Genomic DNA, 288,358 nt, shown 5'->3' with positions numbered 1-288,358 from the left:
AGGCCGTCTTCCGCTCACGCCCCAACATCGTGCAGCCCGCCTCCAGTGGTGTCGCGACAGGCGTGAATGGAGGGACGAATGGAGACGTGTCGTCTTCAGCGATGAGAGTCGCTTCTGCCTTGGTGCCAATGATGGTCGTATGCGTGTTTGGCGCCGTGCAGGTGAGCGCCACAATCAGGACTGCATACGACCGAGGCACACAGGGCCAACACCCGGCATCATGGTGTGGGGAGCGAACTCCTACACTGGCCGTACACCACTGGTGATCGTCGAGGGGACACTGAATAGTGCACGGTACATCCAAACCGTCATCGAACCCATCGTTCTACCATTCCTAGACCGGCAAGGGAACTTGCTGTTCCAACAGGACAATGCACGTCCGCATGTATCCCGTGCCACCCAACGTGCTCTAGAAGGTGTAAGTCAACTACCCTGGCCAGCAAGATCTCCGGATCTGTCCCCCATTGAGCATGTTTGCGACTGGATGAAGCGTCGTCTCACGCGGTCTGCACGTCCAGCACGAACGCTGGTCCAACTGAGGCGCCAGGTGGAAATGGCATGGCAAGCCGTTCCACAGGACTACATCCAGCATCTCTACGATCGTCTCCATGGGAGAATAGCAGCCTGCATTGCTGCGAAAGGTGGATATACACTGTACTAGTGCCGACATTGTGCATGCTCTGTTGCCTGTGTCTATGTGCCTGTGGTTCTGTCAGTGTGATCATGTGATGTATCTGACCCCAGGAATGTGTCAATAAAGTTTCCCCTTCCTGGGACAATGAATTCACGGTGTTCTTATTTCAATTTCCAGGAGTGTATATATATATATATATATATATATATATATATATATATATATATATATATACTCCTGGAAATGGAAAAAAGAACACATTGACACCGGTGTGTCAGACCCACCATACTTGCTCCGGACACTGCGAGAGGGCTGTACAAGCAATGATCACACGCACGGCACAGCGGACACACCAGGAACCGCGGTGTTGGCCGTCGAATGGCGCTAGCTGCGCAGCATTTGTGCACCGCCGCCGTCAGTGTCAGCCAGTTTGCTGTGGCATACGGAGCTCCATCGCAGTCTTTAACACTGGTAGCATGCTGCGACAGCGTGGACGTGAACCGTATGTACAGTTGACGGACTTTGAGCGAGGGCGTATAGTGGGCATGCGGGAGGCCGGGTGGACGTACCGCCGAATTGCTCAACACGTGGGGCGTGAGGTCTCCACAGTACATCGATGTTGTCGCCAGTGGTCGGCGGAAGGTGCACGTGCCCGTCGACCTGGGACCGGACCGCAGCGACGCACGGATGCACGCCAAGACCGTAGGATCCTACACAGTGCCGTAGGGGACCGCACCGCCACTTCCCAGCAAATTAGGGACACTGTTGCTCCTGGGGTATCGGCGAGGACCATTCGCAACCGTCTCCATGAAGCTGGGCTACGGTCCCGCACACCGTTAGACCGTCTTCCGCTCACGCCCCAACATCGTGCAGCCCGCCTCCAGTGGTGTCGCGACAGGCGTGAATGGAGGGACGAATGGAGACGTGTCGTCTTCAGCGATGAGAGTCGCTTCTGCCTTGGTGCCAATGATGGTCGTATGCGTGTTTGGCGCCGTGCAGGTGAGCGCCACAATCAGGACTGCATACGACCGAGGCACACAGGGCCAACACCCGGCATCATGGTGTGGGGAGCGATCTCCTACACTGGCCGTACACCACTGGTGATCGTCGAGGGGACACTGAATAGTGCACGGTACATCCAAACCGTCATCGAACCCATCGTTCTACCATTCCTAGACCGGCAAGGGAACTTGCTGTTCCAACAGGACAATGCACGTCCGCATGTATCCTGTGCCACCCAACGTGCTCTAGAAGGTGTAAGTCAACTACCCTGGCCAGCAAGATCTCCGGATCTGTCCCCCATTGAGCATGTTTGGGACTGGATGAAGCGTCGTCTCACGCGGTCTGCACGTCCAGCACGAACGCTGGTCCAACTGAGGCGCCAGGTGGAAATGGCATGGCAAGCCGTTCCACAGGACTACATCCAGCATCTCTACGATCGTCTCCATGGGAGAATAGCAGTCTGCATTGCTGCGAAAGGTGGATATACAGTGTACTAGTGCCGACATTGTGCATGCTCTGTTGCCTGTGTCTATGTGCCTGTGGTTCTGTCAGTGTGATCATGTGATGTATCTGACCCCAGGAATGTGTCAATAAAGTTTCCCCTTCCTGGGACAATGAATTCACGGTGTTCTTATTTCAATTTCCAGGAGTGTATATATATATAATGGCAGATGCACGTCACAAAAATACAAAAACTCCCGCCCAGGAAATATTTGACTGTATAGCTGTCCATCATCTTGTTTCTGTAGTTTGTACACAGCGACAGTGAAAGTTACTTAGTGCAGATCTTCACAGTGAAGAAAATGGGGAAACTAGAAAAAGTAAGTGAATCATACTGCACAGACATACACACACACACACACACACACACACACACACACACACACACACACACACACACACAGGCACGCATACTCAGTCACACACAGGCACACATGCAATGTTCAGATTGCATCAGTTAATGTTAGGCATAACCATAACATTCCCACTCGTAAAATTTCGAAGTAAATAGCTTTTCTACAATAAGTTCTACATGGTTCCAGAAGACAAACTGTGAAAGAAAACATATGCATTTAAAAAACATGAAAGTCCCGGAAAAATCATATGTGGTAACAAGGTATACATACAAAAATTATGTCTGTTTTAAAAATTGTAAATACTAGCCTAAAAACTCTAAAATATATGTGTACAAGTACTAAAGAGCATATTTCCCCTTTAATAGAAAGAAATAAAATGCCACTGATGATGCGCTGTAGCTCCAGCGAAACATATGTGGCTAATAAAAGAAAAGATAAGAAACTGTGTTTCGCTCAAGACGGACCCTGTTCAGGCACATATCTATTTCTAAGCAAACAAGGACAAAAGAATATCAACCTCAAAACGGTTAGCTGATAAATCGGTATTATCTATGCAAGTGCGAAAGAATTCAGAATTTTTTGAATGAAATGAACAGTCTGTTGCGCACAGATTTTGGGTCGAGAGCAAACAACATGAAGACGAAAGTGTTGACTGCAAAAAGCATGATATTATCGACGAAACTTAACATCAAAGCTGTGAACCACGTAGAAGACACAGTACAGGAATTCTTCGCCCTTGGAAGCAAAATAACGATATAAAGGATGACAATTATTGAACTATATGATATAAAATCATCATAACTTCTGAACGGTTTGTGTTAGGACGTTCAAATTGCACGGATGGCCATGGGCATGATGAGAATTAGTATGGTTTGGTTTAGCGACGAATCCCACTTTAATCTGGATAGGTTCGTGAACTAAGCCAAATTGGTGCATTTGGTGAACTGAGAATCCGCATTTCGCGATCGAGAAGTCTCCGCACCCCCAACGGATGGTTGTGTAGTGTGCAATGTCCAGTGACGGAATAATTGGTACGCTATTTCTTGATGGGACGGTGACTACCAAACGGCACGTGAAGGTTTTGGAAGATGATTTCATCCCCATTATCCAAAGTGACCTTGATTTCGACAAGGTGTGGGTCATGCAAGACGGAGCTCGACCCCATCGAAGCAGGAGAGTGTTTGATGCCTTGGAGGAGCGCTTTGGGGTCTGCATTCTGGCTATGGGGTACCCGTAGGCCTCCACTGTCCACCATATTCTCCGGATCTGAACACATGAGACTAATTTTTATGGTGCTGTAGTAAAGGTAAGGTGTACAGCAATAACCCCAAAACCATTGCTGAGCTCAAATCAGCCCTTAAGGAGGTTATCGACAGCATCGATACCCTGCATTTCAGCGGGTCACGCAAAATTTCGCTATTCGTCTGCGCCACATCACCGGCAATGATGGCAAGCATATCGAGCATATCATAACCTAAATTCGAATATCTGTAGTGACTTTTACATGTTGAATAAAGTGTGCGCACTCCGTAGTTAGTATCTAATGTACGTTTCCTATCAGGTAGTTCAATAATTGTCACGCCGTAAGAAGCAGACTAGCACAGGAAAAGAGATCATATACTACCGAAAAAAGTGCTATAGTATTAATCATTGCAGTTAACCTAAGAAATAAAATTTTGTGAATTTTGGCGTGTAATATATTGCTCCGAATAGTGATGGGTTGTGGGAAAACCGGGAAAGAAGAGAACCGAAGCATTTGAGATGAGGTTTTACAGAGAGATACTGCAAACTATATGTACTGACGATAAAAGGTTAGGTGGTTCTCCACAGGATCGTCGAGGAAAGGGGCTTGCAGATAACACAAATTAGAACAATGCAAACGTTAACAGGGCATATGTTAAGACATCAGGGAGTAACTTTCACGGCACTAGAAAGAACCACAGAGGACAAACTTAGTAGGGGAAGACAGAGACTGAAATATAAAGAACGAAGTATTGAGGACATTGGGTGCAGGCACTCCTGACATAAAGAGATTGGGGCAGCTGCATCAAATCAGTCAGATAATTTGTGCTAGAAACAGACACCAATTTTCTTCTTTTTCCTGAGCTTCATCCCGTATCCTTATCAGGGCGTTGGCAAGTTAATTTCTGAATTTGACAATGTTATTGGTTCAGGATGACCGGATGCACTTACTAACCCCCCCCCCCCCCAACCCCTGCCTCAGCCCTTAGCCCCCCTACCCCTCCTTCCCCGCTCCCAGCCCTCCGAGACAGAGTTTGCGTATTCCAACAGTCTAGTGTTATCCAACGTGGAAGTGTACGAAAGTTTTCAAAGTGTTTACGAATCCTCGAACAGAGGCCTGACTTAGGTAACACGTCGGTATACTCCTAGTCAGATGTGGGAAACCGCCTAGAAACCACATCCAGGTTTGCCGGCACATTTCGTTAATCCACAGAGCCGATTCGATCCGGGGCCGGCGCGCCTCCCCTAATCTCGGAAGCTGCATGCTATCGCGGGTCAGCGGTTCATAAACTCATACTAATGAGGAATCCAATTTCACCATCTACGACCCTATCATCAAATCATGAATACTGTACAAAGCAGTCTCAGACCCACAGAGATAACATTGTGAAGGATGCTAATTGTTGTTCCCCTCCGTGCTGGACGGCAGACTACAGCTTCTACGGGGAATAATGTTATTGCGCATAACTCAAATGTTAACAGCCAAACATGTTAACACTTTTTTAGTCCTATTATCAAGAACGAAATGGTATATTAAAGAGAACAGTATAAAACAAATTAGGTAATTGGCAATACCCCAATTATGAGGATTACTGGATTACGCATGATATATAGCTTCGAGAACTCCGTATTATATTAACCCCAATATTTCCGCCTCGGTAGCTGTGTGGTCAGTACGGCTCAATGCCTTGCGGAGAACCCCTCCCTCGTGAGGTCAGTTGGGGAGCTTCTTGACCGAATAGTAATGGCTCCAAGTCACGAAAACTGACAACGGCCAATAGAGCTCCTCTGTACTGTGTCCTATGATGACATTGGCAGAAGATGACACGTCGGTCGGTCGGTATCTATGGATGGGGTTAGCTATGAACCCCAATATGTTGTAGGCAAAGCTTCTTTTGACTAATCTCACAATGGTTACCAAACGTATACTGGAATACAACCTGTTAGTCGTCATGCCATCCAGGACCACCTCAAAACTATGAATTTTGGGGGACACAACGTCTCAGCAAATAGACTGAGCAAGATGGCTCAAGAGTTATAACAACCTCTTCATTTCCACATTCACTTCATACCAACATGCATAACTCAGTAGTATTACCACTGATTTTCTGTTAAAACTAGGAGTAACTTTCTAAATCTCTAACATTTCTATGGTATCTTGGACCAAAGAACTCTGTTACAGACAAAATCAATCTGTTAAAAATATCCTGGATTTCGTGCTGGAACGTGAGATCAGGTGTTAGCGATTTCTCCAATTTACCCGAGTGATCACTACTTTTGAGCTGGCTACCTTTTTCTCAAGGGCGACAAAGCATTTGTAGAGTTCCAGGACTGATTTGTGTGTGACTGATTTACATACGGTAATTCTGTAATTATATAACAAAAATGCAATTATTTGCCGATGAAATCACAATTCGTTACATGTTGTTATGAACACACAGTTTTCGCTAGTGTATGCCGAAACTGGAGATTGAATTTTGCTGAAAAACTCGGTTGACCGATAAAACGAAAACTAAATTTAAATGACACGTTTTTATTGTTTGGTAATCTATCAGACAACGATGGTTTAGCAGACAATAACACGGATTCGACCATTGAGGAAGAATCTTGTAATGGGCACAACAGTTCGCCTATATGCGAAAGAAAAGTATTTTTACGTATTATAATACAATATACAAAGAAACGTGTCCTAATCCTTCTTTACCTGTTTCTCAGCTCTTGATCTTCGTATAGCCAAAGAACGAAGCCTATTAACATGTGAAACTGCCCTTAAAATGCCCCATCACAGTTCACTATGGTCTAGCAAATACTAGGAAAAAAACACGTATCTTTATAGTTTTTTTTCCTGAACTGAATGATAGTCGTTTGCTGTGTTAATCTATTTGATTCGAGCATTTTTTGTATTTCCATTTTTGTGGCTAGGTACAGTAATCAGATTAACCAGTTTATATTTGATAAAATTAACAGTGAAAAGAGTGTCCTGTGTGTACAGTTTTGAGCATAAATGTCACAAGGTTAATTATATTATGTTTGTCCATTTTTCGTCGGGAGCGAAGCCTTATGCAGGTGGTCTTTTGTTTAGTTCTGAAATAAACTGTTACCTGAATTGCCAGCACGATGATCAGGTCTTACCAGTGCATGTTTCCACATCGAAGGAAATGTAACTGGACAGTATAAGGGTCAGTCAAATGAAAACCACACAGGTGGAAAAAATTAAGTAAACTGTCCATTACTTCATAAATAACAGCCATAACTATTAATACACTTATCCCATTGTGAGGCAAGACGATGAGTGCCATCACAGAAAAATATTTGCTGTTGTCTCTGGAACCATAACTGTACCCAGGCGTGCACCTGTTCAGTCGGAAGCAAATCGACAGCCACGAATTTATTTTCCAGGCTTCCAAAAATATGGACATGGCATGAGGAGCAATCGTGACCGAATGGATGATGTGTAAATGCTTCTCCCTGAAACTCCTATACCGTACTCGAAACAAGCAGGAGAAACACGTCGGAACACCCATCCAGTCTTGATCAGAGTCACATTCTTTCCGCATGTGAATTCAGTGTCGCAACTCTTGAGTCACCTTGATCAATCTGAGATATTGTATGTTTTAAAACATATAGTTTTGCGATGGTTCTGGATTGTACGACTAGTAACAGGCTGTATTCCAGCACCGGTTTGCGAACCACTGTGACAAACAAAGAAAGACATAAAAAAAAGGTAGCAGACGACTCTCCCTGATACAAGTAGTCACAGGAATAAAATAGCATAAGTAGAAACACAAGTCAATATCTTTTGTAATGTAGTATTTTTAGATCTATGAAACAAACACAATTGTATAGATGTTTCCTTAGATGGCACTGATCATGATTTACACCAATAAAATGTCACACGTCAAAATGGAGATAAAAATACACGTCCTCTCATAGCTACTATCGGGATTTGTTTTTGGTTTACTCTCACAGAAGTGAAATTTAGATAGTTAGTGTTCATTACTTAGCTACCAGTCCTTTCTTTCCCAGTAATTTCCCTTTTCGTTCTCAATTACATCTTAGCAAACTTGAACTGTTCCTCCCTATGTATGGATAAAATTCAAAAGTGACGGTTTAATAAAAAAAAATTGGTGAAGTGATTCAGTGTAAGTATCCGAAAAAATCTGAAATGAATGTCAGCTCACTGGACTCAGAGTATTGTTTGTGTGCTAACGCATATAAAGCTTTAACGGCCGTAATCATATTACCAGTGCTTGTCAGCGCTGTGGTTTAGATAGGAACGCTGTCCTTCTGAAAATGGATAAATGCCGTCGCACTTCGGAATACATTAAAAACTAGTATTTAATTATAACTCTGGACTCCTACCATCAGTACATGAGGTACTTTGGAATTTTGGATTTTTGTGTGCAGTATTCTGTTCTTCTTTGTAGTTATTACGCTTCGGTGTACGAATTAATTTCACAAATGTTTCAACGCTCTACGCAGTAATTTAAGAAAAATGGAGTTCTTCGTGTTAACAGAAATTAAAAACTGGTTTTAAATCTGTATTTATACAGCTTTACATGATTCAGTATGTGCGGTCAGTACCGTCTTCCATCTACAGAATTGTATTTAGTATTGCTTCAACAAGTGTAATTAATATTTCTGCAACTGCCGAAACTGGATTACGAATTATAGTGAATTCAAGTCTGATTTTCTGTCACTGGAGATCCATTAAATGTGTTACAGCACAGTGTTACTGAGTAGCGTTTGCAGGTATACTTGGCGTAAAAAGACAAAGTACGACAAATTTTGGAGAGCTTAGAGGAGATAAAATGAAACACTTTTTCGAAGCGAGAAAAATGTCACAGGTACTCTGTTTCACTACTAGGGGTCGATGAAGTTTTAACGCTAGTCATATTCAGAGAGGGTGAGTATGTATTAGAGATGAATATTGTTTTACAGACGTCACAGAAAACGTCATTCGTTAACGTTGATGTACCACTGGGAACTGCGTACTAATGCTGTCTAATATCCTCAAAACAAACAGGTGTGTCACGAGTAATGATAGTAGCTTCAGGCAAACGGGCAATCAGATGTTTTTTTAGTGTTTACTGGTATCTTGTTACTAAACGCTTCATGCATCCACAAAACATATCCATAGAGGTGAGGCAGAACTGTGTCGTTGTTGGTAGACTATAAGCTGTCATACAGCTCTCACTACACCTCGTCAACATTAAGGTACGTTATATAAAAAACAACAGCGGCCAATGGGGCTGTGTGTAATGCGTCTCCTTAAAATGTTTCCATGACGTTGTTTCTTTTAGACAAATCAGAGTCATCAGTTTTGCAGTTTCATCATTTTGTTGACGTAGGACCACCAAAACTTTTATTTCATCAAGTTTTTATTACAAAGTCGTCACAGGGGCAGTACATATATTTTGGAGACAAGTTCCGAACCTACTGATTTATTCTGAAGCCTGACCTACTGCGGCTGCACTACAGGTAGCTCATCTTAATGATAGCCATCCAAAATTGGCAATACATGCAACACACAGTGACGGTAGATTTTAGATGGTTAATGCCTCAGTATGTCCGACTTGAGAATGAACCAGTCTGAAATTTGCTATCAAATTAAAACTGTGTGCCGGACCGAGAGAGACTCGAACCCGCGACTTTTGCCTTTCGCTGGCAAGTGCTCTACCATCTGAGCTACCCTAATACGACTCACGCCCAGTTCTCACAGCTTTTATTTCTGCCAGTACCTCGTCTCCTACCTTCCAAACTTCACAGAAGCTCTCCTGCGAACCTTGCAGACCTGCTGTGAAGTTTGGAAGATGGGAGACGAGGTACTGGCAGAAGTAAAATCTGTGAGGACGGAGCGTGAGTCATGCTAGGGTAGCTCAGATGGTGGAACACTTGCCCGCGAAAGGCAAAGGTCCCGACTTCGAGTCTCGGTCCGGCACACAGTTTTGATCTGCCAGGAAGTTTCATATGTAAACCTGTACTTAAAACTACTCTACCGTTTAGTGAGATATACAGTTAGGCTATGACACAGGCCCGAATTAATTAGTTTAATCAATATTTCATTGTCAAGAGAATGGATTTATTGTTGTTTCTTGGTGTGTTAATTGCGTGTATATCCCGATATGGTAGGAGAGTGATTAGCTGAATGAACTAATTTAGTATCTATACCTATGGTTCAACTCTAATCTTTTAACAGTTCCATAGTGTGCTGTGCTTCTTGCACTGACAATCTAGCCATGATCTCGAGAGTTTAGGATCCCGTACGTAACGGTTATACCTGGACATTAGCATAACCAGCGTCAGTAACGTGCATGCTGCGAATATTATTCCAAGAAACCACATGAACGCTAACATGACAGATATACGAGGGGGCTTCAGATATTAAGTTACACTTTATTGCAGCAGGCCACTCAACTGCCAGTTGTTCGATTCCTCAACGACCGAAATCCACTACTTGGTCAGGGAGCCATTCGAGAACCGCTGCGTCCTCGCTGTTGGAAAATCTCTTTCCCACGAGATGTTTTTCCTCAATTGCCTGGACATTGCCCTAAAGGGTCGATGACGATGGCCTTTTTTCCTGTTCAGCACCACCACGTCTGTGAGGCGGTAGTGAAATTGATGGTTCCACTTCACTGCTGCTGGACGAGACGTTACACCGCCCGAATTTCACCGTGAATCTATGCTGCGCACACGATTTCCCACAAGAATCGTATTGTGCCGTGTACTTCAACTTTGGAGCACCGATACTTTTCCAGCTGCCGCGTCATTTCACTCCCACACTGTGAGACACCTGTTACCCGCACCGCAGCAGAACAGTCTCTGTAGAAAACCCGAAAAATGTACTCTCTTCTGACAATGTGACACTCCTGTTGGGCAGTGGTCTCAGCGTGAGGCGACTTGTGTAATTTAGTTTTGGAAGTTCCTACGTATGTCGTATCTCATCACTGTGAACAATCGACCTCTTAAATATTCATTCTTTTGCTACGTCAAACCGTTCTGCCTGTAATATGCCCATTTGGATTGAGACAAATAAACTAGGATTACTTGATTTTACATGTTTATACCATACAGTAAAAAATATAAATATAACTAATCACGACAGGTTTCATATATGCTATATTGGGTAGTCGTCTGTTGACGTTTTCGTTAACAAGGGGTTTCTGATGAGAGCCAAGGTAGACTGCTTCCGACTTATAATTTCAGTAACCGAGCTAAGTTAGAAAAAAAGGGCTACGTAAACCACTTAGTGTCTGATGGAAGGGCTCTTAGACGGCTTACTGTGTTATACAGGGGAAAATATTGTTTTGTCGAACAGTATAAGATCCTACAATAAATCATATCTACTGAATTACAAGGGAATTGTTTTCTTTGAATACATCTGATACATTATTGTTGAGGATATCAAAAAGGTAGTCTGTCTGCTTTCCAAAGATACTTGATTCATTCATTCGTGTAATTTCTTTCATTCGCTTATGCCATAGTCCCGCAGCGATCGCAGGGTCGGCGTGGTTACAACGGATTTGGCAGTGTTAGTGTTACGGATGATCGGATGCCCTTCCTGCCGCCCACCGTGCCCCCCCCAGGACGGAATCAGTGTACCTCCAACTGTCTGCATCTAGTGTAAACCGTGAAATAGTGCGGATATATTTCAAATGTCTGCGACGCGTGTAACTGAGGCGGCACGTGAGGACCAGCCCGGTATTCACCTAGCGGGATGTGGAAAACCGCCTAAAAACTACATCCACGCTGGCCAGCACACCGGCCCTCGTCCTTAATCCTCGAGGCGGATTCGATCCGGGGCTGGCGCGCCTACTCGAGTCTAGGAAGCAGCGCGTTAGCGCGCTCGCCTACCCTGGCGGGTTCATTCATCCGTGTAATATGAGTTCATGAAACCGTTGCATATTTGATGAATATTCCCAACGATAATATTCAGTTTACGGCATATTTCAGTAACGAATGTCTTAAAGAAGTTTTAAATAAAATTTTTGTTGTTGCACTGTGGAAAGATGAAGATTGTGCAAGAAGTTATTGTGAAACGCAATCAGAGATTTTGACGCATGCTCGTGCTATTGATCCTTATTAAGCGAAATGTCATCTGCTCAGTAGGAACAGATAGCTACTAAGTGTAGGCAAATAAGTATTGTGACTATGACGTTTGTAGTCAGTGATATCAGCTTTGTTTTGTTACTGAATTTTTTAGCTTAGATGTACACAATATATGCCTTACACGTCACGTTCCCTCGGTCATTTAAATTATTAAGAGCTGCATTATGCAACACACAACTGTAACAGTATATTTTATTACCGGCTATCGATGTAGATCTAGTATAAGACCATCATCAGGTCCAAAACACATCTCAGCTATGTATCTGCGTAATTACAGTACCAGTTAGCATATGTACAATGTTCTATCACAACTGATAGGTTTATATGTATGTTATACATAACAGATATGTTACACATATACAGCTATTGCAAATGAAACAACATTGCACAACGGATAGCTGGTACTATAATTACACAGATGCATAGGTGAGATGGTTTTTGGACCTGATGATGGTCTGCTCCTTGACTGATATCTATCATCTGTAATAAAATACACCGTTACAGCTGTGTACTGCATGTTTCAGGTCTTCACATTCATGAAAGCTGAAAAACACCTCTATAAAACATTTTAGTTTAAGGTTGTCCACTCACTGACCAGGAGAGGTCAGACCCCCATGTACTACAGATTTCGATGACACTGGCACACTAATCGTGGACCTATCAAAACTAACTCTTGACGAAGTGTTTAGGACACCATCCTTGGTTTGTCAAAAAAACAATTCATGGTGCAGATGATGCCAAAGCATCCATTTTAGACGAGATGGAATTGTTAGAACATTGGGCAGTACGTATATTTTATGTATAAGTGTCAGCCCCACAACCTAACAGTTGCATCTAAGGGGAGTCGAAGGTTTGCCTGCCCTCAGGCGCTACAGCAGCCATGTGGCACCGTAAAGCTGGATGGGCGTTGAAGTATTCGATAGGGGGTGTTAGAGAGACCCTTTGCCGTTTTATTCACGCTGATGTCAATCTTGCACCTCTCCGTGGCCACACAGCAGGAGAGCGTCAAACAGAGTTACTGGGAAAGCATAAAGACCCTTTGCTGCTTAGGATCACACTCAAATTTCGTCGATCGGTTTTGAAAGGCCTCTAGTGATTCCACCCTTCACACCAGCTAAAATTGTTGCTGTACTACACTCCAAAGGGGTCAGATCACGTTCATTGTGGTTGCAGCCCCACGATGTTCTTAAGAGTAGCACTGAAGCTGCTGAAGACTGTCAGCAGTGTCGAATGTTGTCAAGAACGTCGTTCTTTTGCTCATCGCACTATGAACTGTCGTTTTCGATTGAGAGATCAACGCCCAAGGGAAAGGGTGGTGTAATTGACACCCTTTATGCCATCTCCCGAGGGCTTTTCAGGTCGAGTCTGAGTGGTGGTGTGTCTGAGATTTTATTTGGTCACTCTTAACATAACGACTTGATTTCATCGCTGGTGTCGCTATTCTGACCTCCATCGCAGAGGCATAAAAAAAAAGGTGAAATGTGGGTAAGATGGTGTATAACTAACCTCTTTTCGTGTGGTACGTCCACGATGGCGTTCGGAAGAATTGTGGTGAAATCTGGTGCAAATGTAACATCATTTGTCCACTTTACACCCCATGTGAGCTTCTGAGCTGTGGTGTTTTTTGCGCGTATGTCGACACGTTGCTGTTTGAAGCATTGCCGAACCAAAGAGTGAGGCACTAAGGCGCCACGCTTTTTCGCCGTTACAGAGGAAGCTTGTAGGCGCTTTGAACCAAATTTAAATCTTATGAGTCGCAGTGGGTGATATTTATAGGGCTTCGTAAAAGTGATACGTAAATTTTTCACGCAGTGTGTTTTAAACTCAGCTAGGTTAAGTCACTATAAGAGCTTAGAGACGGCGGTTACTCGACATTTTATTCACTTTTTGTGGTGTTTTGGTGTTGAGAGGTCATTTCACCGAAATGTAACAACTTTGTAGACGACAGGAGATATTAAATGAAACAAAATGTTCCGTTGCATTACATAGGTATGAATGTCTGTGGAGCTAAAAGTGAGAACCGTCAGATAGCATTTTGTTAAGTGGATCATTATTCACGTTGGAAGTAAGTGTTACGCTGAGCAGACACACTGCAATAACTCATTTCAGGCTGCAACCAATGGGAACGTGACCACTCAAGTACTTCTTTCCTTACAAAACTTGTAGCAGACACAGGAATAGTTCTTATAGAAGATAACACGCGTTAGTGCAGTGCCAGAGGTGTCAAACCGTCGTCGCGGATGACTGCATAGTAAAAGGATTCCGGCTGGTCTGCCGACTTTTCCCCAAATTTGACAAGAAAGTGGAACTACGGACGAGCTACACGGCGTGGATTAAGCCGCATTTCATCATCCGTGGCATAACAAATGATATCTACATTACTGGCCATTAAAATTGCTACACCAAAAAGAAATGCAGATGACAAAAGGGTATTCATTGGGCAAATATATTATACTAGTACTGACATGTGATTACATTTTCACGCAATTTGGGTGCGTAGATCCTAAGAAATCAGTACCCAGAACAACCACCTCTGGCCGTAATAACGGCCTTGATACGCCTGGGCATTGAGTCAAACAGAGCTTGGATGGCGTGTACAGGTACAGCTGCCCTTCCAGCTTCAACACGATACCACAGTTCATCAAGAATAGTGACTGGCGTATTGTGATGAGCCAGTTGCTCAGCCACCATTGACCAGACGTTTTCAATTGGTGAGAGATCTGGAGAATGTGCTGGCCAGGGCAGCTCTCGAACATTTTCTGTATCCAGAAAGGCCCGTATAGGACCTGCAACATGCGGTCGTGCATTATCCTGCTGAAATGTAGGGTTTCGCAGGGATCGAATGAAGGGAAGAGCCACGGGTGGTAACACATCTGAAATGTAACGTCCACTGCTCAAAGTGCCGTCAATGCGAACAAGAGGTGACCGAGACGTGTAACCAATGGCATCCATACCATCACGCCGAGTGATACGCCAGTATGGCGATGACGAACACACGCTTCCAATGTGCGTTTACCGTGATGTCGCCAAACACGAATGCGACTATCATGATGCTGTAAACAGAACCTAGATTCATCCGAAAAAATGACGTTTAGCGATTCGTGCACCCAGGTTCGTTGTTGAGCACACCATCGTAGGCGCTCCTGTCTGTGATTCAGCGTCAAGGGTAACCACAGCCATGGTTCCCGAGCTGATAGTCCATGCTGCTGCAAACGTCATCGAACTGTTCGTACAGATGGTTGTTGTCTTGAAAACGTCCCTATCTGTTGGCTCAGGGATCGAGACGTGGCTGCACGATCCGTTACAGCCATGCAGATAAGATGTCTGTCATCTCGACTGCTAGTGATACGAGGCCGTTGGGATCGAGCACGGCGTTCCGTATTACTCTCCTGAACCCACCGATTCCATAGTCTGCTGACAGTCATTGGATCTCGACCAACACGAGCAGCAATGTCGCGATACAATAAACCGCAATCGTGATAGGCTACGATCCGACATTTATGAAAATCGGAAACGTGATGGTACGCATTTCTTCTCCCTACACGAGGCATCACAACAACTTTTCACCAGGCAACGCCGGTCAACTGCTGTTTGTGTATGAGAAATCGCTTAGAAACTTTCCTCATATCAGCACGTTGTAGGTGTCGCCACAGGCGCCAACCTTGTGTGAATGCTCTGAAAAGCTAATCATTTGCATATCACAGCATCTTCTTCCTGTCGGTTACATTTCGCGTCTGTAGCACGTCATCTTAGTGGTGTAGCATTTTTAATGGCCGGTGGTGTATAAAGGATCTCTTTTATTAGCTTACTTCTTTCCTAAAATGTACAGCTGCTCCAACAGTTAAACCTAGATGTGGAACCTCACACATCAAATTATGAGAAACTTAAAACGAAGTTAGCAGACATTTCTCTACTGAGTCATGTGCCCGCAGTTCTCCGAAAGTTCTTTAGTTGTGATAAAAAGAACGGCCAAAACTAGTACCGGTGAATCGCACAGTTACGATGCCTGTCTAGCGATTGCAGATTTCAGTGTGTAAATCCTAAATTTGATTAATCATTGGCGAACTCTTTGGTGCGCATTATGATCCTAGCTCATTCGACAGATGAGGGCCTTAAAATGACTTTCTGAATTTAGTGACACCTCTTTGGCAGCATGACTACTACTCATTCGAACTTTTGAACAAACGACGAGGTCACCAGCGGCCCTCGTGGACACATCCCAGTTTTTTTTTTCACTCACCAGCCTCGTCACAGCCATGCTTGCTCCCACCTCTGTGTGAACATAGTTCCTCTAGACTCTATCTTCCGGAGATCTACTTCACGAAAGCTATTTGTACGTTGTGTAGTAAGTCAGGACACAATGCTGAGGTCAGGGATTACGGCCACAGAATGGATGTGCACAGTACATTCCTGCTGGACGTAAACTTCTACAGTGAGCCTGATATTCCAGGGGAAGAACCTGACGTGCTCCAAGTTCATGCTTTGTCGCCTTCTTCTATCTGTACCTTGACCAGATATGAAGCTCTTTGCCTAGTTCGCACCCTAAAGATCCCCTAATATGGCATGCCTTCGTTTTCAATGGACAGATGATACGTGTTCGCAGCTGTGAGGCCCACATCACGCTGTAAGTGTCAGCTGTCACAAAGTTTTATAATCCATAGAATGTCCCATTCACTTTATGGGACAAATTAAGCTTAGATATCCAACAGCTGCAGGGCTGTTGTGTCCTGTTGCTAATATCTAACAGTTATGGCAAACACAATTATATTCGTTGGAGTACTCTATGGGTCCCTGTGCATCTGTAGAGACCTAGGGACTGCACAGTGGACGTCCACACAGTTGTCAACACGTATCCTACTCTGAAAGTTAAGTCATCATGTGCAAACTGACGGGCAGCACCATATTTGTTAAAATGGACGTCCGGGAAACGTACCTTCAATTACCACTAGACGAAGAGACCAGACACATCCTACTGTTTAATACGCTGTTCGGATTATTCGGATATAGCCGGTTGCCATTTGCAATTTCAAGTGCTCCCCTCACTTTCCATTGCTACCTGGAACAGTTGACACAGGATATCCTAGGAACAGCGAACAGTTTAGACGACACTACTGTCACGGGAAAGGACTCGAGGGAATTATCACGGAATCTGGAGACACTTTTTCAAGTTTCGAAAAAATCCAACTTCAAGTTAAACAACGAGAAATGTGTGGTTTTTTTGTCCAAATTGTAAAATACCTCGGATATGTCTTTAAAATTTCATGGATCCTCCCAAAATCTCGATATGTGGAGGCCCTAAAAATATTGTCAGCACCCATTGATTCGGCACAGTTGGTCAGTTCTTGAATCAGTTCAACTATTCTCGGAAATGTATTCCACATATCGCAGCCAACACAGTGTCTTTGTATCACCTTCTGCAAAAAGACGTATAGTGCCATTGGCCGTCCACCTGCCGAAGAGCCTTCCGAGACTTCAAGCAAGTTCTCCTCCAGCCGACCTACCTGATAGTTTATGATCCTCAGAAATTGCTAACGGTGGCTGCGTACTCATCAGATTATGCACTTTGAGCTATTAAAGCCCACAAGCAAACGGCGTAGAATGCCCTATTACATTCATTGAGTCTGACGACAGCCTGATTCAACTACAACCACAATGAGAAACATGCCCTCGCAACCATCTTTGCTCTCAAATACTCCAGTATTATGTCTGTTGCCAACAGTTCATCCTCTTGAACAACCACAGGCCACTGTTGTCCCTACGCCATATGGGAGCCTATGTTGCACCGAAAACAGCACGATGTGTCCAATGGTGGGCTACTGACATTCGGTGCGGAGCACATGAATACAGATGTAGTCTCCCAGAGGTTTATATCCGTATAGACTTGGAAATCACTGAAGTGAGCACCTAGTTACCCATTCACACAAAATCAGCGCAAAGTTAATTTCCGGCGACCCAGTTCTATACCTACCCAGCATACGGACAAGATCTGAAGGTTGCCATCATTCAGGTTCTCCGCCGACTTTATAGCACAGGCAGGAGCATCTATCAGCAGAAAAGCAAAGAAAGGCGGCCAGCTCATTTTCAAGTTATATTTCATTGGACACCACAGAAATGTGGAGTACCAGCTTCATCACCAGCAGCGCTTGCATCCCAGCAGCATTATATTCATGTAGTGTAGTATAGGGATGTTTCTTAAAGCTTATTCATCCCTAGGCATTATTAGACTTATGTAAGAGTTTTATATTACCTTCAGTGTCAACTATGAGTATGTGGAAGACTTGAGGTGTACAACCATAAAGAAGTGTTTGACAGCTGAGTATGTCCTTGGAATCTCTGCCTTAGATTCCTGAATGTGTGACTTTATAGAATTTATCACATTGTTGGCACTTAATTTTGTATCCCCTTTATGATCATATACCGATTTTTTATCACCTCTTTTGAAGCTTGGTTTTTACTTCATTTTTGATCTGAAAAGGTATTTTTACGTTACTTTTTCTAAAACTGCGACTGATTTTGTCAGCTGTTACCTCTACATATGGGAATCTTAGATACTTGGTCTTCTCATTACTTTCATTTGTAATAAGAGTAACTGCCTGATCCCTGTACGCATTTTTAAATTTAACTTCTGTTTTTTTTTGTGCAAAATCCTGTCAGTACTTCTTCCTGATACCAAACACTAGTGGCTTTAAATCTGAATGCATTTACCTGACCGCGGTGGTCTAGCGGTTCTAGGCGCTCAGTCCGGAGCCGCGCGACTCCTGCGGTCGCAGGTTCGAATCCTGCCTCGGGCATGGATGTGTGTGATATCCTTAGGTTAGTTAGGTTTAAGTAGTTCTAAGTTCTAGGGGACTGATGACCATAGATGTTAAGTCCCATACTGCTCAGAGCCAGCCATTTACCTCAGAACTGAAATTGTTAGTGGACATTAAGTTTTGTCGCAGCCTATCAACATGCTGCGAAAAAATGCATGTTTCTACTTTATAGGATAGTGTTATGGATGATAGTGTTATAGGTAGTTGGTTTCCCACATGTGTTAAAAATTGCTTGTTGTTCATTTTAGATATTTCTAGGTCCAGAAAGTTTATTTTACTTTCATTTTAAAAGAAATCGCCGATGTTTAAATACGCGTTTTCTGTTACTTAACGGCTGTTGGTTGTCACTTAATCAAAACACTAATATTTAAGTAGTGTCTGGCACTAGTTGCTGTCATAATACGGAAGTACCAGTGACAAGAATAAAAGAAGGATTGTATATCTTTCTTACTTCATACGAATTGTTAGGGAACAAATTATACATAAAGGACCGCCGCAACCTGTCACACACCCACGCCATTTCAAGGTAGAAAAGGAACAGAAAGTTCAATTTAGAAGAGTTACCATACAATTCAACAGACGAAGAGAACAATTCGTCTAGATATTTTATTGTGTCATTGTTGCTTGCGTGTTTCAGAACCTACTGGAGCCTCCATTTGCAGGCAAATCCATTTTAGACGCTCAGTCAAATTTCATTTAAAAATGCAATCATATTCAATAACACAAACAGTTATAAAATTCTGTTTCGCACAGACAATGAACGTTCTTCAGATGGGAGACCATAAGCATACTAAACTGTATATAAAGTGTCAGACTATAAGACAGAGGACCACAAGTATACTGCACTTGGATTACAATATCACAGTCAAAAGTGAGACAACTATAAGTCAAGTTTTAATGTGTTTTTCCTGCTTCTTTCGTTGCAGGTGGATGTAAAGTGTAACAAAAGTTGCGTACGTTCCTCACCGACGATAAGCGCGATGGTTAAATATTGTTCAGTTCAGAGAGCAAGAGATGTAAGTCAACCCCCAAATTCGAGAATATGTATATATTTATATATAGGGTGAAAAAAATACCACACTTAGCGGTCGGCAGGCGATTCCTCATCCGAGTTCAAGACAAAAGTGCATCTAACAAAACTTAGTCCCGCCAGTAAGTCTAATAGAAATGCGATTTAAAAAAACGAATCTCTGGTAATGATGTGTGTGCGTGCAGCGTAATACAGAACAGTTAGCATGAACTCGGTGCTGTTATGGAGCTGTCACATATCTTAGTTCCCTTATTTCAAATACTCTCAGAACATAATTTTCGTTCCGCTGAAATGTCACAAATAAAATGAAAACATACCCTTAGGAAGAAGAAGGTTTTGGTTTCAAGTTTTTGATCAAATTTAAACAAGAAAAATTTAGTTATTTAAGAAAACTTAGAGAAAAACAAACAAAGGGAAAAAAGTAACACAGTGAGACGAGGCAGCGCCGTGGGGAACGCTTACACTGACTCGCCGATGTTCGAGTCGCGCTCGCGCCAACTTTTTTTTTTTCCTCTTTCTTCAGTTAAGGCACCAAGTTGTATCCAGTTTACGCCTACACAATGTGGTATCTTGTGTGTTTCATTCTGCTAATGTTATGTTAAGACACAACATGAACTTCTTACTGACTTAAAAGACCACTTTAAAATGATTTTATTCAAGTCTTTGATCTCAATATAAAGTCCTTCGACGATGACCGGTTCCCGTCAGTAATGATCATCCTCAGATCTACCATATAAAAAATATACCTACTGGTATATTTTTATATTGTGGATTTACAGATGGTCATTACTGACTGAAACCGGTCATCGTTGAAGGACTTTATATTGTGATCAAAGACTGGAATAAAACCGTTTGACAGTACCTGGGTCACTGCTTATATTCGCGACCATGTCGCAGCTGGTGAGAAAAGACCACTTTGTATCGTCCATGACACAAATAAAGCCAACAGAATATAATAGTGGGGACAGTAACATCGTCTGTATCCAATGAGGTACAAAAAACACAGTAGGTTGTCTACACTATATTTCACATTATGCTACGCGCGCTAACTCCATTCCGTACGTTTGACGTCCAGGCTTATGTTCACAGAGACGGTAAGTGCACATAAAAGCAACGTCACTTTAGAGATGATGTACAAAGCGATCACCTTGCATTTGCAAGCCATTCGTCACACGCTGGGCTGTACTTAGCTGGACCATACGCAACATACCTGCATCCACCATTACGGAAGCGGTATACACGCGAGCTATTGGGTCGTGTACATCCATGGCTGGAGCACTATAAACTCGTTCCTTCAAGTGTCCTCGCAAATAAAATTCTAGTGGATTAAGGTCCAGGGAACGTGGATGCCAGAATATCAGACCTTTAAGACAAATGCACTTCCATGGAAACGTTTTATTCAGACAGTTTTGCAAATTCATTCAAAAGCGTGGCGGTGCACAATCATGCTGTCACCAAACACAAAGTGGAACGTTTTCTAATGTACCAGGCAAAGAATTACAGAGAAACATACGATACAGGGTAGAATTCAACTTGTCTGGCAATAAGGAAGGGCCCACAATCACTCTCTCGCGATTCCGTCCCACATATTCATGCCAAAGCGTGCGTGAAAGCCACGATCACGGATTACATGTTGGTCGTTGCCTGACCAATAATGGCTATTGTGGATATTATGTCTCCACGCTCGTCGTCAAATATGTGGTGTCTAGGAAACCTGCGTACTCGGTTCGCTAGGCAAACAATTCAAACAAGTCGTATTAATGAGTTCTATTACAAAATGAAAAGATACAATACTTAACTTTTGCTACAGATGTGTCGCAAGCAAAGGGCGACATACAAAATTAGTAATCTTCTTCAGTACAAACAGTTCCAATTCTGTGCTACATAGATAGTACCAGCGAAGTATCTAGAGCTGACGCTGCTATTGAACTGGCTGATCTTGAAGCTGCTATTCAACTGGGCCGTCATCCGCCGGTCTCGGCGCTTATGTCCTCTTCACATAGGGGCCTCCGTTGTCACGTTGTCGTTCTGGAGAGGGGTCGGTCAGCCTGCGATTGGCTGACGTCTTCTCACAGCCATCTCTTCTCTATCGTTCCAGACTAGCGAGCTGGCACTTGACTTTACGCCTTAATAGCGGAGATTGAAAGTACCTTCAGGAGTGAAGCTAGATTTGTCAGTCCATATGGTATTATTATAAAATTATTATAAAATGTTCGTTATCTTCCACTAGGTGCAAAAGCCATTTATAAAACTGTTCTCGTCGAATTCCGCGTTCTGGCCGCTGGCGTTAAGTTAACGTGTAACGAAATAGTTCAAACAGCTCTGAGCACTGTGGGACTTAACATCTGAGGTTGTCAGTCCCCTAGAACTTAGAACTACTTAAACCTAACTAACCTAAGGACAGCACACACATCCATGCCCGAAGCAGGATTCGAACCTGCTACCGTAGCGGTCGTGCGGCTCCAGACTGAAGCACCTAGAACCGCTCGCCCACATTGGCTGGCTAACGTGTAACGATATGGATGCAGTTGTTCATCGTGCAACACTTCAACAAGCAGTATTTGAGATATCGGGAACTGTGTTGCATTATTACGGATACTTGGTGGAGATGATTGGTTAACTGTTCCAACAATCGCCTCCTCTGTGGAGTACGTCTAGTCCTTGGACGACGCCTACCCGTCAGTTGTGGATGAACATTACCGGTTTCCCGAAGGTGTTATTCCAGGAGACGAAAAATCAGCATTTGCACCAGCAGCAAGAGCAGCTTGGTTATCGGATGCACCCAGCACCAAAAAAAGCATATCGACGTATTCATCGTTCGTGTATTCCATAGGGAAGCCGCCCCACATGAAAATGACAGGACCACTTATGGCTGTGCACTGGACAGTTAGTAGGTACATGCATGCAATTTAATGGATCCCACTGTCATGTGATAGGCTACTGCCATGTTAAAACATGATGCCCTGCTTATAAACGACGAGAACCGGGGAACAGACGTGTAACACAAAAAATGGGAACCTGACTTGGGTTTTAACCATAGCCCCATAGTGGATGTGCCAACTGTCTACTCAGTAAGCTACCACGGCTGGTACAGTAGGTCGGGGTGATACACTTTCCCCCGTAAACTGCTGTACGCTGCACGATATAAGGATGCTGCCAGCTCCTGGTTTTCATACATGCTTGTTTTTGAATGCATCCGATCCGATTTTGTTAGATAAACTTTTATCTTGAACTGGATGAGGAATCGCATGCCGACCTCCAAGTGCACCATTTTTTTCTTCACCCTGTATATTTATAAGAAGTGGTTGATGATGTATTTTTCAACACTACTGTAGATGAAATCGACTGCGGAGCATTTCTTAACCTGTAGATTATTATGATAACTTAATACGTTAGTCTTCTTGAACAGACAAACATTAAGAAAGAAAGTAACACAGTATATTTGAGTCGCAATTCCATCTCTATAAGAAACTGACAGGAAGGTGTACTTGAAAAAGTGGCTCTCTTATACATAATAAAATGTCTATGAGGCCTGCGTGGAGCTTTGAAATAATGGAAACATATGAGTAATGTAAGTTTTCTTGTGAAAACTGCATCTTCCAAACAGTTTAGCAAACGGTTTAGATGTAAAGGAATACTGTAGTAGAGTTAAAAATCTCCCTTGTACGCAGAGAATTCGTAGAAATGAGAATTATAAACTCCCAGAGGTAATATAAGAAGGGAGTTTACAATGTGCAAGACGTAAGGAATAACAACGAATAAAGTAAATTACTATTTAAACAAAACGTCACCCCTAGTAAATAGCTAAGTGACACAAACTATAATATGCGAGACACTTATTCGGAAGGAACAGGGTTTAATTCCCGTCAGGGAATCGAGATTTAGATTCCCCGTGAATTTTCATAAATCACGTAAGGTGAATTCTAGGACTGTTCCTTTAAAACGGCTTGGCCTTTTCCCTTCCCTGTATTAATTTCCCGCGGTATAGTTACATTTATGTTTCGGTTTCTGTCAGAACGTGTGAAAGGTAGTGACAAATTAATTAGTGTATTAGAATTCCGGTGCGCAGACGCTCTAGAGCGCTGCACAAAATGCTCGCTAGCAGCACTTCGCGTTACCTGTTTTACAAATCATTTAGTAGGAGGTGACGAACGTCCGACAGTTTTATAAAACAATAGAGTCAAGAATTGAAAATAAGCAAATAAATATTTTGTGCTGAAGTACAAAAGGTGTGAAATGCGCATGAGCTTCTCATAATTGCAGTATCTGTTACATCAGTTTTGAAGAAGCCAAATAAAAAGACTGACGTCTGCACACCGACGATGGCTACTGAAGGTGTCGAGAGACCAAATGCATTAGTGTCTTGTGCAAACTGTGCTCATGCTAAGCTTGCCAGTGCAGATGAAATTTTGTGTAAGGCAGGAATTAGGAAACGAAACACAGAAGCAGCACAGGAAGAACTTTTATCATGTGTATCTCTACAGTCCATGCCATAGCAAACTGCGGGCAAGCATAAGTTGAACATAAAGTTATATATTGTTTATAGTTTGACAGTAGAACATTAATTTTTTTATGAGAAAGATGATTCCTTTATAAACTCAGACTGCCTCATGCTGACAACGTCACAAAACTTCAGTACATTCCATTCAAGTTAACTCTCCGTCTAGGTGGAAAGGAAATAAAACACAACACGAACTGTTCAAGGATGTCCTATCGCATCTATGTCGTATAACTGATGGAGTTAAATGGGAGAACTTCCCTATGTGATATGTGGTATTTTCCCAAACCAAGTAATAGTTTTTGAAACAAAATTGTGTTGTGACTTTGATGGCACTTGAGCAGATCAAATACCGTCATGCCTCAAAGTATTTCACCTATTTCGTCACCCTGAGTGCCGTTCCCGCTTCTGCCACGTGCTGTATACAGCTGCGAAACTGGCCTGATGTCACCAGGTAGAAAAAGGCTTCGTAACTCTGCTGGGATCACGGCATATGATAATTCAGGGATACGAGCTTAATGATCAAAGGTGAAGTAGACTTGCATGAAATACCATGTGGTCCTCTGTACCACTGTCCTGTGAGCTATAACATCATTGGTGACTAACAGGGTCATACGTCCACGAAAGGAAAAGTGACTGTGGGTGAGAAGCAATAAGCCGTACTCGGTAATAGAATGCTTTTCCAGTGGTGTGCCAGCTTTCAGCCACTCGAACGAGGATCGATGCTATCACAGATCTGGAAAGAATGTCTCTCTCTTACACTCTGGATCTTCCTCCTATGTGGTGACCCACTATCGTAAGTACTGTTAGAAGATTTTGGTGTTCATTCAGCACGATAACTTATTAATTATCTTTGTTGTGTGGGAGCAGCCTGTTGTGCTATCGTATTTGCTATTTGGAGCACATATGAGTGAGGGACTATACGATTAAATATGTGGAGTGTTAAGTGTGAATAAGAGCCTGGATGAGAATGAGACTGAGTGATGGAAAATGGTACCATACGTGGGACGTTTTATTACCACTTTCTCAGGACTACATGTTAAATTGAACCCCTTCCCAGTAAACTTTTTGTTTATTTTTTCACCAGTAGTCTTTCATTTTTCATTACTTCTAAGCTTTAATTCTGCAGACCACTTCACCCTTGCTCTTTCAGTATTTTTGTCGGAGTAAACCTTCAAGTTCTGTAGCTTAGAGTTGAGAATATATTTCTTCCCCTTTTAACCCGATCTACTTCACTATCTATCATCATTACCCCCTGCGGATCCGGGGGTTAGAATAGGCCAGAGGTCTTCCTGCCTGTCGTAAGAGGCGACTAAAAGGAGTCCATCCCCCTCAAGGGGGTAGTTAGCGCATGTGTCCGGAGACGGACGGTCCCACGACCTATATTTGTGGTCTTTTTGGTTTTTCACTTCTCGTTTCTTCCTTCTTTGGTTGGTTCCTTTCTTTGTTCTTCTCCATCTCACTGTCTTACTTACTCTTTCCCTTGCCTTCTTCTCCTTGCCTTCTTCTCCTTGCCTTCTCTGGTCTCCGCTCCGGCGTTTGAGTCAGTCTGCCCTCTCTCTCTTCCTTTTCCTTTTCTTCCTTCCTCCCTGTGAGCGCCTGAAGGCCGATCCACACGTTCGCACGCGTAGCCGGTGACGGGGTAACGCGTAATTCCCCGCCCTGGTTAGACCAGTAAGGCACGCACGTACACCCTGGTAAAGGCCAGGCCCAGGGAGGGGTGATTGCCTGAGCTGATACCTTCTGACCATGCCGATTGGTCCCTCCGTCTGTTTCTCGGGAGGTGTGACCTGAGGTGTAAACATTCACCTAAGGCGGGAGTGCCCTCTGAGAGGGTCCCCATAAGGAAGGAGCGCACCATCGGAGACGCTGGCAATCATGGGGGATTCCTCCGCAATGGATTTCTTTTCTTCTCTCTCGACTTCTGCCCACAAACGGAAACATGACCAGCCCCCAGTGACAAAAGTACTACCGCCTACCCCACAGTTCCTCGTCATTTCTCGATCTGAGGACGGAAAGGATTTTTCCTCTGTCAACCCTTTCGTTATCCAGAAGGGCGTAGATGCCATAGCCGGTACTGTTAAGTCTTGTACGAGGTTGCGTAATGGTACCTTGTTACTAGAAACTGAGAGCGCCTTTCAGGTACAGAAACTGCTTCGAGCCACACTCCTGTACACGTTCCCTGTCCGGGTGGAGGCTCACCGAACTTTGAATTCGTATCGTGGTGTGGTCTATACTAGATCCCTCGACGGATTGACTGACGAGGAGATTCAGTCTTTCCTCGCTGAGCAGGGCGTGACGGCTGTCCATAGGGTCATGAAAAAGGTCAACAATGACCTTGTACCGACCCGGACACTTTTCTTGACCTTTGATAGTGTTAAGCTGCCATCGTGCATCAAAGCGGGCTACGAGGTTATTTCTGTTCGCCCCTATGTCCCGACACCTACGCGCTGCTACCAGTGTCAGCGTTTCAATCACACTCGACTGTCTTGTTCCAATGCGGCTAAATGTGTCACTTGTGGCAGGGATGCCCATGAGGGTGACTGTCCACCTCCGTCTCCTCGCTGTGTGAACTGTCAGGGTGACCATGCAGCATCCTCCCGCGACTGGCCCGTCTATAAGGAAGAACGCTGTATCCTAGAAATTCGGGTCAAAGAGAAAGTGTCCACCTCGGCTGCTCGCAAGCTGTTGGCTAGTAGGAAGCCCACGCTGCTCCCAGCGGGGAAATACAGTACTGTCCTCGCCTCTCCTCGGACTACCAGGTAGGTGGCAACCCAGACATGCGATCTGACCTTCAGCACCACGGTCGTCCGTTCGGCCAGTGCTAAGATCGCGCGGCGACGTCTCCTCTTCCTCCCATCACGCTACAGACACAAGCCCCTTCATCAGCTTCTGCTAAGACGAAGACCCAGAAGTCAGATGCACGGGCCTTCAAGAAGGAACCGTCCCGTGCAGACTTCCTACGTACCTCGACCTCCCAGCCATCGACCGGTACTTCCACCAAACGACCTTCCAAGAAGGCTCATAAGAAGCACAGTTCTGCTTCTCCGCCACGGCGCATTTCTTCTCCTGCGCCACCCAGCGGTTGCCGCCCCAGGCCGTCATCCGTTTCGCCTGGCCGCACCGCTGGTAGACGAACATCTGGCCGTTCACCGGAGGAGGAAGCTCCCCCTCCCGGCCATCTTACCAAGATGGCCGATGAACCTATAGAACCAATGGACGATGACTGTCCGCCTACTGATAGCGGCGGCAGTGCTCGCTCGAAGCCAGGCCCTCAGTTGCCTTCGAGGTGACCCCTTCTTTCATCTTCCTTTTCTTCTTACGATGGCACTTATTCACTGGAATATTCGCAGCATTCGCTCCAACCGAGAGGACTTGAAGTTGCTGCTCCGCTTGCACCGTCCGCTCGTCGTAGCCCTTCAGGAAACGAAGCTACGCCCATGCGATCAAATTGCCTTGGCACACTACACCTCTGTGCGTTTTGATCTACCCCCTGTGGTAGGTATCCCGGCTCATGGAGGGGTTATGTTGCTGGTCCGGGATGATATTTACTACGATCCCATCACGTTGCACACTGGCCTGCAGGCAGTTGCCATCCGAACTACTCTCCCCACTTTTACATTTTCCATTTGTACCGTTTACACTCCATCGTCATCTGCCATTACCCGGGCAGACATGATGCAAATTATTCCTCAGCTACCAGCACCATTTTTGTTAACTGGAGACTTCAATGCCCACCATCCCCTTTGGGGCTCTCCATCATCCTGCCCGAGGGGCTCCCTGTTAGCAGACCTTTTCAACCAGCTCAATCTTGTCTGCCTCAATACTGGCGACCATACTTTGCTTTCGGACACATCTCACACCTATTACCTTTTAAACCTCTCTATATGTACTACCCAACTTGCACGCCGGTTTGAGTGGTATGCACTTTCTGATACGTATTCGAGCGACCACTTCCCGTGTGTTATCCATCTCCTGCAGCATACCCCCTCTCTGTGCTCATCTAGTTGGACCATCTCCAAAGCAGACTGGGGGCTCTTCTCTTCCAGGGCGACCTTTCAGGATCAAACCTTCACAAGCTGCGATAGTCAGGTCGCACACCTCACGGAAGTCATTCTCACTGCTGCTGAATATTCCATCCCTCACCCTACTTCATCTCCACGTCGCGTACCGGTCCCCTGGTGGACCGCAGCATGTAGAGACGCTTCACGTGCTCGTCGACGTGCTTTACGCACCTTTAAACGCCACCCTTCAGTGGCGAATTGTATCAGTTATAAACGATTACGTGCACAGTGTCGTCGTATTATTAAAGAAAGCAAGAAAGCCAGCTGGGCTGCTTTCACAAGCACCTTCAACAGTTTTACTCCTTCTTCTGTTGTCTGGGGTAGCCTGCGCCGGCTATCTGGCACTAAGGTCCACTCACCAGTTTCTGGCTTGACGGTCGCGAATGACGTCCTTGTGGCCCCTGAGGATGTCTCCAATGCCTTCGGCCGCTTTTTCGCAGAGGTTTCGAGCTCCGCTCATTACCACCCTGCCTTCCTCCCCCGCAAACAGGTAGAGGAGGCTAGGCCACCTAACTTCCGCTCCTCGAATCGTGAAAGTTATAATGCCCCATTCACCAACTCGAAAACGCACTTGCCCGGTCACGGTCCTCCGCTTCAGGGCCTGATTCTATTCATATTCAGATGCTGAAGAACCTTTCTCCTGCGGGTAAGGGTTTTCTTCTTCGTACTTACAATCGCATCTGGATTGAGGGACATGTTCCCGCATGCTGGCGCGAGTCTATTGTTGTCCCGATCCCTAAGCCGGGGAAGGACAAGCACTTGCCTTCCAGTTATCGACCCATCTCGCTTACCAGCTGTGTCTGTAAAGTGATGGAGCGAATGGTTAACTCTCGTTTGGTTTGGCTGCTCGAGTCTCGACGCCTACTTACCAATGTACAATGTGGATTTCGTAGGCGCCGCTCTGCTGTTGACCATCTGGTTACCTTGTCGACCTTCATTATGAATAACTTCTTGCGGAAGCGCCCGACCGCGGCTGTGTTCTTTGATTTGGAGAAGGCTTACGACACCTGTTGGAGGGCGGGCATTCTCTGCACCATGCATACATGGGGCCTTCGCGGTCGTCTCCCTCTTTTTATTCGTTCCTTTTTAATGGATCGACAGTTCAGGGTACGTGTGGGTTCTGTCCTGTCAGACACCTTTCGCCAGGAGAATGGGGTGCCACAGGGCTCAGTTTTGAGCGTCGCTCTCTTCGCCATAGCGATCAATCCAATAATGGACTGCCTCCCAGCTGATGTATCAGGCTCCCTTTTCGTGGACGATTTTACCATCTATTGCAGCGCGCAGCGTACATGTTTCCTGGAGCGCTGTCTTCAGCGTTCTCTTGACCGTCTTTACTCCTGGAGTGTCGCCAATGGCTTCCGTTTTTCTGCCGAGAAGACGGTCTGTATTAACTTCTGGCGCTACAAAGAGTTTCTCCCACCGTCCTTACGACTCGGTCTCGTTGCTCTCCCATTCGTGGAGACAACAAAATTTTTAGGTCTTACATTTGACAGGAAACTTAGCTGGTCTCCACATGTGTCATATTTGGCTGCCCGTTGCACCCGTTCTCTAAATGTCCTCCGTGTTCTCAGTGGTATGTCGTGGGGAGCGTATCGAACCGTCCTACTTCGCCTATATCGGTCGATCGTCCGCTCCAAGCTGAATTATGGGAGCTTCGTATACTCCTCTGCACGGCCATCCATCTTACGCCGCCTCAACTCCATACAACATCGGGGTTTACGACTTGCGATCGGAGTGTTTTATACTAATCCCGTCGAGAGTCTTCATGCTGACGCTGGTGAATTGCCACTCACCTACCGGCGCGATATACTGCTTTGTCGGTATGCCTGTCGTCTACTGGCAATGCCCGACCACCCGTCTTATCGTTCCTTTTTTGACGACTCTCTCGACCGTCAATACGGGTTGTATGTCTCTGCCCTGCTACCCCCTGGAGATCGCTTTCGTCGCCTCCTTCAACACCTTAATTTTTCACTCCCTGCAACCTTTCGAGTGGGCGAGAGCCACACGCCACCTTGGCTCCAGGCTCAGGTTCGCGTTCACCTTGACCTCAGCTCGCTCCCAAAGGAGGTTACCCCCGGTTCGGTCTACCACTCCTGTTTTGTCGAACTTCGTTCGAAGTTCATTAATATGACCTTCATTTATACAGATGGCTCTAAGACCAATGACGGGGTCGGGTGTTCTTTTATTGTCGGGGCACAAAGTTTCAAATACCGGCTCCATGGCCATTGTTCGGTCTTCACAGCTGAGCTCCTTGCCCTCTACCAGACTGTTCTTTACGTCTGCCGCCACCGACATTCTACTTATGTCATCTGCTCCGATTCCCTGAGCGCCATCCAGAACCTCAGTGATCCGTGCCCGGTTCACCCTTTCGTGCACCGGATCCAACGCTCTCTTCAGCAGCTGGTGGACGTCGGTTCTCCGGTTAGCTTTATGTGGGTTCCTGGCCATGTTGGTATCCCTGGGAACGAAGCTGCAGATGCCGCGGCCAAGGCTGCGGTCCTCCAGCCTAGGGCAGCTTCTTGTTGTGTCCCTTCGTCAGATTGTAGCAGGGTCATTTGTCGGCGCATTTTATCGCTGTGGCATGCCGATTGGGCTGCACTTACAGACAACAAGCTTCGGGCCTTGAAACCTCTTCCCGCGGCTTGGACGTCCTCCTCACGCCCTTCTCGGCGGGAGGAGGTAGTTTTGGCCCGGTTACGAATTGGACACTGCCGGTTCAGCCATCGCCATCTGCTGACGGCTGCGCCGGCGCCGTTCTGCCCGTGTGGGCAATTGCTGACGGTCCACCACATTTTAACGTCCTGTCCGGATTTTAACACACTGCGTCTTGATCTTGGCCTGCCATGTACTCTAGATGGCATTTTAGCGGATGACCCACGAGCAGCTGCTCGCGTTCTTCATTTTATCAACTTGACAACCCTCTCTAAGGACATCTGATTATGCCGTTTTTTCAATCCTATGCCTGTCAGTCTGTCTTTTATCGTGTTTTCCGTTTCGTTGCTGTTTTAAACTTGTGACTCGCGGTGCATTCCTAACGTAGTGTGGGCGCTAATGACCGTTGAAGTTGTGCGCCCTAAAACCACAAAAAAAACTCTCTATCATCGATTTTCTTATAGTTCCATCACTCGTACGAGGGTAAGTAAATTATTATCCGCAAAGTAGTAATTAAATTTTATTGTAATCAAATAGGAAACTTAGAACATCATTTTTTGACATCGTCTCCTTGCGTTTCAACGCACTTGGTCCATCGTTGCAGAAGCTCCCTGATGCTCTCATAAAAGAAGGTTCTCGGTTGAGCTGCGAGCCGGGAATGCACCTCTTCTTTCACTGCTTCGTCCGAGGCAAATCGAGGCCCCTTAATGCCTGTTTGAGTGGACCAACCAAGTGATAATCAGAAGTGGCAAGATCGAGGCTATATGGAGGATGATCCAATACTTCAGATTTCAGTTTCTGGAGCGTTTCAGCAGTGTGGGCAGCAGTATGCTGACGGGCATTCTCGTGCAGAAGCACAAAACGTTTTGACGTCAATCCTCTATGTTAGCTTCGAATTTCAGGCTTTAGCCTGGCAATAAGCATCTCACTGTAACGTACACTGTTTTTTGCTGTGCCCCTTTCCCCATAATGTTCCAGTACTGGACCTTGAGCGTCCCAAAAACAGTAAGCATCAGTTTTCCTGCAGACGGTTGGATCTTGAACTTTTTCTTGCACGGCGAATTTGAGTGTTTCCATTCCATACTCTGTCGTTTACTCTCCGACTCGTAATGATGGATCCATGTTTCGTCACCAGTAATGATCCTGTCTTCGTTAGTACAGCGATCTAAATATTTTTTGCAGATGTCTAAGGGCGTTTGTTTATGCAACTGTTCAAATGCTTCAAATGACTCTGAGCACTATGGGACTTAACATCTGAGGCCATCAGTCCCCTAGAACTTAGGACTACTTAACCTAACTAACCTAAGGACGTCAAACACATCCATGTCCGAGGCGGGATTTGAACCTGCGCCCGTAGCGGTCGTGCGGTTCCAGACTGAAGCGCCTAGAACCGCTCGGCCACATCGGCCGGCGCATACTAAGCAACTGTGTGAGTTGTTTTTGACTCATCTTTCACAAATTTTATGAAACCCAAGTCTGTTGTGCGTGATTTCGTAGGCAGAACCGTGACTAATTTGCAGACGATGTGCCACTTCGTCAGTAGGTAATCGTCTGTTTAAGAGAATCATTTCACGTGAACGCTCAACGGTTTCTTCATTTGTGGCGGAAAACGGTCGTCCGGCTCCTTCATTGTGCGACCATTTCGGAATTTTTCCAATCCATTCGTAAACACTCCGTTGTGGCAAAACACTGTTCCCGTACTGTAGCGAAAGTCTTCGATGAATTTCGGCCCCTGATACAAAAACGGGTCACTGAACGTTGCTCTTCTTCGGTGCAAATAGACAGCGGAGCAGCCACGATTAACAGCACAGCAGCGATAACAAAACTAACCTAGTACCTTGAAAACTGCAAAGATATAACAACAAATAAAGAAAGCATGAGTCATCAACGTAAAACGGCAGTAGTACCAAAATAAACAAAAATTTAAATAAATTGCGGACAATAATTGATTTAACCTCGTACTTTGAAAGGCTTAAAATATGTAATAATACCCTCATTTCTTGTTACTGTTTCTAATATTCTGAATGTATTCATCATCTCCTTTAACATGAAGACTATTGTAGTCATGTGACTTTTCATAATTTCCTGACGAATCTGTTACAAATACACTTTTCGGATTTGCCAGCAGGTCGTATAGTGTAAATAGTACAATAATTCATCGATGCAGCTGCTCGACATCATCAGGTGGTGGTAGCTCCTGCTGCCACTGTTGCAAGACGCGACTGATGATAATCGCGTGGCGGCGTCGGAATTTATCATTCTGGGAGCAGGCAATACGGGTGCGCGGGAAGACACTCGTAGTAGGAGGAAAGCGGCGCTCCTGGTGACTCCTGCTGGAAGCCGCAGAAAAGCCATCCGCGCGTGCGCTATTGGCAATGACTATGCTACCGGACGCTCCTGCGGTTAAAGTCTGAAATAAACCTCAGTTGCGCGTTGCGTCATTTGATAACTCCGAAGTTCTTGTTTCCCAGTTTTGATTTAATGGCAGCCAGTGCTGGATTCCAGGCTGCGCTTAGTTGAAAAACTGCATGCCTGTTCATAAGATTGCCCGCCGTACGGATATATATGGCGTCCTTAACAACACAGTTCCAGAAAGATGATGCTGGGGATAAGATTTCCGTCTGTTCGTAAAGCATACGATGTACCGCGTCCAGGCAATGCTCCGCTACGGCTGATTTATCAGGATGCCCCAGGCGTGTATGACGATGGTGATCGACGCAACGTTCTTGCACGGTTCGGCGTGTCTGTTTAATATAACATTTTCCACACTGGCATGCAATTTTATACATGCCATGTTTCCTACCGCCAAGGTCGCCTTTGACCGAGCACAATTAATTCCTCAATTTTGTTGGTGGCCGAAAAACACACTTGATACCGTGTTTTCTGACGAATCTTTCTATTCTTGAGGACATGCCGCCAAAATAGGGCAGCAACGATGTTGCAGTGAGTGCCTCCGCATCTTCATTTACACCCCTGTTTCAAGTTTGCTTATCACGGAATGCATGGTGTATCTCTAGTCGTTTTCCTTGTAACTCTTCTAATTAGGCTATTTTTAAATCCAGTGCTAAGCCTTTTAACATACACTACTGGCCATTAAAATTGCTACAACACGAAGATGACGTGCTACAGACGCGAAATTTAACCGACAGAAAGAAGATGCTGTGATATGCAAATGATTAGCTTTTCACAGCATTCACACAAGGTTGACGCCGGTGGCGACACCTACAACGTGCTGATATGAGGGAAGTTTCCAACTGATTTCTCATACACAAACAGCAGTTGACCGGCGTTGCCTGGTGAAACGTCGTTGTGATGCCTTGTGTAAGGAGGAGAAATGCATTCCAACACGTTTCAGACTTTGATAAAGGTCGGATTGTAGCCTATTGCGATTGCGGTTTATCGTATCGCGAAAGTGCTGCTCGCGTTGGTCGAGATCCAATGACTGTTAGCAGAATATGGAATTGGTGGGTTCAGGAGGGTAATACGGAACACCGTGCTGGATCCCAACGGCCTCGTATCACTAGCAGTCGAGATGACAGGCATCTTATCCGCATGGCTGTAACGGATCGGGCAGCCATGTCTCGATCCCTGAGTCAATAGATGGGGACGTTTGCAACAGAACAACCATCTGCACGAACAGTTCGACGACGTTTGCAGCAGCATGGACTATCAGCTCGGAGACCATGGCTGCGGTTACCCTTGACGCTACATCACAGACAGGACCACCTGCGATAGTGTACTCAACGACGAACCTGGGTGCACGAAATGCAAAACGTCATTTTTTCGGAGGGATCCAGGTTCTGTTTACAGCATCATGATGGTTGCATCCGTGTTTGGCGACATCGCGGTGAACGCACATTGGAAGCATGTATTCGTCATCGCCATACTGGCGTATCATCCTACGTGATGGTATGGGGTGCCATTGGTTACACGTCTCGGTCACCTCTTGTTCGCATTGACGGCGTTTTGAACAATGGACGTTATATTTCATATGTGTTACGACCCGTGGCTCTACCCTTCATTCGATCCCGGCTAAATCCTAATTTCATCAGGATAATGCTCGACTGCATGTTGCAGGTCCTGCACGGGCCTTCCTGGATACAGAAAATGTTCGACTGCTGCCCTGGTCATCATATTCTCCAGATCGCTTACCAATTAAAAACGTCTGGTCAATGGTGGCCGAGCAACTGGCTCGTCATAATACGTCAGTCACTACTCTTGATGAACTGTGGTATCGTGTTGAAGCTGCATTGGCAGCTGTACCTGTACACGCCATCCAAGCTCTGTTTGACTCAATGCCCAGGCGTATCAAGGCCGTTATTACGGCCAGAGGTGGATTTTCTGGGTACTGATTTCTCAGGATCTATGCATCCAAATTGCGTGAAAATGTAATCATTTGTCAGTTGTAGCATAATATATTTGTCCAATGAATACCCGTTCATCAACTGCGTTTCTTCCTGGTGTAGCAATTTCAATGGCCATTAATGTACACTGAAGAGCCAAAGAAACCGGTACGTCTGCCTGATATCGTATAGGCCCCCCTCGAGCACGCAAAAGTGCCACAACACGACGTGCCATTTGCTCGACTGATCTTTGAAGTAGTGCTGGAGGGAATTGACACCATGAGTCCTGTAGGGCTGTTCATAAATCCGTAAGAGTACGAGGAGCTGGAGATCTTTTCTGAACACGACGTTGAAAGCCATCCCAGATATGCTCAATAATGTTCATGTCTGGGGCGTCTGGTGACCAGCGGAAATGTTTAACTAAGAATAGTGTTTCTGGAGGCACTATGTATCAATTCTGGACGAGTGGGGCGTCGCATTGTCCTGCTGGAATTGCACAAGGCCGTCGAAATGCACAATGGACATGAATGGGCGCAGGTGATCAGACAGGATGCTTACGTACGTGTCACCTGTCAGAGTCGTATCTAGACGTATCAGGAGTCCCATGTCGCTCCAACTGCACACGCCCCACATGACTGAAGAGCCTCCACCATCCTAAACAGTCCCCTGCTGACATGCAGGGTCCATGGATTCGTGAGATTGTCTCCATATCCCAACACGTCCATCCGCTCGATATAATTTGACTCAACCGACCAGGCAACATGATTCCAGTCATCAACAGTCTAATGTCGGGGTTGACGGACTCAGGTGAGACGTAAAGCTTTGTCTTGCAATCATCAACGGTACAAGAGTGCAGCAATTTGCAGAATTGTTGCACTTCTGTCATGTTGAAGGATTATCTTATGTCGTCGTTGGTCCCGTTCCTGCAGGATCTTTTTCCGGCAGCATCGATGTGAGATTTGATGTTTTACCGGATTCCTGATATTCACGGTACACTGGTAAAATGGTCGAACAGGAAAATCCCCGCTACCTCAGAGATGCTGTGTCCCACCGCTTGTGCGCCAACTATAACACCTGGTTCAAACCCACTTAAATCTTGATATTATGCTATTGTAGCAGCAGTAACCGATCTCACAACTGCGGCAGATACTTGTCTTATATAGATGTTGCGGACAGCAGCGCCGTATTCTGCATATTTACATACAGTATATGTGTGTTTAGTCTGCAGCTCGTGGTCTCGCGGTAGCAGTGTCGCTTCCTGAGCATGGGGTCCCGGGTTCGATTTGTCAGGGATTTTTACCTGTTCCGAGATGACTGGGTGTTGTTGTGTCGTCTTCATCATCATCATTCAACCCCTTTACGGTCAGAGGAGGGCAACGGCAAACCACCTCCATTAGTACCTTGCTTAGTACGGTGGTGCGGGTCTTCCCATCGTTCCTCTACGCTCTGTCAAGAAGCATGGGACTTCATTTTCATATCTGTGTCTGAATACGCATGCGTATACCGCGTTTAAATTTCTATCCAACGTCGTTTGTGTGAAGTGGATAAACGAACTCGCTTTCAGTGTTTAGAAATCGTTTCAACTTTCCATCTGTTTTTGAAAGTTACATTTCAGATCATTTAACATTCGTGTGTGACGGGTTAGAGAAAAAAATTGTTGTTATTGCGAATCACTGTTTCACATATTCAGTTGTATCAGATGTACCTTCTTCAAGTTTCTCTGAAACTTTTTGAAAAAGCGATGAATGAACCATGTTTTGTATTGTTTAAGCGTCTTAAGAATATTTCATCCTCAAACCTGATATTTGTCTCTTGATAGATCCTCAGCTGCATTTGAAAGTGTGGAATATATGTTAGGAATTACTTCTGTTGAGTTCTGTTTCGTAGTCCTTAAACTATCAAACTTTTTTTCCTCCCAGCGGTCATACACTATTTCATATTGTTGTGCACTGGAATCAATTTTTACATATTCTCTTGTGACATCATGATCATTGTCCTCATCTATTTATCACACACAGATGGATATAGAGCAGTCCATAGACTACGATTTTTCCTTCTTCGCACCAAAATTTATCTTGATAGTTTCTTTAGTTTGTCACTCCATTACCTTTAGGCCTTCCTCTAAGTCTTTCATTGTTACGGGGAATCGAGTAATGCATCTCCTAAGTTCATCTCCAATCATTTCGCCTGGTTATATGAGCAGACTACCTCCATTTTACATCTACAATTACATCTATATCTACATTTATACAGTGCAAACCACTAAACGGTACATGGAGGAGGGTACCTTGCAATACTACTAGTCATTTAATTTCCTGTTCCATTTTCAAGTAAGCGAGGAAAATACGACTGTTTATATTTATCATTACGAGGTCTAATGTCTTTTATGTTATCTTCATGGTCCTTACGCGAAATGAATGTTGGAGGCAGTAGAATCGTCCTGCAGTCAGCTTCAAATGCCGGTACTCTAAATTTTATCAGTAGTGTTCCTCGAAAAGTGATTCGTGTTTCCGTTCTCGAAGCATTTTACTAATACTTGCGTGTTGTTCGAACCTACAGGTAACAAATCTAGCGGTCCGCCTCTGAACTTGTTCCATGTCATCCTTTAATCCGGCCTTGTAGGGGTCTCAAACATTTGACCAGTACTCAAGAAAGGGTCGCCCTACTGTTCTATACACGATATATTTTTGGAGGAAGATTGGTACAGGATTCCTTTGAAAACCATACAGGATCTGTATTTATCGATTTAGAGACGACTGCAAGCTGTTTTGAATGCCAGCTGTTTTCCTACGGCATACTGAGCATGTGAATTGTGGTATCAACGTTCGATACCACGCTTGTTAGGGGTTGCAGTTATCGACAGCTGTACGTATTAGTATCGTTGGACCCGAGAGTCGCGACCAGCGCCGCTAGCGTCGCTCCGTAGCTTCTATCAAGTTTCTAGCGAACACTTGTCCACTCTTGTTCAGGACGTCAAGTAATAAAGCAGTATAGCCTTCAGGTGATAGGAAGCAACCTCTAACAAGGCGCTTAATAACGTATGGCCTAATTGAGGCCTCAATAGCTACCTTTTTATAATTATATGTATGCAACCAAGAAGAATCCTGTACAACCAATTAAGTACAATATATATTATTTTTTACGAACGACTTCTAATTATTTTAGTCGTTGCAGATCCAGACGATGCAACCAGCACCTTATAGACGTTACTGACAAAACTTCTGTAATTTATATGTTTCTGTTTGGCATTGGCTACCAGTCAACATTGGTGACGACTCGTTCGTCGTCATCGTAACATGAATGTGTTGTGTTTTTCATGTTTCCATATTTATGTCCACCCCTGAAATATACTCCGTGATATACAGATTAGAAGAAATGGACGAATTCCTTGGCCTAGGCGGTCTAGAGCAGTGGCTTTTTAGATCATCAGGCTTCTCTCGACACACCAACTGAAGTAAGGCTAGCGTCAACCCGATGGTTGATCACAATGTTTTCCTGGACCAAGTTCTAGTGCAAAATGTTTAACCTTGGCTCTCTCAGCCAGTCAACCAGGGCAAACCGCGCGGAGTGGCCGCGTGGTTTGAAGCGTCATGTCGCGGACTGCGCGGCCCCTCCCGCCGGAGGTTCGGGTCCTCCCTCGGACATGGGTGTGTGTGTTGTTCGTAGCATAAGTTAGTTTAAGTAGTGTGTAAGTCTAGGGACTGACCTCAGCAGTTTGGTCACATAGGAAATCACACACATCTGAATATTTCAACCAGGGCAAGTATTGCAGGTACCAAGTAACAGAGCTGTCGCAATAATAATATTGTAGGACATCAGGATGAAGCAACCTTGAACTGAAATGGAAACTGCCTGAAAGATAACTTTTTCTATAATAACATAACGGTCCCCACCAACTTCTCCTAATATCATGATATAGATCTACATAAATTAATTTGGCCGCGTAGGAGAAGTAAATAAATACTAACATTCTATAACCAATAATAAAACCAAGCCACGTACTACATCCTTTGCTGAAGTTTTTTTTGGATTCGATGAAAACAAGACAATGTCATCTGCAAATCGAAGGTGATTCCGATAAGATCACTTATCAATGCTCATTTTCCGTCCAAGTTCAGTGTTTTGGAGGTCTTTTCCAAGTCTGTAGAAAATAGTTATGGTAAAATGGTGCCATCTTCATTAACACGAATGAAAGCTGTAGCCTTCTCGTTAACATTATTCAACAAGCTGATGAAGACAGATTTTGTTTAGTTAACACCCTTTTATACAAACTTTCGAAGAATATCTATGCAAGTTATGGTTTCACCACCTCTCCCCTAAGATTATCATCTCTACTGTTACATCATTGCCCGCCATTGTTCCTGTTTCCTTGCACCGTATTATACGTATTCCTTCTGGTAGTACTTCCGGAATGCAGTAATTCTCACACTCTGTTATATGAATGTCCGTTTCTTAAGAGCACTGTATAGATGTTTCAATAAACCTATAAAGACCTTAAGTTTGGTTTCCTGTTTCGTCGTCAGAGTAACATCCGACCTCGTTACTGATGTGACATGGGTCTGTGGGTGAAGTGGATTCAGGACTTTCGGATCCTCAACTGTTTATTTCTTCAGGTCAGCGGGACTTATTCCTCATCCCGCGTCAGAGCGAATTCTAGCTGACACGGCCTGAGCCTCTGCTATTTATCGTCCTCCAAGTCTTAGGCATTGTTATAATCAGAAATTTCAGACAGTCATCAGTTACAATTGGTATGTTGTTTCTGGTAATGATTCTGATGAGTGGCCATTGTGTTTCATTGATGCTGATTCTTTCCAGTCTGTTGAATGTAATTAAATTAGAACCTTGAAATTGTCATTTAATAAAGTAATTCTGAATAGAGTGGTACTTCAAATAGGGAATATTAGGTTGAGACAGTGATGAAGATGTCCTCTGCGTCATTGTTTAAGGCAGGAGATAAAGAAAAAGTTAGGAGTAGTATATTAGCTACTACTTAATTTTGTTGTTATGAATATTTTAAAAAAATGATTGCAAACGGATGAACAGAAGACAGGTCAAATGATATTCATTGATCCACTTCATAAACATGCTGCTGGTTTTGCTGATTATCTTTTTGTTATTAGGAATGCGACACAACGGCATAATCCTACACCTATGATATATCATGGTCCATGGCATGGCTGCTTAGGCCGTTCCAGCTAGGACACCTCTGGCATGGTACACTGGACTCGCATTCGGGAGGACGTCGGTTCAATCCCGCGTCCGGCCATCCCGATTTGGGTTTTCCGTGATTTCCCTAAATCACTCCAGGCAAACGCCGGAATGGTTCCTTTGAAAGGGCACGACCGACTTCCTTCCCCGTCCTTCCCTAATCCGATGAGACCGATGACCTCGCTGTTTGGTCTCTTCTCCTAAACAACCCAACCCACCTCTGGCATGGCCATGCGCTGACATTGGTTTCGTTTTTTGAAAACCGGATATTCAGGATACGCTGTCTTCTACCATTTCTCACTCCGATAACAATACCATTACACTGATTAACTGTTCCATCGGTTCTAGGTAGAATATTTTATACATTATGAATGAAAGACAAAACGCTGTTGTAATGTTCTACAATACGGTAGAATATTACACCAGTGTTGTGTCTTTCGTTCACAATACTACACTCCTGGAAATTGAAATAAGAACACCGTGAATTCATTGTCCCAGGAAGGGGAAACTTTATTGACACATTCCTGGGGTCAGATACATCACATGATCACACTGACAGAACCACAGGCACATAGACACAGGCAACAGAGCATGCACAATGTCGGCACTAGTACAGTGTATATCCACCTTTCGCAGCAATGCAGGCTGCTATTCTCCCATGGAGACGATCGTAGAGATCCTGGATGTAGTCCTGTGGAACGGCTTGCCATGCCATTTCCACCTGGCGCCTCAGTTGGACCAGCGTTCGTGCTGGACGTGCAGACCGCGTGAGACGACGCTTCATCCAGTCCCAAACATGCTCAATGGGGGACAGATCCGGAGATCTTGCTGGCCAGGGTAGTTGACTTACACCTTGTAGAGCACGTTGGGTGGCACGGGATACCTGCGGACGTGCATTGTCCTGTTGGAACAGCAAGTTCCCTTGCCGGTCTAGGAATGGTAGAACGATGGGTTCGATGACGGTCTGGATGTACCGTGCACTATTCAGTGTCCCCTCGACGATCACCAGTGGTGTACGGCCAGTGCAGGAGATCGGTCCCCACACCATGATGCCGGGTGTTGGCCCTGTGTGCCTCGGTCGTATGCAGTCCTGATTGTGACGCTCACCTGCACGGCACCAAACACGCATACGACCATCATTGGCACCAAGGCAGAAGCGACTCTCATCGCTGAAGACGACACGTCTCCATTCGTCCCTCCATTCACGCCTGTCGCGACACCACTGGAGGCGGGCTGCACGATGTTGGGGCGTGAGCGGAAGACGGCCTAACGGTGTGCGGGACCGTAGCCCAGCTTCATGGAGACGGTTGCGAATGGTCCTCGCCGATACCCCAGGAGCAACAGTGTCCCTAATTTGCTGGGAAGTGGCGGTGCGGTCCCCTACGGCACTGCGTAGGATCCTACGGTCTTGGCGTGCATCCGTGCGTCGCTGCGGTCCGGTCCCAGGTCGACGGGCACGTGCACCTTCCGCCGACCACTGGCGACAACATCGATGTACTGTGGAGACCTCACGCCCCACGTGTTGAGCAATTCGGCGGTACGTCCACCTGGCCTCCCGCATGCCCACTATACGCCCTCGCTCAAAGTCCGTCAACTGCACATACGGTTCACGTCCACGCTGTCGCGGCATGCTACCAGTGTTAAAGACTGCGATGGAGCTCCGTATGCCACGGCAAACTGGCTGACACTGACGGCGGCGGTGCACAAATGCTGCGCAGCTAGCGCCATTCGACGGCCAACACCGCGGTTCCTGGTGTGTCCGCTGTGCCGTGCGTGTGATCATTGCTTGTACAGCCCTCTCGCAGTGTCCGGAGCAAGTATGGTGGGTCTGACACACCGGTGTCAATGTGTTCTTTTTTCCATTTCCAGGAGTGTATTATTATAGCGATTGGAAATGATTTACTGTTTTTGTCCAGTTTTTGGGTGGCAGGAAGCTCTAAATTTATTGACGTAATCTCACGTCTGCCTTTAACTTTCGTGACGTAATTCCAATCATAATATTAGTACTATGGCATTTAGTTAGCGAACATCGGGTACCTGTAGAAGTAAAGGATACGAAAGTTGGTTAAGTAAACTACGACATAATCTCATGTCGGACTCCTACTTTTGGGACATAATTTCAGGCATAATAGTAGTATTATAGTATTAAGTTCACGCACATCGCGAACCTGCAGAAATAAGGAATGTAGCATTTGGATAAATAAACTACAAATTGGTCTTTTCAAACGCCGAGAAGCGATTTCCAAATAGAGTCAAGGACAGGAATCCGCAACTAGGTGACTCCCCCACCTCGCCGCTTTCGAAGCTGTAATCTTGGAGCTCTGATCTGTATCCTGTGCTCTGGGTTCTCAGTAGATTACGTATGATAATTCAAAGTGCTGCAGCGGTCTGAGACCTTTACCTTTGATAAGGACCTAGCCGAATGGCCGCGCGAGCCTTGCCCATAGCACATCCACTCAGCATGCTAGGGTACATAAACTCACAGAAATTGGAAATTTGTGGTAAATTCCTGTGGAACCTAACTGCTAAGGTCATCCGTCCATCGGCTTACACACTACTTAATCTAACTTAAACTAACTTACGCGAAGGACAACACACACACCCATGCCCGAGGGAGGATTCGACCCTCCGAGGGGGGTAGCCTCGCGAACCGTGGCAAGGCGCCTGAGACCTCACGGCTACCCCGCGCGTCCATAAATTCACAGAACATGAGCCATTTTTCATTATAAAATCTCCGCGGCATAATCTCGAGATTGGTATCTGGTGCTCAGTTTCCGGTGTCCGCAAGGTAACTTGATTCCTTCACCAAACAAATAATGTCAACTGATATGTCCAAAAAGTGTTTAATCCGTATGTGGATCAACTCACAGAAGATGAACTATTGTTCCGATGTTTTCAACAAGACGGAATAATAGCACACATCGCCTGGACAACCTTGTCTCGAATGCATGAGGTGTTCGGTGAGGAGAGGCAATCAGCAGAGGCAGTGCAATTTCCTGTCCACCTCGAGCGCCTGATCTCTCTCTCTGTGATTTTTATCTGTGGCGAAAACTGAAGGGTCAGGTGTACTCAAATAATCCTCACACACTGGAAGAGCTACAGCACAAAATTGAAAACGTTATTGCTGTTCTCTCTCTCTCTGGTAGAGCTGCTACGCGGGTCTCAGAGTTTGATAGTTCGAGCACGGTGCTGCAATTGCAACCATCTCCAACTACTTCTCTGATTTTTGTAAAGAAAGGTCAACCACACGTCTGTCTTATTTAACTACTTTTCGGGCCAGCATTATTTTTCCCTGCCAGTAGTATGGACACTTCGACTCACAATAAAATATGCAATAGTCGTTATTTTCAAATACAGTTTTATTTCAACGTCAAAAACTGAAATACCAGACTAGAAGGCACATAGAAGGAATGGGTTATAAAGCTAACTGTCCAACACCACTTCGTAAGACAAGCCAACCCCAACAGCTATGCTCTCATATAAAGATTTTGAAACGACGTTCATGTGGCAAAATTTCCATTCTCCTGAAAACAATATATTCATGTCAATGTGAGTGCTCAAGACGTTCAGACGTGATGGACGTGATGAAATAATAGAGCTCTGTTGTTGTATGCTTTCAAAGTAACTATCTGCCTAGTTCAGTACGTGATATGTCACTGATAATATATTGTTTAATTTAGAATTTCATAGAAATACACACTCTGTATGACTAATATGTGAAGTTTTGTTAAATAGGAGGAAATGCTCTATCTCTAATAATCTATATTTCCCAGAAAGATAAATATTTAAAATTCCTGATGATTTTATTATGTTTTCTTTCTCAAAGTTTGTACACATTTTTCATATGATTTAGGAACTATGTAAATACATATTACAGTCACGTGGGTACTGTGCCTGTCTGTGGACCTGTTACAGGAAGATTAAATTAGAAATTCCTACAGAATAATGCCGCAACAGAGGCAGTAATTAAGTTAGAAGTGCCTGTCAGCACAAAGGTGAGGTTCGCTTTGGGAAACTAGTCTCTTCGTTAACTGCCGTATTGTTGCTATGTTGCGCGTCCTTAGTGCTGTAATAGCTCGGCGGCTTGCCTTGACGTACAGTGAACCACAGGTACTCTGCCAAGCGTGATGGAGCTATGAAAGTTTAATTGCCAACGCACCTGTCGGGAACGCTGTCGTTACCTTTGCCGTTGGGTCGCTTAAGGGGAAGTATAAGGCACTTCTGTGTAAGATTAAGCAATAAAGAAACTTTATTTGTGAACTCCTGTGTGACTCTCTCTGTGCGTTGTCACATACTACACCCGTATAGCATCATATACATCTACATACCGCAATCCACGTAACGGCGCGTGGCTTCCCTATTACACTCGTAAATACACTACTGGCCATTAAAATAGCTACTCCACGAAGATGACGTGCTACAGACGCGAAATTTAACCGACAGGAAGAAGATGCTGTGATATGCAAATGATTAGCTTTTCAGAGCCTTCACACAAGGTTGGCGCCGGTGGCGACAACGTGCTGACATGAGGAAAGTTTCCAACCGATTTCTAATACACAAACAGCAGCTGACCAGCGTTGCCTGGCGCAACGTTGTTGTGATGCCTCGTGTAAGGAGGAGAAATGCGTATCATCACCTTTCCGACTTTGATAAAGATCGGAATGTAGCGTATTGCGACTGCAGTTTATCGTATCAGGACATTGCTGCTCGCATTGGTCGAGATCCAATGACTGTTAGCAGAATATAGAATCGGTGGGTTCAGGAAGGTAATACGGAAAGCCGTGCTGGATCCCAACGGCCTCGTATCACTAGCAGTCGAGATGACAGGTATCTTATCTGCATGGCTGTAGCGGATCGTGCAGCCACGTCTCGATCCCTGAGTCAACAGATGGAGACGTTTGCAAGACAACAACCATCTGCATCAACAGTTCGACGACGTTTGCAGCAGCATGGACTATCAGCTCGGAGACCATGGCTGCGGTTACCCTTGACGCTGCATCACAGACAGGAGCGCCTGCGATGGTGTACTCAACGACGAACCAGGGTGCACGAATGGCAAAACGTCATTTTTTCGGATGAATCCAGGTTCTGTTTACAGCATCATGATGGTCGCATCCGTGTTTGGCGACATCGCTGTGAACGCACATTGGAAGCGTGTATTCGTCATCGTCATACTGGCGTATCACCCGGCGTGATGGTATGGGGCGCCATTGATTACGCGTCTCGGTCACCTTTTGCTCGAATTGACGGCGCTTTGAACCGTGGACGTTACATTTCAGATGTGTTACGACCCGTGGCCTTACCATTCATTCGATCCCTGCGAAACCATACATTTCATCAGGATAATGCTCGACTGCATGTTGCAGGTCCTGTACGGGCCTTTCAGAATACCGAAAATGTTCGACTGCTGCCCTGGCCAGCACATTCTCCAGATCTGTCTCCAACTGAAAACGTCTGGTCAATGGAGGCCGAGCATCTGGTTCGTCACAATACGCCAGTCACTACTCTTGATGAACTGTGGTATCGTGTTGAAGCTGCATGGGCAGCTGTAACTGTACACGCCATCCAAGCTCTGTTTGACTCAATGCCCAGGCGTATCAAGGGCGTTATTACGACCAGAGGTGGTTTTTCTGGGTACTGATTTCTCAGGGTCTATGCACCCAAATTGCTTGAAAATGTAATTACATGTCAGTTCTAGTTTAATATATTTGTCCAATGAATACCCATTTATCATATGCATTTCTTCTTGGTGTAGCGATTTTAATGGCCAGTAGTGTAGAATGAGGGGAAAGCGACTATCTATGCGCCTCCGTATGAGCCCTGATTTTTTGTATCTTATCTTCGTGGTCCTTACGCTTAATGTATGTTGGAGGCAACAGAATAGTTTAACAGTCAGTTCTCTAAATTTTCTCAGCAGTTTTCCTGGGAAAGAATGTCGCCTTTAACCCAGGGATTCCCATTTGAGATCCCGAAGCATTTTCGTAACACTTGCGTGTTGTTCGAACCTACCCGTAACAAATTTAGCAGCCCGCATCTGAATAGCTTCGATGTCTCTCTTTAATCCGACTTTGTACAGATTCCAAACATTCGAGCAGTATCCAAGAAAGTGTCGCATTAGCGTGACGTGACTGCGTCAAGCAGGACACTATTAATGGTGTATCCGAACATTACAGGTTTGTTTCTCCTTCTCTTCCGCATTAACTTATATTTTTCTACAGCTAGAGATAGCTGCTGTTCATCACACCAAGTACAAATTTGGTCTAAGTCATCTTATATTCTCGTACAGTCACTGAAGTTCGACTCTGTACCTTCCAATACAGTATCATCAGCAAACAACCGCAGATTGCTGCCCGCACTGACCGCCTAGTCATTTATATATACAGAGAATAACAGAGGTCCTGCCACACTTCCCTGGGGCACTCCTGCCGATACCTTTGCCTCTGATGGGTTCTCGCCGTCGAAGACAACATATTGGGCCTATTGGTTTCTATTACTTAAGAAGTCGTCGAGACACTGACACATCAGCGAACCTAATGCATTTGCCTGTACTATCTTTAACAGCTTGCAGTGGGACTCCGTGTCAAACTCTTCCCTGAAAAATAGAAATATGGAATTCACTTGTTCTTCATCCATAGCTCACAGTAAATTATGTGAGAAAAGGACAATCTGGGTTTCACACGAGCTATGCTTTCTAAAATCATGCTAATTCGTAGACATAACCTTTGCGGTCTCAAGAAAATGTATTGTATTCGAACTGAGAATATGTTCAAGGACTATGCTGCAAATCGATATTGGTCTGTAATTTTGCGGGTCCGTTCTTCTGGCCTTCTTACACACAGGAGTCACCTGCGCTGTTTTCCAGTCGCTTGGGGCCTATGCGCTGGGTGAGAGATTCGCGATAAATTCAAGCTAAGTGAGGACCCGTGATATAGAGTAGTCTTTGAAAAATCGAATTGGGGTTCCATCTGCACCTGATGACTTATTTGCTTTCAACCCCTGCAGTTGTTTCTCCACGACAGGTATGCTTATTACAATGTCGTCCGTAAGGGAATCTGTTCGATGGTCAAATTACGGCATGTTTGTACGATTGTCCTGAATGAACGATTTCTTGAATGTGAAATTTAAAACTTCTGTTTTCATTTTGGTATCTCCAGCTGTCACATTAGACTGGTCACCAAGTAACTGGAGGGAAGCCTTAGACCCACTTAGCGATTTTACATCACTACGATATTAAAAGTACATCTTCCTTTATACAAAACGACAAATTAAGTTATTAAGATTTACTAGAGTGATCGAACTGAGGTTTCCCAGGAAGAATTTTTCTCCTGTGTTCAAGGTCCTATCTCGGCTCAACCAAATATTGAACAGGAATCCGGTCCACACCTTGTTGATCGAAACATTTCAGCAGTTTGCCAACGTTTGACTTTAGTTTCTCAGACAAGGTTTGTTGAAATCTATGATGTAGATGTCTGTATGTTGTATTCAGCTTACTGAGACAGATATTGAAGCATGCTAGATCTCTCCCATTCTTCGTAATCATGCTCGACACTCGTGTTTCTAAGGAATACAGCACACTACCGTTGAAATTTATCCGTAAATATTCCACATTTTCAACCCTATAAATGATTGACTCCAGAATGAATGCCAGAGAATTTCTGTAAAGGATGGAATATTGGAGATGAGGTACTAGCGGAATTACAGGTGTGAAAGAATGTCGTGAGTCGTGTTTGGATATCTGTGTCAGTAGTGCAATAACTGCTAGCGAAAGGCAAAGATCAAACGTTTGATTCCCTGCCCGGCGCACAGTTTCAGCGTCTCAGGAGATTTCAAGGTTGGGTATGTTTGTGACTGGGGCACGCACGACAGTCTACATATGAGTCGGTTCAGAAGTTAACTGCAATGGTATCATCTAGAGAAGACGATCAGTACAATTTCACACGAAATCCAGTCCCTGCCATCTGAGACAATCAAAGGAGCCTCCCAGACTGTGGCTAATTAGTGCCACAGAATTGTTATGGAATTTACACATGATATTCTTAAAGTTTTGCCTGTAATATTCAGCCACTACCGGCAACAGCGGTCCTGATTATCGAGTTTGATCAAGCTTCGTCGCTTATCTTGTACTCTGAATCAGCAATAACCTCACCAGATATGATCTACTTCTTTAAGGCAAGAAATACGCTTTCGTATTCAGCTTTCAGCCTATATATTCGAAGCGGAAATGAAGAGTTCTGAGTCATTTACTTCTGGCTTTAGTTACCTTATTCCTATTTCAACGTAGACACTATTACCGTTAACAATTTTGGTCTCGTGCCGTGAATGGTCCTGAATATGGCCACTATTAAAACAATTTTATTCTGATATGTTACAATCGAATGAACGAAGATGAGGTGCTCCACTATTCGAAAATTCTTCATCTGGTATTATGCTGTCTGGACATCCTTTCTACATACGAATAGGTGTGTTTGTGCTTGGTGGGTGTCTAACGAAAGGCATTACCAGAATGTGTACCGACAACGTAAAATTCTGTGCAGGTCACATGATGCTCTGGGACAGTTATTCCCGACTTCGATACTCATCATTACTATGGGTCGACAGAAAAATGAACGAAATCGTATCTGTTTATGAAATTAATTAACGTGAAAGAAAACACCTTCAGGCTGCGAGAACCATTCAGCATCGAATACGAATATTTTCCACCCTCAAAAAAATAATCATTGCATGCAGAATATAAAATAAATTTTTTGTCCTGTCCTGTGTTGACCTGTCAAAGCTTCATACACAATCTTTATGAATAGTTAGTGCATTGATGTGTCAGATCGTCCAAAAACCAGTAACAATTATGCATAGTGCTTCAGAAAAGAAAACGAAAAATTCTATCTTATGTGCATGATAACGTGGCTGAAAACCTTTCTTGAAAGTTAAACATTGTAGCAGCATTAAATGTAGGTCCTAAAGCGTATTTGTGACACGGTTGGCACGTATGGAACTAGCAACAATGCGCTTCTGATCTCTTTGGGAGATATGAGGTACCCTTCGCGTAATTTGTATACCACGTAGGCTTTGGATTGTTCATTATTAGAAATTCTGATGTGTAACCTTGTATTTCCAGTCAACTCGCTCTTTGTATTTTTCTGTCATCTGCATAGCCCTAGTGGTGTATAGAGAATTCCGAATATGTTCTTCCCGTGAAGCGGAGAGGAAGATTGTCTTATTAAATTGTGTTTCAGCTTCTGTTATGCAAAGTGAACTGATATTAAAGAGAAAGTAACATTTATTAAAGAAAAGATTTTCGTTTCCATTGAGTGTTTCTGACTTAAAGTGAAGCTGAGTAAATGTTTTTGAGATATTAGAACACTCTTTTCTGAATACTGTTTAAAGAAAATTAGTTTGTGTTCATTATTTCGCGATGAGATACTCGTAGAAACTCCAATAGGATGGCGAAAATCTCGTTCTACATCTTATATGCCGCAGAGTATCAGGCTTGGCAGTGTTTTTATTGTAATGCAGATACAGGTCGTGAATGATAACATTATTGTTATTCGCCAAAAGGTACTTTAATGTAAAAGGAATATGTACTGGTGTTTATTTGCATTGCAAAGCATCATTCAATGATCCATTGTGCAATAAAGGCAATATGAACAGTTAATTTCTTAAAAAATCTATGTTTACTGTATAAGCATGGACAGGTTTTTGTTTATTTCGTGTTTTAACTTAGTTTTAGCTGAACATGATAGAGTTTTTAATTCATTTGTACCTAAGAATATAATCAAAATGATCTGTATTACAAATTTTAATTAGATACATTACTTAAAACTTTATTTCGACTTTAATTTCGGTATTGCAGAATCTACAGAGTCTATACTATACCAGCAACGGTCCATAAACGTTATTGCAGGACGCACTGGGGTTTCAGCGTGTCTATAAAGATTAGGAGGCGGGTTTGGAGGAGAAACTGTTCAGTTGTTCGTAGCTGCCAGGCGTCGGTCAGTCGGGCTATTTTAATCACCATAACCCGTCGAGCGTGCAGAAAACTATCCAAAGGTAAACGGACATAACAAAATAGTCGTTTCATTAATGTACATATGTCACTTTAAGACAGTGAAAAGTCCACCATATCAACAGTGAAAGGTCCATCATACCACTATTAGTCAAAAAATTAACTGCAAATCCCTACCGAGCTTGTAAGTTTGGTTATTAAGACTATTCAGTCACATTCGTGATAAGCAACTCTCAGTACATGAGCTACGTCTGACATATACGTCGACGAGATTCAACATTTTAACCATTCTTCCTTCCCAGAGAGCGCGAGGTTGAGTTGCTGAGAGAATGGTGAATGTCGATGATTCAGTCTTAGTAACATCAAACATGTAATTGTAGACTGTTGTTAACAATGAATCATCGACTGCGGGAAAATCACGCATTAAAAGAATCGAAGTACTTGACGTGATGCTATAGAATGACATTGAAAATTAGGTGGACTAACAAAAGAAGGAATCGGGAAGCCCTCCTCAAAATCGGTGAGTAAAGGAATGTGTGGAAAACACTGACAAGGAAAGGAGACAGGGTAATATAAGATGTATTAAGACATCAGCAAATAACTTCCATGGCACCACAGGGAGTTTTAGGAGGTAGGAACTGTAGGGGCGACAGAGATCGAAGTACTCCCAAGAAACTCTCAGATGAAGAAAATGGGGAAAGAGAGGAACTCGTCACAAAAAAGAAAGCTAACAGATGAGTACTTGGAGGAGAAATATAACTAGCGAGCGAAACTGATAAATCTATCGAAGAGAAACCATTCGTGAATGGCTCCACTTCACGTGAGCTGTGAGGAAAACAGTTTGGACGTGTATAATTCGAACGTACAACGCTCACACCACAATTTATGATGCAAACATTCAATCGGCGTTGTTCATCTCTTTATACTAGAGGTCGCTGGGCTCACTGTTGCCAGTCCCACAGACTGATTGGCTTGTAATACAACTTAAAATATTCCAGAAAAAATGAAAGGTGATGCTAATAAGGTTGTGCCATGTCTCATAAATTATGTTCAACTCTCGCGTCGTAAGACTCCGCAATTATCCGCTCTGAGCCCACCGAGAGGCGTGGAAACCTCCTTGTGAACTAGAGGGGAGGAGAAGGAAGTTTGTGTAGTAACTTTCCCTCTCCCGCACAGTTCATTTTTCAGGCATTAAGGTTTAAGTCAGGGATTTCAGAGGTGCAGAACTAACGGCTTTCAAGCGGAATCACCGCAGTCGAGTGGGCCGCTTTAAAAAAACATTCCTCTCGCGTCCCCCTGTCCGCACCGCACACACAGGGTCCTATCCGCCACCACGTTGTCTCCCTATTCCGTAACTCTCCCCCTTCATTAATAAAAGTATTATCTGACGGCCCGCGCCGGCGCATCTCCCATCTGTCATCCCTTTTGGCCGATAGCACGTGGAATGTACGCTGCGCCGATATCTGCTGCGTTCGTCACACACGCTCTCTCGGACGAAAAAGACGTCGCGCAAAGCTGACACATTTCGTGGCTTTTCGCTGGCAAATTGAATTCTGAGCACTCCCTCGCTATTGTATTTTCTCTTCGCCTTTTTTCCATTAGTTAGAAGCAAAAAGTGAGAAAAACGGTGATTTTTCTCCTGCTGGCAACGCAGTCTTTGTTACAAGAAGAACAATCTGCTCTCTGCGAACCCGTTGAGAATTTGACCAACTATATGTTTGTATAACATCGAACGCTGCGTATGTCGAAAGAACATTTCTGTAGAAGTTGCGTACAGAACGCAAGTCATTTCTGTGTAACCTCTTGTAGCTGTGATGAGTTTCTAATGCATTAATGACTATTTGTAATATACTATATATAATATGTGTTAGACTTAAGTTAAACATGCTGCGATTCTAAAATAAAAGTATAGGTATATAATTATTCGTATCTTTCTGCAATTAGTTGCATTTACTTTATTTGTAATTTAACATAATGAAACGCGTTTCAAGTATGTTTTCCTCGTCATCAGGCGATTATGCATAGAGATAAATGTTACTTAAAGATAGAATGTGTGCTTATACATTTGCATAGAACTGCTTTGTTCACCGTTCTGATACTGGATTAGATATATGGTAATTTGGGGGAAGTAGGGGGGCAATGGGTGGACAGAAATCGATGTCCAGTGATGTCTTCTGCTAGTGTAGAACTGCTGTTCGTAATTTGTTTGCACTGACACACAGCCTGTGTGAGATGCAGATTGTTTTACTTAACTTATTGTGGTGCAATAAACGGATTATACACTTCTCATAATGCAGTAGTTCACTGACAACTTTGATGCCTCAAAGCAGCTTTCGCATCGTTGGTAAACTGGCGGAGGCGTTGTGTAATGCCGGCCGCGGTGGCCGTGCGGCTCTAGGCGCTTCAGTCCGGAACCGCGAGAGTGCTACGGTCGCAGGTTGGAATCCTGCCTCGGGCATGGATGTGTGTGATGTCCTTAAGTTAGTTAGGTTTAAGTAGTTCTAAGTTCTAGGGGACTGATGACCTCAGGTGTTAAGTCCCATAGTGCTCAGAACCATTTTGTTGTGTAATATTATACTATTGCACTGTTTAATCTGACACTGACTGCGACTTATTTCACTGACAAAACGTTTCTACATAGATTTAGACAGTATAAACTGAAAAGAATATGACGGCCCTGCAGCAAGTGGATGAGTATCGGATATCGTTTCTCTACGATGATATTCGCGATACCAACAGTCTGGTAGTCGTTTGCTTCACAGAGGCGCATCTTAACTCTCGTGCATTAGAACTGGCTTAAGTCTCCTAAGAAATTCTAAGTTTTTAAATTCAGCTATATCGTTAAGAATATTATGTAGATTCTTATACTGTGAATGAATATTTCTGTTTCTTCAATAATACCCAGTCTTTCCGATTTTGGGAGAAATTTCCAAGTTATCTGCAGTTTTCAAAGAATATCCTCTGTCATCAGTGTGTGTTGCTGCTGTTGATTTGTTACCTTTCACCATGCTGTGGCTGTCTATACATTCTTTTAATGGAGTTATGAAGATTCGGCCAGGCATGGGGTCTAAAATGTATATCTTACGAGCTATGAAAACTGTTTCATCTTGACTACTGTGAAAAATCTCTTCTGTTGCAAGCCCTTTGCTATTACGAATGACCTTCAAATGCAGTTAACAAATAAATGCATATTCCTCTCTTATGGTACATTTTCGCGCGCTATTCGACAGTGGAACGATAGTGAAATAGCTTGAAGGTGGTCGGATAAACCCTCTGCCAGGCGCTTTATTACGGATTTAAGAGTAATCAAGTAGATGTATGTGTATATGTATAGTGTGTTCAAACCATTTGGCCACGAGATTAGCCTGCCAGAAGGCAGTACGGTCAGTGACTGCTGCAAAAGTGTGGTGAAGGTCAACATTCCAGAGCATGGATTCTGTTCACTTTGGAGACTGATTTTACATGAGATGGAATTGTCAATTTTCATAACCAACATGCGTTGGTTGACGCAAGTCTACATGCGGTTGAAGGAGCAAAACATCAGCGCCGATTTTCAGTTACTGTATGGGCAGGGGTTATTAGCTAAGGCTAATAGACCTTACATACTACCAAACCAGTTGCTTAGTGCAAGATACATCAATTCCTATCAAACGACTTACATATGCTGCTGCAGCAGGTAACTTTCCAACAATGTCTCGAGATTTGGTTCATGCCTGATGGAGCGTCAATCTACATACTCCAAAATATTCGAAAACACTGACGTTTAATGGGAAATGGATTGGTCGGGGAGGCCCAGTACGTTGGCCAGTTTGATCCTCAGATCTTGATCACTTGGATTTATGGCTTTGGGAATATTCTAAATGTTTGGTGTATGCAATCCCCATTAGTGACGAAAAAACAGCACACAAACTTGTCATAAGAGCCAGTCTGCGTATGTGTGACCAATATGGAATTTTCCAGTGTGTACTTGATTCTCTAAGACGTCGGGGAAAACCATTCCTTACTATGAATGGACACCATATTGAGCATTTCCCCTCGCCATGGTTCACATATGCATGTCGTATGTAAGAGCAAGCAGAGTACATTAAAAGCTCTGCTGTTTCACGGTAACAGAATATGTTCTGCTTTGTTTACACATTTGGTTATTGTGTTCTGTAGATCATTTACAATAGGAAAGAGCTTGAAGTAAAAGAGATGAATTTCACAGTAGCGAAGATGAACAAGTGTTCATAGCTCTTAAGATATGCATTTTTAGAGCCCACATTTACAGGAATTTGTTTTCCTTGTTTCGGTCCATACCATCATCTCTCAAAATATGGAACACCTTTTATTAACATGCTGTCTAAGTCTCGCAATCTGGTTTCTGAGGAGTGTAAGAACTAATGATTTCGGTCCTTTCCAGACACACTTGTGTAGCAAATCCACGGCCAAAACTGTCGGAAAGAAATGTAGAAACCACACGAGAGAAAGGCAAAACTGGGAGGGGAGTGGGGAGGGAGAGGAAGTATGTCTCAATTGAAAGAACTGTATATGGCCTGCGTTCACATCACACATCACACCTAGGTTCGAATCACACATTTTTGGGATTTTTTCACGCCCTGTCAGGAGAGTAAAAACTTAGGAAATTCGTATATTATTGTTGTTTTAAACAAAATTAATTTTGTTGGCGGCGAAGGAGAAAAGATCTACTTACACCCCTACGAACTCTGGCGCTTCGTGTTTGAAGTCGGAGCTGACTGTTTGTAGTATTTGTGTTTTTCTGTTTTTCTTAAAAGGAACGTTATCTTTGTTTAGGTAATATGAAGATTAAAACTCACCAAAAATTTTTAAATTGTTGCAGGAATCGTTATTTCGGACATTCTTCTCTCCTTGTTAGCTCAGATGGACCAAATTCAGCCTGTATTGCGTTGGCAGGACATACGTAGTGTGCCAATTATGGGTGCACATCTGTTCTTCTATAATTTTCATGGCAGTGGAAGACTATGTCCCTTGTTCCGCTGTCAGCACGTGACTGTAGCTTCATGAGCTCCGCTTCTTGGCTCTGTCAACAACGATCGTCTTATGCACTCTCTCCAAAAATATTCCAGCAAAGAGTTTATCGGGTGTTACTGTGGAATATGAGTAAAATACCAGAACGTTTCTGAAACCCTTCGGACAGAAAAACTCGGCTTTAGTGAATACAATTTCCCCGAAACCGCCATATTAAAACACTTCATGTGACGAAGAGACATATCGGATGCGGAGAAGACTTTGAAATGAGTGTATATTACCGGTCTATAGGTGCACTCGTTAAAGGCAAAATATCTCCACAAAGCAGAATCACGTTGAGAATTGTTGTATGCCTATGGTTTGGGAGTAAATAGTTGTTGGAATAAAATACACTTTGACTGTGATTGGCATTTTATTACACCAATACCTCAAATACGTGACCTGGTTTCTCATTTAAATCTCACGTGTAATATGTGATACATGTCAATGAAACGAGCTCTGCTTGTGAATCAATTTTGTTGGCCATAATCACAAAGGACGACTCTTTTTCCTGCCTTCGCATGGTTACAAATGGTTCTAATGGCTCTGAGCGCTATGGGACTTAACATGTATGGTCATCAGTCCCCTAGAACTTAGAACTACTTAAACCTTTACTAACCTAAGGACATCACACAACACCCAGTCATCACGAGGCAGAGAAACGCATGGTTACAGGTAACTCGACAAAGTCAAGACTGTTCCCGCTTGTAGCAGAAAATACGCTTAATCTCATGACAAACTTAAGCAGCGTCAGGTGCAAAGCGATATTCACTATTATTTCGCAGTATAAGTCCGGTAGCGTTCTCGCTTCCAGCGCACGGGGTCCCGGTTTCGATTCCAGGCGGGGTAAGGGATTTTCCCTGCCTCGAGATGACTTCGTGTTGTGGTGCTGTCTACATCACCACCATTCATCCCCATTATAGTCGGAGGAAGGCAATGGCAAACCACCTCCGCTACGGCCTTGCCTAGTTGGCGGTGCGGGTCTCCCGCATCGTTCCCTACGCTCCTCGGAGTATGGGACCTCATCATCATCATCGTAGTATAAGGATAGAATGTATTACCAGTAAACCAGTTTATTGACACATGCTACAGCTCTTTGCTAACGGTGTTATTTTAACTGACGAGAGCAAAAAGAAAAAAAAAGAAGTACCAATGGTAAGGGTTGTAAGACGCGTTCTCCAGGTACTGAAGCATTACAGAACAACTGCATGTAAAACACAGAATAGTGCATGTGAAGCAGAGGTGAGTGGCATTTGAATATATTTTCCAGCGAGGTTAGAAACTATGACAAGTATTCACTTAAATATTCAAGGGTCGGTTTGCTATGATGTGCTATGAAGTAGGGAAATACACACTCAGTGGAACCATCATAGTTTTTGCCGCACAGAATCGAAATTAATGTACAGGTAACAATTAGAAAATGTTACTCCAAATACAGTCCCTTTTAAGGGTTTACAAGCTCGAACGGCCGCACAGACATGTCGCAATTCCCACTTCGACGCAGCGCTTCATCAGAGTTCCAGAGGCAATTGGTTCCTTTATACTGCTTGTTCTTTTCAAACAAAAATGTTAATCTACAGTTGACTGTTGTAATATATTACCCGCTTTGACAGCTCCTGTACCATCTAGAATCTAATCCAGAGTGATACAATTCGAATCTTGGAATCAAAATATGGCTAGCGTATCCTGATGAGGCTTAGAATTACCATGTATTATGCGCTAGCCGTCTCTCAGATGAAAAGATGTTTGTCGTGATTCAGAAGTGTTGTATGACTGCTAGACTATATATGCTTTGAAAAAGTAATAAATTACGCATTTAGCTGACATAGTCGGCATGTAGACAGCTGTCTTTAGACTTGAATGTTGTAGATCTTATTTAAACCTGTATTTGGCCAAAACCACAGTGCAGAAAACAGTGATTACACGTTTCAGCCTCTTAAACGGTCATCTTCAGATCCGAAAGTTGTTATAAAATGTCGCAAATCAGAAATATTTCGGAATGAAGTAGCATTAACAAGAATAATTATGCAAAAGATGTTAGGAGTACACACCAGGATGCACACATGCGGTTTCAAAATTAAGAGAATAAGTAAGACACTTAGTCGTTACAGTGTTGACATCCTCAAAGAAAAATTGAATAAAATTTCACTGATATGGCGGAAAGAGTATTGAATGGCTAACCTAAGGTCTTGAGTCCGTTTCCCTCACAGAAAACATTTTTGTTTTCAGTTTTTACGTTATTTACACTGCAAAGAAAGTTAAATAATGCTCAACATAGTGTATTTGTTAATATTTTCATAAAAAGGCATGAAGAGGAAAGGGAGAGGAATATTTGGGATTGAAAATAAATTTTCAGAAAGAAATTGTAACATATACAAGAGAAATTAATAATTTTTATTATTTTACATTTTGTGATTCATACTTGCTGCGGTAATATTCATCGTAGAAACAGGGAAAACAGTAATTTTGTCCACATTTTGCACACAGTGTATACACCGAATTTTACAGTTACATTTTTGTGAACAAACTAACTTGGTTTACATTCAAAAAAGGTTCGTTCTCAATACAGATTGGCAGTATACATTTCGCCAAATATTGGCGAGGACAGTTTGTCATGTACAATTGAATATACAGGGTGGTCGAAGAGTCAGGAAACACGCTCATAAAATTCAAATAGAGTAGCAAACAACGAAACAGAGTCCCTACACACGATGAACAGGAAGGGAGAAACTTTATAGGCTATGCCACCAGCATGGCGGCCGTCTTGAAAGCCGCCATCTTGCATTCAACTCCAAAATTTCAAATGGGAATTTGGTCATGTGACGTATCAAACAGATAGAGAATTTTACCAGAAAAACAATGCCGTCGTTATTTTAAACATAGCTTTATTCATTCTCGGGTTACAGCTAATTACTTGCGGCAGCGGTGGGACGCTCGGCAGCATGTGTGTTATGTGCCGAAGAGACATTACGCCGATGTTACACAGTCCCGAGAGACCACCAACAGTCATAGGAATGGCTCGATATGTTGTCCATTATTCTGGATTGTTAATGCTATCCTCCGAACCCAGTCCTGATGAACTTTGACCAACACATCTGGCTGAATTTGACCACACGCATCAACAATGCGCTGCTTTAGATGACGTAAGTCCCGTATTTTCACAGAATAAACCAGTGCTTTGACATGACCCCAAAGAGAAAAATCCAAAGGTGCCAAATTTGGTGAACGTGGTGGCCACTCCACAGCACCCCTACGACAAATCCACGTTTGAGGGAACTGCACATCCACGTATGCTAGCACATTGTGCCCACAATGTGGTGGGGCTCCATCATGCTGGAACAATTCCGGAAATGTCCCGTCCTCCATTAACAACGAGGGAAACACTTCTTCATCCAATAACCTCAGAAAACCGTTGGCTGTTAATGTATCATCAATAAAAAAAAAGGTCCAACGATTTTGGTACCCCACACACCACACCAGACAATCACTTTTTGTGAGTCGACCGTTTTGGAAGCATCAATCCTGTGCGGATTTGTGTCGGACCAGTATCTGCGATTCTCCTTGTTCACTTCACCATTGATAAAGAAATTGGCTTGATCACTGAACAGCACCTGATCGGGAAACGTGGGTTTATCTGCAGCTGCTGTGTCACACATTCTGCGAACTGTACCCGACGGTCTGGGTCATCCTCGTTCAGGTGTTGGAGCAGCTGAATTTTGTACGGGTGCCATTTGTTCAAAAATGTTTCACTTGGCTCTGAGCAGTATGCGACTTAACTTCCGAGGCCATCAGTCGCCTAGAACTTAGAATTAATTAAACCTAACTAACCTAAGGACATCACACAAATCCATGCCGGAGGCAGGATTCGAACCTGCGACAGTAGCGGTCGCTCGGTACCAGACTGTAGCGCCTAGAACTGCACGGCCACTCAGGCCGGCCACGGGTGCCATATGTGCTGCGATAAAATTCGCAGTATGTGGGTACAGCTAACACCACATTCTTGTGACAGGTGATGAGTACTCCGTTGCGGACTCTTGCTAAATGATGCCAACACGCTCACTGTTGTTGATTCAACGGTGGCGGATTTTGGTCTTCCAGCCTTAGGTTTATGTGCTACAGAAACTGTTGCTCGGAATTTGGCCAAAAGCTTGGCAACTGCGCTGTGAGTGATGGGCTGTCTGGTTGGGTGACGCCTGTTGAAATCCTCAGCAATGAGCCGTGTTCTTCTTTCTCCTGATAACAATATGATTTCAGTGCATTATTCATGTCTTATGGACAGTTTGTAACCTGTAAATAAGGAAACAATGATCAAAACGTTAATATGAGTAAAGGATACCTAACAGTTAAACACACGTAACATATCAGGCATGGGATAGTCACTTTGCACTCCATTTTATGACTTCTCAGTACGAAATACTCACGATGCCGAGCGTCCCACTGCTGCCGCCAGTAATTGGCTATAACAAGAGAATAAATAAAGCTATGTTTAGAATAACAACGGCATTGTTTTTCTGGTGAAATTCTCTGTCTGTTTCATATGTCACATGACCACATTTCCATTTGAAACTTCGTAGTTGAATCCAAGATGGCGGCTTTCAAGATGGCCGCCATGTTGGTGGCATAGCCTATATAGTTTCCGCCTTCCCGCTCCTCGTGTGTAGGGACTCTGTTTCCTTGTTTGCTACTCCTTTTGGATTTTATCAGGGTGTTTCCGGACTTTTGGACCACCCTGTATTTTGATGCCTTCTTCTCGGGATGTTCAATAATGGTACAAATGGCTCTGAGCACTATGGGACTTAACATCCGAGGTCATCAGTCCCCTGTAACTTAGAACTACTTTAACCTAACTAACCTAAGGACGTCACACGCATCCATGCCCACGGCAGGATTCGAACCTGCGACCGTAGCGGTCGCGCGGTTCCAGACTGAAGCGCCTACAACCGCTCGCCCACAACGGCCGGCCTTCTCGGGATGTGATTTCTTTTTCTCTCTCCTCGAGATAAGAGCAGTTTTGAAGCTTTTTGACCAAATTCCTCACCTGATGTTAAGTATAGACGTTTAAGAATTGCACTAGAGGTGTGAATTTGAGAGGAATCACCATAATACTACATTGTGGCAATTCTTCATCTTGAACAATTTTGTAGTGTAATTGGATATTTTTTTTTTTTTGTACTTCCCACGAATCAGTTAACAGAAGGAATTTGTTTTGCAGCACATAGTTCCACCATACCAAATACAATATATAGTACAGAACGCTCGCCATCTGGAGCTCCCAATTATGTCACTTCCATTTCTGGTCACGTCCTTCACATACGTAAATCTGGAAGAAATCGATGATGACGAGTAGACGCGGCCCCCTTGTGAGACTCGTGTTGTTCCCAAATCCACCGCTACCCTTCCAAGCACACGCTTGGTCGAGCAGTATAAGAAGCTCTTTACGGTGGTAGTTTTCGTGTCTCCACGAGATGGCGTAGTCGTATGCTCAGGGGCCACAGCTGCGCTAACACTGCACTTGCGTGCTGGGGAATGTGTATCGCCCCCCGGAGGGTTGGCCGTTCACTTCCCGCGTATGGCCGTCCTTTTCGCAGAAGTGTTTGACGCCACTTCTGCGCATTGGAGTGCTTGGAGGCACTATGCGACAGCGGTGCGCCTCGCGGCTGAAATGAGTGTTTGTCCAGCCAAGAGAAGAAAGATAGCTTAATTTCGGTCGACGTCGAGACATTGCATCTGCAGTACTACCAAAGGTCGACGTTAATGCGGAAAGAAAACAACAACGACTTTGTTAAATTAACGTACTGGAGCTCACCTCTAGTCATTTAAGGGAAACCACAGCAAACCTGAATGAAAATGAGGAGATAGGGACAGTGGTTCTCTGGAGTGTAAGTGCAGTTTCATAGTCATTGCAGCAAGTCACTCGGTACCGACTCCATTATGAGAATAATATGGATGCATTGCTACGTCTCAGTACGAATGCTGCAAAGAATTGATGATGTAAAACCACCGCAGAACAAATCAGAGCCATATTGCTTCTCCGTTTCTTGCAAAAAAATGGTTCAAATGGCTCTGAGCACTATGGGACTTAACTTCTAAGGTCATCAGTCCCTAGAACTTAGAACTACTTAAACCTAACTAATCTAAGGACATCACACACATCCATGCCCGAGGCAGGATTCGAACCTACAACCGTAGCGGCCGCGCGGTTCCAGACTGTAGCACCTTTAACCGCTTGGCCACCACGGCCGGCCGTCTCTTGCATCTTATGTCTGGCACTTAGATTTGATTACAGGCGGTTTACACTTGCACATCCCATTAGTGAGGTGCGAACTGAAAGAGAATTGAACTATGGGAACAAGGAGCGGCCATGGAATTAAGATTGAGACCCCTTTATAGTAGATTGAAAATACTCTGAAAATCCATATGTTGTCGCAAATGGTTTGTTTCTTGTGACTACGCAAGAAATGTTGTAAAACTTAATGTTCGTTCCAAATCATCTGACAAAAGGACAGGAAAAGTACAGAATGAGTATACCTCTGACTCATTCCCTGTCACACCAGTAGGAAAATTACACCTTTTTTCTTGTATGCATATTACTGCTGCATTAAGATCTAGAGCACATGAAAAAGGCAGCGGACGCGTAAAAGTGCTTTTTTCTTTTTTTGCATATAAAAGTATTATACATAACATCATCTGTGTTTCATTATACGCTAGCATGTTGTGTTAACTTTTATCTATGTTTCATAGTTTTATTAAGGTGACACGTCTAACATCATTGTAAAATCATCTGAGAACGAATAGGCAGCTATCTAAGCTACTAAACAGAAACTTGCACATGCAGCTTCTTTGAATGATTTGTCAATATTATTCTTTGTACGTCCGCCTGCTTAGCTGGGTGGTAACGTCCTCACCTCCCATACAAACGGCTTCGATTCCCGGCCGGGTTAGAGAGTTTCTTCGGTCGAGGACTGGGTGTTGTGGTGTCGTCATCATCATTTTATCCTCATCACCTGCGCCAATTCGCCCAATGTGGCGTCGAATGAAGTAAAACTTGCACTTGGCGGTCGAACTTCCTCGAATAGGGGCCTCCCGGCCAACGATTCCATACGTTCATTTCATTTTTATTCTCTGTAGCCGGCCGAAGTGGCCGTGCGGTTCTAGGCGCTGCAGTCTGCAACCGCGAGACCACTACGGTCGCAGGTTCGAATCCTGCCTCGGGCATGGATGTATGTGATGTCCTTAGGTTAGTTAGGTTTAACTAGTTCTAAGTTCTAGGGGACTAATGACCTCAGAAGTTGAGTCCCACAGTGCTCAGGGCCATTTGAACCATTTTCTTATTCTTTGTACAAACATATTCGTTCGTCCACGAGTCACACGTAAGCGTGCCAGTCACTACAAATATTTTAGAATATTTTTGGACGCCGTTACCACTGTGTCCCTCATACAGTCAGCGCTACACTTATGAACTAGCGACCAACACACCACATAGATTGGGCGAGAAGTACTAAATCCACCCTACACAAGTCAGAACGTTTTCCTAATAACGTGCACGTTCTTGACGACAAGAATCTTAATTTTAAAGCATAAAAGCATGTAAATAGGTGATTTGACAGTCTTCTGGGCAGCAAAAGAACCCTGTAGCAAAATGGGCCGGATCACCGTTACTACCTGCGAGGCAGAAGTATCAAGAGCTAGCAAGAATGTTTTCAGGTCATAAAATCTGTACTGAAGATATCTATGCCTGTTCTTGTTCTCATATGTCACCAGAATTTAAAGCTGGTAAATTTGTCCTGTAATATAAACAATACACTTTATGTTGAATGTAGTCTCTAATGGAAGGCCTTATTTCTATTTGTGAGTCGCCTGTGGCTGAAAACCGACTTCGGCTACGCATAAAACATACTGAAGCCACAGCACAAACCAACGAACTGACATTACTATGCAACACAGTATACAATTGTGAAAGTTTAATGGCGAACCGCATAAAACTACAGTGTGGTTTGATGTTAAAAATTGGGAACAACTGTAAAAATTGAAAGTGTTGTAACATACCAAGCGCAAGTAACAGTACCTAAATGCAAGTTGTTAAAGGAATATGGAATAAAGCGTATGTTTCAACGAGTGAATTCACTGGTCCAAACCAATGCCTCAGTAGGTAGCGCAGTGACGAAACTCTGGACACTTATCTGTCAGACACTAGGTTTCTCCAAGTTTCTAAAGCGGTTGACGCCTCCTTCTGTCATATTTGTGAAAAATAAATAAGCACATTGCCCTTGGCAACCAGTCTGTATCGTCCGGAAACACCATGTATCATAACAAATGCTGAACATGGACACAGAAAGTGGGTAGTTTCGAAGCCACGCTTTTATTTTCAGCGAAATGTAGATATGGAAACAAATTTGTGGGGACAGCGTTGAATTGAGAATGAAGCCCATTTTACAGTAAATTGATATTCTTCTTAAGCAAACTATTCGTATACGGGGTCTCTTTTGAATGAACTCAATTAATAGACTTTTCTACTTTTACACCTACATCACTAATCTGCAAGCAACTCTACAGTGTGGTAGCGGAGGATGCTTCTGGTACCGCTATCTAATCACCTCCCATTTTACATTTTCGTGTGGCACGTGGAAAAAATTACTGTCAGCAAACCTCCGTATTGGCTCTAATTTACCGGATTTTCTCGCTGCGATTATTCCGGAAGACGTATGATGGAGGAGGTAATATGTTTCCCGATTCTTCCTGGGACTTATTCTCTAAACTTTCAATAGTTAACCTCTCCTTGATGCACAACGCCTCTCTTATAGTGCATTCCACTGCAGTTTGTTGAGTATTTCCGTAATGCTCTCGCGCAGACTAAACGATCCAGTGATGAAACGCGCAACACTAAGTTACATCTTCTATCATTCCTACCTAGTAAGTGTCCGAGACAGATGAATAGTATTCAATAATTGGTCGAACAAAGGTTTTGTAAGCCAGTTCTTCCGTGGACTAATTACATTTCGCTAAAATTATTCCTACGAATCTCGGTCTGAAATTAGTTTTTCCTACTCTTTGTTTTATGTGGCCATTCCACTTAAGATAGCTCCAGATGGTTACGAAGATATTTTGCATTAATTACTGTTTCCAGCAGTTTGTCACTGATAGAGTAATTATACAATAGTCAATTTCTTCTCCTATGTATGCGCAATATGTTACATTTATTTACGTTCAGGTCCACTGCCAGTCCACTAAACAGCCCTGTGCAGGTCTTCCACCAGGTAGCCACAGTCTTCTGCTATTGCTATCTTCTTGAAGACAGTCACATCATCTCTAAACAGTCACATGGATCTTCCGACGTAATCCACTAACCCATTTATGTATACTGCTAACAGTAACTATCCTATCGCACTTACTTGGTATATTCCTGAAATATCCTTTACATCCGTCAGTTTTGTTTCGTTAAAAGCAACTTGTCGAGTTGTACACGGTCTAGTCACATTAATGTGACCACCACCTATGTTTGACGTCAACGTGCTGTAACCATTGTCGCACGGTGGCTGGTGGCTCTAGCATAGGAGGGTATATAAATCGTGTTGCAGGGACGTGGAAAACAGTGTAGTCGTAATGTGGAAACGGAGCGATATATCTGACCTCCAAAAGGCAATCGTCATTTGCTTTCGGGCCAAAGGAGGAAGCATTTCAGAATCGGTTAACTTTGTAAACTGTTCGTGCGCTGCCGTGGTTAAGATATAGCGTGCATGGAAAAATGGCGCTATTCGAACGGGGTGAGGAGACAACTGTTGTGCACAACGGGCCATAGATGACTTGTGTGAACTACGGCTGCGAAGATAACTACAGGCGAATAGTCGTGCAACTGTAGAGCAACTGATAGCCCAGATGAACCTAGAGGCTACATCTACATCTACAGTTATCCTCCGCAAGCGACTTAACGGTGTGTGGCGGAAGGCACTTTACGTGCCACTGTCACTACCTCTCTTTCCTGTTCCAGTCGCGTATGAATCGCGGGAAGAACGACTGCCGGAAAGCCTCCGTGCGCCCCCGAATCTCTCTAATTTTAAGTTCGTGATCTCCTCGGGTGGTATAAGTAGGGGGAAGCAATATATTCGACACCTCATCCAGAAACGCACCCTCTCGAAACCTGGAGAGCAAGCTACACCGCGATGCAGAGCGCCTCTCTTGCAGAGTCTGCCACTTGAGTTTGCTAAGCATCTACGTAACGCTATCACGCTTACCAAATAACCCTGTGACGAATCGCGCCGCTCTTCCTGGGATCTTCTCCATCTCCTCCGTCAACCCAGCCTGGTACGGATCCCACACTGATACGCAATATTCAAGTACAGGTCGAACGAGTGTTTTGTAAGCCACCTACTTTTTTGATGTAGTACATTCTCTAAGGACTCTTCCAATGAATCTCAACCTGGCACCCGCCTTACCAACAATTAATTTTATATGATCATTCCACTTCAAATCGATCCGCACGCATACTCCCAGATATTTTGCAGAAATAACTGCTATCAGTGTTTGTTCCGCTATCATATAATCATAAAATAAAGGATCCTTCTTTCTATATATTCGCAATACATTACATTTACCTATGTCAAGGGTCAGTTGCCACTCCCTGCAGCAAGTGCCTATCCGCTGCAGATCTTCCTGCATTTCGCTGCAATTTGCTAATGCTGCAACTTCTCTGTATACTACAGCATCATCCGCGAAAAGCCGCATGGTGCTTCCGACACTATCTACTAGGTCATTTTATATATATTGTGAAAAGCAATGGTCCATACCACTCCCCTGTGGCACGCCAGAGTTTACTTTAACGTCTATAGACGTCTCTCCATTGAAAACAACATGCTGTGTTCTGTTTGCTAAAAACTCTTCAATCCAGCCACACAGCTGATCTGATATTCCGTAGGCTCTTACTTTGTTTTTCAGGTGACAGTGCGGAACTGTATCGAACGCTTACCGGAAGTCAAGGAAAATGGCATCTACCTGGGAGCCTGTATCTAATATTTTAATAATGAAAAAATAAAGCGAGTTGGGTCTTACACGATCGCTGTTTCCGAAATCCATGTTGATTCCTACAGAGTAAATTCTGGGTTCCCAGAAATGACATGATACGCGAGCAAAAACCATGTTCTAAAATTCTACAACAGATCGACGTCAGAGATATAGGCCTATAGTTTTGCGCATCTGCTCGACGTCCCTTCTTGAAAACTGTAACTACCTGTGCTCTTTTCCAATCATTTGTAACCGTCCGTTCCTCTAGAGACTTGCGGTACACGGCTGTTAAAAAGGGGGCAAGTTCTTTCGCGTACTCTGTGTAGAATCGAAATGGTATCCCGTGAGGTCCAGTGGACTTTCCTCTGTTGAGTGATTCCAGCTGCTTTTCTATTCCTTGGACACTTATTTCGATGTCACCCATTTTTTCGTTCGTGCGAGGATTTAGAGAAGGAACTGCAGTCGGTCTTCCTCTGTGAAACAGCTTTGGAAAAAGGTGTTTAGTATCTCAGCTTCACGCGTGTCATCCTCTGTTTCAATGCTTTGTAATCCCAGAGTGTCTGGATATGCTATTTCGATCGACTTACTTATTTAACGTAAGACCAGAACTTCCTAGGATTTTCTGTCAAGTTGGTACATAGAATTTTACTTTCGAATTCACTGAACGCTTCACGCATAGCCCTCCTTACGCTAACTTTGACGGTGTCCGCTCAAGGACCGTTCAGCGAACGGCACTGTGTATGGGCATCCGCAACAGGGCCAGGTTCGTGCATCCATGTTGCATGCTACTCATCAGCGAGGAAAGTTCGTATTTGCACGCAAGTACTGCAACTCGACGTCCACTGAGAGGGGCAGGTGGCCTTTTTTGATGAATCGCATTTTATGCTCCATCGTACAGATGGCTTTTGGCATGTACGGCGTGGAATGTCTGAAAGTAAAACACCTTGAAACAATTGTTGAAGGGGTCTAGGCTGGATGAGAAAGCGTTGTGATCTAGGGACTCTTTTCGTGGCATTTTCTGGTTCATCTCATCATTCTGGAAGGCGTAACGGATCAACAAAAGTAAACATCTATCCTTTGAGACAGATGATATTATTTTAGTTTTTCAAGAATGTCACAATAAGTGAGCATAAAACATGTTCCCTACTTGTACAACAGAATGGATTAACGAGACAGGTCTATAATTATGTCCATCTATCCTACCACCCTTCCTAAACGGGAATGACCTTCGCCCTTTTCCTGTCGCTAAGTACCGTTCGTTACTCCACTGTCTTGTGATAAACTGCTGCTAGAAGGAGATCAAGTTCTTTCGCATAGTCTTTGTAGAATTTTAAAGGTATCTCATGTGGTCCCGATGCTTTTCCAAAACTAAGCGAATGTATTAGAATTCCTATACCGCGATTACGTCCTTGAATACCTGCCATTTTAGCGTTCGTGCGATGACTGAAAAGGGCACAGTACTGCGATATTCCGCAGTGAAACAGTTTCGGGAAACCAAAGTCAGCGTTCGAACTTTCTTTCATCTCCAGTTTCCCTGCCAGTATGGTCTCTGAACAACTGAAAAGACTATTTAGATCCGCCTATTGATTTTACATAACACTAAATCTTGTTATGGAATTTGGCCAGCTCAAACGACAAAATTTTACTTTTAAATTCTTTGAAAGCTTCTCTCAATGCTCTCTTTACGCTCGTTTTCGCTTCGTTCAGTTTTTTCTTTGGCAGCTAGGTTTTGAATAGTTTTAAATCTGGGATGAAGGTCTCTTTGCTTCCATAGCAACTTTATAACACGGCTGGTAATCCATGATACATCTTTTCCATCCCTTAAAACCTTAGTCGGAACGTATTTGTCTAAGACACATTACATGACTATTTTGAATTTTTTCGATTTCCACTTTACGTCTTCGTCCTCAGAACTTAATATTTGATGTTGACTACTCGGATAATATGCATTTCCTGCCATTCTTGATAAGCATAAAATATTTTCCTAGCTTATTTAACATTCCCTATAACACCCTTTGTCATTGATTCTGCGACAACTTTAAGACCACTAATGTCCTCCTCTATGTTAACTGATTAGAAAAGTTGGTTTCTGTCTGGTGCTAGGAGATCTAACATGTTTTTCTCAAGTGTTGGTTCTCTATCTGCTCGAAGTAATATCCGGACAGGACATTCAGAACAATGTCACACCGATCTTAGTCCTTGCCATCAGATTTGATCACACGATTCTCCCATTCTAGAGCCACCAAAGCGAAGTCTGTCCTGCTACAATTACGTGATCAGGCAAGTTATTCACAATATTCTGTAAGTTCTCTCTGAAACACCCTGCCAACAGCTTCTGATGCTAGCGGTCTACAACAGCATCAGATTGAAATGTTTGACCCACATTTCATGATTCACATCACCCAGATCATTTCACATTCGGAATCAGTAATATTATCAAATAGTTACTGCAATAAGTACGCCGGCATCATTGGTGTCTACCCTTTCCATGAGATGTACAGGGTGTTTCAGAAATAATGGGGTAAACGCATGCAACGGAAAGTACACAACACTGGAAGCAAAAAATTCTCAGTAAAAGATATGTCCGAAAACGAGCCATTTGCGAGATAATTGAGACTTTGTGATTACCAACCACACTGAGTTGTTCCTGTGCAAACGTCACCCCAATTACGACAAGGTAAAAATAGCGTACAACATTAAGAAAAGTTATTAGACATATTCTGGCAGAAGTGTAGGAGGTTTCAATGAATGCAACAGTAAGATGACTATACTCGTCGTTGAAAGATGTGTTCAAAGTGTCGTTCTTGTACCGAGATGCAAGACTGTACCCATCACCACATTAAGTCTCGAATCTTTTCATATACCCGTGGATCATTTCGAAATTCTTGAGAAGCGCTGACCAGTCTCTGTTCCAGTTCTTCGACCGTATTGACGGGAGTTGCGTACAATACATATTTAAAGTGGCTCAAAACATAGAAATACATGAAAGTAGGATCAAATAACCCTTTAGTGACCAGTTGGAACAATAGTTCCCACTTATTTGTTTTCGCTGTAAGTTCAGTGGTAACCCGTGTTCCCACTTCTAACTTGTGCTACCATCTCTGTTAGAGTGTGTTAACTACGTGTAGATTGTCAACGGTTAGGCGAAAGCTGTTGTATTTCTAGCTTGGTAGTCAATCAATGCAGAAGCGCAGTTCCCGCGTGAAAACGAGTCGCTGTTTCGATCACTACAGCATTTTTTGGATAGTGTGCTTTCCTTTTGCGTGTGAAGTGACTTGTGTTGTGTTTATCTACTTTTATATTTATGAGGGAGATAGTGTTCATGTATATTTGCTGGATTTGACTTAAAATTACATAAATATTACAAGGTAAGTTAGTGGGAACTATTTTTCCCACTGAACTTGTGTGAAGTGCAATGCATATGGCTGCGTAATCGGCATCATAGTTATTGTTTGTTTCTTATTGTTTAGAATGCCTGGACTGACACCAGAAGAGGCTTTCAGAATTTTGCATGCTTTACCAGAAGATGTAGAAGATTCAGATATCGATGCTGACTGTGATGATGATTCTCAATCACCAAATACTTCTCAGATTTTGGACGAAAATAGTGATAACGTTATTGTTTCAAATGAAGACAACGGTTTCAATCTGACAATAGACACTAGTGAAATTGGGAACATGTCTCCTTGTCAAGCAAGTGTATCCGATTCAACCCCAGAAACAGCTTCTGCAACATTTTCTTCTAGGTAAAAAATGTGGAATGAGAATATTTCCTATTTTGAAAATCGTCCACTAAAATTAGAAGAAAGCGCAGAAAATATTGCAAATTTCTCAAAGTCTGATAAAGAAATAAAATATTTCGAGTCTATATTTACAGAAGAGCTGTTGCTTCATATTTGCAATCAGACGAACTTATATGCAAGGCAGGAAGGGTGTGTTGTGAAGTCAGGGAAGAAAACAACCAAAGTATCTTCCAACTGGCAGGACATTACTGTTCCTGAGCTAAAAGCTTTTTTGGGAATGCTTCTTTTGATGGGTGTTCATCAGCTTCCACAACTCGGAAATTATTGGAGCAGTGATCCTATTCCTGGAGTAACTGCTATCTCATCGGTCATGACAAAGCTTCGATACAAAAAAATTGTTGACAACCTGCATTGCAATGCCAACAGCACGTGTGCCAAAAAAGGGAAGCCAGGTTATGACAAGTTACACAAAATTCGACCTGCCATCAGAGCAATAGCAAATAAGCTTTGTAAAGTCTACAAACCATCTTCTGTTTTAGCAGTTGACGAATGTATGGTGGCTTTCAAAGGACGGTCAACACTCAAACAATATATGCCAATGAAACCAGTGAAGCGTGGATATAAAGTGTGGTGCTTAGCTGACGCTAGTACTAGGTTCATCATAAATTTCGACATCTACGCTGGAAAAAGAGATACAAATGACACATCCGAATTTACTTTGGGTGAAGAAGTTGTGCTTACTCTAACAAAGGCAATGGATGGCAGCAAAAGGCTGGTAGCTTTTGACAATTATTTTACAACAGTACGAATAATGGAAGAGTTACAGTCTCATGGACTTTATGGCATCGGACCTGTTCGTCCAAACAGGAAGGATTTGCCTGATATGCTGAAAAAAAATTCCAAACTTAGCAGGGGAGAATTCGAATTTGCTGTCGGGTCATGTGTTGCAGCAGTGAAGTGGCAGGATAATAAACCTGTTTGTATATTATCAAATTACCACAATCCCAAACACGTTACAACTGTTTTGAGAAGAAACAAAGATGGAAGCAGAAGTGAAGTGTTCTGCCCATTGGCTGTGGCAGAGTATAATAAAATAATGGGAGGAGTGGACAGATTTGATCAGCTGCCTGAACGGTATGCTGTAGGCCGTCGTTCATGGAAGTGGTGGCACAGACTGTTTTTCTTTCTTGTAGATTTGGCAGTTGTCAATTCCTACGTTATGTGGAAGCTACAGAAGACAGAAGCAGACCAGCTAACAGTTAGATTGCACTTAGCAAGGCAGCTTATCTCTGGCTTCTCAAGTCGTAAGAGAAGAGGAAGGCCTGTTCATTTTCAAACACCAAACAGAGGTGTGTCTGGAGTACCAGATGAAGTTCGTCTGGAGGAAGTTGGAACTCACTTCCCTACAAAAGGTACAAAAAACAGAAGATTCCGCCAATGTAGCACCAAGAACAAAGAAAAGAGAACAAAGATAATGTGTAGCAACTGTCGTGTACCTTTGTGTGTAGCACCATGCTTCTCTAAGTTCCATAGTACATCACCTTAGTGAACTCAAAGGACACTATGAAGTAATACAAATATAAATGTAATGTTTAACATGTTTTTGCACTAAAAAATAAAGGAAATACATTTTTTTTTAAATTAGCAAGTGAAGTTACTCCAGAGTTCGGTGGGAACAATAGTTCCCACTAATTATTTTATACCCATAGGCTAAACTCTCACTTTAAAGATTTAAACTATGATTTTATGAACGGTTTCTTAGCCCAATAAAGTGTTCATAAAAGTCTCCAACATCCGGAAATAATTTGGTCACTAAAGGGATAATCTAGGAGGCCTCGGTACAGGTCTTTGTTGCCCAGTGCAGCTTTCGCCATATCGGCGTGTAAGATGCCGACTCACCACAGCAGCAAAATGTCTAGGTGCTCCATCAAGTATGCAAGACAAAAATAATTCAAATGTCTCTGAGCACTATGGGGCTTAACATCTGAGGTCATCAGTCCCCTAGAACTTAGACCTACTTAAACCTGAGTAACCTAAGGACATCACACACATCCATGCCCCATGCAGGATTCGAACCTGCGACCGTAGCAGCCGCGTGGTTCCGGACTGAAGCGCCTAGAACCGCTCGGCCACAGCGGCCGGCGGTTGCTTACAGCTTGCTGTTACCTACACTGACAGAAAGTTAGTCTAGAACCAAAGTCATTAAGACACTGAACTCATTGGAGATGGTACTGTTACATTCCATTATGATGAATCATTCTTCAAACACTATGTGGCTCATTCCAGGAATTTGGGTGGCAAGTCTCCTTGTCGAGATTCCTGGACAGTGTTGGACTGTTTCTAGCACTACATCTTAATGCACATGTGTAATTCGTTCAGGCCTTCCCGCTCCCACATGTGCAAAGCTCCCAGTTTTTCAGAGGCGTTGCTGCACCCTTTTAAGCTTTTGACTCTCTGGGCGCCTTCGGATAGGATATGCTACTAGCACAAGTGAGTAGCCACTCACGCATTGCCGTTAGCCCTAAGAAACATGAAACGCATATCCGAATACTCGTCGTTACTCCACTGTTTCATGTTACTACCATCACACGTACAACACAACTGACGTTCCCTAAACAACTGAGATGAGTGACACTCTATGTACTGTACTGGTGTAACCATTTTGTTTACATTCCCATGTCTCGAAAATGGAAAACAAAGACCACGCCACGACAAGCATGCAGTGTTTACACGGAATAATGTTAGTAGTGGCTCGTAACCTCAGTGTTGCAGTTATCTAGCAGACGCTTCGTTCCTGGACCTATATTTACTGAGACTTTTCTGCTTGTAGTATTGTGTGCTTTCTACTGTGTGCATTTACGCCATTAATTATGATACAAACTGTATGATTCATTCTATATTTAGGATTTTGTTGCTGTTCACTTATTTCTTCAACTAAATTTCTGTTCCTAATACTACCTGAGCATAATAAGAAATATTCATTCTTCGACATTACCATGAATGCCCCTGCAGTTTACTAAATCACAGTAACATTTCGTATTAACATCTTTGATTTCGACGAGCGATTCGTCACAGATCTCAGGCTCTCTCTCTCTCTCTCTCTCTCTCTCTCTCTCTCTCTCTCTCTCTCTCTCTCTGTCTCTCTTTCTCCCTCTCCCCCCGCCCCCCCCCCTGTGTGTGTGTGTGTGTGTGTGTGTGTGTGTGTGTAGCTGGGTGGGAGGGTTCCTATAACCTAAAAACCCCTGTGTGTACGTTAGACTTACTCCGCCACCCTGATAGCTCTGTCCTGCGCGTAGTGCACGCTTGGTCTATTGAAAGGAACTTACAGTTCTACACGTAAAATCGAAAGTCGAGAAATTCGCGTCGAACATCGTCGCAGAATCGTCTGGACCTCCAGTTTAGACTTCACACTCTACATCAAGCCAGAGGCCCGCGATCGAATCTGGATACGATGCTGCAAATAGTGTGCTGAGATTGCACGCTGCGTGCTTTGCTGGCTGCCTTCACCAAATCAGCCAATCACCGAAAGGAACGATGAACGGTCTCAGATCCCAAGTGGCAGGCGGCATTCATGCTGACATGAGCCATGATTTGCACCCAGTTGTAGCTACTGTGTTCGGTAGCCGCCAGCAGAGCCTCCTCTACATCTCGGACTAGTTTTCCAGGCAGACATACCGAGTGTATACCAAGACCCGACCAGACGGTTACTTCTCTGAGGGGCTTCATTATCCGTCGAAAGTTGGAGCTCTCAGTGACTGGTACACCTGCCCTCTGCACTTGCACGGACGGGGCAAGAAATTGACCACTGGAGCCAACAGGAGAGGCATCCAGTGCTGGCTCACATGTTTTATCAACACTAGCTAGCAACTCGCACATTTTGCTAAGGCGTATAAAGGCAGCCATGCAGTCAGTTCTCACTTTACTGAGCGATGTGGTGCAGTGGTTAGTATACTAGAGTCGCTTTCGAGGGGACGACGGTTCTAATACGCGTCCTACCATCCAGATTTAGGTTTTGCGTGATTTACCTAAATCACTACAGGCAAATGTAGCGGTGGGTCATTTGAAACAACACGGCCCATTTCATTCCTCACCTTGAAAAATCATTCAGCGCTAGTTCTCCATCTCTAATGAAAGCCTTGTCGACGGGACGCAAAACCCTAATACCGCTTCCTTCCACTTCCCATTTCCACCGTCCGCTCAGAGGCACACTAATCCACCACTGCCCGTCATTCGCCCTCGAGTAAAGACAGCCCGGTAAGACGTTGCGTTTGGGAATATGCAATGCCAGTGGGGTTAGTTTGGGGTTCCAACGGCACCAAAGGTGTCGAAACTTTCGTCGCTGGTGTCCGAATGTATTGACTTCTTTTATGAAGGTTCTGCTTTCCCAGCAACCATTTCTCTCGCTTCTAACACGTTATCAAACACGACAATGGTGAATGCAGTTTGATGCCCATTTGTACCAGGAAATTTTTTCTTTTAGCAGAAAGGATCGAGATCATCTCAATTTTGTAATAAGTGGGGGAAACAGTGAAGTCGTTCGCTACCACTCTGATTAGATTACATATGCACCTTTCACCAGTGCATGAACCTCTGATTGCAGTAGTGTGCCGTAGGTTTTAAAATGCGCCATTGTGAACTTGACATTGACTTAAAGCGGTTGTTGTTCGTCTGGTGCGGTTGACTGACATTTACTTAAAAATATAGCGTAGCTGGTCATGGGTAGTTTCTAATTTTGAGAGTAAATACGGGAACCACAGCAGGACCTTCAAGTGTATATAAAAGGCGTATTATTAATAAAGGTAAAAAGTTTTGCAGTGCAATGAAACGTGATTTGAAGGAGAAGTATTGAAGTACTTACAAAACAGTGACTGCAGCAGCTATTATTCCGATTCCGAAGATACATGTTAAAGTTTATGTTTAGAACCTGAAAAAGATACTGTGGAAAATATTAAGGACGCTAGAGTGCTCTTGAACAGTCTTTATGAAATCATACAGGGACCATCAAGCACATTTCCATCATTTTCTAAAAGTCAGGCGCTGAAAACAAACTTTCGGCATCCGTGGTCGGATACGCAGTCCTTTAAGGGACAAATTTAGGCTCTGATTTCCAAATGAGACAGTTACATCTAGTGCGCTGCAAGCATAATCCACGCTCAATCACGTCCGAAGAAACAGACAGAAGATGGAGCAGCGGTCACTTGACAGGCTACTTTCCTGTATGACGTATTCGTGAAGAACGATTTATTCATTCATACGACTGTAACAACTCGAACCGAGCGAGGTGAAAGTATTTAATATGCCGAACTCCTTTTCGAGAGAAAGGAGGAAGGTGGGTAGGGCTTGTTCCATTGTCGCCCACGAAGCCTTTAACGGAAACACATGCTCATAGAGAAGAAAAGGACCGTGCCCTATAAACGAAACTATCGCAGAATTGACCGCCGTCGATTAATGGTAACTTCAGGGAACTTATATCAGGATGGTCTGGTAAGGTTTTGAGCCAGCGTCCTACCGAATGCGAGTTGGGTACGTTACTCGTGAGGAGAGAATCGAAATTCCCGCCCGGCAGGCGAAAGATTGGATGCTCTCTTTGAAAATGATGCAGTCGATTTCCTTATCGTTCTAGTCATATCCGACCTCGAGCTCCCTCTCTAATGCTTTCTTTGTCGACGGGATGCTTCTTTTCGTGAAAGAAGATCTTGGTCGCAATTATTTTCCGCAATATCTCCATCTCACGGAATGGGTTTAGGGATAGAGAGGACGAACAGCACTTAAACTACGTAATTGTCTAGGTACACTGCACTATTTTCATCAAAATCTGAGAAAACCACACTCTTATAAGTATACAGGGCAGCAGCGGCAGTAAACTTATAAGAGAGGTAGTTCATCATAGAAATGGAGAAGTACTGGATTGTCTTAAGAGCCTTGACATTCACTGTATCAGTTAGAATCCCTTAGGGTGAAACTGATTTTACGAAACTAAGAATATAAATTTCAGCCACGTTCATTTGATAACTAAACTCTGTCGCCCTGAAACTTTGAAAAACAAATGCGTTCCATGGCAGCCAAAATTGAGATGCTGAAAATATGTGAAAAGATAATTTTGAGAAGATCTCAAAATGCAACTCCAAACATTGGGAGACTCACACTAAAGCCTCGCATGGCAAGGTTAACAAAAAAACGGGCTGTGTCTTCATTCACACATCGATTAACCATATGCCCAGCAACACGACCATATGCCCAGCAACACGAAAAAATATATAATTTTAAAATATTTCACAAAATTAAGCATTATTATCATAGCAGGTGACGAATACAAAAACAAACTAGCCAAAAGGAACCAATGAAAGGCTTTCAAGGCGTGGTTGCAGCTTTGATTCACTATGGCATACAGTTTTCAACCACCAATCACATCATGTAATATACACTCCTGGAAATTGAAATAAGAACACCGTGAATTCATTATCCCAGGAAGGGGAAACTTTATTGACACATTCCTGGGGTCAGATACATCACATGATCACACTGACAGAACCACAGGCACCTAGGTACAGGCAACAGAGCGTGCACAATGTCGGCACTAGTACAGTGTATATCCACCTTTCGCAGCAATGCAGGCTGCTATTCTCCCATGGAGACGATCGTAGAGATCCTGGATGTAGTCCTGTAGAACGGCTTGCCATGCCATTTCCACCTGGCGCCTCAGTTGGACCAGCGTTCGTGCTGGACGTGCAGACCGCGTGAGACGACGCTTCATCCAGTCCCAAACATGCTCAATGGGGGACAGATCCGGAGATCTTGCTGGCCAGGGTAGTTGACTTACACCTTCTAGAGCACGTTGGGTGGCACGGGATATATGCGGACGTGCATTGTCCTGTTGGAACAGCAAGTTCCCTTGCCGGTCTAGGAATGGTAGAACGATGGGTTCGATGACGGTTTGGATGTACCGTGCACTATTCAGTGTCCCCTCGACGATCACCAGTGGTGTACGGCCAGTGTAGGAGATCGCTCCCCACACCATGATGCCGGGTGTTGGCCCTGTGTGCCTCGGTCGTATGCAGTCCTGATTGTGGCGCTCACCTGCACGGCGCCAAACACGCATACGACCATCATTGGCACCAAGGCAGAAGCGACTCTCATCGCTGAAGACGACACGTCTCCATTCGTCCCTCCATTCACGCCTGTCGCGACACCACTGGCGGCGGGCTGCACGATGTTGGGGCGTGAGCGGAAGACGGCCTAACGGTGTGCGGGACCGTAGCCCAGCTTCATGGAGACGGTTGCGAATGGTCCTCGCCGATACCCCAGGAGCAACAGTGTCCCTAATTTGCTGGGAAGTGGCGGTGCGGTCCCCTACGGCACTGCGTAGGATCCTACGGTCTTGGCGTGCATCCGTGCGTCGCTGCGGTCCGGTCCCAGGTCGACGGGCACGTGCACCTTCCGCTGACCACTGGCGACAACATCGATGTACTGTGGAGACCTCACGCCCCACGTGTTGAGCAATTCGGCGGTACGTCCACCCGGCCTCCCGCATGCCCACTATACGCCCTCGCTCAAAGTCCGTCAACTGCACATACGGTTCACGTCCACGCTGTCGCGGCATGCTACCAGTGTTAAAGACTGCGATGGAGCTCCGTATGCCACGGCAAACTGGCTCACACTGACGGCGGCGGTGCACAAATGCTGCGCAGCTAGCGCCATTCGACGGCCAACACCGCGGTTCCTGGTGTGTCCGCTGTACCGTGCATGTGATCATTGCTTGTACAGCCCTCTCGCAGTGCCCGGAGCAAGTATGGTGGGTCTGACACACCGGTGTCAATGTGTTCTTTTTTCCATTTCCAGGAGTGTATTTAAAAACATATTCGCATTTTTTTGGACGCAGTCCTACACCTCGACACTCCAACGAACTGATAAGGCCTAAAGCAAATTATAGTCCTAAATAATAAGCCAACGTGGGCCAAAATTTAAGAAATTTATATCAGTAGTACATACTGTCGCTGTGCTTTTGTTTCGAAGCCGCTTATAAAAGCAATAGCATACACTCAAATTTACGTTACAATAACTTTAGATAAACTTACTTTTACTGTCAATGATCTCCTCAATATGATCACCACAGAAACAAACAAAAATGTCACATTGTCCTACAATCATCTACAATCATGTAAAACAGTTCCGTGCCGACTGTAGCGTTGAACGCCTTAAAAGACTGTTACAGAGCACCACATTCGTAGAAGTATCGTAGTGTATCACTAGATGTCTCTGTTTTGCAATAGCTGTGGTGTTTAATACGAAAAGCACTGGTATTTTAAAATGAAATTATTAACGTGGTGGTTTGAGCCAGAAGCCATTGGTATTCAAAGGGTTAAGCAGGCATAAACTGAAAGTGACAAAGACAATGTAGCATCCTGTGGAGCAGAGACGCAAGAGAACTGGTGGGAAGAGCGAGAGGATAGTGAGGAGGAAGGTAGATGGAGAGCTTCTTGCATATTTGCGACTTAGCGCGCCGTCTGTCACGCAGGCGGCAGGCACCTGACTCAAGGGTGGCGCTTCAGGCCTGCAAGAACAGCCGCCTTAATTGACGCCGCTGCTCTGCCTGGGACACAAACATCGTCTTTCGCTCTCAGAATTCTCAGAATATCTCGTTACCTTCCTAGTGCACCACGATTCAGGTCTTCAGCCATTCAATATGACTATAAAGAAACAGAATTACAGATAGTATTGTATTACGAGGACGTGCTGAAAAGTGATGGCTCAGAATTTTCTTACTTGAAAACCCTTAAGGGTTTTTAAATAAAACTAGATTTATTAACATTCTAAATCATTATTCTTAATGTCTACATATTTGTAGCCCTCTGCAAGTTGACGGCTCCGAATTGTAGCGTAACTACGTCGGCGCACGAGAAAGAGTATGCTGTAATCTAGTTTCAGGTCGAAGAGTACATCTCCTTCAGCATGACAATGACAGTCCACACACGAGCGCTGCGACATTTGGAGCAATCCGACGTCTTGGGTTCCATGTCACCGATTACAGGATGTTCCATACAGTACTGACTTGGTCCCATCCGATATTCATCTGTTTCCCAAACTTAGAGAACACCTTCGAGGACTTCACTTCGGTAGTGGTCGAGCGATGCAAGCAATGGTGTGGTTGTGGTTCCGTCAAAGACGTCAGACATCCTACAGTGACGGAATCAAAGTGGTCTCTCGTTGGGAGAAATGTATTCGTTGTAATGTTGAGAGATAAATATGTAGACCTTAAGAACAAGGCGGCAGAATGTAAATAAGGATTGTTTCGTTTAAAAAAACTGTAACAGACTTTGTATAGAAAATCGGAAGCATTGCTTTCAAGCACGACCTTTTACATACCAAAAACTGGAGTTGCTGAGGCGCTTAATTGAGGCGGGCACGGGGGAGGGAGGGGAGGGGGTGGAATGTTTAAGATTTGCAACTGCATTGGGCTATCAAGAGATATCAGCGATGTACTGTCCCTGTTACAGAGCTACACTGTCCTATACCACACAGTCATAATGCGCCAACACCTCAACAGGAGCCCTTACAAGCACTTACCACAACCACACACAGAATAACATAATACAGGTTACACATTATAAACTACTTTCAAAAACGAAAGCATTCCATGTCAGCCGAAAATGAGGTACTACGAAAGTGTTAAACTGTTAAAATAGAGAAGACCTGAAAACGTAAATAACGCAACTCCAAACTTTGGGAAATTAACAAATGGCTCTGAGCACTATGGGATGGGAAATTAACACTATAGCTTCGGGTGGTAACGTTAACGAAACAAATGAGTGTGTCTTACCTTACATGTGGATTAACCCTTTGAGTCCTAATCATCTTGAGAACACATAATTAAAATTTTTTTCACAAAATCAACCTTTATTATCGTGGTAAGCAACGGAAAGAAGATGAAATTAGCAAAAATTAAACAGCCAGTTGTTAAAAGGATGTGGATTTACTTTGGAAGATAATTTAAAATGTTTCATAGAATAAAGCTTTAGTATCACAGCAAGCAACTAATAAAAGAAGCAACCAGTATAGAGTAAAAAATCAACAGATTCAAAGAGGCGTTTCACCTTTTAATCGTTGTGACATAATTTTCAACCATCGATCATTTCATGTGATGTATCTGAAAATAATTTCGCATTTTTTCATAAAACAGTCCCGCATCTCGAACCTTCTATGAACTTCTAATGCCAAAATCAAATAGTAGTCCTAAATAGGAATCAAAAACGGGCCTAAAATTTAAGAAAGATATATTAGAAACACATACTGCATCTGTACTTGTATTTCGAAACCACTCGAAAAAGCACTAGTTCAAAAATGGTTCAAATGGCTCTGAGCACTATGGGACTCAACATCGGAGGTCATCAGTCTTAGAACTACTTGAACATAACTAACCTAAGAATATCACACACATCCATGCTCGAGGCAGGATTCGAACCTGCGACCGTAGCAGTCGCGCGGTTCCTGACTGAAGCACCCAAAACCGCTCGGCCACCGCGGCCGGCAAAAAAGCAGTAGTACAAACTTGAATTTACATTACAATAATTTTAGTAGTGGATGCAAGTATTGCAGTATGTTTTACGAACGGCGATGATAATCTTACAACATCTGGCTTCAGGTAAACAACTAAGCATGGATATGTACATTACAACTAATCCCAGTGATAATTAAACTCGATTGGGCATTTATATAGAACACAAGTGCTTTAGTGATTAAAGGATTAATTGTATGGCTGATGTCAAAGGTTGCGGTGGGTCTAAGAATTCCTTCAAGAAAAAAGAAATATGAAAAGAAACTGTTGCAAACTGAAACATAAGTGTTGTTATATGTAATGGTTTCCCTTAACTGGCACAAGCTCGCCACCTCGGTTCTATCAGATCAAGAAAACATCCCCCATTATCAGCTCAATCTGTTGTCTTCCACTTTATATTTTCGGTAGAAATGTGTGCATTCTTGGCGCTATTCCCATACCAAGAGCAGCGTCTTGTGGAACATAGTCGTCAGGATAGCCACTGAACTGTGTGAAGCTTTCGAACACTAAAACAATTAAGATTGGTGATTCATTAGCACTATTACGATACAAATAGTTCTGTTCTATAGGGACATACTAACACATTGTGAATTGTTCACAAACATGAAATTATTTTATCACGGACCGACAGATTAAAGCATTTATACGTGCTATTTATCATGTTCGTTGCACTTCACGTTGTACGCAGTAAAAGTGGTACCAAACGATGAAATCTGGGTAATCATCTACGGAAATATTTGTTTGGGAGCTTCAAATTACCTCGTTGCGCTATTTGCTATACATCTCCGTTAGAAAACGTACATACTTTTAGGAAGATTAACACTACAAGTTTGCAAATTTAATATTAAAATTATATTAACGATTTAATTACTAGTACCTAAGTAGCAGCTTATAATTCACACTTTGGCCCCGATGACAACAGCGATGCGTCGCGGTGTAAACTCCACAAGGTACCGAAATCGTTTGGAAACCAAACTGATAAGGCTGCTGAACCACAGGCCACAGCTCACAGAGATTCTTCCCCCCTGCGGGTCCTGGGGTTAGAATAGGCCCGAAGTATTCCTGCCTGTCGTAAGAGGGGACTAAAGGAAGTCTCACACTTTTCGGCCCTATGAGTTCAGGTCCCATTCTATGGTTTGACCTGACACTTTCAAAATTCTACAGAAGTGCGGGCCATTTGTGGAAGGACGCCTTACGTGGTGAACGAATGCCCTTAGATTCGATCTCCTGAATCTCTTGTCATTGCTTTGCATCTCCACGTGCGATTCAACTATTTGGGCGAGGACACTTTGATGGTAGCCCCCTGACAACACAGGGATCGCAATGCTGATGCCTGAGATCTAAACTTCCCACGTACGCCAAGGAGTAGACACCTGTCTTCCTTGGGCATCAGGACTCCCGGCAACGGCCATTATGCCTGTTGGCCTTTGCTGTGGCTGGGTGGCGCCCGTGAGGAGAGACCCTGATCGGAGTGGGTGGCATCAGGGCGGATGACCGCAATGAAGCGGACTAAGTCATCTCTTGCTGGTGACCGTACGGCACCAGCAGTCTCTAAGAAGGGCAAGATACAATACAATGCCGACAGGTATGACTCTAAATCGTTCTCCTTTCCCCCCCCCCCCCCCCCCCTCGCTACACGTAGAGCTACAGAACGGAGAGAGCCATATTCGCCTCGGTTTTTAGTCCGATAGGGACTCTGCTCTACCGACGAAGCCTCAAGTTTTCGTTGAACACCTTGAGGATAAGTTTGGAGAAGTGACAGCGCTGCCCAAGATGCGAAACGGCGCCTGTGACAAGCTGGGTGATATTCGTGTTTCCGTCACTCAAACATGGTCTAGGGGATTATTTTCCATCGTGACCTCCTCTTGCAGTCTGACGACGAGCTGCGCGCCAATTTAGAACGGCGGGCTGTTCATTTCATCCGGCGCGTTTACAGGGGACCCAGAGACAACATGATTGCTACCGGTGGCTTTATATTGGGCTTTGAGGGTGAATCATTGCCTGAAAAGGTCAAGGTAATGGTTTACCGCTGTGACGTTAAGCCATACGTCCCTCCTTCTATGTGGTGCTATAAGTGCTGGAAGTTCGGGCACATGTCTTCCCACTGCACTTCCAGTGCCACATGTCGCGACTGCAGACGTCTGTGGAGAGCACCACTTCCCCTGCTCGCCAGACTGCCAAGTACTCCAAAAGGAGTGGAAAATTATGGAGTACAAGGCACTGGACCGGTTGACGTACATAGAGGCTAAACGTAAATTCGAAAGATTACACCCTATTTGGTGGACGTAGACACACACTGCAGATAGATCACCATTGCTGTCCCAAGTGCCAATGGTTCCTCACTGTGTGCCACGAATAGTGAGCCCTCAGGGCAACCATAATGCATCTGCCCCTTGGTTGTAGGGGGCAAATCTTCCTCCGTTGCTGCCAAAGCACCTACTTCAGGAGCAAGGGCCCCCAAACGCAGGGGACATCGGTCCCCTTCCTCCTGCCAGAGAAGCAACAGCCTCCTCCGGCCCCTCTCGTGCAGAAGGGATCCCTTGGGGCCCTCTCTTCCAAGGTCTCCACTAAGGCCACGGCGGACACTCGTCAATGGCTCAAGGAGCCGAAAGCTGCTGGACTAAGATCTTCAGTCTTCGTCTGTGCCTGAAGCTTCATCAGAGAAATCTTTCTAGCAAACTCCTAAAGAGAAGCGAGAGAGCAAGCAAACTGAGAAGAAGTCTGCTAAGAAACAGGACCCTCTGGTGGCCCTAACACCACCACCCACTATCAGTTCTGCATCTGAGGATTCAGTGGAGATCTTGACGTCCCCTGTGTACCTGGATCTCACAAATGCATTGAAATGGCTACAAATACTCAGTCGGAGGCAGCAGGTGACTGTGAGGCATAACTCGCCTTCCTGAGCGCTTCATGCCTTCCGGGCCTCAAGATAACGTCATCCGCCAGTGGATTTGCGGCGGTTTCTTCCAGCACCTGGCTGAGCAACGCAAGTGTTAAGCTTTACACCTGCTTTCAGCATTGCCCTCCAGGAAACCTGGTTCCCGGCAATGCAGAGCCCTGCCCTCCATGGTTACAAGGGATATTACAGGAACTGTAGCAACTATAATAGACTGTCAGGTGGAGTTTGCGTCTGTGACCTGAACTCAGTGTGATGTGGACCTGTGCCTCTTCAAACCCCTCTTGAAGCTGTGGTTGTCAGGATAAGGACGACGCAGGAAATAAGTGTCTGCAACGTATATCTTCCTCCAGATAGTGCAGTACCCCTGAATGAATCGGCTGCACTGATTGATCAACTCCCTAAACCATTCTTACTTTCGGGAGATTTTAACGCTCATAACCCCTTTTGGGGTGGCACAGTTCTTACTGGCCGAGGCAGAGATGTCGCAAATTTACTGTCAGAACTAGACCTCTCCCTCTAAAATACTGGGGCCGCCACACATTTCAGTGTGGCAAATAGCACACATTCGATCACTGATCTCTTGGTTTGCAGTGCTGGCCTTCTCCTATCTATCCATTGGAGAGCACATGACGATTTGCGTGGTAGTGACTACTTCCCAGTCTTCCTGCGACTGCCCCAGCGTCAGGCCCATGGACGCCTGTCCAGATGGGCTTTAAACAAGGCTGACTGGGAAACTTTCACCTCTGATGTCACCGTTGAATATCCCCCACACGGTAACATCGATGTGGTGGTTGAGCAGGTAACTACAGCGATCGTTTCTGCGGCGGAAAACGCGATCTCTCGTTCTTTAGGGTGCCCCGGGGAAAGACGGTCACTTGGTGGTCACCGAAAGTCACTGAGGCAATTAAGGAGCGTCGGCGAGCTCTACAGCGGCATAAGCGGCATCCTTTCCTGGAGCTCCTCACAGCTTTTTAAACGGCTGCGTGCCCACGTTCGCCAGCTTATCAAAAGGCGGAAAAAGGAGTGTTGGTAGAGGTATGTGTCGACCATTGGGTGCCATACGTCACCTTCCCAAGTGTGGGCAAAGATCGTACGAGTTTTTGGGTACTAGACCCTAACAGGTGTTCCTGGTGTTAACATAAATGGCGTGTTATCTACCGACTCAAATGCGATTGCTGAGCACTTGGCTGAGCACTATGCTCGCGCCACTGCGTCGGAGAATTACCCCCCAGCCTTTCGCACTCTCAAACGGCGGATGGAAGAGAAAGTCCTCTCGGCGGAATAGATGTTTATCGAATGTCTTCGCAGTGGTTAGCACACTCTGGATGATGGTTCAAATCCGCGTCTGGCCATGCAGATTTAGGTTTCCCGTGATTTCCCTGAATCATTCCAGACAATTGCTGGGATGGTTCCTTAGAAAGGGCATGGTAGATTTCCTTCCCCAGCCTTAAAACAATCCGACTTTGTGCTTTCTTTCTAAGGACCAAGTTATAGACGGAACGTTAAGCCCTAATCTTCTTTCCATCTTCTTGGAATGCCTTCTGGATGTTAAGGAACACAGTCTCAACCTGAGCAAGTAATTATGACCATTTTTTCGGCAAATCTTCTTTAAAACAAAAATGATCTACTCATTTATGGTTCAAATGGCTCTAAGCACTATTGTACTTAATATCTGAGGTCATCAGTCCCCTAGACTTATAACTACTTAAACCTAACTAACCTAAGGACATCACACACATCCATGCCCGAGGCAGGATTCGAACCTGCGACCGCAGCAGCAGCGCGGCTCCGGACTGAAGCGCCTAGAACCGCTCTGCCACAGCGGCCGGCTACTCATTGATCCAATTTATTGGAGTGCTATATTTTTCTGGAATCCTACATTAAACTTCTATTAGGAAAGAAGTATATCATTTCATATAATCTGGGTATTTTGGTAGAGGTATCGCTTCATGTCCCGTTCCATTCCGTGTTTTGAGCGATTTTAGTTGATTTGTATTCAGCTAACACTTATCTCAACGTCTGACAATTCGACGTTAGTGCGATGACTGAAAGGAAGAAGCATGTTACGATCTTCATCAGTGAAACGAAATTGTTTCAGCAATTTCGGCAAAACGAATTCATTTTCCCTATTTTATTAGTGTTATTAATTTAGGTGTAAGTATAATCATTTAACGACTGTATTGTTATTTGTCCGTCCTCTGACTTTATGCAAGAACGAAAGTTTTTTTATCTGACGGTTTTTGCAAAATTATATGTCCAATAAATGTAACAGTTTCCGCATTGCTCTCCTTACGTACGGTTTCGCTTTATTCTGCTTTTCTTTGTCAACTAGACATCGACGTTGTCCATATCTGCGGTAAAACATTCTTCAGTTTCTGACATGCTATTTAGCCACATTGTGTAGATCCGTCCTCCACAACTTGTTAGTCACATTCAAGTGTAAAGGATATTTTTCATTAATTTTTGATTTCACCAATTAATACTCTTCATCACAGTTTTCAGAAGTGAAGTCTTGACGTTGACTGCTCAGATTATGTGCAGACTGTTTTACTACCTTATTATACCTTCCTACCTTTCTTGTCGTCCCTTTCAACAGTTGGAGTAGTCACTGATGCTACAACAGCCTCACTGTTACTGAATCACGTCTACATTACCTGAATCAAATAATTATAGTTTATTAGTTACCAGGAGATTTACACATGAAATGTTTTCGCGAACTGCGAATACAGTATCACAACAGCTATATAATTTACTGGAATTAAATTCAAATTTGCGCCCGATCAAAACTCAAATACAGATTTCCCGCTTGTCGCGAGCACTCAGCTTAACCGCTTGGACAATTGGAGCACGTCTTCAATAACCGACCAATACTACATATGGCCCAGTGTCAGCTTCCTCTCGTGCTCTAACAATTATGTGATTCCCGCGGAGGGAGATATTTATTAATTTTTCTCGACGGGTTGCCTTGAGTTTGACGCGAAATTCATTAATGCAGTGTTTGTATTTAAGAGTTTCTCTATAGTTCGATGCATCGAACTTTCCAGACACTGTCGAAGACAGACAATGCACTAAGTACTTGATGCTAAAGAAATGGAAGTCTGGCGAGAAAATTAAATATGTCTCTCCCTGTGCGACAATCACGTAATTGTGCCGGCAATATGAGAAGCAGATACTGGAACAAATGGACGTTTGGCTCTGTCCATGAAGCGTGCTTGGATAGCCGGAGCGATTAAGCTGAAATCCGGTTTCAAGTCCCGATCCAGCACAATTTTAATTCGTTTCCAGTAAACTGTAAAGCTTTGGTGGTACTATATTCGCTATTTGAGAATACATTTCATCCTCCATTCGCCTCTAATCCAGAGGTTCACGGTTAATGCTGGATACAATTCTATAAACTGTGAGCTGTGATTCCACCCCATCCCCCTCCCTCCCCCCCCCCCTTTCATCAGCTTCAGATTTTCCGTGATCCACCTAAATCGATCAAGGCAAATGCCGGGAGGTTTCTTTTGAAAGGGCATGACCGATTTCTTGCTTCAACCTTCATACCATACAAGCTTGTGCTCAGTCTCTAATGACCTCGATGTCAACGGGACTTAAACCCAATCTTCCTTTCTTCTTCCAACCCGATCACAGTTTTTCTGTGCTGTCCCGTATATCAGTTAATAGTAAGTACCGGGATTGTTCTTAAGTAAAACGTAACGGCAGATTTATTTCCAGTTTGAGACATTCCGAGCTTGTGTCCCGTCTCTAATGCCCCTGTAGTCGACTGGACCTTAAATATTAGTCTTGCTACGAGATTCAGCTTTCAGCTGACTTGACGCACTTCGTTCAATATTTACCGCCTTAGCTTCGTCTACATCTCATAAGAGAACTCCTGGTGAATACACAGAGTGTACAATGGCTATCTGTCCAGAACTGCAAGCTATTAGCTCTACTAACGACCTTACGTTGGAGATCGCAATGACTAACATACCACCCCCTGTGTTTTCCTGAACTTCACGAGATTTTTCAATAGCCCAACAGAAGATACATCCCGTGCTGGCTCAAATGTGGTTCAATAACTGGCAGAACCTGATACCAGTTACTAAGAACTAGGCAGCCCCATGTGGCCGGTACACACATTTGCCTTCCACCGAGAAATTCGCAAGCCCATCTTTTCACTCATCTTCTGATGAGGATGAAGTGGGCAGATAAAGAAACCTGAAAGTTACAATGACATAGGAAGTTTTCAGTGAATTTCCGAGACAGCAGAGGTGCCGCAACGTTGGCAGTAGACAATGCTGCTTGTAGCTGTTTCCGGCATGGTTATTAGGACACAACAGAGACCCTAATCATATCCCTCCATGTGAAACAAAATAATAATGTGGAAGTATTAATCCAAGCAATCTGTGGGTTAACCGAATTCTAGGAGGAGACGACCACAAGAAGAGATCATACCGCTATAGCACTGCCGCGTCGCAAAGCTACACTGTTAAAAATATGTATCTATACATAATGAACTTATGAATATAAAAATGAGCTCCGTTTTCTGATACACAGTGGCAACAGCAGTAAAAAGAAACTTACACAAAAACAAAACCGTAAGCAGCTGCAAACGCGACCGCACTGCACACAGCCAGACAATCAGTCATGATGCATCTACATCTACATCTACATGTTTACTCTGCAGTTCACACTTAAGTGCCTGGCAGAGGGTTCATCGAACCATTTTTATACTACTTTTCTACCATTCCACCTCGAATGGCGCGTGGGAAAAAGGAACACAAATCTTTCCGTTCGAGCTCTGATTTCTCTTATTTTATAATGATCATTTCTCCTTACGTAGGTGGGTGTAAACAAAATATTTTCGCCTTCGGAAGAGAAAGTAGGTGATTGAAATTTAGTAAACAGATCTCGCCGCAAAGAAAACCGCCTTTGTTTCAGTCGCTGCCACCCCAATTCGCGTATCATATCAGTGACACACTCACCCCTGTTGCGCGATAACACGATACGGTGTACCGTTCTTTGCACTTTTTCGATGTCCTCCGTCAATCCTACATGGTAATGATCCCACGCCGGCCGGTGTGGCCGTGAGGTTAAAGGCGCTTCAGTCTGGAACCGCGTGACCGCTACGGTCGCAGGTTCGAATCCTGCCTCGGGCATGGATGTGTGTGATGTCCTTAGGTTAGTTAGGTTTAATTAGTTCTAAGTTCTAGGCGACTGATGACCTCAGAAGTTAAGTCGCATAGTGCTCAGAGCCATTTGCACCATTTAGCCAATGATCCCACACCGCGCAGCAATATTCCAGCAGAGGACGGACAAGTGTCTCTTTAGTGGGTTTGTCGCATCTTCTAAGTGTTCTGCCAACAAAGCGCAGATTCTGTTTCGCCTTCGCCACAATATTATCTATGTGGTCTTTCCATTTAAGTTGCTCGTAATTGCAATTTCTTTGTATTTAGTCGAATTGACAGCCGTTAGATTTGTGCGATTTATCGTATACACAAAATTTATTGGATTTCTTTTAGTACCCATGTGTATGACCTCTCACTTTTCTTTGTTTAGTGCCAATTGCCACTCTTCGCACCGTACAGAAATTTTCTCTAGATAATTTTGTAATTGGTATTGATGGTCTGATGATTTTACTAGACGTTAAAATACAGCATCATGTGCAAACAATCTAAGGGGGCTGCTCAGATTATCACCTAGATCATTTATGTAAATCAGAAACAGCAGAGGGCATATGACAGTATCTTGCGGAACGCCAGATATCACTTCTCTTCTACTCTATGATTTATCGTCTATCACTGTACTCTGAGAGGAAATCACGAATCGTCACACAACTGAGACGATACTCCATACGCACGTAATTTGATAAATAGTCGCTTGTGAGGAATGGTATCAAAAGCCTTCTGGAAATCTAGAAATATGGAATCGATCTGAGAACCCTTGTAGACAGCACTCATTACATCATGGGAATAAAGAGCTAGCTGTGTTGTACAAGAACGATATTTTATGCATCCGTGTTGGTTATGTATCAATAAGTTATTTTCTTCAAGGTGAGTCACAATGTTCGAGTACAGTATATGCTCCAAAATCCTACTGCAAATTGAGGTCAGTGATATGGGTCTGTAATTCAATGGGTTACTCCTACTTCCTTTCTTGAATATTGGTGTGACCTGTGCTATTTTCCAGTCTTTAGGAACAGACATTTCGTCCAGTGAGCGGTTGTATATGATTGCTAAGAAAGGCGCTATTGCGTCTGCATACTCTGAGAGGAACCTGATTAGTACACCATCTGGACCGGAAGACGTGTCTTTCTTAAGTGATTTGAGTTGTTTCGCAACACCTAAGATATCTACCTTTATGTTACTTCTGACTTCCGGAAGGCGTTCGATACAGTTCCGCACTGTCGCCTGATAAACAAAGTAAGAGCCTACGGAATATCAGACCAGCTGTGTGGCTGGATTGAAGAGTTTTTAGCAAACAGAACACAGCATGTTGTTATCAATGGAGAGACGTCTACAGACGTTAAAGTAACCTCTGGCGTGCCACAGGGGAGTGTTATGGGACCATTGCTTTTCACAATATATGTAAATGACCTAGTAGATAGTGTCGGAAGTTCCATGCGGCTTTTCGCGGACGATGCTGTAGTATACAGAGAAGTTGCAGCATTAGAAAATTGTAGCGAAATGCAGGAAGATCTGCAGCGGATAGGCACTTGGTGCAGGGAGTGGCAACTGTCCCTTAACATAGACAAATGTAATGTATTGCGAATACATAGAAAGAAGCATCCTTTATTGTATGATTATATGATAGCGGAACAAACACTGGTAGCAGTTACTTCTGTAAAATATCTGGGAGTATGCGTGCGGAACGATTTGAAGTGGAATGATCATATAAAATTAATTGTTGGTAAGGCGGGTACCAGGTTGAGATTCATTGGGAGAGTGCTTAGAAAATGTAGTCCATCAACAAATGAGGTGGCTTACAAAACACTCGTTCGACCTATACTTGAGTATTGCTCATCAGTGTGGGATCCGTACCAGATCGGTCTGACGGAGGAGATAGAGAAGATCCAAAGAAGAGCGGCGCGTTTCGTCACAGGGTTATTTGGTAACCGTGATAGCGTTACGGAGATGTTTAATAAACTCAAGTGGCAGACTCTGCAAGAGAGGCGCTCTGCATCGCGGTGTAGCTTGCTCGCCAGGTTTCGAGAGGGTGCGTTTCTGGATAAGGTATCGAATATATTGCTTCCCCCAACTTATACCTCCCGAGGAGATCACGAATGTAAAATTAGAGAGATTAGAGCGCGCACGGAGGCCTTCAGACAGTCGTTCTTCCCGCGAACCATACGCGACTGGAACAGGAAAGGGAGGTAATGACAGTGGCACGTAAAGTGCCCTCCGCCACACACCGTTGGGTGGCTTGCGGAGTATCAATGTAGATGTAGATGTAACAGCTGTTCTGGTTTCGAATTCTGGAATATTTACTTCATCTTCTTTCGTAAAGGAACTACGGAATACTGTATTTAGTAACACCGCTTTAGTGGCACCATCATCAGTAACATTTTCATCCCTATCGCACAATGACGGTATTGACTGTTTTTTGCCACTGGTGTACTTTACGTACGAAAAGACGTGTGAATGTGAGGGGGTATCATAAGAATAGCACATATCCTCTTCTGCTCGATCTACAAATTCAGTGTCAAATAATGGCACGTTCAGTTATCTGAAATAAGCTCACTGTACAAAAAATTAGTCACCCGTAGCAAAATCATCACAAGCATTATTTGATACCATGTATTTCGGCACTTGATAACCGCCTGGATTCGGTTATGACGCGAGTCCAGGCGGTCGTATAGGTACGTCACATCAAGGTTAAGCCAATCGATGAGGATTTGATCGCGCAATTCCACCAAATTGCAAGGATGTCCACTGTTCCAACATGCCTAACAGATTTTCACTGGTGTTCAAGTGACTGATTTTGCAGGTCAGTCGAGATCGAGATGTAACAGCTTGGGGGAGTCTTCAAAAAACCACTCATATTTTAGCAACCTGATGAACCTCACTGTTATCGTGTTTATGTGCCTGTGTGGGCATGGCCCCTTGAGAGGTGACTGACGCCAGTGTTCATTGCATGCAGTTCCTTTGAGACGTTATCTCGCTAACAGGTTGGGATGGACCTTCATTCACTGCCTGCAACAATTTATTTCAGGTTTGGAAGCGATTTTGATTCACAAGCCGTGAAACGCGTGTCCAGTCCCTCTCAGTCAGGAACTTTCTCCAGTTACAATTCTGACGTCGTGTTTCGTGGCCACGTGTGTTACACTACGGCTTGCCGACACGTTGAACAGTCCGCTGTGAAACATCAACAAATCCAGCAACTTCGCACGTCTTATAGCCATGGGCAAGACCAAACACGCTTTCCATTTTTGCCATTCTGTCACGTTCTTACATTACATATGTTTTCGTACAATATTGCTTTCAAACATAAATGTCTCACTGATCACTACTGCCTTATTCTCATGCAGAAGCAGTGCACACATGATTGAGCACGTGTCTCTATCGCTGCGCCATCTGTTTAGGCTTAACGATTCATCTGTGCATGTGCACTGGAGTGGCAAATTTTTGTTGAGGTGAGCTTACAAACTTTTGTATAAGTTTTTTGGTTACGAAAGAGACAAGAAGAACGCAGAAACACATTGAAGAGAAGCTAAACGCTGTACATAGGCCACGCAATGATACTGATTTTTCAGTCTCCACGAGTGTAATAGAATAGGGATATGTTGTTTGCATGTTGCATTACAGCCAAAGTAGGGATAAAATTCTATGCCGAAGTACAGGGTGATCAAAAAGTCAGTATAAATCTGAAAACTTAATAAACCACGGAATAATGTAGGTAGAGAGGTAAAAATTGACACACATGCTTGGAATGACATGGGTTTTTATTAGAACCAAAAAAAAAAAAACAAAGTTCCCTAAATGTCCGACAGATCGCGCTAGACAGCAAAACTGCTACCGTTACGGGTGATAAACACCTGCTGGAACGTACGATGTTTATGCAGGATGGCGCTCCACCCCATATTGCGAGACGCGTGAAAGATCTCTTGTGCACGTCGTTTGCTGGTGATCGTGTGCTCAGCCGCCACTTTCGTCATGCTTGGCCTCCCAGGTCCGTGCGATTATTGGCTTTGGGGCTACCTGAGCTCGCAAGTGTATCGTGATCGACCGACATCTCTAGGGATGCTGAAAGACAACATCCGACGCCAATGCCTATCCATAGCTCCGGATATGCTTTACAGTGCTCTTCACAACATTATTCCTCGACTACAGCTATTGTTGACGAATGATGGACATATTGAGCATTTCATGTAAAGAACATCATCTTTTCTTTGTCTTACTTTGTTATGCTAATTATTGCTATTCTGATCAGATGAAGCGCCATCTGTCGGACATTTTTAGAACGTTTGTATTTTTTTTGTTTCTAATAAAACCCCATGTCATTCCAGGCATGTGTGTCAATTTGTACCTCTCTATCTACATTATTCCGTGATTTATTCAGTTTTCAAATTTATACTGACTTTTTGATCACCCAGTATGTCTACACCGTGTGTTTCAGAGAACATCACTATCGTGCGCCTCGTCCATTTTCTTAAGAACATTGGCGAGCAAGAACTGCAGCTACACTGTGCTAATTGGCAAGTTGTTTGATTTGAACTGCATTTTATCCTCTTCATCTGGAATGGAGATATAACGTAATCAATAAAAGCACTCAATGAAAACTGAAAAGGAAACTTATACGGAAATACGTTAAGGTTGTGCATTCACATTTGGAGTTAATTTTCTTTTTAACACAAAATTATTACAAATTTATGAACGCTCACGCTTTGAATACATCACCTACCTATTTATTTTTTGTTATCCTTGCCGCGTGGCGTGTGTTCTGTGACCCGACGTCTTTGCAGGGTTAACGAATATGTTTTTATTCCCATGTAATGAAGTTCTGAGTATGCCTCTACAACCGTCATGGAACCTCTAGATATTAATTCGTGATGCTTCATGTTGTTATCTTTTGAACTGTTGGTATCACTATGTGTTTCCAGTTCTGCTCGATTGTATCAGATCATCTTTAGAACGGTTCAGAATTAACTGTAACAACGCGTAACCGTATGACACTACGACAAACTGCCTATTGGCTTCTGTCTCGGGTTCTTCGGCCGACGTTCATCTAATGATTTTTCTGACGTTTCGCCAGCACGTGTGGCTGGCATTGTCAAAGCTTCACCCTCCATTGCCGGTGGTGAAACAATTATGTATGACAGTAGGTGAATTCACAGTGAGAACTGTCCGCTGGTCGTTGGACTCCATCTTCCCCGGCAGCAGGTGGTGTGTCAGCTGGTGCTGCTGCTGATTTAAGCTTCCAACCGGCGCCTCGCGTTCTCCGTTGCTCAGCAAGCCAAGGCGCTGCGTTACGTCACGGAGAGCCATTGTTTAGTACAAGCGACTTCGGGAGAAAATACACTGCCCGTCAAGGAAAGTGAAGCACCCAGAAGGGGAGGAGGAAATCAACTGATACTTCACTGGTCGACACGAAATGTGATGTTACTTCAGTGATTAAAATTTTGAGTCCAGTTTAAAAACAACTCAACAGTAACAGCCCAGTCATGAATATCACGTTGCACTCCCTCTGGGCAGGATACGTGAACTGATTTTGTTGGGAGTGTCAAGAAGTCGTTGAACCTTCTCTGGAGGCAAGTTGGCACAAAAATGTTTTTAAAGGGTCTTTGATATCCTAGGTATTGGAACGGTGACGGAGTTGAGGTTCGTGCTGGTCCTACACATTCTCTCTCGGGAACAGATCCGGGGTTCTTCCTGGCCACAGGAATACCTCAACATGACGCAGAGAGTACGTAGATACACATGTCATATGTGAGCGAGCACTATCCTGTTGAAAAACATCGTCATGAGGATTAGCCCCACTGTGCCTCTCATAAACATTGGAAGAAAGAGGCGTCTGCCAGGGGTGCTGCCACACTCTCCGCCATGGTCATCCTGAGGACTATCGAACAGCGATTCAGAGTAGAAAATAATGCAACACAATTCAGTAGCAGTCCGTGGTTCCCGGCCACCGCACCACTCCATTCGCAGACGTTTGTGTTGCCAGCGGCAGCCTAGGTGTGTGATGGTAATTCCCCAGTCCCGCTGCTGCTAGTCTCGGACTAATGGTGCGGGACGACACAGAAGGTTGCTGGGAGTCCATTACTAGTTCTCGGACTGCAGGCGAAGTAGTTACGATGTGCTTGCTTCTGTTAACTGATTCTTGGGAAGTACAAAAAAATACACAATTATACGACAAAATTTTTCAAGATGAAGACTTTCCATAGTGCAGTATTATAGTGATTCCTCACAAATTCACACCTCTAGTGCAATTCTTAAACGTCTACACTTAACATCAGGTGAAGAATTTGATCAGAAAGCTTCAAAACTGCTCTTATCTCGATGAGAGAGAAAGAAATCACATCCCGAGTAGGCCGGCCGTTGTGGCCGAGTGGTTGTAGGCGCTTCAGTCTGGAACTGCGCGACCGCTACGGTCGCAGGTTCGAATCCAGCCGTGGACATGGATGTGTGTGATGTCCTTAGTTAGGTTTAAGTAGTTCTAAGTTCTAGGGGACTGATGACCTCAGAAGTTAAATCCCATTGTGTTTAGAGCCATATGAACCATTTTGAACCAGAATGATGCCCATTTCTGACTCAGTCGTATGTTGATAACGCTACACGATTATGCGGTTTTTCGATGTCTTTCACAGTGATCACCCAACATCTGAACCCGCTCACTCCCCTTATATACTCCTCGGGGGCCTGGTAAAAACACTAAACACGAACAACACTAATCCACTTTGGTGGTCATTCTACCAGTTCCAGAGAATTGTAGCTCTAATCATTCACATACTCGCCAATGGGGTATAAATGTACCAAGTTAAATTGACATCTGACCGTATCTCTGAGTGCATCATTTTTTTCCAGGCAAGGTGTTTATACGTAGTGACTTAAGTACCGAACAGAATGTATGATCATCTTGAACTTCAGTATAGTAAAAGACTTGTGAATGTTAAAATTTCTTTTTTTGTTCTTTTTTTTCAGCATAACCATTTCATCTGAGAGAAATCATTACGATATCCTTAAACACAAAATATAGTTAAGACGCAGAAATTCTTGGCATATAGATCGTTTCACAGTTGAGTAGTGCCGTGAACTGATGTAGATGTCTTTTGATGCTGGAGTATCTGTATCAAGCGTTGGAGGCTTCCTACTGAGAGTGAGTAAGCAATCATTTTTATATGCAGCTCAGGCGTATAGAAAGTCAAATCTGTCGGGATATTTTGATTGGTTTCAAAGCAAATCCTTATATCTACTAAACAAAAGTGCTTCATTCTGCTTTTAAGATTCAACTACAACTGGTGATAATTTTTTGGTCAGAAGCGGGTTTAACATGTAGAATGCGGTTGTTCTTCTCCGTATGATTTTCATTTCTCTTCGTAGTATGATCGGTGGAATCTAGTGTAAATTTTGTAAAACGTGAAAATATTTTTACTCCGGCTTCAAGTTATCGTTCGGATAACACAAAGAAGCGCTTTTCATACTTTCTCTTTTAGTGTGGGAATATTCTCGATTTTGATTTGCTTTCATTTTTGTTTGAACTCAATGAGTGACAAGAAATTATGTTTCAGTCTGTATTGACGTCTCAACCACTTACATCTACCGATGTGGGTTTGAGTGTATGCAGTATCTGAATAAAAATGTAAAATTCCGCGTTCTGCCCCTATACGGGTCACTCGGGTCCCAATGACCGCCGTATCACCCCCTGCCAATGACGTCATTGTATGTGGGCAGGAGGGGTATGTGATCAGGACACAGCTTTCCCGGCCGTTGTCGGGTTTCTTGGCTTCGGAACCGGTACTAATCGGTCGAGTAGCTCCTCAATTGGCCTCATGAGTCTGCGTACATCCCCCACCAGTCCTCACAAAAGGGAAAAGTCCCTGGCACTTCTGGGAATGTAACCTGGGTCAGCCGTATGACAGTTAGCCGCCCTGATCGCACATCTACGGAGACGGACGCAATATGTGAATAGCTGACATCAAGTAAAACTTAATAAGTGGGTGGTATTTGAATAAAGCGCGCGCAAGAGCTTCAATTGAATTTCGTGAGTTACTGAAACGTGAGGTGCTTTTAAAAAGATATAATCAATGAGAAATTTACTATAAACGTACTGGCAGTGTTCCATACTGGAACCAGATTAACTGTTTTAGCGGAATGCAACCTATGTAACGACTGTTCAATCGAATCTTTTTTCTTCATCTACCATCATGAATTTCCTAAAACTTTCGGTTCAGATTTTGTAAAGGAAACATTCGATTAGGGATTTGAGATATCCAAACATTTCGAGTTCTATCGACGAAATTATTGTGTAATTTATATCTTTAATCTTACCAAAGGTCGTCAATCTAGTCTTGCCTTTTGTTGTATATAGCTGACTCCCGGACTATTGTTGCTTTAGATCAGGCAAGGGCAAGGCCTGGTGGCCCAGGGGACTGGTTCATTTACGCAATTAAGCTCGCAGGTCACTTCGTCACGTGAGGTGACAGCAGCGCTCCTAGCACATAAAGTTAAAACCGTAGCGTCCATGACGTTAATGTATATGGGGTAACCCACTGATATGAGTGGCTTCCCTTTTACCGACACGCCACGCCTGCAAATAATACCTCAAAACAAACATTTCTGAGACTGCATTTATTTTACATTCACTCGATCTTTAAATGTTTACTGGACTGTGCGGCTGGTCCTGGCGGAGGTTCGAGTCCTCCCTCGGGCATGGGTGTATGTGTTTGTCCTTAGAATTATTTAGGTTAAGTAGTGTGTAAGCTTAGGGACTGATGACCTTAGCAGTTAAGTCCCATAAGATTTCGCACACATTTGACCCTTTAGATGTTTACATTTAATTACGCGTTCAAATGGCTCTAAGCACTATGCGACTTAACTTCTCTTAGAACTAATTAAACCTAACTAACCTAAGGACATCACACACATCCATGCCCGAGGCAGGATTCGAACCTGCGACCGTAGCGGTGGCTCGGTTTCAGACTGGAGCGCCTAGAACCGCACGGCCACTCCGACCGGCGAACATCTGAGATCATCAGACCCCTAGACTTAGAACTTGTAAGTAGGCTGTTTAGGTTTTTATATTGGTAACGCCATGTAGCGCTCTGTATGAAAGTCACTGGATGTACTGTGTGCAGTCTGTGGCTAGTTTGCATTGTTGTTCGCTATTGTAGTGTTGGACTGTTGGCTGTTAACAGCGTGTAGCGTTGCGCAGTTGGAGGTGAGCCGCCAGCAGTGGTGGATGTGGGGAAGTGAGATGGCGGATTTTTGAGAGCGGGTGATCTGGACGTGTGTCCATCAGAAACATTACATTTGTAAGACTGGATGTCATGAACATATATATATAATATGACTTTTGAATAATATTAAGGTAAATACATTGTTTGTTCTCTATCAAAATCTTTCATTTGCTAACTATGCCTATCAGTAGTTAGTGCCTTCAGTAGATTGAATCTTTTATTTAGCTGGCAGTAGTGGCGCTCGCTGTATTGCAGTAGTTCGAGTAACGAAGCTTTTTGTAAGGGAAGTGATTTGTGAAAGGTATAGGTTAATGTTAGTCAGGGCCATTCTTTTGTAGGGATTATTGAAAGCCAGATTGCGTTGCGCTAAAAAATATTGTGTGTCAGTTTAAGCACAGTCATGTACAATTGTTCAAAGGGGACGTTTAATGTAACGAACCCTGTCCATTCCTTTTGTGTTATCCCATTGTGTGTGTGTGTACTCTTATATATCTGTGTTTTTCCTGTCTTTATGTGTTTAGCTGATACGAGCTATGTTGCAGAATTTTTCTAATAATATGTTATTTACTTTGTAAAGATGTTTAGACATTATTTATCTGTTCTGTTTTGTTGCTCATGTGTGAAGTTGATGTTTCAAAAGTTATTCTGATCTTTCATGTATGTACTTATGTCCTAATTCCTGTAACACTGATGTATACGTTATTTCTATTCTTTGTAAAGCCTATATTACTACAAATGTTATCTGTATTGTTATGTTCCTTAATGATGTATTTTGTACCTTTGTTATTGTATTCTCATGTTATAAAATTGTAATTGACACCAGTTCATCAAATTAAGTAACCTGTAAGCATCATTTCACTGCACACATTTCTGTTGGTCATAGTATATGCACAATATGTGAAAAAAAGAGGACTGTTAGTGTTTGGACGTGTGTTAATAATTCAGCAAGGGACTGATTAACAGCATTGCTAGTTCTAAGGACAATTCCAAAAACTTTGTGAGTGCACAAGTGGTGGTTTATGGACTTGCTATATTCTCCGCAAGACTCTTCGATGGTGATTGGGCACCTGCACAGTCGCAATAGATGGCTGCTGGCCGTCTCTACAAGGACTGTAATGGGTCTGCATCTTTGATGGCCCACCAATAGCATTATCTCTACAAGGACTACAGTGGGTCTGCATCTTTGATGACCTACCAGTACCATTATTTCTACAAGGATTGCAGTGGGTCTGCACCTCTGGTGGCCCACCGGTACCATAATCTCTACCAGGAATACAGTGGGTCTGCTCTGTGATGACCTACCTACCAATATTCTTCAAAACTTCGACTGACTCTGCTGTGGGTTTGCTCTGTTGTAGCCCATTACCTGTCTGCATGTCTAGAGTCAGCACTGTCTTTCCGTTCGAAGGAGAACACTACTTGTTCAAGACTGCATGGAAATCCACTACTTCCGTGTGCATTTTCTTTTACTGCTCAGACTTTGAAAAAAAAAAAAAAACCACTGCAATTTTACTGTGATGAACGATCAGGACTGTCTTTATGGACTGTGAGAAAATTTTAGCTTTTGACCAACACTGTATCAATAAGTGTGTGCATTTGATTTCTTTGTTATTGTAATTATGAAAATTTTTTTCAAATCTGTATTGGCCACTGCCCAAAACAATTTGTAAATTTTTTTGTGGGGAGCATGGGGGCTATGTAAGTAGGTTGTTTAGGTTTTTATATTGGTAACGCCATGTAGCGCTCTGTATGAAAAATCACTGGATGTGCTGTGTGCAGTCTGTGGCTGGTTTGCATTGTTGTTCGCTATTGTAGTGTTGGGCTGTTGGCTGTTAACAGCGCGTAGCGTTGCGCAGTTGGAGGTGAGCCGCCAGCAGTGGTAGATGTGGGGTAGTGAGATGGCGGATTTTTGAGAGCGGGTGATCTGGACGCGTGTCCATCAGAAACAGTACATTTGTAACACTGGATGTCATGAACTGATACATATATAATATGACTTTTGAACAATATTAAGGTAAATACATTGTTTGTTCTCTATCAAAATCTTTCATTTGCTAACTATGCCTATCAGTAGTTAGTGCCTTCAGTAGTTTGAATCTTTTATTTAGCTGGCAGTAGTGGCGCTCGCTGTATTGCAGTAGTTCGAGTAACGAAGATTTTTGTGAGGTAAGTGATTTGTGAAAGGTATAGGTTAATGTTAGTCAGGGCCATTCATTTGTAGGGATTATTGAAAGCCAGATTGCGTTGCGCTAAAAAATATTGTGTGTCACTTTAAGCACAGCCATGTATAATTTTTCTAAGGGGACGTTTCAAACTAATTAAACCTAACTAACCTAAGGACATCACACACACCCATGCCCGATGTAGGATTCGAACCTGCGACCGTAGCATCAGCTCGGTTCCGGACTGAAGCGCGTAGAACCATTCGGCCACTATTAAGCGTCGTGAGCGTTGTTTCTTTACTTACGACGTTTCACAATAGCTATCTTAAAAACCGCCACTGCAAAATTCGGCAACGCCGTTAGAGAGGAAATGATGTTCACGACACGTAAATAAATGTAAACATCTGAAAATGGGATTCCAGGCATCTTGAACTGCCATCATAGAAAAGTAAATGACTATAATAGCATCTGGTTTCAGCTAATTCATTATAAACTACTTTCGATTTCAGCAGTTGCAGAGTTCTAATACGTCCTCGTTTTCTCTCCAACGGGTTTCTTTCGCGGGCCAGAATTAATTTAGTCGCGGGACGGATGCAGCCCGCCAGGCGTCGGTTTCCCACTCATGCTTCAGATCATGTCATATTACGGGTGCAAGAAACCATACTGCGTGAATTAAACAGCGATTCAGATAACAGTTCGTAGTGAAATCACAATTAAAGTGAATTTCACTGCGTGCACTGGCAGATCGTATAGGTACTTGTTTTCGGTTTAGGCTCATGAAGTCTGAAGATCTCTGCCGTGAGCCATTTCAGACATTCTTATGAAAATGTAGTTTATTTCGTAAAGTCGAATTCCTCTTTTAAGGGTATCTCCGTTAGCTTTGATTCCTCTACACTTCATAAATTAAGGCATATAACGATTTTCGTCGTTAGTTCTATAAAAATCTTTGTGTTTGCTTCAGATAACGTTTTTTGTTCGCTTATTTGTTGCCTATCTAATGGGGCTGACAGTTCCAAGCAGTAATGCTGAGAATATTGTTGTACGTTGCAAGGCCGATCAGAGTAGTTGTACAATTTCCTGCACTCCAATTGTAATGCTAAAAGATAATCACGTACAACTGCTGAATGACCTTTAAAGCAAATAGGAGACAACGGGGCTTACAATATATGACTGATAAATGTGGTAAATATTGGATTTTCATCAATACATACAGTGGGGTTTCAGAAAGATTCATCCGAATTCACCAAGCTATAACTTGTCAATGAATCAAGACAGAAGCTTGGTGTGACTTTACCTTATGCACATAACTTCAAAGCCACAAGTAACTGTTTTCTAAATTTTGATTTTATAAGAATATTTCTTTTACGTGGATGCACGTATAACCTTAAGAGACTTTTTAAAATTACGTTAGTGACCAGATTTTGCGTTTACATTATAAAAATGTTCAGTGTGCCGTCCATCGGACGCCCAGCCAGCATCCAGGTGACAGTCATAATCGCCCCACACGTCTACAGCTTGTCTGTAGTTACAGCAATCACTGCTGTTGCTATGGCACTTCACTTTTCTACTTCAGCGGAAAGTAAGTTCATCACTAAATACTAAACGTGAAAAGAAATTTATGTCGCCGATCTTCACGTGTAGAAAAAACGCACATAAATATATACACTATTGATACATACGGAGCTGACAGAGATCATGGCATAGCAGGGCGGTAGTATCACGTACACAAGGCATTCATGTGAAAAGGTTTCCGACGTGATTACTGCCGCATGATGGGAATTAACAGACTTTGAACGCGGAATGATAGTTGGAGCTAGACACATGGGACATTCCATTTCGTAAATCGTTAGAGTGTTCAATCCTCCGCGATGCACAGTGTCGAGGGTGAGCCAAGAATACCAGATTTCAGGCATTATCTCTCACCACGGACAACGCAGTGACGGACGACCTTCGTTTAACGACCGAGGATACCAACGTCTACGCAGAGTTATCAGTGGTGGCAGACAAGTAACACTGCGTCAAATAATCGCAGAATCAATGTGGAACGTACGACGAACTTAGCCGTTATGGTAATGCGGCAAAATTTAGCGTGAATGGGCTTTAGCAGCAGACGACCGACACGAATTCCCTTGCTAACAGCACGACATCGGCTGCAGCGCCTGTCCTGGGCTTGTGACCAAATCGGTTGGACACTAGAGGACTGGAAAACCGTGGCCTGATTAGATGAGTCCCGATTTCAGTTGATGAAAGCTTTCAGTGGAGTTAGTGTGGCTCAGACCCCACGAAGCCATGGATCCAAGTAACCAAGAAGGCACCGTGCAAGTTGATCGTAGCTACATCATGGTGTGGGCTGTATTTGCACGGAATAGAATGGGCCCTCTGGTACAACGGAGTCGGTCAGTGAGTGGAAATGGTTATGCTCGGCTTCAAAGAGACCATTTGCAGCCATTAATAGACTTCACATTCCCATACAACGTTGGAATTTTTAAGGATGACAATGCCCCATATCACGGGGCCATAGTTGTTCGACATTGGCTTGAAGAAAATTCTGGACAATTCGTGTGAATATATGAAATGTATTCGCAGTTGCGAGTATGGCCAACCGTCAGCCATATAATGGAATGACGACAGCGAAAACATGTGCCGCACCGGTACTCGAACCCAGGTTTCCCGCTTATTGCGAGCTGTCGCCTTACCATCTTGGCTGTCCGAGCACGACTCACGGCCATACTCAAACTCCCATTCGTCGTCAGCCATGTGTCTACAACCTGTACTCGTACATCCATTATGTATATTCCTGTACAGGCGAGACATTTTCCTTGAAAGCTGTTTGCCCTGTGTCAGCGGATAAATACGATATTGCAGTGCCTGTGTTATTCCGAATTACGAATAACGGAAAAACACAGGCACTGCAGTATCGTATTCGTGCGAATGTTTTGGCCACCTATATCGCCCGACATGAATCGCATCAAACATTTATGGAACATAATAGAGGGCTCAGTTCTGTGACAAAATGCTGCACCGGCAACACTTTCGCAATTATGAATGGCTGTAGAGGCAGCATGGATCAGTATTTCTGCAGGGGACTTCCAAAGACTTCTTGAGTCCATGCCACATCGGGCAGTTGCGCTACGCCGGGAAAAAGGAAGTCCGACACGATGTTAGAAAGTATTAGATTACTTCTATCACCCCAGTGTAAGGAAGTAAGCTTTCATTGCCAATCAGTCACCAAAAATGTTTTGTGGGTATTTTGTTACGACATATTGTAAAGTAAATGTCATTGACTGGAAACGACATTCCGGCAAGGAGGAGGAGGACACTGTAGTCGTAGCAGAAACATCGGTTTTATTCAGTGACTGCTTTACGATACAACGCAACAATAAACCCATAAAACTTGTATATTGAACTAGGGATTGTTGTTTACCACCATTATGTACATTTTCTCCTAATGCAGACAACCACTCAGCTGATGCTGTTAATACTATCGACGAATGCTTTGAGCCATAGGAGGCACGGAACCATAATCTCAACGAAAGTATCGTCCCACAGTTCTAACTGAATTGCCCCTGTAGCGACGGTAAACGCAAAACACCTTCTATTGCTCTGTTTCTGACACAAATAGTAGTGTACTTAATGAATGAACAAGCGAACGACCGACGAAACTACCCAGATAGCAGCACCAAGGGTACTCCTACCGAAAACCACCTGAACCAGCACCTTAAACCAACCGCGGAGGTAAACTTTTAATTTCGATGTGAGACGGTCAGTTCAAGCGGAAAGTAAACAGCAAGGAAAAGGATGGGAAAAAGTGGAGATGCTAGCAAAAGACAGAACACGATGGCAACTTTTTGTTGCAGACCTATACTGTACAAAATGAGTTAAAGGAATTAATAGTAAATAAAAGTTAAAATTCACCCAAGTTCACGCCTCTGATCCTATATTTGCATGTGGTTGCTCTCGCTTCGCAGAACTGGGTGTAGAGGTTCTACAATGTGTACGGTAGAAGGTTCCCCTGTAACCCTGAAGAAATAGACCGTGTTCAGTAGTGTGTTTCAGCTAATTAGCCTACAGAAGGGAAGATAGAACCGAGGCTCGGAGATGCCGGATGATATTCGGTGGAAAATCTGCGCAAAGTGAATCGTTACAGCTGTCTGCCGCGTGAACCAATTTCCCGGCTGACAGCAGCAGTAACTGGTTTCTCACCCGGCAGGTGGGCGCTTCCTTGTGCAGCGACGACCTCACTCTGCGTGAAGGCCTCCGGCTGGCTGGTGACGGCGCCCACCGAAGTATGGAGACGACAGCCATACATGGCCGACCGACATGTTCAATAGCGACCAGATGACGTGATTCCAGATTTATCTAGCAGGGGGTCCATCACAATGTAACAAAATTGTTACTTCAATTTTGATTTTAAAATACGAGAGGTGTATAATTGAGACCCTCCGCGGAACAACTGTCATGGTAACAAGTAAGGCCAGAGTGTACTCATTATGTCTGGTGGGGATATCGTCTGATATGAAGAGCAAGGGCAGCGGGAGGCTATTAGGCGGATTGGATGCAGCCTCCTACAAATCAAACCGCATGTCGACACGGAATTTACCTACCGCCAGTATTCTGAGTTTATTCTTCGTTACGTTAGATGGCTGAGTGAAGTGATGAAGACACGTGGGGTGAAAGTAAGACTCACAGTTTCCAGGTTTACTGTGTCGACGATCTATTGCACGCCTTTTTTTTGGAACCAGGTACTTAGTTTAATCCACAGGTTCAGACGATTCTGCGATGATATGTATCTGTTCCAGTGTCAGAAGTGTAACGCCCACTTATTAGCACAGGCGTGCTCCATACACAGATATGACAACTCGGGTAAGCCCTGTATGCAAATGTGCTCTAATTTAGATAAATCCCTCCGAGCAGCCGATGTTAATACACTTGTCTTACTCGGAAAGAGAAGTAGATCAGGCACATTGAATACAGAGAACAACATTCGTCTCACTCAGGGAAAGAAAAGAAAATTTTAATAAATTAGTTAACAACAAGACCTTGCATAACAACGTCCCAGAATGAAGCTCACGCAGTAACTGTAATAATGACGAAGTACACTGATGAGCCCAAACATTATTATCAGTGTCCACAGCTAGAATGAATACCCACTGGTGGCGTTGCTAGCACCTGACGCGGTGAGTAATGTATGAGGGACGATCATAAAGCTTCCGTTAGAAAGCCGTAAATTCCAACATCGGTATGCCTATCAGCCAAAATCGCCTTTAACATTGAGATAATCGTCCAAACGATGCGCCAGGTTGAAGGTACGCTATCGGTAAAACAACGTCTCCTGCTACGTGAAGAAGTCCACTACCTGCTGCACATCCTCGTCAGACAGGAATCGTCGACCCTTCACAGCTGTTTTCAAGGGACTGAAGGTGTAATAATCGCATGGGGAGAGATGGCAACTATAGGGGTGGGTGCTCGAGTGTATACCACTTGAGTTGGCGTACCTTTTGCGTTACGACATTTGGCATCTGGGGACGTCCATTATCATGAAGCAGCAGCAGCGCTTGGAACACCATTCCACAACCGTGGTTTTTTGATAGGCATGCTGCCCCATATACATTCTTCATTCTCCGGTGGATATCTGCCGGTGTTTGTCATTCGGCAGACAAGAAAGAGAGTATCAGTACGTTGGTCCTGGTTGAACGCATTTGGTAATAACGTCATCACGCTTCACGTTTCTGCATTTACCACACACACGTCAGAAAGACACGAATGCTACACTGATATCTTGCCTACATGTTGGTGGTTATAGTAGACACATAAAAAGTTTTGCGTCACCTCAGTTCCGAGAGTACCGGAAACTGTACAGGAAATTGGAATAGTGATCAACATAAACATCATTTCCGCCCCTTTTTATTGCTCATGAAAACCGGTCATTGCATGTTGCACCACCATATAGCGAGAACTTAGGTCGTGGTGGTCCAGATTTCTGTATCTCTAATACCCAGTAGCACGTCCTTTTGCATTGATGCATGCCTGTATAGGGCGTGGCATACTATCCACAAGTACATCAAGGCACTGTTGGTCCAGATTATCCCACTCCTCAACGGCGATTCGGCGTAGATCCGTCAGAGTGGTTGGTGGGTCACGTCATCCATAAATAGCCCTTTTCAATCTATCCCAGGCATGTTCGATAGGGTTCACGTCTAGCGAACGTGCTGGCCACTCTAGTCGAGCGATGTGGTTGTCCTAGAGGAAGTCATTCACAAGATGTGCATGATCTTGGCGCGAATTGCATTCAATGAAGACGAATCCCTCGCCAATATGCTGCCAATATGGTTGCACTACCGGTCAGAGGATGGTATTCAAGTATCGTACAGCCGTTACGGCGCCTTCCATAATCACCAGCGGCGTACGTCGGCCCCACATAATGCCACCCCAAAACAACAGGAAACCTCCACCTTGCTGCACTCGCTGGACAGTGTGTCTAAGGGGTTAAGCCTGAACGGGTTGCCTCCAAACGCGTCTCAGACGATTGTCTGGTTGAAGGCATATGCGACACTCATCGGTGAAGAGAACGTAATGCCAATCTTGAGCGGTCCATTCGGCATATTGTTGGGCCCATCTCTATCGCGGTGCATGGTATCGTGTTCGAAAAATGGACCTCGCCATGAACGTCGGGAGTGAAGTTACCTATCATGCAGTCCATTGCGCACAGTTTCAGTCCTAACACGACGTCCTGTGGCTGCACGAAAGCCCTTTTTCAACATGGTGGCGTTGCTTTCAGCGTTCCTCCGAGCCATAAACCGTAGGTAGCGGTCATCCACTGCAATTTTAGGGTTTGAGTGGCCTAAGCGAGGCATGTCATCAACAGTTCCTGTCTCTCTGTATCTCCTCCATGTCCGAACAACATCGCTCTGGTTCACTCCGAGACGCCTGGACACTTCCCTTGTTGAGAGACCTTCCTGTCACAAAGTAACAATGCAGACGCGATCGTACCGTGGTATTATTGACCGTCTAGGCATGTTTGAACTATACACAACACGAGCCGTATACACCCTTCGTGGTGGAATGACTGGAACTGATCGGCTGTCAGACGCGCTCCGTCTAATAGGCGTTGCTCATGCCTGGCTGTTTGCACTTTGGGAGGGTTTAGTGACATATTCGAACAGACAAAAAGACTGTGTTTGTGATACAATATCCGCAGTCACGTCTATCTTCAGTAGTTCTGGGAACTGGGGTGTTGCAAGACTTTTTTTGATGCCTGTATATCTGAATCGGAGACGAGCTGCTTTGTGTTTATGCTGCAAGAGTGCCCTCATAAGGAGACTTTTTGATAGTGTGCATAAGTGGAGCAGAGACGATTTTCAAATCATTCTAGCAAAGATACGGGCTACAAATGGAGAAATCCACTCACATACGCGACTTTGACAAAGGGAAGATTCTACATCTACATCTACATCTACATTTATACTCCGCAAGCCACACAACGGTGTGTGGCGGAGGGCACTTTACGTGCCACGGTCATTACCTCCCTTTTCTGTTCCAGTCGCGTATGGTTCGCGGGAAGAACGACTGTCTGAAAGCCTCCGTACGCGCTCGAATCTCTCTAATTTTTCATTCTTGATCTCCTCGGGAGGTATAAGTAGGGGGAAGCAATATATTCGATACATCATCCAGAAACGCATCCTCTCGAAACCTGGCGAGCAAGCTACACCGCGATGCAGAGCGCCTCTCTTGCAGAGTCTGCCAATTGAGTTTGTTAAACATCTCCGTAACGCTATCACGGTTACCAAATAACCCTGTGACGAAACGCACTGCTCTTCTTTGGATCTTCTCTATCTCCTCCGTCCACCTGATCTGGTACGGATCCCACACTGATGAGCAATACTCAAGTATAGGTCGAACGAGTGTTTTGTAAGCCACCTCATTTGTTGATGGACTACATTTTCTAAGGACTCTCCCAATGAATCTCAACCTGGCACCCGCATTACCAACAATTAATTTTTTATGATCATTCCACTTCAAATCGATCCGCACGTATACTCCCAGATATTTTACAGAAGTAACTGCTACCAGTGTTTGTTCCGCTATCATATAATCATACCATAAAGGATTCTTCTTTCTATGTATTCGCAATACATTACATTTATCTATGTTCAGGGTCAGTTGCCACTCCCTGCACCAAGTGCCTATCCGCTGCAGATCTTCCCGCATTTCGCTACAATTTTCTAATGCTGCAACTTCTCTGTATACTACAGCATCATCGGCGAAAAGCCGAAAGGAACTTCCGACGCTATCTATTAGGTCATTCATGTATATTGTGAAAAGCAATGATCCCATAGCACTCCCCTGTGGCACGCCAGAGGTTACTTTAACGTCTGTAGACGTCTCTCCATTGATAACAACATGCTGTGTTCTGTTTGCTAAAAACTCTTCAATCCAGCCACACAGCTGGTCTGATATTCCGTAGGCTCTTACTTTGTTCATCAGGCGACAGTGCGGAACTGTATCGAACACCTTCCGGAAGTCAATGAAAATAGCATCTACCTGGGAGCCTGTATCTAATATTTTCTGGGTCTCATGAACAAATAAAGCGAGTTGGGTCTCACACGATCGCTGTTTCCGGAATTCATGTTGATTACTACAGAGTAGATTCTGGGTTTCCAAAAACGATATGATACTCGAGCAAAAAACATGTTCTAAAATTCTACAACAGATCGACGTCAGAGATATAGGTCTATAGTTTTGCGCATCTGCTCGACGACCCTTCTCGAAGACTGGGACTACCTGTGCTCTTTTCCAATCATTTGGAACCTTCCGTTCCTCTAGAGACTTGCGGTACACGGCTGTTAGAAGGGGGGCAAGTTTTTTCGCGTACTCTGTGTAGAATCGAATTGGTATCCCGTCAGGTCCAGTGGACTTTCCTCTGTTGAGTGATTCCAGTTGCTTTTCTATTCCTTGGACACTTATTCCGATGTCAGCCATTTTTTCGTTTGTGCGAGGATTTAGAGAAGGAACTGCAGTGCGGTCTTCCTCTGTGAAACAGCTTTGGAAAAAGGTGTTTAGTATTTCAGCTTTACGCGTGTCATCCTCTTTTTCAATGCTATCATCATCCCGGAGTGTCTGGATATGCTGTTTCGAGCCACTTACTGATTTAACGTAAGACCAGGACTTCCTAGGTTTTTCTGTCAAGTCGGTACATAGAATTTTACTTTTGAATTCACTGAACGCTTCACGCATAGCCCTCTTTACGCTAACTTTGACATCGTTTACCTTCTGTTTGTGTGAGAGGTTTTGGCTGCGTTTACACTTGGAGTGAAGCTCTCTTTGCTTTCGCAGTAGTTTCCTAACTTTCTTGTTGAACCACTGTGGGTTTTTCCCGTCCCTCACAGTTTTACTCGGCACGTACCTCTCTAAAACGCATTTTACGATTGCCTTGAACTTTTTCCATAAACACTCAACATTGTCAGTGTGGGAACAGAAATTTTCGTTTTAATCTGTTAGGTAGTCTGAAATCTGCCTTCTATTACTCTTGCTAAACAGATAAACCTTCCTCCCTTTTTTTATATTCCTGTTAACTTCCATATTCAGGGATGCTGCAACGGCCTTGTGATCACTGATTCCCTGTTCTGCACATACAGAGTCGAAAAGTTCGGGTCTGTTTGTTATCAGTAGGTCCAAGATGTTATTTCCACGAGTCGGTTCTCTGTTTAATTGCTCGAGGTAATTTTCGGATAGTGCACTCAGTATAATGTCACTCGATGCTCTGTCCCTACCACCCGTCCTAAACATTTGAGTGTCCCAGTCTATATCTGGTAAATTGAAATCTCCACCTAGGACTATAACACGCTGAGAAAATTTATGTGAAATGTATTCCAAATTTTCTCTCAGTTGTTCTGCCACTAATGCTGCTGAGTCGGGAGGTCGATGCCTGGGAACTAGCATCTCGGTAATGGCGACGCCGGTTGACGGTATGCGTGCTGCTTTCGGAGCACCTGTTACAAACATTACTGAATGTGGCGGTCGGAGGCTTGCCCGGTCCGTAAAGTAGGATATGTGGTGATCTTTGGCAGATATGAAGACAGAGTACAACGGTGATGCAGTGCTTCGAAGCACACTGTACAGCGCATACGGAATCAATGACATCGTGAATTACGAGTGCTCGCTGGAATGTAATGCCTCTGAATTTTTTTGTGTGTTTCCAATGTCAGTTGAAGTTTTATATGTCATATACAGGGTGTTACAAATAGGTATGGCGAAACTTTTAGGAAACATTCCTCACACACAAATAAAGAAAAGATGTTATGTGGACATGTTTCCGGAAACGCTTAATTTCCATGTTAGAGCTCATTTTAGTTTCGTCAGTATGTACTGTACTTCCTCGATTCACCGCCATGATTTCATACGGGATACTCTACCTGTGCTGCTAGAACATGTGCCTTTACAAGTACGACACAACATGTGGTTCATGCACGGTGGAGCTCCTGCACATTCCAGTCGAAGTGTTCGTACGCTTCTCAACAACAGATTTGGTGACCGATGGATTGGTAGAGGCGGACAAATTCCATGGCCTCCATGGTCTCTTGACCTCAACCCTCTTGACTTTTATTTATGGGGGCATTTGAAAGCTCTTGTCTACGCAACCCCGGTACCAAATGTAGAGACTCTTCGTGCTCGTATTGTGGACGGCTGTGATACAATACGCCATTCTTCATGGCTGCATCAGCGCATCAGGGATTCCATGCGACGGAGGGTGGATGCATGTATCCTCGCTAACGGAGGACATTTTGAACGTATCCTGTAACAAAGTGTTTGAAGTCACGCTGGTACGTTCTGTTGCTGTGTGTTTCCATTCCATGATTAATGTGATTTGAAGAGAAGTAATAAAATGAGCTCTAACATGGAAAGTAAGCGTTTCCGGACACATGTCCACATAATATATTTTCTTTCTTTGTGTGTGAGGAATGTTTCCCGAAAGTTTGGCAGTACCTTTTTGTAACACCCTGTATATTTCTCGGTCAACTTCACCGCTTCGCTGACGCAAGTTGCAACCATTTTCCGCAGGAGAGCTCCAAAGTGTAGCATTTAACATGACGGTGTGTAACGTAACTATGTCAATGCGTGAGAAACATCGTGCTGTAATAGAGATTCTAACCGCAAAGAAAGCATGCTTCCAATTGAAACCCATAGAAGAATGAAAGCGTGAGGGTGATGAGTTCCTTAACAATAATTTGACAGTTAATGAAAGATGGCTTCACTATTTCGTCCCTGAAAACAAGAGAGCATCAAAGGTTTACATCCATAAAGGATCAACACGCCAAAAAAGTTCAGCAACCTGCCATCAGCAGGCAAAGTCACGCTGACAGTGTTCTGGGATGTTCAAGGTGTGATGCATATGGAATTCATTCCTAGCGGCGCCACCATAAACACGATACTGCGAGACTCTCAGAAAACTTATAGCACGAATCCAAGAGTTTGTTCACACATGGAGCAACCTCTCCTTCAGCATGACAACGACAGAACACACATGAATGCTGCGACATCTACAAGAGTCTGCCGTCTTGGATTCACTATATCCGAAATCCTCCAAACAGTCCCGAATTGACCCCATCCTATTTTCATCTGTTTGCAAAACATAAAGAATACCTTCAAGGAGTTAACTTTGACAGCAATGAAGAAATGCAAGAGAGTTCAGGTGGCCGCTCCGTCAACAAAGTCAAACATTCTACAGTGACGGTATCAACAAACTGGTCTCACGTTGGGAGAAATGTGTTCGTCGCCAAGGTAGCTATGCTGAGAAATAAATATGTAGACATGAAGAATGAAGATGCAGAATGGTAATTATGTTTTTTTTTATTCAAAAAGCCTTAGGAGTTCTCACACAGAAAATTCGAAGGAATTACTTTTCAGCACTTCCTTGAATTATCATTCAATGGCTTCGATTTCCTGTTTCCTAGTAACTGACGGAAAGTCATCGAGTAATGCAGAAGTGATTTCAGGTGTTTCTTAAGATAGTGTTGTAGACCCTCTGCTGTTCCATATATATATATATATATATATATATCTCCAGAAAATCCAAACAAATTGCAAATAATTTAGAAAAGATATCTGTATGGTGCGAAAATTGGTAGTTGACCCTAAATAGTGAAAAGTGTGAGGCAATCCACATGACTGCTAAAAGGAATCCATTGAACTTCTGTTCCACGATAAATTAGTCTAATCTAAAGGGCGTAAATTCAACTAAATACCTAGAAATTACAGTTGCGAAGAGCTTAATTTGGAAAGAACACATAGAAAATGTTGTGGGGAAGACGAACCAAAGACGGCATTTTATTGGCAGAACAGTTAGAAGATGCAACAGATCTACTAAAGAGATTGCCTACACTACGTTTGTCCGCCCTCTTTTGGTGTACTGCTGCGAGGTGTGGGATCCTTACCAGATAGGATTAATGGAATACATGAAGAAAGTTCATAGAAGAGCAGCACGCTTTTTTACTAACGAGATATAGGGGAGAGAGTGTCAGTGACATGATACAGGATTTGGGCAGGACATAATTAAAACAAAGGCGTTTTTCGTTGCGGCTGAATCTTCTCACGAAATTCAATAACCTACTTTCTCCTCCTATTGCGGAAATATTTTGTTGACGCCGACCTACTTAGGGAGAAACGATCATCATAACAAAATAAGGGAAATCAGAGCTCGCACGGAGAGATATAGGTGTTCGTTTCTTCCGCGCACAGTTCTAAATTGGAATAATAGAGAATTATTGTGAAGGTGGTTCGATGAACCCTCTGCCAGGCACTTAAGTGTGATTTGCATAGCAACCATGTAGCTATACATGTTGGGTTGGGTTGAGTTTGGAGGAAGAGACCAAACAGCGAGGTCATCGGTCTCATCGGATTATTGAAGGATGGGGAAGGAAGTCGGCCCTGCCCTGTCAAAGGAATCATCCCGGCATTTGCGTGAAGCGATTTAGGGAAATCACGGAAAACCTAAATCAGGATGGTCAGACGCAGGATTGAACCGTCGTCCTCCCGAAAGCGAGTCCAGTGTGCTGACCACTGCGCCACCTAGCTCGGTGGATATAGGTGTAGAAGTGGATAGCGAGAGGACTGTGGATCAGTGTAAAACTATTGCTAGGGTCGATGAATCACGTTCTTTGTTGCACCAGGTCGAAGGCATCATGTGGGCTGTGGTCTACGTACACACTATTGCAGACCACCTGCATCCCTTCAAGCTTCATGCCTTCCCGAAAAACATTTGAGGGTTGGCATCTGTTCACTGAAAATACTATGGACCCAGTTCACTGATGTACAATGGATGTACGCTAAAAATTAAGAACCCGCCTTTTTTTAACTTAAAAAGCAAATCCTTTCACTGGTAGGCTGGGAGATTTTCACTTTGTTGGCGTAAACTATAATCTTAGTTGTTTTATCCAGTTCCCCATTTCTCCCGACACGTAACGTGACTGTCATCTGTGATAATACCCTGTGTGAAGAGTGATTCTTACTAACTCTTAAAACCCCCGAAGCGACATAGATAACGCTGGAACAAGTAATTGAATATGAGACATATGGGGCCGCAAATGCCTGGCAATGTCTAATAGTGGATGACATACGTTGAACATGTGACGTCACCAGAAGACGTATCTCGTCGAACGCGGAGCGGTAGAGCGTATCGCTTTGTCGCCTAAGTCTGTGTAGCTCCGGGCGTACCTGGGCGACTTCAGCGCGTTGGGCTCAGGATTAGAGTCTTGCTCTGGTAGGCAGTATTTTTTTTTTGCGTTGCATTAGAGAATTACGTGTTTACACTGAGACAATTTTTGTTATTTTATTTAACAGTGTCGCGTTCTCGGCTGGTTCATTGCAATGTACAGTGCAACGGAAACCTACCATACTGCATAACAAGTAAATAGGCATGAGCTTCCAAATTGCGTCTCCACAAGTACATGTCCTCCGTGTTCTTAACTAAATAAAGTCTGTAAACAAAAAGGAAGGAACAAAAGTAAAGAAATGAAAAAAAAAGTTTTTACTTGGTTACAGCGAGGACAATAATTTTGTAGCTTCTGCATTTACAACTGATCACATTTATGACAAGTGTATGAAAACAGAATAGCACGACCCACTACCGGCGAGCATATGATAGAAAAACTCAATCACTGCACGTCATCTGGTGACGTCACATGTTCGACATCTTCGTCCACTTTTGGAGTACTGCCCGACATTTGTGTCCCCATGTGTCTTATATTAAATTACTTGTCTCAGTACGATCCGCGTCGCTTCACAGGTTTTTAAACTTTAATAAGAATCACCTTGTATAATTACCGAATTAGTTTATTGTTCAAGTCCCTCATTAATTGCTAGGTCTTCAATTGGTTGAGTAGTTCTAATCTTACGTTGAAGTAATAAAATGACGTAATATTTACAAATGGACAAAACCTACTAAATCAAGGTGATTTTGACACAAATTTAGGTGGTAAGCTATTATTTCAATTATATCGGCTACAAACTGAAAGAAGACAACAGCTCTTCAGTCTAAATAATATACCGGGTGTCACAAGCTTTTAGGTCAAAATTATACGGATAGAAGTGGACTCTAAACTTAGTTTTTGTAGTGAGAATATGGTAGTGAGGAAATGAATATTTCAGGCGATATGAAATCCTGATTGGCCAATGTATATACGTCACGTGTACGTAGACTGCTTACGTTACATACCAGTCACAAGTCTGCGGGATGGATGTTGGTGGCGACCTTGAATAACAATACACAAACGTTTTTGATACATCCGCGATAGAGTGTACACCTGTTTACATTTAAGGACTGATCGTCGAAAACGGAGCAATACATGTTACAGAAAGGCATTCAGTGTATGGTGCTGTATTATGTAGTGCTCGTTAAGTCTACCGAATAAATGGGATAACTTAACACAACAAATGTTATTTTAAACTGGAAGAAATTTGTCATTGTGTATGGAAACTCAATACCAACTAGTTCGTTGGAGTTTCAGAGCAGGCAACGGTTCTCGACACAGTGTTGTTCCCCGAATAAAATTAGAGGAGCTGTTATTAGATCGTTTGCGAAAACATTTGTCAACTACCATTTGAGATGCACGATTCATAGCCGCGTGGGGTAGCCGCGTGGCCTAAGGGTGCCTTATCGCGGTTCACGCGGCTCTTTCCGTCGGAGGTTCGAGTCCTCCCTCGGCTGTGTGTGTGTGTGTGTGTGTGTGTGTGTGTGTGTGTGTGTGTGTGTGTGTGTGTGTGTGTTGTCCTTAGCGTAAGTTAGTTTAAGTAGTGTGTAAGCTTGGGGACTGATGATCTCGGCAGTTTGGTCCTATTGGTTTTTACCACAAATTTCCAAAAAGATTTGCACGATTCAGAGGAGAGCATCAGACAGGCAGAAATAGCATCGTTTTCATAAACACATGAAAAACGTGGGCCAAATGATGATGTACTTCCTATTTAGGTCTATCGATGGATTGTGAAGCTCATGCGGTGAGGCTGGTGGTTGACACTTTTGACAGAGATAATAGTTTCAGTTTTTGCTGTGATAGGGAAGTTGTTGAGACGTTTTACTTTGCGTTCCATTATCTCCAATGTGGAACGATACAATTTCTGGGCGAACCTTCATGCCTATTACAGCCCTTGGAGACAAATCAGTAAATGTTTATTGTGAATTTAGTTGACAAGCGTTATGCATAGCCAAGCCAAAGGATCGTCAGGCCTTATACATTCTACAAAATTTTTCGTTTTTACAAAAAGAAGACATTTGATTGGTGATTAATCTGTGTGTATTATTTCACCCGTAAATCTTTGTTAAAGGGAGATGGTGGTAACTAACTCGCGTGTGGAGTAATAGGTATTGAAGTTCGCGTTTTGATAACCTGTCTTACATTCCCGTGTTATGTACGGACAAATGACCAGATTGTTAATTAAACACTATTACAGTGTATTTCCTTTTCCCATTCTTGCATGATGCGAATTTTGGCTTCGTTTATAAGGATCCAGACGAGATATTTAACCGTTGAGTTTCTTCGATTCCCATGGAAATACACAATTGTGTAATTGTATAAAGAACAAACACAACTACGTCTTCTTACCATAGAGTATCATGGCATCCCACTTTGGGACTTGCATCTTATAAGGACGATAAAAATCTGCAGTTTATGCATAATCGTAACATCCATCATTCAGAGGAATTGGACATTGATATTAATTCGTCGGTAGTTCTTCATTGACATTACAATCACCAGATTAATACATATATCGTAAAATATAAATGAGTTCCCGATGGTGGGTATTTCCGGATTAGTATCGACAGTATTATTGATAACACTTTAATGTAACGTAAAATACGAATACAATGGTCGGTAAAACGCTTGGCTGCAGGAACATCACCAGCGCAATTCCTCTTTTAAGCTGTACCGATATATATGCTTCCAATATGAATCTAAAACGTCTACCTTCAATGAAAAGCAATATCTACAGATTACAGGAAATCCACAATATAACGTGCTCGTCAAACTCCATTTCGTCTGCGTTCGGCTTACAGTCTGCAGAAAGAAATAACATTTTCAATTTAAACAACACGCACAGGCTAAACATATGTGACGAACTTGACAAAGTATCGGTATGGGGGAATCAAGTCACCATATTCCTGAAAATGCGAAACAGAAAATGTTGTGTGGCAATGTTTTGTCTGATCAATAAGCCATAAAATAGTTACAGAAAGGAATAATCAATTCACATTAGAGAACGAGTCGCATTTTACTTGCTAATAAAGCAATCAGCTGAAAATTATGTTTGTACTTTGATAAAAACCACTTTAAAATAAAAGCTACGTCTGCTTTTCCCTTCAATCTTCTGGTGGTTATGTCTACATCTACGAGTGGGTCAGGCGGACACTTCTGTTTTTACAAAAGTTGTGAAGGAAGGACGACTGTTGATGATTTTCCGTATGGGATGGATTTTATAGGACTTCAGTGTGATGGGCATTTTCCGAAATATTCATCATAAAACGAGCGTTGGCACTTTAACATTAAAACTTTGTATGGTGCTCCACATAATTATCTCCATCCATCTTATTAATCGGACTCGGTAAGCGGCGAAGACTGCCTTGCAATACTCAAGAATTTGTCGAACGCTGATTTTCTAACTTACAGACTTCATTGATCAACGTTCTGTGTAATCTTTCGTTTCGTTGCCTGCATGATCGATGATCAGCTCAGTAGATGACTTGGCCATTAAGTGACCTAAAGGATGAACAGCACTTCAAATATATTTCCTCAGATCAGTACAAAGAATTATACTTCGTAATTCAATGAACTCTTCTCGCTTTCTCTCGTTACGCTGATTTTGGTTTCAGTCAGCTTATGTATTTGAAAATATGTTTCGTTTTTTTTACATCTACATCGGAGCTATTTTTTTCTGTCTTGACAACTTTCTACGAAGCTGTCTCACCACGGCCGGTATTTTCCGTTCTTCTATATCCCCGCCAGCAGACGCAGTCGATAGCGGATTAGACGCGTTACAGGTAGCGTCTCTCAGGGGCCACCAGACGCGTGATCGCAGGGTCACGTGGCCGAGGCCGATACCAGCTGGGACGTAAGGGATCAGTCATGAGCCAGTCTTGTTTAGCACGCCTCAGCTGCTATTCGGATGCCCACTCTGCTTTGGACATTGAATTCCTGGCTCACGAAAACCTTGGCTTGGTTCAGAATTATGCGTTCGTATCGGGTGCAGACACTTTACATCTTCCACATCCTAGCTTGGTACACACTTATTTAAGGCAGGCTATTCAGTACACTGGAAAATTATTCACTGTTGCTCTACATTTTCAGTGCCAAGAGATCTAAGATATTATCCTACCGAACTGATTCTATTATAAATTATTTAAACTGGTCTTTTACATCATGCCTAGACATTATTTACATGTCATATCTTCTAGTCATGCAATCTTAATGTGGAAAATTAAAGTATCACCTATTACCACAGCGCCACTTTGCAATTTTCAACCGAGTTTCACCTAGTTTTCGTTCAGCTGTCTCGTGAGTTCTATAAAAATATCCGATTCATCTAAATTATCCATCTTTGATAATTAGCTACACTCAGATTATGTGGCATTAGGAGTCTATAAGAACCTTACTGCATAAAAAATAATTAGTTACGGCAAGAAATAAGCTGCCACTACTAGCATCCAGCCTGTCCTTTCGGCATCACCTCCAATCACAACTTTACATTTCACTACTCTTAACTTCTGACTTCAGCTACCCTTCTCTTTCTAGAACTACAGTTATGAACTTTCGGCTACCTGCTTAACAGCGTATTGGTCTACTTTTGCAACACTACACAGCAGCAACTCTGCGTGTTCGATAAGTCCTTGGTAGGTTTTTGGAGATACTTAGAACCAGACGTCTACGCACATGTCACGCAAGTAGGGCCAGTGGTCGGAGGGCGTCGAACTGGCGCCTAGTAGAGTCTCAGATGTATTCCATCACGTTCAGACGAGGCGAATTTGGTGGCCAGAGTATCAACTCAATTTCACTATCAAACTTATTCGAATCAGAAGAGTACGATTCTGACTCTGGGACACGAACAGTTGTCCTGCTGGAAGATGCCATCGGCGTCGGAGAAGACATAGTATTTCTTTATTTACTCTTCGCAGGACACGATACACATATATCTTCCTTTTTCAGAAAGAAACAGTACACTTTCGTGTTGATAAGATAGATTCCGCTATTTCTAGCGGAAGCCCCACTGTCTTACACGTACAGCTGTGACTGCTGTTTCATTTTTGGTGTGAAGTGACAGTCTCAGGTCAAATCCGCAGAACCGATTCTATGAAGTAAGTTTTTTTAAAGCAATCGATTCAAACATTTAGGTTCTGATTCGCTTTGGATCATCATTCAACAATATCTATCTTGTACCAAGCTTACTTATGGATGACACAATTTCTTTCCTACACCTTTAATCGCTAATTGGACAAAATCGTTTTGCTGCACATTCACCTGCGATTGTAGTTTTGGGTGAAACCTCACACGGGTCATTCTAAAAAGAAGCATGGAAATATTCATTATCAAAATTGTTAACTGTTAAAAATTAGGACGAATTTCCATTGTTGGTATATCACAAGAACATATTATCGGGGAACAGTATTCCACTTCACCATTCTACAGAAACGCAGACTGTACTACTCTTCTAATTAGCTATCTAAACACAAGTGTTTCATAAGTGAATCTGACACTTTACTTGCGTTTTTTGATATTATTTAGGAACAAGGAAGCTACGAGAAACCTTGGTCAGAACGTCAGAATGTGACATACCATCAATTTAACTGTGAGAGAATAGATCTCAGCTTAAAATTTTCAACCCAAGTTCATGTGAAAGTGTAAAATTTAAATTTGTGGTAAGATCTTATGGGACCAAACTGCTTAGGTCATCGGTCTTTAAGCTTACACACTACTTAATCAAACTAACTTACGCTATGGACTACACACACACACACACACACACACACACACACACACACACACATATATATATATATATATATATATATATATATATATATATATACCCGAGGGAGGACTCTAAACCTCTAACGAGGATAGCCGCGCTGACCGTGACCATGTGCCTAGACCGCGCGGCTACCTCGCGCGGCGTGAAAGTGTACTTGGTTATGTGTACACAAGGTAAAGTTGACATGGTCGGCGAGTGCGGTGTAGCTACGTCGCTGCCGATCGCAGACGATGTTGTGTGTGCACGACTGCGTTCTTCTCTCATCGAAGCTTTATTTAGAGTCGTTCGCCCAGTCCAGTTTTGTATGCCTGCGACCTCAGCTGGCGCTGTAAAGGTGGAACTGCACTTGCCTTGTGGAGGAGTGAATTGAAATATCCACTCGAGTATCTGGATTTTTGTTTTTCCATCTTCCTGTAAATCACTTAGACCTCATTTAAATGCCTGTACCGTTTCTTTTAAGAAGGACACGGCCGATTTCCTTCTTCTATCTTTTCCCGGTCGTAACACTTATGTAATGACTAGAACCCGGATTGCAATGCAGCGTCAAACCGTAAAACTTACAAGCATTCATGCAGTACCATAGCATTAAAATGTACAAACTAGTACCAAAACAATAAAAATATACGTTATAAAAATTACGTTACATATTTATTTCTGTTTCCTTCTACAACAATGCACAACAACCAATTTCTCCAAATTTTCTTCACTTAAATTCATGCGTTTTTCTGGACAAAACATTTTTGTACATAGAAAATGACCTTTCTTTATCCCAAGAAGTGTCAGGTGCACATTTCAATAAAGAAATTTCAGACAGACTCAGATCAAGTTTAAAGTCTTTTACATTTTCACCACAAAATATTATTTTCTCAACTTCATAAACTTAATATCAGAATTTGATCGGTATGACTTAATAAATGCTGTCAGAGCTATGAAATTTTGTATTTTGTGCGGCTATTTACCTTGTTTGTGGAGGATATCAGCGTCTTTACACTGTCGTATTTTAGACGTACTGTTTCCGCTACTGGATATAGGGTAAGGGCTAAACATATGTCGTGCGTTAGGTATGGATAAAAATTTTTATTACCTTTCCCGTCCTTCGTCATGCACGGGTAACATCGCTTTACAACAATAGGTACCTTTTTTATTGACTTCTGTATCCACGAAGTATATATATTCTACCAACGTCTACGGAGCCGAAGGGGGATGCTTGAGCTCACTATGAAATTTACAGGCTGTAACAAAATTCGCGAAATTATGATCTGCACTTTTGGTGTAATTCATACGTAAAGAAACATAAGATAGGTGCTATCATAAAAGTTATGCAGGTGCCAGAAAACTGATATAGCGTGTGATATAAATCTCTAAATTCATGCACCAATATTGATGAAAACTTCGAAATACACGTTTACTCTCCAAATTGCAAACACATGCAGACATGCACGCAACGGGTTTTTTCATGGAAATCCAGGGTCTAGTAACGACCTACCAAGGGGCGTCGAAAGCTAATAACCATTCCTTTCATTTCATGTCAATGGCCAGCGAGCTTAAGAATACTTCTGTTTCCGGATCACTGCTTGACGGAGATACAATAAACTTCATGTGCTATTAAAACTGTCCACTCGAATAGAGCTAGAACGGAAACCTTGATTCTCAGTAAAGTCTTTTGAAGTTCAGAAAAGCAGATCTGAGGCACTGGCAGGTTAGGTTTTAGTCGCTGCGTGTGAAACGTATGGAGTAGTCAGGTGCAAAATTGTGGCAGTAGACAAACGTACAGCACTGCTAAAAATAGATGCATTGAACACAAGTGTCATACCAGATTAGATAAGCGAGAAAAAACTGCTGTTGCTGACCACTATTTACATACGAGACACGACACAAAGTAAAGGTACTTTCGGCCACATCGACTTTGGTGTAGAGACTAACGTACAACGGGACCTTGCCCACTCGTCATCGCCGATGTTCAGGTTTGTGATATATGAAAGAGTTGGTCGAAAATGAAAGTAACATATGTAGGAGCTCCAGACGGCCAAGCGTTTGGAAAAAAATAGCATTTTTGGCGCGAGACGGGCGCGGCAGTGAGTGGTGCTGCTGGAAGAGTACAGAACGTTAAAGCGAAGGTCGTGGGGTCGAGTCCCAACGCAGAAACAATTTCTTGTTTCTTATTTTCAATTTTTACGATACGTATACAGCAAATAAACGAAATGGTGCTAAATATATTGCACTAATATTTTCATAAATGACATGAACAGGAAAGGCAAGGGAAGTTTTGGATTACAAATATAATTCTAGGAAAGTGTTGTAAGACGAACATGATAACTTCGAAGATAAAATCAGATAATTTTATTATTTCAAAGCTGATTATCTACACGTGTTGGGGTAATATTCATCGTAAAATTGGGGAAACATTTGTTTTCTCGGCGTATTGCACTCGCAATAAACGACGTATTTTTACAATTACGTGGTTGTTTTAATGTGTCAGTAGAAAGACCATCTTGGTTCCCATTCATAAAAGATTCTCGTTCGTCGGATACTCTGGCGTCAAACCAAGTGTAACGCATCTCGTCGCCAGTTTTGGCGAGGATAGTTGACGATGTTCAGAGGAATGTATTTCGATGCAGTCTTCTCGGGATTTCATGTACTTTTCTTTCTCGTTGAGATCAGGGCAATTTTGAAGCTTTTTGATCAGTTATTTAGCTGACCATAAAAACTGACATTGCAGAGTTGCACTAGAGGAGTGCATTTGGATAGAACCACTTTAATACTGCACAATGGCAATCCTTCTTCATGTTGAAAAATCTCGTCATATACTTGTGGATTTGTTTGTCCTCCTTACCAGTCAATTAAGAGAAGAGAACTGGTGTCCCACACGCACGGCTTAATCACATCAGTCAAAAACTTTTGTATAAGGCTGTTGTAGGTTTCTCAGATTTTGATGAGTTAATGACCACATTCCTATACATACTCATCTGTCATTTTTTGAATCCTCTGTCCAAAAGTGCCAGCGTTCTCTTGTACGCTTACGTAAACTCCTTGCAATAATTTTCTCACAAACGTTTCAGTTGCACATTTTTAATTACATGACATGTTTCTTTCTGTCTGTATCATCTTCAGATCTAAGTAGTTGGAACACGAACTCGTCTTGTCTGTATCAGAACCTCACAGTCTGGTATCAGTTTCTGGCACAGACAAGACGGGTTGCTGAAGCAACTATTTACATGTGAAGATGATGCAGAGATATCGAAACATCTTACGTAATTAAAATGTGTAACTAACACTGAAACATCAATACAGTTACTGCTTCCCTCGGGACTAACATGTTGGCTACAGTTTCCAGAAATGGTTTAGCATATTGTGTTGCATGCGAGTACATTACTGGGTTCATATCCCCTCGTTTCACGAGAGCTACATATGTCTCTTGATGGCCTGGGGTTGGGTTAACAGTCAACTGACACAACCTGGAAAGCGAGCATACGAATGAAAATATTTTATTATTCTTGAGGTTAAAAGGAGTATCTCGACAGCCGTCAACGAATGAGAGTTTTCGAAATAACTGTCTGATCGGATACTTCATTTATGCGATACGATATTGCAGTACCAGTGTTATTTAGAGATACGATGCAAAGTTCCTTCGGACGTGCATGCCTTTTCAAAGGAACAGGCACTGCGCCAACTACAGCCATTATGAAATGCATTGTCGTAATTCCATTACGCAGCTGACGGTTGTCCATATTTGCAGATGCGAATACATTTAATGTACTTTAATTACAGTCCCTTCTTGGAAAGTTCTTGCAAAGTACTCGTGGACGCTGTAAGTACAATCTTTTATTGGTAATTTATTTGGAATCTAGATACTCCTTTATTTTCCCTTTTCGTGCCTTTCATTAAAACACTAATTAATACAGTATTCTAAGCATTATTTCGGTTTATTTGTTGTATAAATTACTAAGAATTGAAAATTAAAAGAAAAATGTTTCCCCCAGGGGTACTCGTCGCAACGACACTCGGAATATCATTCTGTACTCTTTTTCCCTGTGATAACCGTTTTCTGGAAATTATGATAACATAAATGGCTAATACGTCACTTGACCTGCTCCAAAACTGCTGTTTTTCGAAACGCTTGGTCGTCTGGAGGTCCCACATCTGTCACTTTCATTTCTGGCCGAGCTCTGCATATGTCATAAATTTCGACGAAAACGGTGATGAGGAGTGATACGGGATATCTTTTCATTGTAGCGAGAGAAACAGCTTTGGCTACACTACAGCATTTTATTGTTGGTTGCAATGAAGGCTAACAGCACTAACAGCACGAACGCGGAGTCCGTAGTTCGGTTATCCTGCACCATGCAGTCACATCCACCTGCACGCTCTTCTCACTCATTTCAAAAACCTTATGGCGTCTCGTCAAGTTACTGATTTAGTGATGGGTTGGCCTCATCTCAGTGAAATGTTTCTTTCTGAAGAAGGAAAGGAGAAATGGTTAGTTCGAGCATCCTGTACGCGTAGGAATTAAGCACCAACAGTAGCATTTTTCACACTGGTATAGGATATTGTTCACGTAATGACGTTAATATAAAGACAAATGACAATGGAATGCATTTCAAAGTTCTTTTAGGATTAAAATCATCCGTAGAATCTAGAATAACGTTTTCCTGTTTGAAATAAAAAGTACTTAGACCCCGTACCCTCACATCAGATGTACAACAAGGAGCACATTTGTGTTAGTTTCTTTTGCAACACATACAAACGACCTGGAGACGATAATTCGCCTAAGTTAAATAACTGTAATATGTGGGAGATATCTTACTATACTCGTGAATAGCATCTATACAAAAATCATACATCAAACTCTCATCAGCTGCTGAGATATGGAGAAGTTCATCGACTACTTTGTATAGAAATATGACCATGTACGTTCCCTCCCGTTCCGTTTTCAAACTGGCGAATACCAACAGCTTTCAGGGTTGTGAAAATTCAGAGTTGCAATTTCATAGCAAAATACGAGGTCTGAGTTTCGAAATTACATTAAATATATAGCTGTGTAATACTCATCAAGTTGTCGAGTGATGAACCCGCGCGTAAAAGCTGTCAAGGCTAGTTTCCCAAGTACGGTGTGGAAGTCATCCTCATAAATTGCTCAGTACGTATCGAAACTCAGTCTGTCGTGTTTAGATTATGGCTGTTTGATATAAAACAGTACTCATAAAGAAATAAACAATTTACGTGAACTACATTATTAAATTATCTGTCTCTGTTCGCAATTAAATCAACTCGAACACCTATTTATCGATATGTCGTTAGTTTAAAAAATACTTTTTACACGGTATCTCTCCCTGTAGTCACTCTGTATTAAATGCCTGACAAATTATTTCGTCAGTGGCGAGATCACAAGATCAGTTACCTTTGATTGACATATATTACGCAGATACGGACCGGTTTGATTTAAATTAAGTGAAATGAAATGAATGAAATCAGTGAAATGTAATGGCATGAAATTTTATCTGCGAAAACCGTTTGAAAATGCTGAACCTGCAATGGAATGAGTATGTCGTAATGAATGAAAATTCATACCGGACCGATATTCGAAACGGAATTTTCTGCTCATCACGAGCAGTCCCCTGAGCACACTTACAGGCCAGACACAAATTTTCCGTCTCGCTTACGTTATATTCTTCTTCACGTTGTGAGATTCTCGCTTCCCGCGCCCAAGTTACCGGGTTCGATTCCCGGCGGGGTCAGGGATTTTCTCTGCCTCGTGATGACTGGGTGTTGTGTGATATCCTTAGGTTAGTTAGGTTTAAGTAGTTCTAAGTTCTAGGGGACTGATGACCATAGATGTTAAGTCCCATAGTGCTCAGAGCCACGTTGTGAGCTCGCTTGAGACGAAGAAAACACGTCTTTTTAAAGCTTATTTAAATATCACTACCATCTGTCTGCAAAGTAGTGTATGTAGTTAATTGAGTCGTTCATTGCATGGACAATAAATGATGCAGTTACTAAATAATCAACACACGATTCCCAGATGATCACGTAAAACCTGTTTACTTCTGTCTCTGACATGGCCGTCCTTAGTGTTACGTCTCCAGGTGACAAATTTTATGTGATCTAGATATTTGTTGATTTACCGATACTCATGAGATATTTCAGAACTATGACAAATATGAGAACACAGGCAGCAAAAAGCTCTAAATATTTTCTATTAAGTTGCAAAAAAAAAAAAAAATGAAAATGAAACATGGAACACGCTGGTTCAGTTGACAGCGATCGTAGGCACACATCTCAAGAGCAGTCAGTCATGCGAGTTAAGACTTTTATGTGGTAAACGTATATGTGTGGTACAATGTGAGAATGATTGAACACCAGTAATTTAACGTGTCTGCGCACTTCTAGAAGCAGGTGTCTAGTCTCCCAGCTATTCTGGTGATCATGTAGAGGTGTTTCCGCTGTGCTTTGTGCGTGTTTGCACAAGTTCGTGTTGCGTCAGAATCCACCTGAGTTGAAACTGGCGAGATGTTTGTGCTCGTGCCACTACTACAGCGCCAAGAGCCGACACTGGATTGCCTCTGGCCGCGTTACATGTTGCAATTACCTGAGCCCACCTCGCCCCAGGTCCTTGGCTTCTGGCTTGTGTGGAGAGGGCTGGGTGATTGCCACGCTGTTCTGAGAAATGACAGAAACTAATTTTATTTTTCAGCAGCTACATACTACATATTCGTGAAATTCCACAGGAAATTCAGTCTTGAAAACAATGCATATATTCTAAGTATCAAAGCATCAGACGTATTATGGGTAGAGGGTTACGGTGAATACCATAAAAAATAATGGCAACATTAGTTCTTCAGGCATTGTCATTTATGTTTCAGAATCCGATTAATAATCCATCTTCAGCATTGGTTCATTTCTCTACTGACATTTAGAGAAAGACTCCTGCCTCTTCCCTACCATTTTGAAATTAACCAATACAGTGGTGTTACAACGGTGGTCTTATGTGTTAATATTTTGCTCTTCGGTAGGTTTACTTTCTTCTGCACACTATCAACACTAAAATAATAGTGATTTAGGAGTTCATATGTTTCATAAATTACGTGAGATGAAATCGGCAATGATGGCATCAGTTTATTCCCATGTCATACTTTAGGGAAAGGTGAACCAGGTCTCTGTTTATTATGAACAGCGGGATAATGGTAAGTGGATATTAAACACTTAGAGAACACAGCAGTCGATTTGTGGTCTATGCTCCTTAAAAATATCGTCGGTAGCATTCTTTGAGTTTCTCTCTGTGTTTTGTGGGCGACTGACTACAAGAAACAGTTTTGCAAATGATCTCAGGTTTCCTTGAATGATGAAATTGTAAAGTAAATAATAATAAATCTAAAATGTTTCTGCTGCGCTGCATTAGCCGAGCGGTCTAGGGCGCTGCATTCATTTACTGTGCGGCTGGTCCCGGTGGAGGTTCTAGTCCTCCCTCGGGCATGAATGTGTGTGTGTTTGTCCTTAGGATAATTTAGGTTAAGTAGTGTGTAAGCTTAGGGACTGATGACCTTACCAGTTAAGTCCCATAAGATTTCACACACATTTCAACATTTTTTTTTTAATGTTTCGTATCAATAAAGACGCCATGTACCTCACGAAACTTTTCATGGGAGATTCGAAGAACTGATTTCCACACCGTATTCAACGAATACTCTGCAGGTTGCTACTTGCTTGAAGAGAAACTGAAACCATTGGAAGTTCGCACAGAGGCACATAAGGAATCATTCTACCACTATCCATCCTCAATGTGACTACAAGAAATCTAATATATGATGCGACACATATTATCCTCTGCTACTCACTTCGAGTAGGAAATATATGCACGTCAAGGCCAAGAAAGTCACACGTGACTTATTAACAGTAGTTATTCATTAATTTCTGTGTCGGTGCCGGAAACTGCGGTATGCCATTTCATCACCAGAGCAGAGCTGAGGAGAAAGCAAGAAATGCACTGTGCCGGACATTCCGGCTTTTGGTTCGCGCTGCGAAGCAATTCCTTTAGAGCAGTGCTATAGTCGCCTTTCGCCTAGATCCGGAGAAAAAGTTTCAGCAGTTGGCAACATTCCTGTTGCAGAGGCGCGACTCTCGGACGCCAGCGCGGCTGAGCTTTGACCGAAAGAGTTCAAGGACGGTCCAGTAGCAGACATGGGGCTCGGAATTTATATGGAAGCCCTCGGAGTGTGGGCGTATGAGTCGGTGAAAGTCTTTCGTACGCAACAGACGGAAATTGTTCTTGTAGTGGCAGGTCACCGTCTCTTTCATGCTGAATGGTAAGCGACGGTAGTTCCCATCATGTGTAACAAGGTACGTGTTGCAATAATTACTACTAATTTGAACGTCGCAAGTGATAAGTATATGTACTCGAGCATCATAAATACAATCCTTCCATTTCCACGCCATCACTCAAGTGCATAACGATCCGTACCTATAGTCTCGTATACAGACCATACGTAATCATTCCATTAGCAAGAATGAGTGCTGCCGTTAATACTTTACTGCATACAAGTTGTTAATCAACAAATTGACAAAAGCAGCTGCAGCCACATGTTATTTTGCTGGTATAAGGTTGCTTTATTAGCGGAGTATTCACAATAACCGTTATTTAGTAAGTTAACTCAGCGACCTGCACATGCTCTTCGCGATTTCTAGTAAAAACATTGGGAACTACAAAGTTTACACGCTACGTATCCATAATTTGTTTATATGACACCTAACTAATCATTTTTGTTTATATACTACACATGCTAAAAGCTTTAATTAAAAATTAGTCTATGTAACATGGAGATTTATCAACATCAAATGACTTGAAAGTCTTGATTACATATTTGAAAGCTTATTTTCAACTTGAGAACATGATTAAAGATATTTTGGTTGCATTCTGACGACCTCCCTGCGTCACTGACCATTTGGATATCGTGTAATTCTCTTTTTTTATTTCTCCAGTGTTATAGAAATGGCCAACGACTTTTCTTAGCAAACTGAAAACGAATTTTCAAAACAAAGGCTTCCATTTTCCTTGAAAATGGTTACTGATAGTGAATGTATTCAGTGTTGACTATCATAGTGAGACATGAGCTTTAAATGCGAAAACCATTTGAAACAACTTAAGGTTGTTCAGGCAGCAAATACCGGGAGAGGCAGCAAAACTAACAAAAGAATCGGGAAAAAATTAGAGTGGAAGGATTAATTAACGTTACATCGGAAATGAAGTGGAGGAAATTCGGGCATGAAGCCATGTGAGTGGATGGTAAAGGAAACTAGTATGTCTTAAAACGTTGTACCCTGGTATCGTTCATAAGCCATAAGGTTTTCTGTGGATATGGTACTACATTGTTTAGACACATTACTTTTCTATCCTAGTCATATAGCACATTAGTGCTAAGGTAAATGTAATTTTTCTCTTGGTCGTAATACGCTGTAAAAATGTTATATACGTGTGGCTGTATACGAGTTGGAAATTTCAGTACAGGAATGAAATTGCAGGTGCGCAATAACGTCTATAACTCAATTATCCTGTCAGACCTTTTTAAGATAAATACATTTTAATGCCCAAAATCTGCTCTATTTCTTCTTGTATGGCAGGTAAGAACAGCAAGTATAGATCTTTCATAATACGCTGGCAGTTTCTCTTTAGGGGTCCCTAGAATGTTCTGATGTCCTGAGCTGTCTTTTTTTCCAAATATTTTTGCTTTTGCGGTCAAGACTTACATATATAAAAAATTGTAGTGTTGTCTTTTTTTATTTGATTCGCCTGTATCACTGGGGGAAACTGAGCCTGGTTGCCGGCCGCGGTGGTCTAGCTGTTCTAGGCGCTCAGTCCGGAACCGCGGGACTGCTACGGTCGCAGGTTCGAATCCTGCCTCGGGCATGGATGTGTGTGACGTCCTTAGTTTGGTTAGGTTTAAGTAGTTCTATGTTCTATGGGACTGATGACCACAGATGTTAAGTCCCATAGTGGTCAGAGCCATTTGAACCATTTGAGCCTGGTTGTTTCTTTGTAGAGTCTAAGTTATGTGATTTCACTTATGGAGTCGTCGGATGAAACTTTTACATGAAAAACTGAAGCACTATTCCTCTCCCTGCTAAGGACTCGCTATCGGAGTTTTAGTTCTTAAATTCTCCTGTACATAACACACAAGTCAGTCATCACTTACGTCTGTTTTAATGTATGACGGCTTGGTATTAGTTTACACGTCCAAATGAGACTCGTGAACAGATCGCAATAGAACTAGATTAACAAACAGGTTAATATGGTAACTAATGTCGTAAGAAATATGGCAAGAAATTATTCCACATTTACATTCTCTTTTCTTTCTTTCGTGAGACCTTTCCACTGGACTTCGTTCACAAGTACATTATAAAGCAGTGGACCGAAATGTAACACATCACAAATTGGTGCCAATGCTAGACCAAGGCTTTAAGGAAAACCGTCAAGATATGTATACTGATAGGCGAATAAAGATTAAACATGCAGCTCGCAGGATTTTCTCAATCTTCGCGTACATAAGTTCGCCGGACAAAATGCGTTGTTTCTGACAGTCCGTTCAATCCCTACGGACAAAACCGGCATTCATACTTGCTTAACGAATGTTAAAGAAGATTTGTTTTGGACTATACTTTTAATGTTCCCAGGCTTCTGTTCTGCTAAGAATATTCACGACAATGAGGTGCTACAATAAAACCATTTGTATCCTCGTTACAATTAATAAAACAAAAATTAAGTTCTTATACAATCAAGACCTATTCGAGGATGTAAATGTGATAGTATAATCTACCGGAGCAGCACTGGAACCCGAAAGCTACCGGTAACTGGGGTTTCTGTATGTGGGGATTAGCAATGGGAGAGTAGACTTATCCGAATAGTGTGTCTGCAACATGAGGGAGAGGCGCTCGTTGACACGTGCTAATTGCAAACCGCGGAACAGACTCCCCTGAGAGGGAGAGCCATTTCGGGGCACAACTCCTATCCCGCTCCTCAGAGTCGATCCGACATTCTGATAAAACATTTAACCGACGTCTAATTAAGGACAACGCAGCTGCAAACAACCTACAGCATTCCATCTACTACGCCGCAGCTGTTGCGTTTGGTGGCTATATTGGTGACAATGTCTCCTAGGAAGATTACCATGGTACCACGTTATTTAAAGACAATGTGCTTTGTCGATTCTGATATATATTTTAAATGATATAGTGGCGAAAATTCTAGACAAAGTTCAAAAAATATTTGTACATCTCTGTATCACCTTTCACAGGCTACTTTCTGTTCACTACGTGCAGCTACACAACTAGACATTAAAATTGCTACACCACGAAGATGACGTGCTACAGACGCGAAATTTAGCTGACAGGGGGAAGATGCTGTGATAGGCAAATGAGTAGCTTTTCAGAGCATTCACACAAGGTTGGCGCCGGTGGCGACACCTACAACGTGCTGACATGAGGAAAGTGTCCAACCGATTTCTCATACACAAACAGCAGTTGACCGGCGTTGCCTGGTGAAACGTTGTTGTGATGCCTCGTGTAAGGAGAAGAAATCCGTACCATCACGTTTCCGACTTTGATAAAGGTCGGATTGTAGCCAATCGCGATTGTGGTTTATCGTATCGCGATATTGCTGCTCGCGTTGGTCGAGATCCAATGACTGTTAGCAGAATGTAGAATCGGTGGGTTCAGGAGAGTAATACGGAACGTCGTGCTGGATTCCAACGGCCTCGTATCACTAGCAGTCGAGATGACAGGCATCTTACCCGCATGGCTGTAACGGATCGTACAGCCACGTCTCGATCCCTGAGTCAACAGATGGCACGTCTGCAAGACAACAACCATCTGCACGAACAGTTCGACGATGTTTGCAGCAGCATGGACTATGAGATTGGAGGCAATGGCTGCGGTTACCCTTGACGCTGCATCACAGACAGGAGCGCCTGTGATGGTGTACTCAACGACGGCTCTCGGGGCACGAATGGCAAGACGTCATTTTTTTCGGATGAATCCAGGTTCTGTTTGCAGCATCATGATGGTCGCGTCCGTGTTTGGCGACATCGCGGTGAACGCACATTTGAGGCTGTAGGGAAGCAGCCTACTCATGCCGTATAAATTCACATCAGTCTTTCCATTGTGAGCCAGCCGTCCGTTGTAACTAGCTCTGACGTCATAAAGGTTGCGCAATACTTTAAAAATCAAATAAATAACCTAAAATATTTCTAGCATGTCAGGAGTAATACTAAATTAATATTTGTTGAATATCAGTTCGATAACTTTAGCCATTTTCGAAATTTGGACGTTTTTCTGTAAAAATCATTGGCGCAACAGAAAAGAGCTAGAGACTTCAAAATTTATAATTAGATTCCTTTTTCATAAATATTTAATAGAAGCAGTCTTCTGGATCTCACAATTTAAAATTTTAGTGGAAATTCATGATTTTCTGGTTTTCGTCTTAAAACTTAAGGAAGCAAGATAGATTAAGTAGGCTAATAAATAAGGCTAGGATGTTTATATTTAAGTAGAATGGAGATCCGCTATCACCATAAGGATGAGAGAAGTTTCATTTGAATATCTGTAAAACTATAGCTATAGCGTATCTCCAAAGGGTCAGTTCAGATCTTGTCTACTGCTTGCAGTGTAATTAAATTAATTCTCTCGCCCAAAATATTTAACTTAGCCACGTCAAACTTTTATTATGATTACTTACCTGTGTGCTGAATGCACATTTAAATTAAGAGCTTCATCGGCCATCAGCAAAAGAAGCTATGATTTATTCGGTAACTTAATGTGGTGCGTTACTAGCCCAGCGGCTAGTCGGGACAGCCGATTTGATCAGGCGTTCCCTTAGCCGTCCGCACCGCGGCTTTATATATAAGAACGCTGCGAGAGGAAGCAAGGCCCCAGTTCTCTCCAGACGCTGAATAGCACGCCATCTGTGTCGGGAGTCGCGTCGCGTCGGTATCATTGCTACAAACAGCCTCGGATGCCGTATTAAGTTACTTGAGATACGCGTAACCATGAAATCATTTTCGAGTGAAGTTTAATTCTGGGATGACTTTAATTATCGATCTTAAGTTTGCGTATTGTCGTATTTTCACGTGCCGCCGCGGGACAAACGTTCTACCATTATTTAGCGTGGCTTTTGATGAACCTAATCATCAATTTATGGCGAGCATTCATTTAAACATTTAATTTGGACATTTATAGTTGCATCAGCGCATTAGACTCTGAACTGCTCTGTTAGTTAGATTGTGTGGATTCTTTTGTTTTCATCTGTGACTTTCAGAATACAGAACGTTTTTTTTCACGACCGTTTTTGATTATAAATCCCAGACAATCTCCTAATTCCTCAGAGCTATAAGCTGTAACTATAAGTGTATTCTCAGATGAAGTGGGCACTAGGAATTCTAATTACAGGCTTCACGTTTTGTTAATCACTTTCTGGTTGTCAATATTGTAGTTACAGAGCCAGTGTTGAGAACGGCGGAAGACAGCATAAATAACATTCTAAATAATGGGAAATGCAGTGTTTCAACATTCAAACATTTATACAACAGTAATTTTCTAACCGCCGCCCCACATATGGTGCATCGGCCGGGAAATGTTCCTACATTCAACAAACATTTTTAGCAATCATAAATTTCACCCGCCACCCCACATATGGTGCATCGGCCGGGAAATACACTCCTGGAAAAGGGAAAAAGAACACATTGACACTGGTGTGTCAGACCCACCATACTTGCTCCGGACACTGCAAGAGGGCTGTACAAGCAATGATCACACGCACGGCACAGCAGACACACCAGGAACCGCGGTGTTGGCCGTCGAATGGCGCTAGCTGCGCAGCATTTGTGCACTGCCGCCGTCAGTGTCAGCCAGTTTGCCGTGGCATACGGAGCTCCATCGCAGTCTTTAACACTGGTAGCATGCCGCGACAGCATGGACGTGAACCGTATGTGCAGTTGACGGACTTTGAGCGAGGGCGTATAGTGGGCATGCGGGAGGCCGGGTGGACGTACCGCAGAATTGCTCAACACGTGGGGCGTGAGGTCTCCACAGTACATCGATGTTGTCGCCAGTGGTCGGCGGAAGGTGCACGTGCCCATCGACCTGGGACCGGACTGCAGCGACACACAGATGCACGCCAAGACTGTAGGATCCTACGCAGTGCCGTAGGGGACCGCACCGCCACTTCCCAGCAAATTAGGGACACTGTTGCTCCTGGGGTATCGGCGAGGACCATTTGCAACCGTCTCCATGAAGCTGGGCTACGGTCCCGCACACCGTTAGGCCGTCTTCCGCTCACGCCCCAACATCGTGCAGCCCGCCTCCAGTGGTGTCGCGACAGGCGTGAATGGAGGGACGAATGAAGACGTGTCGTCTTCAGCGATGAGAGTCGCTTCTGCCTTGGTGCCAATGATGGTCGTATGCGTGTTTGGCGCCGTGCAGGTGAGCGCCACAATCAGGACTGCATACGACCGAGGCACACAGGGCCAACACCCGGCATCATGGTGTGGGGAGCGATCTCCTACACTGGCCGTACACCACTGGTGATCGTCGAAGGGACACTGAATAGTGCATGGTACATCCAAACCGTCATCGAACCCATCGTTCTACCATTCCTAGACCGGCAAGGGAACTTGCTATTCCAACAGAACAATGCACGTCCGCATGTATCCCGTGCCACCCAACGTGCTCTAGAAGGTGTAAGTCAACTACCCTGGCCAGCAAGATCTCCGGATCTGTCCCCCATTGAGCATGTTTGGGACTGGATGAAGCGTCGTCTCACGCAGTCTGCACGTCCAGCACGAACGCTGGTCCAACTGAGGCGCCAGGTGGAAATGGCATGGCAAGCCGTTGCACAGGACTACATCCAGCATCTCTACGATCGTCTCCATGGGAGAATAGCAGCCTGCATTGCTGCGAAAGGTGGATATACACTGTACTAGTGCCGACATTGTGCATGCTCTGTTGCCTGTGTCTATGTGCCTGTGGTTCTGTCAGTGTGATCATGTGATGTATCTGACCCCAGGAATGTGTCAATAAAGTTTCCCCTTCCTGGGACAATGAATTCACGGTGTTCTTATTTCAATTTCCAGGAGTGTAAATTGTGTAAAAGTGAAAGTGATTTTTAGCTATTCGGATTCGCGAGTGAAATGCGACACGCAACTGAGTAATAGAACAGTGAAAGTGTTACGTGTGTATGTGGACGACGCATTTGGATTAACGACGTATCTGAATTGACGGAGCTGGAACTGAGTCTAGCGGCGCTCCCGGCATCGCGAGAAGCCAGTTTCGTCTCACCGCAGTCGTCCGCCAGAGCAGCCGGAGCCACGCCTGCAGTTGCAGGCCACGCAAACTCACAACAGCCGTCGGAGCGCCGTCTGCAATTCAGCGAGCGGTGTCGCATCAGTAATCCTGGTACACCACGCCGGCAACGCCATATGTCGTGCAGAAGGAACTAAGTTAAGTGAAAAGCTGTTAAAAATTTTACTAACCTGCACTAAAAGACTGTCGGCGATGGAACCGCCAAAAGAATCTGAGGTTAAACTTATATCAGAACCTATGTCTGTTGAGGGAACTGTAAATCCAGGCAACAGTTCAAGTGTAAACATGCATGAAAGTAGTAATGTTAAAGTGAAATATGAAGTATTGTCTCCTGACAGTAGTGTAAAAAGGGGCAATGATTCAATAATAGAGACCCCTGTAGTAAAGCAGAAATTGGAAATTGTTAATTTATTGGATGATAGTTTATCTGATGAGTTAAAAACGAAACAGTCATCAGAGATGGTAGAGTTTAAACAGGAGAAGTTAGATAGGACTGATCAACCAGAAGTTTCATTTAGTTTTGATGATTCTGGTGTTGGAGCTAGTTTTACGTCACCTGAGTGTGAAAAGAAACCAGCTAGTGAGCAACCCAAAGATACTGGGGCTGTTGATTTAAATGTTATATTACAAGCAATAGCTGCCAGTAATGCAAAAATGACAGCTGAATTAAAGTTTCAAATAAGTGAACAGGTCAAAAGCAGTAATGCTGAATTAAAATCTGATATAATTGAGGTAAATAACAGGATTGTGGCCAGTCAAACTAATTTTAATAAACGGTTTGAGGCAATGGACAATAAATTAGAATCCAGTAAAGCTGAATTAGAAAATTCTTTCAAGGCTAGTTGCAATAAGTTGAAAGAGGATCTGGACAGTTTGAACTATAAAATTGATTACAATCATGAGGATATTAAGAAAAAGGTTGCTCAACAATTTTCTGAAATGTATAAAACAGTAAAATCCGAAGTTGCTGATGTTCGCGAAGACTTCCAAATGGAAGATGCGAAGCTGCAGCACAAGTTAACAGAAAAGATCGAGGCGGAATCTGAACTGTGCTCAGATAGATTTAAAGATGTTAATATAAAACTAAACATATGTCAAGCAGAAGTAGACGCAATCAAAGCTGATACTACTCATATTGTGCAAAGAGTAGATAATGTTGAAATGAAAGTAGAAAATATTAGTACTAACATTGCTAACATTGAGAGTAAAGTAGCTTCAGTAACTTCTGGTAATGGTAGTATACAACAGGTTGCAGCTGCAAACGCCGCTTTTATCGGGTGTCGGCAGTTCTTGCGGTTCGATCCAGATAAAAATATCCACCCGCTAGATTTCTGGAACGATTTTGAAGATGTGATTCCCCCAACTTGGTCTGAACGAGAGAAAATCTCATTTATTAGAAGCCATTTAGCAGGTGACGCCATGCGTTGATCAGCTGATGTTATGTTGAAGTGTAAAACATTAGCGGAATTTAAAACAGCTTTTATTAATGAGTATTGGTCTAGCAATAAGCAAAATGAAGTGTTGAGAGAATTTTCGAGTGGAAAACGCTTCAATGCAGGCAAGGAATCAATGAAAGAGTTTGCTAGGTCATGGATCTCACGTTTGTCACATTTGGCGGAAAACCTAAAACCGGAAATGATTATACTAGGTCTTGAAGCCAAACTGTCATGGTATTGGCAAACTAGAATTATATCTGCCTCTAGAGACAATCTGGATCGTTTCATTGAATATTTGGAACGTGTAGAACGTGTTGCTGCCAATGAGGAGCAAGCACATAATAACAGAAATGCTAATAACAATAATAGTAATTTTAGGAACGAGCAAAATGGCAATGTAAACATCAGAACAGTAGGTGTTCGCCATCCTAAGAGAGGTAGAAATTGGAGAAATAATTATCAGAACCAACAATGGCATCCAAATGATAATAATTTTGTTCCAAACAAAATTATGCATGTAAACAACAGTACGGAAAGCAATGCTATGCCAGTTAATTATAATGGAAATAAGGCAAACAGTAGTAGGCCGAGGCAGGAAAACTAGTTCCCATCTATGAGGACACTGGCGCTCACCAGGCGGTTACTTTTCCTAAGCCAGTAGTTATGGGAATTGGTAAGACAAATCAGAATACTCAAACCGAACAGGTGGATGAAGTGTCGGTAGCATCTAAGGATACAACAGAAATATTAGATCACTCACAGTATTTGATTGATACCGTGTTAGAGACGCTTTCTAAGTGGGAAGAGAAAGAGAAGGCGCAGCAGTGTAACAGTAGGGAAGAGCTACTAACTACTGGATTGTCAGGTGAAGAAGCAGAAGAAATTCATGCTTATATTTACGATGACGATGATGTGATCTTATCTAAAGTGCCTGTGCTGGATGTTGATAATGTACTAATAGATTTAGGACAGGAGATACGTGAGAATGTAGAGGGTAGCCTGTTGGGGGTCGATGAACCCAGTAGCTGTGACCAGGTGTCACTTGAGAAGGAAACCGACGATAATGGTGAAAGTGGTTTAGCTGTAACTAGTGTTATGCCCGGTCTGGAGGCACAGAATCGCTCAGACTACAGTTATTTGGGTTATGTTCAGCAAACTAAATGTAATGAAGTCGTGCGGTGTTTCGATTTAAAATTAATAGACCGACTGGAAAAGGCAGCTGAAAATGTAATTCAGGAAACCCCTACACACTGTGACCTAAATGTAATGAAGACAGATGTCGATCACTTTAGTTGGAGACAAATTCAAAAGGAACTATTGAATGAGTTTGAGGAACCACCTGTACAACCTAGAATAAGCCACCCTTTAATAATAGTGAATGTGTTGGGTATTAATGTACGTTGTCTCTTAGACAGTGGAAGTGAAGTGAGTGCGATATCTCAGTCCTTCTTTGATGCATTACCTGTTAAAGACAAGCTTACAGTAATGAGTGTATCACGACTGGTGCCACTGGCAAGGTGTCAAAAACAGTAAAGCAAGAAGCTTTGCTGCCATTTAACATTAATGGTAATTTAACTGATCATCCATGTTTAATTGTAAACAATCTCAATATTGAAGTTTTAATTGGCATCGATTTCTTGTCAAAATATCAGAGTGTTGTTGACTTTGAAAGAAGCCAGTTAAAAATGGTCTTGCCGATAACTGGAGTAATTACGGTACCTTTTATTGATGAACATGTAGTAACTAATGATGACAATTGGGAGCTGCCTATACGAGTTCTGAAAAATAGGAGATATTGGGACGAAGGTGTTAATCTTAACACAAGTAAGCTAAACACAGAAGAAGAAGAAGAAGCAATTATTTTGGACAAAATAGAAGCTAAATTGCAGGAAATCGAAAAAATTTCAGCTAATCAGAAGGAAGAACTAAGACAGGTTCTAAAAAGGCATCATAAGGTATTTTCAGATCGACGTGGCGTGGTCAAAGGTTATGAATGAATGCTGTAGGGAGGAGGTTGTTCTGTAACCTCTACACAGTGTGGCAGCTGTGCAGTCCCAGCTGTGTGAGATCTTCTTTCCTTTTCAGGTCTCACTCATTCTTCATCTTTCCCATCCACCAAAATTTCGGCGCTTACTCTCTAATACAAAAATTTTCCGTCATGACTATCAAGCCATGAGTTCTGTAACCATCCTATCCACCGATTAGTGAAGAAAAATACCTGATATGACAAACCTAACAGTTACATAAACAATAGAGAAGTATGACATAATTAAGGTACAAATGTATTTGAGGAACAATTATGTATAGAAACCAGGTAATACAGTAAGTACAAAGTGTTGTTTTATTGGAAATGGTCCACCAACAATATTTAAAAAAAGATATACAAGTTCGTGTACGAGCAGGATCTGAAGTGGCAGTGAATCCTAGTGTATGCATTAGAGCTAACTAATAAATAGTAAGAGAAGTACTTAGTGTTATGAAAATATGCAGATAAGTTGTAAAAATGAACTCACCTTGTGTAGCAAGGAATGGCAGTGTAATAGAATTGAACAGTGTTTGTGGTTGAGACGTGAAGGACATGTCCCTGAAGTATTTATAATGTTGGAGCTGGCCATTATTTTGGTGTAGTGTGTGACAGGACACACCTACACGTATTGAGGTAATGAGTTGGAGGCGTGAATGCGACCATAGGTACCCTTATGTTAGATGAGACAAAGCAGCTCATGGTATCCTATAGGTTTAAGGAATTTAGCATTACGCTCTTCCATAATTACTTAATGCATTTTAGTGGTAGGTCGAGAGAGACTACCTGTGGTTTCAGCGTCCGATCGAGCGGAAATGGATTGCCACGTGAGCAAACTGATCAGCTGCAATACACTATGGATATGAAATAAATATGCTATCCTGTGCTTTAAATTTTAATGCAGTATTACTTAAGTTCATACACTAGCAAAGTAAATAAGTAACATAATGACAGACGTGAAACATTATTGATAGCTCAGCATAAATACACTAGCAAAGTAAATAAGTAACATAATGACAGACGTGAAACATTATTGATAGCTCAGCATAAATACACTAGCAAAGTAAATAAGTAACATAATGACAGACGTGAAACATTATTGATAGCTGAGCATAGATACACTTCAAAGTAAGTAAGTACATAATTGCAGATGTGGAACTGACACAACAGCAGAGGACCAATAAGTGGATTTAGTAGTCAACCAAACGTAGTGTGTTTTGAACACTCAGAACTGTACTATTACCAAAAGTTACTCATATGTACAAAGAAGCTGAGAAAACAACTACTAATCAAATATACTCATACTATCTCTAAGAATAAGGTAATCAAAGATGAGTCAGCTAAGTGAATAAAGTACAAATGTATCAGGAATGTACCGAGCATTGGTTCAGTGTTCCGGCCTAGAAATAATAAATTCAGATTAAATAGGATTTATGATTGTATGCCTTAAGAGCATAAATTTTCTCTAGTACGTGACTAATAGCGTTTTGAGCCATTTGTTTACCGATTTATGACAATTAAGTAACCGTAAGAGTAAAATTGAAAAAGTTCTGTTAACTTTGTTCCAGCAACATATTGAAGGATGAAATGTATATATCCCCATTTCATTGTGACCCACCCTCAGATATTAAGTGAACAGAGTCTGAGGCACTCTTTTTGTTTGTTCTACAGGACAAACCAGATAATGGCAGCCTGGTAGCTACGTGAAAGCGTGGAGTGACTTTGACACAACTCACAGTGACCCCTCCCCTTTCCCCATGTAATTTAGAGTGAACGTGAAGGACGCACACCATAGCAACTTCCCTCCTCTACCCTTGTGTATGGAAGTGTAGAACGCCAGCCAAAGTGGCTACAACCACGTGTGTAAAAATTATTTGTGAAATTTTCTTTCAGGTTTAGAAAAGACTGCTAAGATATAATCATCTGGTTATGTATCTTGAATAACTGTGTAATTTTGTTTGAATTTGTGTATTTAAAAATGTATTTAATGGATTTAAGATTTTCATAATTTTACATATTTTTATGTGTTTGTTTGTCTAAGGCAATATGTATGCCAAAGTGTTTCATTGACTTTTCTTAAAAATTTGAGTAATAATGTTTCTTAAGAGGTAGTGAACATGCCCGCAATTTAAATAATTGATGTAGGTAATCAGTTTTCTTTTAATGTTTCTACATGTTTACATTTCAATTTTAATTTTTCATAGGAAGTTAAGCTGTGCTCTTGCTTCCCTTTTTGTAATCAAATTTTTTTTCCTCGTTCATTAACATCCAAAAACAAAAAATTTAAGTAGAGGGTGATGTAGGGAAGCAGCCTACTCACGCAGTAGTAAATTCACATCAGTCTTTCCATTGTGTGCCAGCCTAGTCCGCTGTAACTAGCTCTGACGTCATAAATGTTGCGCAATACTTTAAAAATCAAGCAAATAACCTCAAACGGTTCTAGCATGTCAGGAGTAATACTAAAGTAATATGTGTTGAATATCAGTTCGATAACTTAAGCCATTTTCGAAATTTGGACGTTCTTCTGTAAAAATCATTGGCGCAACAGAAAAGAGCTAGAGACTTAATAATTGATAATTAGATTCATTTTTCATAATTATTTAATAAAGACAGTCTTCTGGATCTCACAAATTAAGATTTTAGTGGAAATTCATGATTTTCTGGTTTTCATCTTAACACTAAAGGAAGCAAGATAGATTAAGTAGACTAATAAATAAGGCTAGGATGTTTATATTTAAGTAGGTTGGAGATCCGCTATAACTATGAAGATGTGAGAAGTTTCATTTGAATACCTAAAAAACTATAGCGATAGCGTATCTCCAAAGGGCCAGTTCAGAGCTCGTCTACTGCGTGCAGTGTAATTAAATTAATTCTCTCGCCCAAAATATTTAACTTAGCCACGTCAAAATTTTATTATCAATACTTACCTGCGTGCTGAATGCACATTTAAATTAAGAGCTTCATCGGCCATCAGCAAGAGAAGCTATGATTTATTAGGTAACTTAAAGTGGTGCATTACTAGCCCAGCGGCTAGTCGGGAGAGCCGATTTGATCAGGCGTTCCCTTAGCTGTCCGCACCGCGGCTTTATACGCTCCTGGAAATTGAAATAAGAACACCGTGAATTCATTGTCCCAGGAAGGGGAAACTTTATTGACACATTCCTGGGGTCAGATACATCACATGATCACACTGACAGAACCACAGGCACGTAGACACAGGCAACAGAGCATGCACAATGTCGGCACTAGTACAGTGTATATCCACCTTCCGCAGCAATGCAGGCTGCTATTCTCCCATGGAGACGATCGTAGAGATGCTGGATGTAGTCCTGTGCAACGGCTTGCCATGCCATTTCCACCTGGCGCCTCAGTTGGACCAGCGTTCGTGCTGGACGTGCAGACCGCGTGAGACGACGCTTCATCCAGTCCCAAACATGCTCAATGGGGGACAGATCCGGAGATCTTGCTGGCCAGGGTAGTTGACTTACGCCATCTAGAGCACGTTGGGTGGCACGGGATACATGCGGACGTGCATTGTCCTGTTGGAACAGCAAGTTCCCTTGCCGGTCTAGGAATGGTAGAACGATGGGTTCGATGACGGTTTGGATGTACCATGCACTATTCAGTGTCCCCTCGACGATCACCAGTGGTGTACGGCCAGTGTAGGAGATCGCTCCCCACACCATGATGCCGGGTGTTGGCCCTGTGTGCCTCGGTCGTATGCAGTCCTGATTGTGGCGCTCACCTGCACGGCGCCAAACACGCATACGACCATCATTGGCACCAAGGCAGAAGCGACTCTCATCGCTGAAGACGACACGTCTCCATTCGTCCCTCCATTCACGCCTGTCGCGACACCACTCGAGGCGGGCTGCACGTGAGCGGAAGACGGCCTAACGGTGTGCGGGACTGTAGCCCAGTTTCATGGAGACGGTTGCGAATGGTCCTCGCCGATACCCCAGGAGCAACAGTGTCCCTAATTTGCTGGGAAGTGGCGGTGCGGTCCCCTACGGCACTGCGTAGGATCCTACGGTCTTGGCGTGCATCCGTGCGTCGCTGCGGTCCGGTCCCAGGTCGACGGGCACGTGCACCTTCCGCCGACCACTGGCGACAACATCGATGTACTGTGGAGACCTCACGTCCCACGTGTTGAGCAATTCGGCGGTACGTCCACCCGGCCTCCCGCATGCCCACTATACGCCCTCGCTCAAAGTCCGTCAACTGCATATACGGTTCACGTCCACGTTGTCGCGGCATGCTACCAGTGTTAAAGACTGCGATGGAGCTCCGTATGCCACGGCAAACTGGCTGACACTAACGGCGGCGGTGCACAAATGCTGCGCAGCTAGCGCCATTCGACGGCCAACACCGCGGTTCCTGGTGTGTCCGCTGTGCCGTGCATGTGATCATTGCTTGTACAGCCCTGTTGCAGTGTCCGGAGCAAGTATGGTGGGTCTGACCCACCGGTGTCAATGTGTCCTTTTTTCCATTTCCAGGAGTGTATATAAGAACGCTGCGCGAGGGAGAAAGGCCCCAGTTCTCTCCAGACGCTGAACATCACGCCATCTGTGTCGGGAGTCGCGTCGCGTCGGTATCATTGCTACAAACAGCCTCGGATGCCGTATTAAGTTACTCGAGATACGCGTAACCATGAAATCATTTTCAAGTGAAGTGTTAATTCTGGGATGATTTTCATTATCTAGCTTCAGTTTGCGTATTGTCGTATTTTCACGTGCCGCCGCGGGACGAACATTCTACCATTACTTAGCGTGGCGTTTGATGAACCTAATGATCAAATTATGGCGAGCATTCATTTAAATATTCAATTTGGACAATTATAGTTGCATCAGCGCATTAGACTCTGAACTGCTCTGTTAGTTAGATTGTGTGGATTCTTTTGTTTTCATCTGTGACTTTCAGAATACAGAATGTTTTTTTTTTTTTTTTTTCATGACCGTTTTTGATTATAAATCCCGGACAATCTCCTAAATTCCTCAGAGCTATAAGCTGTAACTATAAGTGTATTCTCAGATGAAGTGGGCACTAGGAATTCTAATTACAGGCTTCACGTTTTGCTAATCACTTTCTGGTTGCCAATATTGTAGTTAGAGAGCCAGTGTTGGGAACGGCGAAAGACAGCATAAATAACATTCTAAGTAATAGGAACATTTTTAACAACAATAATTCCACCCGCCGCCCCACAATTGGTGCATCGGCCGGGAAATGCAGTGTTTCTACATTCAACATTCAAACTTTTATATAACAATTAATGCTATCGGCCGCCCCACATATGGTGCATCGGCCGGGAAATGTTCCTACATTCAACAAACATTTTTAGCAATCATAAATTTCACCCGCCGCCCCACAAGGCGTGTATTCGTCATCGCCATACTCGCGTATCACCCGGCATGATGGTATGGGGTGCCACTGGTTACATGTCTCGGTCGCCTCTTGTTCGCATTGACGGCACTTTGAACAGTGGACGTTACATTTCAGACGTGTTACGATCCGTTGCTCTATCCTTCATTCGATCCCTGGTCAATGGTGGCCGAGCAACTGGCTCGTCACAATACGCCAGTCACTACTCTTGATGAACTGTGGTATCGTGTTGAAGCTGCATGGACAGCTGTACCTGTACACGCCACCCAAGCTCTGTTAATGCCCATGCGTATCAATGCCGTTATTACGGCCAGAGGTGGTTGTTCTGGGTACTGATTTCTCAGGATCTGTACACTCAAATTGCGTGAAAATGCAATCACATGACACTTCTAGTACAATATATTTGTCCAATGAATACCCGTTTATCATCTGCATATCTTCTTGGTGTAGCCATTTTAATGGCCAGTAGTGTATAAATACATACAAGGTAACGATCTTGGTTGATTAATTTATGGCAAAAAATATGAATGGCCTGATATACATAAGGCAAAAATCATAATGGAAGACTTATGGAAAAATAATGAGTTGACTACTAAATAATTCACATTGTTGTCATTCTGGTAACTCAATTTCTGCTGTGGCCGAGCGGTTCTAGGCGCTTCAGTCCGGAACAACGCGGCTGCTACGCTCGCAGGTTCGAATCCTGCCTCGGGCATGGATGTGTGTTATGTCCTTCGGTTAGTTAAGTTTAAGTAGTTCTAAGTCTAGGGGACTGATGACCTCAGATGTTAAGTCCCATAGTGCTTAGAGCCATCTGAACATTTTTTGGACTCCGTTTCTGAAATTCTCCACAGTTTCAAGGACACGTCACCAACTGAATCCGATTTTTAAGAAGAGAAAAACATACTTGCAAAATATTATTCCCTTAAATCGCCCCTGTGCGAAAATTTGAGAATATCTCCGACAGTAGCAGTTATGACCTTCTAAATGTACAGTTTTTACACATGCGGGTGGACCCGTTATCACTCGCTCTGCCCCTCTGTAGCCACTCAGTGCCCGAGCGCTAAGTGTTACACAAGGGAAAGAGTAAGACGTCTGTGAAATAGTCTTTTGACATTCGTAACATGCTTTATTCGCTGCGTCACAGTACGAGGTTTCTGTCCTGTAACTGGTACCAGAGATCTGTCTTTAAACATTTGTGCAGGGTGGGCAAATAAAAGTGGCACGGAGAACAGAGTTCCAGGGTACAAAGAAACACAGAAGAGGAAAGGAAATACAGTACTAACCTGGCTGTAGCAGATGTTGAGAATGGCCACCATTCACCTCTTGGCACTTCTGGGCTCTGGTCAGCAAGTTGCTGAAGGCGGATCGAAGCTGGACCGCTAAATTGCTGCGGTCTCATCCGAAATTTCTGCTGTACTTCTTGACAACTATGAGGGTTGTTGCGATACACCTTAGACTTGAGGTTTTCCCACATAAAGTAATCGCATGCTGACGGGTCACTTGGGTGGCCAGCTAGAGCCGCAGTAGGACTGACCTCTGCTAACTGCAAGGCGTGAAAATTGTGTAAATTTGCTCCAAGGTTCGGGTGGCTGTATGGGCAGTGAAAATGTCGTGTGACTAGGGCCTCCCTTCGGGTAGATCGTTCGCCGGTTGCAAGTCTTTCGATTTGACGCCACTTCGGCGACTGGCGCCCCGATCCGGATGAAATAATGATGATTAGGGCAACACAACACCCAGTCCCTGGGCAGAGAAAATCTCCGACCCAGCCGGGAATCAAGTCCGGGCCCTTAGGATTGACATTATGTCACGCTGACCACTCAGCTAGCGGGGACGGACCTGTAGGAAGTAACTGCAGGTTTGTTCCTCCTCCGTTAATGTTGCCGGAAATGGTTTCAAAATGTTCACAATGTAACGCACCGAAGTCAGCGTCGGATGAAAGAAGATATGACCAGGAATGCGGCGTGCAAACACTGCTCACCAAACCCCAACTTTCTGATAATGGAATAGTGTTTCGTGAAAGTTATGCTGATTCTCCTCTGCCCAGAACGTGTGTGTCTATGAGTTGAAATAACCAGGCTTTATCAGACATAAAGAACAGATCCATGTCAAAGCCATTTATTGCTATCTCAGTAAACAGCCACTCACAAAACTGGCGGTGCTGAGGATAATCTGCTGGTTTTAATGCATGAACAACAGACACTCGGTAGAGGTGCATATGCGGGTAGAGACTGAGTATTCGTCCGCATGCTCGACTTGATATGCCGACCTCTGCCACAGGCGTCAGGTTGATTTGGTACGACTCTGAAGCATTGTCTGGTAAACCGCAGTAACATTTTATGGTGTGCGGGCACGTTTAGGAATGCTTTTTGACTTGTTCAAAACAGGTCTTGTCTGACTCAATTTCGTTGCTTGGCATTCATTGCTGGCACTTTGACACCGTTAAACGTCTCAGCAAATAATTGACCACACCGTTTCCACGACTTTGTTGTCACGTAACTTTCCACAACGAACACCCGCTGCTCTGCTGTGACTACCATCGTCCCCTTTGCACTGCGCCACTCGCACTGACACAGCCCATATTACACTCGGAACCGGTGTGGATCAGATGTCGGGCGAACACGTGGTGTGCGCGTCAGGCGTCGTCGTTATACATACATACAATAACGTCCAATCGTATCCATTCGTCCGGGCCACTTTTATTTTCCCCAGTGTGTATAAGAGGCAGTCAAATGAAAACGAGACAGATGGGATGAAAGTACGTAATCTGTTTATTACACTCCTGGAAATGGAAAAAAGAACACATTGACACCGGTGTGTCAGACCCACCATACTTGCTCCGGACACTGCGAGAGGGCTGTACAAGCAATGATCACACGCACGGCACAGCGGACACACCAGGAACCGCGGTGTTGGCCGTCGAATGGCGCTACCTGCGCAGCATTTGTGCACCGCCGCCGTCAGTGTCAGCCAGTTTGCCGTGGCATACGGAGCTCCATCGCAGTCTTTAACACTGGTAGCATGCCGCGACAGCGTGGACGTGAACCGTATGTGCACTTGACGGACTTTGAGCGAGGGCGTATAGTGGGCATGCGGAAGGCCGGGTGGACGTACCGCAGAATTGCTCAACACGTGGGGCGTGAGGTCTCCACAGTACATCGATGTTGTCGCCAGTGGTCGGCGGAAGGTGCACGTGCCCGTCGACCTGGGACCGGACCGCAGCGACGCACGGATGCACGCCAAGACCGTAGGATCCTACGCAGTGCCGTAGGGGACCGCACCGCCACTTCCCAGCAAATTAGGGACACTGTTGCTCCTGGGGTATCGGCGAGGACCATTCGCAACCGTCTCCATGAAGCTGGGCTACGGTCCCGCACACCGTTAGGCCGTCTTCCGCCCACGCCCCAACATCGTGCAGCCCGCCTCCAGTGGTGTCGCGACAGGCGTGAATGGAGGGACGAATGGAGACGTGTCGTCTTCAGCGATGAGAGTCGCTTCTGCCTTGGTGCCAATGATGGTCGTATGCGTGTTTGGCGCCGTGCAGGTGAGCGCCACAATCAGGACTGCATACGACCGAGGCACACAGGGCCAACACCCGGCATCATGGTGTGGGGAGCGATCTCCTACACTGGCCGTACACCACTGGTGATCGTCGAGGGGACACTGAATAGTGCACGGTACATCCAAACTGTCATCGAACCCATCGTTCTACCATTCCTTGGCCGGCAAGGGAACTTGCTGTTCCAACAGAACAATGCACGTCCGCATGTATCCCGTGCCACCCAACGTGCTCTAGAAGGTGTGAGTCAACTACCCTGGCCAGCAAGATCTCCGGATCTGTCCCCCATTGAGCATGTTTGGGACTAGATGAAGCGTCGTCTCACGCGGTCTGCACGTCCAGCATGAACGCTGGTCCAACTGAGGCGCCAGGTGGAAATGGCATGGCAAGCCGTTGCACAGGACTACATCCAGCATCTCTACGATCGTCTCCATGGGAGAATAGCAGCCTGCATTGCTGCGAAAGGTGGATATACACTGTACTAGTGCCGACATTGTGCATGCTCTGTTGCCTGTGTCTATGTGCCTGTGGTTCTGTCAGTGTGATCATGTGATGTATCTGACCCCAGGAATGTGTCAATAAAGTTTCCCCTTCCTGGGACAATGGATTCACGGTGTTCTTATTTCAATTTCCAGGAGTGTATATCAAAAGTAATCGCCATAACTCTTAACGTAAGGGGCGATCAAAAAGTTTCCGTTCGAGGGCTTTATTGCAGCGGGACTCGGATACGGGTATACAAGGACCGAAATGTAGTCAAGATGTTAGTGTGGCTTTCTAACTGAAACTCTTTTGTCGTCTGCTACACATTTATCCCACTATGGGGAAAGACAGTGAGTGCCTTCATTGAAAAAATGTTTGCAGTTGTCTACGGAACCATGGTTGTAGCCAGGCGTGGACCTCTTCGTCCAAAGAAAATTGACGACTCCAAATGTCTTCTTCGAGGGCTCCAAAAACGTAAAATCGTGTGGGGAGAGATCGGAACTATATGGAGGATGTGGACGGGCTCCCCAGCGAAACTTCTGCAGCGTAGTCGGAACAGCTTTGGTAATATGAGAGCCCGCCCACATGTTGCCAAGGTTCACACGCGGAAAGAATTTGACTCATATCGAGACTTGATGCGTGGGTCGACATTTTTCCAAGGTTGTTTCGACTGCGCTTCAGAAGTTTCGTTAGGAAGCCTTTACACATTCTCCATACAGTCACAATCTCCCCCCTTGCGATTTCCATATTTTTTGAGCCCCAGAGAAAGACATTCATGGCCGCCGATTTGCTTCGAATGAAGAGGTGCATGCGTGGATACTATCATGTTTCCGAAGGCAATCGCAAACATATTTCCATGCCGGCTTTGACCGAACACTTGCACAGTGGGATGAATCTATAACACCTTTTGAAACAATAAACAGTTTAGTTAACTTTTGTCCATTTGTCTCGTTCTCATTTGACTGACCCTTACATGTTGCAATGTAAATGAATGAAATGAATGAGTGTGTCGTTAAAGAAGTAGAAAAGTGCTATTTAATTATTGAAATCGCTGTTGTGCGGTACTTCCTTTGGATTTTAAAGATGACACTGTTAAACTGAAGATGCGCTATACTTCAACGTGATTAAATCACAAATCGAAAATCGTTTACTAAATTTGACGGTATTTCAGTTCTTATGTTTATTCGTTTTGGTTTTGAGCCATATATATAGCTGCAAAATATTAGTAGTGGTTCAACTGACTATAAGCACTAAGGGACTTAACATTGGAGGTTATCAGTCCCCTATACTTAGAACTACTTAAACCTAACTAACTTCTTTTTTATTTAGAAAGGATTTTTCTTTCCATCCCTGCCCGCTTGAATCGAAGCCCAGACACGTTCGCGATATGCAAGTCGTACAAAACGGAGGTCGAACAGTTTATAACAAGCGTGAATGTCGTAGATGAGACGTGAATTTTAAAATAAATGAGTCACCAAGAGCAATATATGTTAAATACAGTTTTTCCTGGCTACATTTTGTCACGCGGAGGCCAAATGAAAAACATAAAAAAAAATTTCGGATTTCGATTGCATCAGATGAGTGTATATCGGTTGGAGTCGTTTACAGTAGATTGACACTCACTGTTCCAGTTAATCTGCCAAGAACTTTGCAATGAGCCATGGCAATACTTTCTCACATTAGAAAAGACTCTGAGATCAAGCTTAATACATACAACTGCCCGCAATTTTTCCAGTATTCTGTGGGATCAAGTGAGCCAAAACTATTGGGTCACGAATAGCAACACCGCAAAATTCACAGAGTTTTGACGAATATTTGAAAATAACCATAACTGAAAGAAGACATAGGATTTGCTATAGTATAAAGGGCAGTGAAATAAAAAAGAGACAGATGAAAAAATAACTAAACTGTTAATTATTTCAAAACTTTAAGTAATCGCCATAACTGTGGATACATTTATTTCACTGTGAGACAAGATGGTCAGTGCCTCGATGGAAAAATGTTTGGGGCTGCTTACGTATCCGTGATTGTACCGAGGCTTGCACGTCTTCACCCGAAGGAAATCTATGGCCACGGCTGTCTTTGCAGCCTAGTCGAAACAACTGGCATACCAGCTCCGGGAAAGTGATGATGACCTTTTTGTTTGACTGCAAGGCCCCTCTACTAATGGACTTTCTGGAACATGGGACTAGAATTAACTTACAATGGTACGTGAACACTTTGAAAAAACGTCAGTACGCCATCAAATGCAAACTCCCAGGAAATCGTGGAAAATTGGAACGACGCCTCATTACATTCTCACGCTCATGATACTAATTAAGACGTGTCGTGACGTAAGAGAGACACTATTACTGTACTGAAGATTATACCTGCTACTGGGAATAAAGTCTACACGTAAAATAGTGTCACCGACCACTTCGGCTGATTTTATCTTAACTGTGGCCCTAGGACTCACTTAAAACCAAAATGTGACCACACAAACCGCAACATAATCTCATACGCCTTCATTTATATTCCTATAATGCTACTTGTCGGACAATATTTGTTTCCACCAGTCGAGAGCCTCTTTATTGCTCCCTCCTAGTTTTATTTATGGTGTTGTTCAAATGGTTCAAATGGCTCTTAGCACTATGGGACTTAACATCTGTGATCATCAGTCCCCTAGAACTTAGAACTACTTAAACCTAACTAACCTAAGGACATGACTCACATCCATGCCCGAGGCAGGATTCGAACCTGCGACCGTAGCGGTCACGCGGTTCCGGACTGAAGCGCCTAGAACCGCACGGCCACACCGGCCGGCTATGGTGTTGTCTTAACATTTTTGTTGTAATCTTTAGTAACATTTGTAGAAGTGTTGTTCTTATTTTATTCAATAATCCACTTCGATGCCCTCGTGTGTTCAGAAGCAAAAGGTTTAGCAGATGAGTTTTCTCATGTGTTCAATATATTGTAATGTTGCATGACAGCCGGCCGAAGTGGCCGAGCGGTTAAAGGCGCTACAGTCTGGAACCGCACGACCGCTACCGTCGCAGGTTCGAATCCTGCCTCGGGCATGGATGTGTGTGATGTCCTTAGGTTAGTTAGGTTTAAGTAGTTCTAGGTTCTAGAGGACTTATGACCACAGCAGTTGAGTCCCATAGTGCTCAGAGCCATTTGTTGCATGACAGCAGCTTCAGTAACGTAGTTCGCTGTCGACACGAATGTACGAAGAAGCGTGCGCTGACTTGTTCTTATAGTGAGAAACGTTCTGATACAGGAACGGTAGTATGACAATACAGTCCCTGTTTCACAGTTTAGTCTTTCTCAAACATTTAGGTCATATCTGTTGCCACAGCAGTTGACTCTTCGCCACACAACACACACACAACGTCATTCACAGAAAAAATGGCAACATAAAAGCCAAGATGATGGAAGTAGCAAATCTGTGCTATATAAAAGTGAGACTGAATTAAAATTACTTTGGTGATGGAAAAATATACCAAATACAAAAATTAACAATTTTCGGAAATTTGAACAATTTCCGGGAACTTAAAAGGATAGGAAAAAGTTAGAGTGCAGACCTAGACTAGGTGCAACAATTAAAAATTTACGCTAAACTCAAAAAATGGTTCAAACGACTCTGAGCACTATGCGACTTAACTTCTGAGGTCATCAGTCGCCTAGAACTTAGAACTAATTAAACCTAACCAACCTAAGGACATCACACACATCCATGCCCGAGGCAGGATTCGAACCTGCGACCGTAGCGGTCGCTCGGTTCCAGACTGTAGAGCCTAAAACCGCACGGCCACTCTGGCCGGCCGCTAAACTCAAATTAATCCAATTTCAGTAAGCTATAATTACCGGAATAGTGTTGGTCTCAACGTGAGCATGTGTCATCTCGCTCACCCATCGCTTATCAATCTGTTTCAACTTGCTTTACCACCGTCTTACTCTGTTGGTTTTTCTGAACAACTAGTACTGTAGGTGCAATGATACGGGATTCCTCCCCACCACCGCGTCCCGGTCGTTGAAACCACCAGCTCTCGTGCACGACTTTCTGTGTCCAGGTCTTGGTGACGGCGTTTTTCGCTGATTCGATACTTCTTCCAGATTTCGAAATTTTATGAAAGTTATAAAAATCTGAGTCGTGGGTTTGCAACTCACATATTTACTTCCGGTTTGGAGTCCAAGTATGGCATCGTATCGCTAATCTTAGTTTTTCACCAGTTTTCGTCATTTTCACATTTCATAAGTACTGGATAAGTGTTTCAATACTTATCAACTCATACAAACGAATTTCGAATTTTATTTGTCCTACATTGAAGCCTATTACAGAACTGCCACAGTAAGTTGTATTTTTGCTGTGCTACTATATTACAGAATTCACAGTAATATAAATAGAAACAACGCTACAGATTCTATCACTTAGACACATTTTAGTAATGATGAAGTATAGAGGATTATCATTTTTAACGTACTGTAAATTTTGTGTAACAGAGATTACTATATGCCTTAATTAGTCTGAAAGTACATGTGCACCATCGAATGTGAAACCGAGAAGGGGCAATGCTGCGGAAAACAATGTCCAACGATATACATATATTATGTAAACGACTGATGTATGCCTTAATGGATGCAGCCTGTTGAGGCGGACTTGCTAAATCTTATCATTAATCTCTGACATTTAATATTGAAAACATGTGAAGTTACAGTTGACCGATCACTGCGACCAATTCGTTGACGCTGCGTCTGGAGTACACGAGGAGTAAATAATGTATTGTATTGTACGTTATCACCCTTACCATGTGAGACCTCAATTTGTTTCTGGTTATGAGAGGGAAAGCTTCATGTGAATCTATCGGGGTCTTAACGGTGTACGATTTTTCACCAGTATGCGACTTCTACTAACATACCTGGAAATTCTTTAAAATTATTGCTGCTCTGATTCAAGCTTACGAAGTTGCATCTTATCCGTGTCAATAGATCGAAAGGGTAGGGGAAGACACTTATTGGAAAAATAGCGTAGTTTCGGCCTTAATAGCGGCAGATGGGCAGAATTAAGTCACTTGAGCAACACGCTATCTGCTCAAAAATATCCGGATACGTATTAATGGACATTAATATGGATGTGTCCACCCTTAGACTTTACACGGTTTCAACTCTCCTAGGGACACTTTCAGTGACGAGTCTGAATGTCCATGGAGGAATGTCAGAATGTCAGCCCATTATTCCTCAAGAGCCGAAACCAGTGAAGCTAGTGATGTTGGATGCTGTTTTCATGAGTAGAGCCGGCGTTCTAACTCATGCCGAAGGAATCATTTTGGGGTTGAAGCTCTTTTTTTGCGTGTTTGGTTTAACAATACGTATGATTTTGGATAGGTTCCGCCTTTCGCAAAACACAATTTTGTTTTTTAACCCAAAAATGTTTCACTGAAATTACAGCATCTTCAGTGGGCTTTTCTTTTGTGGCTGTTAAAGATGAAGAATGTTCATTACTGTTTGTATACTTGTAAATATTAGTTTTTAATCGTAATTTCAGATATTTGAAAAAACCAAAGGAGTTCCATTGGATTCCGGTAGGTAATCTGGATAAGACGATCCATTTCAGGAATGTTACCGTCCACAAACCATTGCCTCAGCGATGTTGCTTTATAACAGGCTGCACTATCATGGTGACACGGGCATCGTCTCCGAACCGTTCCTGTAATGTATGCAGTACACAAAGCTGTAATATGTGTTCATATCATTCCGCAATTAGCGTTTTCTCAAGTGCACTACATACCATAACACTACCTTCTCCGTACTTCACTATTGGCACTACGAAACTGGCTGCTAACGTTGCCCAGGCATTCGCCAAACCCAAACCCTTCCATCGGATTGCCACAGGGTATAGCGCGAGTCATGCCTCGAAAACACTCGAGTCCAGTCAACCGTTGCGGTGTCGCTCTTCACACCACCTCAAACGTCATTTCGTAAAGACCGCAGAAATGTGTGACTTAGGTGAAACTGCTCAACCATCGTATCCCATTTTCTTTAAAATTCGCTGCGCACAGTCATTGTGCTAGCTGGACTGCTGGCAGCACTTTGGAACTGACGACAGCTCCCTTCCGCAGATTTCATGTGATCTTTTACATCCACCTTCATCAATGGTCAGCAGTCCCTATGCAACAGAAAATTAGGTCTGCTGGTCTCGGTTTAGATGTTGTTTTTCCCTCGCTGTTCCACTTCATACTTAAAGTACGAACTGTCGACTTGGTCAGTTTATAAGAGTTCAAATCTCCCTGATGGATTTTTCGCTAAACTGACATAAAAAGCCTAGTCCACATTCGAAGTTCACTCAGCTCCTCTACTTCGCCTTCACTGCTTCTCTGCTGACAACACATTACTCCCCGCCTCCTTTTGTGTTGTCCGATCCGCCTTTCATGACAGTCGTTAATTCCGAATTACGAAGGCGTGCCCGATACTTTTCATCAGACAGTATGCAAGCACTGGCTGAACATAATGATACATGAGTAAAAACTGCAAAATAATAAAAAATGCACCTTATCTGTGACTCTAACGCCGAAGACAGAAGTAACTGGACATGCAAGTGAGACGTGATATAGTAACGCAGTAATTTAAACCTGCAAAAATTTGGAAGGGATGAAATATCAGAGAAAAATACGAAAAAAAGTCATTTCTTGCTTTTTCCACATCTACATCACTACTATGCAATTCACAATTACGTGATTGGCAGAGGGTTCACCGAACCGCTTGCAGAGTATTTTTCGACCGATCCGCTCTCGAATAGCACTTGGGAGAAACGAAAAACAAAATCTTCCGTGAAATATATTCGCGGTTGCGGATATGGATAACCATCAGTTGTATAATGGAACGACAACAATGAAAATTTGTGCCGGACCGCGACTCTAAACCGAATTTCCTGCTTATCTCGAGCGGTCGCCTTACAATTAGGCTAACCAACCACGACTGTGGGTGAGACCCAAAGTTCCATATGTCATCAGCCATTTGTCTACATGCTGTAGTCATACATCCTGTACAGGAGTGATATTTTAATTGAAAGTCGCCTGCCCGGTGTTCAAGTGTTGGCAGATAAATCCGATATTCCAGTGCCTCTGTTGTTCAGAAGTACCCTATAATGTTCCTTGGGACATGAATGGATCCCTGTTTAAGAGATACCTGACTGGGAGGCAGCGGCTACAGGTTGGAAACGCCGACAACGGCCTGGAGTGGGTGTGATATAACTCTCTCCATACCACATCTAATCATGAATGACGGATGATGACTCGGCAGTCAGTCGACTACTTCGTGGTCTTCAGGGCCTTTTTCTTTCCATCAACCTATTGTTTCATGCAACTGGGGGTCGGGAACAATGTGAAGGACCGGCCTACACATCCTCGTCCGAAAATCTCGTGTTAAGTTTTACGTGCGTTTTCTAAATATAATAAGGCAAATAGCGGATGATTCCTTCGAGCAGGATATCCTCGATCTCCTTGCCTTTTCCTTCTCCAATCCAACTTCGCACTCTGTCACTGATAACACAATTCTAATCTTTTTTTGCCCAGCCGGCCGTGGTGGTCGAGCGGTTCTAGGCGCTACAGTCTGGAACCGCGTGACCAATACGGTCGCAGGTTCGAATCCTGCCTCGGGCATAGATATGTGTGATGTTCTTATGTTAGTTAGGTTTAAGTAGCTCTAAGTTCTAGGGGACTGATGACCTCAGAAGATAAGTCCCATAGTGCTCAGAGCCATTTGAACCTTTTTTTTTTTTTACCCATAGTACCGAAGACTGCTTTGAACAAAATCAAACGACGTGTGTCCATTGTTCATGACTCACAGTACAATACCTGTCGAAGAGGAAAGAATGAAGGAAGAATAGAAATTAACGTCCAGTCGACAGCGTGCTCATTAGAGACACAACAAAAACTCGGATTACGAAAGACTAGGGCAGAAAATTGTCCGTCCCTTTTCAAAAGAACGGTCCCGGCATTTGCCTGCAGCTTGTTGGGGAAATCACGTTAAACCTGTTTCTGGATTGTCGGGCGGGGGGATCTGAGCCGTCGTCCTCCTGAATGCGGGTCCAGTGTACTAGTCACCGAGACACCTCGCTCGGTCTGTCGAGAAGTACTTGTCCATTTTGTGAACGGATCATATGACAATTCTGGTGGCAACTGCCTTTGCATTCCAATTTGTGCAACTCTTCCTGCATCTCTGACCGATGGACAGGTAAGGCCCAAACAGTCTCGCACCATTAATTTCTGCAGTGTGGCTAATACAGGACGGCATGGCTGACGCGTGTGATATGCCGCAAGGGAAAGGCCCTTGGTAAGTGAAACTGGGCGTTCTTTGCGTGCAGATAGTTAAGCGAAGTCCCAAAAACAAACACAGCAGTATTATGACTCACAGTACTGATGTAAGATTACCAGTCGGAGTGGTAATAAAGTAGCTCTACATTAATTCCAACTGCAAAGAACACGGACATCTCTCAGTAACCTTCTTATCGTCAACAAAATAACCTTTCTGAATACCTTGTGTGACATTAATTGTCCTGATTTTTACCCACACAGCAAATGTAAATCATCTTATACCCAAATTTGTGCGAGTGGAAACCCACCTACAAAGAAGTATAGCTACACACACAAAAACAACTATCGTTCCATCGAATACACTCTGAGTAGCAGCTGTTAAAGACAGTGTCTCTATATTCACAAAAACAACATCAAATATAAGTATGCGCATATATCGATACGTGGTTCGGACGATGAGAGCGATTTAATTTGATTGGATATGAAGTACTACGCATGATATGGAAGTCGGATATGGCGGTACAGTGCTAATGCTCAGAAACGTTATTGTCTACCGACCTGTCGAACTAAGTATCTAAAATAATTATTTTCAAGCAACGGCAGCAATAATCTCGCCTCCAAAGACATAAGTAAATGTAATCTCATTTAGGCCACAAACGACTGGATGACAGAGTCTGTTGCGGATATGCTCTAAATAATCAGAAATTGGTAATGGGGAAATTTTAAAGCCAGCCATGTTTCCCTGGGCAACGAACACGAAGCTGATATAGGACGAACTGCAGCCAAAGTGTTATAAGAAGGAAGTCTAGTACTGATAAATAATGGCCAACATATTAAAGTAATCAAGCCTAAACGTTGGTCTAATTAAGTGAGAATAAGCTAATCGTCACCAAATATAGACACAGGCATCGTGTAGAAATAAGTACGCGCTAGACTCCCTTCAGTTACCTCTCCTATGGAACGGCGCGACCGCTACGGTAGCAGGTTCGAATCCTGCCTCGGGCATGGATATGTGTGATGTCCTTAGGTTAGTTAGGTTTAATTACTTCTAAGTTATAGGGGACTGGTGTCCTCAGATGTTAAGTCCCATAGTGCTTAGAACCATTTGAACCATCTGAACATTCAGCATGGATGCATGAACTAGGCGCTTGCTGCAGAGGCCCATACGCAGCAACGTTCGTTGAGCAAACATTTATGGTAGCCTATTGGTTTATCTAGGCATTTAACTAATCAACAATTCCACGTCTGTTCATCTGTACACATATCCACAGTCATTGCTCACCCACGTCCTCTATGGCCTGTGCTGCACCATAGTTGCCTCGGCGCTTGTTTTGGGTAGCGCCATTTTGTCAAGCGCCGTATGTTTTAACCACGGCGGCACGCGAATGGTTAACAAACTTAGAGCTTCCTGAAATGCTTTCACCCTTGGCCTGAAAGCCAACGATTACGCTCATTTTGACGTCAGATCAATAGCATCGTTTCCGGATTACGGCAAAACTGCACTGGTTACTGCTTTCCCCCGAAACGCCTAACACATCCTCCGCTACTAGTGCTGCCATCTGCCGTCTATGAGTGGCTATTGGTCGTTGACATCGAACACAGGCGGTGATCATGTTAATGTGACTGGACGATGTATGTCCTTGAAATAAACGTCATATTGGCTCTACCAGGAGCAAAGTCAATCACAGGTACATCATAATTATGAGATGTATTTGGTTTTCCGATTGTGTCCAATATATAGGCTGAACATTAACAAAACCAACAAACTGCAGGGACGGGTTGCTGACTGCAAATAAAGGAAGAAAGGTCGTGTAAACATGTGTCCGAAAGTGGATGGTGTGCGTGCAACGATAACAAATCTTCCCGGAAAACAGTACACAGCTGCATCGCACCCACGTCACAGTAGATGTTCAAAGTGGCCTCCATGGGATACAATGCACGCGTTCACACGTCGCGTCATGAGCTGCCGCATTTTAGCTTAAACCATGTTGGCAGGACACTTGCCTGGAGCTTCTACTATTATTCATCTCAATTTCCTGCAGAAACTGGTCCTCAAAATCTGGTGTACGCACAGACCACCACCTCCCTGCCCCTTCGCCCGTCTGAAAGTACCCACGAACACACAGACGCCAAAAAAGAACTTCAGAGTTGTTTGATGTGGTTGGAGTCTGTGAGGGTACTTGTATCGGTATAGCGGTGCTGTCTCTTGGTCGTTTGCGTCTGTAAGTACTTGGCCGTACACAGACACCTTCTCCGCTTGTTGTCGATATGAATACCGGACCATTCTGCTGCTTACAGTACTCTACGTCAATCACACAGCCTGCAACACACTGGGAACACACGACACGTGGTCAGAGAAACTTTCACTCGTCAGCCCCATCAACGATAAGTTCCCGGATACATGTTCAGATGACCTCTTTTCCTCCATTTCCAGTCAGGAATTCATCCCTGCAAAGTGTCGGTGTTATTAATGTTCACCCGGTATATATATATATTGATAAGCCAAAACAGTATGACCACTGTCCACATGTCCACCGCGCGGTTGTACGGTGCCTGGTGGTGCTGAGGGCACGTGAAGTGGTGAGAGATGTGGTGGGTGGTAGTAATTAAACTTTCCCTGTTTAACACTTTATAACACAAAAACTGATTACTTTACGAGTACCAGACTTGGTAGCATTAATGTCCATAGTGTGGGGTGCATGATTTCCATGCGTTACAGTGCCACAGCCCAGTTCCAACTGTGGCCACCAGGTGCCGTGATCAGCCATCGCGATTCATAGTCTCACACACCTGACCAGTCGCAGTGCATTTTTTGACTTGTCAACAAGAACTTCGACAGAAACAGCAGGGCATTATTGATGAAGCTCTATTATCAAAACAACAGTAACTCTGCAGCTGCACGTCGAGAATATCGGCAGCTGAAAGGATTATGGAAGGGTCCTCCACCTGCCAGGCAGGGCATCATGAAGTGGTTCGAATCAACTGGAGAACTGAGGTCGACGACCGGCTGCACCACAGTTGGTTGACGAAATCGCTGTTGCTGTGGCAGACAACGCTAGGCGCAATTTCCGATCGTCAGGCAGTGCGCGTGCTGTGTCACGAGAGCTGAACATCCCGTTGGTCCACTATACGGAAGGTGCTTTGACCCATTCTCAAGTGGTATATATACAAGATCCATATCGCACAGCAGCTTGCGCCACAAGACGCACAACGACATATTGACTTCGCTCTGCACCTTCTTGCGAGGATTGAAGTTGACGAGAGCTGTCTCTGGACCATACTATGGGCAGACGAAGCTCACTTTTCTATGATGGGTGAGGTTAACGCACAGAATTATATGTGTGGGGATCTTCACCTCCAGTCACAGTGCATGAAGTTCCTTTGTATGGTGAATGTGTCACCGTATAGTGTGGCTTTACGGCTACGTTCATCATTGGACCATTCTTTATTGAACGGGCTGGCACTCAAGGACCAAAGACGTGCAGTGTGACTGGCCAGCGTTACTACGATATGCTTCGCCAGCATGTTATACCCGCCATACAGGAGAGAGTCGCATTGAACTCAACAGTTTATCATGCAAGAAAGGGCCCCACTGCACATCGCTCGTGAAGTTCACCTGCTTTTCCGCAACACATTTGGAAACGATCGAATTATCAGGCGGTAGTTTCCAAATGCTTGGCCGGCACGACCACCTGATCTCATTCCCTGTGATTTCTGGTTGTGGGGGTACCTGAAGAACAGGGTTTACCAAGGAAACATTCACACCTGTTCTGATCTGAATCACAGCATATCAAAAGAGCTAGCCAGCATACCTACGGACGCGCTTCGCTCTGCTGTGCAGAATGCAGTACTGCGCTTTCAGACTCTTCTGGACACTGATGGTAGCAAAAAAAAAAAAAAAAAAGTCTCTGAGCACTATGGGACTTAACTGCTGTGGTCATCAGTCCCCTAGAACTACTTAAACCTAACTAACCTAAGGACATCACACACATCCATGCCCGAGGCAGGATTCGAACCTGCGACCGTAGCGGTCTCGCGGTCCCAGACTGTAGCGCCTAGAACTGCTCGGTCACTCCGGCCTGCTGATGGGCGTCATATTGAGCACCTTTTGTAGCAGTATTGGTACCGGTATGTAGTAGTACGATATACCGTAGCAGAACATTAAAAGTGTTTAATTTGAATTGATTCTGCCTTATTTCTCTTTCCCATGTCCTTGACATTAATGCTACCAAGTTTGGTCCTCGTACGGTAGTTAGTTTCCGTGTTAAACGTGTTAAATAGGGTAAGTTTAATTATAACCATCCGGTATATAAGAGAAGTAGGGACGAATGGGGAATCATTCTAGCGACGATGTGACGCAAACGTGGAAACCCACCGACTTAAACAACTTTGAAAAACCCAGATCGTTGCGGCCCATTGGCTTGGAAAGAGCATCTTGGAAACGGGGAAGCTGGTCGGTTGTTCGCGTGCTGCTGCCGTGAGCATCTATGGAATGTGGTTCAAGAATGCTGAAACCATGAGTAGGCTACAAGAAGCTGGACGTCCATACTCGTCACGGAACATAGGGACCGGAGGCTTACCCGCTCTCTAAAGGAGAATGGGCAGCGATCAGTGACAAATATGAAGACAGAGCACAGTACTAACGCAGTCACAAGTGTTTTGGAGCACACAGTTCAGCGCACAATATTGAACATGGAGTTCCGCAGCAGAGGAACTAATGTCATCATCAGCTATGACTCCAGTGGGCACTGGATCATCGAGGATGGACCACGGATTAATGGAATCCTGTCACCTGGTCCGATGAATCCCGTTTATTGCTAAATGAGGTCCATGGTCGTGTCCCAGTTCGCCGTCATTTAGGCAAACGGCTGCTCGAAACATGGAGCGTGCCTCGGAAGCAGGCCGCTGGGAACAGTATTATATTATGAGGGCCATTCATCTGGGCTTCTATGAGACGTGCATTAGTAATGGAAGACACTCTGGCAGTTGTGGACTATGTGTAGATTATTAGGGATCACCTGTAGCCTATTATGCTTAATGTCTTCGTCAGCAACGATGGCATCTTTCAGCAAGATAACTGTCCGAGTCACAAGGACAGAATCGTGCTGCGATGGTTTGAGGAGCATGAGAGTGAACTCACGTTGATGTCTTGGCCAACAAATTCAGATTATCTGCATGCTTCCAGGAGCCTGCTCCGCCCTCACAAACCAACCGATCGTTAACTACGGGAAGTGTGTGACTTGTGCGTAGGCATCTGGTGCCATAAACATCTGGAAACCTATCAAGTCCTTGTCGAAGGCATGGAAAGAAGGATCAGTGCTGAATTGAGTTCCGGAAGTGGACTAACAAATTCTTTAGTATGGGGTCATAATGTTTTGGCTTAACAGTGTATACATTAGAAGGGGCCAGATCTTTGATGACAAAGGCAACCCATGTTACGTCAGATGTACACTATGTGATCAGAAGTATTCGGACACCCCCAAAAACATACGTTTTTCATATTAGGTGCATTGTGCTACAAACCTACTGCCAGGTACTCCATATCAGCGACTTCAGTAGTCATTAGACATCGTGAGAGAGGACATTGGGGCGCTCCGCGGAACTCACGGACTTCGAACGTGGTCAGCTGATTGGATGTCAGTTGTGTCATACGCTTGTAGGGGAGATTTCCACGCTCCTAACCATCCCTAGCTCCACTGTTTCCGATGTGGTAGTGAAGTGGAAACGTGAAGGGACACGTGCAGCACAAAAACGTACAGGCCGACATCGTCTGTTGACTGACGTAGACCGCCGACAGATGAAGAGGGTCGTAATGTGTAATAGGCAGACATCTATCCAGACCATCACATAGGAATTCCAAACTGCATCAGGATCCACTGCAAGTACTATGACAGTTACGCGGGAGATGAGAAAACTTGGATTTCATTGTCGAGCGGCTGCTCGTGCCACACACCACGCACGTAAATACCAAACGACATCTCGCTTGGTGTAAGGAGCGTAAACATTGGACGATGGAACAGTGGCAAAACGTTGTGGGCACTGGCGACTCACGGGTCACAATGTGGCGATCCGGTGGTAGGGTGTGGGTATGGCGAATACCCGGTGAACGTTATTTGCCAGCGTATGTCGTGCCAACAGTAAAATTCGGAGGAGGTGGTGTTATGGCGTGGTCGTGTTTTTCACGCCTCGTTGTTTTGCGTTGACACTATCACAGCACAGGCCTACATTGATGTTTTAAGCACCTTCTTGCTTCCCACTGTCCAAGAGCAATTCAGGGATGGCGATTGCATCTTTCAGCACGATCGAGCACCTGTTCATAATGCACGGCCTGTGGTGGATTGGTTACACGACGATAACATCCCTGCAATGGACTGGCCTGCACAGAGTCCTGACCTGAACACCTTTGGGGTGTTTTGGAACGCCGACTCCGTGCCAGGCCTCACCGACCGACATCGATACGTCTCCTCAATGCTGCACTCCATGAAGAATGGGCTGCGATTCCCCAAGAAAACTTCCAGCACCTGATTGAACGTATGCCTGCGAGAGTGGACGCTGTCATCAAGGCTAAGGGTGGGTCAACAACATATTGAATTCCATGATTACCGATGGAGGGAGCCTCGAAGTTGTAAGTTATTTTCAGCCAGGTGTCAGGATACTTTAGATCACATAGTGTACATGAAATGGAGTAAAATTTGTACTTACTAAGGACAATATTACAATGGTAGTTGAGTTAATTGTAACACTCTAACAACTTCTTGATACTTAAAGTTTTAGAAACGACATGACCAGCATTCTGTTGATTTGTAAATCAGCATTGTTCTGTCTAAGGAATAATCCAACTGGTGAAATAAGCAACACAAAATATAAGCTGGACATTTTCACCGAAGACGCAAATAATAAATGTGAATCAAAATTAAATTGGATCACATTGCATTGTTTCTTGAAAGAAATCGGAACTGCTAAAAATATTACCAAACGGTAATATGTTGAAGGAACTAGAAATTGTTTCCTGCAAAAGTATGCTCGAACATCATGGAACAATGACGATATTATAGTAGTACATTATCAATAATATCCGTAAGACTTTGGTAAGCAAAGAGTTATTATGACAGAGCACTGTGACTTTTGTGAGTGTGAAAATGGAGGAGGACTGAGTCTTACCACCTTTTCTTTGACTGAACCAACTGTATATATCAGCCCACAACATATTCACCTCGTAGGGACAGCAACCTGAGCCAGTCCTACATCCATACTGTGACTGTTGGCAGAAAAATACCACATCTACATCTACATCGATACTCCGCAATCCACCATACTGCGCATCGCAGAGCGTACCCACTACCACTACTAGTCATTTCCTTTCCTGTTCCACTCGCAAACAGAACGAGGGAAAAACTACTGTCTGTATGCCTCCACATGAGTCCAAATTTCTCGTATCTTATCTTCGTGGTCATTACACGCAATGTATGTTGGAGGCAACATCGTTCTGCAGTCAGCTTCAAATACCAGTTCAAAAAATGGCTCTGAGCAATATGGGACTTAACAGCTGTGGTCATCAGTCCCCTAGAACTTAGAACTACTTAAACCTAACTAACCTAAGGACGTCACACACATCCATAACCCGAGGCAGGATTCGAACCTGCGACCGTAGCAGTCGCACGGTTCCGGACTGCGCGCCTAGAACCGCGAGACCACCGCGGCCGGCTCAATTACCAGTTCTCTGAATTTTCTCAGAAGTGTTTCCTAGAGAAGAAGGTAGCCTTTCATCCAGAGATTCCCATTTGAGTTCCGAAAGCATCTACGTAGCACTTCCGTGTTCTTAGGACCTACCAGTAACAAACTTAGCAGCCCGCCTCCGAATTTCCTCGATGTCTTCCTTTAATCCGACCTGGTACGTGTCCCAAACACTCGAGCAGTACTGAAGAATAAATAACGCAGGCGTCTTATATGCGGTCTCCTTTACAGATGAACCACACTTTCACAGAGTTCTCGCAATAAAATAAAGTCGACCATTCGCCTTTCCTGCCACAATACTCACGTGCTCGTTCCATTTCATATCGCTTTGCAACGATACGCCCACATATTTAAACGACGTGTCTGTGTCAAGCAGGACTTTGCTAATGATGGATTCGAAAATTAGGGGTTCTCATTTCCTACTCATCCACATCAACTTATATTTTTATGCATTTAGAGCTAGCTGACGTTCATCACACGAACTAGAAATTTTATCTAAGTGATCTTGTATCCTCTTACAGCCACTCAACTTTGACACCTTACCGTACACTGCAGCATCATCAGCTAAGAACAACGGACAGCTGTACACCCTGCCCGCCAATTCATTTATGTATATAGAGAATATCAACGGCCCTATCACACTTCCCTGGAACACTCCTCACGATATCCTCCTCTCTGATGAACACTCGCCGTCGAGGACAACATACTGGATTCAATAACTTAAAAAGTCTGCAAGCCTTTCACATATATGGGAACATGTTCCGTATGCTAGTACATTCTTTAACAGTCTACAGTGGGATATCGTGTTAAAAGCTTTCTGGAAATATACACTCCTGGAAATTGAAATAAGAACACCGTGAATTCATTGTCCCAGGAAGGGGAGACTTTATTGACACATTCCTGGGGTCAGATACATCACATGATCACACTGACAGAACCACAGGCACATAGACACAGGCAACAGAGCATGCACAATGTCGGCACTAGTACAGTGTATATCCACCTTTCGCAGCAATGCAGGCTGCTATTCTCCCATGGAGACGATCGTAGAGATGCTGGATGTAGTCCTGTGGAACGGCTTGCCATGCCATTTCCACCTGGCGCCTCAGTTGGACCAGCGTTCGTGCTGGACGTGCAGACCGCGTGAGACGACGCTTCATCCAGTCCCAAACATGCTCAATGGGGGACAGATCCGGAGATCTTGCTGGCCAGGGTAGTTGACTTACACCTTCTAGAGCACGTTGGGTGGCACGGGATACATGCGGACGTGCATTGTCCTGTTGGAACAGCAAGTTCCCTTGCCGGTCTAGGAATGGTAGAACGATGGGTTCGATGACGGTTTGGATGTACCGTGCACTATTCAGTGTCCCCTCGACGATCACCAGTCGTGTACGGCCAGTGTAGGAGATCGCTCCCCACACCATGATGCCGGGTGTTGGCCCTGTGTGCCTCGGTCGTATGCAGTCCTGATTGTGGCGCTCACCTGCACGACGCCAAACACGCATACGACCATCATTGGCACCAAGGCAGAAGCGACTCTCATCGCTGAAGACGACACGTCTCCATTCGTCCCTCCATTCACGCCTGTCGCGACACCACTGGAGGCGGGCTGCACGATGTTGGGGCGTGAGCGGAAGACGGCCTAACGGTGTGCGGGACCGTAGCCCAGCTTCATGGAGACGGTTGCGAATGGTCCTCCCCGATACCCCAGGAGCAACAGTGTCCCTAATTTGCTGGGAAGTGGCGGTGCGGTCCCCTACGGCACTGCGTAGGATCCTACGGTCTTGGCGTGCATCCGTGCGTCGCTGCGGTCCGGTCCCAGGTCGACGGGCACGTGCACCTTCCGCCGACCACTGGCGACAACATCGATGTACTGTGGAGACCTCACGCCCCACGTGTTGAGCAATTCGGCGGTACGTCCACCCGGCCTCCCGCAAGCCCACTATACGCCCTCGCTCAAAGTCCGTCAACTGCACATACGGTTCACGTCCACGCTGTCGCGGCATGCTACCAGTGTTAAAGACTGCGATGGAGCTCCGTATGCCACGCCAAACTGGCTGACACTGACGGCGGCGGTGCACAAATGCTGCGCAGCTAGCGCCATTCGACGGCCAACACCGCGGTTCCTGGTGTGTCCGCTGTGCCGTGCGTGTGATCATTGCTTGTACAGCCCTCTCGCAGTGTCCGGAGCAAGTATGGTGGGTCTGACACACCGGTGTCAATGTGTTCTTTTTTCCATTTCCAGGAGTGTATAAATATGGAATCTGGTTGTTGACCTTCGTCCATAGTTCGCAGTATATCAGCTGAGGAAAGGGAAAGCTGAGTTTCACACTAGCGATATTTTCTAAAATCATGCTGATTTTTGGGCATAAGCTTCTCGGTCTCAAGAAAATTTATTATATTCTAACCGACAATACGTTCAAGGATTCAACTGAAAACGGTTTTATTGGTATTGGTCTGTAACTTTGCGGGATCGTTCTTTTGCCCTTCTTATACACAGGAATCACCTGCGCTTTTTACCAGTCATTTGAGACTTCGGACTGGGCGAGAAATTAACGATAAATGCAACGTATGTAAGGGCCAATGTTGAAGAGAACTCTTCGAAAAACAGTATTGGGATTCCAACCGGACCTTGTGACCTATTTGTTTTCAAATCCTTCAGTTGTTTCTCTACGCCATGGATGCTTGACACTATGTCGTCCACACAGGAGTCTGTTCGATGGTCAATCGACGGTATCAAAAATGGTTCAAATGGCTCTGAGCACTATGCGACTTAACTTCTGAGGTCATCAGTGGCCTAGAACTTAGAACTAATTAAACCTAACTAACCTAAGGACACCACACACATCCATGCCCGAGGCAGGATTCGAACCTGCGTCCGGAGCGGTCGCTCGGCTCCAGACTGTAGCGCCTAGAACCGCACGGCCACTCCGGCCGGCAATCGACGGTGTGTTTGTATGACTCCAGCGTGAACGGTTTCTTTAGCGTGAAATTGAAAATTCCGGCTTTCGTTTTGTTACCTTCAACTGCCACACCAGACTGGTGAACAAGTGACTGGGTAGAAGTCTTAGATCTACTTATCGATTTTACATAGGGTCAAAATTTTCTCGGGTTCTCCACCGGATCTTTTGCTAACCACGGTGGTAGTGGTTGTATGCTTCGCGCACCGATCTTTTCATGGCCGCACGAATCTCTGACAACTTTTGTCTGGAACCAAGCAACCGCTACGGTCGCAGTTTCGAATCCTGCCTTGGGCATGAATGTGTGTGATGTCCGTAGGTTAGTTAAGTTTAAATAGTTTTAAAGTCTAGGGGACTGATGACCTCAGAAGTTAACTCCCATAGTCCTCAGAGTCATTTGAACCTCTGCTTCCTCAGCATTTTCCGAATCTCGTTGTTAAACCATGGTTGGTCTTTTCTGTCCTTAATCCACTTACTAGGCACGTAATTCTTCAGACCACGGTTTACGAACTGCTTAAACTCTGCCCTTAATTCCTCTACGGCCATGTTACTGGAACTGAAAAGTGTAAGTTCATTTCCTAAGTGAGGTACTAACAACTCCTTATCTGCTTTTTCTAGCAGAAACACTTACCTAGCCTTCTTAATTGATTTATTAACTTTTGTAACCATAGTTGCTCTAATGACATCGTGATCGCTAATCCCCCCTTCTATACTCGTACCGACGTTGTCGTTACGACCTGGCCTATCAATGGCTACAAGGTCAAAGATATTTCCATTGCGTGTGGATTACCGAACTAGCTGCTCAAGACAGTTTTCGGGAAACGTGTTCGAAAGTGCTTTGCATGACTGTCTGTCTGTGTCCTCTGCAATGAATCCATAGGCATCTCAGTCTATACTCTGTAGGTTAAAGTAGCCCCTAACTGGTAATGCATGACCTGGGTATTTGTCCGCTACTGGTCGTTGACATTCCGTGAATGTCTCTAGAAATGTCACAGCAGAATCAGGTGGCCGGAAAAAACGTCCAACAATTAGCTTGTTTTCACCTAGACCTGTTAAACACGACCAGTTGTCAACAAAGACAATATTTTTGTAAGCTGCAGTGAACACTCCCCCTCCTGTGGCCTCTAATATGTCTTTCCGATATACGTTTCAGGATTCTCTAATATTTCAGGGCTCTCCACTTCGGGTTTCATCCAGATCTCGATCCCAAGAATAAAATGAGCGCCAGAATTTCCTAAACTCGCAGTAAATTTCGGAACTTTGTTACGAGTACTTTGACAATTTACTGCTAAAATTTTGACAGTCGAAGTGTTTCTACTCGGAACACTGTCTATCTTCCCTTGCTACCTATCGACTGGTGACTGTTCGTCAGAGTACCTCAAACTACTGCGTAGCCTAAAGAAAACCTCATGAGCACTCCACAAGTACTCTACTACCCGAGATAGCTGCTACGTTTGTGTAGTGCACCCATGACCTATCAAGAAAGTCCTACAAACCCCCATCTGGTAACGCAGGTCTAGAAATCTGCCACGAAGAAGGTCTCAGAGTGGACGAATCCTGTGGCTGAGACCCTGCACTCGGCTCAAAACCAAAGGACCTCAATTAACTCTGGGAACAATGCAGCAAATTCCGAGCTCTACTTGCATTCCACACGTGAGGTCAGCAGCCTTCACCACTCCGCCAGCCACCTGTATGAGCTGAGGATGACCTCAGAACCATTAAAGACATCGTTGGTGCCGACGTGGGTCAGAACTTGCAGGAGACTGCACCCTGCATGCTCGACAGCCCCAGGCAGGGCCGCCTCCACATCTCAAATGAGACCCCCGGTAGACATACCGAGTGCACATTGGGTTTCCTTCCAGCTAAGAACGCTATCTGCCCAAGGGGATCCATAACGCTCCTAACGTTGGAACTCAACATAACTAATAAACCCCCTCCCCCCCCTCCCCCCTCCCCGCCCCGTCTTCCTGCTCAGCCCCTGCAGATGGAACGGCCTCCCATCTACTCACAGGTTGAATGGGCGAGGCCAGACGACCAGTCTCCACATTGGTCCTCCGCCTCGAGCGACACGAACACTTTACCACCCGCCATTCACTCTGCTTTGAGGGCGGGTCCACAGTGTCGGGTACACTACGAGGTGCCTCGGTAGCAGGGCCCGTGGGCGAAACAAGCGACACCTGAAGTGTCCCATGCTACGCGCATGATTCTCGTCACCGCTACACCCCGAGGCAGCAGCATGAAAACGAATGACTGCAGCCAAAAGCGTATTCAGCTGTTCGCGAAATACGGCCAGCTTCTCCTGCATCCGCACACATCCTTCTCATACTAGCAAGTCTGACCGGAGAAGTAAACTATAAAAGCTAGCAGAATCCTAAATACGAAACTTGCTGCCTTCCCAATGTGTCACCACTGGACGCTGATGCCTCAATGAGCTATGTAGCTGACTGTTCAGAAGAAACGGAAACTGCCTTACAGACTGCCAGAATTTTCTTACAATATGAAAGGCAAGGCAATATTAACATTTCTACGAGGCATGCTGCAAACGAATGCTTCCGAATTTTTATTATATTCACAATATCGATTGCATGTCATGCATATTACTCTGTCGACTTCGCTGATGTAAGTTGTAACCCTCTGCCGTTAAAAGGCTCTGAATTTTAGGGTATAACGTGGCACTATGTAACGTAACTATGTCGATGTGTGAGAGACACTCAGAGAAAAAGCTCTAATTGGGAGAGTTCGTCAATGCATGGGGCAATGCCGGAACACACACGAGCCCTGCGACACCTGCAACAATCCGACACCTTGTTTTCACTGTTATAGATGATCTGCCACACAGTGCCGACTTGGCTCCACCCGATTTTCATCTGTTTCCAGAACTTGAGGAACACCTTCGAGGATTTGACTTCGAAAGTGATGAAGCGGTTCAAGCATAAATGAGGTTGTGGTTCGGTCAATAAAGTAAGACACTCTACAGTAACAGTATCAGAAAACTGATCTCTCGTTGAAAGAGATGTGTTTGTCACCATAGCGATTATGTTGAGAAAGAAATACGTAGACATGAAGAATACAGATGTAGAATGTTCATAATGTTTGTTTTATTTCAGACGCTCTAAGATTTTTCACATGAAAAATTCGGTGGCATTACTTTTCTGCACGCCTTCATATGTACAAGAAGTTAAATAAACGAAAACCGTTGACTAATCAAATTACAGATTGAGATTAACATTGTAGTTCTGCCGGAAAAATATTGGCAATGGAGAAATTTTTTGATTTGCAAAAATTTAATGTTCGACTCATATCGGCCCAAAACAACATTTGTATCTAAGTTACTTTTAAGTCATTTCGTAGTACTTACCATTGTGATGTATAAGTTGGGTTGTGCATTTTTTAAGGTACTGATATTGATTATAAATAATTTATGATGTAGAGTTATGATGTGTCTTGACCAGCGCCCAGTGTTTTTTTACCTCCCTTCCTATGTAATGTGATTGTGAACCTGAAGGAATGAAAAACAAAAGATAGGAACAGCGTTAGGGAGCTTTAAATGTTGCAAGGTGCGTCTTTCGACAATTTGTAGATTGCAGAAAAAGAATCCACTTAAGGGTAATGGTAACTACAGAGAACACCACATAAAACGTTTCCCCAGGGTATTACGTTAAACTGAAACAAGTGCTCTAAGTTGCGTGTTCTCCCTGTGAATCCAAATATGTTGCACACGTTGCCCTAATCATTTCCTTACCCTTTCCACAAGCGTGGTTCATAGACATATTCATGAAGGCAGTCGGAGTGTTAGAACGCCAGAGCTGTATGTGTCACCAGCTCCAAGTCACATACGAACGTATTTGCAGTAATCTAGAGCGCCCGCGTATTAAATCCATGAACACTGGCACATAGTCTGCATCGATCAGATGAGCCTCCAGAAAGACACTAAAAACGCATAGTGATCTCTAAAGACGCAGAAACAGATCACCATTCATCATGTGAGAAATAAAATTAAATGTTACACTGTAACAATCCTTCCTTTTGCAGGAAATTCCGTTTATGCGGAGTGTCGGATAATGAGTTGCCGGAAAAAATGAACTCGAAGGTTCAACGGTCATGTAAAACTATTTTGAATGAGGTCGATAAACTTTACTGCAAGGCAAAGTCCATTGACTCGGAGGACTCGTAGTCAACTAGTGTTAGTAGAGTGCTAGGAGGCAAAAACGAGTAAACAACGATGGCGGTGAATATTACTTCTGTGGATCTGGTACGAAGCGCTGCATTAGCTGGCGTATTTATGATGACCAACGTTGACATGAAATGTAGGACAAATATAAAACAAGGACGTGCTGGATAGCAATAACTCCGAATTTCTTAAGACTGTTTAAATAAAATAAACGTTATTAACATTTTACATCTTTATTCTATACGTCTTCATAGTTGTATCTCAACATAGTCACCTTGGCGATGAAAAAATTTTACCCAACGAGTGACCAGTTTGTAGATACTGTCACTGTACAGTGTTTGACTTCGTTGACTGAGCAACAACCTCGCGCGTGCTTGCACAGCTTACCACTACCCAAGTGAAGTCCTGGAAGGTGTTATTAAAGTTATGGAAACAGGTGAAAATCGGATGGGGCCAAGTTGGGACAGTTTGGAGGACGATCGATGAAAGTGAACCGAAGTCGATGGATATTTGCAGATGTCGCAGCGCTCGTGTGTGGTCTGGCATTGTCACGCTGAAGAAGAGGGTGCTCCATGTGCGGACGAACTCTTAGAATTCAGAACTCGATAACAGCACGCGGTTTCTCATGCACAGACATAGTTACGCTACACATCGCCACAAGCTACAATTAGGAGTCCTCTAGCGGCAGGGGGTTGCAAGTTGTTTCAGCGAAGCGGGAAAGTTGACCGAATAATACTAATGACATATAATACACTACAAATACTTAGGTGAAAATAAAAAGTTCAGGGCCATTACATTTGTACACACCTTCGTATATGGACGCCGGAAAAAATGGAGCCAGCCTGTCTACTTACTGTTTGATTAGTACCTTCTCTAATGTTCGACTGGTCGTTTATTCGGAATATATTCGCTGAAAAAATACATCTCATCTTTTATAAATTTGTTAACATGGGAATGTCGAGAAAAAGATTCTTGGAACATTCTAGCCCCACAGGTAACTATTTTCAGGTAATATTACATAGTGGCAAGCTCTGTAGTATGCCGAACATTATTATGAAACTCTATTTTGATATATCGTTATTCCTTTTCGAACGAAGTGTTCGTTACGCCAGTTCTCCAAAAAATCGCTGCAAGTGAGAAAATGCAACATGGAACTGGAATCATATTTCTCGAACACCAGCTTATATCGGTGCCGAAATTAAAATTCATTTCAGCGATTAAAGGAGCTGTGGAACACCCCATAAACTAACCAAACTACTAATTAATGTACAAAAAATACTTTCATAAAATTGTTACAAAAATAATAAACGAGATGGAACCGGGAACAACCGATCATTTGCCTAAATAAGAGAGAAAAACCCTCTGAGAAACTACATTTAAGCTGGTCGTTGTACCAAACTGTTGCTCATTAATCCACCACGCGGATTCCATTCTGGTCAAGCTCACAAACCTATTTCTCACGTAAGAGCTCTATGCGTTATTATAGCAGACGAGTATTCCATACGACCATCAAAGACTAAAGGCTACCCTTTTAAATGCGTGCAGCCTGCTTCGTAGATATATCACTTCGGAGATGCTAACGACGCTACAGAATTAAAGGAACAAATTGACTATCAATGAAAACAGTATTCGACAGTATCCATTGTGACATTGCCATAACTCAGTTCTGATTGAATCGTTGAAACGTGTACAGCATTAATTCATTTTCTAAAGTGAAATAATGACGGCGCGCTCGTGATTAATGCACCGCCTGTCATTACATTCTGACAACTGAGTCCTGCTCTCTTTGTCCGAGCACTGACGCGAAGAAATTTTCACTTTGCACATTAACTACTACAAAAAATGTGTAGTTTGGTTGCCCGCATATTTTGCTAATTTTAAATTTCATATTGTATCCGTTAAACTGTATCATGACTTCATAATAAATATAAGTAACATCGTTTCTGATCTCGTATGTAATTTCCAAATGCGTGTGGCGAGAAAGAAATTTTCATTTGAGTTCTCTATTTGTAATGTTACGAGACTAGAGGAACGCTACAGCGATCGGTGAATGAAATTTTCTGGATATTTCGTTGATTATATATACACACTTATGGTACCTGCGCGGAGATTTCTAGAAAAAATACGGCAGCATACATATGCCATTCATAAGCACTTTAATGATATGACATCGTCGAAAGAAATATTTATGCCAGCTGTAGTTGTCAACAGTCGCTGAAGTATTGTGAGAAAAGTAAATAATAGTTTATAGCACGAATTGAACTGGAGGACATACCCCTACAGAAACGGCAGGCTGTGCTCTGGCGATTGTAACGACATACATGTTCAAAATCCACAATACATTGGAAACAGTATCTCTCTTGACGATAAGTACAGTGGTAGTCCTAACAAAATAATTTTGTGGGTGACAGATGGCAGTGGCGGAGAGGGTTGGGAAGGGGGACAGGGAGGGGATGGACATTGCCAGCTATTATTCAGCATGCAACGTGCTCATGGGTTCTCTAATTAGGCGTCTATATATTTACTGCTCTTTACTTTTCGTGCCATCTTGTGGTTATAACATATTGAATTTACCACTATTATATTATTTTCCATTTAATTTACCCAACAATTAGTAATATTTACTACTACTGCTACTACTACTACTACTACTACTACTACCACTACACAACAAATCTAAACGAAATATCCACATATCAAATAAATGACTGGTGTACTTGTTAATTAATAGTAAGTGAAATTGTTAGTAGCTATGAACTAAACCGTGAATAAAGAAGGCAACGTGTCTTATTGCCACAAATTGTCTGACCTAGTGCTACAGCTGCTAAAAGTATGTATGTAAAATCAGATCACTGAAACAATTTTCCATTTCCACTAGCTGCCTAGTTTTTTTTTTTTCCACACAATTAACACGAAATGAAAAGCTTAACAGCTTTCGTGGAGATATCTTCCGTCAACTAAATGAAAGGCAGTTTGTATTTTGCATCCGCATTTCGCTTCTCTTGCTTATCAAGCATCCAGCTTGTAATGTAGTAATTACAAATGTGTTAATAAGTTACATTTTCTCAAATTCTTTTGTTTTTAAGGTTGGAAACAACTTCTGAAGCACGAGTTTCATGAGGTTAAATTATCGTTTAGTGCTACGATTTCCAATGTTATTAGTCCATGTGTGTCGTCCTAGAGATGTTTACTCTGTCTCCATACTCCAGATGGCCAATTTTCGGAGTTATAATAAATGTGGGTGAAAAAACGCCGAAAATAGGTCATCTGCAGTATGGAGACGGAGTAAACACATATCCAGGAAGACACACATGGACTAAAATCGTTGTAAGTCGTAAGTAACACCAAACAATAATTAAATTTTACGTAACTTTTGCAGCAAAAGTTGCTTCTACCCTGTAAAACAAGAGAGTAACATGAGGAAATGTATCATTTCAACATACTTGTAATTTCTATATGATGCATTTATTATACACGTAAAAACAAACGTGTATTACAGAACACTGAACACAGTTCATAAATAAAAGGAGTGAAACACATATAGCAGAAAACAAACTTTCATTTAGTTGCAAGGACGGAACATATGAATTTTGAAGCAATTAAGGAACGAGAGGAATCGGAAAAAATGACTTAATAGCACATTTGTTAGTACTATACAGGGTCTCCCAAGAGGAATGGTCAATATTTAAGGGATATGACAGGGACTATCATTCGAAGCACGAAAGTCCAGTGAACATGGGTTCTTGCATACCTTGAGAGCTATGAACAATTGCTCATCTTCGCTACTGTGAAAAAACATCTTTTCTACTGAAAAAGTGTTCACAGCTCTTAAAGTGTACATTTTAGAGCCCATGTTTACTACATAATTTTTTCTTACTTTGATCCATACAACCTCCTCCCGAAATGTGGAAAATAAAAAGCTTGCAATAGAAGAGACTGGTTTCACAGTCTGGAAGTTGACCAAGTGCTCATAGCTCTCAAAGTATTACTAGAAATTTTTGCTTCGAGTGATTGTTTATTCATTTATTTGCATGCCCAGTTCCGTAGGAACAAATTGAGGTCGTTGAACGTGTCAGTACATGAAATTATAACATGAAAGTAATAGCACATAAAGTTAAATGTTTACGAACCCAAAAAAGTCAAGCCATAAATTTAAGTAAACGCAATGAGCAATATAACATAAGAATCAGCTTAATTTTTCAAGGAACTCCTCAACAATATCTCTGAATATTGACCATTCCTCGTGGGACACTGCACACAGATATGGCAAAGATACAGCGTGACAATTATTGAACTATATGAAAAACGGAAACTAATTTAGTTACAACCTACGGCATGCACACACTTTATTCAACGTGAACCGTCACTACAGATATTCGGATTTAGGTGTTCGATATGCCTGCCATCATTGGCGATGATGTTGCGCAGAAGAATAGCGAAATTCTGCACGACACGTCAAGTGTCGGAACATCGATGCTGTCGATGATCTCCTGAATGGCTGTTTCAGCTCAGCAATGGTTTTCGGGTTATTGCTGTACACCTTGTCATTCATATAGCCCCACAGAAAGGAGTCGCATGTGTTCATATCCAGAGAATATGGTTGCCAATCGAGCCCATGCCAGTGGCCTAGTGGTAGACTGCAGTAACCGAACTGCTCCTCCAGGACATTAAACATCCTCCTGCTTCGATGGGGTCGAACTCTGTCGCGCATAAACTACACTCCTGGAAATTGAAATAAGAACACCGTGAATTCATTGTCCCAGGAAGGGGAAACTTTATTGACACATTCCTGGGGTCAGATACATCACATGATCACACTGACAGAACAACAGGCACATAGACACAGGCAACAGAGCATGCACAATGTCGGCACTAGTACAGTGTATATCCACCTTTCGCAGCAATGCAGGCTGCTATTCTCCCATGGAGACGATCGTAGAGATGCTGGATGTAGTCCTGTGGAACGGCTTGCCATGCCATTTCCACCTGGCGCCTCAGTTGGACCAGCGTTCGTGCTGGACGTGCAGACCGCGTGAGACGACGCTTCATCCAGTCCCAAACATGCTCAATGGGGGACAGATCCGGAGATCTTGCTGGCCAGGGTAGTTGACTTACACCTTCTAGAGCACGTTGGGTGGCACGGGATACATGCGGACGTGCATTGTCCTGTTGGAACAGCAAGTTCCCTTGCCGGTCTAGGAATGGTAGAACAATGGGTTCGATGACGGTTTGGATGTACCGTGCACTATTCAGTGTCCCCTCGACGATCACCAGTGGTGTACGGCCAGTGTAGGAGATCGCTCCCCACACCATGATGCCGGGTGTTGGCCCTGTGTGCCTCGGTCGTATGCAGTCCTGATTGTGGCGCTCACCTGCACGGCGCCAAACACGCATACGACCATCATTGGCACCAAGGCAGAAGCGACTCTCATCGCTGAAGAAGACACGTCTCCATTCGTCCCTCCATTCACGCCTGTCGCGACACCACTGGAGGCGGGCTGCACGATGTTGGGGCGTGAGCGGAAGACGGCCTAACGGTGTGCGGGACCGTAGCCCAGCTTCATGGAGACGGTTGCGAATGGTCCTCGCCGATACCCCAAGAGCAACAGTGTCCCTAATTTGCTGGGAAGTGGCGGTGCGGTCCCCTACGGCACTGCGTAGGATCCTACGGTCTTGGCGTGCATCCGTGCGTCGCTGCGGTCCGGTCCCAGGTCGACGGGCACGTGCACCTTCCGCCGACCACTGGCGACAACATCGATGTACTGTGGAGACCTCACGCCCCACGTGTTGAGCAATTCGGCGGTACGTCCACCCGGCCTCCCGCAAGCCCACTATACGCCCTCGCTCAAAGTCCGTCAACTGCACATACGGTTCACGTCCACGCTGTCGCGACATGCTACCAGTGTTAAAGACTGCGATGGAGCTCCGTATGCCACGGCAAACTGGCTGACACTGACGGCGGCGGTGCACAAATGCTGCGCAGCTAGCGCCATTCGACGGCCAACACCGCGGTTCCTGGTGTGTCTGCTGTGCCGTGCGTGTGATCATTGCTTGTACAGCCCTCTCGCAGTGTCCGGAGCAAGTATGGTGGGTCTGACACACCGGTGTCAATGTGTTCTTTTTTCCATTTCCAGGAGTGTACATCTTGTCGAAATCAGGGTAAATTTGGATAGTGGGGATGAAATCCTCTTCCAAAACCTTCACGTACCGTTCGGTAGTCACCATGCCATCAAGTAATATCGCACCGATTTTTTCGTGATTGGACGTTGCACACCACACAGTCACCCGCTGAGGGCGAAGAGAGTTCTCGATTGCGAAATGCTGATTCTCAGCCCCCCAAATGCGCCAGTTTTGCTTATTGACTAATCCAACCAAATTTAAGTGGGCTTCGTCGTTAAACAAAACCACACCGTGCGCATACGATTTCCTATCATGTCTGCGGTCAACCGTAGAGTTTGAAAGTCCCAACGCAAACGGTTCAGAAGTTCTGACGATTTTATTTCGTATAGTTCAATAATCGTCACCCTGTAAATGAAGGTAAGTAAAAGTAAATAACATTTCTGAAATTAAGAATAAATTGTGAAACTGAAATGTTTTGTAAATTAATTGGTGATATTGCTGTTAGAAATATTTAGCCGAGGTAGAAATGAACGTTTTAAGAAGAGATATGCGATGGTTGTGTGGTGTATACCGCTGCGGCACATGCCGCCGTGGTAGCAGTTTGCTCCCGTGTCTCCAGTAGCTCCTGTCGGTGGCGCTTGTTCAGCAGTCTAGCCTCGCGTCTTTCTTCCTGCAACCGATGGTTGTTCTCAGGTTCCCCCGTCTCTCACGTAAACAGCAGCTGCTCAGTGTCTCGTGGCCGTGATTCCCAGATGTATACATGGATATTAAACTAGCATTCCACTGTTCCATGAAAGACTTTTCACAGGGATTCACCTCCGTTATAGCATACACATTGCCTCCCTGGAAGGTGCTTATTACTGTTATCTGGCCCCGCGATTTCGTGGTTGTTGGTATTGTATGGAAACTTCACCCGTTTCTCAGTATAGTTTGTATTTTTTCATTTTTATGTGGATATAAGAGGGAAAAGTGTAATTTCTAGACAGAAAATATGTAAGGCCTTTTTTGAGGTCCATGTGTAGGACTCTTTGTCTTTCTAGTACGTCTGGCTAGATCAGATCCACTCTTCTTCCCACTTAACTTTGTCGGTATCATTTCTTTAATCCTTCCTGCCCGACGAGACTTAAAAGTCTCGTCCACTTTCCATAGTCCTAAAACACCATGGAGTTGAATTCGTACACGAATCCTGTGTGCTCTTCTGTAGCACAGAAAACTATTTTGCTGTAATTGCTCAATATCTCTGCTGACAGAGGACAGAAAAAAACGTCGGATAAGTGTACTGCTTTGTTGATCATTTCATCGCTCGAGTTTACGGGCACAGCTGACGTAAAAGGACATTTTTGTGAGTGTTTCGAAGTTTGTAATGAGCTTTTGTATTGTTTTAATGAAGATAAATTAAAATTGCTAACGTAATAAGTAAACAACCAGATGAAATATGATGAATAGCATCTTGACCGAACTCAGTCCCAATTCTGTTTTGTACATAACATAAAACACTTGTGTATCACTATCCGTTATCCTGACTTTCATTGCTTTGCTAATATTCTCCCCGAATATTAAACCCTTTGGCACAGTTTCTCGTAGTTTGGGCAGGTAAGGGTAACCAGTACGCCACTGCCATCTTATTCACATGTGCAGGCTGTGGACAAAAATATGGTAAGACCAAAACCCCATCACATTACCATGCCTAATACGGTGTAGAAATACAGTTGGCACTCAAAACAGCTTCTAGGCGTCTAGTTAACCACAGGATCTGTAAGGTCTTCAAGGGACTATTGTGCCATTCTTCCTGCAAAAACGTGCCAAGTTTAACGACGATGAAGGTGGATAGCGATCATGCACGCTTCTCTCCAAAGCAGGCCACAAAGGCTCGACAGTATTGAGATCTGGTAACTGTGGTGGCAAGGGAAAATGCGACAACTCATCCTCGTGCTTACAAAGCCAGTCTCGGGCAACGCGAGCTGTGTGAACAGGGGCCTGGAGTGCTGGGACACAGCATCACCATTGAGAAACAAACATTGTACGATGAGGTTGACCTGATCAGCCAAACTGGTCACATAATCTTTGACAGTAATGCGACTTTGCAGAATAACCATAGGGCCCTTGGAAAACCACGATATGGCTCCGCAAATCACCACTCTTGGGGCGTATCATCAGCCAGAAGTTGGAAACATTGCGAAAAAAGACTCATCCGACCGAATGTCAGTCTTCCATCGTCCAGCTGTACCACGTTTTCCTATTACCGGCTTTTGCATTAGTGATAAGTGGTTTTGGAATTCCAGCTAGCCCTGAAATTCCCTGCTGATGGGATAGCTTTGTGTTGATTTGCTATTACCGGGGTTCTGCAGTGACTTTCGCAGTTGTCGTCCTCTTATTGTTCGTCAGAATCCCCTTCAATGACTGTCCGTTACGATCAGTCGGCAGACACTTTCACCCGGATACTGTTTTTCCGCTTTACCTATATGCGGTATAAATCTACAGTACGGTGCCTCTTCAAACACCGAACGCTTCGGCTACCTTGGTTGCGGAAACACCCAAAATATGAGATCCAACAGATCCAAAAGCCGGCCGTTGTGGCCGAGCGGATCTAGGCGCTTCAGTCTGGAACCGCGCGGCCGCTACGGTCGCAGGTTCGAATCCTGCCTTGGGCATGGATGTGTGTGATGTCCTTAGGTTAGTTAGGTTTAAGTAGTTCTAAGTTCTAGGGGACTGATGACCCGAGATGTTAGGTCCCATAGCGCTCAGAGCCATTTGAACCATTTGAGCTCCAACAGTTTGCCCATATGGAAGTTTACTTAGTTCCGACATACTGTACTTATAACAATATGCAACACTGTTCTACCTATGACTGACACCTGCAACGTATTGAAGAAACGGCACAGGTGCAGTTTGTTGTCAAACACATAGCGCAACCTGCAGCCTTGGCTGGCATCAATATTTAGGTTCAAGTAAGCATCTCTCGCTGTGTTTCATCTTTTCCAATCCGTGCAGATATTGACATGAAGGCCCTAGTGAAGCACACCAGCACTCTTCTTCACATCCTATGCGCTATCGTTAAGAATTTTGGTGCTCTCAGTCTGTGCGCGCACTTCAAGGTTTCAGAGCTCACTCTAGCAACTAGTATTGTCTCGTCATCAACTTTAATCTAATGTAAATGATCGCCAGAAGTTGTTTTCACTGATATTCGTAATTCTCATAATTTTTAGTAACTTTCTGAAATCTTTTGTTAATATGGTTGAGTATTTTGCTTCTCATCTAGTATAACGCCAAGGTATCGTCACAAATCCTTCTAGGGACTATTTTTCTTTTCGGTTTCTATACGAAGTTCTCTGTTACAGACATGGAAAAATACATTTACTTATTATTCCAATAGTTCATATCGATGTCACATTATAATTAAACAGTACGTGACAAAACTACGTCATAATTTATTTACTTTATAGATTATTGACTTGGTCACACTGTCAATATCACGATCAAAACATCCAACTTTGTATTATAAGTACGTAACGGTTCCTTTCTATAGACTAATTCAGTAAATGTTTTAATCACTTCTGAATAGAATATGACAGGCAAGCCTACTGTTTTCTTCATCAATAATGAAAAGTAACTAAAACCCGTAAAAACTGGTTAGGAGATTATTATCCATGAATTTTAGTGGGATATAGGCACGCTTGATATGTGCAACAGGATGCATAATTTTGTGAGTTCTGCAAAAGGAGACTTGTGACTGCAGGTTTACTCGTGGTACAGCCCGTGCACATGTTGGAACCTGTGTAGAGGTTACTGTACTGCCATTACATTACTGTAATGCCATTACATGTGAATTTCTTTGGCACTGTTCCATGTGATCTATATTTTGCTTGCACACTTCTTTCCGTGAAGATAGTTCTGCGCTCTGAAACAGGCCGCTTTTTTTAAAACAAATAACACAGCTTTTTATCAGTCGAAGTGGTTTTCTGTGCCAATATTTCCCTTTTCAGTTTACGGATGGCAGTGGAATCTGCTAAAATTAATAAATTTTTGACAAAATTGTATATCATATTTTTTTGTTTTTGCTTTAAGCAGGCAGCTACTTTCCTTTAAAGATTTATGCGCCGAATTAACAGATGCAGAGGCGCTCTCATCTATGTCAGGCGTGCGTCACTACTCTGCAGCTCATTAATAAAAAGAGCGCGTGGCGCCGCTCTGCGCCGCATGCACACCCCCTCCGCTCCATTTGTCATCTGCCCCATCCTGCCCACTCCCTCCCCCCTTCCCCATGTCCCTTCACGCCTGCTACTGGCTACGGGATCGAGTGTTAGAGGCCACGCGCGTATCTTGCGTTTCTGTCACAAACGGATGCACCGCAGAAAAAGAAAAATACGCTTTGCCGACACCTGCAACAATAAGCAGTTTCGCACTGACAAATTGAGTTACAGTATATCCGTTCTGTCCAACGGTTCGGTTCACATTGACCCGTTTGGCTTCAAACTTATCTTATTGTCTTTCAGGCAACTGAAAAGGAACAGAATCCTCTGGCCGAAAATTTAAAACCCGTGCGATTCTGTGATCTGCTGAAACAGGGGAACACACCGGCCAATGTGTCACCAAATGAGGCATGTGAGCGTGAGAGAACTCAGCGTGGTTTTATATTTCCGCCCAGCAATGTGGTTATCTATTCGCTTGTGCCTCTCACATCCCCCACTGCGTGCTACTCCTATTTTTATCGCATCTTATATGTTTATAGTCAATCGTACATATGAAACTGGATTTTTATTTGGATGTCTTCGTCGAAATTGCTTCAAATATTCCTACACTTTCATCACTGTTTACAACTACTGACGCAATGTGTGTCGGATGATCCCCATACAATACACTACTGGCCATTAACATTGCTACACCAAGAAGAAATGCAGATGATAAACGGGTACTCATTGGACAAATATATTATACTAGAACTGACATGTGATTACATTTCCACGCGATTTGGGTGTATAGATCCTAAGAAGTCAGTGCCCAGAGCAACCACCTATGGCCGTAATAACGGCCTTGATACGCCAGGGCATTGAATCAAACAGAGCTTGGATGGCGTGTACAGGTACAGCTGCCCATGCAGCGTCAACATGATACCACAGTTCATCAAGAGTAGCGACTAGCGTATTGTGACGAACCAATTTCTCGGCCACCATTGACCAGACGTTTTCAGTTGGTGAGAGATCTGGGGAATCTGCTGGCCAGGGCAGCAGTCGAACATTTTCTGTATCCAGAAAGGCCCGTACAGCACCTGCAACATGCGGCCGTGCATTATCCTGCTGAAATGTAGGGTTTTCGCAGGGATCGAATGAAGGGTAGAGCCACCGGTCGTAACATATCTGAAATGTAAGGTCCACTGTTCAAAGTGCCGACAATGCTAACAAGAGGTGCCCGAGACGTGTAACCAATGGCACCCCATACCATCACGCCGGGTGATACGTCAGTATGGCGATGACGAATACACGCTTCCACTGTGCGTTCACCGCGATGTCGCCAAACACGGATGCGACGATCATGATGCTGTAAACAGAACCTGAATTCATCTGAAAGCATGACGTTTTGCCATTCGTGCACCCAGGTTCGTCGTTGAGGACACCATCGCAGGCGCTCCTGTCTGTGATGCAGCGTCAAGGGTAACCACAGCCATGGTCTCCGAGCTGATAGTCCCTGCTGCTGCAAACGTCGTCGAACTGTTCGTGCAGATGGTTGTTATCTTGCAATCGTCCCCATCTGTTGACTCAGGGATCGAGACGTGGCTGCACGATCCGTTACAAAAAAATGGTTCAAATGGCTCTGAGCACTATGGGACTCAACATTTGAGGTCATCAGTCCCGTAGAAGTTAGAACTACTTAAACCTAACTAACCTAAGGACATCACACACATCCATGCCCGAGGCAGGATTCGAACCTGCGACCGTAGCGGTCGCGCGGTTCCAGACTGAAGCGCCTAGAACCGCTCGGCCGATCCGTTACAACCATGCAGATCAGATGCCTGTCATCTCGACTGCTAGTCATACGAGGCGCTTGGGATCCAGCACGGCCAGCCTGGTTGGCCGAGCCGTTCTAGGCGCTACAGTCTGCAACCACGTGACGGCTACGGTCGCATGTTCGAATCCTGCCTCGGGCATGGGTGTGTGTGATGTCCTTAGGTTAGTTAGGTTTAAGTAGTTCTAAGTTCTGGGGGAGTGATGACCTTAGAAGTTAAGTCCCATAGTGCTCAGAGCAATTTGATCCATTTTTGATCCAGCACGACGTTCCATATTACCCTCCTGAACCCACCGATTCGATATTCTGCTAATTAGTCATTGGCTCTCGACCAACGCGAGCAGCAATGTCGTGATACGATAAACCGCAATCGCGATAGGCTACAATCCGAAATTTATCACAGTCGGAAACGTCATGGTAAGCATTTCTCCTCCTTACACGAGGCATCACAAAAACGTTTCATCAGGCAACGCCGGTCAACTGCTGTTTGTGTATGAGAAATCAGTTGGCAACTTTCCTCATGTCAGCACGTTGTAGGTGTCGCCAACGGCGCCAACCTTGTGTGAATGCTCTGAAAAGCTAATCATTTACATATCACAGCATCTTCTTCCCGTCGGTTAAATTTCGCGTCTGTAGCACGTCATTTTCGTGGTGTAGCAATTTTAATGGCCAGTAGTGTATTATCTGTTATTTATTCCTTCTAATTCTGTTAAAGTTCGTTCCTGGCACGTAAATGACTAATTGTTGAATGTGTGTGTCCTACTATTTCGCTACATTTGTAGCCGTCATTCTTTCGTGACAGGTGCTTGGAAAATGGAGATAGATAATCTTCTTAAGTTGGTATCTGAAGATGGGTTCTTCGTGTGACACTTCTTTAGTGTGCTTTCTTTTGCTCATGCACTATTGCATTTAGCCGAATATATCGAGGTGCAGCTTCTTCTCTGTATACAGAAGCTATGTTCCCAGTAAAATAAGATCACACGCAGTTATCTTCAACATGATTAGACTGACATGGCCGTGTAATCATTTTTGCTTTCAGTGGCCTTTATAGGTAACCGATAGATACAATACACTATAACGACCTAACTCTGTTGTAGTAGAACTATGTCATAACTTTTCGCTTACTTATATGCACTGCGTGACTATTGAAGGAAAGTAAGTTACTGTTTAACAACGACGACAGTCTCATGACAGACGCATTCCCTAATTAGGCACTCAGCCGGAACTCTGTCCTCCTGCATTTCTGAAATTTTTTTTGGCAGACTTACTGCAACATCTCAACACCCTTGAAATGGAGCCTGTCTTTCGCTTTACCTAGCAATGATCTAATTCCACATCATTTCCCCGAGCATTGTTACATCCATGTGTGAATATGACATACGAGCCTCCACTTCTAGCTGTCTAATAAAGTTTTACATTTTAACAAATGCACAAATTTATATCTTACGAGCAAGTTTCAAGTCTCTGCAGTGACATTTGCCAAGATATGCCTAGTAGTTGTAACCATTTTCTATTTGAAAACAGATACGTAAGCCGTTCATTCTTAAAAATGTTTGTCAGTGGAGCAGTATTAGTACACGACACACAATACCCATTGCAAGGTTTTTTTTAATTAATGGTTTTACAGCCTCTCCAGAACATTGTTTCATTCGAAGTTAATGAATGGAAGTGTCAAAAGCAGATCAGTTATTTGGCATATCGTATTCGTCAGTCACACACATGGTAAGTGTTGCCGAACATAGTCGGGTAAGAACATGTATAGCATAGCCAAAAGTTAGAAATTCATTTTAAATATTCAGTTCTACTATTATTGCTTTACAAGACTACTGAATGAACAGTTTCATTCTAAGGTAAATGATAATCCATTAACACAGTACGGTTCAATAATTTCGTTAAAACTTTAATATACCAGACTTTATGTTAGAACATCTCTGATAGACTTGCTTATGATGGTTGCATCATCAGCAAAGCAATTATATGTGCCTTATTAACAGCAAAGTGAATTATACCTGCATTATTTACCCTAGAGTAAGAAACCCTTGTAAAATTTAACTGTTGCAGTAGGACATAAGAAAGGGAAATTTTGTACGTAATATGGTGAGTAAGACACCAATGGAGGTCTAACCATCGGAATTAATGCATAACCTATAAATTACGAAGTTCTTTTAGTAAAACTAGAGTAGTAAAATTTACTACGGTTTAGTAGAGATGTAACTTTTCCCCCTTTAGTGTTCTAGGATTAAGATCTGGGCTCTCAGAGTCTGACTATAGCTGTGTCTGTGTCTGAGTGAACTAAGGAGAATTCATTTTATCCATTAAACCTAATATAGACTTTCGCCCATCCCGAAGCAAAGATTACAGCACAAAATGAGCGAACGGGAGTTTTTCCAAGAAATTCAGATCCCAATTCACATGTGTGTGAATCCCTAAGGGACCAAACTGTTAAGGGCATCGGTCCCTAGACTTACAAACTACTTTAACTTAAACTAACTTCTGCTATCAACAACAACAACAACCACAACACACACACACACACACACACACACACACACACACGCCAGATGGAGGGCTCGAACGCCGGAGGGAGGGGCCGCACAATCCGTGACGTGGCGCCTAAGACCACGTGGCCACTCCGCGCGGCCCGATCCCAATTAATACAGATACCACAAATCACTGCCCATACGTTTGGATCCAAAGTATTTTGAGTCCACAAGCGATCTGTTACGCATCTTTCAGACTATACTGGCGAACTGTCAGGAATTATAATAACCATCGCCTTCAGTAACAAATATTCTTGTTTTATTATATCGTAATAGTTACGCCCACTGTGTGGCTCACAATTTGAAAGTACGTATGAAACTTGTCGGTAATCCATACTACAGTATGGCTCCTATGTTGCGAGCAGACGCTTGAACCATGCGTCCTTCTTCTTATTTTTCCTCCTCCTCCTCTTCTTCTTCTTCTTCTTCTTCTTCATCGTCGTGCCACAACGTTGAAGTTCACCCTCAGTTTTTACATATAAGGCTCTCCCACAATTTGTTATCAGTTCCTAACTATTGACTGAGAAAATTAATGTCTGCGTTTTCAAATTATTTCCTCCATTGTCAGTTCGAGAAAAAGATACTCGCGTTGTCCGCCAGCTCATTCTAAGGTTTTCCGCCTACCGGAGTAGATTTACCCGTCAGAATATCAAAGCACTGATGGAGTGTTTCTCCCGTGAACTTTTCAAAATAGCCGTGCTGGTGGTCTACCACATAATGGTGAAGTTACTTCGGGAACGATATTCTTCATTTCTCCTCGATGATACGGTATTTAATGCACACAGCATGTGCCAGTATACACAGCGGTGCTGATTTTAAGTTCCGTGTATTCCATCTACTCAAACTCAGAAGTTTGTGTAGAGTTTTTAATGTCAGATTGTGGAATTTTCTGTGTCTTGAATTCTTATACTGCAGTCGTGGATGCACTATGGTACCCTGCAAAACCACCGCTGCCCGTTCCGCCTCGTTAGATTGTCGGCAGTGCTTGTTGTTCTCAACTTAGAGGCCAGCTATAAGCTAAAGCAGTTTCATACTTCGTTCGGTTTTCCCTGGCATGACGCAGTTTCCGAATTGTACTCTTGGGGCTCATAGCTTAGCGTATAACTTAACCGCTATTGAACGTGATGGTCTTTATGAACGTATCCGCCTCGTAATGGGCGTGTAGTTACGTTCCCTTACGCTAGCATCTCAAGTTCCTTTGAGGAGTGACGCCTTTTCTTGACTGAGAGCTTCCTTCTATTATAACAGCTCGTACCGCTGTTTTCATAACAATGCCAAGTAAGTTGCTGGCATCGTGTAAAATAGCATACCCTGAAAGCTAAGTAAATTGTCTGATCCTCTTCAGCGATTTCATTACAGTAATCTCTGATAATTACTATCCTGATTGATGGATCTCATCACTTGAGTTTTAGGACCCGAAGAATCTCGTCCCATTAATATACATAGATACTCCGCAACCCCCCGTATGTTGCGTGGCGGAGGATACCATGTACCACTACTAGTCATTTCTTTTCCTGTTGCACTTGCAAATAGAGCTAGAGTACGGATGAACCACACTTTACTAAAACTCTCCCAATAAACCGAAGTCGACTATTCGCCTTCCCTGCTACAGTCCTCACATGATCATTCCATTTCATATTGTTTTGCAACGTCGCGTCTAGCTATTTAATTGACATAACTGTGACAAGCTGGACACTATTAATGCTGTATTCGAATATTATGGGATCGTTTCTTCTACTCGTCTGCATAAACTTAAATTTTTGCCGGCCGGAGTGGCCGTGCGGTTCTAGGCGCTACAGTCTGGAGCCGAGCGACCGCTACGGTCGCAGGTTCGAATCCTGCCTCGGGCATAGATGTGTGTGATGTCCTTAGGTTAGTTAGGTTTAATTAGTTCTAAGTTCTAGGTGACTAATGACCTCAGAAGTTAAGTCGCATAGTGCTCAGAGCCATTTGAACCATTTGAACTTACATTTTTCTACATTTAGAGCAGGCTTACATTCATCATTCCATCTAGAATTTCTGTCTAAGTCATCTTGTATACTCCTGCCGTCACTCAACGACGACGCCTTCCCACACATACTGCTAGCCATCGAAACTGCAACGTCACCGACGGGGATCTTGAGTTTCGAGACTGCAATATTGTTGCTCGCATTGGTCGGGATAACACGACTGTCACGCAAATATGGAATCGAACGGTTAAAGAGAGCCATAAACCAACACCACGAAGGATCTCAAACGCCTCACGCAAGCGAGAGGACACAGAAATTGTTCTTTCGTTTTCAACTGTCCCCGTTGATATTTATCAGCGCCTGTAAGCAGCTAATGGTCTGGATTTCATTATAATTTCATTCTTCGAGAGCTGCAAGATCACCAATGGTATCTGTTCTTTCGGACATGTCGGAGAGAACAGATACCATCTTCATATAGATAAGGCTTACCGACCAATGATCTTCTTCAGTGCTGATGCACTCACATTGCCCGAACTCTTACGGGAATTGGTGTATTGACTGCCGCGCTAATGATTATAGTACGCAGGGGCACTACACATGCAGTGAGTGGACAGTACGTTGGAAGGGTGGGTCTCACGGGGAGCGTGCCAGAGATAAGTCCCTGCAGTCGCAATATCCTCTATGTCCTCGAGGGCTCAGTCGGATAGAACATCTGCCATATAAGCAGGAGATCCCGGGTTCGAGTCCCGGTCGTGGCACACAAGTGGTTCAAATGGCTCTGAGCACTATGAGACTTAACATCTGAGGTCATCAGTCCCCTAGAACTTACAACTACTTAAACCTAACTAACCTAAGGACATCACACACATCCATGCCCGAGGCAGGATTCGAACCTGCGACCGTAGCAGTCGCGCGGTTCCGGACTGAAGCGCCTAGAACCGCTCGGCTACCGCGGCCGGCCGTGACACAAATTTTTAACTGTACCCGTTGATATTTATCAACTAAAGGTCTGGATGTAACTGTAATTTCATTCTGAAGAATGTCTTGAACATTTGCTCCAATATGATATATGAGGCAACAACGTTGCCACACTACAGCCGCACGTCCATGACTTAGCACTGGATGACTCAGTGGATGAATGGACGTCTGTTGTTTACAGTGGGTTCTTCAGGCTGCCAACGTGTTCAACCGCAAAGACGTCGCTTATACGCCAGGAATAAAATAAGTCGTGGAACAGAGTTTAACAAAAGATCCAGATTTAGAATACATTATTGTGAGATCCAGATTAAGAGTACATTATTGTGACCTCATTTACTTCCTGAGGCACACTGGTGGCCATTAACCACCCGAGTGATTTTAGCGAATCCCACGAAAAACATAGGCCGAGGCGCGTACGTCACAAAGGTAGGCCTGAACTCTCTCGGTCGCTCGTTCGCTCAGTTCAGCAGACAAAATGCGTTTCTAAATCCGTTAACTCACAGCTGGGCGTGTACATACTAACGAGAATTACATCTTATTATGGAGTTCCCCCTTATAAAGTTTCACTGATTAACAGTACTGCAACAAAATTTAATTTAAGAAATATAAATGGTATAAATGGTATAACTATTTGTTTATAGCATTTAGTCTCTTCTGCTTAACATTTCATACGACAAATGGTGCTTTATGCAACTGATAATAATTTTTGCAAGATTTTAATTCTATTGTTCCCTAGTACAGTCGTAACAAATTATAAGTGGGCCTATTGACTAATGATCGTTTTAGGTCTAATTAAAGTAAGACTCCGTAATAGCGGATTCCAGTAGAAGATGCAATTCTTGTTTGTACGTATACACCTGTATTGTATTGTGTATTAAACGGCGGAGAGGCTTCGTCCCCCGAAGCCCTCAGTGATTCACAGTACCACAACAGGCCACAGCAGTCCACTAATCCCGACCGCCGCCCCAAACCGAAGCCAGGGTTATTGTGCGGTTCAGCCTCCAGTGGACACACCTCCACCCACCCCCGGTGAACGTCTCATAACAGACGAATGTCCCTTAGGGAAATGGCTGCAAGGAAGGGGAAGAAAAACAAATGCGCACTCCGTTTGCATACCGGGGGGAGTCATTCAAGATGTGGAAAGCGTCCTTCCGGATGCCATGAAGGGTACAGGGTGCACCCGTCTGCAGGTGGTTGCTCATGTCGGCACCAATTATGTGTGTCGCTATGGACCGGATGAAATCCTCTCAGACTTCCGGCGGCTATCTGATTTGGTGAAGACTGCCAGTCTCGCTAACGGGATGAAAGCAGAGCTCACCATCTGCAGCATCGTCGACAGGACTGACTGCGGACCTTTGGTACAGAGCCGAGTGGAGGGTCTGAATCAGAGACTGAGACGGTTCTGCGACCGTGTGGGCTGCAGATTCCTCCTTGCGAAATAGGGTGGTGGGGTTTCGGGTTCTACTGGATAGGTCAGGAGTCCACTACACACAGCATGCAGCTACACGGGTAGCAGTGGTTGTGTGGCGTGGACTGGGCGGTTTTTTTTAGGTTAGATGGCCTCGTGCAAGTACAGAAAGGGCAACAGCCTGAAAGGGTGCTGGGCATAGTCAGGACATGCGGGGACCAAGCAGCAATCGGTATTGTAATTGTAAACTGTCGAAGCTGCATTGGTAAAGTACCGGAACTTCAAGCGCTGATAGAAAGCACCGAAGCTGAAATCGTTATAGGTACGGAAAGCTGGCTGAAGACAGAGATAAATTCTGCCGAAATTTTTACAAAGGCACAGACGGTGTTTAGAAAGGATAGACTGCATGCAACTGGTGGTGGCGTGGTTGTCCCTGTTAGTAGTAGTTTATCCTGTAGTGAAATAGAAGTGGATAGTTCCTGTGAATTATTATGGGTGGAGATTATATTCAACAACCGAGCTAGGTTAATAATTGGCTCCTTTTACCGACCTCTTGACTCAGAAGCATTAGTGGCAGAACAACTGAGAGAAACTCTGGAATACATTTCACATAAATTTCCTCAGTATGTTACAGTCTTAGGTGGAGATTTCAATTTACCAGATATAGACAGGGACACTCAGATGTTTAGGACGGGTGGTAGGGACAGAGCATCAAGTGACATTATACTGTGTGCACTATCCGAAAATTACCTCGAGCAATTAAACAGAGAACCGACTCGTGGAGATAACATCTTGGACCTACTGATAACAAACAGAACCGAACTTTCCGACTCTGTAAGCGCAGAACAGGGAATCAGTGATCATAAGGCCGTTGTAGCATTCCTGAATGTGGAAGTAAATAGGAATATATAAAAAAAGGGAGGAAGGTTTATCTGTTTAGCAAGAGTAATAGAAGACAGATTTCAGACTACCTAACAGATTAAAACGAAAATTTCCGTTCCGACACTGACAAAGTTGAGTCTTTATGGAAAAAGTTAAAGGCAATCGTAAAATGCGTTTTAGACAGGTACGTGCCGAGTAAAACTGTGAGGGACGGGAAAAACCCACCGTGGTTCAACAACAAAGTTAGGAAACTACTGCGAAAGCAAAGAGAGCTTTACTGCAAATTTAAACGCAGCCAAAACCTCTCAGACAAACAGAAGCTAAACGATGCCCAAGTTAGCGTAAAGAGGGCTATGCGTGAAGCGATCAGTGAATTCGAAAGTAAAATTCTATGTACCGACTTGACAGAAAATCCTAGGAAGTTTGGTCTTACGTTAAATCAGTAAGCGGCTCGAAACAGCATATCCAGACACCCCTGGATGATGATGGCATTGAGACAGAGGATGGCACGCGTAAAGCTGAAATAGTAAACACCTGTTTCCAAAGCTGTTTCACAGAGGAAGACCGCACTGCAGTTCCTTCTCTAAATCCTCGCACGAACGAAAAAATGGCTGACATCGAAATAAGTGTCCAAGGGATAGAAAAGCAACTGAAATCACCAACAGAAGAAAGTCCACTGCATCTGACTGGATACCAATTCGATTCTACACAGAGTACGCGAAAGAACTTGCCCCCCTTCTAACAGCCGTGTACCGCAAGTCTCTAGAGGAACGGATGGTTCCATATGATTGGAAAAGAGCACAGGTAATTCAAGTTTTCGAGAAGGGTCGTCGAGCAGATGCGCAAAACTATAGGCCTATATCTCTGACATCGATCTGTTGTAGAATTTTAGAACATGTTTTTTTGCTCGCGTATCATATCATTTCTGGGAACCCAGAATTTACTCTGTAGGAATCAACATGGATTCCGGAAACAGCGATCGTGTGAGACCCAACTCGCTTTATTTGTTCATGAGACCCAGAAAAAATTAGATACAGGCTCCCAGGTAGATGCCATTTTTCCTGACTTCCGGAAGGCGTTCGATACAGTTCTGCACTGTCGCCTGATAAACAAAGTAAGAGCCTACGAAATATCAGATCAGCTGTGTGGCTGGATTGAAGAGTTTTTAGCAAACAGAACACAGCATGTTGTTCTCAATGGAGAGACATCTAAAAACGTTAAAGTAACCTCTGGCATGCCACAGGGGAGTGTTATGGGATCATTGCTTTTCACAATATATATGAATGACCTAATAGATAGCGTCGGAAGTTCCAAGTTGCTTTTCGCGGATGATGCTGTAGTATACAGAGAAGTTGCAGCATTAGAAAACTGCAGCGAAATGCAGGAAGATCTGCAGCGGATAGGCACTTGGTGCAGGGAGTGGCAGCTAACCCTTAACATAGACAAATGTAATTTACTGCGAATGCATAGAAAGAAGAATCCTTTATTGTATGATTATATGATAGCGGAACAAACACTGGTAGCAGTTACTTCTGTAAAATATCTGGGAGTATGCGTACGGAAGGATTTGAAGTCGAATGATTATATAAAATTAATTGTTGGTAATGCGGGTGCCAGGTTGAGATTCATTGGGAGAGTCCTTAAAAAATAGTCCATCAACAAAGAAGGTGGCTTAAAAAACACTTGTTCGACCTATACTTGAGTATTGCTCATCAGTGTGGGATCCGTACCAGATCGGGTTGACAGAGGAGATAGAGAAGATACAAAGAAGAGCGGCGCGTTTCGTTACAGGATTGTTTGGTAAGCGTGATAGCGTTACGGAGATGTTTAGCAAACTCAAGTGGCAGACTCTGCAAGAGAGGCGCTGTGCATCGCGTTGTTGCTTGCTGTCCAGGTTTCGAGAGGGTGCGTTTCTGGATGAGGTATCGAATATATTGCTTCCCCCTACTTATACCTCCCGAGGAGATCACGAATGTGAAATTAGAGAGATTCGAGCGCGCACGGAGGCTTTCCGGCAATCGTTCTTCCCGCGAACCATACGCGAATGGAGCAGGAAAGGGAGGTAATGACAGTGGCACGTAAAGTGCCCTCCTCCACACACCGTTGTGTGGCTTGCGGAGTATAAATGTAGCTGTAGATGTAGATGTAGATGTAGATGTAGAGTGTAAACCCAGATGTTTGCGTGGTAGATTAATTATGGTGTACGCGTATGTGGAGACAGTGTTTGCTCAGCAATCGCCGACATAGCGTAACTGAGGTGTAATAAGGGGAACCAGCCCGCATTCGCCGAGGTAGGTGGAAAACCGCCTTAAACACCATTCACAGGCTGGCCAGCACACCTGACCTCGACACCAATCCTCCGGGAGTACTCGTGCTGGAGACCGGCACGCGTTCCCACTGGTGAAGTAACGCGTTATACCGCATGGCTAGCCTGGCGGCCACGTATACACCTAAAACTAAAACTTCTATTGGACAGGCCTTGGAAATCCCAGCGGTACCGACCGGCCGTCGTATCATCCTCAGCCCACAGGCGTTGCTGCAGGCCCTGGAAGGCTCAACGGCACCGACCGGCCGTCGTGTCATTCTCAGCCCACAGTTGTTGCTGGATGCGGATATGGAGGGGTATGTGGTCAACACACCGCTCTCCCGGCCGTATGTTAGTTTACGAGACCAGAGCCGTTACTTCTCAGTCAAGTAGCTCCTCAGTTTGCCTCACAAGGGCTAGGTGCACCCCGCTTGCCAACAGCGCTTGGCAGACCGGATGGTCCCCCATTCAAGTGCTAGCCCAGCCCGACAGCGCTTAACTTCGGTGATCTGGCGGAAACCGATTTTACCACTGTGGCAAGGCCGTTTACACGTATACACCTAGTTAGGAGTTTACATGTGTAGAAACGTAGCTTGTCTGCTGAGTTAAGCGAGCGAGCACGCTCGGACCTACCTTCGTGACGCACGCATCGCGGCCTGTCTTTCTCGTTGGCCTCCAATTTTAGTGTCTGGCGAAATGTCTCGTACCCTGTCTTCAGCCTCTCTCCCTGCACAATGCTGTACGTTTACAACAGGCGGAATGGTACTCAAGGATGTACGGGTTTCTCGGCAAAAAGAATTACATGTAATTTCGACAGATATCGTGTAGCTATCTTCAGTTGAATACTGCCGTGAAACATGATATAGTAAAGTCCAGCTATCCAGAAAAAGTTCCTCAGCCGTTCTGATTATGTTTTGGCTTTGGCACAACCTGCCTTTAGTCTGTTGCGTCACGGAAAAGAAAAAAGAAAAAAAAAATGTTGAGAATAAGGCTTACGTATGCTTTGCCATCAACCACGTGGATGTTGGATTTTAAGGCTGATACGGAGACACCATTTTTATCGAATAACTATGTTGTCCAGTACTGTGCGTTGTTGTTGTTGTGCACATTCATTTCTTTGCAAAGTAGTCGAAGTGTCCTTGATGATTCGTGCGTCCGGTATTTACCGAGATGTGGGAAGGAATCGCATTACATTGCGCGGAAGCTTTCCCTTCACCACATTCGTGTGTTGGCGTTTAGATGGAGTGCCGCCTTTCTTACACCTACTCTCGTAAAGCCGTCCACTCTGCAGACGACACTCTACACGCCATCTGTTTCGCTGGTTTCCAGCTTTTTGCGTCTGATTCCACTTGTTCGGCCTCTAAGAGAGAACGTCTGGATTCTCTCGCTCCTTTGAGCCTTATCCACACTTCACAGAATACTTGCAACAGACCTATCACGTTGCCCTCATCAAGAACTCTCTCACTCTCTCACGGACACGCTGCTCCTGCGCGAGGAAACGCGACGACTTTCTACCGACCGCGCCCCCCCCCCCTCCCCATCCCTCCCCGCCAGGTAAGCTATCGCTGCAGCCGCTGTTACCTCTTTATATAGATGTTCTGCCATCGTCTCAAAATTGAACGCAGATGATAGTATAGGATATCACAAAGGAGAGTGCTGTAGAGCAAAAATTCGCGGTAGTATGAGTGGATATCCTCTTCTAAGTTGTAAGATAATTCGTCCAGAATTTTTCCTATGTTATGGAATTCGATATATCATTGCAAAACGCTACTTCTTCCGAGTGTGTGTGTGTGTGTGTGTGTGTGTGTGTGTGTGTGTGTGTGTGTGTGTGTGAGTGTGAGTGTGTGTGTGTGTGTGTGTCAAAACCTTTGCCACAAATGTCTAGAGATGATAGCTCATGTCATGAGGAATAACTTTTATTAGAGACTAAATGCTCGCCGGCGCTTCCCAGGCAAGCTGGGTGTCCTTTAGTATTCGAAGGCCGTGGGACGACGATATTTCATCGTACTTGCAGTGTCAACTAACAAGGTCTTCTCTTTAGGTAAATACCTTTTGGAATGGACGGCCGGCCGGTGTGGCCGAGCAGTTCTAGACGCTTCTGTCTGGAACCGCGCGACCCCGACGGTCGCAGGTTCGAATCCTCCCTCGGGCAGGTTTAGGTAGTTCTAAGTGCTAGGGGACTGATGACCTCAGATGTTAAGTTCCATAGTGCTCAGAGCCATTTGAACTATTTTGGAAAGGACGCAGCCGATTTTCTTCCTCGTTCTTTTCCTGGTCTGGCTGGCTCAGTGTTTCTAATGACCTCGTCGTCGACGGGACGTTAGCTCCTAAACTACTTTTAATGCTTCTGAAACAATCCACATTACCAACGGAGGTGTAGAGACAATCAATCACTTGCCAGTTAATATTTTACACCATTACGTGAAGTATTAACAAATGACGCAATTAAGTTACTTTTGTTCATTTCTGTAAATAGGACGTTCTTACTTTGGGAAATAACACTTTGCTTCGCTTCACTCCATCCGCATGACACGCCAGACATACGTTTTACAGAAAGTAACAGACTGATTACAACTATGCCCTGCATAAAAGTTAATAATATACTTTAAATCACTGTGAAATTATTTTTGTCTGTCCTGCTCTTTTTAAGGTTTGAATGGAGTACTGCAAGTCATGGTTACGAAGCTATTCTTCTTAGAATTCAGTTGCTAGGCACCCCTCTGCACTTAAAGGCCCCTTGAAGTTGCCATACAATTTCAGGGAGTGATGTACGACGTAACGATACATTAATTAGTTCTATTAGAATGAATACGGCGCAGAAGCAATATTTCATCCACACAGACTGTTCCACAGAGACAGTCAGTTTTGGCGAACACATCGGCCCTCTAGTGTCAGAGTATTGCATTACATCGTTTTTAACGCCCGACAATGCTGATTTAATGATTCGCAATTTCCTGTGCTTCTAAAGGTGAATACAGCAATAAATATCCGGCAATGCAATCTTTCTCGGAAATTTTCACTGCCTATTTCTCCTCGGTTTACTAGTCGAGTAACAGCATCGTTTCGATATACCACACTGATTAGTGTTGTTGAGGGTACCAGAAAATCTTCATAGAAGTGACTGCAAACATCGCTATTACATAATATCACACCTGACTAACAGTAGACATAAAATGAGCCACAATCCTCATTTTGTAAGGAAACATCGTGACCAAATACACGGTGCCATAAGAGGAATGTTCAGTATTCAAGGATGTAACACGAACGATCATTAGAAGCAAAAGTAACTACTTAACATGGAGTTTGAAATGCATACCTTAAGAGTTATAAGCACTAGTTCACTTTCGCTAGAGTGAGACACGTCTGCTCTACTGAACAAGAAAAAATTGTCTGGAAAATACAGGCTTTAAATGCATACCTTAAGAGATATAAACACTTGTTCAGTACGAGAGACATATCAACCCTCTGTGTAACGAGCGTGACGGATCTGAATTCACACTAATATTCGTGCCATTGGCAAAATGGGAAGGAAACCTCTACAGCCGTAAGCACAAAATCTAATGAATTCCTTATATCCCAGACTGTAGGACATGCTGTGGCTTAATTTTATATGTAATGGAATCTAAAACTGCACCATTATAATTTGGTGCACGAACTTCAAGCTTCACTTTTCCTGAGACTGAAAATAATGACTGCAACTTCTTCTTGCGTAAAAGGTAACGTCAGCATCAGATTGTCATACTCATTTTCTAGTTTATTTCGAAGTTGAATAAATGTCAGAGCATCCTTGTTCACGTTTTTATCAGACTGGACAGTCGTCAATAGGTATTTTGCTGTGCCCCTCCGACCAGTTGTAAGCGAGTCGCCGTATCTACGAACGGTAGACTTGACGATAAAAAAATGGCTCTGAGCACTATGGGACTTAACATCTGAGGTCATCAGTCCCCTAGAACTTACAACTAGTTAAACATAACTAACCTAAGGACATTACACACGTCCATGCTCGGGGCAGGATTCGAACCTGCGACCGTTGCGGTCGCGCGGTTCTAGACTGAAGCGCCTAGAACCGCTCTGCAACAACGGCCGGCTACTTGACGATACATCAGGTTAATAACATGTACGGTCTTCGCCAATATCATATTGCGGTTCCTCACGATGATCTCTCTCACTTGTCTTTTATAAAGAGTCTTTATTGAATAAACCTATTAAGCCCTGCTGCGCATTCTAATCCAGCAAACGTCATCCTGATATTTCTTCTTTTTGACATTACGCTTTTCCTTAATATGGAAAGTTAAATGCTCAGAGGGACCTTAACCAATTTACCAGTCTATCAGGGATAAACGTTGCTAGCGCGCTTTTCAGGAATTTATTTAACTGCTCTGCAGCCAAATCTACATGTACTGATAGTGAATACGTGGCAAACAGTGCAATGTAGACTGTAATCAATACCGGTCAGTGTCTCTTATATCTAATCCATCTAAACTTCCCTCTATTCTATTCCTCTGTTTCTGTCCTGTATTATATTCCTATATCTTTCTGTGATTCGTACTAACCGCTTATAAAGAAATTGCAATATGATCACATTACGTCAGGCACTGAAGGATGTGGATAAAATCTTAGCGAAAATACAGGATGTATCAAAAGGAATTATCCGATTTGGCACGTCTGTATATCTGAATCTAATAAACGTATACAATGAATTTTGTTTTTTATGAACGGGAAACTCAAAAAGTTTTTTTCATACCTTTTCATAGGTGTTCAATCTGCCTCCCTTGAGGTGCACGGCATATGTCAATGCAGTATTCTCCCACACTGCAGCGAACATGTCTTGAGTTACAGCTTCCACAGCTGCTGTTATGCGATGTCTCAGTTCTTTCATTGTTGTTGGTAATGGAGGCACATGAACAGAATGTGTTATAAGCCCCCACAACAAATAATAATCACATGCAGTCAGGTCCTGTGACCTTGGGGGCCAGTGATGTGAAGCTGAATCATTTGGTCCAGTGCAACCGATCCTCCGTTCAGTTATAGTTTGATTTAAAAATTCATTCACTTGCAGATGCCAGTGTGGTGGTGCCTCATCTTGTTGGTAAATGAAGTCGTTCGAATCAATCTCCAACTCTGGGAAAAAAAGGACCATACACCTTTTCCCGTGAAACTGCACTAAACTCATTAAATTTTGGAGAGTCCCTCTCGTGTTGTACAACTTCATGTGCTTGTTCCGCACCCTATATTTTCACACTGACGGTTCACCTTTCCATTTAAATGGAACGTTGCCTCGTCAGTAAACACTAAGCGAGGAAAAAAAAATTGTCATGCTCCAGCTTGTCAAGAACGAAATTACAGAACTCCACGCGTTGTTTGTCACCTTCACAAAGCGCTTATTCTAGCTGAATTTTGTGTGATTTCATGTGTAAACGTAGGCGCAACACACGCCAGATGGACATCGGAGCTTGTTGAACTTTCGAATTGCACGGCGAACGGATTTCTGCGGACTGGTTGTGAAACTATGGCGGATGCGTTCGACGTCTGTGTGAGATACTCGGGGACGGCCCGGCAATTTGCCTTTACACAAACAACCCGATTCTCGAAATTGTTCATGCCACCGTCTAAAGCTCTGTGCTTTAGGAGGATCCACACCCTACCTAGTACAAAAGTCACGCTGTACAGCTATTACTGAGCCATACTGCGCAAAACGTACAGCATAAAACACTTTGATGTCTGGTCGCTCGGTAGCGTTCTCGCTTCCCACGCCCGGGTTCCCGGGTTCGATTCCCGGCGGGGTCAGGGATTTTCTCTGCCTCGTGATGGCTGGGTGTTGTGTGCTGTCTTTCGGTTAGTTAGGTTTAAGTAGTTCTAAGTTCTAGGGGACTGATGACCATAGATGTTAAGTCCCATAGTGCTCAGAGCCATTTGAGCCATTTGAACTTTGATGTCCCGATACTACACTCCTGGAAATTGAAATAAGAACACCGTGAATTCATTGTCCCAGGAAGGGGAAACTTTATTGACACATTCCTGGGGTCAGATACATCACATGATCACACTGACAGAACCACAGGCACATAGACACAGGCAACAGAGCTTGCACAATGTCGGCACTAGTACAGTGTATATCCACCTTTCGCAGCAATGCAGGCTGCTATTCTCCCATGGAGACGATCGTAGAGATGCTGGATGTAGTCCTGTGGAACGGCTTGCCATGCCATTTCCACCTGGCGCCTCAGCTGGACCAGCGTTCGTGCTGGACGTGCAGACCGCGTGAGACGACGCTTCATCCAGTCCCAAAAATGCTCAATGGGGGACAGATCCGGAGATCTTGCTGGCCAGGGTAGTTGACTTACACCTTCTAGAGCACGTTGGGTGGCACGGGATACATGCGGACGTGCATTGTCCTGTTGGAACAGCAAGTTCCCTTGCCGGTCTAGGAATGGTAGAACGATGGGTTCGATGACGGTTTGGATGTACCGTGGACTATTCAGTGTCCCCTCGACGATCACCAGTGGTGTACGGCCAGTGTAGGAGATCGCTCCCCACACCATGATGCCGGGTGTTGGCCCTGTGTGCCTCGATCGTATGCAGTCCTGATTGTGGCGCTCACCTGCACGGCGCCAAACACGCATACGACCATCATTGGCACCAAGGCAGAAGCGACTCTCATCGCTGAAGACGACACGTCTCCATTCGTCCCTCCATTCATGCCTGTCGCGACACCACTGGAGATGGGCTGCACGATGTTGGGGCGTGAGTGGAAGACGGCCTAACGGTGTGCGGGACCGTAGCCCAGCTTCATGGAGACGGTTGCGAATGGTCCTCCCCGATACCCCAGGAGCAACAGTGTCCCTAATTTGCTGGGAAATGGCGGTGCGGTCCCCTACGGCACTGCGTAGGATCCTACGGTCTTGGCGTGCATCCGTGCGTCGCTGCGGTCCGGTCCCAGGTCGACGGGCACGTGCAACTTCCGCCGACCACTGGCGACAACATCGATGTACTATGGAGACCTCACGCCCCACGTGCTGAGCAATTCGGCGGTACGTCCACCCGGCCTCCCGCATGCCCACTATACGCCCTCGCTCAAAGTCCGTCAACTGCACATACGGTTCACGTCCACGCTGTCGCGGCATGCTACCAGTGTTAAAGACTGCGATGGAGCTCCGTATGCCACGGCAGACTGGCTGACACTGAGGGTGGCGGTGCACAAATGCTGCGCAGCTAGCGCCATTCGACGGCCAACACCGCGGTTCCTGGTGTGTCCGCTGTGCCGTGCGTGTGATCATTGCTTGTACAGCCCTCTCGCAGTGTCCGGAGCAAGTATGGTGGGTCTGACACATCGGTGTCAATGTGTTCTTTTTTCCATTTCCGGGAGTGTATTTTTACCAGAACTGAAGTGGGCGCACGCTGCTGCTACCTAGCGGAAACCATGTAAGACTCGAGAGTTTGCTCTTTCCAACAGTACGTTGTTCACTCACCTATCTCAAATAACGTAATAGTTAACGATTTTTTTAAAAATCGTATGATTCTTTTTAATACACGCTGTATAATTGTTATGTGGCTATGTATGAACAGACTTGCTACTGGAAGCCTATGTTTTCGTAGTGGGTCAGTTTCAGTGGTAGGCATACCAAACAGCCTCCCACGGGGATTTACACTGATCCCTACAGTCGGTGCAATTTCAGCTTAATTTATTTCGTAACGCGTTCCAGTTAACAAAAACATTTATGCTATCAAAAAACTCGCGTGAGAATTATCGAGATGTGTGCTTCAGAACAAGTTTTTCCATGGAGTAGTACTAAAGCTTCGGCTGAACGTTATTCAGTGGGTATAATAAATTTTGATTTCGCTCCATTCATCGACGACATTGTGAACTAATTCTGATCCTTCCCGACCGTTGCCTTAATCACGAATTTCACCCAGTGTTGTGCGGACACACATCCAGAACAAAATAAAAAATGGGAGCTGTTTCTCTATCATAGTTAGGTGAACCGTGTAATTGTAGCTTCAGTTTAATACGTGCACTAATTAGTAAACTAACCAAGGCTCTTTATGTTAGAGGCCCTGATAAAATCAAGATTAAACGAATGATTTTTAGACTTGTCAAGACTCATTAGCCTGTGAGTGTCATACAATAACGGCCAGCAGAGTGGTAGAGAACTACTTCAACAAACTGCAGCAGTCTACATTCATGGCAAATTGTGTACGTTGACAGACATAGAATTCTGGTAGCGATCAAGTGAATGTCGCGCTATCGACTACCTCGGGATTAATCGCTTGTGCGGTAGGCCGACAGCCAGATATTTTTTATCAGTGACTGTAGGGTAGAGAAGAAACGGACGATCACAGAAAAATGTTCTGGCCTTATAAGAGATAAGATTTGTAACTTCATCATATCTGAATGTGAGAAGACGCTAAGAACGAACTGTTCGTTGCCCATCTCACAAACTACTTTGCTCGTAGGATGAAGATGGTCCTTGAAACTCAAGGCACGAAGACGAGGTGAATAACGCAGTATTGCGATTTACCAGGATCCAAAATATCTTCATAGGGAAGACCTGTTGATTTCATGTTATCTACGCCAGCCGGGGTGGCCGAGCGGTTCTATTTTGTTGATACCGTCCTACATATGGAGAAACGATCACCATGATAAAGTAAGGGAAATAAGAGCTCGTACTGAAAGATATAGGTGTTCGTTATTCCGCGCGCTAGGCGACACAGTCTGGAACCGCGCGACCGCTACGGTCGCAGGTTCGAATCCTGCCTCGGGCATGGGTGTGTGTAATGTCCTTAGGTTAGTTAGGTTCAAGTAGTTCTAAGTTCTAGGGGACTGATGACATCAGAAGTTACGTCCCATAGTGCTCAGAGCCATTTGAATGATGTTATCTACACATTAAAACATTTGTATACAAACTTCACCTAAATCGGAATTTGTATCAAACACAACACCTTACAGCATGATTTCTAGTTGACTGACCTAACAACCTGCCGAGCCAGTACCCTATTATGTTCAGCATCTAGATATTTCGTGCCACTGTTTCGTCTTGGGGCTCTATTCATCACATCACGTGCCATTCACAGGTCTGCAGTCCATGTAAACACACAGCGTTACTTGTGTGTTCAGTAAAAGTTGCTAATTTTCTGTTCTTTTATAAGCAATAGGTTACATCCTATAAAGTGATCGACTTCCGTGTCGATCATATGGCAGCGCAACTTGATAGATATTCTAATGCATTGATGCAGAATCGATTTACATTGGAAAAAATTGGTTCCAGTTTTGTCTATTCGGTGAAAATCTGGCGTTGTGAGTCTAAGGAAGATGTATAGAAATTTTTCCATATCCAACGGGTTAGGAACCGTACGTGGGTAGAAAAGGTCAAACAAATGAGTAAGGCATAATGTTGACTTTATTATGAACCACAGATTACAAAATTTGTTCAAAATGAGCACAGAACACGTCGACGAGATAATGTATAGCGCCAGATTTGCACCTGGTGGCGAGAATTGGAACTTTTTTCTAGTTTAAGTAGATTCCGCGTTAAAGCATTAGCATATCTACCAAGTTTTGCTGCCATTCGAAAATTACAGCCCACAATGGACTTCTGAAAGTAGCTTCACTGTAATTCTAACCACCCGGTACCTATACCTAGCGTCATAATACAGTACATGAGTTCTATTGTACAAGTTCTGCCCGACAGGAAATCGTGGGGCAGTGTTTGTCAGATATAATTAAAATTAATACAGTAGAGTGGTACAGTTAAGCGGCAGTATACACCTGTGTGAAGTGCTTCCAAACTCCTGCACAAGACCCAGTCTGAGCGGGAAGTGTGCTGCCCGCCAAGGCCGCCGTCGTGGTTTTTGCGAGGGTTGCGCTCCTTAGGGAAATTGCCCAACTCACAATCCCAGCCCACCCCTATGGAATCATACGAGTGCAACACTGGAATCGCTTATTTCCAACCCTGTGAACAGTAACCTACGCATTGCGGCTCACCTGGATAGCAGCAGTGTTGGATCCTAAAGCAGACGGAGTCATAAAAAATAGGTGTATCTGCTTTGTGCTAATATAAGCAGAAGTGGGTCCTTTTTACAATTTACTTTAAAGTACAGATCCGTACTTCTCTTTCGGGCATTTAATCTACATTCGTCTGCCTTCTGTGAAACCGAACAGGCCAACTCATGGCAAGTGACTTCAAATGACTACACCAAGAATCGCTATCAATAGCGCTTTCCAAGCAATAGCTGGAGCAGTAATAATGTGACAGAGAATTCTCTTTGGAACGAACACGAAAATATATTTCTCGGCTTTTGAGTCAGTTTTCCATTTCAAGTTCCTAAATGATCGAGTTGTATAATTTTCAATCAAATGACTATCGCCTTTATTGTTCTGGTGCTTCACGCAGTTGCGTTGCTTCGTTCACGGATCGTATATTCATATTGACTTGGTTACTCATTTTCATCTCTGTGTATTATGATGTGAATTATCTGTAAACATTTCCCCTAAATAATTGAATTCGTGGAAATTAGAATTTGCAGGATTCTGATACCTAGAAACACATGCTTATCGAAGGGCGACTCACTGCGACGTTGAACGACACGTGGATTAAACCCATAGAAGAAATCACCCCTATAGCAATGGCTTCTTATTGGATTTCGAGAGGTAAATAACTGTGTGAGGGGGATATAAAAGAAAACGAAAATAATTCGCTAGTAAAGTAGCTACAATAGATGTTTGTGACGTATATAAGGTCATTGTCTTACGAATGTGATTGATAATTTTATGAATATTGAAGACAACAACAGTGTTGTTAACGTCAATTGTTTAGGAGTTCTACGGAGGAAAACATAGCGGTTCTCGATCGCATAGCCACGATCAACGTTAATACGCAGACCGAGTCCGATCAGTGAAAGCCTCAGTGGCGCCTATATTACTTTAAGAACTGAAACGCGTCACCGAAAGTCGACATGTTGGGACTTAAAAGACAACTGGGCATAAACCACACGTGAATTTTTCGTAAGGAATACTCGATCTGACACAAGCATCAGCATCTGTTTAAGAAAAGCAGTGAGGAAGTAAGATGTGCGAATTTGGCGGATATCATGTGGATCATTCAGTGAAACCTTCGAGCAGCGTCTTTTCAAAACTGTGTACAAAAAATCATCTCAGCAAAACAGATTACATGACTAACGTACATGGAAACAGTACACTAAACACTGGATAACGTCGGATGAAGGACGCGTTTTGGTATAGTTAAAGTGTCTGAAACAAGTTACACATGAAATTTACGCAGTGAAATAACACATATAAAGAATATGGACATCTCAACACCGACGGAAACATGCAAGCCGAGATAGCAACAAACTGGAGACTATCGTATGAGGCGTAGTTTTGTTGTAATCGTTGAACTTAAGACTTAGTTCTATACGAACTCCAACAAATAAACCACTCATGTACAGTCCGACAACACTTCCACGTGATTTTAAACTTAGTGTTACCTGATTTAGTACTGTCATATTTTCATTTCACAATTACATGTGATCTTTCTCATTAGCCTGCAACTATGAACTTCAGTATTTGGCCCCTCTGCTATTGTTTCTAATAACAATCGCCTTCTAACGGGAAAATGAATATTAAAAAGTGGTTTGCCAACTGATTTTATAATAACTGTGACTGTGATAACTTTCTTCATGGCCCACATTACTGAGGAACTATGTAATGAAGCTTATTAGTGTCCAACTGTCTTCGACCTTCAACTGAGTGACTGTGCTGTGAAAAGTTTCATTAAAAAAAATCGTTCAAATGGCTCTGAGCACTATGGGACTTAACATCTGTGGTCATCAGTCCCCTAGGACTTAGAACTACTTAAACCTAACTAACCTCAGAACATCACACACATCCATGCCCGAGGCAGGATTCGAACCTGCGACCGTAGCGGTCACGCGGTTCCAGACTGAAGCGCCTAGAACCGCACGGCCACAGCGGCCGGCTTTATTAAAACGTTTAAACTCTGAGGTAATGGATGAGTTATTTCCAGTAGTCGTGTTCTTGCGCTCCGGTGGTAGATATCGAATACTAGACCTTTCTAAACAGAAATGGAATTATAATGCTTGGTAGTACACACCAGCATCCAACCACAATTTCGTTTTGGATTACTTAATTCAGAAAAAAAAGAAAGAAAGAAAGAAAACAACCATTACCGGTTTCGAATCGTTACATTCATCTTCGGACGGATTACATCCTTTTATCAAAACACGTAGACGTTGGTTTAAAGACGATTTGCCCTATGATGACCAAAAATTCATGATTTCGAAAGTGTGAAAATCATGGTTTCGCTAGTAGCTCGTGTTAGAATGTTACTTACCTGAAATTACCACTACAGACATTTGTTTTTTCCATCTTTTTTGAAAGAGTAACACTCACTTTATTCTTCATGTTTATATGTACATTCACTGCGTTCTTCATTATGTAATTAAAGTTCGTTGGACAAACACGCTGAACTACTTTAGCTTCACCAACAAGCTCTGCCAACTTGATGGCTTGTCAATTATGTTTAGTTCGACTGGGCTGTTAATTGACATTTATATATCAACCACACAGAACAGAAACATTTCTGAACTAATCTTCATATCGCAAAGATGTCAGTATTGACAACATATCATGTTAGCTCGCCCAGTATAAAACGATCTATTTGAGAGCCACATCACACCGTAAGCGAAAAGGGTCCTATAAAATTCATTTATCAACAGAATGAAACTAATAGAATAAAAACAGTTGCCTTTGAAAATGGCTATGATTCGGAAATAATTGGCAGGTGCCATACCAAAATAGAAATAAAAACCACAAATTCACAGAATAGTAAACTCCGCAACAGTGACTTCAACACAACTCGATACCTCACAGAAATCAAACCTAAATATACAGTAATCCCATATATAGGTTCTCTGTCATACAAAATAGTAAACTTATTAGAAAAGACGAATATTAAAATCAGCATGTCGACTAACAATGAACTGCCATAAAACTTCCATTCTCCCTACCGTAAACCAGCCGTACGCAACCTCATACTTGATTCGTCCCCAAAGCCCTATATCAGTTAGACAGATAGAAGTTTTAAGAGACAAATAATACCTTGATATTTTAAGACTTGCTAATTTACACAAGTACACATTTTCAGCCCACATTGGTAAAGCAAAACACTCAAATACCTATACGAATTTAATATGCAATGCTTTTTTCTGAAGTGACATATATTTCTGCTGTATCGTTATATTGCAGCATCTTTGACGCTTATGTAACTCATGACGACACTGCATTTGTTTTCATTTAATACAAGTGAGTCAAAATACGTGAAAAATAGATGTAGTCTTTATTGTTTCTCAACGAATTTGAGTTGTAAGAACACCGCAGTGAATATCTCAACATGAAGAACAACATACATGTTGTTCTCTCAAGAAAGACGGTAAAAACACATACTATTTGTGGTAGTTTCACGCAAGTATCATTCTTACACGAGCTTGGAGGCAGCCATCGTTGTCACACTTCTGAAACTATGCATTTTTGTTTACCTTAGTGCAACTTATCTTGAACCAGCGTTATGATAAAACTATGTAAACCGTCTGAATACGAATATATCAACTCGCAGTCGGTAACAATGTTTTCTTAATGAAGTAAACCAGAACCAGATAACGACTGGTTGCTGTGTGAACCATCTGGGTCACACATCTGGGTCACCTAACAGTCTCATGTTTGTAGTAATGTCGTCATATGACAAAAGTAGCATAAATGAAATTCATTATGCTAATTTGTTCGGTTACCAAATGTATTAAATTAATATTGGTCGCCTTAACTGTAAGACCCATTGAATCAACACATGTCTTCATTCGCTTCTCCTTCACCTGGAAACTTTTTTGGATGTTAGGGTTTTTCGATTTCTAGTAACTATTGAAGAGACTGTTTTAACCTTTTGCTCCCTAACAGATTAATTTTTAGAGAAACTAATTTCAAAGATGTCTATTATTATTTTAGAGAAAACTTTATACTTCTCATTCACGTAAAACGTTTTTTATTCATTCCTTCCCTTATATATTGTACTTATTCTTCTGGAATTAATTCGTTCGTAATTTATCACTCGTGCTATTTTCAACTTCTAATTATTGACGGCACGCAGTATAATAATAAAAATGAGCAGTTTTACCATAAATAAAGCACCATGATTTCATTTTCATCTCTCTAAGATTGTTAAAGACCCACCCTAAGGAAAAAAAGGAAAAGAAAACAAGCGCACCACGAAGGAATTATCCAAACGGCATTGAAATCTATAGATATGTTGTTCATGTACAGACAAAAAGTAATTACAACTTCAGAACAATTGGAGCATTATCGGCAAGGTCCTCCAAAACGTTCTAGACTTTGACGATTTAACGTTACAGTTGGACAGAATTTGGCACAATATACCTCAGAACGACATCTAGTATCTCTTTCAATCAATGCCAAGTCGAATAATTGCTTGTATAAGTACCAGACGTAAAACAACGCGTTAATGACTTCCTCACTTTGTGAAGTCCTTTCCCTTATGTAAATGATCCAGTTTTCTGAAATTATAATCATTTGTTTGTCTGTACTCGTACACCACATCTAACGATTTTCGTCCCATTCGGGTAATTTTTCGTTGTGCGTCGTTTGTTTTGTCTTAGAGTGTACCAGTTATACACTACAAATGTGTAGAAATTACAATTCTGTACATTTAATGCTAGTGATGTAAGAATATAGTCATTGCGGCAAAAGTGGTCTTCTTAATGTAACGTATGCAACACTTGATACAGTCTTTTTCCAGGATATGACCGAATATAGCGATCTCAATGTACAGTCTAACTGTAAAAAGGGTACTTTAGTTGATACGATGGACCGAGCAAACATTCCATTACTCTGAGCAAAACTATTACGGTAGTTATTTACAAGTCGAGTTGGATTCAGAAATGTTATGTAATTCCATTTGCTGATAAACCAGCGAATGGAGCACAGGAAAATTGAGTGTTAGTCTGTCTTATAAAGATCCTTACACTTCGTTATCTCGTTCTCCTCGTCTTTAAACGACATTTACGTTGGAGGCAATTAACTTTTAGTCGGTTTCAATTACAGAGTTCTTAAGGTTTTGCAGCACCACTTCATGAAAAGACTGTCATTATTCTTACAAAGGTCACCATAGAATATTCCTTAGAATATACACTCCTGGAAATTGAATTAAGAACACCGTGAATTCATTGTCCCAGGAAGGGGAAACTTTATTGACACATTCCTGGGGTCAGATACATCACATGATCACACTGACAGAACCACAGGCACATAGACACAGGCAACAGAGCATGCACAATGTCGGCACTAGTACAGTGTATATCCACCTTTCGCAGCAATGCAGGCTGCTATTCTCCCATGGAGACGATCGTAGAGATGCTGGATGTAGTCCTGTGGAACGGTTTGCCATGCCATTTCCACCTGGCGCCTCAGTTGGACCAGCGTTCGTGTTGGACGTGCAGACCGCGTGAGACGACGCTTCATCCAGTCCCAAACATGCTCAATGGGGGACAGATCCGGAGATATTGCTGGCCAGGGTAGTTGACTTACACCTTCTAGAGCACGTTGGGTGGCACGGGATACATGCGGACGTGCATTGTCCTGTTGGAACAGCAAGTTCCCTTGCCGGTCTAGGAATGGTAGAACGATGTGTTCGATGACGGTTTGGATGTACGGTGCACTATTCAGTGTCCCCTCGACGATCACCAGTGGTGTACGGCCAGTGTAGGAGATCGCTCCCCACACCATGATGCCGGGTGTTGGCCCTGTGTGCCTCGGTCGTATGCAGTCCTGATTGTGGCGCTCACCTGCACGGCGCCAAACACGCATACGACCATCATTGGCACCAAGGCAGAAGCGACTCTCATCGCTGAAGACGACACGTCTCCATTCGTCCCTCCATTCACGCCTGTCGCGACACCACTGGAGGCGGGCTGCACGATGTTGGGGCGTGAGCGGAAGACAGCCTAACGGTGTGCGGGACCGTAGCCCAGCTTCATGGAGACGGTTGCGAATGGTCCTCGCCGATACCCCAGGAGCAACAGTGTCCCTAATTTGCTGGGAAGTGGCGGTGTGATCCCCTACGGCACTGCGTAGGATCCTACGGTCTTGGCGTGCATCCGTGCGTCGCTGCGGTCCGGTCCCAGGTCGACGGGCACGTGCACCTTCCGCCGACCACTGGCGACAACATCGATGTGCTGTGGAGACCTCACGCCCCACGTGTTGAGCAATTCGGCGGTACGTCCAGCCGGCCTCCCGCATGCCCACTATACGCCCTCGCTCAAAGTCCGTCAACTGCACATACGATTCACGTCCACGCTGTCACGGCATGCTACTAGTGTTAAAGACTGCGATGGAGCTCCGTATGGCACGGCAAACTGGCTGACACTGACGGCGGCGGTGCACAAATGCTGCGCAGCTAGCGCCATTCGACGGCCAACACCGCGGTTCCTGGTGTGTCCGCTTTGCCGTGCGTGTGATCATTGCTTGTACAGCCCTCTCGCAGTGTCCGGAGCAAGTATGGTGGATCTGACACACCGGTGTCAATGTGTTCTTTTTTCCATTTCCAGGAGTGTATATATAACAACTGTCTTTGTACCGAACACACCTCATTTCGTCCACGCCGGTACACGTGCCGGACACACTACAAGCAGTACGTAAAAGAAGTGTCACAATGAGTCTTGTAGGGAGTATCCTTTATAGAGGTGGCGTAGTGTTTCAGAAATTGTACTCACATTTATGAAGAGCGAGGTTCAAATCTCACTTAAGTTTTGAGGTGATTCACGAAATCACTAGATACCAATACGGAGACAGTTTCTTGAACAGCTAACACCCGATTCTTTTCCCAACTGAGGTAGATTATGACACTAACGATCCTGATGGAGACAGATCGGAAAACTGTAGTGTATCTTCTTTCTTTCTTTACTGAGGCAGAAAGCCATCCCAAAATTCTATCAATAAATGTAAGTCATTCAATTATCAGCGCTACAAGTGCATAATATGTACATTCGATTGCTGTTCCCTCATGTCATTAAACATAAACCCTGTATTGCTAAGTCAAAATCCAGTGCCATGCATCTACCAAGAAAGCTGAACACAGAATTTCTTTTTCCTTCTCATATGAATTCCAGTTCAGTAATTCAAACGCAAGGTAAACTTTCATTAACTGGAATAAGGAGATAATTGGAGTAAATCGTTGGGAATATCGTGACTCCATAACAGACGAAGCAAAGGCTTAACTGCTCGTGGATCGCGACATAGTTCAAGAATCAATTCACCTGGCCTGATGTAGAGGTATCGTGAAGAATCCAAACATGGATAGCTTGACCATGATGTGAACCCCATTCATCCAGAACTCGAGTTATGCCTTTTAACGGTTATGCAACGTCGCCCGGTACATTTTTTAAAAACGTCTTGTGGCTAAACTAAAGGTAAAGAAAACTGTTTGTTATCACAGGCTGTTTCCGGGTTGTCGTCGTTAAAAATATTCTGCATAAGCGCTGCTGCATGATATCGCAAATTAAAGACGCGTATTCAATTTCAGCCCAACTGCTTTGAGCCTTATCTCGTTGCTTTGCTACATGTTTACCATTAATTGGAGATTTTGATTTAGTTGTGGCATGGTAAATATTGTTTATGTGCCTGCTGGACTGCAGCTCTGAAGTGCACAAATATTTTTTGTAGGTATCTTTCATTTCTTGAAGATATTCCTCGCTGCACAACTGGTTCACCAGTGCAGCTAACATTATAGATACCTGTCTGCTGAGTGCACCAATTGCTTTCATTTGGTTAGATAAACTCAAATTCTTTTTTATCCTTCTGACTCTCGTTAGGAAAGAGGCTGTCGAGTTGAGAAATACGCTTTTACATCTATAATTCCTCTGTTTCACTTCTGCAAATAAACAGCACATTCTTAGCTCCAAACAAATTCCTTACAAGAGTATTTGTAACAGGCTTCTCAACCTGGTACATCCGAGCACCTCGTATTGGACACATCGTAACGAAATGAGAGGAGACTGAAATTGAAGGCAATATTACACAAAGGGAAGTGCACGTAAACGAAGATTAGATGAAAAATATGATACTGCAAGAATTTAACAGAGCATTAAAAGACATAAGTCGAAACAAGGACCCTCGATCGGACAACGTTCCGTCGAAACTACTAATATTTTTAGGAGAGCCATTCATGACAAAACTATTCCACCTGGTGGCAATTTGTATGAGACAGGCGACATGCCCTCATATTTCAAGAGAGATGTAAAAATTCCAATGCCAAAGAAATCAGGTGCTGACAGGTGGGGATATTACCGAACTATGAGTTTAATAAGTCATGGTTGCAAAATACTGACACGAATTATTTACAGCTGGGAGAAGCCGACCACGGGGAATATCAGATTGGGTTCTGGAGAAATGTAGGGGCACAGGATGCAAAACTGACCCTACGACTTATGTTAGAAGATTAAGGAAAAGATAAACCTACGTTTATAGCATATGTAGATATAAAGCAGGTTTCTTACAACGTCGGCTGGATTACATTATTTGAAATTCTAAAGGCAGTAGGTGTAAAATACAGAAAGCGAAAAGCTAAATTTGTACAGAAATTAAACCTCAGTTACAAGGACGCGCGACATGAATGAGAAGCAGTGGTTGAGAAGATAGTGAGACAGGGTTGTACCTAACTCCGACGTTATTCAATCTGTACACTGAGCATCAATAAAGGATACCAAAGGAAAACTTCGAAGGGTTATTACAGTTTTGGAGGAGGAAATATAAACTTTCAGTTTGCCCATAATATTGTATTTCTGTCAGAGGCAGATAGTCTTGGAAGAGCGGTTGAGCTTCATTGACAGTGTCTTGAAAGGAGGATATAAAACGGACGTCAACATTAAATCATGCTGTGCTTAGGGAATTAGTTTAGGAAATGAGATAGTAAAGGAATAGTTGAATTTTGTTCTCTAACCAGTAAAATGACTGATAATGGCCGAAGTAAAGTGAATATAAAGCGTTCGCAAGGAGGTATTTAGATTACAGATACGTGTAGTGCAGCTTATTGTGGCTGTAATGGTTAGTTGAATGTAAAAAAAAATGCTTCTGGAACTCAAATGTTAGTGAGCGTAGAGACAGCCCGCAGCGGAAACAGCGACCGTAGAATATAAAAGTACTCCAGTTTATGTCTGACGTCGGCGCTGTACGTAGCCAGAAGTATTCAACGTGTGGCCGTTGGCTATTAAATTTATGAAGATGCTTACGTCTGATGAGCGAGACATGTAATAAAGGAAAATTTATGCGACTTGGGGCTGCTTTATAATTTCATTAAACTTTAATATTTTTGTTGCAAAGGACAGAAGTATAAAACTATTGCCATGAGACCTAAATATTACATTATGTAGAAGAGCAGGACGTCAATGAGAAGACGAATATCAAGTATCGGAAGGCGGTGAAAAGGAATATTATGTGCAAATAAAGCCGACTGTCCTCTCGAAACCTGGTTCCATGCTGTTAAACAGAATGAAAAATTGTAAGTTCCTTAATCTGAGTGAGATTTAATAGTGAATCGTTCCTTGTCATCTTCGCCCATTTCACGTACGGAACAGTGCTTAATCTGAATGTGATGTAGTACGGTAAGTGGTACTAGATGGTTGTAATTAATGTGTACCTACACAGAGGTACATTGTGAGCTGTAATTATGATATGGCAGCGAAACTTGATAGATATTCTAATGCGGTAATGCCGAACCGATTTTCGTTGGAATGAAGTAGTTCAAAGTTTGGCCGATAGGTGCAAATCTGGCGCTGTGAATGCAAAAAAGGCGTATAGAAATGTAATAGATTAGGAACGGGACGTGGTCAGAAAACGTCAAACAAGCGAGAGAGGCATAATGTTGATCTAATTAATAACCGCTGCTTACACAATTATTTCAGACTGAGCGTCGTAGGCTAGATGCTGTACAGTGCCAGATTTGCACCTAGTAGCCAAACTAGGTTCTAATTTTTTCCCAGCGTAAATCAGTTCCACATTATCGCTTTAGCATACCTACCATGTTTCTCCGCCACACGATAAATATGGCCCACACTGGACCTACGTGAGTAGCTGCAATTTTATTATGGCCACCCAGTATAAATCACATTTTCGTCGCACGTAGACTACACCTGTACGCAAACTAGCAAATACGTTTCGTGCAGAAATTACTCACTTCAGATATCATCAACCATTAACGAACAATTTGACAATTGTTCCGCATTAAAATAAAGTAACAATTTTAAAAATTATTCTACAGTTCTGGAATATAACGACTGATCAAAAAGTCAGTATAAATTTGAAAACTGAATAAATCACGGAATAATCTAGATAGAGAGGTACAAATTGACACACATGCTTGAATGACATGGGATTTTATTAGAACCAAAAAAATACAAACATTCAAAAAATGTCCGACAGATGGCGCTTCATCTGATCAGAATAGCAATAATTAGCATAACAAAGTAAGACAAAGCAAAGATGGTGTTCTTTACAGGAAATGCTCAATATGTCCACCATCATTCCTCAACAATAGCTGTAGTCGAGGAATGATGTTGTGAACAGCACTGTAAAGCATGTCCAGAGCTATGGTGAGGCATTGGCGTCGGATGTTGTCTTTCTCATCCCTAGAGATGTCGGTCGATCACGATACACTTGCGACTTCAGGTAACCCCAAAGCCAATAATCACACGGAATGAAGCCTGGGGACCTGGGAGGCCAAGCATGACGAAAGTGGCGGCTGAGCACACGATCATCACCAAACGACGCGCGCAAGAGATCTTTCACGTGTCTAGCAATATGGGCTGTTCTTTTTTTTTTTTTTTTTTTTGTTCTAATAAAACCCCATGTCATTCCAAGCATGTGTGTCAATTTTACCTCTCTATCTACATTATTCCGTGGTTCATTAAGTTTTTAAATTTATACTGACTTTTTGATCACCCGGTAAATGAACTCTCCCTGTTAAGGCTCACTAGGTACCTAAAAGACTATGAAACGGCTCTACGGAGCCAAGACACAAAAATACATTATCTGTCATCCTTTTTAAAATACAATGGCGTGCAAGACTTAAGGTTGAAAGTAATATTTGTACGGTGTTGCCGCCAAATAACACAGCTCGGTGGATCTTGGATCATTCATAGAGCTGCTACAGTATAGTATAGAAGGTAACTGAAAGAAATAAGCAATGAGGCGGACAGAAATGACATTTTTATTCAAAGTCAATAATCACAGCGAAGCCACGGCATTTCATAATGGTCCCCGGGACATTACGAAAGGCGGGACATGGTGTTTAATATGGTGTGTGATCACCACGGACCGAAATACGCGCTCTGAAACGCACTCGCATGGTGACTACAAAGTTGACGAACCGTTCTGTGGCAGGGCGTTCCATTTCTCCGACGCGAATTTGACATACTGATGGATGGTTGTTGATGCACGTGGACGTACTGCAATGTGTCTCCCCAACGCATCCGAAACGTACTTTCTTCGATGTAAGTGGGGAATGAGTAGTCCAGCCCACTAGCAGAATATCCTCCCGTTTCAAGAGCTGCTCCAAATACAGTGTTCGAAGCGGTCACACGTTGTTATCCATAAAAACTTCAGGGCCGAATGCATCCCTACAAAGATGTGAAGGAGTAGTACAGTGTCACAATAACAATGACCGTTACATTACGCATTCCCACCTATCGCCAAATTAGGTTACGTCAAGCATTCTCGGACATTACCGTTTTGGTGGTCCTTATATTGTGCGAGGATGCACAATGTTGAACGGGCATATTGCTCTTCAAATTTTTGAACGCTGTGCACTCACCGATCAGTGTTATTTTTAAACTGTACCTCTTCCCCTTGGGCATTTTTCCTGGGGTATATTTGACCCAGTCTTCATTTTTACAGATGACAATGTGCGACAACATCGAACAGTGTTGGTGGAGTAGCTCTTGGAACGAGAGGATGTTCGTCGAATGGACTGGTGTGCCCGTTCCCTTCATTTAAATAATCCCATAGAACGCGTGTGAGATGCGTTGGGGCGACTTACTGCTGCCTGTCCACATGCACCAATGACCGTCCAGCAGTTGTCAACCACGCTGGTAATTACTGTCTGTGTTGGTCACAGACCCTGTTAAGAACAACGTCCCACGTTTTCTAATGTCCAGGGGACCCTAATAAATCGCGGTGAACAGAAGTGTCATTTCTGTTCGTCTCATTGCGTATTTCTTTCAACTTCGCTCTGTTTGTACTGTAGCAGTTCTTTCTATATACAGGGTGGTCCATTGATGGTCACCGGGTCAAATATTTCACGAAATAAGCGTCAAACGAAAAACTACAAAGAACGAAAATCGTCTTGCTTGAAGGGGGGAAACCAGATGGCGCTATGGTTGGCCCGCTCGATGGCGCTGCCATAGGTCAAACAGATATCAACTGCGTTTTTTTAAATAGGACCCCCCCATTTTTATTACATATTCGTGTAGTAGGTAAAGAAATATGAATGTTTTAGTTGGACCAAATTTTTCGCTTTGTGATAGATGGCGCTGTAATAGTCACAAACATATAGCTCACAATTTTAGACGAACAGTTGGTAACAGGTAGGTTTTTTTAAATGAAAATACAGAACGCACGTACGTTTGAACATTTTATTTCGGTTGTTCCAACGTGATACATGTACCTTTGTGAACTCATCATTTCTAAGAACGCATACTGTTACAGCGTGATTACCTTTAAATACCACATTCATGCAATAAATGCTCAAAAAAATGTCCGTCAACCTCAATGCATTTGGCAATACGTGTAACGACATTCTTCTCAACAGCGAGTAGTTCGCCTTCCATAGTGTTCACACATGGACTGACAATGCGCTGACGCATGTTTTTAGGGGCTGCCGGTGGATCACGATAGCAAACATCATTAAAATTTTCCCCACAGAAAGAAATCCGGGGACGTCAGATCCGGTGAACGTGCGGGCCATGGTATGGTGCTTCGACGAACAATCCAACTGTCATGACATATGCTGTTCAATACCTCTTTAACCGCACGCGAGCTATGTGCCGGACATCCATCATGTTGGAAGTACATCGCCATTCTGTCATGCAGTGAAACATCTTGCACTAACATCGGTAGACCATTACGTAGGAAATCAGCATACATTGCACCATTTAGATTGCCATCGATAAAATAGGGGCCAACTATCCTTCCTCCCATAATGCCGCACCATACATTAACCCGCCAAGATCGCTGATGTTCCACTTGTCGCAGCCATCGTGGATTTTCCGCTGCCCACTAGTGCATAATATGCCGGTTTACGTTACCGGTGTTGGTGAATGACGCTTCGTCGCTAAATAGAACGCGTGCAAAAAATCTGTCATCGTCCCGTAATTTCTCTTGTGCCCAGTGGCAGAACTGTACACGACGTTCAAAGTCGCCGCCATGCAATTTCTGGTGCATAGAAATATGGTACGGGTGCAATCGATGTTGATGTAGCATTCTCAACACCTTCGGTTTTGAGATTCCCGATTCTCGCGCAATTTGTGTGCTACTGATGTGCGGATTAGCCGCGACAGCAGCTAAAAAACCTACTTGGGCATCATCATTTGTTGCAGGTCGTGGTTGACGTTTCACATGTGACTGAACACTTCCTGTTTCCTTAATTAACGTTAACTATCTGGCGAATGGTTCGGACACGTGGATGATGTCGTCCAGGATACCGTGCAGCATACATAGCACACGCCCGTTGGGCTTTTTGATCACAATAGGCATACATCAACACAATATTTACCTTTTCCGCAATTGGTATACGGTCCATTTTAACACGGGTAATGTATCACGAAGCAAATACCGTCCACACTGGCGGAATGTTACGTGATACCACGTACTTATACGTTTGTGACTATTACAGCGCCATCTATCACAAAGCGAAAAATGTAGTCAAACTAAAACATTCATATTTCTTTACCTACTACACGAATATGTAATAAAAATGAGGGTTCCTATTTAAAAAAAAACGCAGTTGATATCCGTTTGACCTATGGCAGCACAATCTGGCGGGCCAACCATAGCGCCATCTGGTTTCCCCCTACAAGCTAAACGAGTTTCGTTCTTTATAGTTTTTTTCGTTTGATGCTTATTTCGTGAGATGTTTGGCCCGGTCACTATCAATGGACCACCCTGTAGAGTCGAAGTCTCATCGAGTTGTGCTACCTATCAGCGATAGAAATACGAAAGCTACTTTCGTCCCGAGGTTTTGCACAGCACTGTACATAAGTCTCTGGTGTGCTTGTGCAACGAAATTCTCATGACGTTTGCATTTAAGAGCAAGACAGCTTCATTGGAGATAACAAACAGTATAAGAAGGACTTTCTGTTTCAGAAAACAGTCATATTGAAAACAGTAGAGCTAAAGACTGTGTTCTTGCTTTTCGGTTACAAGTCAACGTGCAGGGTCTCCGGAGAACGTCTCTATCAGGGCTCCCAGTGTTAGCGCAGCGTACGGCGTACGTTATTTCTTCTTTTGAGAGCTCCTGTCAATCAGTGAGATACGTCTGCTGGAAGTACGACGCACTGTTTCGCACTCGAACTTGCAAAGAGTGGTGCGGGCGTGGTTTAGTGAGAGAGCTGGGGTTAACCACGGAATGTGAACAAGCGGAGCGTCGCAGCGGCGCTGGCGCGATGCCAGCTGCGGCCACTTCTGCCGACCAGCGACCGCCGCTGCCTGCCGCACGCTGCCTGCCGCAAAATTGTCATTTTCTTCTCAAATATATAAGACCCCGCCTTCAAATGCTTTTTTTACTTGCGGTAATAGTTAAGTTCTAAAGCATGACTTGCAGAATCGCGGATCGTTTTACATGAAATAGTATGTTTACTACCGTAGTATCAGTTTGTATCTGTATTTCTCGACCGTGACTATTGGTAAAAATTCATAACCTGACTTCACAGAGACCACTATCTGCCACCATTCTTTTTTACCTTATTTAAATTATTTTATAGGTGCTGGTGGCAACGAAAGAAGAAAACGTTCTCCAAAGTGTCTTACATTTTTCTTCCACTGCATTCAAACCACAACACAAGCTGGGACAAAAACCTATTACATTCTACACCTACATATACATATGTACTCCGCTAGCCACCAAACGGTGTGTGGCGGAGGGCACAATTCGCGCCAAAGTCATATTTCCCCCCTCTGTTCCACTCGAGGATCGGGCAAGGGAAAAACGACTGTCTGAACGCCTCAGTACGAGATCTTATTTCCCTTATCTTTGAATGATAATCATTACGCGATTTGAAAGTTGGTGGTAGTAATACAGGGTGTTTCAAAAATGACCGGTATGTTTGAAACGGCAATAAAAACTAAACGAGCAGCGATAGAAATACACCGTTTGTTGCAATATGCTTGGGACAACAGTACATTTTCAGGCAGACAAATTTCGAAATTACAGTAGTTACAATTTTCAACAACAGATGGCGCTGCGGTATGGGAAACTCTATAGTACGATATTTTTCAGATATCCACCATGCGTAGCAATAATATGGCGTAGTCTCTGAATGAAATTACCCGAAACCTTTGACAACGTGTCTAGCGGAATGGCTTCACATGCAGATGAGATGTACTGCTTCAGCTGTTCAATTGTTTCTGGATTCTGGCGGTACACCTGGTCTTTCAAGTGTCCCCACAGAAAGAAGTCACAGGGGTTCATGTCTGGCGAATAGGGAGGCCAATCCACGCCGCCTCCTGTATGTTTCGGATAGCCCAAATCAATCACACGATCATCGAAATATTCATTGAGGAAATTAAAGACGTCGGCCGTGCGATGTGGCCGGGCACCATCTTGCATAAACCACGAGGTGTTCCCAGTGTCGTCTAAGGCAGTTTGTACCGCCACAAATTCACGAAGAATGTCCAGATAACGTGATGCAGTAATCGTTTCGGATCTGAAAAATGGGCCAATGATTCCTTTGGAAGAAATGGCGGCCCAGACCAGTACTTTTTGAGGATGCAGGGACGATGGGACTGCAACATGGGGCTTTTCGGTTCCCCATATGCGCCAGTTCTGTTTATTGACGAAGCCGTCGAGGTAAAAATAAGCTTCGTCAGTAAACCAAATGCTGCCCACATGCATATCGCCGTCATCAATCCTGTGCACTATATCGTTAGCGAATGTCTCTCGTGCAGCAATGGTAGCGGCGCTGAGGGGTTGCCGCGTTTGAATTTTGTATGGATAGAGGTGTAAACTCTGGCGCATGAGACGATACGTGGACGTTGGCGTCATTTGGACCGCAGCTGCAACACGGCGAACGGAAACCCGAGGCCGCTGTTGGATCACTTGCTGCACTAGCTGCGCGATGCCCTCTGTGGTTGCCGTACGCGGTCGCCCTACCTTTCCAGCACGTTCATCCCTCACGTTCCCAGTCCGTTGAAATTTTTCAAACAGATCCTTTATTGTATAGCTTTTCGGTCCTTTGGTTACATTAAACCTCCGTTGAAAACTTCGTCTTGTTGCAACAACACTGTGTTCTAGGCGGTGGAATTCCAACACCAGAAAAATCCTCTGTTCTAAGGAATAAACCATGTTGTCTACAGCACACTTACACGTTGTGAACAGTACACGCTTACAGCAGAAAGACGACGTACAGAATGGCGCACCCACAGACTGCGTTGTCTTCTATATGTTTCACATCACTTGCAGCGCCATCTGTTGTTGAAAATTGTAACTACTGTAATTTTGAAAGTTTGTCCGCCTGAAAATGTACTGTTGTCCCAAGCATATTGCAACAAACGGTGTATTTCTATCGCTGCTCGTTTAGTTTTTATTACCGTTTCAAATATACCGGTCATTTTTGAAACACCCTGTATATGCTCTACATCCTCGGTGAAGACTGGATTTCGGATTTAGTTAGCAGCCGCTTCTGTTTAGCATGTCGTCTATCTGCAAGTGTATCCCACTTCAAACTTTCTATGAGATTTGTAACACTCTCGCAATGGCTAAATGTACCAGTTACGAATCTTTCCGCTCTTCTTTGGACCTTCTCAATCTCTTGAATCAGTCCCAACTGGAACGGGTCCCATACAGACGAACAATACTCTAAGCCTGGACGAACTAACGTATTGTAAGCTTTTTCCTTTGTTGAAGGACTGCATCGCTACAGGATTCTACCAATAAAACGCAGTCTAGAGTTCGCCTTAACCGTTACTTGTGTAATCTGATCATTCCATTTGAGATCATATCGAATAGTCACACCCAGATACTTGTCCGATGTTACCGCTTCCAAAGATAGATCATTTATTTTGTACTCATACATGAATGGGGATTTTCGCCTTGTTATACGCAGTAGGTTACACGTACTAATATTGAGAGATAACTGCCAGTCATTGCACCACGCATTTATTTTCTGCAAATCCTCATTGATTTCTTCACAACTATCGTGTGATAGTACTTTCCTGTAGACTACAGCATCATCGGCAAACAGTCTAAGGCCGCTGTCAATACCATCAACCAGATCGTTTATGTAAATCGTAAAAAGCAGAGGACCTGTTACGCTGCCCTGTGGCACACCTGAAGTTACCTCGTTCAGGACGACATACTGCTCCCTGTCTGTTAGAAAACTTTCTATCCAACCGCATATGTCATTGGATAGACCGTAAGTGCGCACTTTTGTAGCAAGCGACAGTGCGGAACTGAGTCTAACGCCTGTCGAAATATGACATCAACATGGGAGCCGGTATCTAGAGCCTGTTATATATCATGCACAAAGAGGGCCAGCTGTGTCTCGGATGACGGCTGTTTCCTAAAACAGTATGGGTTTCTGCAGATGAGCTTCTCAGAGTCTACGAAGGTCATTATGTCTGAACACAAAATATGTTCCGTGATTCTACAACAAATCGATGTCAGTGAAATTGGCCGGTAATTATGTGCATCCGTTATCTGGAAAGCTCTAAATATGTGGGTATTGCTCGATTCGTCTTATTTGGGAAAAATAGATCCTCAAAGAGGCCACTTTCAATGTCTGTCGAGAGCTGTGTGGCAAAAAAACTGAAGCACACGAAGTGAGAGGAGAAAATGAAATGAAACGTCATGGGTTGAGAACGTATGTGATGTTATTCAGTTACTACAAAATCGATTCAAATTTACAAAGAACTTGGCACTTCGAGCTCCGTTGTCAGTATTGCATTGCACCCGCCGCTGGTCTGGTTGCATGCGTGGATTCAGTTGGGAAGGTTGTCATAAGGCCGTTATATCCTCTCCTGAGGCAAGTTCACTCACAGCGTTTGTAACTGGTCCTCGACATCACGGTTACTGACGCTGGGACAAAATGGGCGTCCGAGCTGGTCCAACACATTTTCTACTGTGGTCGGAACTGGAGGTGTTTCTGGCCGCAGGAGTTTTTCAACATCACACACATAGTTTATAGAGACATGCCCGGTGTGTGGACAAACGTTGTCCCGTTGAAAAATTGCACCATGATAGTGACGCATGAAAGATAACCAATGAGGACACAGGATGCTCTTAGAGTACCGCTGTGCAGTCAGAGTTCCCTCAATCACTACTAGGCATCAGCTATAGTAATACACAATGGGCTCCCACTATATGTCACCAGGAGTACCACCACTGTGCCTATCCTAGACATCGGAAGAATGGGACGTCTCCCAAGGGCACTGCGGAGCTTCTTCAGCCCACTGGATGACTGATTTTGGCTATTATTTTTGAGTGACCTACATCACGAAAACAACCCTCAAATCACCAAACTGATATATTACAAAATAATATATTATTTGCATCTTTATTTTGTAATCTAAGCTGGTCACAAAAACTCTTTGACTTACAAGACACTCATCTCTACATCTGTTCAATCTCTGGACTATTTATGATATCGTTTCACATTTGTGTGGCATCTGAAGAGGAAAATGTACATTCATAGTAACACTCAGGTTTCTTTCTGCAGAAACGGCTTAAGTAGCTTTATTACTGTTGTAATTTTAGTGCCATATTAATGTAAAAAGTGTCAATCATACCTTATCTGCAGTGAAAAGAAAGTCTAAAACATAACTTGGTACTTCCAGCAAATAAAAACGTAAAGTAATCCACTGATCAACCTGAAGATGAGTGTGTAAGCCCTAGAAACACAGCGTTGGGGAAAATAAAAATGACTGACACAGATAAAAGTTTTAATTTATCTTTTATCTAATTTCATACACTCCTACAAAACATGCAGCATCAATACTCACAGCAGCTACTAACCAGCGTTTGCTTGTTTAAACTATTTGTCAGTGAACAGAATAGTTAACAAAAATCACACTCGCTCACCTACACTCAAGTTATTTAACATTACGTACTATTTTATAGACATTTGCCAGACATATCAATCCATACCCATAAATCATGTAAGTTAAATAAGTACTATTGTATAACAGTTTCAAAATAAAAAAGAGTAATCTATTATTATTGGTTTTCCGATCTTAAGCTTGCTGTAAATAATTAAAGTGTGTTTTTCACCTGACACATTTCACTTCCGTTTTATAAAGTATCTTCTGTGGTCATTCTGGAAATATGACATGTTCCACACCCACGAGAATCATCTCATTTTTTGGGTCTATGGAACGAAAACTGAATTAATCTCAATCTAATATACTGTCACTCTCTCCGCCGTGGCCATCTTCCGTAGTGCAGAACCACGATTCGTTGATGAACGCAGCGCGACGCCATTCATCAGAAATCCATGATTCCCGGATACGACACCTCTTCAAACGCTTCATTTTGTGTTTTGGTGTTAACGGCAGCTTGCACATGGGGCGGTAATATCCTAGTCCGTGTGCTGCTACTCTCCGACCAGTACTACGGGATGATACAGAATGTTGCAGAGAGTGCATTACTTGTTCTCGGATGGCAGGCGCAGCAGTGTAGGAGTTAAGACGTGCCTAGTGCACTATACGACGGTCATCCCTTGTGGTCAGAGCTGCTGGATCGTGAACTTGGCGACCAATATGCCGGCTCTCGTGTTCCTATGCAGTCAAATGGCTCTAACCACTATGGGACTTAACATCTGAGTTCATCAGTCCCCTAGACTTAGAACTACTTAAACCTAACTAACCTAAGGACATCACACACATCCATACCCGAGGCAAGTTTCCAACCTGCGTCCGTAGGAGCCTAGAACCGCTCGGCCACAGCGGCCGGCTATGCAGTCCAAAATCGGAGCACTGTCACATAGGAAATATCTAAATATCTGGGTATTGCACGATTCGTCCTATTTGGGAAAAATTGGATCCTCAAACAGGCCACTTTCAATGTCTGTCGAGAGCTGACAACGCCATCTCATTCGAGTGCGCGGCTTCTCCGTGTTCTTCACAGTTACAAACATATGACACTGTTAACGGCCCTTATATACCCTATTAGGCCTGGTAACTAGTCTCTAACAACTCTGATGCTCTTTTGTGGCTGTTCTCCTGTCACAGAGAATTGCAACTCCACTCATTCTCATACTAATTGATAGTGTGTACGTGTACCAAGTTTCATTGACATCCGACCGTATCTTCTGTGTGCTTCACTTAATTGTGAAACAGTGTATTTCGAAAAATTGACTTAAGGTGATACCTCGAAGAATGTTGATGTAATTAAATAGTTTGTGCAAATTAACAAAGGAATGTTACATATCTCTGTACAAGCTGCTTATAAATAAACTGCAGTACGGTACATGCATTAGCAATATAGTGGGCACCAGTTAGTTACTATCCTTCGTTTCTTAACCGCCTAGGTTTCTACTGACTGAGTGCTGAACTGATGAAGGTAAACCATCAAAATGGTTCAAATGGCTCAGAGCACTATGGGACAACTTCTGAGGTCATCAGTACCCTAGAACTTAGAACTACTTAAACCTAACTAACCTAAGGACATCACACACATCCATGCCCGAGGCAAGATTCGATCCTGCGACCGTAGCGGTAGCGCGGTTCCAGACTGTAGGGCCTAGAACCGCTCGGTCACCCCCGCCGGCGCAAACCATCAAAGACCATATTATGAAAATTAAAAGCAGTTTATAAAAGGTGAATTTAACAAACTATCAACAGATAATGTTGAAAGGAATCGAAAAATTATGTCACGTTTTTCACGCAAAATGGTGTTTACATAGCTATCGTTACATTTCGGTAAGCTACAAACTAAAAATCAGAAGAACATAGAAGTAACTAAGTCACACCTGAAATACTCATACTGTAGAGATTTCATGGCTCTGTTTCGTCTAAACGGTGAATGTTGGCCATTAAATAATCGAAAAGCTTCTGTCGTCAGCCAAGCAAAAGAGGATGGTTACTTTGTTAACGCCGGACTCGTTCCGAGATCTACTAGTTTTGGTACCTGGTGACTGTCGTCGAGTGATGTGGCATATGTTTCCTTGTGTATGAGCGTACTAGTGTCTGTAGGAAAGTGTTCTGGCGAGTACAACAAATTTTACTCTCTCTCACCCACCCACCCACCCACCCACCCACACACACACACACACACACACACACACACACACACACACAAGCGCGCGCATCATAAATGCTATCGCCACCACATAAACAAAGATGACCAACGTCGGGAGATATCGGTAGTGAATATTAATTACCAGAGGATTACGTTGCATTAACTTTGGCCTTCGGTTGTTTGACCACGGAGAGACCAGTGACAGAGAAATCATATGCGCTGTCGACCATCCATGAATCGGGGGAGTGATGGGAAACAGCAAGGTAGCACCTACGTCTACGACGTTTACGCTTTGCGCAAGTATAATTTCCAACAGGACTGGTCGTATTCTGCGTAAACATTATATGAAATGCGTTTTTTCGCCCTCTGCCTAGGGTAGGACCCTTTTAGTGTCTGCAAAGGATGTTCTTGGTTTGCGTAATGTGGACTCTTGCAGTTGTGGTATGAGATACACTGGTCAGGACGGTGGAGGACCAGTGTGTTCAGGGTAAGCATTAAACATGCTAGTACAGCCGAGCAAGTCTGCTATTCCAGAACATTGCCTTGGCATCGTTCATCCTCTGGAGTATAACAACACGGAGATTCTGGCTAGCACTTCGAGCTACTGGGATAGTGTTATTGTAGAAGAAGTTGAGATTAATGATACCCGATTTTCTCTAGGAGTATACAATGTTCAAATAACTTACGGGAATGCAATCGGATGACGTCGTCGACAGCCACCGATGTTTCGGCAGGACAATACCCTGTCATTTTCAAAGTAAAAATGTAGCGGAAAGCGATGTACGACGCCAGAAGTTAGCAGAATTTAAGCAAAACCATCTCCATTTAGACTGCCATTTGCTAATTTTTGATTCACAGGTCCCATGTCATTTCACACCCTGAAAGTTTGCTGAGTAAATCCTTCTTGAGGTCACCTTTTGCGAAAACGGATATAGTTGAGAATAGTTGAGATGTGTATTACGCTATCGACCAGGCATGCACAGGGCGAGTGGTGATAATACCGAGATTGAGCCAAGGTTTATGGCCTTTCTGCCTTACTCAGGAGCATTTCCAATAAGACTGGTCATGTTTCGGTGAAATATGATGTGAAATGTGTATTGTAACCTTCATTTAAGATTAGGGCCCCTATAGCTTCCGTTAAGGATGATCTTGGCTTGCGTAAGGAGGGCGTCTATCATACTGCTTGCAATTGTGGCATGTCATACATTGGTAAGACTATCAGGACAGTGGAGGACCAAGGTACTTAGCATAAGAGACACACACGCTTAGAACAGACGAGTGAATCGGCTGTTGCAGAACGTTGTCTTGGCACCGCTCACCCTATGGAAGATAATAATATGCAAAACAATCTGACATGCAATTCCAGCTATTGGAATACTGTTGTTAAGAAAGCAGTTGGAATTAAATCAGCAAGTAACCTTTTAAATAGAGTTGAAGGTGTTTGCTTATGTCCTGCGTGGAATTCTGCTCTCTCCATCTTCAAAAAATAGAGTGGCAGATTTAATGCTACCTCTCCCGTTGTTCAGCGATTTTCACTGCCGATGACGTCTGGTTTCGGACATCTTTGTTTTGTGTAAGGGTGCTAGTATTTATAGTCTCTCTCTCTCTCTCTCTCTCTCTCTCTCTCTCTCTCTCTCTCTCTCTCTGTGTGTGTGTGTGTGTGTGTGTGTGTGTGTGTGTGTGTGTGTGTTTGTGTGTTTTATGTTTTTGTGTCACTCATATCGAGGTTTCAAATTTGGTTGCACAGCGCTGTCTCGTTGCATTTATGTCGAGGAAGTAACAGGGTATGCACCTACCGAAATACTGGCTTTTGTGGAAAACGCCATCCAGCTGCATTCCCGTAAGTTACCTGAACATTTTATACGCTGGGAAAACTCAGGTTTCACGAAGCAAACTTTGTTTCCGGAAACTGCGCCGCAGCTTTAGTATGCTGTAATTCTCCCTAGAGACTTAAACAGGCAAATATCTGACGGATGGTCAGGTAGACGGCAGTGCCGGAACAACACGTCGTCTGTACAGAGAGAGATTCCCGAGGACGACTCGCTTTAAGAAAACATACTCTAACATTAGAGTGAAACGCCCTAACGTAAATATCTTTATATGCTGGAAATAACACGTGGCGTAATTCAAAACATTTTATCGTATTTTTTTAAAAATGTGATTAACATAGTAAACCTGCAGTTACTATGATATTTTCCTTCCAATAGATACTTTATCAGAATAATGTTCTATATTTTATTTTAGAGAAGCGAGGGTTTTCAGAAAAACTGAAGCCCAAGCTGTAAGGTCATCTGCTACTCGTTGGAGACTGTTCTGCGCCAAGTTAATCGTTTTGCACTTCATGTAGAGCACCGAATCGTCAGCGTATAACACACAAAGGGTGGCAAATCCGATGTGTAAAGAATGTAAGCCGTGCGGAGTGGCCGCGTGGTCCGAGGCGTCATGTCGCGGATTGCGCGGCCCCTCACGCCGGAGGTTCGAGTCCTCTCTCGGGCTTTGGAGTGTGTATTGTGCTTAGCATAAGATAGTTTAAGTAGTTTGTAAGTCTAGGGACCGATGACCTCACTAGTTTGGCCCCTTAGAAATTCACACACATTTGAACATTTGAAAGAATGTAAGGTAACGATCCTAGTACTGAGCGCTATGAGACTTCTGCTCGGATGGTATGCAGCGTAGAGATTCGTGTTTCTGCTCCGATGTGGACTGTCCGGTCCTGGAGGAAACTGTTGATTAGCCGCGTATGTGATGAAGGTATGCCCAGGGTATAGAGTTTATAGATGAGACTATCATGCCACGCCGAGTCATAAGCCTTTTTGAAGCCTATTAGGATGGCACAGAGGTATCCACTACGGTCTGCAGCTTCTATCGCCTCTTCCCTCTTCCACCAAGCGGGGCAACTGAGGTGTGGCTTAATGACCTTGCCGAAAACCAAACTGGACATAGGAGAGAAACCTCTGCTTCCCGACGAGACGTGTCAGTCTGTGCATGAGATCGCAGGAAAGAGACTTACGGGTCTATAACGTGATGGAGACCGTGTATCCTTCTCTGTCTTGTGAACTGCATCAATCTCGGAATGATTCCAAGCGGCTGGATAGTTCGAAGTTATCAGGATGCTGTTGAATATACTGGCGAGGAAGTCGGCGGCAGAAAGCTGTAGTTGCTTGAGCATCGTGTTGGAGACAATGTCCGAGCCCGGCGACTTTGTGCAATTGAGGCTGCACACAAGTCGTGTAACTTCGGCTGCAGTGATTGATGGAATAACGATGTCAGCTTCTCATGCGTCAAGAAACATCGAGGGGTGGTCAGCTTCGAGGTCGACGTGCTCTTAATTTGACGGATGGTTGATCGGGGTAACGTTGCGTTGTAACACGTCTGCCAATTGGCCTTGGCGTTGAACTCACTCTTGATCCTGTCGTCGACTTTAAGTAGAGGTATGCCGTGGAAATACCACAGAAATATCGTGCAGCTTACCAGGCGATGTGGTTATTGATACAGAGTGCAGCTACACTTTCCTCCCAGGTCTGGATTCGGTGGTATTCGAACTCCTTCCGGATTTCTGGTTGGATCTGATTCAATGGGCGTTTCGCCGCAGGATTGCGTGTGTATTTCCACTCACGTATGATTCTATTTCATCTCTGTCTTCAGGCTGGTGTTGCACAACAAGGTCAGCAGAAAGTCTTCCCTGAAATTCGTCACAGTTAGTGCGATTGACGTTAAGACCTCGGCATGGTACGTGTGTTGCAATGACAGCGAGTCGGAAAAACACTGACATGTGATCGGGAGACAACATATGTTTGACTCCTCGTAACATCTTGAGGTATGTCCTTGACATGCAGATATCCAGTACGTCTGGCCATAGTGAGGAATGGCAGTTGGTTAATGCTGTCCGTACGCATCTGTGTCATGTCTGTTGATGAACTGAAGGAGGCACCAGCCGTGAGTGTTCGTGATACGTGAATGATAAGCCGCATTTGGGACCTTGCCTTTAAGCCTCCCCCCTCATCCCCCCGCCTCCACAGGAAGATTTTCCCTGGAAAAGACAGCAGCGCATCAAATTCGGTAGTATCGTGTGGTATTCGTGGTTGACGGTATTCAAACTTAAGGTGATACAGTCTTGTGCACTTTCAACAGCAACAGCAGTTGCTTCTACCTGTTGAAGCACTGGTGGATGTAGTTGATGATGTCAGAGAGTGTTGAGGATGTAAATGGCTGTGCCACCTCCAGCAGAAGACGATGCATTCGAAAGCAGGCGTAGTTTGTCACTCGGACATGTATTCCAGATCTAAGATGCGTTTCTGTTAGGAGACAGACCTCGACCCTTCATGCAAGAACTGGCGGAATACCGTCTTCTGTAAGTGGATGCTTTTGGCATTCCACACAACAATAACTATTCCTAGTGGTTCAATGTCCGTTGTCGTCGCGTCGGTTGCATCTGGTGTTGGCCTGAGAGCCAGTATTGGTTGCAGTTCTGAGGGGCTGCACGATTTCCTTTACGAAGCTGTTGACCATTCTCAGCGTCTCATTCATGAGAGTGCACCTGAGACGGAAACTTACTTAGAGGCAGGGGCAGTGGTGAGTGGCACAGCTGCTACAAAACCTGCTGCCAGAGGTCGAAGGCTTCACTTCTGCTGGTTATGTCACAAGAGTGTTGCCAGCGGTATGCTGAGCAGAGGTGGCGGCGATCTGCGCATTCGGATGAGGCGTTTCTTCCCTGATGGTAGTGGCTTTTGTCGTCTATTAGGGGGTATGTCACTTAGGTGATGCCTCCTCTGAGTTCGAACTTCTGCAAGTGAAGTAGATGGCAGCGTTGCATCCGCGGTGGATGTGGATGCGGCGTGAGGAACACTTACTCGAACTTTGGCTGGTTGGCGAATCCCTCGTTTCCTTGGCCGTTTGGTTTTGTGGAGGTGACAGCCCTGGTAACTGGCCAGATGATTTTCTCCACAGTTGGCACAGATCGGTTTCTCGAGTGTGATATCAACGTAGCATGTAGCAGTACCTGGGAAGGCGCTGTCCAGCGCATTTCACGCACCTGGGAGACGCTGCGCAATGGCGAGCAACCTGATCCACAGGCTGTCTGAGGTAACATTTTACTGTGTCTCGTTTGGAGCGAAGGTGTTCGACGGTCACACTGCATGCGACAACAGACGTCGCTAGAAGGATCGTACGATTCTGCTCTTTGACAGCAAGTACAACAAGAACCAATGGCATTATTGACTTCGTTGTGGATTCCATGAATCTGGAAACAAATCGGGTTGGGAATCCTTTGTACTCAAGCATCTTCCGTGTTGGAAATCCATCTTGAAGGGGAGGCGTCGAATCTGCCTTGATAGAGTGTTCAGGAATCGTCGCATAGGTATAACATCCTTTCCTCGCCCCTGAGACTACAGTGACAGCGGTGTAATGATCTTCAACTGTTTGGTGATCGACTTTGTATAGATCTTTCGCGCTGTCTTGACTGCGGATGGGCGGTTTGCGATCTTCTATTTAATGAAGTGATAGAGTTGCATATATTGTCCGTTGTATCCGGAGTGGAGTCACGCTTCCTCGGCGCGCCCACAGTCGTCTGGGGCCCGTCGTCCTTATCTTCTACGGTGTCGAAAGTGTTGCGTGTCAGCGGTTCCGCCGGCCAGAGAGGCCGAGCGGTTCTAGGCGCTTCAGTCTGGAACCGCGCGACCGCTACGGCCGCAGGTTCGAATCCTGCGTCGGGCATGGATGTGTGTGATGTCCTTAGGTTAATTAGGTTTAAGTAGTTCTAAGTTCTAGGGGACAGAAGGCCTCAGATGTTAAGTCCCATGGTGCTCAGAGCCATCTGAACCATTTGAATCAGCGGTTGCTGACGCAGTGCACTGGCAAGTGTGGCAGCAGGCACGGTGTTCCTCGCCAGGTTGAAGCCATCGAAGTCAGTGGTGCTGTTTCCGAGACCTCGGCGAGCTCTGCGGCGGCGGGTGGCAGCAGCAGCACCTTGCGGAGCGTGACGTGACGGTAGCACCGTCAGTTGTACCATGTGTGTCGGTCGCAGCCTAGGCTAGGCGCAAATTGAGACGCATATTGCGCGACGCAGCGCAGCGCTCATTTTTGTAACTTCACAGGTTCAAATGGGACCGTGCAAATAACGACGCGACGCGACTGGGTCGCGACACGCGCCTGCGCCGGGTCGCGCGGCGTTGTGGTCTGGCTAGGCGCAAATTGAGACGCGTATAGCGCGTGTGGCGCTGCGCAGCGCAGCGCGTGTTTTTGGAACATCACAGGTTCAAATGGGATCGCGCAAATTGCGACGCGACGCGACTGGGACGCGACACGCGCCTGCGCCAGGTCGCGCGGCTTTGTTGTTGTGGCAGTTTCTCGCGCCGCGCGTCGCGCGTGCCTCGCTAGCACCGTGGGAAATTTGAGGGGGGGAGCGGAAAAGTAGCCCGGCCATATGCTCACATCGGCACGGCGCATATGAGCAGTGCTAGTATTATCCATTCGATATATATTGCCTTACTGTATACTAAATTTTATTGGCTTTGGGTAGTGTTTCGTTTTTCACAATTAAACGCTCCAGCTTTCTTCGTTAGTACATTATACTTTTCTGTTATTTATATCTGTATTCTTCTGTTTTGTTTTTCTTCTGTCAAGAAAAATGCATACTTCAGTAACTGGTGAGCCATTGGCCGCTGGAATTGTATCATATACCTCCGCCATGTTTTCAGATCGCAAGAAGGGACAGAGGGTAGTGTATAAGGAAGCAAGGAGTATTATAAAATCATGTGGTTAAGAAGCAAGGAAGGAAAGTAAAACAATGTTATCTTCTCGCTGCCCTTGGCGTATCTGTACGATCTGTTGCAAACATTTGGAAACGGGTAATCTCCTGGTAAAAAGCGTCCAAGATCTGAAGTATAGAAGTCTCACTGTGATTACTTGGATATGGCTCTGAGCACAATGGGACTTAACTTCTGAGGTCATCAGTCCGCTAGAACTTAGAACTACTTAAACCTAACTAACCTAAGGATATCACACACTTCCATGCCCGAGACAGGATTCGAACCTGCGAACGTAGCTGTCGCGCGATTCCAGACTGTAGCGCCCGCTCGGCCACTCCGGCCGGCGCGGAATAGTAAATGGTTCAAATGGCTCTGAGCACTATGGGACTCAACTGCTGAGGTCATTAGTCCCCTAGAACTTAGAACTAGTTAAACCTAACTAACCTAAGGACATCACAAACATCCATGCCCGAGGCAGGATTCGAACCTGCGACCGTAGCGGTCTTGCGATTCCAGACTGCAGCGCCTTTAACCGCACGGCCACTTCAGCCGGCGCGGAATAGTATCCCGGCCATATGCTCACATGGGAACGGCGTATATTAGCTGTGGTAGTATTGCCCATACGATAATTTTTGCCTTACTGTGTACAAAATTTTATTGTCTTTGGGTAGTGTTTCGTTTTTCCCCATTTAAACGCTGCAGCTTTCTTCGTTAGTACATTATACTTTTCTGTTATTTATACCTGTATAGTTTTGTTTTGTTTTGTTTTTCTTCTGTCAAGAAAAATGCATACTTTAGTAACTAATGAGCCATTGGCTGCTGGAATAATATCATATGCCTCCGTGATGTTTTCAGATCGCACGAAGGGACAGAGGGTAGTGAATAAGGAAGCAAGGAATATTATAAAATCATGTGATTAAGATGCAAGGCAGGAGAGTAAAACAAGATTATCTCTTCGCAGACTAGTAAGCTGGCGTATCTGTACGATCTGTACAAAAATTTAGAAAAGGATAATCTCCACAGGTGTGGTCTCCTTGTGCTCCTGGCAAAAAGCGCCAAGATCTGAAGTATAGAAGTCTGACTGTGATTACTCGAATATGGATGTAATAATATAATACGACAAACTGTACCACATGCATGTGAACATCACATTTCTACTGCAAGCTAGAAACAGTCGAAAAGAAGTCGCAAATAACAATGTTTTAATTGGTTCGCCGTGATGAGAAAAAGCATTTTAATTGTTGCATGCACATTATCAGCATTAATAAACTAATTATACAACAGGCTACACAAATGTAGAAAATGGTCGGTATTGTTACGAAAGTAGGAATATCCTAAAAGAGTGTTATGATTAGATATACTTCATTTGTTGAAATGTACTGCTGAAAATGGCAGGTCTACTTTCATGACAGTGTTTTTCGAACTCCAACTCACAAGGCACATATGGCTAGCTTGTGCATTCCTGTCGCGCCCATTATCCACCGCTGCTGACAATACACTGACCATTGTGTTGTGCGACAGATCAGTTGTATATTTTTCTCAATAACAACTATTTTATTCGCGATCACATATTGTCAATTTGGCAAGCCGTAGGTGAGTAACCAGTATCTGGCATGTGCCTATCATTCTGCGTGAAGGAACGCTCGTCATTATTTTAATACTGCTCAGATCAAGAGGAGGAATAAAATCCGTTTGCTAGTTTCCATTCCAGTTGCGCAGTGTTAAAAATACTACGTGTTACGGGGATTCCATCAAAATTCCAACAGAGTTGGCAATCTATTTTTGACTGAGTTGTTAACCTTTTCTCATTCGAAGAAGCATCACCGTTTGTGAGTAACGGTCACATTTCTCTTGGTGACTGGTGTAATTGTACTTTCTTTACCACAGTGTAATTGGCCAAACTCATCTCACAGCAGCTATTGAGACAGAATTCCGAAACGGAGTGCCTCATTAAACAAGTAATTGGCAATCACAGAGCTCAATAGCTTACGGAAAACCTCATAGTGTCGATTTGCAGTAACATAAAAGAAGAAATTTCATGTTTATTTTCATACTACAAAGCTCTTGTTTCGCTAGCTGTCGATTACTCTAAAGAAATTACAGTCACTGGACAGAAATAAATAAAATGGGAAGTATAAGTACTGATATATAGATAAGTACTGATACATACATAAGAAAGCTCCGTGTGTTTGAGAATTGGCAAAACACTCTCCTCCTTATTTGCTATCATTTCGTTTCGATGTCTCGAGCGGTTTATGAGATATGAGAGATGTTGTGTTTCATTCCCGTGGGCGTGTGATCGGAAGTGAGCGTGCTACATGGGATCCATTTTCTCGAGATCGGAGGCAGATAGAGACCTCCTCCCAAGTGTAAACAAAAATCCAACATGTTAGCTAAATTTCATACGCAGCAACATATAGTGTAATACGCACCAAACGCAAAATCATAGCGACACCTAATTTACGTTGGAAACTTTTCGAGTTTTGCGTAGTGTCTAACTAAAATGTGTACATCACAATAAGAATGGTCATTAGAGAGATCATTGGCACTTCGCCACGAAGCTGACATATAACGCTAAAAGTAAGGCAAAAATCAAATATTTTCAGTGAATAGTTTCTGTAAAATCAAATGGTTCAAATGGCTCTGAGCGCTATGGGACTCAACATCTATGGTATCAGTGCCCTAGAACTTAGAACTACTTAAACCTAACTAACCTAAGGACATCACACAACACCCAGTCATCACGAGGCAGAGAAAATCCCGGACCCCGCCGGGAATCGAATCCGGGAACCCGGGCGCGGGAAGCGACAACGTCTGTAAAATCGTTTGAAGTAGATAAGAGGGTGCGCGCGCTTCGGTTCTGTCAGCGCAGAGCGTCGCCAGGCGGCGCGTGCGAAGTATGGTGTACGCGTCGCAATATGCGCTGCACCCGCGCGACTCGTGCGGCACGTGCGTGTCGCGCTGTAGTGTCGTGTCACGTCACACGTGTTATACGCGTCTCAATTTGCGCCTAGCCTAAGTCTATGCTTCGGCGTCGACGTTGTCAAAAGCGGCATCAACGGTGTCATCGCCGCAGTTGATGGCCTCCGGTAACGGTGCAGCGAGAACGGCTTTCATCTCGGATGCGGCGAGTGCGGAAACACGATTTTGCAGTGCCTATTTTATTTCTAATAATGTTGCAATGTTCCTTTGGACATGCATGCCTGTACTAGTACATCCATTATGTACATTATTGTACATGCGAGACACTTTCCTTGAAATTCGCTTGTCCAGTGTCGGCGGATAAATACGGTATTCTAATTTCCTATGGTTCCTTTGGAGATGAGAGCATGCGTGCATGCATGTCCAGAGGGACATTGCATAGTAATTCGGAATAACACAGGCACTGCAATACTGTATTTACCCACCGACAGTGGGCAAACGATTTCCAAGTAAATTCCCGTACGGGAATATACATAATGTATGTACGAGTACAGGTTGTAGACACATGTTTGACGACATATGGAAGTTTGGGCTGGCCGTGCGTCGTACTCAGATAGCCTAATGTTAACACGACAGCTAAGGATAAGTGGAAAATCCGGGTTCGAGTCCGAATCTGGCACAAATATTCATTGTCGTCATTCCATTAAACAGCTGACGCTGTCCATATTCGGAATTGCGAATACGTTTCATGAAGTGTCTTCCATCCGGAGCGTAGACGCGACCGAGCCCGAAACCAAAATCTCTTCCGATGAGCGGGCGCAAACGGGTGTACTTCCTTTAGTGTTCTCCGCCTGCATAGCTGAGTGGTCAGGGTGGCAGAAAGCAATGCGAAAGGCACGGGTGCGATTGCAAGCCGGGACGGAAATTTTCTCCGCTCGGGAATTGGGTGTTGTGTTATCTTAATCATCATTTCATTCTTATCCACACCTAAGTCGCCCAAGTGGCGTCAACTAAAAATACTTACTCCATGCGGCCTGGTTCCCCCAGCTGGGCCTCGTGGCCTAGCCACAAGCATTATCATTATAATTCTTAGTGTTGACCTGTTCATTTGCCTGAGTGGTAAGCCGACTCGTCATATGTGGAGATACCGATCTGGCCGCCGACGATGCGAGCTCCGCCAGACGGCGATCAGCCGACTCCGAAGCAGTTGTAGCGAACGCGGGGGTGCTGCGAACAATGCTCAGCGGAACACTAACTGGAATACTCGCTGTCTTTCGGCCGTATGGCCCCGTAAATACTAGATGATCTTCAGGATGTGGCCACACCCTGGTTCAATACATGTGACTGACGTTAAGTGTAGTGCGGCCACGTTGGTGCCATCCGTAAGTCTGGCTGTAAAGTAAATTGTTGTTACGCTGTAGGCGTCTGCCGAGCACGCAACCCTGCATACAGAGCTATACCGCTGCAGGCCGCACAGCCCCTTGGCTACAGCAAGATGAATAGGATAAGATTTCATTCGGGGTTGCTCATTCCTGGGAAAAGTACAGTTCACCTGTGAAATAGCTTTAACACGTGACGGCTTTTTCAAAACACACAGCTCTCACATGTGATCGACAGAGATCTCCCACAGCGTAACCAATCCATCAACCTCAACTTGCAGGGAATATTTCGTTCGATATTATCATTAAAAATGAATTCGACATAATCTCCTATGTCCAAGACGGATGATGCAGACTTCATAAAGTTCCTACATGAGAAATTTCCAGAATTGTTGAGACACGTCAGGTCGAGTGCAAGACTGAAAGTGTGGTTCACGACGGACGCTGTTCTTGCTTACTTTACAGACATGTGATATCCCACATTAGCGTAATATTTGGCAGTAACTGAACTGATAGGGCCACAGCCACTATTAATTGATGCGTTACTTTTAATAGAGTCACTTGTAAAGTGGGGCGTACGAAAGAGAGATAGCAGATGCCGCTCAACTGCAGCGAAGGATATATCCAGAACCTGCAGTGGTTCGTACAGGTAAGAAAATATTCCAGCACGTGAATGCATCGTTCATGACATACATATGTTTTCAGGCTGGAGGGGAACATTCAAACCGCTCTTATCAGAGTTTACTTTGTCGATCGGTTGTTGTTTACGTAATTTACGTTTATGACTGTATTTTTTATTTTTATTGTTACAAAGGACAGTTACTATTTTTATTATTACGTGTCAGACATTTGACGTTGTGAGAAAATGAACAATCTCTGCAACTGTCATATAGTCTTTAATTTAGTCTCCCGGCCGCTGTGGCCGAGCCGTTCTAGGCGCTTCCATCCCAGACCGCGCTGCTGCTACGGTCGCAGGTTCGACTCCTGCCTCGGGCATGGATGTGTATGATGTCCTTAGCATACTTAGGTTTAAGTGGTTCTAAGTCTAGGGGACTGATGACCTCAGATGTTAAATCCCATAGTGCTTAGAGCCATTTGAACCATTTTAATTTGGTCTCTGGGATGGAAAGCTTCTTTTGTCTCCAGCACGTGCAGTGCTGTGATTCGGAAAACTCATCCATGACATCAACACAAACCGGAAATTTTCATGCCTGACTACCGGTCTCGACCAAACGAGATCTCTGAAGGTCATTCCTATACAGGGTGTCCCATTTTAACCTATACCGGGCGATATCTCTGGAGCGGTACGATTCTGCAGAAAAAGTCTCTTGTAAAAGTCGTTAGGATTGAAGGGGATCATGGATAGTTACCTCGAAATGACCTTGAATCCTGTTTTCAAGGTCAAACCAAGGTCAAGTTCATTTTAGCAAATGTTAAACTCTATTTTTTATTCTATATTCGTGTTCTACGTGAAAAAATACGCATTGGGAACATTTCTTTAGGAAAACCAATGGTTTGTCGCCACGGAGCACTTCATTGTAACTTTCCCAGTTTACTAGTATCCCGAGAACGAAGCGAGATCGAGAAAAACTTTCAATGAAATTCATGTTTGGTTTCTGAACTTCATCCAACGGTGAAATTTTCGTGAACGTGAAATGGCATTGAAATTCTTCCGTAGTGGTTACCCTTAAAGCAAATACCGTCGGCATTTGCGGAACCCAGTGTGCACCACACGGAGGTTGCTCAGCGAACTTCGCACATCGTTAGCCTTGAAAAGTGCTAATTAACATGATTCTCACTGGAAATTTAAGATCTCAGATGCTCGATCAACTGCCCATTTTGCATAATGCACGTTTGCACACTCTGTCGGAAACTGGTCTCAACATCATTCAATGTCTGATGGGTGACTGCCTGGAAAGCCGCCACAATCCTTTCTCTCACAATCCTTTCTCTCATATCTTCTGGCGTCGTCGGGGGAGTGGAGTACACCTTCTGCTTCACAGCTCTCCATAAGAAGAAATGTTCAAAATGTGTGTGAAATCTTATGGGACTTAACTGCTAAGGTCATCAGTCCCTAAGATTACACACTACTTAACCTAAATTATCCTAAGGACAAACACACGCACCCATGCCCGAGGGAGGACTCGAACCCCCGCCGGGACCAGCCGCACAGTCCATGACTGCAGCACCCTAGACCGCTCGGCTAATCCCGCGCGGCTCTCCATAAGAAGAAGTCAAATGGTGTTAAGTCTGTCGATCTTGGTGGGAATACATGAATTGCACTACCGATACTAGTCCATCGATTCGGGTAAGTTGCATTAAGTTACCTTCTCACAGGTAAGGCCTGAGGTGCAGGGGCACCGTCATGTTGAAACCACATATGTGGTCGTATATCTCGGGGATATTTTCTAGTAAAGGAAGCACCAGATTCTGGAGAATATGAAGATACCGAAATCCGTTCATCGTTTCTCCATAAAAACAGGACCTATCACGTAAGCTCCAACTATGACAGCCCAGACACTGATTGACCAGCGTCTCTGTGTTCAGTGATATCGTTGCCAACGAGAATTTGCTTCCACCCAGTGTTGTGCATTATGGAGATTGACTCCCCCCACAAATAGTCGAAGTTTACCTCGTTCGTAAAGAGAGTGTGCGCGAAAAAAAAAGGGGTCACGACGTATTTGCGTATCGGCCCATCGACAAAGTGCCAGGCGTCTCTCAGGATCCTCAGGTTCAATTGCTTGTGTGATACGTAAGCGATGTGGGTGGAGTTTAAAGTATCTTAAAACACGTGATACCGTTGATCTAGCACTCCTTGCATCCGCTGAATCTGACGAGTTGAAAGATGTTGATCTTCAACGACGATAGCACCCAGAACAATCGCCTCTCTCGGGTCCCTCTTTCAGCTCGTCTTACCAGAGACCTAATTGTAACCTCCTTAGGATGACAGGCACCGGGATATCTTTCGGCATACAGTTTGTGCGCTGCTGCACACTTATCTAGACAATCGCCAACGATTTTTATCATTCTCACTATTTATAACGGAGTATAATGAGCCATTTCGAACAAATTAGAGTCCAAAAACAAATTGTACTGATCACTATTACTGTTATTGGTTTTCTTAGGTTTTTACTTTAACGAAACATCCGGTAAGCCTGTTGCAGGATGACTGACTTATTGCAATGTACGCGACCCGTTTGTTTACACATGCTCGCCGTTGGTTAAGCCACAAAGTGAAGCCGAAACATAAAGTATTCAAGTGCCCTCTTTCAGAAAATTTCTTAGGATGTCTGTTTTTCGAGAGGGCACCTTTACATATCTCGATAGTGACGTAAATAATAATATAATGAAATAACACATGGTAATCCGTCCTTTTCAAATATGGATAGAAGGCAGAAACCAGAGACGGGCCCGAGAAAGTCGATTGCGAAACAAGGTGACTCAGATAAATATTTCTCTTATGGGCTACAAACATTCGTGTTGAGAATAATATTGCATGTATGGATATGGAAAAATTTCACTTCGTAGGAACACATTAGAATCTCGCGAGACGAGATTGTTCTGAGTCCCACGAGGCGAAATTCATCAGAGTTCGACGAGGTGGAATTTTTCTAATTCTCTTATCACACATTTTTCCTAAGTCCACAAAAGAAAAATTTGATAGTCACATCATTCAAGAATCATTCTATGTGAACAGAGCCGACAAATTTTCAGAGTCTCCAAAGGGAAAATTTCTCTGAACCCCAGTCATGATTTCAAATTCCCGAACAGTGACGGTTATTAGTTAGCCTCAAAACTCCATCCTTCTCTTCTCTGATTGTGCCAGCACAAGCACAATGCTAGTCTCTGATTCGGCACCCTCCAAGTGCTGCACAATGGGTTCTGCTTTCAGGTTAATCCCTTCTGAGAATTTCAAGGACATTTCAAGTTCACGAAAATTTCGCCAGTGGACAGAGTTCAGAAGATTTTCATTGAAGTTTTTACCAACCTCGCTTCGTTCTCGAGATACGGGTAACCTGGGAAAGTTACAATGAAGTGGCTCCTGGCGACAAACCATTGGTTTTTCGAAAAAAAAGTTCCATATAAACAATGCACTTTTTTATGTACAATACGAATATGACACAAAAAATAGGCGTTACCATTTGCAAAAATGTCCGCCCCTGGTCAGCGCGAAGGACTGTCATACCTAACGGCCTGGGTTCGATTCCCGGCTGGGTCGGAATTTTCTCCGCTCAGGATGGGTGTTGTGTTGTCCTTATAATCATCATAATTTCATCCCCATCGACACGCAAGTCGCCGAAGTGGCGTCAACTGGAAAGACTTGCACCAGGCGAACGGTCTACCCGACGGGAGGCACTAACCACACGGTATTTCCATTTTCATTTGCAAAAATGAACTTGACCTTGGTTAGACCTTGAAAACAGGGTTCAAGGTCATTTTGAGGTAACCATTCCATGACCCCCCTTCGAACGATACAACTTTAACTAGAGACTTTTTTGCAAAATTGTACCGCTCCAAAGGTATCGATCGATATGGATTTAAACGGGACACCCTGAATACAGGATGAATCAGTTAAAACGCGTCACCCTTTATATGGGGTAAGACAGCTAAGACAGGCCATCCACAATATATACAGAATGAATTAATATATCGAAGTGCGGTTTTCATTAAGTTGCAGTGGACAGCTGTCGTTCTAAAGTAGTTTTTATCGTCTATAGTCGCCTTATTACCACACCGACTTTGGTTTTGTTTCTAACTATATACTTATTTCTGTTGCATATGAAAGAGACTTCGAATAGAACTTCAGTGACATAACATGTATGGGACTTTATCGGATAGTACGGATCATTGTCACGCCGTCAGGAGAAGAGGTTCCTCAATCGCTTGCCTCTTTATACGCGATGTAAGCTAACATGTAACTCGGGCATCGTTCTTGTGTTTATTACCATGGATGTCATACCAAGTTCTCAAAATATAGACTTACAGCATTGCTACATGCCATAAAGTGATCCTGAGGAAACAGTACCGCACGTTGAGTTTCATCTGGAATTAACGGCACCACAGACCCGTATTATAAATGATTTCATGCCTTCGAGAGTGGTCGCTGTTTCCCAGTAGTCCTCTTATTTTAATTTTCGCCACAGATGGAAGTGCAGAAATGTCAAATTTGGTGAGTGCGCAGAAACATTTTGCGTTTCCTGAGCTACCGTTCTAGAGCTCTCTAGATGCTCTCTGAAGGCGATCTGTCATTACATGTGCGAAATGGGAGGGACATCCGTCATGTTGGTACCACACTGATTGCTTTATGACCTGTCGGATGTCTTCCAGTAGGTGCGGCAGCAGCATATTTTACGAACTCAAGATACTTGAGGGTATTTAGATTCCCGTCAATAAAACGGGGACCAATGTTGTGGGCCTTGAGAAGCACGTATCAATAGGTGATAGACAAAAAGAGTTGTTTTTATCCACTTTTCTGAGCCAGTGTGAATTTCGAACATTGGCTAGCCCGTGGTTTGTAAATGATGCTTCTTCTTGAAGAAAATTTTCCATAGATATGCTACATCACTTTGCACTTTTCGTGAGAAATCTTTGGACTGAACTGCAATCAATTCTGGAAGTCACTGCCATGAAGCTATAGATGCAGCGAAACGTGAAGAGGATGAAATGCGAGGGAAAGTGGCGTTCGCAGAACACTCGTTTGGTTGATCCCTCTCGTGCAACTGAGATGCCTCTTAGTGACATTTGAAATGTGTACTACTGCTGTTAAAATGTTAGTTTCGTTTCATTCATCAGTTTCTTTTATTTTTTCCTCAGCGTATTTTGTTCTCTACTCTTCCAGTTTCTATATTTTATTAATTATGTCTGTAAAGACAAATCATGGGTGCTTGTCACGTTTTGGATACTCTTCAGCATACAACCGTACCACTGCTCTAGTAGTTTGGTGACATTCGCTATGAACGATGTTCACTTTCTTTACTGTCGTATACGCTGTGAACGTCTCAGTAGCTTAACAGCAGGTTATTTGATTGCTACAACAGCAGAACACAGATTGATGGGCTTCAACGCCCAGGTAAACACAAGAAATATACTTGAGTTAAGTTTGTGCTTACGTTTGGTACACCGGGGCAAACGTTTTGAGAACCTCTTTTCCTGACAGCGTGACGGTGGTTTAAGACGCTGTTATCTTGATACTATTTTATCAAGTCTCATCCATGTTGTGTCGCTGAAGTTCTCTTAGGAGCGTCTTTCAATTGCCATAGAAATAAAGTATATACTTCCATTAGAAAAAAAGTAGGTATCGTAATTCGGCGAGCAGAAACGATGGAAATTACTTGCAAACGTCTGGAAATCCGCTGTGTTGTTCCCTGTAACTTCGGGAATCTCTACATCAATTTACAGGGTGTAACGGACATAAGTGGAGATATTTCATTTGATGACAGAGGACGGTTTTCTGAACAATATTACATCAGTTTTTACATCATTTGCAAACTAATAGTTATAGCCATTAAAAGTCGTTTGTTTTTAGGTTGGTTAGTACCTCCAAGTACATGTGGCAAGAGCAAGCCACTAGTGCTTACTTTCCCCTTGACAGTAGGATAGGTGTTTATGTATGGTTGCATGGACGTAAAACGGTTAGTCTGTACTGACAGGCGTAGTTCACTTAGTGGTACAGTGCTATAGTGCAGAAAATATCAGGTCGTCAAGCACGTGACGTATTTGCGGAAAGACTGTTCGACACAGACAAAAACCAACCAACAAATTGATATATGTATATATTAGCGTAACACTTACAAAAATATCTGCACTTACACGTGTTACATCCTGTATTTATTCATTCTGGATGTAGACACATCAAGAAAAGTTTTGCATCACCACCGTTCCCCGAACTCTTGAAAATAGACGTTGACTGTGGCTATTGTATGATAGACATAGTCCTTTTGACTGCTCAGAGAGATCTCTAAAACCGCCCAAAGATGTAAACAACCAGTATCTATGTTCTTCGGACATGGACGAAATACAGAGAGATAGGAAGTGTTGATTACATACCTCGCTCAGACCGCCCAAAGGCTACTACTGCAGTGGATGACCGCTACCTACGGATTATGGCCCGGAGGAAACCTGACAGTAGCGCCACCATGTTGAATAATGCTTTTCGTGCAGCCACAGGACGTCGTGTTACGACTCAAACCGTGCGCAGTAGGCTTCATGATGCGCAACTTCACTCCCGACGTCCATGGCGAACTCCATCTTTGCAACCACGACACTATGCTGCGTGGTACAGATTGCCCAACAACATGCCGAATGGACAGCTCAGGATTGGCATCACGTTCTCTTCACCGATGAGTGTCGCATATGCCTTCAATCAGACAATGCTCACAGACGTGTTTGGAGGCAACCCGTTCAAGCTGAACGCCTTAGTCGCACTGCCCAGCGAGTGCAGCAACATTGAAGTTCCCTGCTGTTTTGGGCTGGCATTATGTGGGGCCGACGTACGACGCTGGTGGTCAAGGAAGGCGCCGTAGCGGCTGTACGATACGTGAATGCCATCCTACGACCGACAGTGCTACCACATCGTCATCATATTGGCGAGGCATTCGTCTTCATTGACTACAATTCGCGCCCCCGATCGTGCACATCTTGTGAATGACCTCTTTCACGATAATAACATCGCTCGCCTAGAGCGGCCAGCTTGTTCTCCAGACATGAACCCTATCGAACATGCCTGGGATAGACTGAAAAGAGGTGTTTATGGACGACGTGACCCACCAACCACTCTAAGGGATCTCCGCCGAATCGCCGTTGAGTAGTGGGATAATCTTGACCAACAGTGCCTTGAAGAAATTGTGGGTAGTATGCCACGACTAATACAGGCATGCAGCAGTGCGAGAGGACGTCCTGCTGGGTATTAGAGGTACCGGTGTGAACAGCAATCTGGACCACCACCTCTGGAGGTCTCGCTGTATGCTGGTACAACATGCAATTTGTGGCTTTCATGAGCAGAAAAAAAACGGGGCGGAAATGAGGTATACGTTGATCTCTATTCCAATTTTCTGTACAGGTTCCGGAACTCATGGAACCGAAGGGATGCAAAACATTTTTTGATGTGTGTATTTGTGGCGGTCTGTCGTAGCTGCCTTACCCTGTATATCAAGAACAAGTAGAATCCCTGATGAGAGAAAACATCATGGTTTATGCCCATCGCCAGACTGAATGTTATCTGGTGGCGTTGATGCTCTAAGGAAAATATACAATCGGAGCAGAGACGCAGACGCCATGAACCGCAAATAGGAAAATCCACTGACATAAGTTCTTCCACAAAGGACAAATGGTGGCCCAACGCCTGGGAAGGAACATCTCTGAAATGACAAATCTGGTCAGCTGCTTGCGTGCTACTCTCTTGAGAATCTATGGAAAGTGGTTGAAGCATGGTAAAACCGCATGTACTCTACAAATGGCTGTACATCCACGCGTCATCAGAGTAAATGAATATCGGAGGCTTGCAAGTTGTGTAAAGCAGGTTGGGCGGCGATCTGCGGCATATCTGACGACACAGTACAATTCTGGCGCAAAAAAGGAGTTTCGGAGAATAACGTTCAGCGCACATTGTTGAATATGATGCTTTGGAAGCACACGAGTTCTGTGTGTTCCGATGTTCACCCAACGACATCGTCAGTTATGAATGAGTAGGCACGGGATGACTGAAGTTCGACCGTGGATCTAAGGAAACGGTTCGGTTGGTCGAGTGAACCACGCCCCGTTATAGCAGGTCGTGTCTGAATACGCCATCACCCAGAAGAAAGACCACTCGAAGCATATGCTGCGTCATGGACACATACCGGTGGAGGCAGTGTCATGATATTGGGCACATTCATCTGGTTTCCATGTGACCTGTGTTAGTAATAGAAGCCACAACAATTGTTGTGGAATACGCCAACATTATTGTGGAGCGTCTGCATACCTTCACTTTTGATACCTTCTCCGAAGACGAAGGCATCTTCTAGCAGGGTAACTGTCTGTGTCACAAGGACAAAATAGTTCTACAGAGGTTTCAGGGGCACAATAACGATGCACGATAGTGTCTTATGTTCCAAATTCGCCCAATAGAAATCCAACGAAACAGTTGGCACGCTACCTGTTGTCAGCTTAGCGCTCACAAATGAAGGGTCTGCTATTTACGCTAATTGCGTGACCTGTGCTTAGACACCAGGTGCTACATACCTCCGGAAACTTACCAAAATCTTGTGGAATATGTGCCATGCAGAAGCGCTCATGTTTTGCTTTTCAGCGGTGAAACAGTACATTAGGAAGTGGGTAGTAATTACCTTTAGATCATCAGTGCATGTGGAAGAGAGGTTTCCATTGATCGATACTACACAATGTGGCTATACTTTTGTAATTTTTAACATTAATAGCTGCAGATTTATAAAACTGACATTGTTTTTTTCAATAGAATGACATACATTTCAGTCTTCGGCATTGGAAAAAGCCTTCGATATATCTTCATTGACATTACATACGTCAGGGCTTCGAACGTGAGCTATATGCAGGCACTGTGGGCATGTACAGGGTGACAGCCGGCCGCTGTGGCCGAGCGGGTCTAGGCACTTCAATCTGGAACCGCTCGACCGCTACGTTCGCAGGTTCGAATCCTGCCTCAGGCATGGATGTGTGTGATGTCCTTCGGTAAGTTAGGTTTAAGTAGTTCTAAGTTCTAGGGGAGTGATGACCTCAGATGTTAAGTCCCATAGTGCTCAAGCCACTTCAGCCATTTTTACAAGGTGACAGTCATTCAACTATATGAGATAAAATCGTCATAATTTCTGAGCGGTTTGGGTTAGGACGTTCAAACTGCGCGGTTGACCGCAGGACATGATGGGAATTAGATGCGCATGCGCACGCGCCTTGTTGTTGAAGTCCACTTTCATTTGGATAGGTTCGTCAATAAGCAAAACTGGCGCATTTGAGGGACTGAGAATCTGCATTTCGTGATCGAGAACTCTCTTCACCCTCAACGTGTGACTCTGTGGTGTGCAGTGTCCTGTCACGGAAAAATCGGTGGGATATTACTTGATGGCACGGTGACTGCCGAACGGTACGTGAAGGTTTTGGAAGGTGATGTCATCCCCATTATCCAAAGTGACACTGATTTCGAAAATATATGGTTCATGGAAGACGGAACGGGACCCCATCGAAGCAGGAGAGTATTTGATGGCCTGGAGGAACACTTGGGTACCGTATTCTAGCTGTGGGTTACCGAGAGGCCACTGGCACGGGCCTCGATTCGCCGCCATATTCTCCGGATCTGAACACATGCTACAAGGTCTACAGCAATACCCCCAAAGGCATTACTGACAGCATCGATGTTCCGACACTTGAGTGGGTCATGCAGAATATCGCTATTCGTCTGCGCCACATCGTCGCCGGTGATGAGACTCATATATCATAACCTAAACCTGAATATCTGTAGAGACATTTACGTGTTGAATAGCGTGTGTGCACGCTGTAGTTTGTTACTAATTTACGTTTTATTTTCATATAGTTCAATAACTGCCAACCCGTATGTCAACGTATGAACACGGTGCGCCCGCGGCTCGCGTTCTCTTATTAGTGTACAGAACTGACGTCTCCCGATAATACTATCTCGAGTTTGTATTCATGTTAGAAGTATTTTTGCGTTGTCGTAATTATAACAATACGACAACGCAATGAACACTTACGAGCCAATGTAACATGTGTATTGTATTTTCGAACGTGTGGTTTAAATGAACAATCGTGTTGTGCAAAAGTGCCATCAAATCAAAAACAAATCTGTCGGGAAGAAAAAGAAGCCGGCCGCGGTGGCCGTGCGGTTCTAGGCGCTCCAGTCCGGAGCCGCGCTGCTGCTACGGTCGCAGGTTCGAATCCTGCCTCGGGCATGGGTGTGTGTGATGTCCTTAGGTTAGTTAGGTTTAAGTAGTTCTAAGTTCCAGGGGACTAATGATCACAGCAGTTGAGTCCCATAGTGCTCAGAGCCATTTGAACCATCTGAAGAAAAAGAAAGGAATTGCCGTTAGTGTCCATGCTTTTATGCGCCACCGCTTCACACAAGGTAGTGTATGGTAATTATTAAGTTGTAAAATAGTCGTGTTATTTTCCTACGTTCGGTAGTGAATAAAATTTTATTTTTGGTACTTTTGGTATTTTTCACTTTGCGGGCAGGTCATAGATCATGTTCGACTTCCTTTTAATGGCGAATGTGCCGTGTCCCGCATCTTCCGTTAGACACGTTCCGATGGCATCAGAAGACTATAGGAAAGCAATTAACAGTCTACAGTTCGGCAGACAGACAACACAGTGACTAAAATACAAATATGAAATAGTATTTTCGCTGCCTAATGACGTAATGTGTACTGCAGCGCCCCTCCCAGGTAATACACTGCGCTGGTTGACAGCAGTTGAAAGCAGTACAAAATCATCCAGTTTCTGTCGTTCAGTTGAGTGGAGAAATGGTGGAGGGTGGTGGGACGGAGGAATTTGGGGGGGGGGGGGGGGACGTACAGGGACCAAGGACAAAAGAACTAAAAGTCCCTTTCGTCGACTTAATTTCCTGGTCACAAATAATAGGCATAAATTAATAATCAATGAACACATGCTTTTCATTAAACAAATATTAACTTCAGGCATTTAATCTTAAACAGAGGTTTTAAGTTTAAAGCTACCACATGACTGATGAAAGAGAAAGAAATATCCACTATCGCCACTATTCAATTGTTTTTAAGTGTCTCTTTCTAAGATCTTGATGTTTGGAGTCAGATGACTTGTCACCAAAGTCGTATGAAAGTCAGCAAGACTACTCCTAAGCTTCGATTTTCGTATCTTTGTCGTTGAGAAAACACTTTCAGGAAAATGTGTGGTCACGAACATAGTTATTCGAAACACCTGCGGGAACTGTTCTCGAGGGATGTCCTTATAAAACATTTTAATATTTTCTGCAGTGCGAAACGGGTCATTAAGTTCACGACAACACGGAACGTCAATAAACTCGAACTTAATTTCAGGAGGGGCAGGTCGAACGCCCACTGCAAAAGAAATTCCAAATATAAAAATCAATTTCAAATCGATTTTAGTTACTAAGTTTACTACCAAAGATTTCTAACAAAGCCTGAAGCGCAGTAACAAATTCATGAACAGTTCGCTCAGTGCCTCCTTTTCAAAATATATTTTATTTATAATAATAACTAGTGCAACATTCGGAAAGTGCGTTACTGACCTTTCTGAAGGTTGCTTTATGCACAACTCCAATTTTCTTTTAAAACTCAAAACCGTCTCTGAAAAATCGGTAGTTAGTTGATGACTACATGCGAAGTTGCACTGGCAACATTCAGATGCTTTTTAAGGACAGTAGGCCGGCCGGTGTGGCCGAGCGGTTCTAGGCGCTTCAGTATGGACCCGCGCGACCGCTACGGTCGCAGGTTCAAATCCTGCCTCGGGCATGGATGTGTGTGATGTCCTTAGGTTAGTTAGGTTCAAGTAGTTCTAAGTCTAAGGGACTGATGACCTCAGATGTCCCGTAGTACTTAGAGCCTTTGAACCATTTGAACAACACCAGCTACCAGTAGCAAAGAATTTACTTCTACCACACACAACTCCATTGAAGAATAACCATTTTAAGGACAGTAAGAAATGTAAGACCCTGATTGGGGGTGTCATTTTCGTTTGCAAGGTCTGAATTCATCTGCAGCCATTTTCTTTCACGAATGAGATAGGATTGAAGTAGGAGTGAGTGAGTGTGCCGAAATTTTGGCCCTTATAACCGTAATCTTTTCTTTTTAGATTTGTACGGGCGCTAATAATCTCGCCGTTGAGCGCCGGTATTCCCCAAAACAACAACAACGAATTTTCTTCTCACTAATTTTGCACTACCACGAACGCTAGTGAGACTTCCACACCGACAACACCAACAGCAAGAAGTAGAAAAGCCCGCTTTGCCGCACGCGTGTCGTTAGCAAACGAGCGATGTTAGCAGAGAGGCGGAGGGGGATCTGCAGGCTCTCACATCCGGCAGGGAAGCAGTGCTGGCGCGCATGGGCGCCCATGCACTCGTTACCGCATTTGTCCATCCCTGACGTACGTGGAAGTTGATCAGATAGTAAGAAGATAACTCCACTGCAGAACATCTGCATCTACATGGATACTCTGAAAATCACATTTAATTGCCTGGCAGAGGCTTCATAGAACCTCCTTCACAATTTTTATTATTTTAATCTCGTATAGAGCGCGGAAGAAAATGGCTCTGAGCACTATGCGACTTAACTTCTAAGGTCATCAGTCGCCTAGAACTTAGAACTAATTAAACCTAACTAACCTAAGGACATCACACACATCCATGCCCGAGGCAGGATTCGAACCTGCGACCGTAGCGGTCGCTCGGTTCCAGACTGTGTCGCCTAGCGCGTGGAAGAACGAACACCTATATCTTTCAGTACGAGCTCTGATTTCCCTTACTTTATCATGGTGATCGTTTCTCCATATGTAGGACGGTATCAACAAAATATTTTCGCTTTCGGAGGAGAAAGTCGAAGATTGAAATTTCGTGAGAAATTTCCGTCTCAACGAAAAACGCCTTTCTTTTAATAACGACAAGCGCAAACCTGTATCATTTCATTGACACTCTCTCCCATATCTCGCGATAATACAAAACGTGCTGCCCTTCTTTGAACTTTTTCGATGTACTCCGTCAGTCCTATCTGGTAAGGATCCCACACCGCGCAGCAGTGTTCTAAAAGAGGACGGACAAGCGTAGTGTAGGCAGTCTCATTAGTAGATGTGTTACATTTTCTAAGTCTCCCGCCAATAAAACGCAGTCTTTGGTTAGCCTTCCCCACAACATTTTCTGTGTGTTCCTTCGAATTTAAGTTGTTCGTAATTGTAATACCTACGTATTTTGTTGAATTTACGGCCTTTAGGTCTGACAGATGTATCGTGTAACCGAAGTTGAACGTATTCCTTTTAGCACTCATGTGGATGATCTCACACTTTTCGTTAATTATGGTCAACTGCCAATTTTCGCACCATACAGATATCTTTTCTAAATCGTTCTGCAATTTGTTTTGATCTTCTGATGGCTTTATTAGTCGACAAACGATAGCGCCATCGGCAAACAATCTAAGACGGCTGCTCAGATTGTCTCCCAAATCGTTTATATAGATAAGGAACAGCAAAGGGCCTATAACACGACCTTGAGGAACGCCAGTAATCACTTCTGCTTTACTCGATGACTTTCCGTCTATTACCACGAACTGTGACTTCTCTGACAGTAAATCACAAATCTAGTCACATAACTGAGGCGACATTCCATAAGCACGCAATTTCACTACAATCCGCTTGTGTAGTACAGTGTCAAAAGCCTTCCGGAAATCCAGAAATACGGAATCGATCTGAAATCCATTGTCAGTAGCACTCAACACTTCATGTGAATAACGAGCTAGTTGTATTTCACAGGAATGATGTTTTCTAAACCCATGTTGACTGTATGTCAGTAGACCGTTTTCTTCGAGGTAATTCATAACGTTCGAGCACAATATTTGCTCTAAAATCCTACTGCATATCGACGTTAACGATATGGGTCTGTAATTTAGTGGATTACTCCAACTACCTTTCTTGAATATTGGTGTGACCTGTGCAACTTTCCAGTCTTTGAGTACGGATCTTTCGTCGAGCGAACTGTTGTATATGATTGTTAAGTATGGAGCTAATGCATGAGAATACTCTGAAAGTAACCTGATTGGTATACAGTATGGACCAGAAGACTATCTTTAAATAAGTGATTTAAGTTGCTTTGCTACTCCGAGGACATCAAATTCTACGTTACTCATGTTATCAGCGGTTCTTGATTCGAATTCAGGAATAATTATTTCGTCTTCTTTGGTGAAGGAATTTCGGAAGGGTGTGTTTAGAAACTCTGCTTTGGCAGTACTGTCTTCGATAGTATCTCCATTGCCATCGCGCAGAGTAGGCATTGATTGTTTCTTGCCACTGACAAACTTCAGATACTACCACAATCTGTTTGGATTTTCTTTCAGGTTTCGAGACAAAGTTTCGTTGTTCCACTTTCAGGAGAAACGGTCCCACTAATATTCGCCATACTATACCAAACATAAGCAAAAACATATCACCAGCGTTCGTCGGTTTTTTATACGCAGTGGTCACATTAATATGTCTGGACCGTGTAGAGTGCGTAGTTAGTGTATTACCAATAACGCCTACACAATACCTATCATGTTGTAAAATTTAGTTTGAGTCATCAATAGCAAGATCATAAATTTTTTGAGCAACGAAACAGTTCACTGTAACTAGAATGACTGCTACAATTTCTAATTTAGACATCATATGATGAATGTTAGACTAAAGTGAAGGTCTAGAATGAACAAGTTGTACCTTTATTCTAAAGGCTTCACTAGAAAGATACGTCACTGAAATCACATGCCACTGTAGTATATAACTAGCCATGTTGCGTAGACAGTATTTAAAGTTGCTAGACGTCTCCCAGTCTGCAGCTGATCCGATCCGATGTGTACTGACAGGGCGTTGCCTGGTCTGTGGCTGAGGATCCACAAGGCAGTTAAGACGTTCGACGTGCCCCAAAACACCTCTAGTAGGGTTAACATGAAAGAAATCAGAGAGCTGTGGTTAGCTTCACATTATGCACTAGTCCAAAATTACAACTTGAATATTTATAAGGCTAGTTTAAATCGAAACTTTTAATAAGATTCTAGCATGCAAAAAAAAAAAAAAAAGAAAAAAGGCTCTGAGCACTATGGGACTTAACATCTGAGGTCATCAGCTCCCTAAGCTTAGAACTACTTAAACCTAACTAACCGAAGGACATCACACACATCCATGCACGGGGCAGGATTCGAACCTGCAACCGTAGGAGCACCGCGATTCCGGAGTCAAGCGCCTAGAACCGCTCGGTCACGACGGCCGGAAATATTCTAGCATTTCCGCTGATTAATTCTGTATGACTGGCTAAGGTATAGTTTGAGAACTGTGCCAATAATGAAACAAAAAGTTAGCATGATACCATAATATTAAGAATAGTTCGTAAGGATCTATTTTCTTCTGGGCATTTAACGTGTCGATGTTTTGTAAGGACATTATAATATAATATACAGTAATCCAAAACGCTGCTATATTTAAAGACTTTCTATTAAGATGTTATCTTCTAGTGCTGTAAGTTTACTTCCTCTCCATGGCCATTTTCAATCTACCGCCAAGCCTATCCAGACGAAATTCTCAACAAACAAACGGAATTAAAACATAAAAATTATTCTGACATTGTTATTCAGATTATAGACCACTGTTACGGACAAAACATATTTTCAGGCAAAAATAACAGTAGCTAGCCGGTCGCTGTGGCCGAGCGGTTCTAGGCGCTTCAAAAATGGTTCAAATGGCTCTGAGCACTATGGGATTTAACATCTATGGTCATCAGTCCCCTAGAACTTCGAACTACTTAAACCTAACTAACCTAAGGACAGCACACAACACCCAGCCATCACGAGGCAGAGAAAATCCCTGACCCCGCCGGGAATCGAACCCGGGAACCCGGGCGTGGGAAGCGAGAACGCTACCGCACGACCACGAGATGCGGGCTAGGCGCTTCAGTCCGGAAACGCGCTGCTGCTACGGTCGTAGGTTCGAATCCTGCCTCGGGCATGGATGTGTGTGATGTCCTTAGGTTAGTTAGGTTTAAGTAGTTCTAAGTCTAGGGGACTGATGACCTCAGATGTTAAGTCCCGTAGTGCTTAGGGCCGTTTGAACCATTTGAACAACACCAGCTACCATTAGCAAAAAATTTACTACTACCACAAACAACTCCATTGAAGAATAAGCCAGCTATTTAATTAAATAACGTCGTTGAAATAACTGTCAACTGAAGCTGTCACACTTACAGAAAATACTAAAATAGATGTAGATATATGCACTTACAACTTCATATCTTTTCTGATAGCACCAGTAAATAACATCTTCATAAAATGACTGTGCGTATAGCAGCGCGTGGTTTACTATACATGTTATGTCTGAGGACCGTAAATTTAAAACCCAACGGTACGTTATTCAGACGGTAAATTACATCTCCCTTCCAATGGTGCATCAGGATTGTTTTGTGACATGAGTAGAATTTGTACAACGGAAAATTTTAGCTATATAAAGTTTATTAGTTATAAAAATTAATTAAATCTTCGAAATTGCTTGATCTATAAACAGTGTGTGGAGTGTGTTGATACTCCGGCGCATGCTGCGCCGCTTACATATGTACCAGTTTTCTTTGATTCAGTAAACTGGTTTTAAGTAATTTTGCATGTAATTGCATGTCACCTGCAAAATATCATCTTGCCGTAAACGTGCGTAACGCACGAAATTCGTCTCTTTGAGGTTTTTAATTGGATTTATCGATCGTCTTCGTACCTTATTTCTTGATGTGGACTGCTAAGGCAGCCAGTCCACAGTGACGGGTAGCCGAAAGAAAGGCATGCGTACACACACGCCGACTGGCGTGAAGTCTGGAACAGGATAACTATTGAATGCTAATAAGAAAAGTATGCAGCTCCTCGAATACTTAACTTTAATTCTTTGTTGGTTTACAACGTTCTTCTTGACATTTATACGATAATTATCAAACTATGTAAGGCTAATGGCGCCTTGCTAGGTCGTAGCCATGAACTTAGCTGAAGGCTATTCTAACCGTCTCTCGGCAAATGAGAGAAAGGCTTCGTAAGTGTAGTCGCTAGCAAAGTCGTCGTACAACTGGGGCGAGTGCTATATCGTATCTCGAGACCTGCCTTGTGGTGGCGCTCGGTCTGCGATCACACAGTGGCGACACGCGGGTCCGACATGTACTAAATGGACCGCGGTCGATTTAAGCTACCACCTAGCAAGTGTGGTGTCTGGCGGTGACACCACATTTCTGTATAAATTAGATTAGTCAGCTAATCTTTGCTTTTAAATTGAATTTCTCTCGTCAGTCATATATTACAGATAGAAACAGTGTCACAAAAGAATCGAACTGTTCAGTGCGTTGCGCACTACAGTACAGTTTACAGTGTGTTTCTGTATCACGCGTGGTTGCAGAGTTATTAGTAATTAAGTGTATCACAAAAGGTTGGGGGCTGTCACACAGCTCAGCCGGCACTTCGTTCAAACGTACGCAATTAACGGTCACAGCTCGATTTGACAGACACACGTTATGGCCAGGCACTCGGTTGTGGCGGTTGCTTCGCATCAGACGTGCTGCGCTGCCCGAAACATCTGCACCACGTCCCTCTCACGAGCACCTTCCAACCGTGACCTCACAAAATTTTACCGTGCTCTTCCAGCCTTTACGGAACACCTTTAGATGTGCAATAAGACATACTATTATGCTGAGTAACCGCATATTCCCCAGGAAAGACAACGTTTAGAATACTTCCCACACAAACAGAAGTACCACTTGTTCGCTACTGAAGCGTGATTATACCTCGTGTTTAACGCCCCTGTTAATATATATATCTTTATAGCGCGTATCGCACTAAATTAATTGGGAACCACCCTAATGATTGATCCGCACCATTACAATCGCTTTTTTAACGCAAAACATACCAAAATTTACCGTTGCCACCGAGCGTTGCGTGTACAGTATTTGTGTGAGCTGATTCCATTTACACATTGCGGAAACAGAATTATAAAGACAAAGAGAAATATCTGAGAAAATGCACCGACAATACCTAGAAGAGAAACCTTGTGTATACGGGATGACTCACAATGTGGTGTGTGTGTGTGTGTGTGTGTGTGTGTGTGTGTGTGTGTGTTCTTTACAATATAAATTTTAGCTTAAAGGTGACTGGCTCAGTATGCCGTAAAGGTTTTAGAAAATAACGTAACTGAGTTCACATTATACACTGAAGCGCAGAGGAAGTGGTATAGGCATGCGTATTCAAATACTGAAGTACGTTAACAAGCAGAATGCGGCGCTGCGGTTGGCAGTGCCTATGTAAGACAACAAGAGCCTGGAGCAGTTGTTAGATCGGTTACTGCTGCTACAGTGGCAGGTTATCAGATTTAAGTGAGTTTGAACGAGGTGTTATAGTCGGTGCACGAGCGATGGGACACAGAATTTCCGAGGTAGCGATGAAGTGGGGATTTTCACGTACGACCATTTCACGAGCGAACCGTTAATATCAGGAATCGGGTAAAACATCAAATCTCCGACATCGCTGGGGCCGGAAGAATATCATGCAACAACGGGACCAACGACGATTGAAGAGAATCGTTCAAAGTGACACAAGTGCAATCCTTCCTCAAATTGCTGCAGATTTCAGTGCTGGGCAATCAACAAGTGTCAGCATGCGAACCATTCAACGAAACATAATCGACATGCACTTTCAGAGTCGAAGTCCCACTGTTGTTCCCTTAATAACTCAAGACACAAAGCTTCACGCCTCGCCTGGGCCCGGCAACACCGTCACTGGACTATTGATCACTGGAGTCATGTTGCCTGGTCAGACGAGTCTCGTTTCAAATTGTATCGAGCGGATGGACTTGTACTGATACGGAGACAGCCTTATGAATCCATGGGCCCTGCACATCAGCAGGGGACTGTTCAAGCTGCCGAAGGCTCTCTAATGGAGTGGGGCGTGTGCAGTTGGAGTGATATGGTACCCCTGATATGTCTAGATACGACTCTGACAGGTGACACGTACGCAAGCATCCTGTCTGACCACCTGCGTTCATTTATGTTCATTGTGCATACCGATGGATTTGGGCAATCCAGCAGAACAATGCCACACCCTACACGTCCAGAATTTCTACAGAGTGGCTCCAGGAACTCTCTGCTTAGTTAAACACTTCCGCTGGCCACCAAACTTCCCAGATACGAACATTATTGAGCATATCTCGGCTGCCTTACAACGTGCTGTTCTGAAGAGCCTCGTACTCTCACCGATTTGTGGTCACCCCTGCAGGATTCATGGTGTCAGTTCTCTCGAGCACTACTTCAGACATTAGTCGAGTGCATGCCACGTCGTGTTGGACGTGTGGGGTGTCTCATTGTCCTGCTGGAATTGCTCAGGGCTGTTGGAATGCACAATGGAGATGAATGGATACAGGTGATCAGAAAGTATGCTTACGTACGTGTCACCTGTCAGAGGTGTATCTAGACGTATCAGGGGTCCCATATCACTCCAACTGCACACGCCCCACACCATTACAGAGCCTCCACCAGCTTGAAGAGTTCCCTGCTCATATGCGTTGTGGAAATGTAATTTCATTATTATTATCGTAAACTATAGTTGTCATTGTCTGAATGTAATGCCTATTTTACAAGTAGTGAAATATCATTTATTTATTGACACGTGTGTATAAGCTAATAACGTGAAAGCACTCCTTAGAGGGACATCACTGTCGCAGTTAACTTCTGGTCTTTCAATAATTAGACTTTTAAGTTCAAAAGTTTGTTTTATACATGAAATATTAAATTATCTCATTCAATAGAAAGCAGACACATCATCTGGTAACGGCTGTTTTACTCAAATCAATCCGCACATATACTAGTTACATGACTTAGATGTATAGCTAAAACTTCCAGTCACAGAAATAAATAAGGTGAACTTACGATAGTCATAAAAGGAAAAACGAATTAAACATATTGGTGGTGTTGTCGTAGTCTTGATTTCGATGATGCATTCATTGACTTATGTCTCCAGGCTTCTCTATCCTGTGTAAGCCTCTTCATCTCTGCATAATTGTTGAAGCCAATATCCGTTTTAACCTACTTACAACAGTTTAGCCTTGATCCCCGTCTAAAATTTAATACCTGATACCCGTTACCTCTACCCCACCTCCCCTAGCCTCCCACCCTCACATACATTCTTCAGTCCATCAACAAATTGACACACGATGTGTCCTGTGAACAGACCCCTTCTTTCAGTCAACTTGTGCCACACTTTTCTTCCCCACGCCCTAAAAATTAAATTCCATTGACTGACTGTTCATTAGTTCTCTGATACACCCATCCAATCTTCAGCATTCTTCTGTAGAGCCATATTTCATAAGTTTCTGTTCTCTTCTTGTTTAACATCCACGTTTCTCTTCTGAAGGACGGTATACCCCAGAAAAATATCTTGAGGAAAAGCTCTGTAACAGTTAAATTCATATTTTACATACAGGGTGTTACAAAAATGTACGGCTAAACTTTCAGGAAACATTTCTCACACACAAATAAAGAAAAGATGTTATGTGGACATCTGTCCGGAAACGCTTAATTTCCATGTTAGAGCTCATTTTAGTTTCGTCAGTATGTACTGTACTTCCTCGATTCACCGCCGGTTGGCCCAATTGAAGGAAGGTAATGTTGACCTCGGTGCTTGTGTTGACATACGACTCATTACTCTACAGTACTAGCATCAAGCACATCAGTACATAGCATCAACAGGTTAGTGTTCATCACGAACGTGGTTTTGCAGTGAGTGCAATGTTTACAAATGCGGAGTTGTCAGATGCCCATTTGATGTATGGATTAGCACGGGACAATAGCCGTGGCGCGGTACGTTTGTATCAAGACAGATTTCCAGAACGAAGGTGTCACGACAGGAAGACGTTCGAAGCAATTGATCGGCGTCCTAGGGAGCACGGAACACTCCAGCCTATGACTCGCGACTGGGGAAGACCTAGAACGACGAGGACACCTACAGTGGACGAGGCAATTCTTCGTGCAGTTCACGATAACCCTAACGTCAGCGTCAGAGAAGTTACTGCTGTACAAGGTAACGTTGACCACGTCACTGTATGGAGAGTGCTACGAGAGAACCAGTTGTTTCCGTACCATGTACAGCGTGTGCAGTCACTATCAGCAGCTGATTGGCCTCCACGGGTACACTTCTGCGAATGGTTCATCCAGCAATGTGTCAATCCTCATTTCAGTGCAAATGTTCTCTTTACCGATGAGGCTTCATTCCAACGTGATCAAATTGTAAATTTTCACAATCAACATGTGTGGGCTGACGAGAATCCGCACGCAATTGTGCAATCACGTCATCAACACAGATTTTCTGTGAACGTTTGGGCAGGCATTGTTGGTGATGTCTTGATTGGGCCCCATGTTCTTCCACCTACGCTCAATGGAGCACGTTATTATGATTTCATACGGGATACTCTACCTGTGCTGCTAGAACATGTGCCTTTACAAGTACGACACAACGTGTGGTTCATGCACGATGGAGCTCCTGCACATTTCAGCCGAAGTGTTCGTACGATTTTCAAAAACAGATTCGGTGACCGATGGATTGGTAGAGGCGGACCAGTTCCATGGCCTCCACGCTCTCCTGACCTCAACCCTCTTGACTTTCATTTATGGGGACATTTGAAAGCTCTTGTCTACGCAACCCCGGTACCAAATGTAGAGACTCTTCGTGCTCGTATTGTGGACGGCTGTGATACAGTACGCCATTCTCCAGGGCTGCATCAGCGCGTCAGGGAATCCATGCGACGGAGAGTGGATGCATGTATCCTCGCTAACGGAGGACATTTTGAACATTTCCTGTAACAAAGTGTTAGACGTCATGCTGGTACGTTCTGTTGCTGTGTGTTTCGATTCCATGATTAATGTGATTTGAAGAAAAGTAATAAAATGAGCTCTAACATGGAAAGTAAGCGTTTCCGGACACATGTCCACATAACATATTTTCTTTCTTTGTGTGTGAGGAATGTTTCCTGAAACTTTGGCCGTACCTTTTTTTAACACCCTGTATACTGATGCAGTTTCAAAATATTTATTTTAACATAATTGCAGTGAAACGAAACAGTTATGGAGTATTAGAACAATTAATGAAGATTGAAAACAGCAAACACAGCAATTGTTTCAAAGGGTGATTATTTGAAATATGAAATATACAGTGATCAGCCAGAACATTATGGCCACAGTCGTACTATTGATATAAACCCATCTAGGCGATATCAGCGTTACCTGGCGAGGAATGACTGCTAGTCAGACACACACACGCAGCGTGTAGTATCAGTGAGCGTGCTGCCTGTGTCTAGAATGGGGAAGCTGCGGGATCCGTCTGAGTTTGACCGAGAGCGGATTCTGATGGCCTGGCGGCTCGACACAAAACTTTCGCAAACTGCACGGCATGTCGGGCGTTCAAGGACTGCAGTGGTGAGTGCCTTTAACAAGTGAGGAAATCAAAGTGAAACCACGTCCAGATGCCGTGGGGTTGGGCGGCCACTCCTCATTACTAATGCCGGGAGTCGTAGGCCGAGCAAACTGGTAAACCAGGACAGGCGGTAAACTGTGAGGAACTAACATCAGACTTCAATGCTGGGCAGAGTAAAAGGTGTCAGAACACACAGTGTACCGAACACTTCTAACAGTAGTTCTCCGAAGCCGACGACCCATGTATATGCCAATGTTAACATCACGATGTCGGCAATTACGACTGAAACAAGCATGTGAGGATCGGCACTGGACGTTGGCGCAGTGGCAGAGCGTTGCATGATCTAATGACTCTCGAATCTTCTTCATTATGCCAATTGGAGGGCGCAAATCCGTCATCTTCCGGGAGATCAACTCCACGACACCTGTACTGCTGGACAGAGACAAGCTGGCGGCGGCTCCATGATGCTCTGGGTAACATTATCGCTGTCATCCGTGGGTACAGTGGAGCTCGTGCAAGGCACCATGACGGCCTTGGAGTATCATACATTGGTTGCAGACCACATACACCCCGATCATGTTTCCCGACGGCAGCGGCATTTTTCAGTAAAATAATGCGCCATGCCACAAGGCCAGGAGTGTGATGGAGTGGTTCTAGGAACACAATGGAGTGTCATAATTGAAGTTCTGGCTCCTTATCTCGTCAGACCTGAACCCGATCTGACACATGTGGGATGTGATTGAACATGGCGTCTAAAGCGCTGCAGTCATGGACTGTGCGGCTTGTCCCGGCGGAGGTTTTTGTCCTCCGTCGGGCATGAGTGTGTGTGTTTGTCCTTAGGATAATTTAGGTTAAGTAGTGTGTAAGCTTAGGGACTGATGACCTTAGCAGTTAAGTCCCATAAGATTTCACACACATTTTTTTGAACATGGCGTCAGAGCTCAGCGCCCTCCTTCCTGGAATTTACGAGAACTAGGTGACTTACGAGTGCAGACTTGGTGCCTATCCGTGTAAAAGGTGGACATACCGGCTATTAGATAGGTGGTCATAATGTTCTGGCTGATTAGTGTATGTCATCTGATATTTCGAATATCAAAGAATTACTATTACTCATAAACACAGTGCCCACGAATTGTATTATACTTACATAAATACTCACAGTGCACAACTAATTCTTACAACATCATTCACTTTATTCAGAGCATTTACCATTGTCAAATTGTATCTGTAAAAATGTGTTGCAGCTCAGCACATGCGGTAAAATATTTAGAACTTACAGATTTTCCTTATAACGAATATATTTTACGACTTACGGCGAAAATTTTCTTAAATAAATCTTTGTTGCTATTTATTTGTGACTGTGTATGCAGAGCACTGTTCCGTAAGAATGATTGCGAGAAGTTACATTTTAGATAGCCTCTTTGTTGCAGAGGGAGTGCTTCTGCCGCCACTGCTAATGGATTAGTTCTGTGTTACACGTACCTGGTGCGTCCTCAGACGTTGTAATAGACATTGTGACAATCGATTATAGGATGTGCAAATCGCACAATGTCAACACATTTGATAGAGGTAACATTGTGGGTGTCCAGCGTGTTGAACACTGCAGCTTCGTCTTCGTGACGGAACTGGGCTTTAGACGCGATAACGTATACATAGTGTACCGTGAATACTTCAGTTCGGGAAAGATAACAACACATGCCGACTGCTGAATATTTTACTGGAGGAAAGACTAGCCAAAGTGCAACAAATGTCTCGCAAAACCAGTCCCATAAAAATAAAAAATCCGCAACGAATCCTCGCATCACTGTGTGTCACAGAGACAACTGCGGGAAACGTGTAGATCTATTCACCACACATTACAAGATACAGTGGTTTTGTGAACCGTGAACAGAGTCACTTGATGGTCCAGGCAAAGTAAACTTTGATCATGGCGACGTGAGGACGAAAGCAGGTCGAAATTCAAATGAGACAACATACACCGCTGCCCAACAAGGCACCTTTAAAGCTGGTAGTGTCGGTATTCACTGATTGGGGTGCCCACACTGGATGAACTAGTACCCTGATAAATCTGTTGTTACCTATGACAAGTTAACGATACAACAATGTCTTGACAGATTATGCAAGGAGATATGAGATTACGGACAATTATCTACCACTACTGCTTCCCTCTAAGACATGCTTTTCACACATGTGTTGAAGATAAGTAAGATAGTAATTCCAGACTGCACATCTCTTCTTAATTCCATAATTGTAGCGTCTCTTAAAGCAATAATATCAGACTCTAAAACTTTTACAATGTCATAAAGTTTGTAAGGTATAAGTGCTGAAATGTAGATTTTCCTATTCCCTTCAGAACAGTTTCCGGAAGGACGGAAGATAGTGGTTCGACGTCATGTTAACGGAGTACGTGCTCGGATTGGAATGTGACAGAGATAAAAGTCAGTCACGTCCATTATAGAGGAACTATTCCGCTGTTCGCCTTAAGAGATCTAGGAAAACGCTGCGAACATAAAGCTAGATGGTTCGGAACACATCTTAGATACTGAACCAAAGAAAGATATTAAGTACGATTTGGAAATTTGTGGTAAGATCTTATGGGACCAAACTGCAGAGGTCATCGGTCCCTAAGCTTACACACTACTCAGTCCAATGGAAACTAATTTCCGCTAAGGACAACGCACACACACCCATGCCCGATGGAGGACTCGAACCTCTGACGGAAGGAGCCGCGCGAACCGTAACAGGACGCCATTGACCGCGCAGCTACCCGGCGAGGCTATTAATGGAAAAAATACAAAATACAGACATTTACCGAAATGAGTACTTAATTTGTCGTATATACTTACTGAACAGATGCTGCAAAGCAAAACAGGGCTATACTGTCAGCACTCAGTACTTGCGAGTACAGCTTTGGCCACTGCTAATCTCCGGCTAGCCGCTCTCCGACCGCAGTCACAGCAGCCAAGGTAAGGTAATCCCCTGCTTTGATCTGCAGCTTCGCAGCAGTAAACCGCGGCTGGAAGGATTCCAGGCCTGAGCAGAGATGTGCCGTTTGAACTCGGGTCGGAATAAGCAGATATCTCTGCAACAACGTCTACTTCCACTTTAAGTCAACAAGAAAAGAAGATGAGGTTAATCGTGGGACAGAAATCTCTACCTGGACAATCTTGTTAAGTGTGTGATCCTTCATCTGTCTAAAAGCAAAATAAGTAGATAATACAACCAGAATAAAATAGCTGATGTTTCCATCCATATTGTTAAAAAAGACGTCATTTATATCGTTTTTATTGTAATTCATGGAACGAGACATTCCAGTCAGAGATCCTGCTTCTGGTCGTTAAGATCTAGTTAAGATTAGGGAATGAAACTTGTTGTGACCAGGTACAAATAGTTCAAATGGCTCTGAGCACTATGGGACTTAACATCGGAGGTCATCAGTCCCCCAGAACTTAGAACTACTTAAACCTAACCAACCTAAGGGCATTACACACATCCATACCCGAGGCAGGATTCGAACCTGCGACCGTAGCAGTCGCGCGGTTCCGGGCTGAAGCGCATAGAACCGCTCGGTCACCACGGCCGGCTTCACCAGGTACAAGAAATGATGGTGTGATAAGGAAAGTAACTGAAATATACCATTAATAGGATTCGAAATCTGGTGTCTGAATGCGTGGTTTAAAAGCTGCACAAATACGTTAGCAAATAAGATGCAGTAGCGAAGTCAGCCAGCAACGAAACTTCTTTAGTACGCACCCATGTATTAAATTGTGTATACCAACCACTCAAATATGAAGATTTGGTGAAAAGTAATGCCTCCGCATCTTTTATGTGAAAACTTTTAAAATTTTTTAAATAAAAAAAATTCATTGACATTCTCATCTGTATTCTTTAAGTTTACATATTTCTCAACATTTTCACCTGGCAGGTTAAGTAGTGTGTAAGCTTACGGACTGATAACCTTAGCAGTTACGTCCCATAAGACTCCACACACATTTGAACATTTTTGAACAAACACATTTCTTACAACGAGAGACCAGTTTGTTAATACCGTCACTATATAATGTTTAAATTTGTTCACGGAGCTACAACCTCCCTCCGCTTGCACCGCGTCATCACTATCAAAGTAAAGTCCTCGAAAATCTTATTTAAGTTTTGGAAACAGATGAAAATCGGATGGGGCCAAGTTGTGACCGTATGGAAGTTGATCGGTAGCAGTGAACACACGGCGTCGGATCGTTGCAGATTTCGCGGCACTAGTGCGTGGTCCGGCATTGTCGTGCTGAAGTAGGGGGTGCTCCATGTACGGATTCGAAATTCCATTACAGCACCCTGTTTCTCACACACCGAAATAGTTTCGTTACAAACTGTCATGTTACGCGCTACAATTCGGAACACTCTAGCGGCAGATGGCTGCAAAAATGTAGACATGAATAATAAAGATGTAGATTTTTAATAACGTTTGTTTTATTTGAAGAGTTTGAAGTGTTTTCACTTATAAAACTCGGAGGCATTACGCTTCAGCACGCCCTATGAGTTCCGTGGAATGCTACAGCTTACGAGTCTCTGAAGTGTCCATAGACACTTCGGATGACCCTAGGAGGAATTTCATGTGCCTGTCCTGGATACAGTCCTGTCTACCATCTTTCACAGCTTTGCCTATGTTTCTTTCGTCTCCCTGGCTTTTATGCCGCCTTGAACTATGTCTGCTTTTCAGGAATGGTAGACTTTATTTTATTACTCCTCTCTCTGGCCGCTTACCCTTCGTGAAGCCACAATCGTCAAAGAAGGTAAGATGTGTGTGATGTCTGTCTTTGAAGGGTGTAAGGTATGTTCTGCGTTATATTGTATTTTATCTATTTCTGCAACGTATTCTACGAGGTGAAAATTGGGGACCAGCTCAGCATTTGCTTAAAGGGACGTTTGAAACTGCCTAGAGATCCCACTCAGGCTCACTGGTGTACTGGCCCTCGGTCGTTAATCTGCCGCGGCGTTTGGACGCGGGTCTGTTTCACAAGTCAGCGCGTTCCGCGCCACGAAATATGTAGAGGTCGCCTTTCATGGCATTGCACTGCTATATACAATCCTTGATCACGTTTCAAGGTCAATCACAGGGCATCAATCTGCATTGCCTCCTCTGTTCTTTTTAAAAAATCAACGGAAACACTTTTTGAAAACTTGCACGACTAGTGCGGTTGAAAGAAAGAATGATGTGTGAAAGTTTTAGCTATATACTACGGCTGAAAGTTTTCACTGCTTAGAGAGAAAAACTGCGAGGTATAGAGACGTGACAGAACAGTGGATTCGTATTCGGGAGGAGGGTGTGTGTGAAATCCTGACCAGCCAGCCAGGTTTAGGTTTTCCCTGATGTCTTTAAGGCGATGGCTGTATAGCTGCTTTCCCCATCGCTCTCTAACCAGTGCTTGTGCTCCGTCATTAATGACCTTCGGTTAGACCGTATTTTAAATTGTAATCTTATTTCCTTTTTTCCCACAGAGAAATTTTATCGCTAATCGGCACACTCTGGATAAACAGAAATTGCTGTCAAATTTAACGCACGTATTTTTTCGCGATTACTAATCAGAATCTAAGGCTTTAGTAAAAAGTAAATTATGGTCTAGAATTACTTTTTGTGATTAACTACGTAAAATTCGCACAGTTCCATAGGCACGATGTGTGCTACACTCAGAGTAATATAGATAAACCACGTGCAAAAGGCATGCAAACCATCATTTTCTTCAAGCTGCAGACATGATCGGAGTAATGATGATAATTACAGTAACTCGTGACAGCACAGCAAATCTAAAGTTGGAATTGAACACCCCGGAAACATCTAGATTGTCTGACTAGGAGCAAAATCTCGGATAATATAAATACGGCAAGGAAGTCAGATGAGGGCTTGAATAACGAATGGTCTCCATATTCACCTCTAGTAAGGCAAGGGACCCACAGAATTTTCTCCAGTATCAGTCCAGTGTCTTAACGATAGCAGCATCTCACTTTGTTGAACTTTTAGATCCAGATAATTGGAAGCCCTTCTCATATTGGCAGAGGACCATTGTATGAATACAATTTCGATCTTCGTCATTTAATCATGTTATACTTTACGACATTCATCGTAATTTCTTTGATGGTTTTCTGAGTAATGTGGAGGACTAGTCTTTCAGTCTTTTGCAATGGAGTTCATATTCCATCCTTAGATCAACATTGCCAGTGGGGCAGCAAATCGTAATAGAACGTATATTCAACTCGTCATCATAGCTGTAAGAACAAAGGCGGCCACTTGGTCTGTATTGTTTTAAAAAATATTGGGGTGAATAACGAATCTTCGAAAACCAATCGTTGTTGTGCTGTGCTTAGCTGTATGCTTATCGTCAAAATCACACTCATCAGTGAACGGATATTTAATGGCAAATTCAGTATGCATCATGCAGAAATTACAAAAAGTGCAGTGTTTCATAAAGAGAGTACTGAGCGTTTTGACCGATTTTCAAATAAGGCAATAACAAATAATCAGGGAAAGGCTTATCTGTATTGTCTGTGCTTCAAGTCACGGTTTACAGACAAGGTCTTCCTTTATAGATAGCCATAAAGGACAACGGAACTCAAAGCGAACGCATAGCACAATGTTAGTGCTATGATAATATCGTTTTTACAGTGCATAACGTGAACACTAGAGAACTGGTAGATGCGTAACGAGTAATGGTCTAATATGCGTAACGTTCCCCTTCCACTCGTAGTCAGCTCTTCTTCCACCAACGTGGGCAAGGATTCCAGCAACGAAACGTCATTCATAATACTGATAACCCTCGTTTTCCAGAACATTTGCAGAAATTAATTGTCGCTTTTAACGCTTTGATTCCGTGAGTGCGGCACATTTCGTGTCATTTAATGCTTCTGCTGGACGTTTTTTCATTTATAAAACCTCCATATATTCAGATTTTGAACAAAGTTTTCAACGTATATGTAAGACAACGCATGAGTAGGGCATGCCCTTTCGCAAATATCTGCTCCACAAGGAAATCAACGCTGAGTGCATCTATCTGCCGATTTTCAGTCATTGTGTATTTAAAAAAGTCTTATCCGTCACTATCCATACGACTTTACTTTCACCTAAGAGGTCATAGTGACAGATGACGTCAGAATAACATGTTAATAGGAAGCGATATTACATTACAACAGGGAAAATATTTGAAAAATAACACACCAAAGTAAGAGGCTGTCTACAATCATATTGCAGAAACAGTCTCACCTTCAGACGGTTAGTCAAAATAGATTTTCTTCCCAATAGATAGTCCAGATAAACGGCACTAAGGAATTGAAATATGAAGTAAGACATACTGACTGGAATCGAGTTTGGAGAAAGAGTTGGTATATGTGCTCTCTCGATTTGCAGTCATAACTGTGGCAACCAAAGTGTTCTCAGGATATATCTAAATTTTATTGTTTATTGCTCATTAATGGTTTGAAATATACTATCAGAGGAGGTTCAGTTTAGTTTATTGGTATGGGTCATTTACAGAAGATAACTATGTTTCCAAAATACTTGGTATTTGTTTCGAGAATACAATACGAGTATAAATCGTCTTATCACTTTGGATACGTGTTTGCGTTTAATGTGTGCATAATGTCATTTAATTCAGTTATGTCAAACGTAGTTGTCATTCCCAGCAAGATCACCTATTGTTGTCATTAACTCTATAACTTCCATTAAACGAACGTAACCGCCGTTGTTTATGTATATTATGGTAATGAGTGGTCATTACAGTACGATGTCCTAAAACTGCATGCATTCATATTGTATCATACATATTTTAAGTTTCCAAACTACAGCTATTAGAGTTTGTTGTATAATTTACATGTTCTTTCGGCAAACATGATTGACTAACCATATATATATATATATATATATATATATATATATATATATATATATACACACAGGGTGTTTCAAAAATGACCGGTATATTTAAAACGGCAATACAAACTAAACGATCAGCGATAGAAATACACCGTTTGTTGCAATATGCTTGGGACAACAGTACATTTTCAGGCAGACAAACTTACGAAATTACAGTAGTTACAATTGTCAACAACAGATGGCGCTGCGGTCTGGGAAACTCTATAGTACGATATTTTCCACATATCCACCATGCGTAGCAATAATATAGCGTAGTCTCTGAATGAAATTACCCGAAACCTTTGACAACGTGTCTGGCGGAATGGCTTCACATGCAGATGAGATGTACTGCTTCAGCTGTTCAATTGTTTCTGGATTCTGGCGGTACACCTGGTCTTTCACGTGTCCCCACAGAAAGAAGTCACAGGGGTTCATGTCTGGCGAATAGGGAGGCCAATCCACGCCGCCTCCTGTATGTTTCGGATAGCCCAAAGCAATCACACGATCATCGAAATGTTCATTCAGGAAATTAAAGACGTCGGCCGTGCGATGTGGCCGGGCACCATCTTGCATAAACCACGAGGTGTTCGCAGTGTCGTCTAAGGCAGTTTGTACCGCCACAAATTCGCGAAGAATGTCCAGATAGCGAGATGCAGTAACTGTTTCGGATCTGAAGAATGGGCCAATGATTCCTTTGGAAGAAATGGCGGCCCAGACCAGTACTTTTTGAGGATGCAGGGACGATGGGACTGCAACATGGGGCTTTTCGGTTCCCCATATGCGCCAGTTCAGTTTATTAACGAAGCCGTCCAGGTAAAAATAAGCTTCGTCAGTAAACCAAATGCTGCCCACATGCATATCGCCGTCATCAATCCTGTGCACTATATCGTTAGCGAATGTCTCTCGTGCAGCAATGGTAGCGGCGCTGAGGGGTTGCCGCGTTTGAATTTTGTGTGGATAGAGGTGTAAACTCTGGCGCATGAGACGGTACGTAGACGTTGGCGTCATTTGGACCGCAGCTGCAACACGGCGAACGGAATCCCGTGGCCGCTGTTGGATCACCTGCTCCACTAGCTGCGCGTTGCCCTCTGTGGTTGCCGTACGCGGTCGCCCTACCTTTCCAGCACGTTCATCCGTCACGTTCCCAGTCCGTTGAAATTTTTCAAACAGATCCTTTATTGTATCGCTTTTCGGTCCTTTGGTTACATTAAACCTCCGTTGAAAACTTCGTCTTGTTGCAACAACACTGTGTTCTAGGCGGTGGAATTCCAACACCAGAAAAATCCTCTGTTCTAAGGAATAAACCATGTTGTCTACAGCACACTTGCACGTTGTGAACATCACACGCTTACAGCAGAAAGACGACGTACAGAATGGCGCACCCACAGACTGCGTTGTCTTCTATATCTTTCACATCACTTGCAGCGCCATCTGTTGTTGAAAATTGTAACTACTGTAATTTCGAAAGTTTGTCCGCCTGAAAATGTACTGTTGTCCCAAGCATATTGCAACAAACGGTGTATTTCTATCGCTGCTCGTTTAGTTTTTATTGCCGTTTCAAATATACCGGTCATTTTTGAAACACCCTGTATATACACTCCTGGAAATGGAAAAAAGAACACATTGACACCGTTGTGTCACACCCACCATACTTGCTCCGGACACTGCGAGAGGGCTGTACAAGCAATGATCACACGCACGGCACAGCGGACACACCAGGAACAGCGGGGTTGGCCTTCGAATGGCGCTAGCTGCGCAGCATTTGTGCACCGCCGCCGTCACTGTCAGCCAGTTTGCCGTGGCATACGGAGCTCCATCGCAGTCTTTAACACTGGTAGCATGCCGCGACAGCGTGGACGTGAACCGTATGTGCAGTTGACGGACTTTGAGCGATGGCGTATAGTGGGCATGCGGGAGGCCGGGCGGACGTACCGCCGAATTGCTCAACACGTGGGGCGTGAGGTCTCCACAGTACATCGATGTTGTCGCCAGTGGTCGGCGGAAGGTGCACGTGCCCGTCGACCTGGGACCGGACCGCAGCGACGCACGGTTGCACGCCAAGACCGTAGGATCCTACGCAGTGCCGTAGGGGACCGCACCGCCACTTCCCAGCAAATTAGGGACACTGTTGCTCCTGGGGTATCGGCGAGGACCATTCGCAACCGTCTCCATGAAGCTGGGCTACGGTCCCGCACACCGTTAGGCCGTCTTCCGCTCACGCCCCAACATCGTGCAGCCCGCCTCCAGTGGTGTCGCGACAGGCGTGAATGGAGGGACGAATGGAGACGTGTCGTCTTCAGCGATGAGAGTCGCTTCTGCCTTGGTGCCAATGATGGTCGTATGCGTGTTTCGCGCCGTGTAGGTGAGCGCCACAATCAGGACTGCATACGACCGAGGCACACAGGGCCAACACCCGGCATCATGGTGTGGGGAGCGATCTCCTACACTGGCCGTACACCACTGGTGATCGTCGAGGGGACACTGAATAGTGCACGGTACATCCAAACCGTCATCGAACCCATCGTTCTACCATTCCTAGACCGGCAAGGGAACTTGCTGTTCCAACAGGACAATGCACGTCCGCATGTATCCCGTGCCACCCAACGTGCTCTAGAAGGTGTAAGTCAACTACCCTGGCCAGCAAGATGTCCGGATCTGTCCCCCATTGAGCATGTTTGGGACTGGATGAAGCGTCGTCTCACGCGGTCTGCACGTCCAGCACGAACGCTGGTCCAACTGAGGCGCCAGGTGGAAATGGCATGGCAAGCCGTTCCACAGGACTACATCCAGCATCTCTACGATCGTCTCCATGGGAGAATAGCAGCCTGCATTGCTGCGAAAGGTGAATATACACTGTACTAGTGCCGACATTGTGCATGCTCTGTTGCCTGTGTCTATGTGCCTGTGGCTCTGTCAGTGTGATCATGTGATGTATCTGACCCCAGGAATGTGTCAATAGAGTTTCCCCTTCCTGGGACAATGAATTCACGGTGTTCTTATTTCAATTTCCAGGAGTGTATATATATATATATATATATATATGGAGTTCGAACTCAAAGCCACTGGTCCGCTTTGGCTAGGTATTTTGTACCACTAAACCGAGCCAGGAGATTCGATGGTTATGGACGTAGATTGATAGTCGACAATGACAGAATTTAGTTACTTAGCCTGTCAACTAGATGAAAGCTTCACATACTTTTCCTATACTAACTGCCGCTTGTGACATGATGATGCTTAAAAGATTTCTAAATCTATTCATCATCTGTTTCTGAGCTACTGCCTCGACTCTAATAACTCCCAGGTTGACGTCCTACCATATCCTAAATCTGAATCTCTGAATTTCTGTTAGCCTTTTTAACCCTTCCCGCTAACCTTAAAAGCCTACACAATTTTTGTGAGAGGCTTCTTTTGGTTCCATTAGGCAGTTATTGGATCATCTCTACATCTACATGATTACTCTGCAATTCACATTTAAGTGCTTGGCAGAGGGTTCATCGAACCTCAATCATACTATCTCCCTACCATTCCACTCCCGAACAGCGCGCAGGAAAAACGAACACCTAAACTTTTCTATTCGAGCTCTGATTTCCCTTATTTTATTTTGATGATCATTCCTACCTGTATAGGTTGGGCTCAAAAAATATTTTCGCATTCGGAAGAGAAAGTTGGTGACTGAAATTTCGTAAATAGATCTCGCCACGACGAGAAACGTCTTTGCTTTAATGACTTCCATCCCAATTCGCGTATATCTGTCACACTCCCTCCCCTATTACGTGATAATACAAAACGAGCTGCCCTTTTTTGCACTCTTTCGATGTCCTCCGTCAATCCCACCTGGTAAGGATCCCACACCGCGCAGCAATATTCTAACACAGGACGAACGAGTGTAGTGTAAGCTGTCTCTTTAGTGGACTTGTTGCATCCTCTAAGTGTCCTGCCAATGAAACGCCTTCCCCACAATATTATCTATGTGGTCTTACCAAATGAAGTTGTTCGTAATATTTACACCCAGGTACTTAGTTGAATTGACAGCCTTGAGAACTGTACTATTTATCGAGTAATCGAATTCCAACGGATTTCATTTGGAACTCATGTGGATCACCTCACACTTTTCGTTATTTAGCGTCAACTTCCACCTGCCACGCCATACAGTAATCTTTTCTAAATCGCTTTGCAACTGATACTGGTCTTCGGATGACCTTACGAGACGGTAAATTACAGCATCATCTGCGAACAACCTAAGAGAACTGCTCAGATTGTCACCCAGGTCATTTATATAGATCAGGAACAGCAGAGATCCCAGGACGTTTTCCTGGGGAACACCTGATATCACTTCAGTTTTACTCGATGATTTGCCGTCTATTACTACGAACTGCGACCTTCCTGACGGGAAATCACGAATCCCGTCTCACAACTGAGAAGATATCCCATAGGCCCGCAGCTTGATTAGAAGTCGGTTGTGAGGAACGGTGTCAAAAGCCTTCCGGAAATCCTAAAATACGGAATCAACCTGAGATCTTCTGTCGATAGCGGCCATTACTTCGTGCGAATAAAGAGCCAGCTGCCTTGCACAAGAACGATCTTTTCTGAAACAATGCTGATTACGTATCAATAGATCGTTCCCATAGATTTGATTCATAATGTTTCAATACAGTATATGCTCCTAAACCCTACTGCAAACCGACGTCAATGATATGGGTCTGTAGTTAGATAGATTACTCCTACTACCCTTCGTCAACAGCATAATACTGTCTTCTTAATTTTTTTACCAACAACCGACAGTGGCTCGTCAAACCAAGAAACATGCTTTATCTTTCTATACACACAATTACACACACAGGCGAAGAGTTACTTTATATTATATGATGTTAACAGGTTATTCCAGCATGTCCTTTTGTCCCAGATCACGACTTCTTTGTACTGATGTAACATAATTACGCTCTGCCGTATAACTTTTCTTCTGCGATTGTATACCCTCGACATACCGTACATTGGATAATTAGAGGATGCTGATGAGCGAGAGACCTGATGTGCGGATATGGTAGAGCAAATATAGGAGAGTACTGAGCAGCAAGCTGTGAAGACGCACTGCCGGGTTCGTCTCCCTGATGTACGTGATTCTACACTCCTGGAAATGGAAAACAGAACACATTGACACCGGTGTGTCAGACCCACCATACTTGCTCCGGACACTGCGAGAGGGCTGTACAAGCAATGATCACACGCACGGCACAGCGGACACACCAGGAACCGCGGTGTTGGCCGTCGAATGGCGCTAGCTGCGCAGCATTTGTGCACCGCCGCCGTCAGTGTCAGCCAGTTTGCCGTGGCATACGGAACTCCATCGCAGTCTTTAACACTGGTAGCATGCCGCGACAGCGTGGACGTGAACCGTATGTGCAGTTGACGGACTTTGAGCGAGGGCGTATAGTGGGCATGCGGGAGGCCGGGTGGACGTACCGCCGAATTGCTCAACACGTGGGGCGTGAGGTCTCCACAGTACATCGATGTTGCCGCCAGTGGTCGGCGGAAGGTGCATGTGCCCGTCGACCTGGGACCGGACCGCAGCGACGCACGGATGCACGCCAAGACCGTATGATCCTACGCAGTGCCGTAGGGGACCGCACCGCCACTTCCCAGCAAATTAGGGACACTGTTGCTCCTGGGGTATCGGCGAGAACCATTCGCAACCGTCTCCATGAAGCTGGGCTACGGTCCCGCACACCGTTAGGCCGTCTTCCGCTCACGCCCCAACATCGTGCAGCCCGCCTCCAGTGGTGTCGCGACAGGCGTGAATGGAGGGACGAATGGAGACGTGTCGTCTTCAGCGATAAGAGTCGCTTCTGCCTTGGTGCCAATGATGGTCGTATGCGTGTTTGGCGCCGTGCAGGTGAGCGCCACAGTCAGGACTGCATACGACCGAGGCACACAGGGCCAACACCCGGCATCATGGTGTGGGGAGCGATCTCCTACACTGGCCGTACACCACTGGTGATCGTCGAGGGGACATTGAATAGTGCACGGTACATCCAAACCGTCATCGAACCCATCGTTCTACCATTCCTAGACCGGCAAGGGAACTTGCTGTTCCAACAGGACAATGCACGTCCGCATGTATCCCGTGCCACCCAACGTGCTCTAGAAGGTGTAAGTCAACTACCCTGGCCAGCAAGATCTCCGGATCTGTCCCCCATTGAGCATGTTTGGGACTGGATGAAGCGTCGTCTCACGCGGTCTGCACGTCCAGCACGAACGCTGGTCCAACTGAGGCGCCAGGTGGAAATGGCATGGCAAGCCGTTCCACAGGACTACATCCAGCATCTCTACGATCGTCTCCATGGGAGAATAGCAGCCTGCATTGCTGCGAAAGGTGGATATACACTGTACTAGTGCCGACATTGTGCATGCTCTGTTGCCTGTGTCTATGTGCCTGTGGTTCTGTCAGTGTGATCATGTGATGTATCTGACCCCAGGAATGTGTCAATAAAGTTTCCCCTTCCTGGGACAATGAATTCACGGTGTTCTTATTTCAATTTCCAGGAGTGTATATCATGTCAGAAACAACGTCAAAAGAGTCACGCGGTGTTCCTCTTATAGAGAATTTTGTTACCGATCTTTAAATGTGAGGAAAAATCACACATGCTTCATCGTTTGGTTGCGGATGGAACGCTGAAGTTGATAAACGTTGTGTTCCGTTCTCATACTCGAACTGTTTAACTTGCACCGAAACTATCTCTGGGCTACTGTCAATCACTGCAATCGCGTCAGTAGAAGGGCTACGCTCACTCTGGTTTGATCCTGCATAGTGTCTGTTGTGGTTATGTACCAAATGCTAACGACATACGGATATTATGGTAGAGAGACTACAGCCACCAAAATTCAAATATATTTGGCCTCTGTGCTGTTAGGGCGCAAGTCATCGACAGAATTAATGTTCTGGTGTGACCTGACAATCAGTGTAGCTCTAACTTGCGTGGAGGTGAAGTGAACCAGCACTATACACGATGAGTACACTTGGTACCGAACGAGACATTTCATTCGAGTTATTCCCCAAAGATCATTGTACAACAATATTAATCTCATGACCCAGGGAACCTGGGGAACTAATATACGATATTCTTTTCTTTTCCTAATTGGAACAATGTTACATCAGCTACTGTGAAGCAATGGCGTGCTGCCATTCAGTTATTTTTATAGGACCCTTCATTGTCAATATAGTTGCGCTCTTCCAAAACTACGGTTTCGTAGTTAAGGTGCGAAACGTAAATGAAGTGGTAAATAGCAGGATTACCGGTAATACTGGCAGCATTAGTAGGAAATACTCACAAATGATGATGTACGAACAGAACTGGGAGCGGACGACTTCTTTGTTTTTTGTTTGTCTGGTCGTTTGTCTTGCACGTGGTTAGGACCGTACATTATTCAGGGTTTTTTGCTCGCGTATCATGTCATTTCTGAAAACCCAGAATCTACTCTGTAGCAATCAACACACATTCCGGAAACAGCGATCGTGTGAGACCCAACTCTCTTTATTTGTTCATGAGACCCAGGAAATATTAGATACAGGCTCCCAGGTGGATGCCATTTTCCTTGACTTCCGGAAGGCGTTCGATACAGTTCCGCACTGTCGCCTGATGAACAAAGTAAGAGCCTACGGAATATCAGAATAGCTGCGTGACTGGATTAAAGAGTTTTTAGCAAACAGAACACAGCATGTTGTTCTCAATGGAGAGACGTCTACAGACGTTAAAGTAACCTCTGATGTGCCACAGGGGAGTGTTATGGGACCATTGCTTTTCACAATATATATATACAGGGTGTTACAAAAAGGTACGGCCAAACTTTCAGGAAACATTCCTCACACACAAATAAAGAAAAGATGTTATGTGGGCATGTGTCCGGAAACGCTTAATTTCCATGTTAGAGCTCATTTTAGTTTCGTCAGTATGTACTGTACTTCCTCGATTCACTGCCAGTTGGCCCAATTGAAGGAAGATAATGTTGACTTCGGTGCTTGTGTTGACATGCGACTCATTGCTCTACAGTACTAGCATCAAGCACATCAGTACGTAGCATCCACAGCTTAGTGTTCATCACGAACGTGGTTTTGCAGTGAGTGCAATGTTTACAAATGCAGAGTTGGCAGATGCCCATTTGATGTATGGATTAGCACGGGACAATAGCCGTGGCGCGGTACGTTTGTATCAAGACAGATTTCCAGAACGAAGGTGTCCCGGCAGGAAGACGTTCCAAGCAACTGATCGGCGTCTTAGGGAGCACGGAAGATTCCAGCCTATGACTCGCGACTGGGGAAGACCTAGAACGACGAGGGCACCTTCAATGGACGAGGCAATTCTTCGTGCAGTTGACGATAACCCTAATGTCACCGTCAGAGAAGTTGCTGCTGTACGAGGTAACGTTGACCACCTCACTGTATGGAGAGTGCTACGGGAGTACCAATTGTTTCCGTACCATGTACAGCGTGTGCAGGCAGTATCAGTAGCTGATTGGCCTCCGCGGGTACATTTCTGCGAATGGTTCATCCAGCAATGTGTCAATCCTCATTTCAGTGCAAATGTTCTCTTTACGGATGAGGCTTCATTCCAACGTGATCAAATTGTAAATTTTCACAATCAACATGTGAAGGCTGACGAGAATCCGCACGCAATTGTGCAATCACGTCATCAACACAGATTTTCTGTGAACGTTTGGGCAGGCATTGTTGGTGCTGTCTTGATTGTGCCCCATGTTCTTCCACCTACGCTCAATGGAGCACTTTATCATGATTTCATACGGGATACTCTACCTGTGCTGCTAGAACATGTGCCTTTACAAGTACGACACAACGTGTGGTTCATGCACGATGGAGCTCCTGCACATTTCAGCCGAAGTGTTCGTACGATTTTCAAAAACAGATTCGGTGACCGATGGATTGGTAGAGGCGGACCAATTCCATGGCCTCCACGCTCTCCTGACCTCAACCCTCTTGACTTTCATTTATGGGGGCACTTGAAAGCTCTTGTCTACGCAATCCCTGTACTAAATGTAGAGACTCTTCGTGCTCGTATTGTGGACGACTGTGATACAATACGCCATTCTCCAGGGCTGCATCAGCGCATCAGGGATTCCATGCGGCGGAGGGTGGATGCATGTATCCTCGCTAGCGGAGGACATTTTGAACATTTCCTGTAACAAAGTGTTTGAAGTCACGCTGGTACGTTCTGTTGCTGTGTGTTTCGATTCCATGAGTAATGTGATTTGAAGAGAAGAAATAAAATGAGCTCTAACGTGGAAAGTAAGCGTTTCCTGACATATGTCCACGTAACATATTTTCTTTCTTTGTGTGTGAGGAATGTTCCTGAAAGTTTGGCAGTACCTTTTTGTAACACCCTGTAAATGACCTAGTCGATAGTGTTGGAAGTTCCATGCAGCTTTTCGCCGATGATGCTGTAGTATACAGAAAGGTTGCGGCATTGGAAAATTGCAGCGAAATGCAGGAAGATCTGCAGCGGATAGGTACTTGGTGCAGGGAGTGGCAACTGACCCTTAACATAGACAAATGTAATGTATTGCGAAAACATAGAAAGAAGGATCCTTTATTGTATGATTATATGATAGCGGAAAAAACACTGGTAACAGTTACTTCTGTAAAATATCTGGGAGAATGCGACGGAACGATTTGAAGTGGAGTGATTATATAAAATTAGTTGTTGGTAAGGCGGATGCAAGGTTGAAATTTATTGGGAGAGTCCTTGGAAAATGTAGTCCATCAACAAAGTAGGAGGCTTAAAAAACACTCGTTCGACCTATACTTGAGTACTGCTCATCAAAAAATGACTCTGAGCACCATGGGACTTAACATCTATGGTCATCAGTCCCCTAGAACTTAGAACTACTTAAACCTAACTAACCTAAGGACATCACACAACACCCAGTTATCACGAGGCATAGAAAATCCACCACCCCGCCGGGAATCGAACCCTGGAACACGGGCGTATTGCTCATCAATGTGGGATCCGTACCAGGTCGGGTTGACAGAGGAGATAGAGAAGATCCAAAGAAGAGCGGCGCGTTTCGTCACAGGGTAATTTGGTAAGCGTGATAGCGTTACGGAGATGTTTAGAAAACTTAAGTGGCAGACTCTGCAAGAGAGGCGCTCTGCATCGTGGAGTAGCTTGCTGTCCAGGTTTCGAGATGGTGCGTTTCTGGATGAGGTATCGAATATATTGCTTCCCCCTACTTATACCTCCCGAGGAGATCACGAATGTAAAGTTAGAGAGATTCGAGCGCGCACGGAGGCTTTCCGGCAGTCGTCCTTCCCGCGAACAATACCCGACTGGAACAGGAAAGGGAGGTAATGACAGTGGCACGTAAAGTGCCGTCCGCCACACACCTTGGGTGGCTTGCGGAGTATAAATGTAGATATAAATGATAGCCCACTTCGTATTTTAAATCCTTATAGAATAGAAATTGCATTTTATAAGTATTAAAAATAAATTGATCTCGTAAGTACTGCGCTTTTATCTAACCAAAGCAATTACTTTTGATGCAAGAACGGTTTACACCCACAAACATAAAAAAGGTCTACATAGTTATTGTTGTTATATTGTACACAATAGAAAGTTCTTCATCATAATAAAAGACAGGATTTTCCTGTTATTATTTATAAATGAGGAATTTATTTATGAATAACATAAACATGCTTTATATAAGCTCGACGAAGTACTGAAGCGGCTTTTGATGTATTTTTGTTTTGTGTCTTTTTATTTTATCTTTTTTTAAAAATAGCGTTTTCTAGTGTTGCATAATAAATGTGTAGTTTTTTTTTTTAATTTTACCTTCATTATTCGTCTGTTTCACGTTACATACTAACAATTTTCAAACAAAACCAGAACTAAACGTTGACCATTTCAATTTGTCTATAAATAATGTTTACTTTAGAAACAGATAGGAGAGTAACTATATAAAACGGAAATGTTCACTAGATTACACGGCCCTTTATATATCCACAACCAGCTTCTACGCAGTTCGTCGCTTCTGGTTTCTATGTGAATCTAGTAGGACACAGAACTCATCCTTAAAAAAAAAGCAGTCGATATGAGGTATGCAACACACCTAATGTAGAGGTGACGCGGGTGCTAGGACGTCTACCATAGTCTACGCTTACTTTTGATTGTCCACGACAGCCTTCGGTAGTTTTACAACTCTAATCGTCACCGACAGTTGCACGGGCCAACAGTTTTCAACATAAAGCACAAAACACCTGAGAAAGTCACCAGATGAGTGGTCTGGGCTATGAGTTCAATGTTATCAGAAAATTTTGTTCAATTGGAGACAACATGACTTATTCTGTGTTGGAAGAATTATGTGGGTACATGGTAAGTATGTGGAATAGTTCAACTAAAAACCACGATTGTGCGATACAATGTGCCGAAAGGTAATGCGACTGGTGATAAAATTAGGTTTTTTCCCTATACACAAAGGAATTTCTTCCGTTTCAAGCAATGTTCAAGTCCTTGATTTTGATTTCCGAATTTTAGAGATGTATGTGTGCTTAGATGAGTGATCGTATCAACTGGGGCGTCGACACTTTATGCGCCATAACGGCTCCAACATGATACTGCAAAACATTTGCTGTAAGCATCATATATTTCGTGAAAGTATTGCCGTGTATGACGACTACCTCAGATTACTCTTTAGTGATCTAAACGTTTTGACGTGTTCTACTTGTATTGAATGATATTATCTTTCTTTCTTTTCTTTTCTTAAATATAAACTATATGTAAACTGAATCAGTTATAAACCAAAGACACTGCCAAAGATAAATTAACGATTTGTTTTGGGACAGGGATAGTGTTTTGATACATCGTTAAATATCTGTATGAAACAAAGTAGTTATTAATTTATTAATGCAGGTATCTTCACCGTTTTGGTTAGGGAAGTGGTAGTTCACGGACGTATGCGTGGATCCGTCGTACCAGCATTGGTAAAAATGTGTATTTTAATCGTTCATTAAAAGTGTTATAAAAATTTATTGGAAAAGGAATATTTATTTGCTCGGTTATAAGTCCAAATCCTTTCTAAAAAAATGGCTCTGAGCACTATGGGACTTAACATCTATGGTCATCAGTCCCCTGGAACTTAGAACTACTTAAACCTAACTAACCTAAGGACAGCAAACAACACCCAGTCATCACGAGGCAGAGAAAATCCCTGACCCCGCCGGGAATCCCAAATCCTTTCTGTTCACCATTTCACTCGCCCTCGAGATCCTGAATCAAGAGGTTCGGTGCATACAAGAATAATTCACACCGTACCTGGCGGAGCGTTCCTGCATCGGCATTGTCAAAAAAAAAAAAAAGAAGTTCAAATGTGTGTGAATTCCGGAGGGACCAAACGGCTCAGGTCTTCGGTCCCTAGACTTACACATTACTTAAACTACTTTAAACTAACGTATGTTAAGAACAACAAGCAAATCCATGCTCGAGAGAGGACTCGAACCTCCGGCGGGAGGGGCCGCGCAATCCGTGTGATGGCGCCTCAAACCGCACGGCCACTCGGCGCGGCCTCCCACTATCAATAAATAATGACATTGGTAATGTAACTGACCATGATGTCACTTTTATGAAGCTCTATGAGACAATTTCTCAGTTCTCACCGAGAAACACTTATTCAAATAGTGAAACTGAAGGGTGCGACAGCGAAAATTCCTTTGATTACTTGCTCACGACGTCGCGAACGCAAGAACAAGAAACAGATCGTAGAAACAATCTAAATACTAGTGAGACACACAATTTGACACAACTTATGCAACAAATAATACAACAGTGGACAAAACAACAGGAGTTTCAGGAAAGTGTAACACAACAACTTAAGGGTATGACACAGCAGTTCACAAAACATCAGGAAAATAGCAAAATCGGACATTTAACGATTTCAAGAATAGTATTAGTCAACAGCCCAGTGAGGTGAGGAAAACTATACGCACTGAATTATCTGACGAACTCTCCGGGAAGTTAACATAGATAGTTAAACAACTAAAACAAGAAATAATTACGGTTCAATCCCGCGTCCGGCCATCCTGACTTAGGTTTTCCGTGATTTCCCTAAATCACTCCAGGCAAATGCCGGGATGGTTCCTCTGAAAGGGCACGGCCGACTTCCTTCCCCGTCCTTCCCTAATCCGATGAGACCGATGACCACGCTGTCTGGTCTCCTTCCCCAAAACCAACCAACCAACCAAGAAATAATTATCGACGTATCCCGCGATATAAATACGTTAACGGAAAGAGTATTGTCAGTAGACGATAAACAGGAACAACTTGTAGGTGGGTAGGTGGGTAAGGGCAGCACCCTTGCAGAAAAGGTAGTGTCAGAGTGCAAGATTTATGTAGGTACAGTAGAAGAAGCTCTAAAATTCAGTAGACGCAATCCCAAGTGGGTGCGTCGGTAAAAAATGTGACGGACGCAGTCAGCGAGCTGCAAGACGTGTGCAGAAACTTACCTACAGAACTACAAAAGTTAGGTCTGAGTGGACCAGTTAAGTTTATAGTCAAAATTTGCGAAAAAAACAGAGACATAAGATATGTGCAGACGTAGAGGAAATAACTGAGAAAGCTGCTCCCGGAATGCTGGGTAAGGGCAGCACCCTTGCAGAAAAGGTAGTGTCAGAGTGCAAGATTTATGTAGGTACAGTAGAAGAAGCTCTAAAAGAGAAAGAAAGTCAATTTCTATCTAAAATAGGTTCAGGTTTAAAGGAAGCACAGGGAAGATTATTAGGCAGTATAGCTAAAACTACTGACATTCCAAAACAACATTTGACAGAAAACAAACTCATGCTTTTAGAGAAGTTTGATACTTTAACTGGTTACCCACAATAGGTGGCTAGCCCGCTGAAGGAAAATAGCGAAGGTTGCGTGATGCAACAGCACTTACCGGCAGCTGTAACTGTCGAGCAAGCGCAGTTGCCATGCGCTAAGCCACAAGCGAACATAAACATACCTGTCACTGACAGCTCGGCGTGTTTGTCATCGTTACATGGAGATGAAAGAGTGCTTAGACATCGAAAATTTCCAGTATTTACCTATGAAGGGAAAAAAAACAATCCCCGTGGTCTTTATCAGAGCATTTCGAAATGTTTTACCTCGTACCTGGACCGAAGCCCAGAAGGCTAGATCTGTTGTTGGATACACACAGCGTGCCGTTCTGCTATGGGCTACGGACATGAGGAACGTTGCCACTACTGTGAACAGTTTGAGAGAGCCTTTCCGAGTAAATATTGGTCTAAGGCCGTACAAGAGAGGCTCAGACGTGAGGTATTAGACCCAGCTTCATTCCCTAGCAGACATGGAAGCTTAAGGTGCTATTTTGAAGAATATTTGAATAAAACCTGATACTGGATGAACCCGGTATCTCAAGTAGACATGCAGAAAATTTTAAAGAGCAATCTAACTGCTCACATTAGGGAAAAACTCATTACCATTCCGGAACACGACACCGAATACTTTCTATCTGTACTGGACTCGATAGATTTCATATACGAAGAGATATATGCAGCAGGGTTTCGGACATATATTGCGTTCGAACATTATGAATCACCTCGAAGAAAACGGTCTATTTACACACAGTCAACATGGGTTTAGAAAAGATCGTTCCTGTGAAACAAAAAAACAAAAAACAAAAAATGGTTCAAATGGCTCTGAGCACTATGGGACTAAACATCTGAGGTCATCAGACCCCTACAACTTAGAAGTACTTAACCTAACTAAGCTAAGGGCATCTCATACATACATATCCGAGGCAGGATTCGAACCCGCGACCGTAGCAGTCGCGCGATTCCGGACTGAAGCGCCTAGAACCTCTCGGCCACTCCGGCCGGCTGTGAAACACAACTAGCTCTTTATTCACATGAAGTGTTGAGTGTTATTGACAAGGAATTTCAGATCGATTCCGTATTTCTGGATTTCCGGAAGGCTTTTTACACAGTACCACACAAGCGGCTCGTAGTGAAATTGCGTGTTTATGGAATATCGTCTCAGTTACGTGACTAGCTTTGTGATTTCCTATCAGAGAGTTCACAGATCGTAGTAACTGACGGGAAGTCATCGAGTAAAACAGAAGTGATTTCTCAAGGTAGTGTTATAGGCCTCTTGCTGTTTCTTACCCATATAAATAATTTGGGAGACAATATGAGCAGCCGTCTTCGGTTTTTTGCAGATGACGCTGTCGTTTATCGACTAATAAAGTCATCAGAAGATCAAAACAAACTGCAAAACGATTTAGGAAAAATATCTTGATGGTGAGAAAAGCGGCAGTTGACCATAAATAATGAAAAGTGTGAGGTCATCCACATGAGTGCTAAAAGGAATACGTTAAACCTCCATTACACGACAAATCAGTCAAATCTAAAGGCGATAAATTCAACTAAATACCTACGTATTACAATTACGAAGAACTTAAGTTGGAAGGAACACACAGAAAATGTTGTGGGGAAGGGTAACCAAAGACTGCGTTTTATTGGCAGGACACTGAGAAAAAAGAACCGACCTACTAAGGAGACTGCCTACACTACGCTCGTCCGTCCTCTTTTAGAATACTGCTGCGCGGTGTGGGATCCTTAACAGATAGAACTGACGGAGTACGTCGAAAAAGTTCAAAGAAAGGCTGCACGTTTTGTATTATCGCTAAATATGGGAGAGAGTGTCACAGAAATGATACAGGATTTGGGCTGGACATCATTAAAAGAAAGGCTTTTTTCGTTGCGACGGGATCTTCTCAGGAAATTCCAATCGGCAATTTTCTTCTCCGAATGCGAAAATATTTTGCTGACACCGACCTTCATAGGGAGGAACGATCACTACGGTAAAATATGGGATATCATAGCTTGTACGGAAAAATATGGGTGTACATTCTTTCCGCGCTCTATACGAGATTGGAATAATAGAGAATTGTGAAGGTGGTACGATGAACCCTCTGCCAGGCACTTAAATGTGATTTGCAGAGTTCCTATGTAGATGTAGATCAACACAACCCAAGACTGTTAATACGCAGTTTGTGCCATAGAGATTTACTGACTAACAAGAGAACAACGGATTTGTAGTACAACACGGCTGACAACCTCACCCCACACAGACCTGTCATAACGGTACTGGTATTCACAACGGCAATGGCAAAAGTCATAAATTCACGGTGAGTATAAAAGAAATAGGCAAAAATTTTAACAAAAACAGCTAGAACGGGCAAGTAGCGTCTGGCGAGCTTGTACAGTATGGATAGACACAAGCTACCGGCAATAATCAGCCGATCGCTTGGCAAATACAAACAATACCAGACAGCCGAGTAATCCATAGCCAGCGGACTTCGGCCAGAAAAGTAACGCACACATGCCGAATAACACGCAAAGGCAAAGCGAATTTAAGTCGGGAGCCTCACAGGATACTAAATGGCGTAATCAAACACCAACAGTCCGTATAGTAGACGTTACGCCTAACGCCCAGAGATCGATGCCACCACGAGGTCAGTAAACTTGAACCGGTCAAGGTAGGCTCCCGTTCGGTGACCTGGGAGGGGAGTGGGGGCACCAGCTTGATCGACACTTGCTTCATCAGATACGATCAAGGTAGTGATGTGAAAAATGATCTGTATCAAAGTAATGAGGATACACAGGAAAACCTGGCTGAGGGCAAGGTACAAGGTACTATTGGGGCCAAAATATTTGACCTTGATGTACCCATTGCGCTTAACACAAGTGCTACGACTAATTTGATGTCACAGGAATTCTTTCAAGAACTGAAGAAACGTGGACGTATAATGACACTGCCAGTGCAAAACTGCAAGGTACACACTGCGAATGTTCAGAAATCGAAAGGAATCAAAATACAACCTTTAACTCCCGTCCAGTTAGAACAGTTTTCTGTCCGATGCAAATTTTTGATAGTAGAGAAATTAGTAGTTGACTGTATAATCGATATTGATACATTTAGGACATACCAAATTTGGAAATTGGAAATTTGTGGTAAGTTCCTATGGGACCAAACTGCTGAGGTTATCGGTCCCTAGGCTTAAACACTACTTAATCTAACTTAAACTAACTTACGCTAAGTATAACACACACACACACCCGTGCCTGAGGGAGGACTCGAACCTCCGACGGGGTGAGCCGCGCGAACTGTGGCAAGACGCCTCAGACGGAGGCGTAAAAATGAAGCTACTCACGACTTTGAGGTTCAACTGGTAAATCACATAGTCCTGATATAAGAACGTAGGCTTCCGCGACCGGTGTCATAGCGATTAAAATTCCTCTGGGTATTACGCCGCGTCATTGCTAAAAGCTAACAACAATAATAAACTAAAACCAACGTTTCGGACGAATTGCAACGGCCTTCATCAGGGCACGACTGGTTTTGCATTGGGATAGATGCTTCTATTTATTACAGACTATCGATGTCTGACGTCACTGTTGTAAAAATTTTAATTGGCCCTCTAATATGATTGGCTAGTCATAACGTAAGGGAAGATGGAAGGAAACAGGCTATTCATGGATGTCCATGTCGTCAACGATTGGTAGCTGTCCGACAATCAGCGTTCGGCTTCTGGTCAGCAAGTTTTCCTCCTGGTGTGCGCGGAAGTGGACTGACAGTTGCTCTACAGTTATTTGTACACATACGTCCGTGTCCCGTGCAGCTTCTGCCCCGCGACCGCTCGCGGCCCGTTGGACTGGGATGGCCGGCAGCCAGTACGCCGGGAGTTTGTAGGCATCTCCTCTGTTGATGTTGTCAGGCTGCTTAATAATTTCGATCGCCTTCCTTATTTTGCGTTCTCGCATCCACGATTCTTTCTTCCTGGAACCCGATAGGTTGTCCACAGTCACGGTGGTGTTCCGCTATCGACGATTTATTATGTTGTTGTAATCGTACATAGCGTTCGTGTTCTGCTACTCGTAAGCTGACAGGTCTCCCTGTTTCTCCTATGTAGGGAGCTCCGCACTCACTCCGTTGTTCGTAATACCTGCAGTGTTTAGATTGTGTTGACTACATCCTTGGTGGAACCTATCATTTCGTGGATCCTGTGACTGCTTCGAAAAGTCGGTTTGGAAGCCCGTCGGCGGAGGACGTTGCCTAGCCGTTCACTGACGCCCTTTACATATGGTAAGTGTACCAGTGGAAGCTTCTCTTCTTTGCTTTCTTCTCGTGTTCTGGGGAGCAGAACTGCCAGATCCTAAAAAACTTGATGCCATTAGGAACAGTCCAATTCCTCAATACAAGAGGCTATTAAAGGCACACTTAGTCCCTTTCTCAGTTCTCAGGAAATTCATCCCTAACCAGCTGGTGAACAGTGATGCTTTACTCAATCTTCTCTGGAAAAATAGACCTTGGTTATGGGACAAGCAATGTCAAACCGATTTCGAGAACATCAAGGAAGCCTTATTATATGATAATATTCTATCTCAACCAGACACGAAGAAGGATTTTTGCTTATGCACCGACGAGTCTTCTCAAGGTTTGGATGCATACCTTTTTCAAATGGTAGAAGAAGAGGGAAAACTCATCTGTAAAGTAATTAGCTTCACCAGTAGCACCTTATCCAAAGCTGAATGTTCATATTCAGTTATGGAGTTGGAGAGTTTGGCTGTAATTTGGGCCTTTAAAATGTTTGAATACCTCCTTTGGGGTAAACACACAAAACTGCACTATGACCATCAGTCCCTATCGTTTTCGTTAACTTGTAAATTGCTACACCAATGAATAACCAAGTGGCGCACGTACCTTCAAGAATTCAGTTTTGAAATATTGTACATAAGAGAAAACCAAAGCATAATAGCCGATGCTCTTTCTCGATTACCACAAGGCATAGAGAAATTTAGCAATCTTTTAGAGCAGGAAGGTGAAATAAGAGCAATGTAGATCGAAGGCAAAATACTCCGACCATACTGTGTCCACATGTGTAAACACATGGAGCAATTACAGCAGGAAGACACACGCTGGAGTATGATAAGAGCGAAACTTAGTCAAAACGGTGATGAAAAGTTAAAATGGTTTTTCAATATTCACAAACGTGTTCTGTTCCATAGGGACCGTCTCGAAAAATAACAATGGCGTGTGTGTTTGCCAGAGGAATATGTGTATGATTTTGTCTTGCACACACACAATACTTGCGGCCATTATGGCATTGCAAGGTGCACTGACAAAGTAGGTAAATATTGTTATTTCCCCAACCTTAGACGAAGAGTACTACAGGTGGTAAGAAAGTGTATTGTCTGCCAGAAAACAAAACATTCTAACATCTACAAACAAATTCAGCTACATTCCATTGTGGCTAAAAACCTCTAGAAAAGGTATCTTTGGATGTGGCTAGAACCTATCCCAGAACTAAGGGTGGTGTAAAGCGTATAGTACGTCTGTATGATATCTTCACCAAATACGTAAAATTGTATGCTGTACAGAACACTCCATCCAATTCAGTTATAAGACAAATCAAAGAGGTTTTGCCTCGTATTTTGTTGGGTGTAAATGGAAAGAGGTTGTAGATTCCAACCAAATCAAACACATTTTAGTATCCAAATTTCATCTCGAAGCATCCCCCATAGAAAGGGCATTTAAGGAATTCAGCAGCTTTGTTAGGACCTATATACCTCGTAAACATACCAAGTGGAATGAATGTGTCACTCCCTTCTTACAAGTTATTAACAACCTTCCCCATACATAAACTAGATTTGCATCAAATGAGCTGATGCTCAGTTGCAAACAAGTAGACGAGTAGGAGAAACCTTTGCTCAAGATACCGATACAGGAATTATCACTGGAGGATAAAATATGATCCTTGAAACTTGGGCTAAATATAGGAAAGGAATTTATGACAGAAAGCTGAAACGTACAACACAGTTTTATATAGGACAAAAGGTTTCACTTACAACACATCCCAAATCCACAAAAATTGGAAAACTGAACCTTAACTGCAGCAAGGGATTAGCTGAGCGGTCTCAGGTGCTCCAGTCATGGACTATGCGGCTGGTCCCGGCGGAGGTTCGAGTCCTCGCTCGGGCATGGGTGCGTGTGTTTGTCCTTAGGATAATTTAGGTTAAGTAGTGTGTAAGCTTAGGGACTGATGACCTTAGCAGTTAATTCCCATAAGATTTCACACACATTTGAACATTTTTTTGAACCTTAACTGGCAACTACTATACACATAATTACTAAAATCACCTCCCCGGGCGTACAGATTAGTACACACGAACACGGGTAAAGACAAGGGCCTTTATCAACGGAAAGACGTGGAAACGTTTAAATATATTGAAAGAAGGGCTGCATACCCTCTAAGTTGTATATATATTTATAATACTATTAGATTCAGGTTGCTGGAAAGTCACATTCCAGAATTTATGTTGTTAGTTGTTAAGGAATTTTTTTGTTCTCCTATGTCTAATGTGTAAACTATAAGATGAGTAGTTGTAACAAGGAAGAATTGTACTTTTATGTGTCTAGAAACGACGTAACCCTCAGTACAAAGCTTCGCCTTGCGCGTAGCCCAGTTGCAAACAAATAAATGAACTTGGGAAATGCACGGTAGCGTGCAATGCAATACACAACTCTCCGCGACGCGAGTAGTACCAGAGCGAGGCACCGCATGCGCATTGGGAAGCAAGCTGGTCAACAAACCGCAAGGTCGTGTACGTCAGACAGGCATCGCTGGAAATGTTGGAGCGCCCAAAACAAGCAAGCCTGATGAGCTACAGTCCGCACTAGCATTTGTAAAGCTTGTCGAATAAACAGAGGCACAGAAAATTAAGGGAGAGTCTATACTACAACTACTACTATCTACACAATAAGGTATTACTCATATATACACAAGAAAGGGACGGTAAACTACGAAATATTTAATTAAGCTACGCTACTATATCCATTATATGTATATATGTACAATATTTACAAATTTACGTATTGAAAGTGCACACACTAATCATACGTAATAGACGAGAAAAGTTTCGCAGAACGTAAATAAGCGAGTACAATTTAAGTGGCAAACTGAATAAGAAGTAGCACCATGCCTCTAATACACTTTACCTTTCAGATTTATAAGGTACGTAGAGATGCACACATGACATGAAATAAGTTCTGTGATAACACGACTGCAAACTGAAGTGAACGAATACATGGTTGAAAATATAACGCAAGTATGAGTGCCGGCCGGAGTGGAGGAGCGGTTCTAGGCGCTTGAGTCTGGAACCGCCTGACCGCTACGGCCGCAGGTTCGAATCCTGCCTCGGGCATGGATGTGTGTGATGTCCTTAGGTTAGTTAGGTTTAAGTAGTTCTAAGTTCTAGGGGACTGATGACCACAGCAGTTAAGTCCCATAGTGCTCAGAGCCATTTGAACCAAGTATGAGTAGCCATCGAGCCACCATACACTTATCTGTGAAGATTTAATTTTAAGTTAGCATTAAGCTTTTCCT

This window comes from Schistocerca serialis, chromosome 3 (genome assembly GCF_023864345.2).
Source record: "Schistocerca serialis cubense isolate TAMUIC-IGC-003099 chromosome 3, iqSchSeri2.2, whole genome shotgun sequence".
NCBI classification, from domain to species: domain Eukaryota; kingdom Metazoa; phylum Arthropoda; class Insecta; order Orthoptera; family Acrididae; genus Schistocerca; species Schistocerca serialis.
This window is presented reverse-complemented; position numbering follows the sequence as displayed.